Source organism: Mustelus asterias, chromosome 12 (genome assembly GCF_964213995.1).
Source record: "Mustelus asterias chromosome 12, sMusAst1.hap1.1, whole genome shotgun sequence".
Lineage (NCBI taxonomy): Eukaryota > Metazoa > Chordata > Chondrichthyes > Carcharhiniformes > Triakidae > Mustelus > Mustelus asterias.
The window spans coordinates 63,794,053-64,072,358 of NC_135812.1; the positions used below are offsets into that span (position 1 = coordinate 63,794,053).

Here is a 278,306-nt window from a genome sequence, read left to right on the forward strand (position 1 = left end):
GATGCGTACGTGGGACTGGGATATCATAGCAATGACTGAAACATGGCTAAGGGAGGGACAGGACTGGCAGCTTAATGTTCCAGGGTACAGATGCTATAGGAAAGGTAAAACAGGAGGTAAGAGAGGAGGGGGAGTTGCACTTTTGATTAGGGAAAGCATCACGGCCGTACTGAGAGAGGATATATCCGAGGGTACGGCCACTGAGTCTATACGGGTAGAACTGAGAAATAAGAAGGGGGAAATCACTTTGATAGGGTTGTACTATAGGCCCCCAAATAGTCAGCGGGAAATTGAGGAGTAAATATGTAAGGAGATTACTGATAGCTCCAAGAAAAATAGGGTGGTAATAGTCGGAGATTTTAATTTTCCTAACATTAACTGGGACAGCCATAGTATTAGAGGGTTGGATGGAGAGAAATTTGTTGAGTGTATTCAGGAGGAATTTCTCATTCAGTATGTGGATGGCCCGACTAGAGAGGGAGCAAAACTTGACCTCCTCTTGGGAAATAAGGAAGGGCAGGTGACAGAAGTGTTAGTGAGGGATCACTTTGGGACCAGTGACCATAATTCTATTCGTTTTAAGATAGCTATGGAGAATGATAGGTCTGGCCCAAAAGTTAAAATTATAAATTGGGGCAAGGCCAATGTTGAAGGTATCAGGCAGGAACTTTCAAAAGTTAATTGGGGGAATCTGTGGGAAGACAAAGGGACGTATGGTAAGTGGCATGCTTTCAAAAGTGTGTGAACCAGGGTTCAGGGTAAACACATTCCCCTTAGAGTGAAGGGCAATGCTGGCAGAAGTCGGGAACCCTGGATGACTCGGGATATTGAGGCCCTGGTCAAGAAGAAGAAAGAGGCACATGACGTGCATAGGCAGCTGGGCTGAAGTGAATCTCTTGAAGAGTATTGGGGGTGTAGGAGTAGAGTTAAGAGACAAATCAGGAGGGCAAAAAGGGGACACAAAATTGTTTTGGCAGATAAGGCAAAGGAGAATCCAAAGAGCTTCTACAAATATATAAAGGGCAAAAGAGTAACAAGGGAGAGAGTAGGGTCTCTTAAGGATAAACAAGGTCATCTATGTGCGGATCCACAAGAGATGGGTGAGATCCTAAATGAATATTTCTCATCAGTATTTGAGAAAAGCATGGATGTTAGGGAACTTGGGAATTAAATAGTGATGTCTTGAGGAGTGTACATATTACAGAGAAGGAGGTGCTGGAAGTCTTAAAGTGCATCAAGGTAGATAAATCTGCGGGACCTGAGGAGGTATATCCCAGGATGTTGTGGGAGGCTAGGGAGGAAATTGCAGGTCCCCTAAACGAGATATTTGAATCATCGATAGTCACGGGTGAGGTACCTGAAGATTGGAGAGTGGCAAATGTTGTGCCTTTGTTTAAAAATAAAGGGAAAAGCCTGGGAACTACAGGCCAGTGAGCCTCACATCTATGGTGGGTAAATTGTTGGAAGGTATTTTGAGAGACAGGATCTACAGGCATTTAGAGATGCAAGGACTGATTAGGGACAGTCAGCATGGCTTTGTGAGTGGAAAATCATGTCTCACAAATTTAATTCAGTTTTTTGAAGGGGTAACCAAGAAGGTAGATGAGGACAGTGCAGTTGATGTTGTCTACATGGACTTTAGCAAGGCCTTTGACAAGGTACCGCATGGTAGGTTGTTGCATGAAGTTAAATTTCACGGGATCCAGGGTGAGGTATCTAAATGGATGCAAAATTGGCTTCTAGAGGGTGGTTGTAGAGAGTTGTTTTTCAAACTGGAGGCCTGTGACCAGCAGTATGCCTCAGGGGATCAGTGCTGGGCCCACTGTTATTTGTCATTTATATTAATGATTTGGATGAGAATATAGGGGGCAGGGTTAGTAAGTTTGCAGATGACACCAAGATTGGTGGCATAGTGGACAGTGAAGAAAGTTATCTCCAATTGCAACGGGATCTTGATCAATTGGGCCAGTGGGCTGACGAATGGCAGATGGAGTTTAATTTAGACAAATGCGAGGTGATGCATTTTGGTAGATTGAACCAGGGCAGGACTTACTCAGTTAATGGGAGGGCATTGGGTGAGTTACAGAACAAAGAGATCTAGGGGTACATGTTCATAGCTCCTTGAAAGTGGACTCACAGGTGGACAGAGTGGTGAAGAAGGCATTCGGCATGCTTGGTTTCATCGGTCAGAACATTGAATACAGGAGTTGGGACGTCTTGTTGAAGTTGTACAAGACATTGGTAAGGCCACACTTGGAATACTGAGTACAATTCTGGTCACCCTATTATAGAAAGGATATTATTAAACTAGAAAGAGTGCAGAAAAGATTTACTAGGATGCTACCGGAACTTGATGGATAGAGTTATAAGGAGAGGCTGAATAGACTGGGACTTTTTCCTCTGGAGCGTAGGAGGCTGAGGGGTGACCTTATAGAGGTCTATAAAATAATGAGGGGCATAGACAAGGTAGATAGTCAATATCTTTTCCCAAAGGTAGGGGAGTCTAAAACTAGAGGGCATAGGTTTAAGGTGAGAGGGGAGAGATACAAAAGTGTCCAGAGGGGCAATTTGTTTACACAGAAGGTGGTGAGTGTCTGGAACAAGCTGCCAGAGGTAGTAGTAGAGGCGGGTACAATTTTATCTTTTAAAAAGCATTTAGACAGTTACATGGGTACGAAGGGTACAGAGGGATATGGGCCAAATGCGGGCAATTGGGATTAGCTTAGGGGTTTTAAAAAAAGAAGGGTGGCATGGACAAGTTGGGCCGAAGGGCCTGTTTCCATGCTGTAAACCTCTATGACTCTATGACCTGGATTTGGGTAGAGGCAGTACAATTCCAACATTTCTGACTGATCCAAGACTTGGCAAAGGAGCGAATATTGAGGAGGATAGGAGGCGAATTCAGAAGGACAGAGGCAGACAGGTTAAATGGGCAGACATATGGCAGATTCTGTCTAATGGGGATAATTGTGCTGCACTCTGGGAGAAACCACATGTATATAATCTCATCTAAATGATACTAAATTTGAGGAGGGTGCGAGAACAGAGGGACCTTGGGATGAATATTGAAAAATCTTTGAAGATCTCTGAGCAAATGGGGTGGCACGGTAGCAAAGTGGTTAGCACTGCTGCTTCACAGCGCCAGGGACCTGGGTTCAATTCCAGCCTCGGGTCATTCTCTGTGCGGAGTTTGCACGTTCTCCCTGTATTTGCATGGGTTTCCTCCGGGTGCTCTGGTTTCTTTCCACACTCCAAAGATGTGCGGGTTAGGTTGATTGGCCATGCTAAATTGCCCCTTAGTGTCAGGCAAGTTAGCAGGATCAATGAGGGTTACGGGAATAGGGCCTGGGTGGGATTGTGGTTGGTACAGAATAGATGGTCCGAATGGCCTCCTTCTATACTGTAGGGATTCTATGAAGTTGGTAAGATAGTTAAGAAAGCCTAATGGATACTTGGCTTTGTAGAGAGGGGCACTGAATACAAAAACAAAGTCATACTGAACGTTTATAAATTATTGGTTCGGTCTCAGTTAGAGTCTTGTCTAGAGTTCTGGATATCATACTTATGAAAAGTTGTCAAGGACTTGGTAAGGGTACAAAAGGGGTTTACCAGGTTGGTTGCAGAATGGAGGGAGCTCAATTATGCGGAACACCTGTTTGAGATATTCAAAAATATAAGGGGGCTTAGATAGAACAAGGAGGAAGCAAGTGTTTCTGTGGAGAAATCAGAGTAACCAGAGATATTAACCTGTAATTTCCAGAATTGGATTTGGGAGGCACCCCAAAAAAATCCCTCTTGGAAGTTTCAAGGTAAGGATTTACCCAAAAATCGCCCAGAAGTGTTAACTTCCCCTGGACAATTGTGCTGCACTGGGAACTATCCAAGCAAGCGATTTTAATCGCGAACTTTGGATGTTTCTGCTAGGGTTATATTAATAGTTACTCTGAAAAAACTAAAAGAAATAAAACCACATCTAAGTTCAGTATCAGTGTTAAACACCCAGACCGAACCTTGTATGGGACACCCCCACACCCCTCGCACCCCACACCCCTCTGCCGCTCCCCGCCATGCATCACAACTCTCCCAATCAACCAGATCCCATCCATTTTCCCGGACTTTTACCTTTGCCTTGGCCTGTCAGTTATGCTGGGCTCTTTAAACCTATCTGCTTTACAGCAGCCAGCGCAATTCAAAAGGGGCATGGCTTCTCTTATCTCGCTGAGTTGTACCACGCTGTGATCGTCAGGAACTCTCTTGCTGCAGACTCCAAGCAGCTCCAGTCAGCAAAGGTTTGAACAAAGTTTTCCAGAGCGGACAAGTGAACTCTAAACGCTTGTAATTCCAGCAGGACATCACTTTCCACTGCTGGTGGAAGTTAAGGCCCAAATGGGGGAACAGCAATGGGACTATATTGGACAGCTCCTTGAAAGAGCTGGCATCAACATATTGGGCCGAAAGGCCTCTTTCTGTGCTGCCAGATATTATAATCCATTCAATTCCCATCCAAATCTCACTGATTTCAGTCTGACTAAAGCATACATCGCCATTCCCTCATCATCGTCGTGTCAAATTACAAAAACCCAAGTAGAAAACCCACCACCGACTTCTGAACGGGCAACCCAGGAATGGACAACAAATGCTTGGCTTGATGGTGATCCCATTATTCTCAGAATGATTCATTACATTCTGATGTTCTATGGTTGTAGAAACCTTGTTGAGGCTACAGTTTGTCAAACATTAAATATAATTATTTCGGATTTTTGACTATTTTTGGCTTCAATAGCCATTCTATCGATGCTTCAATGGATGTGACTGGTCAGGTCTTGGACAGGCAGTCCACCTTTTGAGGAGGATGTCTGAACATTTTCTAAAATACCTGGGCTTGAATTTTTTTTTAATTTATTCACGGGATGTGGATGTGGGTATCACTGGCTGGGCCGGCATTTAAAGCCCATCCCTAATTGTCCTTGAACTGAGTGGCTTGCTAGGCCATTTTGTAAAGTTTATTTATTAGTGCCACAAGTAGGCTTACATTAACAGTGCAATGAAGTTACTGTGAAAATCCCCTAGTTGTCACACTCCGGCGCCTGTTTGGGTACATTGAGGAGACATTTAGAATGGCCAATGCATCTAACCAGCACATCTTTAGTACTGTGGGAGGAAACTGGAGCACCCGGAGGAAACCCATGCAGACATGGGGAGAACGTGCAGACTCCACACAGACAGTGACCCAAGCTGGGAATCGAACTTGGATCCCTGGTGCTGTGAGGCAGTGGTGCTAACCACTGTGTCACCGTCCCGCCCAGTTTCAGAGGGCAGTTGAGAGTCAACCACATTGCTGTGGCTCTGGAGTCACATGCAGGCCTGACCAGGTAAGGCTGGCAGGTTTCCTCCCCTTAAATTACATTAACGACCCAGATGAATTTTCACAACATTTGACAATGATCATTATGAGACTTTCAATTCCACATATTTATTGGATTAAAATTTAACCATCTGCCATGAAGGGATTCGAACCCAGGTCCCCAGAGCAGTACCCTGGGCCCTCTGGATTTCTAGTCCAATGACAATGCCACATTACCTCCTGGTACCTCTTCGAGCCTGTGCCAGATTTTTATTCCGAAATTTACACATCCGTAATGTGCTCCGTGGTGCCTTACGCACTGTTTCACATTTGGGTCCTGGAGATGTAGATTATTAGGCGACTGATCTGGTGTGCACAGAGCTCCACTTCGGGCTGTCAATCTTCCAGGATTGTCTTGGAGTTTCCAGGGATTAAAGATTAATCTCCTGGAAGCTACTGAGAGATAAGTCCTGGAATAGAGTCATAAGGGTTAATGAAAAGTCAATGTGTTTTTATAAATGTTCTTTGCACAGTTTTGCTTACTAACTAAAGAATATTGGTGTGGGGTGGCCGGGGTGCACAGGGGGAGAATGGCTGTTTGATCAGGTCGGTGATTATGGGACAAAACTTCCAGGAATATGTTCAGGAAGAATTGACACCCTTAATCCCTCCCACCCCACTCCCTCGGCTGGGACATGTGCCGCATCCTGTCAACAAAGAACAAAGAACAAAGAACAGTACAGCACAGGAAACAGGCCCTTCGGCCCTCCAAGCCTGTGCCGCTCCTTGGTCCAACTAGACCAATCGTTTGTATCCCTCCATTCCCAGGCTGCTCATGTGACTATCCAGGTAAGTCTTAAACGATGTCAGCGTGCCTGCCTCCACCACCCTACTTGGCAGCGCATTCCAGGCCCCCACCACCCTCTGTGTAAAAAAACGTCCCTCTGATGTCTGAGTTATACTTCGCCCCTCTCAGCTTGAGCCCGTGACCCCTCGTGATCGTCACCTCCGACCTGGGAAAAAGCTTCCCACTGTTCACCCTATTTATACCCTTCATAATCTTGTATACCTCTATTAGATCTCCCCTCATTCTCCGTCTTTCCAAGGAGAACAACCCCAGTCTACCCAATCTCTCCTCATAGCTAAGACCCTCCATACCAGGCAACATCCTGGTAAACCTTCTCTGCACTCTCTCCAATGCCTCCACGTCCTTCTGGTAGTGCGGCGACCAGAACTGGACGCAGTACTCCAAATGCGGCCTAACCAGCGTTCTATACAGCTGCATCATCAGACTCCAGCTTTTATACTCTATACCCCGTCCTATAAAGGCAAGCATACCATATGCCTTCTTCACCACCTTCTCCACCTGTGTTGCCACCTTCAAGGATTTGTGGACTTGCACACCTAGGTCCCTCTGTGTTTCTATACTCCTGATGACTCTGCCATTTATTGCATAACTCCTCCCTACATTATTTCTTCCAAAATGCATCACTTCGCATTTATCCGGATTAAATTCCATCTGCCACCTCTCCGCCCAATTTTCCAGCCTATCTATATCCTGCTGTATTGCCCGACAATGCTCTTCGCTATCCGCAATTCCAGCCATCTTTGTGTCATCCGCAAACTTGCTGATTACACCAGTTACACCTTCTTCCAAATCATTTATATATATCACAAATAGCAGAGGTCCCAGTACAGAGCCCTGCGGAACACCACTGGTCACAGACCTCCAGCCGGAAAAAGACCCTTCGACCACTACCCTCTGTCTCCTATGGCCAAGCCAGTTCTCCACCCATCGAGCCACTTCTCCTTGTATCCCATGAGCCTTAACCTTCTTAACCAACCTGCCATGTGGGACTTTGTCAAATGCCTTACTGAAATCCATATAGACGACATCCACGGCCCTTCCTTCATCAACCGTTTTTGTCACTTCCTCAAAAAACTCCACCAAATTTGTAAGGCACGACCTCCCTCTTACAAAACCATGCTGTCTGTCACTAATGAGATTGTTCCGTTCTAAATGCACATACATCCTGTCTCTAAGAATCCTCTCCAACAACTTCCCTACCACGGACGTCAAGCTCACCGGCCTATAATTTCCTGGGTTATCCCTGCTACCCTTCTTAAACAACGGGACCACATTCGCTATCCTCCAATCCTCAGGGACCTCACCCGTGTCCAAAGAAGCGACAAAGATTTCCGTCAGAGGCCCAGCAATTTCATCTCTCGTCTCCCTGAGCAGTCGAGGATAGATGCCATCAGGCCCTGGGGCTTTGTCAGTTTTAATGTTCCCTAAAAAACCTAACACTTCCTCTCTCGTAATGGAGATTTTCTCTAACGGGTCAACACCTCCCTCCGAGACACTCCCGGTTAACACGCCCCTCTCCTTCGTGAATACCGATGCAAAGTATTCATTTAGGATCTCCCCTATTCCCTTGGGTTCTAAGCATAATTCCCCTCCTTTGTCCCTGAGAGGTCCGATTTTCTCCCTGACAACTCTTTTGTTCCTAACGTATGAATAGAATGCCTTAATCCTGCCTGCCAAGAACATCTCGTGCCCTCTTTTTGCCCTTCTAACTCCCCATTTGAGATCTTTCCTACTCTCTCTGTATTCCTCCAGAGCTCCATCTGTTTTCAGTTGCCTGGACTTAACGTACGCCTCCCTTTTCATTTTAATCAGATCCTCAATTTCCCTGGTTATCCACGGCTCTCGAATCCTACCTTTCCTATCTTTCCTTTTTACAGGCACATGCCTATCCTGCAGCCTTATCAATAGTTCCTTAAAAGACTCCCACATGCCAGACGCGGACTTACCCTCGAACATCCTCTCCCAATCAACATCCACCAATTCCTGCCTAATCCGGCTATAGTCAGCCTTCCCCCAATTTAGCACCCTGCCCGTAGGACAGCACTCATCCTTGTCCATTACTATCCTAAAGTTAACAGAGTTGTGGTCACTATTTGCCACATGTTCCCCTACCGAAACTTTGACGACCTGACCGGGCTCATTTCCCAGAACTAGGTCCAGTATAGCCCCCTCTCTAGTCGGGCTATCTACATACTGTTCCAAAGAACCTTCCAGTACGCATTTTACAAATTCCTCCCCGTCCGGTCCCCCAGCTCTAAGCACTTTCCAGTCTGTGCCAGGGAAATTAAAGTCCCCCACTACAACAACCCTATGTTTTCTGCACCTATCCAGAATCTCCTGACATATCCTTTCCTCCACTTCCCGTGGGCTGTTGGGTGGTCTGTAGTACACCCCCAGCATAGTGACTGCACCCTTCCTGTTTCTGAGTTCCACCCACAGCGACTCAGTACATGACCCCTCTAAGTTGTCTACCCTCTGCACCGCGGTAATATGCTCCTTAAATAATATCGCTACTCCCCCACCTTTTTTAGCCCCTCCTCTGTCTAGCCTAAAACACTGATACCCCGGAATATTCAGCTGCCAGTCCTGTCCTTCTTTTAACCAAGTTTCCGTCACCGCAACCACATCCAAATTCCGCACAAGCATTAAGGCCCTAAGTTCGTCTGTTTTACCCGTTACACTCCTCGCATTGAAGCAGATGCACTCCAGACCTCCAGGCCCAGTCAGGTCCTCCTCCTCCAGAGTGCTCCTCTTCTTAGCTAGCCTTGCCCTGGCCCCCAGCTCGACCCCAGCCTCAGTATTTACTGACCTCCTGTTTTGTTCCCCACAACACATTGATCATTGAGGCAATCTCTTCCCCATAAACCCTGCCCTCTGAGCCTGTTTGTAATGCTGTTTCAAGAGAAGCCTGCATAAAAATACACCCAAAGGTTTCGTGGGTAGCAATCTCCTTCACACAATAAGGGGAGGTGGTGACCTGGTGATATTGTCACTGCACTAGTAATCCAGAGATCCCGGCTAATGCTGGTTCATTAATGTAATTTAGGGAAGGAAATATGCCATTTGCCATCCTCACCTGAGCTGGCCTACATGTGACTCCAGACCCACAGCAACGTGATTGACTCTTAAATACCTTCTGAAATGTGCCATTCAGTTCAAGGGCAATTAGGGATGGGCAATAAATGCTGGCCCAGTCAGCGACGCCCACATCCCATAGATGAATTTTGAAAATTTAAGGTCCCCCTTTATTACAGGACCTCCTGTCATGACATCCAGCGCCAGCGGATCTATAAATTGGGCTTTACTTCCAATATAGGAGTTCAAAAGTCCAGTAGCTAGAATCCATTCATCAACAGAATATACATTATCGTTTCAAATCCTGGGACAGTTATTGAAAACATATTGTGTCAAAATAATCAGGTGTCTACTGTCCAGGACATGGAAAGTGTCTTTTCATGGGCCCAGAAGAGACAATATCAGATTGTTTTGGCAACATGCCTACGGGAATGGAAGTAGGATAACGGTGTCTTTAGCAACATAATAACAAGGAAATGGGTCTTGCCAAAAGGGAAGAAATCCAGTATTAAGACCAACAAATAGAATATCATTATGTCAAGTAGCGCATCGCAATTGGCTGAGGTCATGTGTCATGCTTTGGACTGACGTGTTAACATGAAATAAAATTGAATCTAAGCTAATTAGAAGAAGTATCTTAGATGGCAAGAAAGCAGAAAGTATACTGTATTTTGACTCAGTGTCTTAGATCTTTGGATCTTGTGGCACTAATCCAGAGCTATTCGACCATCCAAAGGCCTCCCAATGGCCATAGGTTAATGTTTTGTTTGTCTTGTATGATTTTTATGTTTTAAAATAAATTTTAGTTACATCTTGAGCAGAGACCTTGCCTATGCGAGTTAATTTTTCAGTCAATTTTTAAGTTTCTAAGAAATCAGGCCACCATCAAAGAATCCCCTACAAGTATGGTTGATCTGTAACTTGACTCCATTCACCCCACTGTAAGTTCTTTATACCCTTGCCAACCCTTTATACTCTTACCAAAAAAGAATCTGATGCTAGCCTCTAAATAGCATTCTACAGAATATAAGTAGGCTATTCAGCCCAGCAAGTCGATGCTGGTTTTTTAAACATTTGTTTCATGGTGTGTGGGCCTCTCTGGCTAGGCCAGCATTTAAAGCCCATCCATAGCTGCCCTTAAAGTGTCAAGTTTATTTATTAGTGTCACAAGTAGGCTTACATTAACACTGCAATGAAGTAACCGTGAAAATCCCCTAGTTGCCATACTCTGACACCTCTTCAGATACATTGAGGGACAATTTAGCATGGCCAATGCACCTAATCAGCACATCGTTCGGACTGTGGGAGGAAACCAGAGCACCCGGAGGAAACCCATGCAAACACGGGGAGAATGTGCAGACTCCACACAGACAGTAACCCAAGCTGGGAATGGAACCCGGGTCCCCAGCACTGTGAAGCAGCAGTGCTAACCACTGTGCCACCACACTGCTTCATTAGGTGGCAGGGAGCTGCCTTCTTGAACCACTATTTAATTAACAGGCAGCCCCTTCCCATTTTACTTCATCTTGCCCAGCAGCATAGCCTTCTATTCCTTTCTCCCTCATGTGGCGAATAGCTTCCTCTTTAAAGGCATGTATGCGATTTTCCTCCACGTGATAGCAAGTTCCACATTCTCATGATTCCAGGCCCACTGGTGTAGCCAGGGCTCAGCTATCGGCCACCCCAACACTGCCATTCGCAAACCACATTATCAACCCCTTGATACACTATAGTTAACAACTCCCTGGGCTGACATCTTGCAAAGACATTGATTAATGTAAACTACATGTTGAAATAACAGACTGAGGAATTGTGTACCGATCAGCAACGCATTTACATACACATCTTCACACCATGTAATTTTAAAGAAATCCCCATATTTTTCTGTTAATTTTTTTATCTCATTATCTGAATAAATTATTATTCATTAAGGTTATTTATTCAGTTGATCAATGATAGAGATTATTAATCATAGGTGTGATAGAGGTTATCGATGGTTTTTTTGTGGGCAAATTATAGAAATCACCAGTTATTAATTATACAGATTCTACAGATTTTCAATTAATTTTTATCAACAGAAAACTAACTGCAGTGATCAAGATCTGCCCTCACTTGCTGCCTTCATTCTATTCTAATGGCTACCTGGGTTCTGACTGGTCAGACATGGCAGTGCTATTATATTCTATTATTTCATCCACTTAACCTGACGTCTGTGGGGAAAGTGGGTATCTGTAGTTTGGGGGTGTGTGGTTACCAGGTCTACTGCCCAGCTGCAAACAATGTCAACGGAAGGACACTGCCAGGGCTTTTTTTAAATCCCTGCAGTTCATGCCTGTTGTGATGATACTGTTCCTTTAAGAAATATATTTATCATGTTTCTTGTAAGAGGCAATGTTCTGTTGCATGGACTTGATATGTCTGAAAAAACATGCAGCTCCATGGTGAGACTGCAGGATAATAACTCATTTTAGCGAATGGTGTGTTTGTCTACAAACAGAGTTAATGCATTTGTGTTTACTTGTTTTTTTTCCCCTGGGGTTTCAGAGTAGAGTTTAGTTAGGTTGATTGACAGATAGAGTCATATGCTTAATGGGAAGAGCTAGGCTTGCAGGGAAGAAATACAGTTTCCCTTTCATTTTAAAACAAGCAGTTACTACCTGGTTCTGAAAGAAGGAAGATGTATCTCTCTCTCCCTGGAGGTTGTCTGGGAGCTCCAGGACTGGCAACCTAAGTACAAACATGTAAGCCTCTGTTTGCTAACTGATTTTGAACAGGGGTTTAAGTCTGTAAGTGGAATATTGCTTGAATTGGAACTTAGTGAGAGGTTAGCAGTTAAGAATTATATCTTAAAAGCAAATTACTGTGGATGCTGGAATCTGAAACAAAAACAGAAAATGCTGGAAAATCTCAGCAGGTCGAACAGCATCCGTGGGGAGGGAATAGGGTCAACATTTTGAGTCTAGATGACTCTTCATCAGAGCTCCAGATTGTTGGTTTCCCAAACCTCCCCTGGCCAGCCCCTATGTCTCTCTCCAGCCAGCCCTGATCTTCCTGAACCTCCCCCTGCTCCCCGGCCAGCCTGATCTCCCCCACCCCGCCCCCCCCCGCCCCCCAACCCCGGCCAGCCCCAACCTCCTCCCCTGCGGCAATCCCAACCCCCACCTTTCCCTCCCTGAACAGCCCTGACACCCCCATCCCGATGGCCAGTCCCAATCACTGTCCTCCCTCTGCCTCTGCCAGTGATCCCAGTGCAGAGTGGCAGTGGGAGCCCCTCACCCCCACAGATTACCCACCCAATAAGCCCTGCCCTCCTCTGGCTCTGCTCTCTTGGCACTGTCTGATGCCCGGTGGATAGGGCCAAGGTGCCCCTTGGGCAGTACAAGTTTGTCCCTTGGGTGTGCCAAGGGACAAGGCTGGCATGGCCAGGCTGGCAGTGTCCAAGGGGCACTCTCCGTTACCCCCAACCTCCTAGGGGTGCCTCAATGGCCTCTCTTCCCTCCAGTGTGGTCGGGTCACCTGTTCCCCATTAGTGGGGAGCAGGAGTAAGTCCCATGGGAGTGAGCCGCTCCTGGTGGGATGGAGGGAGGATGCTAGTGGGCCCAGGGAATTCAGTCCCGGGCCCGCTCATCAGATGTAAGTGTCAATTTCGATATTGAAATCAGCTCCGTGCCGATTTCTGGCGCAGAGCTGATTACGCTGAAAATCTCAGTGCCGGAGACCTGCAGAGGCTGTGGCGCCCAGCGGGAAGCCCACAAAATGGCTCCCGCTGATGTCTCCTGGCCTGCTGTGCTACTAGAACAGTGCAGTGGGCTGGGAGAATCGCCCCCCCCTCCCCCACCGCCCCACTTCCTCACATTAATGCCAAAGTAGCAAGTTGTTCGGGTCTAAGCTGACCTCATGCTATACCTTGAGGTTTCTGTCCTGTACCCTAACACTATCACTGCTCTGGCAGCAACCTAGATGAATGTGAGGATACGAGTAGGCTATTCACTCCCCCAGTCATAGAGTTATACAATCGCAGAGTTTTACAAAGAGGCCCTTTGGCCTATCGTTTCTGTGCTGCCAAACATTGGCAAACTGTCCCTCTTGCCTGTTCCACCAAACAGTTAGACCGTGGCTGATCTGTCCTTGACCTTCACTGAGCTGCCACAGTCTCCACATCCCTTACCTCCATTGCCATCAATAATCTCCAATCTTAGTTTTGAAATGTTCTATTGAGCCACCAGGCTAATCAGCTTCAAGCGGGAGGGGGTTCCAGTCTGGAGAAGTTCTTTCTGGTTTCATCTCCAATGGGCCCGATTCTAATTTTAAAGTTACGCCTTCTTGCTCTGGACCCCAGCACTACTGGAAATGACTTCAGTTCATTATCCACCAAATCTGATTAATCGTCTTAAATCTCAATTAGTTCAACTCATAATCATCTTCACTCGAGGGGATACAAGGCTGATCTACTCAAACGGTCCTGATTATTGAACCCTTTCAGACTCTGTGTCACTCGGGTGTGTCTGCATTGCACTCCCTTCCAAGCCAGTATTGCCTCTCTGAGGTGCATTGCCCAGGTATTCCGGGATCTTGACCACTGCATTAGACGCCTGTAAGATCACAGCCTCTAAGTCCTTTCAACATTTTGAGAATCTGAGCAGAGCAAAGCTCAGATTTCTGCAACTTTATGGCACTATGTATTCTCCGTACCACCAACAATTGGAGCCTTTTCAGAAATTAGGTCAACAAGGATTTATGTACTAAAAGAGCTGCCAAGAGAAGGGCTCACTGTTATATAGGAAATATCTATATTAAGATGCCATTGATGATTCATTTTGCCAAAAATCGCCCCCAAGAGAATGAAACTCTCAGATTTGGGAATGCGTTTTTTTTTCCTGCAGTTTAATTCATGTAAAAGTAAAATAACATTGGACAGAGGGGCACTAACCCTAACCCTCATTATAAATCAAGCCATAACATTACACTTTACACTGACCATGACTCTTATTCTAAGTCTAGCCCTAATCTTACATTTAGCATCCTTCCATCTCAGAGAGTTGCATCCCCAGAACTTTGGTGAGGTCAGAGGAGGTCAGCATGGGGCGGTATGGTGGCACAGTGGTTAGCACTGTTGCCTCACAGCACAAGGAACCTGGTTTGATTCCTGGCCTTGGGTCACTGTCTGTGTGGAGTTTTCACGTTCTCCCCATGTCTGTGTGGGTTTCCTCCGGGTGCACCGGTTTCCTCCCACAATCCAAAAGACGTGCTGGTTAGGTGCATTGGCCATGCTAAATTCTCCCTCAGTGTACCCGAACAGGTGCTGGACTGTGACAACTGGGGGATTTTCACAGTAACTTCATTGCAGTGTTAATGTAAGCCTACTTGTGACACTAATAAATAAACTATAAACTTTAAAAACCTGCTGCATTTTTTTGATGTCTAAACAAGCCAATTTTGGAAGGGCAAAATCTGCTGCAAATGCCATACACAAAGCTGTTCCTTGCCAGGTACTGGGGAATGATCTCTGCTAACGCCTTGTGTGCAAGGCTGGCATCGACCTTGGAGCTTCTGAAACCATGTGTCATTTAGAGTTTAAAGTTAGTTTATTTGTGTAACAAGTAGGTTTATATTAACACTGCAATGAAGTGATTGTAAAAATCCCCTAGTCGCCACACTCTGGTGCCTGTTCGGGTACACTGAGGGAGAATTTAGCATGGCCAATGCACTTAATCAGCACATCTTTCAGACTGTGGGAGGAAACCGGAGCATCCGGAGGAAACCCCACAGACATGGGGAGAACGTGCAGATTCCGCACAGACAGTGACCCAAGCCGGGAATTGAACCCGGGTCCCTGGTGCTGTGAGGCAGCAGTGCTAATCACTGTGCCACCGTGCTGCTGGTGATGAATTCCTGGTCATAGCTGGTGTCGCCATTTGCATCAATCTTCAGCTAGAGTTTCCCATTTGTCACAAGAGATATTGAGGCTTTCATGTCGCTTTTGGCAGCCTCCTTGGATTGGAGCTTTGGGCTCCCTGCTGGTGTCCTGACACCGGCAACCTCCCAGTACAGCATACTCTCACAATGTGGCAGCCATCTTCCAACCTGTGCACATGCTCAAACCAGCAAAACTTTCTTTAACTCGATTGGAGCTTGCATGCTCACCACGTTTTCCCTCTAAAGTTCCACTTCATTGGTGACTTCGGCCAGGATTTTCTCACCCCATTGTGGTGACGGGCCATTCAAAACGCCATTGACATTGGCGGGACCAGAAGATCCCATTGGTGGGAGGAGCCAGAATATCCCATCCTGTGATGTTATGGATGTGGGGTTGACATCAGTGTGTCAGTGGTTTACCATCGAGTGATGTTTTGGGTGAAGCGTGGGCTTTTTTATTCTTTCATTGAATGTGTTTCTGGTGTTGGCTAGTACAGTATTTTTTATTGACCCACCTCTAATTGTGCTTGAGAAGATGGTGGTGAGCCCTCTTCTTGAATCGCTGTAGTCCATGTGGTGTAGGTACACCCACAGTGCTGTTAGGGAGGGATCTCCAGGATTTTGATCCAACGACAGTGAAGTAGCGATGATATATTTCCAAGTCGGGATGGTGAGTGACTTGGAGGGGAACTTGTAGATGGTGGTGCTCCCATGTGTCTGCTTCCCTTGTCCTTCCAGATGGCAGTTGTCATGCGTTTGAAAGGTGCTGTTAATGAGCCTTGGTGAGTTGCTGCAGTGCATCCTGTAGATGGTACACACTGCTGCCACTGCGCGTCGGTGGTAGAGAGATGGATGGTACCGATCAAGCAGTCTGCTTTGTCCTGGATGGTGTTGATTTCTCAAGTGCTGTTGGAGTGGCATTCATCCAGACGAGAGGAGAATATTCCATCACACTCCTGATTTGTACCTTGTAGGTGGTGGACAAGCTTTGGGGAGTTGGAGATGAGTTATCCTCTGCAGAATTCCCAGCCTCTGACTTGCTCTTGTCGTTAGTGTTTGTATGGCTAATCTAGTTTATTATCTGATCAGTGGCAACCTCCAGGATGTTGATAGTGGGGGTTTCTGGATTTAGTCTACAAGGCTGAGAGAAAGATATTAATTGCTGGGAAAGTTTGTGTCTCCCAGCCTATCACAGCCAAAAAAATAAAATAAATGAACAGAGCCCTAATCCTAACAATTACAATAACCCTCACTCCAGACAAAAATGTAACCATAGTTCTCATCAAATGCTTTATCTTAAACCTAACTCTATTTCTAAGCCTTATCATTACTAAATTTTGATTCTAACTGGCACTCTAAGCTTCACCATAATGTACTTTCACCTTTAACCTAACTGCAATGCTAGCTCTCACCATAATCATATCCCTAATTTGTCTCCTGACTCATAATCCTAACTACAATTCTAACCATAACTAACCATTGTATCCAAATCACTGGCCCTAATTTTCACACTTATCCCAACCGTCACCTTATTCATAAATATAATCCCAACTCTCACCATAGCCATACTCCTCACTCAAATGATTGTCATTGCCATATCAGTTTTTTATTGTATCATCACATCAACACACTCTTTTTCCCTTTGGGGAATATTGGTGGAAGGGTTCCCGGCATTGGACTTGAACCCATATCTTCTGGTCCATCAGTAGGGGCACTATCATGGGAACACAGACCTCCTTTCTCCATATCAATAACCCTCACTCTTATATGTATTCTAACCATCCCACCAATTGCTGTCTTTGCAGTTGTTTCTCTCTATACAGCTGTCCAAATGTGGGATTGTCCTCGTTGAGTACCACAAGACATTAGAACCCAAGCTGACGCACAGTGGCAGCCGTGTCTACCATCTACAAGATGCACAGTAGGACCTCACCAAGGTTCCTGAGACAACACCTTCCAAACTCACAACTGCTACCGTCTAGAAGGACAAGGGACACAGAGACATGGGAATGCCACTTGGAAGATCCCCTCCAAGCCACTTACCATCCTGACTTGGGAATATCTCGCCGTTCCTTCACTTGCTGGGTCAAAATCCTGGAACACACTCCCTAACAGCCTTGTGGGTGTACATACACCTCAGAGACTTCAGCAGTTCAAGAAGGCAGCTCCCCACCACCTTCTCAAGGGCAACTAGGGATGGGCAATTAATGCTGGCCAAGCCAGCGATGCTCACATCCCATGAAGGAATAAAAAAGCATCCCTGATACTATGAAGCTCTGTTGGTGAGGTGTGCATAGACAATTGGTGAGGTTCACAATTGTCAATTTCACCCAGCATGTTTTCCACCCAAAATTGAGAGTCTTTTTTGAGGCTTAGATCTGCAGGTATGTGTGAGCCTCATTAAAATAAGGAAATGAAACATCCCTTATCTAATTTAACAACTGTGGTTCATAGGCCACATCCAGCTGAACTTGCGGTGAAATTTGAATGCATTGGAATTTCTGGGTCTGAGCAATCTTAAAGGGAGGAGGTATATTTTCAGTTATGTTTTGCAGTTATATATTCTGGTTGGATGCATTTTGATCCACCCATTGCTTGGTTTTATAGGAAAGGTCTCAATTTTTGCATTCTTGGGTTTATTCCTCAGTAAACATGGTCCTCCTTACTTTGTATTCAGTTAGATGAGATATAGAACCTTACAAGGGGGTGACGATGGACATTCTGCTAAAGCTAATGACGAAGAGGGATTCAAGAGACACCAAGAACTAAAGATAGATTCAACAACTCCTGTTATATGAGAGCCATACCCGACTATTTTATTATTCTTTTACAGGACGTGGCTAGGCCAGCATTTGGGGGAGGCAATGGCCTAGTGGCATTATCACTAAACTATTAATCCAGAAACTCAGCTAATATTCTGGGGACCCGGATTCGAATCCCACCACAGCAGGTGGTGGAATTTGAATTCAATAAAAAATATCCGGAATTAAGAATCTACTGATGACCATGAAACCATTGTTGATTGTCGGAAAAACCCATCTGGTTCACTAATGCCCTTTAGGGAAGGAAATCTGAAGTCCTTATCCAGTCTGGCCTACATGTGAGCCACAACAATGTGGTTGACTCTCAACTCCAAGGACAACTAGAGATGGACAATAAATGCTGGTCAGCCAGCGATGCCCATGTCCCCTGAATGAATAATAAAAAAAAAATATTGCCCTTCCTTAATCAGTATTGAGAAGGTGGTACTCAACCACCTTCTTGAGTCGCTGCAATCCAGATGAAGCATACTTCTAACATCCAGCTGAATTCAACTTAAATTAAATAAGTGTTTTCTTTCTATAGACAGTCTGGTATTACAAACTCTGTCTGTATTAAAGAGGAATCAGATATGATTCAATACTCTGATAAGTTTGCTCACCAACTGAGGTGGAAAACGGAATCATAATATTTAGCGGGATAAAAAAAAATGCAGTCTTTTACTCCCTAAGAAAGCTCAAGAAGCTCCGAGGAGATGGAACAATCACAGAACGCGTGCTGTATATTTTAGGTCTCAGATCTTTATAACATGTTTTATTCACAGTGCTTCACAATGCCTGCTTTATGTTCCTAGCTTCCAGCTCTTTTTACACTTGCATTTATTTTCCTCTGAGTCTGCACCCAGGCTTAACCAATCAAGAACAGTCAGCTTCAGTTATAAACAGACTCATAATCAAACACACAACAATTGAACGCTACAACATGGTCTTCTTTGAAAGCAGTTAGAAATGCTGAATTTCACGCTCACAAGAAGCTGATTGTGGAGAGAATGGAGGTAGAGGGAGGCGTCAAGTGAGCAGAGAATAGCTTTCCGGGGCTGTTTGCATGGAGATAAAGAGCACACACGACAAAGCATTGACAATCACAGGAGGCGGCATTTATTCTTCAAACACACTGAGTGAATAACTGCTCTCAGGCTGGGGTCCATGGCCTGTGGTCCACAGGGCACCAGAGGAAAGAAGGAGTCACATTTATATAGCACCTCCTCTCATCTCTGGGAAACATCTTGAGGTGCTTCTCGTACAGTGAATTACTTTGGGATGCAGCTGTGATTGGTAATGTAGCCAGCTGCATAATTAGCTATAAGAGTGAAGCAATGAGTCTGTTTTTGTACCATAGAACCACAGAATCCTGACAGTGCAGAAGGACATAAGAACATAAGAAATAGGAGCAGGAGTAGGCCATCTAGCCCCTCGAGCCTGCCCTGCCATTCAATAAGATCATGGCTGATCTGAAGTGAATCAGTTCCACTTACCCGCCTGATCCCCATAACCCTTAATTCCCTTACCGATCAGAAACCCATCTATCCGTGACTTAAACATATTCAACGAGGTAGCCTCCACCACTTCAGTGGGCAGAGAATTCCAGAGATTCACCACCCTCTGAGAGAAGAAGTTCCTCCTCAACTCTGTCCTAAACTGACCCCCCTTTATTTTGAGGCTGTGCCCTCTAGTTCTAGTTTCCTTTCTAAGTGGAAAGAATCTCTCCACTTCTACCCTATCCAGCCCCTTCATTATCTTATATGCCTCTATAAGATCACCCCTCAGCCTTCTAAACTCCAACGAGTACAAACCTAATCTGCTCAATCTCTCCTCATAATCTGCACCCCTCATCTCCGGTATCAACCTGGTGAATCTTCTCTGCACTCCCTCCAAGGCCAGTATATCCTTTCGCAAGTAAAGGGACCAAAACTGCACACAGTATTCCAGCTGCGGCCTCACCAATGCCTTGTACAGATGCAGCAAGACTTCTCTGCTTTTGTATTCTATCCCCCTTATATTCTATCCCCCTTAATTTGGAATCACAATCTTTTGGTGCGCTGCTCCTTCATCAGGTAATATAGGCAAAGACATCTAGTTTCATATGTGCAAAAGCCACATTAACCAGAACAAAAGCCCTGCATGTAGGATCAGCAGAATTCACATGTTAGAAAATTATCATTCCTCATTCCTTCAGTTTCTTTTTCTCTGTTCACACCAGTCTTCAACTCTGCAAATAATATTTGATTTTAGTCTGTAGCCCAATTACATTTACGCAATCTTCAAGCTGATTTTCGGAACTCAAATTTGGTAAAGTCTCATTTTGCGATCATAAAGCCCCAGTGGGATTTCTACTCTGATTAAAGTCTACTTTAACTTTTTCAAGGATATCATTGGATATTTCTTATATTCATGCAAATGGGTGTTCTCTGGCTTAATTTATGAACATTGTAGTTTCTCCTAATCCCATTTCAAATACATAATTATCGGGCAATCAATCACTTTGCCTCTGACGTTTTCTGATTTTGTCAAATCCCACAACTACTTTCCTCAATTCACACACTATGTTAGACCATCCTTCTACAAATTTTTAAAGCTCTCATTCAAGTTGTCCCCTTGCCTGGATTCCAGTTGAAGGAGGCCATTTGGCCCATCAGGCCTGCACCGACTCACCGATCGTAGATCACAGAGGGACTGGAAGACCCCATTGCTGGCAAATGGTCTCCAGCACAGAATTTGGAGGGTGAGTGGCAACTCCCACCCAGAGTTCGTGAAAGACTTTGTGGCTGAAGGTGGTGCCATGAGATTGATATTTGTTGTAGTGATTGCTTACGGTGTCATTTATAGTTTTAGTGAATACTGTTTGCCTATTAATTCATGTTTAATTTATATTGATTCAGGATTAATTGCTAAAGTAAAAGTTATAAGAAGTGAAATGTTGTCCCGCAGTTTCTTTTATTGAGTCATCTGGTAGGTTTCATTCCTTTAGGCTATCGCTCTCCAAGGGGATCATAACAACAGGCATAACCATTAAGCTTCAGCGAGGATTTGAAGAGTAAAAGCAGGAAGTATCCCAAAATAGTCGCAGCCGGGAAATCTCTCTCCTGAAAAGAATGTGGCTGCTAGGGGCCATTGTTTGCTTGTTTTATATCTCCACCTTTCCCTTTGGGAGAGTAGTGGAATGATTAGCGGCTGATTGGTAACTGCTTGAAACTGTGTCATGAACACTCCTTCTGTGGCAAGCAAGAACTGGAGTGGGACTTGGACCCAGAACTTTCAGCTCTGAGGCAGGGGAGGGTGCTACCTACTGAGCCACAAGACTCTATCCTGGGGGAACAATTGAAGCTATCAACACAGATTTCTGTATGGTAGGGATATCATAGGATTTGGGACAAAGGCAGGAAAATGGAGTTGAGATGAAGATCATCCATGATCCAACTGAAAGGCAGAGCAGGTCTGAGGGGCTGAATGGCCTCATTCTATTTCTAACATCCCTGTGTTCTTACAATGAAGGGGCCGGTCACTTTGGATATGACTATATGCAAGATTAATGTTAAATATTTAAGTGGTTGTATGATTGCTTTAGGAGCTGGTCACATGATTAGGAGATGAGTTCATCGGGGTGTTTCACAGGCTTCTATTTCATTTTCTCTTCTGTTTAGAGAACATCTCTTTTAATAAACCTGCTGTGTGTTACTTTGGATCTACATATGCAAACCACATCTTTTTCTTTTTTGTTTAAAACCTATAACCTCTAACATAGTTAGGACATTACAAAAATAACTGCAGTCAATAGCTTTGCCATGATTTGATCCATGAGCTGGTGCAAAGGCAGCTGCCTCCGATTTCAATTGGGACAAGGTATTTGCTCTGATTGACATGGATCTTATTCAGCCATCTACCAAGAGTGAGAACCAACATTTCATGAAAACTGAGTCTGCCGATAATATCATAGGTTTTTATTTTTTCAATGTAATTACTTTTTAACGAATATCTTTACCATTTTGCTGGAACTAATGCAGATGCGCACATGCACAAAATACCTTCCCATTAGCTGTTCCCATTCGGTCTCCCATGTTACTTTGGCCCGGGCTTTGGCCATATTTTAAAGAACAGTAGAACAGTACAGCACAGGAAACAGGCCCTTCGGCCCTCCAAGCCTGTGCCACTCCTTGGTCCAACTAGACCAATCGTTTGTATCCCTCCATTCCCAGGCTGCTCATGTGACTATCCAGGTAAGTCTTAAACGATGTCAGCGTGCCTGCCTCCACCACCCTACTTGGCAGCGCATTCCAGGCCCCCACCACCCTCTGTGTAAAAAACGTCCCTCTGATGTCTGAGTTATACTTCGCCCCTCTCAGCTTGAGCCCGTGACCCCTCGTGATCGTCACCTCCGACCTGGGAAAAAGCTTCCCACTGTTCACCCTATCTATACCCTTCATAATCTTGTATACCTCTATTAGATCTCCCCTCATTCTCCGTCTTTCCAAGGAGAACAACCCCAGTCTACCCAATCTCTCCTCATAGCTAAGACCCTCCATACCAGGCAACATCCTGGTAAACCTTCTCTGCACTCTCTCCAATGCCTCCACGTCCTTCTGGTAGTGCGGCGACCAGAACTGGACGCAGTACTCCAAATGTGGCCTAACCAGCGTTCTATACAGCTGCATCATCAGACTCCATTCTATACAGCTGCATCATCAGACTCCAATGGGTGGAAACTCCATATTTAACCACATTCAATATTTTTAGACTTTTCTTGTCATCAGTTGCAAATAATTTCTTAATTGACACACTCACGTCTGTCAGTGGCATTTATAATAACCACAGTAACTAACTGCTGGCATCCTGGCTAATAGCTTCTGATGGTACAGAATGTATTCAAGGGGGTGGCACGGTAGCACAATGGTTAGCACTGCTGCTTTATAGCTCCAGGGACCTGGGTTCGATTCCCGCTTGGGTCACTGTCTGTGCGAAGTTTGCACATCCTCCTCGTGTCTGCGTGGGTTTCCTCTGGGTGCTCCAGTTTCCTCCCACAGTCCAAAGATATGTGGGTTAGGTTGATTGGCCATGCTAAAATTGCCCCTTATGCGTAGGTTAGAGGGATTAGCGGGTAGATATGGGGGTAGGGCCTGGGTGGGATTGTGGTCGGTGCAGACTCGATGGGCCAAATGGCCTCTTTCTGCACTGTAGGATTTCTATGATTCTAGGTGGCTAGATATACCATTTGGGGCAAATGGGATCAAAGGTTATGGGGAGAAAGCAGGGTTAGGCTACTGAGTTAGACAATCAGCCATGATCATAATGAATGGCGGAACAGGCTCGAAGGGCCAAATGGCCTCCTCCTGCTCCTATCTTCTATGTTTCTATGTACAGCAAATAAAAACTCTCCTGTTCCTGTGCCTGTTGAAGTTTTCTCACCAAATCCTCTGACTTGGATGACTAAGGACCGGATGCCACTTGCTTTGCCCTGGCTTTGGAAGGCACCATCTCCACTTCTAGCCATATGCCCCTCTGGCTGTCTGTTTTGCAATTTTCACCATTTTCTGCAGTGGCTACACTTTAATATAATTTCATTGGTGAGAAGTACTTTTGAGACGTTCTAAGGTTATGAAAGGCAGTGAGTAAATGAAAGTCTTTATTCCTTTATTTCCTGCCTCTCACCTTACCCTTTCCTGTTCCAAACCTGTTCCTGTCAAGTTCCAATAAAGCTTCCAGTTAAAAACCTTTCCACGTGTTGACAGATCTCGTGTATTTCCGCTGTTGGAGGTTTTCAATTTTCGCAAAGAAAACCATTGACTTCCTGGATGGCTAATTGGTGTGAATGGCTTACAGTGTAGATCTCAGCGTCAGTCCCCAGTCTGTGCTGAAAAGAAAACTGGCACTTGGCATGCTTTTCAATACCACCAAAGCCTCAAAGCACCTTATGGCCAATGAAATACTTTAATAGCATAGTCGCTGTTGTGATGTAGGAAACAATGCAGCCAACGTTTGCACAGCAAGCTCCCACAAACTGCAGTGTGACAATGACTGGATAACCTGTTTGTTGAGTGACAGTGGAGTGTTATCTTGGCTTTCAGCACTCCAAAGCTAAGTGATGAAAATAACCAGCCAGCCTCATGTTCAGACTGGAGCTGGAAGAATTCCAGCCATTGGACTGAACCCAGAGCTTCTGGTCCATCAGTAGGGGCACTATCACGGGAACACAGACCTCCTTTCTCCATATCAATGACCCTCACTCTTACATGTATCCTAACCATCCCACCAATTGTTGTCTTTGCAGTTGTTTCTCTCTATACAGCTGTCAAAATGTCGGATTGTCCTTGTTGAATGCCACAAGAGATCTAACCCCATGCTGATGCACAGTGGCAGCTGTGTGTACCATCTGTAAGATGCACTGTAGGAACTCACCAAGATTCCTGAGACAACACCTTCGCAACCCATGACCACTACCATCTAGAAGGACAGCGCTGCAAACACACGGGAAGCCACCACCTGGAAGATCCCCCTCAAGCCACTTACCATCCTAACTTGGGAATATCTCACTGTTCCTTCACTGTCACTGGGTCAAAATCATGGAACTCCCTCCCGAACAGCCCCATGGGTGTACATGTACCTCAGAGACTTCAGCAGTTCAAGAAGGCAGCTCACCACCACTATCACCACCTTCTCCAGGGGCAATTAGGGATGGGCAATTAATGCTGGCCTAGCCAGCGACGTTCACATCCCATGAAGGAATAAAAATAGAGAGTCCCTGATAAATGTTCAGACTGTAGCTATGATGTGGGGATGCCGGTGTTGGATTGGGGTGGGAAGCAGTGCCTGGTGGGCACAGCAAGACATCTCACAACACCAGGTTAAAGTCCAACAGGTTTATTTGGAATCATGAGCTTTTGGAGCGCTGCTTCTTCATCAGGTGAGTGGAGACTGTAGCTGAAAGAATTTGCTCCAGTTGTTGTGGCCCACTACCTAATTCATCCTCACACAATCCATCACTGAGAGCAGGGACGTTATGGAGTCACTCAGATTGTCTGATCATTCATCTGAAGATCACTCATTTGTTTCCACCTCTGAGACTCTGACCTCCGTCCTCTGCTACTCCCAGCTATGCAGAGGTTGGAGGTCAGAGCAGACTGGACTATTTCAATGTTTGCCCGACCAGCCTTCCATCTTCCACTCTCCATAAACATAAACTGATCCAAAACTCCGCATTATCCCGATTCATGCCAGTCCTGTTCACGCATCATCCCCGTACTCATTGGCTGCAGCTCCACCAATGACTTGATTGAAAAGTTCTCAGTCTTCTTTTCAAATCCCTCCGTGATCTCACTCCATTCTGTCACCTCCACTCCGACCCTCTGAAATCACTTCCTCCAAACCTGACCTCCAGTGCATCACCCAGTCCCTTTGCCCCACTATTAGCAACCACGTATCAGCTCTCCAGGATCTGCACTTTGAAATTCCCCTCTCTGTTTCTCCTATTTTAACTCTCCTTAAAACACATTTCTTTGACCAAGCTTTTGGACACCAGTCTCAATCCCTTTTATGTGGCATAAAAGTAGTCCGAGTTTACTCTTAAAGGGACCTGCATTTCCTGGCAGGCAGGAGTCTGACTGGGTGACACTGGGTGGCACTTTGGCACAGTGGTTAGCACTGCTGCCTCACAGCGCCAGGGACCCGGGTTCAGTTCCGGCCTTGGGTCACTGTCTGTGTGGAGTCTGCACATTCTCCCCGTGTCTGCGAGGGTTTCCTCTGGGTGCTCCGGTTTCCTCCCACACTCCAAAAGTTGTGGAGGTTAACTGGGATGGCCAAGCTAAATTGTCCCACAATGTGTAGGTGAAATGGATTTGCCATGAGAAATGTGTGGGGTTATGAGTGCAGGGCAGGTCAGACGACCTGGGTAAGATACTTTGTCAGAGAGTCAGTGCAGTCTTGATGGGCCAAATGGCCTGTTTTTCATTGTACGGATTCTAAAAAAAAGAACAAATCCTCAATTTAAATATACAATTGGGAGTCCCTATGAATTCAAGCTTTGTGTCATTCTTTTCACCCCTGGTGGGTCCCTCTATTTCAGAGGGGCTTCTCACGTCCATCTCTTCTCTTATGCATTCCTGTCAGATTGTAGTCTGTCTTCTAAATTCCACCGTACAGTTGACTGGCGGGTCAAAAAGTAAACACCCCAGTAATTAAATGGAATTGGAAACTATTTTTTTTCGAGCTGATGTTATTTCAGGTTTTGTTTTAACGTTTGTTTTTTTTAAGCTGCTCTGAAATGATTTTTCCCAGGTTATGTAGTGATCAGGAATGTCACTGATTCCGTCCTTACAGACACAACCCTGGTATCAGTCATTCTGATGAGCTCCATGTTTAAGTCCAGAAATTCTGTCATGTTCTTGGCCATTATGAAGCCAGCTGTTTAGTTTTCTTTTTTGTTCCTTCTTTTGTTCCTTCTCATAGAGTCATGGAGTCTTACAGCTCAGTAAGAGGCTCTTAGTCCAGCGTGTCTGCACTGGCTATCAAGTATCTATCTATTTTAATATAATTCTTTCCAACACTTGGTCTGCAGCCTTGTGTGCTGTGGCGTTTCAAGTGCTCATCTAAATGCTTCTTAAATGTTGTTGAGGGTTCCCTCCTCTACCAACTTTATAGGCATTGAGTTCCAGATTCCCACCACCCTCTGGGTGAAAAGATTTTTCCTCAGATCTCCAAATCCTCTGCCCCTTACCTTAAATCTTCTAAGGAGAAAAACGTAGAAACTAGAAGTAGGAATAGACTATTCGGCCCTTCGAGCCTGCACTACCATTCATTTTGACCATGGCTGATCATCAAAATCAATATAATTTGCCCGCCTTCCTCCAATATCCCTTGATCCCTTATAGCTCCAAAAGCTATATCTAATTTCTTCTTGGAATCACTCAACATTTTGGCCTCAACTACTTTCTGTGGTAGTGAATTCCACACATTCACCACTCTCTGGGTGAAGAAATTTCTCCTCATCTCAGTTCTAAAAGGTTGTCCTTTATCCTCAAACTATGACCCCGAGTTCTGAACTCCCCCACTATCGGGAATATTCTTTGAGGATATTGATTTTTCTTTACTGAGGTCCAGTTGAATGGACATCAGCACCCTCCAGCGCTTGATCCAAACGGCAGTCCTTCATCATACATGATGCTAAACACAGTGTCAGTAATGTTATTCAACTACCAGATCATGCCCTTGTATCACACACAGCTCGTTTGAGACAGCTTCTCCCAAATCCACCAACCGCCGCCCCCCCCCCCCCCCCCCCCATCCCCCACTACTTAGAAGGACAAGGGCATCAGGTACAAGGGAACACCACCTCCTCAAGCTTGACTGTAAGTCACACACCATCCTGATTTGGGACATACATCATTACCATCACTGAGTGAAATAACCTATCTCAACAATAATTTCACCCCACGCACTGAGGCCAAAGCAGCTCCACACAAGGCGGCACGGTGGCACAGTGGTTAGCACTGCTGCCACACAGCGCCAGGGACCCGGGTTCGATTCCTGGCTTGGGTCACTGTCTGTGCGGAGTCTGCACATTCTCCCCGTGTCTGCGTGGGTTTTCTCCGGGTGCTCCGGTTTCCTCCCACAGTCCGAAAGACGTGCTGGTTAGGTGAATTGGCCATGCTAAATTGTCCCTCAGTGTACCCGAACAGACGCCGGAGTGTGGCGACTAGGGGATTTTCACAGTAACTTAATTGCAGTGTTAATGTAAGCCTACTTGTGACACTAATAAATAAACTTCTTCAGGGGCCACTGGATTTTGGAAACAAATGGTAACCTTGTCAGGGATGTGCACTTTGAGGAAATGAGTGTAAGAAATGTTTTAAATCATTTAGTAGCACATCAGAATGCCAATGTGTCTATGGAATAAGATTATTTGTGATTGCTGTATTGCTGATTTCTACCTGGTCTCTAATTAGTGCCATTGGCAGACACAGGGATCTTTTTATAAAGGGAGAGAAAATTGTCAAAATGAGTAATCATTGGACCTCTTCACAACTTTTCAAAAAGTGTGATACAGCATCATCCATAACCCTGAGAATACCTACATCATCTGCAGTTGCTACGTGGGCATGGTAGTGTACTGGTTATGGTGGCACGATGGCACAGTGGTGAGCACTGCTGCCTCTCAGGGACCTGGGTTCTGTTCCCGGCTTGGGTCACTGTCTGTGTGGAGTTTGCACGTTCTCCCCATGTCTGCGTGGGTTTCCTCCGGATGCTCCGGTTTTCTCCTACAGTCCAATGATGTGCGGGGTAGGTTGATTGGCCACGCTAAATTGCCCCTTAGTGTCAGGGGGATTAATAGGGTAAATATGTGGGGTTACGGGGATAGGGGCTGGGTGGGATTGTTGTTGGTGCAAGCTCGATGGGCCAAATGGCCTCCTTCTGCACTGTAGGGTTTCTATGATTCTGTGAAATACTGGGGGCTTGCAAGAAAGGTACAGCAATAATCGTAGGTGATTTTAATATGCACATGGATTGGAAGAATCAAATTTGGTTTTATGAAGGGCAAATCATGTTTGACTAATTTGCTAGAGTTCTTCGAGGATGTAACAAGCAAAGTGGGGAATGGGAATCCTGTAGATTTAATATATCTGGACTTCTGGAAGGTGTTTGATAAGGTGCTGCACAAAAGGTTAAGTCACAAGGTTAGATCATATAGGATTAGGGGTAATTTATTAGCTTGGATAGGTGACTGGCTGATGGACAGAAGATAGAGTGTTGGGATAAATGTTTTTTTTTCTGGATGGCAGGAAGTAACTAGTGGAGGTGCCACAGGGTTTGGTCCTTGGGCCCCAGCTATTTACAATCTATATTAATGACTTGGATACAGGGATAGGAGGCTCTATGGCCAAATTTGCAGATGACACAAAAATAGGCGGGACAGTAAGTTGCAATGAGGAAATAAGAACCTTATAAATAGATTTAGATAGGTTAGGAGAGTGGACCAAAATGTGGCAGATGGAGTTTAACTTGGATAAATGTGAGGTCATGCATTTTGGTCAGAAAAATGGGAAGGTGACTTATTATCTAAAGGGGGAGAGACTTCGGGGTGCTCCGATGCAGAGGGATCTGGGTGACCGCTCATGAGTCACAGAAAACTAGCATGCTCGTACAGCAGATAATAAAGAAAGTGAATGGAATGTTGGCATTTATAGCTAAAGGAATAGAATATAAAGGTAAGGAAGTATTGTTGTAACTATACAAGGCATTGGTGAGGCCGCACCTGGAGTATTTGTGCACAGTTTTGGTCCCCGTATTTGAGGAAGGAGGTAGTGGCATTGGAGGCAGTTCAGAGGAGGTTCACCAGATTAATTCCGGGGATGAGGGGTTTGTCGTATGTAGAGAGATTGAACAGTTTAGGCCTAAACTCTCTGGAATTTAGAAGAATGAGAGGAGATCAAATTGAGGAATACAAGATGATAAAAGGTATGGATAAAGTAGACGTGGAGTGGATGCTTCCTCTTGTGGGGCATTCTGGGACGAGAGGTCATAATCTTAGGCTAAGGGGTAGCAAATTTAAAACAGAGTTGAGGAGAAACTACTTCTCCCAGAGGGTTGTGAATCTGTGAAATTCGCTACCCCAAAGTGCTGGATGCTGGGACAGTGAGTAAATTTAAGGAGGAGTTAGACAGATTTTTAATTGGTAATGGGTTGAAGGGTTACGGGGGAAAGGCAGGAAAATGGGGATGAGGAGCATATCAGCCATGATCGAATGGCGGAGCAGAGTCGATGGGTCAAACGGCCTAATTCTGCTCCTCTATCTTAGAAATTCATGAAATTATGAATAAAGTGAAGTGGAGGTCGGGGCTCTTGAACATGAGTTCAATCCCACCATAGTCATATGAGAAGTTGAATTCAGTTCAAAATGAAATCTGACACCAAATAAAGTAACATTGTACCAGCTGGATTGTTGCTTAAAAACCCAATTGGTTCATTAATGTCCTTCAGGGAGAGACACGTGGTCTGGCCTATGTGGGAATCAGGACCAACATTAACGCGGCTGGCTCTTAATTACCCTCTGAAATGGCCCAGAAAACCACTCCACAAATATGGACAGGCCACCACCACGTTCTCAAGGTAACTAATCTTGGGCATTAGATGCTGGCATTGCCAGTGATGCCCACATCCTAAGAGTTACTTCTTTTGCTAAGTGTGCAAAGACCAGGGGGAGGAGGAAGAACTTGCAAAACAGTAAGTTTGAACCTCCACAAAACAAAACTCCAAGTTCCCCAAAAACAGAAGAAGCTGCTTTTGGAGACACATCCGGCAGTTTCGCGTGACATTATTATTTTCTGCTCAGTTAGTTTGAAGGTGCACATTTATCATCAAGTCTGCAAACTCCAGCCTTCCTCACTTGTGCTTCTGTCAAAGGGTGCTGGCTGAATGATAATAAAGGAGACTGCAGAACGGTGGGGTTTTAATCTAAAACTAAATCCTCCAGACATATTCACAAGTGACATGTCTCCATTAATCCAGTTGGAAATAGACTTTTGCTTTGCTTTACAGAAATGAAAAAAGAAATGAAGGGAGAAAGATTGATTACACAGAAGGAAAAAGCCAAAGAGAGACATAAGACGAGAAAGGAATGAACTTCAGAATGGAGGAAAAGAGTAATGTAGGAGGTAGGAGTGTGTGATAACCCCCAGGACTTGCATGGGGAATCACCTATTGACATGAGTCCAAAGATGTGCAGGTTAGGTTGATTGGCCATGCTAAATTGACCCCAGTGTCAGGGGGATTAGCCGGGCACATATGTGGTTTTACGGAAATAGGGCCCGGGTGGGATTGTGGTCAGTGCTGACTCAATGGGCCAAATGGCCTCCTTCTGCACTATAGGGATTCTATGATTTTATGATTCTATGGCCTACCTGTGGGACTTGTTGAATACAAGCTCCCTGGGGATTAGTAGTGAACCAACCAGGTGGAGCTCGTAAACCAATCCCTGTATAAAGCAGGTCCCTGAGTGGGTCCATTATTGCATTGTCCTGGTTGGGACCTGTTGTGTTCACCACAGGTTTGTGGCGTTTGCTTTACTTTATTTTGTGCAATAAAATACAACTGATTCCTGGAGTTATTACAGAATGGCAGGGGAGAACTGCAAACCCAGAGAAGGATAGCTGCGTATGTTTATATATAATACCTCATCACATCTTGCAGCTTGTTCAGAAACACTTCACATGGATGGAATTAATCTCAAAGTGTTCGGTGACCAGGGGTGTAATAAAACCCCACAAAAAAACAATGAGGTGGATGTTTGGTCTCTGCATTTTATTTTTGATTATTTTGCTTTAGAGAAGACTAGGACACTGGGAGAATTCCCGACTTGTCTTCGACTAATACCATGAAATCTTTTGACAATTAACCTGAGCAGGCAATCCTGGCCTCGGTTTAACATTTCATTTGAAGGATGACACCTCCAATAATGAATCCCTCCCTCAGTGCTGCACTGAAGTGTCAGCCAAGATTATATGCACAGGTCTTAGAGCGGTGTTTGAACCCATGACCTAGAGACAAGAGTGCACTGTTATAAACTGAACCAGGTTGACACCATTAACTCACAGTAAGGACCTTTTATACAGTGGACATGAAAAACATCATTCTTTGACTGTTGAAATGTAGGCCTTCGTATAACATTGATGCTTTTGGACACCAAAGAAAAACATTTCATTCTTTTGCAGCTGAAAAACCATCAGAATCCAGAGTGAAAACATTTGGAACCAATTTGTATAATTTGTGTCAGATTTCTAACCTTCCCTTAAATCCACAAGATATCTTTCAGCATGTCTGTATGTTGGCTTTATGAAAGCCTGTCTGATCGGATAGTAGTGCGAATAACAAATGGCAAATCCTTTCAACTGTGCACCCACTCTGCACCATGATAGCATGATCACTATAGCCAACAGGCTATTGTGGATGGTTGTGGGAAGTGAAGAGGGGACTCCATGAATTGCAATATGATCGCCTGTGGTTTGAACTCCATAGAAGCTCCTTAACCCTTCCACCACTGAACTTTGTTTCCAATCTCCATAATATTTAGATTTCAATCATGTCATAAGAACTAATACTGATGGGGGTGCGATGGGGAGGAGTGGGGGGAGGAGTGTAAATTCATAAATTTAAACAGTGGGTGGGATTTTCCAACTACCACCAGCCACCCCGCCTCATGGCGGTGGAGGTGGCCTGCCATTGGCTGGCAGTGGGATCTTCCAGTTCCATTGTTCACACCCTCCGCCACCGGGGCACCCATGCCATGGGGTTGCCATCAGCAGGGTTGGAGAGTTCTGTTGGGGGGATTGGCCTATATTGGATGCCTAGCAATTCTCCTTGACCTGGAGAATAGAGAACCTCTGGAAAACATTGGCAACCGGTGTGGTGAATGCTGACCCTGCCCACTGTCTTCAAGATGGAGCTAGATTGGTTCCTGATTGGGCCAGTCTTTTGCAGATAACACTTGATCACCTAGATTTCTTGAGGGGAACGGGGGGGGGAATTTTCCAGAATATTATTTGTTCACCCAGGATATTACATGGCAGCGCCATTGGGATAGGGTAAGATTGGTGGGCGAGGGAAAAATATTAAGCCACAATTCTTCAGCCATCTTGAGAGTGTGGGAGTGATGGAGCTGGCCTTTTCCTGCCCGCCAATGTTGCATATTTGAATGTTTGCCCAAGGCTGGAGATGATGAATCAAACACGCTAACCTCTGGGTCAATCTCCAAGAAGCAGACCCATCATGCAAGGTTCTGTGTTAGGAGAGACGATTCATAGAATATTGAGGCTGGTTCTGTATGGCTGGCTTCCTCGTTGGATAATCCCATTACAAACTTCACGACTGGGAAAGCACAGACTGAAAGACTGCTGGATCCCACGCCATAGTGTAAATGTTCATTGGTAGAAATATCACTGAATGTGACAAGATTAAGATAAAATATGTTGGGCACCTTGGCCAGAATTTTACCGGTACACCTACCCCGGAATCAGGGCGGGCGAGGTTTGCAGAACTACCTCATTGAATGTTTTTTAAGGCAAGGATAGATAAATTTTTGAATAGTAGAGGAATTAAGGGTTATGGTGAGTGGGTGGGTAAGTGGAGCTGTGTCCACGAAAAGATCGGCCATGATCTGATTGAATGGCGGAGCAGGCTCGAGGGGCCAGATGGCCTACTCCTGCTCCTAGTTCTTATGTTCTTATGTTCTAGAATGGTACTCTCCATTGGTCTTGGGCGGGATCTTACAAGCCTTGGGCGGGCGAGGTGATAAAATTCCGGTACTGGTGTTAGAAATCCAACTAAATCTCAGAAGTGGAGGTGAAGAGGTGAACATTCTGCCAGTCCTTTGGTTAATCAGTGAGTTGCCCTCCTAACTTCTCTGTCTACCTGACTTTTTTTATATTCCCTCATGGGATGTGGACGTCGCTGGCTAGTGTCAGCATTTATTGCCCATCCCTAATTCCCCTCGAGAAGGTGGCGTTGATCTGCCTTCTTGAATCATTGCGGTTTCCAGTCCAAGCCACTCACCATCCTGACTTTGAAATATATCCCTATTCCTTCACTGTCGCTGGGTCAAAATCCTGGAACTCCACTCCACCCCACAACAGCACTGTGGGAGTACCTACACCTCAGGGACTGCAACGGTTCAAGAAGGCAGCTCACCACCACCTTCTCAAGGGCAATCAGGGATGGGCAATAAATGCTGGTCTAGCCAGCGATGCCCACATCCCAAAATGAATTTTTTTAAAAAAAGTAATATTGCAACATTTAACAAAACCGATAAACGGAATTTATGAGTTAAAATGTAATAAATCTTAAAAATGAAATCTCAGCCAGCAGCCACACATTGAATCGAGGGACTGTTAAACCGCTGGCAAAATGTCAGTGTGATTCCCAGAACCCATCCCTCCCAACAAGACAGAGGCTGCAGATTATTGTGCTTCTGATTTTCCCAAACCAATCTCTCCAAAGATCTCCAGCCGAGCTTAAAGCTGTCAAAATTCCACACTGACAAATGTATTAGCTGTAAATAAAAACAGGGCCATCGTTAATCCAAAGGGAATCTGTCGCCAACACATCAGAGATTCTGCAAGTGAAACACGGTGGCATCAGAATGTGTCACAGGAAGAGGTTTGCAGACAGCTCTACATCCAAAACAAAGTCTGCTTTCTTGGCTGACGGATACTGATAACCTAATGTGTGCCCTCTGCACTTCCTCATTGTGGAGTGTTCCGTGCAGTTCTGGTCGCCACACTACCAGAAGGGCATGGAAGCTTTGGAGGGACGGCGAAGAAGGTTCGCCAGGATGTTGCCTGGTCTCGAGGGCATTGACTATGAGGAGAGATTGAATAGGCTGGGATTATTTTCACTGGAAAGATGGAGGCTGAGCAGAGACCTGATGGAGGTCTACAAAATTATGAGGGGCATAGATCACAGTTGAATAGTCAGAGGCTTTTTCCCAGGGTGGGAGTGTCAATTACAAGGGGCACAGGTGAGAGGGGGAAAGTTTAAGGGAGATGTGCGGGGGAGGTTTTTCATGCAGAGAGTGTAGGGTGCCTGGAGCGGGCTGCCTGAGGAGGTGGTGAAAACAGGCACAGTGGCAACATTTAAGAGGCATCTGGATTGATCCATGTATAGGGAAGGAATAGAGGGATACTGACTGAGTAAGGGCAGAAGGTTTTTTTTAGTTTCGTTTGGGCATTGTGATCGGTACTGGCTTGGAGGGCTGAAGGGCCTGTTCCTGTGCTGTAATTTTCTTTGTTCTTTGTGTCCTGTGCATATTCCACATTTCAACGGGGCACACATTCAAAGCATGGCACATGACAGAAAATCCTGCAACATTTATTTCTTCCCGGACCATTACCGACAAGTCATTATAAGGCAACGTACAATCATGCTCTGCACAGTGCCTGAGTTTGTACAAGTTGAGCGTGTGTGTGTGTTCCTATTACATTATATATTGTCTTTTAACCTTCAGGGGCTCAAGGTGACGTTACTGTTGGTGCAGTAAGTTGGCGCCTCGCAGACGGTGTTCCATTCTGGAGACAGGTCTTCACCAGCAAGGAACGGTGGCACAGTCCTATACTCTCTGATGCTGACTATGGACATATGAACTTGGGTGACGGTTGGTAAGGATATCAAGAAATATGGAGCAAAGGTGGGTAAATGACTTTCATCTACCCATGGGCCGCAGCTCAGGCACTGTCTAAATCCACTGAAAATGCTTCCTGTTCTCTCACTCCCTAAACCCAAATGGAATTCCAAAAAGATCTGTTGCAATTCACATTGAAATCGCCATGAAGGTAGGTAGGTGAAAGAGGAAAGGGTACTTTAAAATGTCAGGGAAAGGCAACATTAAACGCATAAAATAAAAGCAAATGTAATCACTCATAAAAGCAAAGAACACAAAGAAAGAACTTGCATTTATATAGCACCTTTCACATCCTCAGGACAGCCCAAAGCATTTCAATCCATTGAAATACCCCTGAAGTGTTGTGACGTAAGCAACATTGGCAAGGTCAGGCTCAAACAGCAATTGGATAAATACTTCTTTCATGTTGTTGTTTGTGGAATAATTGTTTGTCAGGCCAACAGGAGAACTCCTCAGCTCTTCTTTGAGTAGTTCCCATGGGATCTCTTTACATTAATGCGAACAGGCAGATGGGGCCTCGGTTTAATGTTGCTTCCATGAGGCAGCACTTGTAACAATCCAGCACTCCACTGAAGTGTCAACCTAGATTACATTCTCAAGTCCTGGGACGGGATTTGAACCTTCCGCAAGAGTGCCACCAGTGAGCCAAGTTGACAGCTAAGCTCTGAAAGAAATGGAAATCCATTCTCTTTGGCAGTGTGTCTGCTTTGTACAGCGGTGGGAAATGTGGGACAAGGAAAACTGCCTTCTGCAGTGGAGGTTTGTCAATTTAATAGAACCTCTTTCTGTCCACTGCCACAGAATACAATGCACTCTACCCCTCTTCCACCCCAGAGCTCTCCACACAAAGAGAGCACACTATTATCTTCCCTGACTATGCCAAGCTGGTGGCTAGGAAGAGAAATTCTCCCCTGGAAGAGTAGTCAAGGTGACTCAGGGAATAAGAAGGATTTGGATTTTCATTGCGTCTTATCATGTATGTTGGAAGATTCTCAAGGAGTGTCATGAATCACTTTGAAATGCAAAGAATGTCCTGGTGTTTGATGATACCCACCTTGGATTTAAAGGTTTGAAGATCAGCACAAGGAATGACTGAGGGAAATAGAACAAGTGCTATGTATTCTGTCCCAGTTTCATGAGGTGAAAGTGTCACGTAAACAAGTTTGTTGCTTAGTTTTGTATGGCTTTCACAGCTCCTGCCTGTTCAACATTGATTTCAAATTCATAACAATGTCTGGAACCCACTTTGCTTGAGTGCATTCAGTGCAGAGACTGAATACGGTGCAAACCTTCTGGGTGCTGGCTAGTTTCATGGGGTGGCGATGGCCTAGTCGTATTATCACTAGACTATTAATCCAGAAACTCTGCAAATGTTCAGGGGACCTGGGTTTGAATCCCATGACGGCAACTGGTGGAATTTGAATTTTTAAAAAAATCTGGAATTAAGAATCTACTGATGACCATGAAACCATTGTCAGAAAAACCCATCTGATTCACTAATATCGATTAGGGAAGGAGATCTGCTGTCCTAGTCTGATCTACATGTGACTCCAGAGCCATTGTTTGACTCTCAACTGCCCTCCGAACAAGGGCAACTAGGGCTGGGCAATAAATGCTGGCCAGCCAGCGCGCCCAGTGACGCCCATGTCCTACGAATGAATGAATTTATGGCCATGTATGAAAGAGGTTTATACAGAATTACATGGACAGTAAGATCAATGTTTTCTGTATAAGTAGACAGAGGAGCTGAACGGAAAGTGTCTTTGATAGGGTGAATGTTACCAGTATTTAGAATTGAGCACTGGTCAGAGACAAGTGCTGAAAATTTACCGCCTCGCCCGAGGCGCGTAAGATTCCGCACGACACCAATGAAGAACGCTGTTCTGCGAGCCTCGCCCGCCCCGATTCCGGGGCAGTCGTGCTGGTAAAATTCCAGCAAAGGTCCTTGCTGGGTACTCTTTCTGTTCCACTCAGCTTATCGATTGGAGTGTATGGGACCTTTAACTTTTTCTGCGCAGTGGAGCCACGATGCTGTAACCTAAGGGGGCCAGCTTAGGGCAAGCTCCGGGTTGCTGTCTGGGTCCGCAGCTTAGAGGGAACATCCGTCATAGACTGTAAACGCTCTGCCTACAGTTCTATACAGCTGGACTCGAGTAGTTACGTTGGAGGATGATGGGCAATTAATGTCACCAGCTGCTATTTCAGAGTCAGAAAAATGATGAGACTGTGTGTGGACAGGTTGCAATGTCTCTTTCATTCACTGAGCTCCTTATAATGTTCAAATCCTATTAACCCTTGGATCTTCAATAGGAGCAACCTCATATTTTGAACAGTAATATTCATCCAGCTGGCTTTAAAATAGATACTTAACTCTACAACTACTAACTCTTTCCCCCTCAGAAGATGTGTATGTGTATCTGATTACTGCACACAGAAAGTGACATTCTGGTCCATTGCTGCACTGGTTATTATGATGAAACAAGACAGGTGAGTGGTGCCGGCGATATGTTTACTCCTGAATTAGAAAAGTATGGTCAGTGTATTTGTGTGCCTGTGCTCCCATGCACGTGTACACATGGTTACGTGCGTACATCTGCCTGTACGACTGTGGAGATCACACTGGCCAGTAGTTACATGACTATCATATTAATTACTTCTCGCTGCCTGTGTGTGTAGCTGCTTGTTCGCTATCCAGTGCTGGATGAATGGGAATGTCCTCCAATTGATTATTGAGAAGATGAAAGCTGCTGTCTTCAGACTCCACAACAAACTCTGTTTCCTGGCCATCGGCTCCATCCCTCTGGGGTGGCACGGTGGCACAGTGGTTAGCACTGCTGCCTCACAGCGCTAGGGACCCGGGTTCAATTCCGGCCTCGGGTCACTGTCTGTGTTGAGTATGCACATTCTCCCCGTGTCTGCGTGGGCTTCCTCCGGGTGCTCCGGTTTCCTCCCACAGTCCAAAGATGTGCGGGTTAGGTGGATTGGCCACGCTAAATTGACCCTTACTGTTGGGGGATTAGCTAGGGTAAATACATGGGGTTACAGTGATAAGGCCTGGGTGGGATTGTTGTCGGTGCAGGCTAGATGGGCTGAATGGCCTCCTTCTGCACTGTAGAGATTTTATGATTCTATGATTCTCTCCCTGCTGAAGCAGCTTCCACAACCTGGTGGCAAAGTTGACCCTGAGCTGAGCTTCCAGCTACATATCTGTACCCATCAGTTGTGTGTGTGGCAATGTGGCCCCTTTAAGGGGCAATCCTTTGAGGGCCACATGATCAGGCCAGATCCTATGGAGAGGTTGCTCTGGAAGCTGAGCCAATCGGAAGCAAGGGTGCATGTCCTGGGATGGGGAGGGACCTGAGGTTGGAGCCAGGGAAGATAATGGAGTAGACTGTGTATTAGTTCTGTCAGGCCCTTATCTTGTATATATATTGTATTAATAATAAATCATTCATTGTTGAAGCCTTCAACCTCTGTAACATTGCCAGACACTGCCCTTCCCTCAATTCAACTGCTGCTGAAACCCACATCATAGAATCCCCTTAGTGCAGAAGGAGACCATTTGGCCCATCGGGTCTGCACCGACCCTCCAACAGAGCATCTTACCCAGGACCACCACCTACCCTATCTCTTGGGTCACAAAGGGGCAATTTCGCATGGCCAATCCACCTAACTTGCATATCTTTGTACTGTGGGAGGAAACTGGAGCACCTGGAGGAAACCCACGCAGACAGGGGGAGAATGTGCAAACTCCACACAGACAGTCACCCAAAGCTGGAATCGAACCTGGGACCCATCGGAGGTGGTGGAACAATAGTAGATAAAGTGGATGAAGTGACCCTAGGAATCAGGTCAAACAAGGATGTATTACTGAGGCTTTATACAGCTCTAGTCAGACCAAATTTGGAATATTGTGAGCAATTTTGGGCCCCGTATCTAAGGATGTTCTGGCCTTGGAGATGGTCCAGAGGGCGTTCACAAGAATGATCCCTGGAATGAAAAGCTTGACGCATGAGGAGCGTTTGAGGATCCTGGGTCTGTACTCAATGGAATTTAGAAGGATGAGGGGGGATCTCATTGAAACTTACAGAATACTGAAAGGCCTGGATAGAGTGGATATGGAGAAGATGTTTCCATTAGTAGGAGAGACTAGGATCTGAGGGCACAGCCTTAGAGTAAATGGACGACCCTTTAGATTTGAGAAGGAATTTCTTCAGCCAGAGGGTGGTGAATCTGTGGAATTCATTGTCACGGTAGGCCAGGTCACTGAGTGCATTTAAGACAGAGATAGATAGATTCTTGATTGGTATGGGGATCAAAGGTTACAGGAAAAAGGAGGGAGAATAGAGTTGAGAAACTTATCAGCCATGATCGAATGGCAGAACAGACCCGATGGGCCGAATGGCAGAATTCTGTTCCTATATCATGGTCTTCTGGACTATGGTCTAAACAGAGTCAAGGAAACCTGCTGATTACTAGCCTGTCCTTCTGCTGGGGACTTTGATATCCTTGCCAAGAGTGATTCAGTTTTACCACTAATGAACAAACTGATCGAGCCCTGAAGGTCATGCCGACCAGTTTGGGTCTGTGGCTGGTGGCAAACGAACCAACAGGAGGGAAAAAAACCCAACTTGGCCACATCCTTACCGAGTTACCTGAGTCATCTGCAATTTCCCACGACAGCATGAATCGGAGCGTGCACCGCACAGTACTTGTGGAGATGGAATTTTGTCTTCACATTGAGTAGCCATGTAGCAAAATCTCTGTGATAGATTCAGGACAGCTTAAACCTGGGCGTCCATGAGGCACTGGGGGTCATCAGCAGTAAATTGTATTCAACCATAATCCGTAAACTCACTGTCCAGTATAACTCTCACTCTATCATTACCATCAAGTCAGGCATCCAAACCCGGTTCAATAGGTTGTGTTGAGGACTATGGCAGGAGCAACAGCAGAACAAAGAAAAGTACAGCACAGGAACAGTCCTTTCAGCTCTCCAAGCCATGTCGATCATGATGCCCCTAACTTAACTAAAAAAAAACCTTTTGCCCTTTATGTGGTCTGTATCCCTCTATTCCCTCCCTATTCATGCACCCATCCAGATGCCTCTTTAAATGTTGCTCATGTGCCTCCTTCTACCACCTCCTCTGGCAGCGCGTTCTAGGCACCTCCCACTCTCTGCATGAAACATTTTGCCTGCACATCTCGCTTAAACTTCTCCCACTCACCTTGAACCTGTGCCCAAGTGTAGATAAACGTGATATGCCACTCCAGTGAAGTTACAACACAGGGCTACATGCATGCTTATCAGCAGAAGCAGCATGCTATGGAGAGCTAACTGATCCCACAACTCATAGATCAGATTAATGCTTTGCAATCATTGACGATGGTGGATAATTAAGCAACTAACTGGAGAAGGGGCTCCCATAAATACCCCCATTACTACTAAAGGTCAAGTCTGAAGCATTGGTAACAATTATCAGCCAGAAATATTGAATGGACAATCTATCTCGATTGCTTCCTAAGGTCCCCACCATCCCATCGGCAGTTCTTCAGCCAGTTCAATTCACTCCACATAATATCAAGAAATTGCTGAAGGCACTGAGTACAGCACAGGACTTGCTTTATGATGCGCGTTATCACACACGAGGCTTGATGCTCAGGAAATAAAGGCTTTTATTTGCTGTACAATGAAGCTACTAATTATATACACGATCCCAGACTGAGGGGTCCCAGACAGAGCAGAGACCTTTATACCTCTCCCAGGAGGCGGAGCCCGACTGGGATGTACCACAATAACTATAATACAAGGTGTAACAGCCCAACCCTAACCCCAACAGCAACAAGTAGAACAACCCATCCCTAACCCCAACAGCAACATATATACATACTTGTAGTACTGGCCAGACCCTGGCTCAGTACTATCTAGTGGAAACCAACGATGGTTCACCACACTTTATAATCTGAGGAATTGCAAAACCTACTGAATAGTGTGCAACAATCGGTGAACGTCCCCATTGCGATCTTACGTTGCAAAGAAGTTGATGAATCAGCTGAAGATTTTTGAGCCTAAGACACTACCCTGAGGAACTCCTGCAGCGATCTCCTAGGACTGAGATGATTGACCTTCAACAACTACAACCTTCACCCTTTGTGCTCGGTATGACTGCAACCAGTGGAGAGCTTTCCCCCTGATTCCCATTGACTTCAATTTTGCCAGGGCTGCTTGATGCCACACTTGGTCAAATGCTGCCTTGATATCAAAGGCCAGTAACTCTCACCTCACCTCTAGAGTTCTCTAGAAAGGTCCAGACAACATCTCAGTTGTAGTATAGAAGACTTGTGCTCCAGTTCTGGCTGTTCCTCCAACCAAGAACAACACTGACATCTACCCACCAAGTGAAAAATTGTCTGGACATGTCCTATCCTCAATAAGCAGATCAAATCCAATCTGGCCAATAACTGGACCATCAGTCTATACGCAATCATCAGCAAGGTGAGGGAAAGTGCCACTGACAGTATTGTCAAGCAATGCTTCACCAATAACCTGCTCATTAATGCACAGTTTGGGTTTTGCCAGGACCGCTCAGTTCCAGAACTTCTTACTGTTTTGGTGCAAACATGGACAGAAGAGATGTATTCCAGAGGTGCGGTTCGAATGATTGGACTTTGATATCAAGGCAGCATTTGACTGAGTGTGGAATTAAGGAGTCCCAGCAGAATTTAAGTCAGTGAGAATCGTGGGGAAAATCCTCCACTGGTGGGAGTCACACCGAGCACAAGGGAAAGTGGCTTTGGTCACAGTCCCAAGAGCTCATTGCAGATGTTTCTCAGGGTAGTATCCTAGACCCCCAACCATCATCAGCTATTTCATCAATGACCTTCCACCATAAGGTCAGAGTGGGGATATTGGCCGATGGTTGCAAAGTATTCAGTACTATTTGCAATTCCTCAGACAATAGAACAGTCTGTGTTCATGTACAACAAGACCAGGGCAATATTCAGGACAAGTGATAACGGTGCACAGTGGTTAGCACTGCTGTCTCATAGCGCCAGGGACTGGGGTTCAATTCTGGCCTCGGGTCACAGTCTGTGCAGAGTTTGAACATTCTCCCCGTGTCTGCATGGGTTTCCTCCGTGTGCTCCAGCTTCCTCCGACAGTCCAAAGATGTGTGGGTTAGGTTAATTGGCCATGCTAAATTGCCCCTTAGTGTCAGGGGATTAGCAGGGTTAATATGTGGGTTTACAGGGATAGAGCCTGGGTGGGATTGTGGTCGGTGCAGATTTGATGGGCCGAATAACCTCCTTCTGCACTGTAGGGATTCTATGATTCACACCACTCAAATGTCAGGCACGACCATGTCCAACAAGAGAGAGGCCAACCACACCCCCTTCTCATTCAACAGAATTTTCATTACTAAATCTCTCATGATCAACATCCTAAGGGTTACCATTGGTCAGACACTTAACTGGACCAGTTTATCATGTGGCTACATCAGCAAGTCATTGAGAAATCTGCAGCGAGCAACTCATTTGCTGCCTTACCACCATCTGGAAGGTACAAATCAAGAGTGGGATGAAATACTCTCCACTTGCATAGATAAATGCAGATCCAACACCACTCAAAACACTCAACGCTACCCAGGACAAAGCTGCCTGTTTGATCAGCAACCCATCCAGCAGTTTAAACATTCACTCCCTCCACCATCCACGCATCTTGGGCTGCACTGTGCATTGTCTACAAGATGCATTTCAGCAGCTTGCTACAGCTTTGTCAACAGTGCCTTCCAGACCTGTGTCCTCTACCATGTGGAAGAACAAGGGTAGCAGCACATGGAACCCTCATGGTCACATATCATCATAACTTGTAACACAAGACACATGGCAACGCAGAATCGCCGAGCAGAAACTGATAGCCAAGTTCCGCACACATGACGACGGCCTCAACCAGGATCTTGGGTTCATGTCACACTCCGTGTAACCCCCACCATTTGGCCTGGACTTACAAAATCCTACTAACTGGCTTGAGACAATTCACACCTCTTTAACCTGTGATATCCCTCTCTCCACTCGCATTGTCTGTACCTGTAAAGATTTGATTACTGAAAGGCTTGTATTCCAATCATTATCTTGCAATTGTGTCTCTGTCGATATATGCTGTGTTTGTGAAACCTAACTCTCCTCTACCTGATGAAGGAGCAGCGCTCCGAAAGCTCATGATTCCAAATAAACCTGTTGGACTTTAACCTGGTGTTGTGAGACTTCTTACTGTGCCCACCCCTGTCCAACACTGGCATCTCCACATCATCATAACTTGGAAATTTATCGCTGTTCCTTCACTGTCAATGGGACAAAATCCTGGAACTCCCTCCCTAATAGCACTGTGAGTGCAGCCCATTCAAGAAGGTGGCTCACCACCAGTTTCTCAAAGGCACTTAGCAATGGACACTAAATGCAGGTCTTGCCAGCAATGCCCACACCTTATGAATGAATAAAAAAGAACTTAGGAATGTTACATTGTGGCTTTCGCTGTTCAATGCTGAGTCATTCCTTTCGATTCACACCGTTTTGAACACCTCAATGCATACAAGCTATAACAGCCACACTGCAGTGTACTGTTGCTACATTTATTTACAGACCTGTAAAAATGTACCTTTTGAGAATCCTCCACACTGTTAAAGCTGCTGCAGCTTAGTGCTGAGTGTGAGGAAGGAGCGGGTGATCCAGCAATGAACTGTCACTATCCGTGCCCACGAACCCTTGGTGCAGGGATAAGTAGGCAGCAGTGAACTAGTTGCAAATCTTTTGGAAGTAAAACAATTCTTCTAGGATTGGGTGTTAATCAAAAGCTACTCTCTGTAACTTCCAATGCATGAACACTGCAGAGCTTCCAACCCACTATAGGTTTGATGTGGTGCTAAATGGTACAGCACATGCTGTCATGTTGTGCAGTGCCTAATCTCATCAATATGAAATAAAGTTTCTATGCTGTGGCTGGAATTCATTACCAAGTGATGACAGAAAGAGTGAGAGAAAATATCAGCGCATGCTTCCATTTTCAACATAAGCAACCTGATGAAAAGTTCACTCTGAAACCACCATTAACAGCGGGGAATGTGGTATTTTCCCATTTTGGATGTCCAATCAAGTCCAGGGCGGTTAGATGTCAACTGAGTACGGCTCATGTTCCCAATAACTGACCGTCAGTTTGAACCACTCCGCCAGCTGCGCCCAGCGTGATAGAATTGCTACCCTGTGCTGCCATCTGAGTTGGTCTGCCAATCAAAGAGAGTCTAAGTAGCAGCCATTTTATGGAGTGAACACAGGCCAATGCGGAACTTCTTGGAATCCGTTCTCAGGGATGGGGATGTTGTTCTGATCCTCCAGTAGCACCGTGGGGAATGATTGAGGGTAAAGTGGAGCAGCGGTGTCTCCTCACCGGGTCAAAACCGTTCTGATCCAGCTGCAAGGCCAGAAGAGGAGCAGGAGGGCCGAATTCCAGCCCCGGGGGAAAGATTGCTATGTATTCAGGTCTGTTGTGGATATCTCCAATGCCCTCAGTCCCCCTCCTTTGTGGTCTGAGTGTCTTAGTTTTATAAAGGTTACTTCATACGTACATATATTGACTCAAAGGACAAAGAAAATTAAGCAGAGGAACAGGCCCGTCGGCCTTCCAAGCCTGCACTGACCATGCTGCCCGTCTGAATTAAAACCCCTATCCTTCCGGGGACCATATCCCTCTATTCCCATCCTATTCATGTATTTGTCAAAACCCGCTTAAAAATCACGATTGTATCTGCTTCCACGACCTCCCCCGGCAGCGAGTTCCAGGCACCCACCACCATCTGTGTAAAAAACTTGCTTCATACACTTCCTCTAAACCTTTCCCCTCACACCTTAAACCTATGTCCTCTAGTAATTGATTCTTCCACCCTGGGAAAAAGCTTCTGACTATCCACTCTGTCCATGCCTCTCATAATCTTCCATGCCCTCCTGCTCCTCTTCTGGCCTTGCAGCTGGATCAGAACGGTTTTGACCCGGTGAGGAGGCACCGCTGCTCCACTTTACTCTCAATCATTCCCCACGATGCTATTGGAGGATTCGTACGACAGTGGGACCCAGGTGTGTAACCCCCTTGTCACCTGAACTGGGAATCTGTATCTTTTGCAGGTCTACTTCACTCTCTCCAAAGGCAGGATAAGCTAATGCTGGAAGAGGCAAAGGTTAGGTGGGGGAGGGTGGGGGAGGGTGGGGGGAGACGAGGCGGTGGGGCCGGGGGGAGGGTGTGAGAACCCCCAAAACGCCAGCATGGGAAATCAGTCCCCTGAGTGTATTTCTGCAGAAATAAATTGGTTCCGAAGCAGCAGATAGTTAAAAGCTCAAAAATCCTGGCCTCTGTTCCTCCCAGACTGCAAATAATAAGCAACTTGATGCTCTATCGCTGTAATTAATAAACGCCTCACACTCGTACTCGTTGTGTTGACATGTTTTTCAGTCAAATTGAAAGGCAGGTGCACAAACAGCAGTCTAACTTTACTGAAGAAAAGGCAACAGAGGCAGAAAGGCCTGCAAGAGATCTGATTCAGACTGTAAAGATGACCCAGCGATACTGGATGACATCGGTCGAAGTTCTCCTGTCCCGCCCGCTACGGGAATCGTAGCAGGCGAGGCAGACAATTTGACGGACCATTTAAAGGTCTGTTGAGCTCAGGCAGGAACTTTTGGCCTTGGGGCGCACGCGGTCACCCTTTGTGCGTAGATTATTTTCATGCTAGTCCACAAAGATGAGCCACCTTGATTAAACTGGATGAATTCTATTGTGACAACACTCTGCTCACCGTAAGGGGCAAGAGAGTAGCTTAATGATTCAAAAAATGTTTCGCCTCTTCGAGAATTAGCTTATCCTGCTTTTGGAGAGGGCGAAGTAGATATGCAAAAGATGCAGATTCCCATTACAAGTGACAAGGGGGTTTTATTGTTACACATCTGGATCCCACTGTAATACAAGTCAATATAGGTATGTGTATCATAGAATCACTACAGTGCAGAAAGAGGCCATTCAGCCCATCAATCCTGCACCGACATCAATCCCACCCAGGTCCTATCCCCATAGAAATCATAGAAAGAAATCATAGAAACCCTACAGTGCAGGAAGAGGCCATTCAGCCCATCGAGCCTGCACCGACCACAATCCCACCCAGGCCCTACCCCCATATCCCTACAGCCCATCGAGCCTGCACCGACCACAATCCCACCCAGGCCCTACCCCCATATCCCTACAGCCCATCGAGTCTGCACCGACCACAATCCCACCCAGGCCCTACCCCCATATCCCTACATATTTTACCCGCTAATCCCTCTAACCTACACATCTCAGGACACGAAGGGGCAATTTTAGCATGGCCAATCAACCTAACCCGCACATCTTTGGACTGTGGGAGGAAACCGGAGCACCTGGAGGAAACCCATGCAGACACGAGGAGAATGTGCAAACTCCACACACACAGAGACCCGAGCCGGGAATCGAACCCAGGTCCCTGGAGCTGTGAAGCAGCAGTGCTAACCACTGTGCTACCGTGCCGTCCTGTAACCCCATAACCCCACACATTTACTCTGCTAATCCCCCTGACACTAAGGGGCAATGGAACACGGCCAATCCACCTAGCCCGCACATCTTTGGAGTGTGGGAGGAAACCGGAGCACCCAGAGGAAACCCACGTAAACACGGGGAGAACGTGCAAACTCCACACAGACAGTCATCCGAGGCCAGAATTGAATCCGGGTCCCCGGCACTGTGAGGCAGCAGTGCTAACCATTGTGCCACCGTGCCGCCCCAATACATTAACACTGCAACGAAGTTACTGTGAAAATCCTCTAGTCATCACACTCCGGCGCCTGTTCGGGTACACTGAGGGAGAATTTAGCACGGCCAATGCACCTAACCAGCACATCTTTCAGACTATGGGAGGAAACCGGAGCACCCGGAGGAAATCCACGCAGACACGGGGAGAACATGCAGACTCCGCACAGACAGTGACCCAAGACGGGAATTGAATCCTGGTCCATGGTGCTGAGAGGCAGCTGTGCTAACCACTGTGCCACCACCAAGTGTGGAGCAACTTCTCTAAACACCCAGACCTTGTTCACTCTAACTTTGGTGGACGAATCACAGAATCCTTGGAGAAAAATGACACAGAGTGGTATTTACCCCATTCATAAGAACATAAGAACATAAGAAATAGGAGCAGGAGTAGGCCATCTAGCCCCTCGAGCCTGCCCCGCCATTCAATAAGATCATGGCTGATCTGACGTGGATCAGTACCACTTACCCGCCTGATCCCCATAACCCTTAATTCCCTTACCGCTCAGGAATCCATCCATCCGCGCTTTAAACATATTCAGCGAGGTAGCCTCCACCACCTCAGTGGGCAGAGAATTCCAGAGATTCACCACCCTCTGGGAGAAGAAGTTCCTCCTCAACTCTGTCTTAAACCGACCCCCCTTTATTTTGAGGCTGTGTCCTCTAGTTTTAACTTCCTTACTAAGTGGAAAGAATCTCTCCGCCTCCACCCTATCCAGCCCCCGCATTATCTTATAAGTCTCCATAAGATCCCCCCTCATCCTTCTAAACTCCAACGAGTACAAACCCAATCTCCTCAGCCTCTCCTCATAATCCAAACCCCTCATCTCCGGTATCAACCTGGTGAACCTTCTCTGCACTCCCTCCAATGCCAATATATCCTTCCTCATATAAGGGGACCAATACTGCACACAGTATTCCAGCTGCGGCCTCACCAATGCCCTGTACAGGTGCATCAAGACATCCCTGCTTTTATATTCTATCCCCCTCGCAATATAGGCCAACATCCCATTTGCCTTCTTGATCACCTGTTGTACCTGCAGACTGGGCTTTTGCGTCTCATGCACAAGGACCCCCAGGTCCCTTTGCACGGTAGCATGTTTTAATTTGTTTCCAAGGAGACAAAAGGCGGGTAACTATAGGCCGGTCCCATTTGTTATTATTTCCTCCAAAGTGTATAACCTCGCATTTATCAACGTTATACTCCATTTGCCATATCCTCGCCCACTCACTCAGCCTGTCCAAATCTCTCTGCAGATCTTCTCCGTCCTCCACACGATTCACTTTTCCACTTATCTTTGTGTCGTCTGCAAACTTCGTTACCCTACACTCCGTCCCCTCCTCCAGATCATCTATATAAATGGTAAACAGTTGCGGCCCGAGTACCGATCCCTGCGGCACGCCACTAGTTACCTTCCTCCAACCGGAAAAACACCCATTTATTCCGACTCTTTGCTTTCTGTCGGATAGCCAGTCCCCAATCCACTTTAACACACTACCCCCAACTCCGTGTGCCCTAATCTTCTTCAGCAGCCTTTTATGGGGCACCTTATCAAACGCCTTTTGGAAATCCAAAAACACCGCATCCACCGGTTCTCCTCCATCAACCGCCCTAGTCACATCTTCATAAAAATCCAACATGTTCGTCAAGCACGACTTTCCCCTCATGAATCCATGCTGCATCTGATTGATCGAACCATTTCTATCCAGATGCCCTGCTATCTCCTCCTTAATAATGGATTCCAGCATTTTCCCTACTACAGACGTTAAGCTGACCGGCCTATAGTTACCCGCCTTTTGTCTCCTTCCTTTTTTAAACAGCGGCGTAACATTAGCCGTTTTCCAATCAACCGGCACTACCCCAGAATGCAACGAGTTTTGATAAATAATCACTAACGCATCCACTATTACCTCTGACATTTCTTTCAATACCCTGGGATGCATTCCATCCGGACTCGGGGACTTGTCCACCTTCAGTCCCATTAGTCTACCCAGCACTGCCTCTCTGGTAACATTAATCGTATTAAGTATTTCTCCTGCTGCCAACCCTCTATCGTTAATATTTGGCAAACTATTTGTGTCCTCCACCGTGAAGACCGACACAAAAAACTTATTTAAAGACTCAGCCATATCCTCATTTCCCACTATTAACTCCCCCCTCTCGTCCTCCAAGGGTCCAACATTCACTCTAGCCACTCTATTCCTTTTTATATATTTATAAAAACTTTTACTATCATTTTTTATATTAATTGCTAGCCTAGCTTCATAGTCTATCCTTCCTTTCTTTATCGCTTTCTTAGTCTCTCTTTGTTGTTTCTTAAATTTTTCCCAATCACTTGTTTCTCCACTATTTTTGGCCACTCTGTACACATCTGATTTTATTTTAATACTCTCCTTTATTTCCTTCGTTATCCACGGCTGGTTCTCCCTTTTCTTACAATCCTTGTTTTTTGCTGGAATATATTTTTGCTGAGAACTGAAAAGGATCTCCTTAAAAATCCTCCACTGTTCCTCAGCTATCCTACCTGCCAGCCTGCTCTCCCAGTCTACCTTAGCCAATTCATCCCTCATCCTATCATATTTCCCTCTGTTCAAACAGAGGACACTGGTTTGAGACCAAACTTTCTCCTCTTCCATCTGAATCAGAAATTCGACCATATTGTGGTCACTAGACCCAAGAGGGTCCTTCACAATAAGATCCTTAATTCTACCTACCTCGTTACACAATACCAGATCCAAAATAGCTCGTTCCCTCGTCGGTTCCGTAACATGCTGTTCAAGGAAACTATCCCGACAGCATTCTAAGAACTCTTCCTCCATTCCACCCTTACCGACTTGAGTCTGCCAGTCAATGTGCATGTTGAAGTCCCCCATGATTATTGCCGTTCCGTTTTTACACGCATCCCTTATCTGCTTGTTTATAGCCCTCCCTACCTCAACATTATTATTCGGGGGCCTATATACCACACCTACTAGTGTCTTTCTCCCTCTACTATTCCTCATCTCTACCCATAACGATTCCACGTTTTGTTCCTCAGAGCCTATGTCATCCCTCAGTACTACCCTGATATTATCTCTTATTAATAGCGCGACCCCACCACCTTTTCCTTCCTGTCTATTCTTCCTAAACGCCTGATACCCCTGGATATTTATCTCCCAGTCCTGGTCACCTTTCAGCCACGTTTCTGTAATGGCCACTAGATCGTACCCACTTGTGCTGATTTGCACCATTCTTCATGATGCCATTGATTCTTCATTGAAGTTTGAGCTGATGATTGAGTTCTGATGGAAATTCACCTTCAAAGTTTGAACACATTTCTTTGTAGCTCCGTGAGCATAAGTGGGCTGGGACTCAAGATGGCTGATTAATCATCTACACTGCCCTGGGCGACTGTGAATTCATCTGATTCACTGGATGGGCTGGACTTTCATTGCCGGACAGCATCCAGTGCCTGGCTCAGGTCTTCCCTAGCCCCCATTTGTTACTAAATGACCATTGGGCAACTGGTGAACAGACTTCTAAGGTGGAGGCACCAAGTGCTCCTTACAACAACCACCCCTGTATTTGTGTATCACCTTTAACACCTCAAGGAATGTAATCTGACAAAAAATATTGACATCTGTGTGGAGTTTGCACATTCTCCCCGGGTTGCCTCCGGTGCTCTGCTGTGCGGGTTAGGTTGATTGGCCATGCTAAATTGCCCCTTAGTATCAGGGGGGTTAGCAGGGTAAATACGTATTGTTACGGGGACACGGCACTGGTGGCATTGTTGTCAGTGCAGGCTCAATGGGCCGAATAGCCTCCTTTTGTATTGTTGGGATTCTATATTCTATCAAAACAGGAGGTATTGAAGAAAGGTCACAGACTCAAAATGTTTCACAGACTCAGAATGGTAACTCTGTCCCTCCTCTCTCACCGATGCGGCCAGACCTACTGAGTATTTCCAGCACTTTCTGTTTTTATTTCTGATTTCCAGCCTCTGCGGTATCTTGCTCTTGGGGAAGAAGAGCGGCACAGTAGCACAGTGGTTAGCACTGCTGACTCAGCTCCAGGGACCCGGGTTCGATTCCCAGCTTGGGTCACTGTCTGTGTGGAGTTTGCACATTCTCCCCGTGTCTGTGTGAGTTCCCTCCGGTGCTCCGGTTTCCTCCCACACTCCAAAAATGTGCAGGTTAGGTGGATTGGCCATGCCAAATTTCCCCTTAGTGTCAGGGGGACTAGCTCGGGTGAATGCGTAGGATTATGGGGATAGGGCCTGGGTGGGATTGTGCAGACTCAATGGGCCGAGTGACCTCCTTCTGCACTGTCGGATTCTATGGTACTATGATAAAAGGACAAGTGACCAAAAACCTGGTCAAATAGGTTGAAAGGAGTTGAGAGGTTTAGCGAGGAAATTCCAGAGCTTGGGGCTCGGACAGCTGAAGGCACGGCTGCTAATACAAAGTAGCACAATTCACCATAAAAGTAAATGTATTGTTACTATCATCTAACTACAGCTTGGATGCTTACAGCGCCCTACTGAATAGTAACCCCACCAACTGAAAGTTCAGAGGTCACTACTGTCTCATCTCTCCAAAACTCAACAATAATGGCCATAGAAAGTGTGAACTAATTGCAATTGTTCTCCTCTGCTAGCTGTCTATTTAAATTACACACAATATATGCGAGTTTAAAAAGTCACCTGAACCTATATTGTTTAATATGTAATGAAATTTCTCATTATCGTCTCCCTGGAAACAGGCTAAAGAGGCGTCAAATGCATAGTTTTCCAAAATATGAGGGCGTTGTGATTATTTCAGGCAGATATGACAGCCTGTTATTTCTTAAATGAGGCTGTCAATTATGATTTACTAATTGGCCTTGACAACTTGTTAAAGACAATGAAAAGTAAGTGAGATTAAATTAAGACAACTGAAATCTTGATTGAAAGGCAGGTAGATTCCCACAGCTTGGAAGGTGCTGAGAAAGGGGGAATCTGTTACTATCGCTGAAGATAACATTGGCTTTCTTCTGCCTGGGGTTCTTGGTCCAAAAGTAGATCTGCGACGCAACACCCACAACTTCCACCACGGGTAGGAGGAAGGAGGCAGCTCCCAGATCTATCCCAGCTGGAACGGAGTTCAAACCCCGTGCTGTTGGCAACAATCTGATCTACATCAGCCATCCAGCCAACTGCTACATCACCCTCCACCAAGGATCCAAGTTACCTTGGAAACATGGACTTCTGAATGCATGCTGTATTCCAGAGCTAAGGATAAAGGTGGTGGAGACGTGGCTGACCAGGAATCTCTCCCACTCTTACCACTTCCCATTGGCACATGCAGGAAGGATTTGCAGGTTGATACTCAGCCTGATTGGCTGCAATCCTTCCAGTCCTGGTGTGGGACTTGAACCTGGAGCTTCTGATGCAGAGACAGGGATGCTGCCATTGTGACATTGGTGGCACGGTGGCCGGGTGGTTAGCGCTGCTGCCTCACAGCGTCAGAGACGCGGGTTCAATTTTGGCCTTGGGTCACTGTCTGAGTGAAGTTTGCATGTTCTCCCCGTGTCTGTGTGGGTTTCCTCTGAGTGCTCCGGTTTCCTCCCACAGTCCAAAGATGTGTGGGTTAGGTTAATTGGCCATGCTAAATTGCCATTTAGTGTCAGGGGGACTAGCAGGGTAAAAATATGGTGTTATTGGAAAAGGGCTTGCGTGGGATTGTTGTCAATACAGGCTTGATGGGCCGAGGAGCCTTCTTCTACAATGTCGAGATTCCATAATTCTATGATTCTAACACATAAGATTCTTGCATTTCTATAATAATATAAAGGCACCAATCACTCATAAGGAATTGTGTAAACATGTTGTGGCTTTATTTATTTAAGCTTGGCACATGGGAACATATGTAAATGGATAGAAAGCTTGAAGCCATCAGCAGCAGGGCTGTGTGCTCTTTGTTCTGCTCAAAGGCCAAAGTGAAACTGAGATTGGATCACATGACACACTTCCCTCTGAGTGATGTCATGTTGCTATCCCTTAAAGACATTGCACAACAAAGATCTCCTCAATATAGACTATGAACAGCTATTTCAACTTGCCCACACAATAGAACCAGAGTACAAGACCTACACATGAAAGGGGCTAAATTCAAAACTAACCGTCAGAAACTATGATCACGATTCTCCCATCCTGCCCCGCAACTTTTCTGGCAGGTCGGGGTGGGAGATGCGCGTCGCCGGCCTTGTACCGGTATTTGCGCATGCGCTGGGAACACATGCGCATCTCCCAGAGCCGGCGACAGTCACTGGTCAGACCACGCTGGAAACCGGCGGGAAGGCAGGTAAGCAACTTGAATCCTTTTCAAATGTATTTTAAATAGGTTTTCATTGTAAATATCTGGAACTTACAGGTCCCGATTGAATTTCCCACCCCGCCAGGAGTACTTCATTTCGGCGGAGTTCAGACTAGCTCCCCACGTTCAAGGAACTAGCGGGAGACCTTGACGGAATGAAGGGGGGCAATCGGGGCCCCCTAAGGGGTCGGGTGCCCCTGTGGCATGGGCACCTTGGCAGTGCCAGCCTGTGCCCCAGGCACTACCCAAGGGGCAAAGTGCCCATGCCCATGAGGCACCTTGGTACTGCCCATTAGGCATCAGGCAGTGCTAAGGGGGTGGTGTCTATTGTGGGTGATCAGTGGGGGTGGGGGGGTCCCGCTACCACTCTGCATGGCGATCGATCTGGGCTGAAGAGAGGGCAGCAATTGAGGGATGGGGGGGTGGTCTACCCAGGGGGCGGCTGCCTCCTGGGGAGGGTCTGCCAGGGTGAGGCGGGTGGGGGGATCGTCACTGCTGGAGGGGGTGGCTGGACATTGGGGCCCTCTGGGATTGGGGGGCGGTCAGGGCTGGCCCAGGAATTGTTGTGGGGGCTGCAATCAGGCCGTGGGGGGAGGGCTGGAGGGGCAGCACAGCGGGGGTTCTGGGCTGGCCAGCGATCGGGGAGACTGACAAATCGGGACCACTGCGCATGCACAGAGTTCCAGAACTGTCAGACTCTGGCACAAATAGGACCCGCCCCCCCGGGTTTTTAATAAGATTCACAATTGGGACAGAGGCAGTGCACAGAGTGCGGAGATTCGGGTGAGAAGCTGAACTGACAAAGCAGTCGTGATCTGGAACAGTTTTCCCGCCAATTCAGCGCTTTTGGGAGAATCGAGGTCAATATTACAGTGTGAGTGAGTGATCAGCCTATGGAACAGACTCCATTGTGAGATGGTGGAAGCAGTCAATGTTCTTTCATACAAATGTAAATAAGATTTTTTCAGAAAGTAACCTTTTGGGACACAGTACAGGAGTAATTTGAGATACAACATATGCTACGTGTTGCATGCTTGGGAGGAAAAAACTGACTTTGGACCAATGGTCCCAAAAGCTGTCCACCAATGGGGTTTTCCCCATCTCATTCTCGGGTGTGCAGGAGACGACTAAGGATGGATTACTATGAACAGGCAACAACTCTGTCATCGTTGTCAGAAACTAGATGCACATCAGCTTTTATTTTAGTCAACCAATTCCCATCTTCCTAATAGCCATTATCCCGGTCTCTAGCAGTCCTCAAATAGCTGTCACCCTGGGCACTCTCTGCCTTCACCTCCTTAGCGATGGAAAGGGATAGGTATATACTGCAGGGCAAGAGTTATAGCTGGGGGAAAGGAAATTATGATGCGATTAGGTGAGATTTAGGATGCATAGGTTGGGGAAGGAAACTGCAGGGGATGGGCACAATTGAAATGTGGAGCTTGTTCAAGGAACAGCTACTGCGTGTCCTTGATAAGTATGTACCTGTCAGGCAGGGAGGAAGTGGTTGAGCGAGGGAACCGTGGTTTACTAAAGAAGTTGAATCTCTTGTGAAGAGGAAGAAGGAGACTTATGTAAAGATGAGACGTGAAGGCTCAGTTAGGGTGCTTGAGAGTTACAAGTTAGTCAGGAAGGACCTAAAGAGAGAGCTAAGAAGAGCGAGGAGGGGACATGAGAAGTCTTTGGCAGGTAGGATCAAGGAAAACCCTAAAGCTTTCTATAGGTATGTCAGGAATAAAAGAATGACGAGGGTAAGATTAGGGCCAGTCAAGGACAGTAGTGGGAAGTTGTGCGTGGAGTCCGAAGAGATAGGAGAGGCGCTAAATGAATATTTTTCGTCAGTATTCACACAGGAAAAAGACAATGTTGTCGAGGAGAATACTGAGATACAGGCTATTAGACTAGATGGGATTGAGAATCATAAGGAGGAGGTGTTAGCAATTCTGGAAAGGGTAAAAAATAGATAAGTCCCCTGGGCCGGATGGGATTTATCCTACGATTCTCTGGGAGGCTAGGGAGCAGATTGCAGAGCCTTTGGCTTTGATTTTTATGTCGTCATTGTCTACAGGAATAGTACCAGAAGACTGGAGGATAGAAGAAGGGGAGTAGAGACAACCCTGGTAATTATAGACCAGTGAGCCTTACTTCTGTTGTGGGCAAAGTTTTGGAAAGGATTATAAGAGATAGGATTTATAATCATCTAGAAAGGAATAATTTGATTCGGGATAGTCAACACGGTTTTGTGAAGGGTAGGTCGTGCCTCACAAACCTTATTGAGTTCTTTGAGAAGGTGACCAAAGAGGTGGATGAGGGTAAAGCAGTTGATGTGGTGTATATGGATTTCAGTAAAGCGTTTGATAAGGTTCCCCACAGTAAGCTATTGCAGAAGATACAGAGGCATGGGATTGAGGGTGATTTAGCAGTTTGGATCAGAAATTGGCTAGCTGTAAGAAGACAGAGGGTGGTGGTTGATGGGAAATGTTCATCCTGGAGTTCAGTTACTAGTGGTGTGCCGCAAGGATCTGTTTTGGGTCCACTGCTGTTTGTCATTTTTATAAATGACCTGGATGAGGGCGTAGAAGGATGGATTAGTAAATTTGTGGACGACACTAAAGTTGGTGGAGTTATGGACAGTGCGGAAGGATGTTGCAGGTTACAGAGGGGCATAGATAAGTTGCAGAGCTGGGCTGAGAGGTGGCAAATGGAGTTTAATGTGGAAAAGTGTGAGATGATTCACTTTGGAAGGAGTAACAGGAATACAGAGTACTGGGCTAATGGTAAGATACTTGGTAGTGTGGATGAGCAGAGAGACCTCGGTGTCCATGTGCAGAGATCCCTGAAAGTTGGCACCCAGGTTGATAGGGTTGTTAAGAAGGCGTCCGGTGTATTAGCTTTTAATGGTAGAGGGATTAAGTTTCGGAGCCATGAGGTCATGTTGTAGCTGTACAAAACTCTGGAGTATTGTGTACAGTTCTGGTCTCCGCATTATAGGAAGGATGTGGAAGCATTGGAAAGGATGCAGAGGAGATTTACCAGGATGTTGCCTGGTATGGTGGGAAGGTCTTATGAGGAAAGGCTGAGGGACTTGAGGCTGTTTTCGTTGGAGAGAAGAAGGTTAAGAGGGGACTTAATAGAGGCATGTAAGATGATCAGAGGATTGGATAGGGTGGACAGTGAGAGCCTTTTTCCTCGTATGGTGATGGCTAGCACGAGGGGACATAGCTTTAAATTGAGGGGTGATAGATAGAGGACAGATGTCAGAGGCAGGTTCTTTACTCAGAGAGTAGTAAGGGCGTGGAATGCCCTGCCTGCAACAGTAGTGGACTCGCCAACATTAAGGGCATTTAAATGGTCATTGGATAAACATATGGATGATATTGGAATAGTGTAGGTTAGATGGGCTTTAGGTTGGTTTCACAGGTCGGCGCAACATCGAGGGCCGAAGGGCCTGTACTGCGCTGTAATGTTCTATGTTCTATGTTCACCAGTTTCTCAGAAAAAACTAAGAACTAGGAGCAGGAGTAGACAATTCAGCCCCTCAAGCCTGCTCCACCATTCAATACCATCATGGCTGATCTTCTTTCAACCTCAACTCCATCTTCCTGCCCCCATAACCCTTCAACCCATTACTAATTAAAAATTTACTCAATGTCCCGGCATCCACTGCACTCTGAATTCCACAGATTCACCACCCTTTGAGAAAAGTAATTTTCCACCATGTTGGTTTTAAATCTGCTACCCCTTATTCTGAAACTTTGACCTCTTGTTCTAAGTGAGGAAACATCCTCTCCTCATCTACCCCGACAATCCCTTTTAACCTCTTATACACCTCAATTAAATCTCCTCTCATTCTTCTAAACCCTTGAGAGTATAGGCCAAAACTGCTCTATCTCTCTTCATTAGACAAACTCCTCATCTCTGGAATCAATCTAGTGAACCTCCTCTGAACTGTCCCCAGTGCAACAACATCCCTCCTCAAGTAAGGGGATGAAGACTTGCACAATATTCCAGGTGCAGTATCACCAATGCTTTGTACAGTTGCAGCAACACTTTCCTACTTTTATATTCTATTCTTTTAGCAATAAATGCCAAAATTCAATTTGCCTTCCTTATTATCTGTTGTATCTACATATTAGTTTTCTACAATTCATGCACGAGGACACTCAGGTCCCTCTGCACTGAAGCACTCTGAAGTTTCTCTCCATCTAGTTAATAAGTTGCCTTTCTATTTCTCTGACTAAAATGGATAACTTCACACTTATCCACATTAAACTCCATCTGCCACATTTTGGCCCATTCACCTAACCCGTCCACATCCATTTGCAAATTACTTATTTCTTTATCAAAACTTACTATCCTACCTATTTTAGTGTCACTTGCTAATGTGGTTACAGTGTCTTTTATCCCTATGTCCAAGTCATTAATATAGATTGTAAATAGTTGGGGCCCGAGGACTGAGCCCTGTGGCACCCCAGTAGTTACATCTTGCCAACCAGAAAAAGACCCATTTATTCTGACTCTCTGTTTTCTGTTGGTTAGTCAATCCTCTATCCAAGCTAACCCCATGTGAACTGACCTTGTGTATTAACCTTCTGTGCGGCACCTTATCAAACACCTTCCGGCAGTTCAGATGTACTACATCTACAGGATCCCCATAATCCACTTGGCTTGTTACATTTCGGAAGAACTCCAGCAAATGAGCCAAACATGATTTATCCTTCATAAAACTATGCTGACTTTGATAGATTATGTTTTGACTTTCCCAATGTCCTGTTATTACTTACTTAATAATGGATTCTAACACTTTCCCAACAGCAGACGCTAAACTAACTGGTCTATAGTTTCCTACTTTCTGCCTCCCTCCCTTTTTGAATAAGGGTGGTCATTAGCACTTTTCCAATCCACTGGAACCTTTCCCGCATACAGGGAATTTTGGGATATTATAACTAATGGATCCACTATCTCTACTGCCACTTCCTTTAAGACCCTAGGATGTAGGCCATCGGGCCCTGGGGATTTGTCTGCTTCCAATCCCAATAGTTTGCTCAGCACATTTTCCCCTATTGATGAGAATTGATCTAAGCTCCTCCCATTTTATTACCTCTGCATTAACTGTTACTAATTGGGATGGTATGGTGTCCTCCACTGTGGAATCTGAGGCAAAATATTGATTTATTATCTCTGTCATTTCTGTGTTCCCCACTATTAACTTCCCTTTCTTATCCTCCAAGGAATCAACATTCACTTTAGCTACTCTCTTCCCTTTTATATCCTTGCAGAAGCTTTTGCTATCTTTTTTTTACATTTTGTGCTAGTTTTCTTTCACATTTTATCTTTGCTCTTTTTGTTACTTTTTTAGTAGTCCTTTGTTGATCTTTAAAAATTTCCCAATCTTCCAGCCTGCCACTGGCCTTTGCAACATGGTATGGCTTAGAGCAGGATTTTCCAGCCGCGCTTGCCCTGAAACCGGAAAATTCCACCCAAGCTCAACGGACCTTTCCGTGGTCCACCGCTCACCCTCTATGATTCCCGTGGCGGGCGTAATGGAAAATTTAGCCCCTTAGCTTTTGTTTTAATGTTATCTTCAACTTCCTTGCTTAGTCATAGATGTTTCTTCCCCCTCTTACAATCTTTCCTCCTCTCTGGAATATATTTTAGTTGGGAGGAATTGACGATCTCCTTAAACATCTGCCACTGACCATCAAGACTGTGTCCTAAGCTCCCTGCTATACTCCTTATACACCTATGACTGTGTAGCCAAATTCCCCTCCAACTCGATTTTCAAGTTTTCTGGTGACACCACCGTAGTGGGACGGATCTCAAACAATGACGAGACAGAGTACAGGAATGAGATAGAGAATCTGGTGAACTGGTGTGGCGACAAAAATCCCTCCCTCAATGTCAACAAAACGAAGCAGATAGTCATCGACTTCAGGAAGTGTAGTGGAGAACATGCCCCTGTTACATCAATGGGGACGAAGTAGAAATGGTCGAGAGCTTCAGGTATTTAGGTGTCCAGATCACCAACAACCTGTCCGGTCCCTCCATGCTGACACGATAGTTAGAAAAGCCCACCAACACCTCTACTTTCTCAGAAGACTAAGGAAATTTGGTATGTCCACTACGATTCTCACCAACGTTTACAGATGCACCATAGAAAGCATTCTTTCTGGTTACATCACAGCTTGGTATGGCTCCTGCTCTGTCCAAGACCACATGAAACTACAAAGGTCGTGAATGAAGCCCAGTCCATCATTCAAACCAGCCTCTCATCCATTGACTCTGTCTACACTTCCCGCTGCCTCGGAAAAGCAGCCAGCATAATTAAGGACCCCACGCACCCTGGACATTCTCTCTTCCACCTTCTTCCATCAGGAAAAAGATACAAAAGTCTGAGATCACGTACCAACTGACTCAAGAACAGCTACTTCCCTGCTGCCATCAGGATTTTGAATGGACCTACCTCGCATTAAGTTGATCTTTCTCGACTATGACTATAACACTACATTCTGCACTCTCTCCTTTCCTTCTCTATGAATGGGATGCTTTATCTGTATAGGATGCAAGAAACAATACTTTTCACTGTGTGTTAATACATGTGACAATAATAAATCAAATCAAATCAGGCAGAGTGTCACAGATCTCATGGTGGCCACAGACTTCCATTCCTTGCTTATTTAACTCAGCTGTTGACATGATGAGAGATGGCTGCAATGGTGCAAGGTACAGATTTGTCAGAAACACGCAGGACGTTTATTAACAAGGAAAAGCTGTACAGAGGCTGGCAGCCCACTAGCTGCCCCAGTCCTGACATATCTATTATATGTCTTCTGACTGTCTTCTGCCTCAGGTAGGGCTGCACCCTCTTGGGGTGATTACTCACTCTCAGTCTTGGTCCCTCAAGCCAGGTGACCCTCTTCTGCTGTGTTGCCCTTAAAGGCACAGTCACCACAGTCGCCACAGTGGCATCGTGGTAATGCCACTGGACTGGTAATCCATGCTATTGTTCTGGGGACAAAGGTTTAAGGCCCACCAGCTTCTTGAATTTAAACTCAATTAATAAATCTGGAATTGAAGTTAGTCTCAGTAATGACGAAACTATCGATTGTTATAAAACCCCATCTGGTTCACTGTAGGGAAGGAAATCTGCCGTCCTTACCCAGTCTGGCCTACACGTGACTGCAGCAAAATTGATTCTTATCTGCCCTCTGAAATGGCCCAGCAAGCCGCTCAGTTCAAGGGTAATTAGGGATGGGTAACAAAAGCTGGCCTTGTCAGCAAAGCCCACATCCCATGAAAGAATAAAGAAAATAACAAAAGTAGAATCTTGCAACCTACAGCTTACAACTGCAACAGTCACGTCGCTGAGAGTTTGCTTCCAATTCCACAACTTGGAAGCAGATACGGCCAGTCAAGATAAAGTGCTGTTGGTTTCATTCTCCTGCAGGGTTTCCACAGGCCCAGGGGATTGCGCCCATGTGACAATCCAGGCACCATCAGAACAGTCAGGTATATTTGTCAATCATTCACTCTGCAGCATTTACATTTCACATTTACGGTGAATAGCCAGAGGATAATGCAACTGTGCAGCAAGTGTCCAGGAAGTGGCCATCATTCATAGAAAGAGGCCTTTCGGCCCATCAAATCTCCATGGACTCTCTGACAGAATATCTTACCCTGGCCCACCAACCCGCCCTATCCCCATAACGCCACACATTTACCATGGTTAATCCATCTCACCGACACATCTTGGAACACTTAAGGACAATTTAGTATGGGCAATCCGCTTAATCTGCACATCTTTGGAGTGTGGGAGGAAACCGGAGCACCCGCAGGAAACCCACGCAGACACGGGGAGAACGTGCAAACTCCACACAGTTACCCGAGGCCAGAATTGAACCCAGGTTCCTGACGCTGTGAGGCTGCAGTGCTAACCACGGTGCCACCGTGCCACCAGTCTCAACTGCTGCAGCTTTTCTCTCCAGTGAACAGCATCAGTGATTGGCACCTGAGGGATAAGGGGTAAGCATTTAAGACCTGGCCGATGATCCCTGGAGACCACAACACCCGCCCCCACCCCGCAACCCTCCAGCACTCCAGCCCCTGCAAAGCTCAGCATGTGCCACCCTACCTAACTCAGAAGCTGGGTGTAATAAGGTATGCATAACTGCGCTGTTGGAGGGGGTGCTGGAATCATGCCATGGTGCACCCTCAAAATGCTGGTCCCCTCCTCTGAGGATGCTGCAAGCTCACCCCTCACCTCTTGTGGCCGCTTTGGGTGAGAGATGAAAGACACGACTTAATGCTGAGCCTGGAGGCTCATTAATCTCGTGTAGATCATAACATTTATAGATTGTTGAGTTGAATCAACCTGAATGCCAGTTTTAAATGTCAAATGGCAGTCAGATGCCTGATGGTGTCACCATGCCCCTTGGCTACCCACCTCTCTCCATTGGCAGTGGCCTGGACCCCGCCAATCTCCAGGGCAGCCTCCAGCTGCAAAGTCAGGTCATGGCTGCAGTTCCCCCACCCGGTTCTCTGCCTCACCCTGCAGTTGTGGGCTCCCTTCACCTGAATCACAGAATCACAGTGCAGAAGAGGCCCTTCAGCCCATTGAGTCTACACCGACACCTGAGAAACACCTGACCTATCTTCCAATCCCATTTACCAGCATTTGGCCCATAGCCTTGAATGTTATGTTGTGCCAAGTGCTCATCCAGGTACTTTTTAAAGGATGTGAGGCATCCCGCCTCCATCACCCTCCCAGGCAGTGCATTCCAGACTCTCACCACCCTCTGGGTAAAAAGGTTTTTCCTCACATCTCCCCCTAAACCTCCTGCCCCTCCACCTTGAACTTGGGTCCACTCATGACTGACCTTTCAACTAAGGGGAACAGCTGCTCCTTATGCATGTTGTCCATGCCCCTCATAATCTTGTACACCTCGATCAGGTCGCCCCTCGGTCTTTTCTGCTCCAGAGAAAACAACCCAAGCCTATCCAACTTCTCTTCATAACTTAAATGTTCCATCCCAGGCAGCATCCTGGTAAATCCAGTGCAACCACATCCTTCTTATAATGTGGTGACCAGAACTCCAGACAGTACTCCAGTTGTGGCCTTATCAAAGTTCTACACATCTCCAACATGCCCTCCCTGTCTTTATAATCTATGCCTCAATTGATAAAGGTAAGTGTGCCATATGCCTTTTTCACCACCCTACTAACTTGCCCTTCTGCCTTCAGAGATCTATTGGCAAATACACCAAGGTCCCTTTGTTCCTCAGAACTTCCTAGTGTCATGCCATTCATTGAATACTTCCTTGTCAAGTTGTTCCTTCCAAAGCGTATCACCTTACACTTTTCAGGGTTAAATTCCGTCTGCCACTTATCTATCCATTTGACCATCCCATCTATCTCTTCCTGTAGCCCAAGATGTTCGAACTCACTGCTAACCACCCAACCAACCTTTGTGTCATTCGCAAATTTACTAATCCTATCCCCCACATGGTCGTCTATGTTGTTTATATAAATGACGAATAATAGGGGGCCCAACACAGATCTCTGTGGTACGCCACTGGACACTGGCTTCCAGTCACTAAAGTAGCCTTCTGTCATCACCCTCTGTCTCCTACAACTGAGCCAATTTTGAACCCACTTTATCAAATTCCCCTGTATTCCACATGCATTTGGCTTCTTTATAAATTTCCCATCTTGTCAAAGGCTTTGATGAAATCCATATAAACTACATCAACTGCACTGCTCACTTCTGCACATCTGGTCACCTCTTCAAAAAATTCAATCAAATTTGTTAGGCATGATCTCCCATGACAAAGCCATGCTGACTATCCCTGGTCAAACCTTGCCTCCCCAAGTGGAGATGGATGCTCTCCTTCAGAATGTTCTCCAATAGTTTCCCTACCACTGACATGAGGCTCACTGCTCTTTAGTTCTGTTTATCTCTACAACCTTTCTTAAACAGCAGAACCACATTAGCTGTTCTCCAGTCGTCTGGCACCTTCCCCGTAGCCAAAGAGGAATTAAAAATTTGGGTCAGAGCCCCTGCAATTTCCTCCCTTGCCTCCCACAGCAGCCTGGAACACAATTCATCCGGACCTGGAGATTTGTCCACTTTTAAGCCTATCAACATCTCCAATACCTTGTCACTCTGTATGTCAATTTGCTCAAGAACCTCGTAGTCCCCCTCCCTGAGTGCCATATCTTCATCCTTTCTCTTGGGTGAAGTAGGATGTTAAGTATTCATTCAACATTCTACCACAACACTCTACCATGGGCGGCACAGTGGCACAGTGGTTAGCACTGCTGCCTCACAGCGCCAGGGACCTGGGTTTGATTCCCAGCTTGGGTCACTGTCTGTGTGGAGTCTGCACGTTCTCTCCGTGTCTGCGTGGATTTCCTCTGGGTGTTCCAATTTCCTCCCACAGTCTGAAAGACGTCCTGGTTAAGGTGCATTGGCCGTGGCTAAATTCTCCCTCAGTGTACCTGGACAGGTGCCAGAGGGAGGACTAAGGGATATTCACAGTAACTTCATTGCAGTGTTAACATAAGCCTACTTGTTACGCTAATAAAAACACTTTACAACTTAAAATATGATGATGACTAGATAATCTCCGTTTGGTAATGTTGATTGAGGGATTCATGTTGACCAGGATACCAGGGGTACAGCTCCTGCTCTCTGAAATACAGTGAGTCCACACTTAAAGTGATGCTTGCATTCTTGAAAATCCACCCATTGAGTGAAACCCCTTTAAGTGACGTATGATTTCCTCGAGGAATCAATGTTAAAGCCAGGGTTAGGTTCCTGAGGGCAACTTCTAGTCTGGAAAAATCAATGTAAAAATTTGAACACTTTATCATACAGTCTGCAATACAGTACAGTACAGGAAGTGATTTTAAAATTGCTGCTTTGCCTGCAGGCTTCTTCCTAGCAGAGACCTCTTTAAAACACTCAAGTTTACAACAGTTTCCTCAAGCACAGGAACTGTACAGTACAGAACAGAGCAGTACTCCCCTGCAGCAAAGAATTCTTTTAAAAACAGAAGTCCACATCAGTTCCTCGGGTATGTCCTATACCAGCACCAAATAAATTTGAAAAGCAAAGTTTACAGGACAATGGAGAATTCTTAAAAAAAAATCCGCTGCCATCACCATCCTCAAAATAATTTTAACAATTAAAGTTAGTAAAACTCAGCAAAAAAAACAATGTTTCTTGAATGTGCAGGATGGACAAAATGACGCCAATCATAAACCAGACTCCACACAGTGATAATACTGCACACACCCTTTAAAACGGAGAATACTGCACTTTCAAGGGAACCCATACATAATAAATAAAGTCCTTTAAAACAAAACCACTTTAAAAGGGTCCCTTAAAATGTGGATTTATCATCGTGGCGCACGATTGTTCACATCCACCTGAGCAGGCAGCTGGGACCTCAGTTTAACAACTTGAGCAAAAGGCAGCACCTGTGACAGTGCTGCACTCCCTCAGTACTGCAGCGGAGTAGTCAGCCTTATTTTTGGTGCTACAGCCCTGGAGAGGGAATTGAACTCAGAACACATGTGCTTCCAACTGAGACATTACTGACAGTCCGGTGTGGGCATGTGTTGTCTGAGGAGGAGGTTGGAGAGAAAGGAATGTGTGTGACAACAAAGTGTGGATGAGTGCTGTGCAGAAGACTGCTCAGGTGGTGAGATAGTGCCAGTTGCCAGCTGAGATACTCACCTTGCCGGGGTCATTGAACCTTTTTCAGTACTGGATCCAGGTCCACCTGGGCTCTGCATTTGGGCACCACCTGGGAATCACACCTGGGCACTGCACCTGGGCACCATAAATGGGCACTGCAACTGGACACTACACACCGGCACCTCACCTGGGCACAATAAATAAGCACTGCACCTGGTCACCTTATCTGGGCACCACAAATAGGCACTGCACCTGGACACCGCAACTGGACACTACACACTGGCACCACACCTGGACACAACAAATAGGCACTGCACCTGAGCACCGCACCTGGGCACTGCAACTAGACATTGCACCTGGGCACCCAACCTGATCACCACAAATGGGTACTGCACCTGGGCACCACACCTGGGCATACAACTGGACACTATACACTGGCACTGTATCTGGGCACTGTATCTGAGCACCGCACCTGGGTAGACACCGCACTCGCAACTTGAAACCAGGCCTGCCTGGTGACCTCCACTTCTCTCTGCCACCTCACTGATTGAATCATGACCTCCAAGGGGCAAGTTCTCCCCCCCCCCCCCACCCCCCACTTCCCTGGGGTCTGCCATTCATTTCCTAGCCCTTTCCTCACACACAAGTGGAACCTTTCTCTCCAAACACTGCTGCCCCTGTGTTTGCTGCTGATGTCCCCTTTAAACAGAGATCCTTCAATGGGGGTTTCAGGTGGAGGAGTTGGAATGAAAAATCATTGATCTTTAACATTCACTCTTGTTTCTTTTCGCCCGGATGCTACTGGACTTGCTGAGCATTTTTTCAAGAAGTTTTATTTCAGATTCCGAGCAGTAATCTGACTTTGCGCCCTTTGTTTTACCCTGGTGGGGCCAATAAAACATGTTTTTTAGCCACCTCTCTTTCTCAGGACATGACAGGGAGTGAAGACTAAAGACTGTCAGACCGTTACTGAATCATAATGGGGGATTGATAGTTCGTATTGGTCACCCTCTTAAACACAGGGAGCAAATCACCTTGCCAATCATTTTGGCAAATCGAATAAACTAAATCAAATAAACAAATAATCAAGTAAAAGGGGCGGCCCCTTAAAGTCATGGGGGGAACGAAAAACAAAGCATAAAGGAAACATCAAACCAAAATGTGATTAAAGGGGTCACAAATCAGCCTGCCATCCTTTTGGGTAAAACCAAGTAAAGTAAATCAAATATATTAATTTGATTTGATTTTGATTTGATTTATTATTGTCACATGTACTAGTATAAAATGAAAAGTATTGTTTCTTGCACAGTATAGAGACAAAATCATGCTGAAGTCTCCCTCAGTGTACCCAAACAGGCACCGGAATGTGGCGACTAGGGGATTTTCACAGTAACTTCATTGCAGTGTTAATGTAAGTCTATTTGTGATACTGATGAATAAACTTTAAGAAGGGCAGCCCCTTAAAAGGGGAGTGGGGGGCTGCCCTGAACGAAGGAAACTTAAAACATCAAATCAAAATGTGGTTGAAGGGGGTCACAAATTAGGGAGAGGAACACATTGCAATCCGCAGCCTGCACTCAACCACTCATTCACAGGAGGCAACGCTGGCCCCGCCTTCTCTGGGCCTGGTCCAATCAGAAGCGATCTGATTTGCATAACCCCGCCCAGCAATCCTGGCTGGACCAATGGGAAGGGGGCTGTGTTGCCGGTGGCGCTGGGTCCTCGACTCTTATGAATGAATGAATGAATGGAAAAGTGCGTGGAGCGGGTGCGGTGGAGCAGGGCAGGGAGTGTGTGGGCTGAGGGGGTGAGAGAGAGAGAGTTAAATCCAGCAAGCAGCCCTCTCTCTCACACACACACACAGACAGGACTCACCCTCTGTCACACAGGCTCAATCCCAAACTGCAAGCACAGCAACAAGAGGGGAAAGGGGGAAAAGTTACTGTGGAGATGGTTTGAGGAGTTGGGAGATGGAATGATGCTGTTGAGTGTGGGGAGCAGTGAGGATGAGAGGGCATTGCTGCCAGTAGGATGGGTGAGCATGGGCACCGCTCTGAGGAATGGCATGTAGGAGCCTGCACCAAGCCAGCCTCTTCCCTGGGATTCTGCACAAACTCCTGGCCATGTTCTCCCTCTTCACCCTCTCCCTCTTCTGCTTCTACTTCCTGACCGGCTGCTGCGACTCCATCCCGCCGGGGGGCAGGAGCCCGGAGCCGGCCTGGAGGCGGCACACCGTCCCGGCGGAGGGGCGAGCGAGCGGCACGGCGCTGCCCGGAGACGAGGAGCCCGCCTCCGGATCGTACACCCCGGCGGCCGGGCCGGAGGGCACCGAGCAGCAGCAGCAGCAGCCGGGCAGCGGGGCTCCGGAGGCGGCAGCAGCAGCGGCGGAGGGGCGCTTCCCCCCGGCTAACGGCACGGTGAAGGCGGGCAGCCGCTGGTGGTGCGCCCTGCGCCGGCTGCCCGAGGCTCTCATCATCGGCGTGAAGAAGGGGGGCACCCGGGCTCTGCTGGAGTTCATGCGGCTGCACCCGGCAGTCAGGGCGCTGGGCGCTGAGCCCCATTTCTTCGACAGACACTACGGCAAAGGGCTCCAGTGGTACAGGTAAGGGGCAGCCTGAGCCCGGCAACGAGGGGGGCACAGGGTTAGGAAAGAGCGGCCAGTATCAGAGAGAGATACCCCTTCCTAAAGCTGGGACCCAGATACCACCATACTCCACCCACCCCCCCCCCCCCCCCATCCCCAGAACGGGCACCGAAATACCCCCTCCCAAAGAGCAGGTAGCCAGATACTCCCCTCCCAGAACAGGAACTCAGAAACCCTCTCCCAGAGCAGGGAGCCAGGTACCCTCCTCCCAGAACAGGAACTCAGATACCCCCTCCCAGAGCAGGGAACCAGGTACCTTCCTCCCAGAGCAGGAACTCAGATACCCCCTCCCAGAGCAGGGAGCCAGGTACCTTCCTCCCAGAGCAGGAACTCAGATACCCTCTCCAAAGAGCAGGAAGCCAGATACCCTCTCCCAAAGCTGGAACCGAGATACCCTCCTCCAGAGCAAGGACCCAGATATACGCCTCCAAAGAACAGGGACCCAGATACCCCCTCCCAAAGCAAGGATCCAAGATATACCCCTCCCAGAACAAGGACCCAGATACCCTCCCCTGGAACAGGAACTCAGACCCCCCCCCCCCAACTCCCAAACAGCAGAGACCCAGATATCCTTACTCCACCCCAGAGCAGGGACCCAGGCACCCCCTCCCGGAGCAGGGACCCAGATACCCCACCACCCCAGAGCAGGCAGAGAACCACAGAGCGGGGTCTCAGATTTGCAGTAAACTGTCAGACAGGGCGAGTGAAGTCCCCCCAAGCACACAGTGTGCATCCTTCCCACGGAGCTGGCTTTGGACAGAGCCGGGTTAACTGGCAGTCTCGGAGATGGGTCACTATTTACTGCAAAAGTCTACACGCTATTAATCTGAGGCAGCAGCCATGGCCCATATACAGTATGGACGTGTAATTTATCTATCTGAAGCCTAACAACCGCATTATCTGTAGTCACTTGTCTCTGTTTATCTATTTATCATATTATTATCCAGTGCTGTAAATTGTCTATTAATCTGTAAGTATTGTTGTACAATCATTTACTCTGCCATCGATCTATCTGGATACTGATATCCATATCATCTTTCTATATCTATCTACCTATCTCCTAATCTTCCTATAAATCTTTCTAGCTCAGATACCCATTCGTATCGTTTTCCTATTTATCTCCAAGCATTCTCTCTCTCTGCCCATCCAGTGGACTTGCTGTCCCAATGTCTGGACTTTCAAGCGTCTTTCTCAGCGCTATAGTTTCAGCGGAACCTTCTGATCTGCTGCCCCAAGTCCTTCCGAACCTCTCCCCCTGTAAGCCCAGAAACTGGCCATTCACACTGAGCCCTTTGCAGGGGTATCGCCGCCCGCCTCCCCAACTCCCGTCAAACCGGCGAACCCATCCCGACAAACGGGTGAAAACATTGGATTTAAGATCACTGCCTCTCTGGTGAAAAGCTGCAGGGATTCCGTGTAGAAGTGAACTCCTGCGCAGAACCAGTCAATTCGATATTTTGTTGTACACGGGATGAGTGTCACAGCAGCTAAAAAAACAGACCTTTCGGCCCATCTGGTCTATTCTGGTATTTAAACTCTGACCCACCTCTTATTATCCTGCCCCCACCCCGCATCTCTCCGTTCGTGATGGCCCTGATGTCCATAAAACACTCCGCTTGGGAGCAACAAGGCTCCAGTCAGTCTCACATTCTCACCTTCCCCCTCGCTCCCTCTCCTCTCTTCTCCCTCTCCCCTCCCCTCTCCCCCTCTCTCTCCCTCTCCTCTCCCTCTCTCCTCTCCTCCCCCCTCTCCTTTCCCCTCTTTCTCCCCATTTCTTCCTCTTCTTCTCTCCATTATCTTCTCTCCTCTTCTTTATCCCCCTTTCTCCCTCCTCTTTTCTCCTTCCTCCTCTTCTCTCTCCTCCTTTTTTTCCTCCACTTCCCTCCCTCCTCCTCTCTTCCTCCTCTCTTCTCCTCTTTCCTCCCCCTCTCTTTCACTTCTCTGTAACTGTAACGCAGTGTAAATGTTAACAAGGGAGTGGGTCAGTCTCACAGATAATGTAACACCCTAACGAGGGGTAATGTCTGCCCCAGAAGCTGCTGCAAAGTTACAGAAAGGACAGCTGACTTTTAGCCTGAATTCAACAACAGTTCTCGGTGTGAACTCATTAAACGGAGTGGAAAGCGAGTCTGTCCAATTCTCAGCCCCCGAGTGTATGGTCAGTGCTGCGCACATCCAGTCCAGTAGCTGTTCCTGTTCAGTGTCTTTGAACAGGAGCCGCTAATCCAGCCGGATTGGGTGCAGCCGCCGCTCTGTTCAATGTGAGGTTAATATTCACTGACGGTCCCTTTGTGCTTCGGGTCGTCACTTCTGATCAGAACTGAGTGGAAATATTATGGGATGCAATCAACTGTCAATTGCAATCCATCATCTTAAAATCGTAACGGTTTTTAAAATAATATTCACCATGAATATGAGAGAGAGAACTCTGACAAGAGTCGAGTTGGTCAGTTTGCAGAGATCTTTATTGAATGGACTAGCTAGCTCACAGGGACGGAATTTAACTGGGAGATGTACCTTTCTATTGCATTTATAACAAGCGCTGTGCAATAGTTGCTATTAAGTCTATTCTCTCTCCCCCCGCCCCCGCGATCTACTTGTTTCCCCATTTAAGGAAAGTGCTACATAAATATTTGAACAGAGACCATCACCTCTTGTGACATGTGAATGGTTTCTACACAAAAATGATGCTGATGAAATATTGTGGTTTGCCAGTGCATTGCCATTGTAAGTGGCTGCAGTGGATTTACTGGGAGGGAGGTGCTCGCGCTGCCTCTCAGGTTAAGTTGTGAAGGTAAAACTGAACCTGTTTTTAAAAAGATTTCCACCGTTTCATTCACAACTTTAAAGCGGTCATACTGGCGCCACCCTGCGGAATCTCTTGTTCCCACTTGTGAGGCGCTCTGCCTCTTACACATTGGGGATCCCTGACCCCAGTTTATTTTTCAATATGTGGCAAATAAGTCTTATTTAAAAACAAAAAAAATCCCCCATTTAAAGAACTATTTAAACATGTTTGCACTGTGCTGGCACGTTCGTCCTTGTGACCACTTAATGAGTCCTAACTTAGAACGTGTATATGCAACAAACTGCAAGTCAGGGGAGAGAGACTGCGTTGGAGACGGGCAGAGAAACCAAACTGTATAATAAAGGTTCGATTTTGTATTGTCCTTTGGAAGATTAACCACCAGGTTTATATTTATATTTAAATATAAATTTTATTTTAGCACTAGGCAGGGTAGATTCGGAAAGAATCCGTGGGAGTCTAGAACTCGGGGTCGTAGTTTGAGGATAAGGGGTAAACCTTTTGGGCTGAGGCGAGGAGAAATTTCTTCACCCAGAGTGTGTTAATCTGTGGAATTCACTACCCCAGAAAGTAGTTGAGGCCAAAACGTTGCCTGATTTCAAGAAGAAATTAGATATAGCTCTTGGGACTAAAAGGAACAAGGGATGTGGGAAGAAGGGGGGGATCTTTTGATTTGATTTATTATTGTCACATGTAAACAGTGAAAAATATTGTTTTTTGTGTGCTATACAGAGAAAGCATACCGTACATAGAGCAGGAAACGAGAGGGTGCAGAATGTAGTGTTACAGTCATAGCTAGGGTGTAGAGAAAAATCAACTTAATATAAGGTAGGTCTATTCAAAAGTCTGATGGCAGCAGGGAAGAAGCTGTTCTTGAGTTGTTGGTAGGTGATCTCAGACTTTTGTATATTTTTCCTGACGGAAGAAGGTGAGAGAATGCCCCGGGTGCATCAGGATATTGATTTTGATGATTGTACTGAATGGCGGAGCAGGCTCGAAGGGCCGAATGGCCTCCACCTGCTTCTATTTTCTATGTTTCAATTATCTTTGCTAATTTAAGTTGTTTCCCCTTTTAAGGGATCAGCACACAGAAGTTGTTTGCAATTCCTATATTTGCAATCTTAAATCTTTGCCGTACACTACAAACTTGTCTTTAACAGTCAGAAAGCTCCCAACTCATAGTTCTACTTTTCTCGAGCAGAAACAAGTTTGTTTGGAATTTTTTAAAAATGCAGTTAATTAATTGCACACACGATTCTGAAATGCAATGCCAATTTATTTACTTATTGATTACCTATTCTCTCTTGCACGTTGGCAAATTTGGCACAGTTGCGCTGTTATCAATCTCGAAAAGTTACATATTATTGTGCTGCTTTGGAATTTCAAAACTTTCACCGTTTTGTAGATTTGACTGACTCTCAAAATCCGCCCTTGGAGACTGAGGGGAAGATTGCGCACATTGGGGAGGGGAGGAGGGGAGTGGTAGGGGGTTGGAGAGAGCGATGAATCAGCTGGAGAGTCGCTCTGGGCCAGTTTCAGGCATCTCCTAGCAACCGGCCTACGGAGGAGAATTGGCAGAGGCCTGGGGAGCAGGTTTTTGGCACTCTGCGACTGTGTGTGGTGAGGAATCAGTGAGCATGTGTCATGTTAGTAGTAGGTGATTTTGTTGAGCATTGTAGTGCCATATGTCTTTCACAGAAGGGCAATGTAACTCTTTGACACTTAGTGAAACAATGAGCAGTTAATTATGGGGAAGTCATGTGCCCAGTATAGTTTAGAATAGAAAAGGGTGGAGCAGTGCAGAGCAAACACCTTACTTCATGTTTGAGACCTGGTTTGATGAGATAACAGAATCTTTTCTTTTAGCTGTGATGTAACGACGTTGGGCCAACCTCAGCCCAAGGTCTGGAGTATGTGGTATTGAGCTGCTGTCGGTATAAGACAGAGGAAGGGTTAAAAAGATAATTGTGACCTGGCGCATGCTTCAAGGGCAGATTGGAAAAATTGGGTAATTCCAGGTGGTGATTTGTCCAATTTTTACCCCCTTAACTTGGCAGTACCAATAAAAATGCCATCAGCATAATTGACATAGACATCTCTCTTAAAGCTTATTTATTAAAGTTTATTTATTAGAGTCACAAGTAAGGCTTACATTAACACTGCAGTGAGGTCACTGTGAAAATCCCCTAGTCGCCACACTCCAGCATCTGTTCAGGTACACTGAGGGAGAATTTAGCATGGCCAATGTACTTAACCAGCACGTCTTTTGGACTGTGGGAGGAAACGGGAGCACCCAGAGGAAACCCACGCAGACACAGGGAGAACGTGCAGACTCCATACAGACAGTGACCCAAGCTGGGAATCGGACTCAGGTTCCTGGCACTGTGAGGCAGCAGTGCTAACCACTGTGCCAACGTGTTGCTCTAGGCAGTCCCTCGGGATTGAGGAAACTTGCCCCCTCCTAACCTGCCCTGCTGCCAATTTGAAGGGTTCTGAGATGGCTTATCAGTCCAATGCACAATCTACAGACTGTGTCATATGTGGGGCAGGTGGTGCTTGAAGGGTTAGGGAGATGGTTTATTTGGAGGTTTTTGCGCTACTTCCACTGTCTTGACTTTGCCTCTGCATGCTCTCGATAAAATCCCTTTATGTTCAGTGCCTTTCTGAATGCTCCTTCCCCATTTTGGTCAATCACAAGCCAGGGTCTCCCATTTGTCAGTGATCATACTTCACATCTTTCGGGGTGTGCTTTGATTGTATTCTTAAAGTGTTGCTGCTGTCTCCTGGGTGATTCCTGCCATGATTCAGTTTTGCCTAGAGCAGTTGTTCGGGAGTCTGGTACCAGGCACACGAGCTACCTGTCGCGCCCAGCGAAGCTAGTTTTTAGTGATTAGTGCCTCAATCCTGGGCAAGCTGGCTTGAGAGAGGACGCTGCCGTTGGACTGCCACTGCTGCCAGCAGAGTTGAAGGATCCTGTTGAAGGAATTGCCGGTGGTACTTTTCCAGTGCTTTGAGGTGTCAGCTGTAAGTTGCCCTTGTCTCTCTGAACCATATAGGAGCAGGGGGGTCACCGATGCCTGTTAAACCATGATGTTAGTCTTGGGTTTCTGATCCTGGTCATCAGATATTCTATTCCTCTATCAGTCGACGGCTGCTCTCACATTGGAGGCGAAGAAAGATTCGTCATCCATGTCTGCCTTTGTCGAGTGGAAGCTCTTGAGGAGTGGAAATGGCTCCACATTTTCCAGGATTAAGCTGCTGACCTTAATCACTGGAGGAGGTGCTTTGCGGTGGGAGCTGGTTGCATGAGGAACTTAGTTTTCTGAGTGTCCCATTTTCTCACGTGCTTTGGAGAAGGAGTCAACAATGACCTGGAGTTCAGTTACTGAGCCCTCGACCATCATCTGCTCCATGACTGAGGTTGGAGTGGTTTCAGTTCTGGATTGACAGAGACGCTGGCTGAACAGTTTCCCGTCCATTCTGTAGATTATCCCCACACCTCTGGGTAATGTGCTGGAAGTGAGGTGCAGAATAGCAGCAAGCAAGATGGAGAAGAGGATTGGTGTGATGACACAGACTTGCTGGACCCCAATTTTAAATTTAAACTTGGCCACATAGGAGTAAAATCAGGAAGCGCTTTTTCACATAAAGGGTAGAAGAAATCAAGAACTTGCCCCCATTGCACCCATCCCCTAGTGTGGATGCTGGAAGTTAGTTGGAAATGAGAGCAATAGATTTTTGTCAGGGCAATGTTTTGAAGGGCAATGAGCAGAGGTGAGTTGAAGCACAGATCAGCCATGATCTAACTGGATGGCACAGCAGGCTTGAGGGGCTGAATGGTCCAGTTCTGTTTCTAAACGAGTGAAGAATCAAGATCTGTGGACCTGAGGTTTCCGTGTGAAAACACTTCTTCGTCAGAAGTATCTGACCTGGAATCACCCCAATGGCTCAATAGGCAACAACAGAGGGTGCACAAAGCCTAATGCTGCAAATCATGAGGGATGTTAGGTAACTGGAGATTGGCAAAATAAGTGTGGAATGAGTTTGTGCACTGCCCTGCTACCTCTGCAACATAGAGCCCCTCAAAAGTTGAGCTTGGGTTCATAGAATCATAGAATCCCTACAGTGCAGAAGGAGGCCATTCGGCCCATCGAGCCTGCACTGACCACAATCCCACCCAGGCCCTATCCCCATAACCCCACATATTCACCCTACTAAACTGCTCCCCCTCCCGACATCCCCCTAACACTAAGGAGCAATTTAACATGGCCAATCAACCTAACCCGCAGATTTTTGGGTTTATTTGAGGACTAATACAAAAATGCAATCAAACCAGACAAGTATTAACCCAGCATCATCAGTTACTCTCGGGCTCAGAGTCCAAAGTGAAATGAGTTTGGACGATTTCCAATCATGACCATCCTCCTAATTTCTGCACCCTTTCCTTTCCTCCCCCCCATATACTCTATGAATGGTATGTTTTGTTTGTATAGTGCGCAAGAAACAATACTTTTCACTCTATCCTAATACGTGTGACAATAATAAACCAAATCAAATTTGACCTGGTATTTGCAATCCCACAGAGTTTACCTTTAAAAATAGCTGGTACAAGAAACTGAAATGTTCCAATGCTGGAACTGAGCTACACTGTTGGGTTAGAGCAATAATGCTGATATTTAAGTAAGCCATTTGTCTACTCAAACCTGTTCCAACATTCAATGAGGTCCTAACTGCTAAGTGACCTAACTCTACATACCCGCCTTTTCCCTCTGTAGCTTAAGACATTAGATTATCAAATATCTAAGAATCTCAGATATAAAATTAACAATTGACCTAGCGTCATTGACCTGAAACATTGGCTGGAACTTTACCGCCCTCCACGGGAATCGGAGCGGGTGAGGGGCGGACAATGGGAAGGTTCATTGACCTAGGGTGGGATCTTAAGGTTTCAGGGCGAGCGAGGCCATAAAACGCTGCCCATTAACTCCAGGTTTCTCTCCACAGATACTGCCTAGCCTGCTGAATATTTTCTGTTTTTATTTCAGATTTCCAGCATCTGCAGTGTTTAACTTTCCCTTTTTGTGGCATCATTTGCTGCCCGCAGAATTGAATTTCAATCTTCTATCACCCTTTGTGTATAGAATCGTTTCCCAATTTCAATCCTGAAAGGTTACCTCTTATTTCTAGACTTGTTCTAGACTTCCCAATCATCAGAAATAATTTTTCTCCATCTACCACAATCTGTTCCCCAAATATCCTGAGAATTTTGATCAAATCACTTCTTAATTTCTAACTTCCAGGAAATACAATCCCAGTTTGTGTAATCTCATCTCTTAATTTAGCCGTCGGAGTCCAGGTATCGTTCGGTAAAGTGTCAGCCATGTCTCAGTTGGTAGTGTACTTGTTTCTGAGTCACAAGGTTCTGGGTTCAAAACCCTTTCCAGTGCTTGAGCTCATAAATAAAGACTGGCATTCCAGTGCAGTCCTGAGGGTATACTGCACTGTTGGAGGGCCATATTTCGGATGAGGTGTTAATCTAAGACCTACCTGCCTGCTTGGGTCGATGTCAAAGACCCCATGGCACCATTTTAGTGGGGGTGCTTTGGCCACTCTCTTGCATAACAGTAAATGTTCATTAACTACATTCATAAATGCAGTATAATGTCTAAGAGAGGAGCTGTCTCCATCCTTGCTTCTACACACGTCTTTATCCAGTCCACACGTCTCTGTCAATGTCATAGTGTGGGTAGTACTGTACCCAGTCCCAACTTAACCCTTTCTCTGCTAGACCTTTATGCTACACGGTAGTCATGAGAAATGCAAGTATTTCTTCCTTTTAAATCTACACTACGCTCCCTCCAAGCCCAATATATTCTTCCTAAAATGTGGTGTCCAGAACTGATCACAATACTCTAGGTGTGGTCTAACCAGGGCTCTGTGTAACTGTAACATGACTTCAGTGTATTCTCATTGTTTAGAAATGTGGGCCAACATTTTATTAGTTTTTAAAAATTATTTTCTGCACCTGTTGATGCCATTTTAATGATCTGTACCTCGCCCTCCATTGTTTCTAACTTTTCACCAATTAGAAGATATGCAATTCTGTCTCCTTTATATCCATAATGGTTGACTTCACATTTAAATTCATTCAATACATTGAAATTCATTTGCCATAGTTTTGCTCATTCATTCAATCTATCAGCATCTCTTGGTAATTTTATGCTTCCACCTACACTGCTTATAATACTGTCGACTTTGTGCCTTTTTATCCCATCACCTAACTACTTAACAAACGTGGTGAACAGTTGAGGCCCCAAAATTTGACAGAGATCATTAGTCACATTAGGCAATGAAGGTACCTGCTCATTATCTCCAATCTCTGTCGCCTGTCACTCAACCAAATTCCTCAATAATCTGTCGTCAATTACATCGGCTTCAAGCTTTGCTAATAGTCTCTTCTGAGGGATTTTATCCTTCAGGAAGTCCATATAAATGTCATCCATAGACATTGTCCCGTCCACTAATTTAATCACTTCTTCAAAAAAGTTCCAGTGGAGGAGGTTATACTTTGTGAAGAGTTAGCTGACCTGAAATACCTGGGTCGGAATTTTCCAATCGTTCATGCCCCGCTGTCCCTGCCAGTGAGGACGGAGAATTTGGCACTCAGCCAAATCTGCATCCACTGCAGCGGGAGCGGAGAATCCCACCCTTGATGTTTGTAAGGGTTGCCTGAGATGGGAAGACGTTCACCCTCCATTCTGAAATGAGCACGTAATCAAAAGCAGCAAGACAATTCACAGTTAATTGACAAATGTGACATTTTTACTGTGATAGGCAGTGGGCAGCATCCCAGCCTCTGAGCCTGAAACTCCGGGTTTGACTCCCACCCCAGGACTCCCCACTCTTTGGCCAAGGAAGATGCGTTCATAACGCGGCCAAACCGGTTGCGTATGGTAACTTGCAAACCCTTCCAAATCCTGTTTAGGTGCTCATTGGTGTCACGGTGGCACGGTTAGCACTGCTGCCTCACAGCGCCAGGGATCCAGGTTTGATTCTTGGCTTGGGTCATTGCCTGTGTGGAGTTTGCACATTCTCCCCATGTCTGTGTGGGTTTCCTCCGGGTGCTCCAGTTTCCTCCCACAGTCCGAAAGACGTGCTGTTTAGGTGCATTGCCCATGCTAAATTCTCCCTCAATGTACCTGAACAAGGTCCGGAGTGTGGCGACTAGGGGATTTTCACAGTAACTTCATTGCACTGTTAATGTAAGCCTACTTGTGACACTAATAAATAAACTAAACTAAACAAAGATACCGATGGCTGGCGGTAAGAGCGGGAGAGACTCCTGGTCAGCCACGCTTGATGTGGAGTGGCGCCTCTCAAGCTATAAGCTCCCTGGTGACAGACTAGCAAACTGTTCCAGGAGTTACTAGCTATGGAAACAGATGAAAGGCTGCCTTAGTGCACCACTAGGTGTGGGAAGAGAATTGGAAACAATACTGTGGCTATCTTGTAAAGCACTACCTTGGACTTGACTGAGTGACTTACATACATGTACGGTGTTGGGTGTGGAGCGGGTAGGGGGCTAGTGGACAGCAGCTAGTCTAACCTTTGTGACAAATGCAGCCAATACTAATACGCTCCAATATTCCAAACAATTTGAGAGATGATGTCGGGAGAATTGATAACAAGGAAGTGATGTCTGTGAGAGTGCTACCAAATCTTGACGGGGCATGACTGACCCATACATCCTCCATAAATGGGCAACACTATTCATTCCCCTTCTGAAAGGGAATAAGTAAAGAGAATGTCTTGTGCCTTTACGCGGGATGGTGATTTAAAACAGCAAATTCATTTGGAATTAGTTTCAAGTCAGAAGAAAAGCATGTCCATTTGTCGAAGAGGGAAAGTTTAGTTTCGCACAGACTTTTGAATCTTGCTGAGAGATTGTGATTTATACCAGCGTAGGACGGGAAATTAACATCTCCCAGTTGGAGAGCCTATTTTTATAAGATTGTGTTACTGTGCAGAGGATGTGTCTTCGCTGAATGTGAAATTCATGCGAATGCTCCCACTCTTGTTCAAGTGTGTCCAATGGTGAAATATAGGTGTGTGTGTGTGTTCTCTCTCTATATATCTCCACTACTTTATAAATACATATTGTATATAAAATTATACATGTAACATATTCATTCCTACTGTTTGGCATCTATGTTCTAGTCAATAAATAAGCCTTGAATCACCACCATAAACACCACTGCAAGGATGTGGTGATATAGTGATATTGCCACTGGACGGGCAATCCAGAGACCAGGTAATGGGGACCCAAGTTCAATTCCCATCATGGCAGATGGTGAAATATGAATCCAATAATAGCATTGCTTAGCACAGCTGCCTCACAGTGCCAGGGATCCAGGTTCAATTCCAGCCTCAGGTGACTGTCTGTGCAGAGTCTGCATGTTCTCCCCTTGACTGTGTAGGGTTCCTAGGGCTCCTTCGGGTGTTCGTTTCTTCCCACACTCCAAAGATGTGAGGTTAGGTGGACTGACTATGCTAAATTGTCCCTTAGTGTCCCATGGTGGATTGCCCCGGGTGGGGTGGGGGGGGGGGGGGGGGGGGGGTGGTGGGGGGAGGTGGGTGGTGGTGTGGAATCTTACCGGCTCATCATGCCGGTCTATCAGTGTGGTGAGACGGTAAGATCGCGAGAGAGGTGAAGAACTGGATTTGCGTGCTCCTATCTGACAAATGTGAGCTTGAATTATGGAATTAAGTTGTTTTCAGGATGATTGGGATGGGGTTGGGATTTAAACCCTAACCTTTCACCTCTGGAACCTCGGTTTGAATCCAGTCCAAGCCACCGTGATGTGCATCACTCTTTGGTTGCATTGGGTATGCTTTTCTGTCCATTCCCGCCGGTGGGATTTTCCAGTCCTGCAACGGCAAACCCCTGCGGCAGGTTCCCCGGCCCTGGAGGGCCAGAACAACAGGAAGCCCCACTGACAATTACGCTGCATGATGGGGGTGGGCGGTGCCATGGAGGGTGGGGTATGTGGTGGGGGATTCCCACCCATTGCCTCAACACTGACAATGGTGGTGAATACAATTGCTAGCATTTATAATAGTGACATTACCACAGTAAAACGTGCCAAGGAACCTTCACACGAGCATTGTCAAATAACACGTGACAGAAAGCCCCATCAGTAGCTATTGGGACTGGTGACCAAAATCTTAATCAAAGAGTTAGGTTTTCAGAAGTTCCTTTAAAAAGAGAGAAAAGTAGGATGCCAGAGAATGTTTCGGGAGGGAATTCCACAGCGTAGGGCCAGGCAGCTGAAGACACTGTCGCCAGTGGTGGAACGATTAAAACGGTGGATGTCCAAGAGGCCAGAAGTGGAGGAGTCCAGGTATCTGAGGGTTGTGACCTGGGAAGAAATGGGGTGAGGCCTTCTCAAGTGAAGATGTGTGCACAGTACGAAGCTGTCTGTAACTCAATGCTAAGTTGACAGCCTTGCCTCAAAGGTTCAAAGAAAGAAAATGTATTTTTGTTATCAAGCTAAGCCATAAATTATGCATATCTGGAAGTGGGAGTGAAGAGTTTAAACATATTTAATCTGGGATTATTCTCTTTAGAGTGGAGATGGTTTCAGAGGTAATTAACAGAGATGTCCAAAATTATGACTATGGCTTTTGATAGAATAGGTAGGGAGAAGCAGTTCCCACTCGCAGGAGGGTCGGCAATCAAAGGGCACAGATTTCAGATAATTGGTTTTTTAAAAAAAAGCCAGGTGGGAAATGAGAAATAGCTTTACTCAGCAAGTTGTTATTATGTAGAATTCTTTGCCAGAGATGGAAGTAACTTCAACAGTGATTTTCAAAAGGGAATCGAATATACACTTGAGGAAAAGAATTACAGGGCTACGGGAAAAAAACAAAGAAACGGGACAAATTGGAGAATGCTTTCTGAGGGCCGGCACAGGCTCGATAGGTGAATGGCGTCCTTCTGTGTTATGTGATTCTGTTGCAGTTTTGATGGAAACGCCTCTCTGTGTTGGAGACAGCTTGGCAGCGTGTCTGGAGATTTGTCCGTGTGACAGATTGTTTTACATCTGCAATGAAGGAGATCGGCTCACCTGCTCCTCGAGACGTTCTCCAGAAGCAGCCCGAGAGCTGGCAGAATTGTTAATGAACAGAGGGAAATAAACACCTCCAGCACTGAGTCTGCCCCACACCAAATAAATTGTCTGATTTCTTAAAACAAACAGACAATTAGTTCCAGTTCTCTGGAGTGCTTTTTATCAGCTTGTGTGCTTTCCAATTATATAGTTTGATGGTTAGAAGGAAGAAACAGAATTAATGCTTTGCCCTTTGAGTCAGGTATCTCGATGCACTTTTGCAGAGGATTTTTAGCTTAACCCCTCAAATAAATGATTTGAACAAACTCTGAAACAGAAGCTCTACGTGTAGCTTCCAGTTAGCTTGAATTGGAGCCAATTTCTTCGGTGATCTCCACTGCAGTGACATTTTGATTTTGTTCTCAACATTTGGACAATACAAGGTCACACTTAATGCCCCTGGTTTCCCTAAGGGGGTGGGAGTTCTCCTTGAATCACTTGTAATGATTGGGGTGAATGGGATCAAAGGTTATGGGGAGAAAGCAGGATTAGGCTATTGACCTGGAGGATCAGCCATGATCGTGATGAGTGGCGGAGCAGACTTGAAGGGCCAAATGGCCTCCTCCTGCTCCTATCTTCTATGTTTCTATGTTTCTAAGACGTGAAAGAGATTATGAGCCATTTAAATCAAACCGTACCTTTTTGGTTGTTTAAAAAGTGGGCTTTTCTGAATCAAAGGATGGCTGCTACGGGTCAATTCACAAAGTGGCTATAGTTTCTGGAAATTTCCAAAAGCAGTTACAGGATAAAATCAAGTTCCATTCCCGGCTTGGGTCACTGTCTGTGCTCCCCGTGTCTGCGTGGGTTTCCTCCGGGTGCTCCGGTTTCCTCTCACAGTCTGAAAGATGTGTTGGTTAGGTGCATTGGCCATGCTAAATTCTCCCTCAGTGTACCCGAACAGGCACCAGAGTGTGGTGACCAGGGGATTTTCATAGTAACTTCATTGCAGTGTTAATGTAAACCTACTTGTGACAGTAATAAATAAACTTAAATGTAAAAACTTACCTCACACTTCTCGTTGTGAGGACACATTACAATCAATGAAAGCAGGGATCAGCAGATGACCCGTCTCCTCAGCCAGGTCCTATAACAAAGGGCAAGTCATTGAAACTCATTATGCTGGTACAAATGCTAATAGTCACCATCTATCACCTAGATTTTTACCTGAGGCGTAGGAATGGCGTGTTTGCCTGCAACTCACTCATCAATGGGTCACATCACATGACCTAAGCTTCTGACATTTGGGAAGTTTTAATGTTACATTTCTAGACTTGCAACTCAGTCTGCTGTTCCACCTCCAGCCTACAAACATCAAAGCAGAACTCTAGACTGACCAACAGTCAAGTCTAAATCTACTCGAGCCTGTTCTTCAGGAAGATTCCTGCCATTGCCGGCCAGGCAGACCAGATCTTTGTATGTCAAACTCATCTTGCTGTGTCCCCATCAACTTTGAAGGAATTCTGCAACTCCTGTTTTAGCTATCTGCGCCAGGCTGAACTATAGTTTTTTCATGGAGGAAGCCCTACCGGACTCTGTCCGGGGTCGCAATCGTGTGGCCTGACATCCAAAGCTGTGTTTCATGTTTTGTTGGGTTATTTATAGTTGTAAAACTCCTCTTTCCTGACTTTGTACAGGGGGTTTGTGTGTGTGAATGAAGTAGCAGTCACTCCCTTGGTTTGAAGGTATGAATAAATAATACTTCTAATAGGTGGTGATGCCGGCGTTGGATTGGGGTGGGCACAGTAAGAAGTCTCACACCAAGTTAAAGTCCAACAGATTTATTTGGAATTACGAGCTTTTGGAGCGCCGCTCCTTCATCAGGTGATTCAGCGCTCTGAAAGCTCGCGATTCCAAGCAAACCTGTTGGACTTTAATCTGGTGTTGGGAGACTTCTTACTTAACTGTAATAAGAGTTTGTTGCAAGTCACATTAAAAAAGTGACATCACAAACAGGGTTTGAGGAAACATGCTACAACCTATTTCAAAAGTGAAAACACATTGTGAAAATAAAGGAGTTCAGTTTCGCCTCTCTTCCCTGTGAAACACTGCAGTACTTGTGGTGAAATGCTTCCTCAGTAGTGTTGGGTAGAGAGTTCCAGGACATTGGCAATGAAGGAATGATTTAAAAAAAAATTAATTCATGGGACAAGGGTATCGCAGGCTGGCCAGCATTTACCGCCCATCCCTAGTTGCCCTTGAGAAGGTGGTGGTGAGCCACCTTCTTAAATCGCTGCAGTCCATGTGCTGTCGGTTGACCTTCAATGCAGTTAGGGAGGGAATTCCAGGATTTTGACCCAGCGACTGCGAAGGAATGGCAATATATTTCCAAGTCAGGATGTTGAGAGGCTTGGAGGGGGACTTGCAGGTGGTGGTGTTCCCCATTTATCTGCTGCCCTTGTCCTACTAGATGGAACTTGTTGTGGGTTTGGAAGGTGCTGTCTCAGGATCTTTGGTGAATTGCTGCAGTGCATCTTGAGGTTGTACACACTGCTGCTACTGAGCGCGGTGGTGCAGGGAGTGGATGCTTGTGGATGTGGTGCCAGTTAAGCGGGCTGCTTTGTCCTGGATGGTGTAAAGCGTCTTGAGTGTTGTTGGAGCTGCACTCATCCAGGCAAGTGGGGAGTATTCCATCACACTCCTGACTTGTGTCTTGTAGATGGTGGATAGGCTTTGGGGAGTCAGGAGGTGAGTTACTCCTGCAGCATTTCTAGCCTCTGATCTGCTCTTGTAGCCACTGTGTTTATGTGGTGAGTCCAGTTGAGTTTCTGGTCAGTGGAAACCCCAAGGATTTTGACAGTGGGGGATTCAGTGATGATTACACCATTGAATGTCATGGGGCGGTGGTTAGAGTGTCTCTTATTGGTGATAGTCATTGCCTGGCATTTGTGTGGCGCGAATGTTACTTGTCTCTTGTCAGTCCAAGCCTGGATATTGTCCAGACCTTGCTGCATTTGAACATGGGCTGCTTCAATATCTGAGGAGTCGCGAATGGTGCTGAACATTGTGCAATCATCGGCGAACATCCCCACTTCTGACCTTACGATGGAAGGAAGGATCATTGATGAAGCAGCTGGAGATTGTTGGGCCTAGGACACTACCCTGAGGGACTCCTGCTAGAGATGTCCTGGAGCTGAGATGACTGACCCTCCACAACCACAACCATCTTCCTATGTACCAGGTATGACTCCAACCAGCGGAGAGTTTGCCCCCTGATACCCATTGATTCCAGTTTCACTAAGGCTCTTTGATGCCACACTTGGTTGAATGCGGCCTTGATGTCAAGGGTTGTCTCTGGAATTCAGCTCTTTTGTCCATGTTTGAACCAAGGCTGTAATGAGGTCAGGAGCTGAGTGGCCCTGGCAAAACCCAAACTGGGCGTCACTGAGCAGGTGCTGCTTGATAGCACTGTTGATGACCCCTTCCATCACTTTACTGATGATTGAGAGTGGACTGAATGGGCAATAATTGGCCGGGTTGGATTTGTCCTGCTTTTTATGTACAGGCCACACCTGGGCAAATTTCCACATTGTTGGGTAGATGCCAGTGTTGTAACTGTACTGGAAGAGCTTGGCTAGGGGAGCGGCAAGTTCTGGAGCACAAGTATTCAGTACTATTGCCGGAATGTTATCAGGGCCCATTGCCTTTACAGTATCTAGTGCCTCCAACCACTTCTTGATATCACGTGGAGTGAATTGAATTGGCTGGAGACTGGCATCTGAGATGCTGGGGACCACTGGAGGAGGCCAAGATGGATCACCTGGTTGACATCTCATTTTTAGGTATGCCTGGTGCTGCTCCTGGCATGCCCTCCTGCACTCTCCATTGAACCAGGGTTGATCCCCTGGCTTGATGGTAATGGTTGAGTGGGGGATATGCCAGGCTATGAGGTTGCAGATTGTGCTGGAATACAGTTCCACTGCTGTTGATGGCCTACAGTGCCTCATGGATACCCAGTCTTGAGTTGCTGAGATCGGTTCAAAATCTGTCCCATTTAGCACGGTGATAATGCCACACAACACAGTGGAGGCTATTCTCAATGTGAAGGCGGGGCTTCGTCTCCACAAGAACTGTGCGGTGGGCACTCTTACTGTTACTGTCATAGACAGATGCATCTGCAGGCGGAAGATTGGTAAGGATGAAGTCAGGTATGTTTTTCCCTCTTGTTGGTTCTTTCACCACCTGCTGCAGACCCAGTCTAGCAGTTATATCCTTTAGGACCCGACCAGCTCGATCAGTAGTGCTGCTGCTGAGCTACTCTTGGTGGTGGACATTGAAATTCCCCATCCAGAGTACATGTTGTGCCCTTGCCCCCCTCAGTGCTCCCTCCAAGTGTTGTTCAACATGGAGGAGTACTGATTCATCAGCCGAAGGAGGATGGTACGTGGTAACCAGTAAGAGGTTTCCTTGCCCATGTTTAACCTGAAGCCATGAGACTTCACGGGGTCCAGAGTCGATGTTAAGGACTCCCAGGGCAACTCCCTCCCGACTGTCTACCACTGTGCCACCACCTTTGCTGAGTCTGTCCTGCCGATGGGACAGGACATATCCATGGATGGTAATGGTGGTGTCTGGGGTGTTATCTGTAAGATATGATTCCGTAAGAATGACTATGTCAGACTGTTGCTTGACTAGTCTGTGAGACAGCTCTCCCAATTTTGGCACTAGTCCCTAAATGTTAGTAAGGAGGATGTTGCAGGATTGACAGGGCTGTTTGTTTTGCCGTTTTCTTTTCCGGTGCCTAGGTAGATACCAGATGGTCCGATTTAATTTCTTTGTTGAGACTTTGTAGCGATTGATACATCTGAGTGGCTTGCTAGGCCATTTCAGAGGGCAGTTGAGAGTCAACCACATTGCTATGGCTGCGCAGTCACATGTAGGCCAGGCCAGGTAAGGACAGCAGATTTCCTTCCCTAAAGGGTATTAGTGAACCAGATGGATTTTTCCGACAATTGACAATGGTTTCGTGGTCATCAGTAGATCCTTAATTCCAGATTTTTAAAATTGAATTTAAATTCCACCACCTGCCGTGGCGGGATTCGAACCCAGGTCCCCAGAACATAATCTGGGTTTCTGGATTAATAGTCGAGCGATAATACCACTAGGCCATCGCCTCCCCTTGAATGATGATACATGTCACGGTGCTGTGCCACTGAGCAGTAAAAAAAAAGAAAGACTTGCATTTATAAGGCACCTATCATGACCTCAGGACGTCCCAATGTGACAATGGCCAGATGTGACCTGCATTTACTAATATTACTTTGAGGAATACATCTTGGCCAGTGGGAGAACACCCTTGCTCTTCTTCAGATAGTGTTGTGGCATCTTTAATGCTGCCTTGAGAGAATGGGCAGGACCTTGGTTTAATGCTTTATCCAAAAGACAACACTTCCAACAGTGCAGTACTCCCTCTGCATGCCTGAGTCAGCCTAGATTCTCATGCTCAAGTCTCTGGTGTTGGACCTGAAGCTACAACATTGTGTCTTACAGGAGTAAGTGTGTACTAACCTGTGAGCCACCGCTGATATTACATAGAGGCCACGGTGCTCTGATGATATTACTGAGCCTGTCCTGCAGCAGATCAGATGACTGAGATGGGACTGTACTTCCTCTGACTGAGTTAGTGGCCTGGGACCCAGGCCTCGCTGGTGTGATACTGGGGCACCTCTAATTGGGTTACAGACCTGAGATATTGCTTCCCTCCATCACTGAAACACTGTCTGGAGAAAATGTTGAATCCTATATTTGCCATTTGGCAATGTTCCAATTATTGTTCAGATTTCTGGTGTTACCTCCTCTCAGACTCCCACTCACAATCCTTTCTCTTACATTTTCTCACACTTGCCTCTCACTGAGATTGGCGATTCCAAGTTTCCTGCAGTGTAATGGGCTCGAACAATAACAGTCACCACGGGGGCACTAGATTCATTTTAATGTGTGGGTGTTTAATGGAGAATTGCGTGTCCTGTGATAATTGCATCATAAGTCATCCTGCAGTGACTGTTATTACTAAATTATATTTTGTAAAAGATTAAGGAATAAAGACCATGTTGCAAAGGACAAAAGAGTCGCGGTATCCTTCCAATTTCAAAGTAACTGTGAAACTGAGCAGACACTCGGAAGGAAAGGAAAGAAATCTGATGCACCCACTATCCTGATCTTAAAGTGAAAGGTAAACATTAATACCAGTTCAATAAATTCACCACCAGACCTCCTCCAACCCCACAACCCTCTCTCTCTCAATTACTTCACCCACCCTATCTCTGTAACCTCCTCCAGCCCCTACAACTCTCCATATATCTGTAACCTCCTCCACTCCTACAGCCCTCCATATTTCTGTAACCTCCTCCATTCCTACAGCCCTCCCTATCTCTGTAACCTTCTTCAGTCCTACAGCCCTCCCTGTCTCTGTAGCCTCTTCCAGTCCCTACAACCCTCCATAACTCTGTAACTTCCTCCAGTCCCTACAACTCTCACTACCTTTGCAACCACCTCCAGCCCCTACAACCCTCCCTACCTCTGTAACCTCCTCCAGCCCCTACAGCCCTCCCTATCTCTGTAGCCTCTTCTAGCCCCTACTACAAGGGGGCGGCACGGTAGCACAGTGGTTAGCACTGCTGCTTCACAGCTCCAGGGTCCCGGGTTCGATTCCCGGCTCGGGTCACTGTCTGTGTGGAGTTTGCACATTCTCCTCGTGTCTGCGTGGGTTTCCTCCGGGTGCTCCGGTTTCCTCCCACAGTCCAAAGATGTGCGGGTTAGGTTGATTGGCCAGGTTAAAAAAAAATTGCCCCTTAGAGTCCTGGGATGTGTAGGTTAGAGGTAAAATATGTGGGGGTAGGGCCTGGGTGGGATTGTGGTCGGTGCAGACTCGATGGGCCGAATGGCCTCCTTCTGCACTGTAGGGTTTCTATCATTCTATGATAACCCTCCATATCTCTGTAACCTCCTCCAGCTCCAAAATCTTCCATATCTCTGTAACCTCCTCCACTCGTACAGCCTTTCCTAGCTCTGTAACCTTCTTCAGTCCCTCAACCCTCCGTACCTTTGTAACCTTCTCCAGCCCTTATAGCCCTCCTTATCGCTCTAACCTCCTCCAGCCCAACAAATCTCTCAGATCGCTGTATTTTCAATTCTGATCTCTTGCACATTCCCTAATTTTCACTGCCTCACCATTGCTGGCCATTGGCATTGAAATTCAGGAATTCCCTCTCTCGACCTTACTGCCATTCAACCTTTCTGATGAAGGGTCATCCAGACCTGAAATGTTGGCTCTATTCTCTCTCCACAGATGCTGTCAGACCTGCTGGGTTTTTCCAGTATTTTCTGTTTTTGTTTGCTATTCTACCTGTCCTCTTTTTAAAATGCTCCTTAAAACCAACTCTCTGTCCTGATATGTGGCTTCCATGGTGACAGATTTTGTTTGGTGAGACTCCTGTAAAGACCTGGGAACATTTTGCTACATAAAAGGCAGTGTGTAAATCCAAAATGGAAACCGATATAGCTGGAAATGCTCAGGCCAAACAGCAGCTGCAGGATTAGATTAGATTTGGTTTATTATTGTCACATGTATTGGGATAGTAAGAAGTCTCACAACACCAGGTTAAAGTTCAACAGGTTTATTTAGTAGCACAAGCTTTCGGAGCGCTGCTCCTTCATCAGGTGAGTGATGAAGGGGCAGCGCTCCGAAAGCTCGTGCTACTAAATAAACCTGTTGGACTTTAACCTGGTGTTGGGAGACTTCTTATTGTGCCTACCCCAGTCCAACGCCGACATTTCCACACCATGTATTGGGATACAGTGAAAAATATTGTTTCCTGCACACTATACAGACAAAGCATACCATTCATAGAGTACATAGGAGAGAAGGAAAGGAGAGAGTACAGAATGCAGTGTTACAGTCATAGCTAGGGTGTAGAGAAAGATCAACTTAGTGCGAGGTAGGTCCATTCAAAAGTCTGATGGCAGCAGGGAAGAAGCTGTTCTTTAGTTGGTTGGTACGTGATCTCAGACTCAGGAGATGATGGCCTAGTGGTAGCATCACTGGACTCACAGTCCAGAGGTCCAGGCTAATGTTTTGGGGATGTGGGTTCTAATCCCACCACAACAGCTGGTGGAGTTTAAATTCAATTCATAAATTTGGAATTGAAAGCTAATCTCAGGAATGCTGCAGTGAAACTATTGATTATTGTAAAAATACAACCAATGTCCTTCAGGGAAGGAAATCTGCCGTTCTTACCTGGTCTGGCCTACATGTGACTCCAGACCCACAGTGACGTGGTTGGCTCTAAACTGCCCTCTGAATATGACTCAGCAAGCCACTGAGTTTGAGGGCAAATAGGGATGGGTAATAAATGCCAATGATGCCCACATCCCATGGAAATAAAAACAAAATGACGGAGTTTGTGTTTCAGGTTAGTGACAGTTACATGGGTACGATGGGTATAGAGGGATATGGGCCAAATGCGAGCAATTGGGACTAGCTTAGTAGTTAACAAAAAAAGGGCAGCATGGACAAGAAGGGCCGAAGGGCCTGTTTCTATGCTGTAAACCTCTATGACCTCTGACTCTATGACCATTTGTCCGAACTGGAAAATGTTCCAGATGTAGCAGGTTGGTTTACAGAGGAATCGGTCGTGTTGAGAATGTTCAGGTTCAATGCACAGCTGTTCACCATTGATTAAACATCACGTTGACGTTCACTCTCTTAATGCTGTCGGATGAAGATTGAGATACTGGAGGGTGCCTGTGGAACTGTACCTAGGTATGGTCCAGCACCCATAATGCAGTGGGGAGGGACATTGCAACCGAAAGTAGTGGAAAAGATCAAGCTGTTTCTGTCCTCATGAGTAGCTCCCTTTTGTACCATACTGTGATCAATCATCGATAAGTAATTAGATTATAATTTTTTGATCAGATCACTTAAACCACTTTAATTTGTCTTTTTCTCTGGCATACAATGCAAAATAATTGTCTACCTCATCGACCTCCGCCTACAGTCCTCGTCCCCACGTTTTACTGTGTATTTACCCTCCATTAATGCTTCATATTGCCCTTTGATTCCATGTGTGATGTCAGCCAATTCAATGTTTTTAAGGAGATTTATTGAATTTTACCCCCTAGTCTTGCCTCGGAAGGTTACTGTTCGAGTCCCACTCCAGGGAATTGAACACAGAATTCAAACTGATAGTGAAGTACGATGCTAAAGGAGTGTTGCACTGTCAGTGTGAGGTGTTTCGAATGAGTGGGCTAGTGTTTGAGGTTGAACCAGACTGTTTGCAACCTTGTGTCGTTTGCAAACTTGGTGCTGCATTTGACCACAAGCTGAGCTGATGACCATACATCTGCACCATTGCTGAAGCCTCCTTAACATCTCCTGACTCCAATCATTCGCTGCCGAAACTTCATTCGTGTCTTTGTTACCAATAACTACTCCCATGCTCTCCTGATTGGTTCTCTCTTCGTCTGCCCTATGTAAACTTCTCACAGAATCACAGAATCCCTACAGTGCAGAAGGAGGCCATTCGGCCCATCGAGACTTCACCAACCATAATCCCACCCAGGCCCTATTCCCATAACCCCACATATTTACCCTGCTAATCCCCTGACACTAGGGTCAATTTAGAATGGTGAATCAAGCTAACCTGCACATCTTTGGACTGTGGGAGGAAATCGGAGCACTGGGAGGAAGATGCAGACATGGGGAGAACATGCAAACTGCACACAGACAGTGACCTAAGGCTGGAATTTGAACCCAGGTCCCTGGCGCTGTGAGGAAGCAGTGCTAACCACTGTGCCATTGTGCCAAGAAAGTACCAACTACCCTGGAGACTACACACGGTGTGTGAGCTGTAGTGGGAAGGTGGAACATTACAGAATCATTTATTCTTTCAGTAAACTCAGCATCAATGAGGAAGCCTACTTTGGCAGCCTGATGCAATTAGTAGAGCATTACACCACGGATGCCGATGGGTTGTGTACACGTCTCATTACTCCCAGGCATATGGAAGGGACGGTGGCTGCACAGGATGAATTCTCTAGACATGGCTGGGCACTAAACATGAGAGATCTCAAATTGATACAAACAAGAGGCAAAGAGGAATTTGGAGATGTGATGTTGGGTGAATATAGAGGCAACAAAGTAGCAGTCAAATGCATTAAGCATGATGCAACAGCGCAAGCCTTCATTGCTGAAGCTTCGATGATGAAACAACTCCGACACAAAAACTTAGTTCAGCTTAACTTCTGCTCAACCAAAACTCTACAGCTTTCATTCTGACTCTCTCCAAGTCTCGTTCACCCACCGGCGCTGCATTCACTGACTTACATTGGCTCCCAATTGAGCAATGTCTCACAGTGGCACAGTGGTTAGCACTGTTGCCTCACAGCACCAGGGATCCGGGTTCGATCCCCGGCTTGGGTCACTGTCTGTATGGAGTCTGCACGTTCTCCTCATGTCTGTATAGGTTTCCTCCGGGAGCGCCGGTTTCCTCCCACAGTCAGGAAGACATGCCATGCCAAATTCTCCCTCAGTGTACCTGAACATGCGCCGGAGTGTGGTGACTCGGGTATTTTCACAGTAACTTCATTGCAGTGTGAATGTAGGCCTACTTGTGACACTAATAAATAAACTTTTAAAAAACTGTTTTTGGTCTTTAAACAGGGGCCCTCTCTTCCCATGTCCCATTGCACTATTTGAGGGAGAGCAGGGAAGCAATCCGTGACCATTACTCATCCATCAACCAAATGGCACTGAAACCGATTGTCTGATCATTATCATGCTGTTGATTGTGAGAGCTTGCAATGCACAAATTGGCTGCTGTGTTTTCATCACTGCTCAGTGACTACTTTTCAAAAAGTACTTTGTCAACTATAAAGCAGCCTGTGGCTCTAAAGAAGTGCTACTTAAACGCAAGACTCTCTCTTTGGCAACAAATCAGTACTCCCTCTAGATTCAGTAAGAAGTCTCACATCCAACTAAAATCCAACAGGTTTATTTGGAATCATGAGCTTTCGGAGTGCTGTTCCTGCATCAAGTGATTCAAGTTAGATTCAGGGGGTTAATCTATGTGCTGTCCAGCGTGCTGGTGGATCATTTAGAAAAGGAAGATGTCTCCTTTGATCTCTGGCTGGTATATGATGTCGGATCTCGTGTCCACACTGCAACAGAACCTCATTGGCTTAACTTAGCTTTAGGATATTGTAAGATTGTGAAAGGTGCTATATAAATCTATTTTTTTATTTTCTCCATAATAAGAATGGCAAACTGTTTTAATTAGGGTAATTTAATGAGTCTAGCTAGTGGCCAGCACAGACCCTCACCAGTGGAAGTTTGGGTTGGAGTTAGTTGGCTGCAATTCCCATTGGGGTTTTCCTGGTGTAAGATTGATGGAAGCCTCGATGGAATGGTGTTGATGTCTCTTCAGGTTCTCCAGTGAAATTACAAGGTGATCCCTGAAACCCTGTGGAAACTTAGAATTATAAAATCCCTACAGTGTAGAAGGAGACCATTCGACCCATCGAGTTTGCTCCAGCTCTCCAACAGAGCATCTTACCCAGGCCCTATCCCTGTAACCCCACATATTTACCCCACTAATTCCCCTAACCTATACATCTGGGACACTAAGGGACAAGTTACCAAGGCCAATCCACCTAACCTGCACACCTTTGGACTGTGGGAGGAAACCGGAGCACTTAGAGGAAATGCACGCAGACACGGGGAGAATGTGCAAATTCCATACAGATAGTCACCCATGGCCAGAATTGAGCCCAGGTCCCTGCTGTGAGGCAGCAGTGCTAACCATTGTGCCACCATGCTGCCTGATTTAACGGCACAAACTTATGGCCTGATGCTTTTGCATCAATTCTCTGACATATTGGATTGCTCCAATTCTCTGACCTATGCAGCTCCCTTGACAGGTAGGTGAAGTCTTAACTCAGTGGATAGCTTTCCTGCCCCTGTCACAGAGTTGTTGGTTCACGCCCCACTCCAGAGACTTCAGCTCAAAACAAAGGCAGACATTCCAGTGCAGTGCTGCTTTGTTGGAGGTGTTATCTTTTGGATAGTGTGTTGAAACGAAGGTATGCCTGTCCTCCCAGGCAGAGGCAAAGTATTCCATTGACCTATTTCAGAGAGGTTTAGAGTTCTCTGGTATCCTGGCTAATGCTTTTCCCTCAACCAATATTGCATCAGTGATTACCCTTCAGAAATAGGCTGTAAAGCACTTGGTCATGGAGGCACTTATATATCAGTGGAAGTTTGTTCTTTTTTTACAGCAATGTCCTTCAAAACTTCTGATCTCCTGATGTTTGTTATGCTGAGATGAAGTTAAAGTTTATTTATTTAAAGTTTATTTATTAATCACAAGTAGACTTACATTAATACTGCAGTTAGTGTGAAAATCCCCCAGTTGCTACACTCCAGCACCTGTTCGGGTACACTGAGGGAAAATTTAGCAGGCCAATGCTCCCTAACTAGCACGTCTTTCGGACTGTGGGAGGAAACTGGAGCACCCAGAGGAAACCCATGCAGACACGGGGAGAATGTGCAGACTCCGCACAGACAGGGACTCAAGGTGGGAATCGAACCTGGATCCTAGGCTGTGAGGCAGCAATGCTAACCACTGTGGTACCGTGCAGCCTTTGGCTTTGTGCCCTGGGTACAGATCTAGGAAGACGGTGTGTTATTGCAGCTGAGTCTGGGTCTATTACACTCAGCTTGTTAGCCCTGAAAATCTGCGGCTGCTCCAGCAGAATCCCTGGGTCCTTTTCTTGTGTCCAGTATTTCAAGGTGGCCATAGGCATTGGTAGGAGGGTGTGCTGGTTGCTGCATCTCCATAATTGGTGAATAGCATACTCTAGAACCAGCAGGATCCAATATGCAGCCAGTCTTTGCCCACCAGGATGACAATGGAGCCCACCTGGAGATCTTGGCTGGGATAAGGGTCTGGATTCCTGCAAATGATTTTATTTGGTTGTACAAGGGGAGCTGGGGGATGAAACTTAAACTATTCCACATCTAGGGGCTTCCCTCCTTGAGACTATGTGTGTCCCAGATGTGTCCCAGATATGTCACTTGTGGCACGTACAAAATCTGGAAATGTTCTCCCGCTTTCAGGGAGTTTTTTTGGAATCAGAGTTCCCAGTTGGTGCATTCTGACACTTGCACTGAGATGTTCCCTGTTGCATATTTTCAGGATGGCTTTTTGAAATGTTTGAGTATTAGTTTGCCTCACTTGGTGCTAGACTCCCCCGAAAGGGGATGGTGAGTTGAAATCATATTTTCTGATGCCAGTTTGTGCACATGTTGTCACTTGGGAAAAGTGTTGGCCACCTGCCTACTGAGGGCTCCAATTCAATCTTTTACCTGTCTGATGCAAAACGAGTGACCTTCTCTCTCTTCAGAGAGTTGGGAGCAGAAATATAGCTCTCTTTATGGCCAGGTTGGCTCCACAGTAATGTGTCTCTTAACGGAAGATTGCAACCAAATTGATCCTCTGTGGCATCCTGGTCAGTTTAGCTCAGTTGGTTGGACAGCTGGTAGGGCGGCACAATGGTTAGCACTGCTGCTCCACAGCTCCAGGGACCCAGGTTCAATTCCGGCTGTCTGGGTGGATTCTCCTCATGTTTGCGTGGTTTTCCTCCCATAGTCCAAAGATGGTTTTCCTCCCATAGTCAAAAGGGGCAGCACGGTAGCACAGTGGTTAGCACTGCTGCTTCACAGCTCCAGGGACCTGGGTTCGATTCCTGGCTTGGGTCACTGTCTGTGTGGAGTTTGCACATTTTCCTCGTGTCTGCGTGGGTTTCCTCCGGGTGCTCCGGTTTCCTCCCACAGTCCAAAGATGTGCGGGTTAGCTTGATTGGCCATGCTAAAATTGCCCCCTTAGTGTCGTGAGATGCATAGGTTAGAGGGATTAGCGGGTAAATGTGTAGGGATATGGGAGTAGGGCCTGGGTGGGATTGTGGTCGGTGCAGACTTGATGGGCCGAATAGCCTGTTTCTGCACTGTAGGGTTTCTATGATTCTATGATATGTAGGTTAGGTGGATTGGCCATGATAAATTGCTCCTTAGTGTTCCCTTAGGGGAAGTAGCGGGGTAAGTATGTGGGGTTATGGGGAGAGGGCCCGGGTAAGATGCTCTGTCAGAGAATCAACGCATATTCAATGGGCCAAATGGCCTCCTTCTGCACTTTAGAGATTCTGTGATTCTATGACAGCTGGTTTGTGATGCAGAGCGACACCATACCGTACCGGCTGAGGCTATTCAAGGATCTGCCTTCTCAACCTCACCTGAGGTGTGGCGATCCTCAGGTTAAATCACCATCAGTCAGCTCTCCTCCTTAAAGGGGAGAGCAGCCTATGGTCACCTGGGACTGTGGCAACTTCACCGGTGCTTTAGTGCAAGCCAGGCTGATCTGCAGTACTCTAGAATTCTGTTGATAGTTTACCAGCAAGTCTGCCTCAATAGCAAAGTCAAACTCCTGTGACGAGGGTGTAATTCCTGCCATTTTGCAAATCCTTAATATTTCTGCTCTTGGCAATCTGTGCCCAAGTTCCCTTTGGTGTGATAAATGCACAATAATCTGATTGAGGGAGGGAGATGCACTTTATATCGGGTAATCAGAAACTGAGTTCCTCTGTCTTTGATTTTGGAGTATGATTTCTGAGTTTATTATGAATATGAATCAGTTAACCAAATATCAAATGTGCAAGATTAAGCTGTGTGAGATCAAATGGAACAATTTGCACCTTGCTTGGTGGAGAATCTGCTATTGGTCTATTATTGATCAGTTTTAGTGAATGAGTAAAGGCTACAAATGTTCCTATTTCACCCCATTAAATTGAACAGAATATTTCATACCTTGTTTCATCTGGTATTCTGGGGAGTCTTTGATTAGCTCCCAATGGTACAGCTTATCCAGTTCAGTACCAACTCATAGCACAAGTTAATGGAATGGTAAGATTGGCTACAATCATACTGTTCCTTCAGTTTGGATTTTGGGAAGTTAAACTGGCTCTACAAGGCTGCTGGTGGTCTGCAAAGGTTTAGTTGGACAAACTGGTCTGGATAGTTTAGCTACTTATTGGATAAATCTTCTGGACCAAATGGGGAAACCTGATCCCATTTTGTAAAAACAATGTATGATCATTGTAGTCCAGAGATCTCCTCATGTTTGTGTGGGTTTCCTCCGGGTGCTCTGGTTTCCTCCCACAGTCCAAAGATGTGTGGGTTAGGTTGATTGGCCATGCTAACTTGCCCCTGCGAATCAGGGGGACAAGCAAGGTAAATATGTGGGGTTGCGGTGATAGGGTCTGGGTGGGATTGTGGTCGGTGCAGACTCAATGGGCCAAATGGTCTCTTTCTGCATTGTAAGGATTCTGTGAATCTTAATCTGCTTCCATTGGTTGTGGGATTAATATTGACAAGACACTTGCGAGGGTGCCTCTCTTGTTCATCTTCACAACATTGCCATGGGGTATTTTGTGTCCGCTGGAAGGCGGGTAATGTTGAAGGCAGGGGGCGGATGTGGTGTGAGGAGGGGTGGGGGGGGGGGGGACGGACGTGGTGTGAGGGGTGTGTGGTGTGAGGGGACCGGGGAGGGGGGGGCTAATGGGGTGGGGTGGGTGGGGGGCGGGTGGGGGGTTGTTGGGGAGAAGACCATCCAGCCTACCCCTAGTCACCAGAGAAACTAACGATAGATTTGCCCTAATGCAAAGGGCAGCAGCATATGAAATGCACCCTTCTGGGTAACCCTGGTCGTTATTTCGAGTGAGTGAGTTAGTAAGATGTTAAATCACTGCACACAGCGAACAGAATGATACTTCCTTAAGTAGCACCTCGAACAACTGATTGTGAAAATATTTTCACTCTGAGGAGCGTTAATGATCCTACATTTCCTTAGCAGACAGAATGCCCTCCAGTGACTCAGATAGAGAGATCCCCTCGGAGTTTTGCCAGTGTGTTTTGTTGTCAGATGCGGATTGAGATATCTCTTTATTTTAAAGCTCTCTTTACCTCTTGCTGTGCTGTGCAGGATTCCCTGTAACTGAGAATATTTTCAAAACAAATTGGTTTCATTAACTTCCTTCAGCACAAGTAGAAGACAAATATACTTATTATCCAAGTGCTTTCCGTAGATTTACTTCCTTTAATCGAGATACTGTTTAAAGAGCTAATCTTTTTAAATTGCCTTGAGCTGTTTTAATATTGTAAATATGTAGCTTGGAATTAATCAATTTGAAGAGGAAAAAAAGCTGAACATAATGTATTTTTAAAAAGTTTTCTAACTTGTGTCTGACTATAAAATTGTATTTGCGTTTTCAATGTGCATTTAAGTTTATTTATTAGTGTCACCAGTACACGGCGGCATAGTGGTTAGCACTGCTGCCTCACAGCGCCAGGGACCCGGGTTCAATTCCATCCTTGGGTGACTGTGTGGAGTTTGTACATTCTCCCTGTGTCTGCGTGGGTTTCCTCCGGGTGTTCCAGTTTCCCCCCAGAGTCCAAAGATGTGTGGGTTAGGTTGATTGGCTGTGCTAAATTGCCCCTTAATGTCAGGGAGATTAGGAGGGTAAATATATGGGGTTACAGGGATAGGACCTGGGCGGGATTGTTGTCAGTGCAGGCTCAATGGGCCAAATGGCTTCCTTCTGCACTGTAGATTCTATGAAGTAGGCTTACATTAACACTGTAATGAAGTTATTGTGAAAATCCTCTAGTCGCCACACTCCGGCCCCTGTCGGGGTACACTGAGGGAGAATTTAGTATGGCCAATGCACCTAACCAGCACATCTTTTGGACGGTGGGAGAAAACCGGAACACTTGGAGGAAACCCACGCAGACACGGGGAGAACATACAGACTCCACACAGACAGTGACCCAAACTACGAATCGAACCCAGGTCCTTGACGCTGTGAGGCAGCAGTGCTGACCAGATTGTTGTGTGGGGTGAAAGTGCATTCTGGTTCCACTTTTTATAGACTGTCTCTAAGTTTGAGATTATGCCTCATTATTCTGTATTCTCCCACTGGAGGAGATAGCTGGGGTCAGCAATGGTTCATTGGGATGGCTGCAAAAATATCTTAAGGTGATGGTTTTCTTGACTATCAGAATGGTAACACAACATCAAATTGGATTGGACCACGGGCTGCAGCTTGAGGCTGAGTATAGAGATGGGTACTTAGAGAACTACAGATCCACAGATCTCTGAAAGTAGCGACACAGTTAGATAAGGTGGTCAATAAGGCATAGAGCGTGCTTGCCTTCATTGGCTGGGCATCGAGTATAAAAGTTGGCAAGTTATGTTACAGCTGTATAAAACTTTAATTAGGCTGCATTTGGAGTATTGTGTGCAGTTTTGGTCGCCACACTATCAGAATGACGTAGATGCTTTGGAGGAGGTACAAAGAAGATGTACCAGGATGTCGCCTGGCTTGGAGGGTTTTAGCTTTGAGGAGAGGTTGGATAAACTCGGATTGTTTTCACTTGAAGGATGGAGGCTGGGGGTGACCTGATAGAAGTCTACAAAATTATGAGAGGCATAGATAGGGTGGATGGTCAGAGGCTTTTTCCCAGGGTGGAAGTGTCGACTACAAGAGGGCACAGGTTTAAGATGAGAGGGGGAAAGTTTTTCACACAGAGGGTGGTGGGTACCTCGAACGCACTGTCAGTGGAGGTGGTGGAAACAAGCACATTAGCAACATTCAAGGTGTATCTTGATAGACACATGAATGGGAGGTGAACAGAGGGATAGAAACCACATATCGGCGCAGGCTTGGTGGGCTGAAGGGCCTGTTCCTGTGCTGTATTGTTCAAAAGTACAATAAGCAAAGGAACTGAAGTGGGATTGGCTGGAGGTAAAGGAGATTGCTAGTCCAGTTGTCACACCTGGGCATGGATGGGAACCTCGCCCAGGTTCCCTTTCTGCCTGACCTCCCGCTGGTCTAACCAGATCCTGATATGGTGAGGCAGTGTAGATGCACATCTATCACTGCTTGCTGATGTGTAGGTTTCATTTGAGAGAATACTCCATTATAGTTGGTCTAAGCCACCAGAAATTAATGGTTCCTTCTCTTTGCTCTTGTTTTCATTGTCAAGCTGATGTAATGGCAGATACTGTTAAAGGTTTATTGCTACACAGTACACAATGTTTTCTTTAACACTCATTCATCTGTCTCTGTCAGGAAGAGTAAAGGTTAGTGGTTGATGGAGTTTCATATTGCAAGTACACAATGAGCAGAAATGACAGGTGAGGCTGCGGACAAAAAGAAATCCCCTTTTAATCATGTTTGTATTATGAAGAGAGGAGATAAAGACTTGATTAACTGGCAAGGCACTACAACAGGAGTCAGGTGAACACCTTCTGCTACATGTGTGACTGGATTGTCCATTAGCCGTTGAATACATACGTGAGAGGTGAACAGGTTCACTGAGACAGTATAGGCTTGTCTAATAGGTTATTGAAATCCTTGTTCCCTTAAGGAACAAAACCCCGCACAGAAATAATGATCCAGACATGACTAACATAACAAATTAAAGAATTGACTTAAAGGAAGAGACTTAAAGTTTATTTATTAATCGCAAGTAGGCTTACATCAACACTGCAACGAAGTTACTGTGAAAATCCCCTAGTCGCCATTCCAGCGCCTGTTCGGGTACACTGAGGGGGAATTTAGCATGGCTAATGCACCTAACCAGCACGTCGTTCTGTGGGAGGAAGCCGGAGTACCCGGAGAAAACCCACGCAGACACAGGGAGAACGTGCCGACTCCACACAGACAAGCTGGGAATCAAACCTGGGTCCCTGGCGCTATGAGGCAGCAATGCTAACCACTGTGCCACCGTGCCACTCACAACATTGCCAAAAAAGTAGTAATCCTGAAGATTGGGAGAACGTTTGGAATTCAATAAGGGTTGACCAGGAAATTAATGAGAATCTGGAAGTAAACTTACAAAAGCCAAACAAATTGTCAAAATGTCTATGCGTATGTAAACAGGGTAAATGTGGGTCTCTTTGTACTCAGAGACATGAGAAATTACAAAGAGAATTAAGAAAATGGCAAAAACTTTGTATCTTCCCCTGTAAAAACAGATACAAAACAAATCCAGAAATAGTGGAAAACCAAGGGTCCGGCAAGAATAAGGGACTTAAAGAAATTAGTAAAGGAATAATAGTACTGGAGAAATTAATAAAACTAAATGCTGATGGGAGGTGATGGCCTCGTGGTATTATCGCTGGACTATTAATCCAGAAACTCAGCTAAGGTTCTGGGGACCCGGGTTCGAATCCCACCACGGCAGATGGTGGAATTTGAAATAAATAAAAAAATCTGGAATTAAGAATCTACTGCTGACCATGAAACCATTGTTGATTGTTGTAAAAACCCATCTGGTTCACTAATTTCCTTTAGGGAAGAAAATCTGCCGTCCTTACCTGGTCTGGCCTACACGTGACCCCAGAGCCACAGCAATGTGGTTGACTCTCAACTGCCCTCCAAGAGCAACTAGGGATGGGCGATAAATCCTGACCAGCCAGTGACGCCCACGTCCCACGAATGAATTTTAAAAAATCTCCTTGACTTTATGGCTTATATCTTAGGGTTATAAAAGAGAGAGATGCAAAGATTGTGAAGGTATGGAGTTTGATCTTCAAGAATTCCTTAGCTTCTAGGATGGTCCCCATGGATTGGTAGCAGATGTTGCCCTGCTATTCAAGAAAGGGAAGGGGAGAGACACCCTGGATGTAAAGGCCAGTCAGTTTGACATGAGTTACGAAGAAAATATTAGAATTTATTATATGGGGTATTTGAACACAATGTGATTGGGCAGAGTCAACATTAGTCTATGAATAGGAAATTGTATTTGATAAACTTGTCAATATTATTGAGCTTGTTTAACTGGCAGAATAAATGAGGGGTGTGGGGTGTAATTTTCTAATTACGTGAGGGGTTGTGGGTTTTAAACAAAAAGAAATGATGTGGTTTGCACACGTACATTCAAAGTAACAACAAAAGATTTATTGAAAGTGATGTTCTCTGCACAGAACAGAAAGCGAAACAGAAGCCTGTGAAACACCCCAATGACGCCACGATCAAGTCATAATCAGGCAAACACTTAAATATATAACAGGGCAAATAATGGCTATCGTGCACTTGGATGTTTAAAGAACATTTGATACGGTGACAGACAAGATGTTCTTGTGCAGCATTAGGGCTTATTGGAGTGAAAGATAATATATTAGTTTGGATTGAGGATTGATTAACAGAAAACAATTATTTGCAAGCTATAATCAATGGGGTACTTCAGGATCAATCTTGGGCTCCAGCTACTTTCTATCTGTATCAATAACTTAGATCAGGAAATGGGGGTGACGTATTCAAGTTTGCTGATGATACAAAGTTAGGCGGGAAAATAAACTGTCAGGAGAACCCAAAAAATAGGTGCAAGGAGATCTGGATAGGGGAAGTGAATGGGCAAGAAGGTGGCAGATGGAATATAATGTGGTGAACTATGACAGTAGTGATTTTGGAAGAATGTTTTTAAAATAGTGAGAGATTGGGAACAGGCAATATTCACTGGGACTTGGGTGTCTTTGTACACGCAAATACAGCAAGCAGTTAGAAAAACAATGGGTGGGATTTGCCCAAACAAATCCTAAGTGTCAAATTCGCGTAAAAACTGGAGTAAATCCCGTTGGATTTTTTCAGCAGGATTTTCAAAATGAATCTCCCACGTTCTGTGCACTGCAGAGTGCACCAGCGTGAATCACTGAAGATCAGTGGGTGCAGCCTATTCCAGCTGGAGACGCTGGCAGCATAGCGCTGAGCGGCCCCCTGGGCATGTATTGATCTGTCAGAGCCACGGTCGGCGCATGCGCAGTGACCCCGCACTGCCGGCCTCCTGATCACTGGCCAGCCCCATGACCCTGCATTGCTGGCCGTGGGATTCCCCTCACCACCTGATCGTTGGCTTCCCAGACGTGTCTGGGCCAGCCTCGATTGCTGGTCTCCCACCCTCTGTCATCGCCGAGTGCAGAGTGGGAGTGGGACCCTGCACTCCCGGAGGCCCCGCCCCTGGACATTGCCACTTTGCTCCTTGGGCAGTGCCAGGGGGCCAGGCTGGCACTGCCAAGCTGGCAATGCCCTGTGAGCAACCCCTCACCCCCCGACCCTCAGGGGGGCCTCCATGACCCCCACCTTCACTCCAATGGGGGTTGGGGGGGGGCACCTGCTAGTGGGAGCTATTGTAACCCCGCTGGAGTGAAACACTCCTCCCGGGGACAAGACTCTAGTGGGCCGGGAGTCTTCAGTCCCAGGCCCGGTAATTATATTCAAATGTCCAGTGGAATAAACTATATAGCTCCGTGCCGATTTCTGGTGCAGAGTTGACAGCGCTGGAAATCTGGCGGCCAGAGATTCACGGAGGACATGGTGCCCAGAGGGGAGCCCGTTAAACGGCCTCTGCTTGAGTCTAAAGCAGTGCAACAGGCTGGGAGAATCACCCCCAATGAGTCTCCCTGCACTTACTGCAAAGGAATTGGAGTATACATATAATCTTACCTCAACCTGAGGGCGGTACGCTGGCATAGTGGTTAACACTGCTACCTCACAAAGCCAGGGACCCTGGTTTGATTCCCGTCTTGGGTCACTGTCTGTGTGGCGTTTGCAAGTTCTCCCGATGTCTGCGTGGGTTTCCTCCGGGTGCTCCGGTTTCCTCCCATAGTCTGAAAGATGTGCGGGTTAGGTGCATTGGCTGTGCTAAATTGCCCCCTTGTGTCCTGGAATGTGTAGGTTAGAGGGATTAGTGGGATAAATTAGTGGGGCAATGGGAATAGGGCCTGGGTGGGATTGTTGTCAGTGCAGGCCCAATGGGCCGAATGGCCTCTTACTACACTGTAGGGATTCTATGATTCAATTATATCGGGCCTTGGTGAGCTCACATCTACAGTACTGCGTATCATAATGGTGTCCATAGCTAAGGTAGTATATACAATGCAACAATGATTCATTAGACTGGTGACTGGGATGAGGGGATTGTCCTTTGAGGAGTGATTGAGTAAAATAGGCTCATGTTCCCTTGGATTTAGAAGAATGAAACATGGTCCCATTGAAGCATTGTGATGAGGAGTGTGACACGGGAGATTCTAGAGGATGTTTGCCGTGCCTGGGGAATAGAATAGTAGAGCACGCCTTCCGCATAAGGGTCCAGCTACTTAGGACTGAGGTGGCAGGAATTCTTTTACTGTGAATCTTTGGAGTTCCTCCAGAGAGCTGTGGATCACAGAGTATTCTCAAGACGGAGATCGATAGATTTTTGGACGCTAAGGAAACAGAGGGACGTGTTGAGAGTGTGGGAAGGTGCAGTTGAGATAGGAGATGAGCCATGTGCTTATTAAATGGGAGAGCAGGTTGAATTGCTGACACCTCCTCCTGCTTCTTATGTTCCAAATGTACCTCACTGGCACCATCAAGGGAGAAATGGATTGAATTTCTATTTCTATCAGAGGACTGGCCAAGACGTCTGTTTCACTCTTGGGATGATCATTGTTAATTGCATATTAATTGGATGTTTAATTGTATTCAGGTCATTAACTGGGGAGTCAACTGGCGCTCATATGCACAGGATCAGGCTGAAACTGTCATTGTTGAATTGGAGGTGTACGATATATTTACATTTATAAATAAAAGCTCTTAAAGGTACAAACACTAGGCTCTAGTATCCTATCTTTCATTGCCTGACTATCTTAGTTGTACGGTGGCACAGTGGTTAGTGTTGCTGCCTCACAGCGCCAGGGACCCTTGTTCGATTGCTGGCTTGGGTCACTGTCTGTGTGAAGTTTGTACATTCTCCTCGTATCTGCGTGGGCTTACTCTGGGTGCTCCGGTTTCCTCCCACAGCCCAAAGATGTGCAGGTTAGGTGCATTGGCCATGATAAATTGCCCCTTAGTGTCAAGGGAACTAGCTAGAGTAAATTTATGGGGATAGGGACTGGGTGGGATTGTGATAGGTGCTGACTTGATGGGCCAAATGGCCTCCTTCTGCACTGTAGGATTCTATGAATACGGGTAGCTTGTACAGAGCTGCATCAATGCCCATCCCTCATTCTCCTGAGGTGATGGTCCAAGGTTTTCTTTGCTGCATTGTTAGGTTAGGGGCTTTCAGGATTTTGACCCAGTGACGATGAAAGAATGGAAATTTATGTCCAGTTCAGAATGGTGTGTGCTGTGGTAGTGATGGCCTTCCCCACTGTCTTACCTACCATGTTATTGATGGAAGAGGTTGCATGCAAAGGAAGAACCATTGACGTAATGGTGGTGAGATCATATATACTGCAGCCTTCATGTGGTATTGGCGTGCAGAGGGTAAATATTGCCAGGTTCACCAACCGAGTAAGCTGCCAGATGTTGAGCTTCTTGAGCATTGACGCAGTTGCGTGGGGGAATATCTGGTACAGATTGAGAATTGGTTAATGGACAGAAAACAGGGAGTAACAATAAACATGTCATCGGATTTGCAAACTGTGACCAGTGGAGTACCAGAAGGATCAGTACTTGGGCCTCCAGCTATTCACAATCTACAGCAGTGATTTGGATGTGGGGATCAAATGTAATACCTCCAAGATGGCTGATGGCACAGCATTAGGTAGGAATGAGAATTGTGAGGAGGATGCAGAAATGCTTCAAGGGGACAGGCTAAATGAGTTTTCAGGAACATGGTAAATGGAATATAATATGGAAAAAATGTGACACACTCCATTTTTCTGGGAGGAAAAACAGAAATGCAGTGTGTTTTTTAAATGTCGAGAGATTGGGAAGTGTTGATGTCCAAAGGGACCTGAGTGCTTTGTTCATAGTCACTGAATTGGTGGCACAGAGGTTAGCATGGCTGCCTCACAGGACCAGGGACCTGGGTTCAATTCCGGCCTTGGGCCACTGTCTGAGTAGAGTTTGCACATTCTCCCCGTGTCTGTGTGGGTTTCCTCTGGGAGCTCCGGTTTTCTCCCACACTTCAAAGCTGTGTAGGTTACGTGGATTAGCCAAGCTAAATGGGCAGGGTGGTGTGCCTGGGTGGGATGCCCTTTCACAAAATTGGTGCAGACTTGATGGGCCGACTGGCCTCCTTCTGCACTGTAGGGATTCTATGATACAATGGAAAGTTAACACGCAGCTGCACGAGCAATTAGGAAGGCAAATTGGATGTTGGCCTTTACTGCAAGAGGATTTGAGTACAGGAATAAAGATGTCTTGCTGCAATTGTACAGAGCCTTGGTGAGGCTACAGCTGGAGTATTCTGTACAGCTTTGGTCTCCTTTATCCATGGATATACTTGACAGACAGGGAATGCAATGAAAGTTCACCAGACGGATTCCTGGAATAGTAAGATTGTCCTACGAGGAAAGATTGAGGAGACTGGGCCTGTATTCTCTAGCGTTTAGAAGAATGAAAGGCAACCTCATCGAAACATAAAATTCTTACACAGCTTGACAAGGTAAATGTAGGAAGGATGTTTACCGTGGCTGAGGTTTCCAAAAACCCAAGAGACACCATCTCAGAAAGGGAGTTACGCCATTCAGGACTGAGATAAGAAAGAATTTCTTGACTCCAGAGGGTGGCAAATCTCTGGAATGCTGTACCCAGAGGGTTGTGAAGGCTCAGTCATTGAGTATGTTCATGACAGAGATATCTTTCTAGATAGTAAAGACACCAAGGGATATGGAGGCTATGTGGGAAAATGGTGTTGAGATAAAAGATCGACCTTGATCTGTTTGAATGGTGCAGCCGGATCAAGGGGCTGAATGGCCTAATCTTGCTCTTACTTCCTATATCATAGAATCCCTACAGTGCAGAAAGGGACCATTCGGCCCATCCAGTCTGCACTGACAACAATCCCATCAAGGACCTATCCCCTTAACCCCACATATTTACCCTACTAATCCCCCTGACACTAAGGGGCAATTTATCATTGCCAATCAACCTAACCTGCACATCTTTGGAGTGTGGGAGGAAACTGGAGCATCCGGAGGAAACTCACGCAGACACGGGGAGAATGTGCAGACTCCACATAGACAGTGACCCGAGGCCGGAATCAAACCCGAGTTCCTGGCGCTGTGAGGCAGCAGTGCTAACCACTGTGCCACTGTGTCTTATTGGGGTTGTACTGTAGGCCCCCAAATAGTCAAGTGAGGGAGAATTCAGCATGGCCAGTGCACCTAACCAGCAAGTCTTTCAGACTGTGGGAGGAAACCCACGCAGACATGGGGAGAACGTGCAAACTCGACACAGACAGTGACCCGAGGCTGATATTGAAAACGGGTCTATGGCGCTGTGAGGCAACAGTGCTAACCACTGTGCCACCTTGTCTCTATGTTGCACCTATTCAGGCTTGTGTTGTGTTTTTGATCACTCTCTGGATGTGGGCGACACGGTGGCACAGTGGTTAGCACTGCTGCCTCACAGCGCCAGGCACCTGGGTTCAATTCCGGCCTCGGGTCACTATCTATGTCAAGTTTGCACATTCTCCCCATGTCTGCATGGGTTTCTTCCGGGTGCTCCGGTTTCCTCCCACAGTCCAAAAATGTGTGGGTTATGTTGATTGGTCATGCTAAATTGACCCTAGCATCAGGGAAATAGCAGGGTAAATATGTGGGGTTACGGGAATAGGGCCTGAGTGGGATTGTGGTCGGTGCAGACTCGATGGGCCGAATTCCTCCTTCGGCACTGTAGGGATCCTATGATTCTATGATTTGAGCCTTGCAAATGGAGGTGAGCTATACGAGGAACCTGTCTTCTATCCTGCTGTTATAGTCAGTGCTGTAATAGCTGGTTCAAAGAACAAAGAACAATACAGCACAGGAACAGGCCCTTCGGCCCTCCAAGCCTGTGCCGCTCCCTGGTCCAAACTAGACCATTCTTTTGTATCCCTCCATTCCCACTCCGTTCATATGGCTATCTAGATAAGTCTTAAATATTCCCAGTGTGTCCGCCTCCACCACCTTGCCTGGCAGCGCATTCCAGGCCCCCACCACCCTCTGTGTAAAATATGTCCTTCTGATATCTGTGTTAAACTTCCCCCCCTTCACCTTGAACCTATGACCCCTTGTGAACGTCACCACCGACCTGGGGAAAAGCTTCCCACTGTTCACCCTATCTATGCCTTTCATAATTTTATACACCTCTATTAAGTCTCCCCTCATCCTCCGTCTTTCCAGGGAGAACAATCCCAGTTTACCCAATCTCTCCCCATAACTAAGCCCCTCCATACCAGGCAACATCCTGGTAAACCTCTTCTGTACTCTCTCCAAAGCCCCCACGTCCTTCTGGTAGTGAGGCGACCAGAACTGGATGCAGTATTCCAAATGCGGTCGAACCAACGTTCTATACATCTGCAACATCAGACCCCAACTTTTATACTCTATGCCCCGTCCTATAAAGGCAAGCATGCCATATGCCTTCTTCACCACCTTCTCCACCTGTGACGTCACCTTCAAGGATCTGTGGACTTGCACACTCAGGTCCCTCTGCGTATCTACACCCTTTATGGTTCTGCCATTTATCGTATAGCTCCTCCCTACATTATTTCTACCAAAATGCATCACTTCGCATTTATCAGGATTGAACTCCATCTGCCATTTCTTTGCCCAAGTTTCCAGCCTATCTATATCCTTCTGTAGCCTCTGACAGTTTAGCTTCTTGGGAAAGGTGATCTTCCCTACCAGAATGTTGACCGTAACAACTGTTGAGGTATTAAAAACCTAGTGGATATTGTTTGGCTTACCCCAGTTTGAGACAGTATTACCTGCCACTTTAATGTGGTTATCCACATCTGTCAATCCAAGGCTGGATGTTATCCCTGTCCTCTTGTCGGATGGCACTCGCTCCTTCATTATTGGGGGAGTTATGATGGACCTAAAAACTGTGAATTTGTCAATAAAAATCCCATATATGACCTTGTAATTGAATACACCATTAATTACACAACCGAGGATGGTTGGGCCAGGTATGTTTCCTTCATTAACTTTTATAGGTAATGCCCTGGGGCTGTGGTGACAACCATTTTCTTTGACTCATGCCATTGGAGTGTTTTTCCATTGCTGATGCTTCCTTGTGGAATGCATTTCAGTGGAATGTTATCTTGATATCGAGGGAAGTTGCTCTAGTCTGAATCAATGCTATGGTGAGTTCTGGTGCCAAAATATTCTGGCGGAACCTGAACTGAGTGCCAGTTAGCAGGTTACTGATGAATAAATCTTGCTTGATGGCTTTGATAGCTAAAACATTCAGGAATGTATGAAGAGTGTCATTAGAAGATGCTTAGCACACTTCTACTGAACAATATTTAAAGTAACAGGCGGGATTTTCCAGCCTCACTCACCCCAAAACTGGAAAATCCTGCCCGAGGTCAACAGACCTTTCCATGGTCTGCCTCTCACCTACTTCGATTCCCGTAGTGGGCGGCATGGTAAAATCCCGGCCACCATCTGTTGACAGATAAAAGGATCCATCTTATTCCAGTTTGTAGGAAGTTCCATACTCCATGTTCTTAATTAAAAGTTGAACTAGGTCAATATCTTTGATATATTTTTTTAATGGATCCCAGTTGATTACCTAGGGATAGCTGATATTGCGACAATTTAATAGGTTAGATCATTGAATGCGTTTGATCTCTGCTAACTAAGGTGCGGATCTTTTTATTTCTGGCTGTTCCTTGCAGGGAAGAACCAAAGAATGGAAGGTACCAGATGTAAACCAACTCTTTGCCATTGTTCTATCAGGGAATATCCTGCAAGGACAAACAAGACATTGAATCTTTGAAATATATTTCCATTGACAATTCTGTTTTTTATTGCAATGGTAGATGTTTTATCTTCCTTCTGTATCAGCTTGACTTCAAAGGATAGAAAGGCATGTAACCCAGGCTGCTAGCCTCGATTCTTTCTTGCTTTGTTATGTAAATTTACAGACTGGAGGCACATCGGGCACTCCATTAGTACTACTTTGCATGTAAAATTGTTCTTCATGATTGCATGAAGTTATGAAGGAAAACTAAGAAGACTTTGAAACTTTTATGTAATTTTTTCAGTTCATTCTTGGGAAGCGGGCACTGCGGGCTAAACCAGCATTTATTGCCCATCCCTAAGTGCCCTTGAGAAGTTGGAGGGGAGCTGCCATGCATATGGTGTAGGTACACCCACAGTGCTGTTAGGGAGGGAGTTGAGTTTCTGTTCAATGGTAACCCCCCAGGGTGTTAATTTTGACCCAGTAACAGTGAAGGAACGGCGATATATTTCCAAGTCAGGATGGTGAGTGACTTGGAAGGGAACTTTCAGTTGGTGATGAACCCAGGTACGTGCTGCTCTTGTCCTTCTCGATGGTAGTGGTCGTGGGTTTGGAAGGTGCTGTTTAATGAAGCTTGGTGAGTTGCTACAGTGAATCTTGTAGGTGGTACACACTGCTGCCACTGGGCATCAGTGGTGAAGGGAGTGAATAATTATCGGCTGGGTGTTAATCAAGCAGGTTGCTTTGTCTTGGATGGTTGATTGTTGTTGGAGCTGTATTCATCCAGGCAAGTGAAGAGCATTCCATCACACTCCTGACTTGTGCCTTGCAGATGGTGAACAGGCTTTGGGGACTCAGGATGTGAGTTACACAATGCAAGATTCTAACCTCTTACCTGCTTTGGTAGGCAGTTTATATGACTGGTTCAGTTGAGTTTCTGTTCAATGGTAACCCCCAGGGTGTTGATAGTGGGGGATTCAGCTATGGTAATACCATTGAATGTCGGGGGAGATGGTTATGTTCTCTTTTGTTGGAGGTGGTTATTACCTGACACTTGTGTGGTGTGAATATTACTTGCCATTTGTCAACTCAAGCCTGGAAATTGTCTAGGTCTTGTTGCATTTGCACAAAACTGCTTTTGTATAACTCGGCTCTATTTTTGCTTCTGTTTAGCCTTAGTTGTGAATAAATAGAAGTTAATAATTTTAACCTGAAGCAATATTCTTCCAAGGAGATCAAGAATTGTTTGTGATGCATACTTCAAAGCTAAATGGCCTTATGGTTTTGCTGGAGCCCTGGTATCCTGATGTTTTGTGTGTAATATCAAATTTACATTTGTAGGAAGTGCAGGCTTAACTGTGTGATGCAGGAGTAAAAACCAAACTCAAATTAAACTTGAGCAAAGATGAAAAGAGGGCGCAGTTAATCAAGGCAGCACGGTGGCATAGTGGTTAGCACTGCTGCCTCACAGTGCCAGGGACCCAGATTCGATTCCCTGCTTGGGTCACTGTCTGTTTGGAGTCTGCACATTCTCCCCGTGTCTGCGTGGGTTTCCTCTGGGTGCTCCGGTTCCCTCCCACAGTCTGAAAGGTGTGCTGGTTAAGTGCAATGGCCATGCTAAATTCTCCCGCTGTGTACCCGAACAGGCGCCGGAGTGTGGCGACTAGGGAATTATCACAGTAACTTCATTGCAGTGTTAATGTAAGCCTACTTATGACACTAATAAATAAACTTAAACCTTAGCTTGAGTTTTAAAAGCATCTGGGTTCCTAAAGGGGGAAAGTCTTGAGGGATGTAAGTCAGATTTTGGGAAGAGAACGTGTTCAAATTGAAATTAGCAGAGAATCTTAGCGTACACAAGGAGAATACAGAGAGGACATGAAACATGTAGCAATACATTAGTCACTTGAGAACAAACTTTGGCAGTTCAAGAAGTTGAGGGCACTTATGGGCATTAAATTCTGGCCTTGCCAATGGCGTGCTCATCCCATGAACAAAAAAAATCTTGATGTTCCTTCCTCAAAAGATCTGATCCGTCAAAGCCAAGTAACTATTTGAAAACCAAGGACAGATATTTCCTACTGATTTCCGCTAAACTACACATTAAGAAACGATATGTTCTAGTTGACCCTGACATATGACGTACAATGATGAAACTTAAAGGGACAGGCAATGCTGCTCGCTCAGTAGCGGAATAGTACTTGGTGTGTAGATTTCTGTCCTCAAAGGGGCCTGAGCCTCTGACCCACTGCCCGCAGCACCAGTCATGGTCGAATAAAGTTAGGCCTACACTTGCCTCCCACTCACTTCTGTCTTTGGTCAGGCGGTTCATTAATAATGACGTAACGTTTGCAGCTGCCTCACTCCTTTTGAGGCATTCAGAATCCTGACTGTCTCTTTCGCAAGCCACGAGCTGTGTGGCCAGGCAAGGAAAACTGTTGAGAAATGACAGTAAGCAGCTGTTAAGGAATAACTCAGCCCCAATTATAATCGTGGGTCGAGCTGACAAAAAAACACTTTCCCCTTGGGACAATCAAAGGTAATTAGCTGTTTAACGTGATGGTGCACCTCTGATTTGAATGTAACCCTTGTGATTTGCTAAATACTGAGGGTTCTGCTGGCTATACAATGGTGAGGTAAGAGCCTGTGTATCATCTGGAACTCTCGGAACTCTCGGAAACATCTTGGAACACAACGCCCACCTGTTTGTAATCATAGCGCTGACAGGTCATCACCTCATGGTCTTGTTGGGTTCACTCCTGATTTCCAATTGGAAGAAAAGGTTACTTTGGGGAGATCTATTGGGAGTGGGTTCAGACAGAAGAGCTCCCATTGTCTTGTTACTAATTAGCGATGACAGCAGAATGCGAGGCCATGAATTTATTTGGCCGTATAGATACAACATCTGGTTTTAGTTTCTTTGATAGCAGTGACACAATAATTTCAATATTGTCACCGTTGACAGGATAAAGGAAGGTCACTGCCAGCTTAACAGTATAATGTGATTCTGAATGCCTATGATTGCCTCCTAGTATCTTGCTTAAAACTGATCCCTCACCAACATCACTGAAACAAAAACAGACCCGTTATTATCACATACTCGGTGGCGAAGCCTTCAGTTGCCTAGCCCCTTAGCTTGGGAATACTCTCCCGATATCTCTCCCTTCACTTTTCTCCTTTAAGCAATGCCTTAATATCTCCCTCTTTGACCAAGCTTTTGGTCATCTGACCTATTATCTCCTTTTGTGGCTCGGTGTCATATGAATAAGGAGCAGGAGTTGGCCATTCAGCCCCTCAAGCCTACCTTGCCACTTAATAAGATCATGGCTGATTTGATCGTAATCTCAAATCTGTATTCCACCTACCTCTGATAACCATTTCACTCCCTTGCTTACTGAGAATCTATCCACCACTGCCTTAAAAGAATCTATCCACCACTGCCTTAAAAGCGGGGCGGCACGGTAGCACAGTGGTTAGCACTGCTGCTTCACAGCTCCAGGGTCCCGGGTTCGATTCCCGGCTCGGGTCACTGTCTGTGTGGAGTTTGCACATTCTCCTCGTGTCTGCGTGGGTTTACTCCGGGTGCTCCGGTTTCCTCCCACAGTCCAAAGATGTGCAGATTAGGTTGATTGGCCAGGTTAAAAATTGCCCCTTAGAGTCCTGGGATGCGTAGGTTAGAGGGATTAGTGGGTAAATATGTGGGGGTAGGGCCTGGGTGGGATTGTGGTCGGTGCAGACCCGATGGGCCGAATGGCCTCCTTCTGCGCTGTAGGATTTCTATGATATTCAAAGACTCTGTTTCCACCACACATTCAGGAAGAGAGTTCCAAAGACTCTCAATCCTCTGGCAGAAAAGAATTCTCCTCATCTCCACTTTAAATGGATGACCCTTTATTGCTAAACATTGGCCCATGGTTGTAGTTTCTCCTGCAAGAGGAAACATCCTCGCACATCCACCTTGTCAAGAGTCTTGTTTCAATCAAGTTGCCTCTCACTTCTGAACTGACTATCCTTGTGTCAGCTCTGAATGTGATTTCTAATTTTGCCTGCCTTGCAGGTTTTGTGGTTGGGTGTGTTCTTGTTCAGAATTGCACCAAGACTGCTCAAACCCATCTCACCAGACAACTCGTAGCTGTTGAAAATATGCTAAACCATCAGTCTGGACTAAAGTCTACAAGATTTTGAGGGGCATGGACAGAGTGGATAGTCAGAAGCTTTTTCCTTGGGGTGGAAGAGTCAATTACGAGGGGACATAGTTTTAAGGTGCGAGGGGTAAGGTTTAAAGGAGATGTACGAGGCAAGTTTTTTACACAGAGGGCGGTGGGTGCCTGGAACTCGCTGCCTGGGGAGGTAGTGGAAGCAGATACGATAGTGACTTTTAAGGGGCATCTTGACAAATACATGAATAGGATAGGAATAGAGGGATGTGGTCCCCGGAAGGGTAGGGGGTTTTAGTTTAAATGGGCAGCATGGTCGGTGCAGGCTTGGAGGGCCGAAGGACCTGTTCCTGTGCTGTAATTTTCTTTGTTCTTTATTCTAAACAGAGGCTGGATCCAGTTTTAAATTCATTCCTGGAAGAGAGGGTGGGGTTGCTGAAAGGATTGTGCTGCAAAGAAGCAATTGTAGTCTATTATTTGATTTATTATTGTCACATGCATTAGTATACAGTGAAAGTATTGTTTCTTGCACGTTATACAGACAAAGCATACCGTTCATAGAGAAGGAAAGGAGAGAGTGCAGAATGTAGTGTTACAGTCATAGCTAGGGAGTAGAGAAAGATCAACTTAATGCACCAAATCTGTAAGAGTTTGAATTAAAGCATTGTTAGAGAGTTTAAAAGAGTTAGATTGAAGTTTTAGAAGAATAGAACGAGAGTAAAAGATAGAATTAGAAGGTATGCAGGGCACAGCTTGCAAGAAGTCACCTTGTTCCGGCGACATCTTGGATAGAGAAAAAGTGGAATCCCATTAGCAGAAAGATTGAAAGCAATGTATACAGACGTCTTGCACTAGAGAAGGCATTTCTGCTCTCACTGTAGCATGGCAGGAATCAAAGGCTGTTCTTACTAAGTCTTCATAACATGAAGAGTCCTTATGCCAAATAACTTCCTGGGTGTTTTCCTGTGTATACCTGAGCAGAGACTGGATGAAGTCCAGAGAGAGTGAAACTATTCTCGTAGACTTACTGATAGGTTTACATTTAGCTTCAGAAATGGAACTTCCAGATTTTGTACGAGTTAGATATATTTTATCTTCTGTTTCTCCATCTGATTATTTTAACAACTTTCATTTAAGTAGTGCCTTTAACACAGGCAGCGTAACCTCAATGGCCAAGGAGCAAAGGAATAGTCTACATCACTCTGTAATTTGTCCCAAACAATGGATCATCTATTTGCCTCAGCACTTCTCCCCACTCCTGCTCTGCCTTGCTATTAGATTGAATTCCTATTTCAGCCTTCCTTTATCCCCAATCTTCCGCCGTTTTCCCAAAATATTTTGATTTTCTTCAAGTGAATGTAACATCATAATTTACTCTGCAATTGTCTCGAGGTCTGCACTATATTAAATCAACTCCCTGTATGGCAAGTTGTGAGTAATTATGTACATTAATTTACTGAGGAAAATTTAATCCTATTGGCACATAACAAATGTTTCCTCTGTGGGGCAATCTAGAACAAGAGGTCACAGTATAGGTTGAGAGGTGGTAGATTTAAAACTGAGATGAGGAGGAACAATGCTGTCCCTGTCTCAATCACTTCCTCTGGCAGCTCATTCCACATATGTACTACCCTCTGTACAAAAAGGTTGCTCCTCAGGTTCCCATTAATTCTTTCCCCTCTTAACTTAAACCCATGCTCTCTAGTTCTCGATTCCCCAACTCTGGGAAAAAGACTGAGTGCATTTACCCTATCCATCCTTCTCATGATCTTATACACCTCTATAAGATCACTGCTCAGTCTCCTACACTCCAAAGAAAAAGGTCCCAACCTGTATAATCTCTTCCTCTAACTCAGTCCCTTGAATCCTGGCAACATCCTTGTAAATCACTTCTGCACTCTCTCCAGTTTAATAATATCTTTCCTATAGCAAGGCGACCAAAACTGAACACACGACTCCAGATGCAGTCTCACCAACGTCCTGTACGACTGCAGCATAACTTCCCAACTTCTATACTCAATGCCCTGACCGATGAAGGCGAGCATGCCAGAAGCCTTCTTCACTGCTCTATCTACCTTTAGAGAACCGTGCACCTGAACTCCAAGGTCCTTCTGTTCCATGATACTCCCTAAGGTCCTACCATTCACTGTGAAAGTCCTACCTTGATTTGACTTTCTAAAATGCAACACCTCACACTTATCTGTATTGAGCTCTATTTGCCATTTCTCGGCCCACTTCCCCAGCTGATCAAGATTCTGCTGCAACTTTTGATAACTTTCCTCACTGTCTACAATACCAGCTAATTTAGTGTCATCTGAAAACTTACTGATCATGCCTTGTGCATTCTCATCCAAATCGTTGATATAGATAACAAACAACAATGGACCCAGCACTGACCCCTGAGGCACACCACTGAGTCACAGGCCTCCAGTCCGACAAGCATCTTTCCACCATTACTCCTTGCTTCCTACCATCAAACCAATTATATATCCAATTTTCCAGCTCTCACTGGATTCCATCTGATCTAACCTTCCAGAGCAGCCTGCCATGTGGAACTTTATCAAAGGCCTTACTGAAGTCCAAATAGACTATGCCTACCGCCGTGCCCCCATCAACCTTCCTGGTCACTTCATCAAAGAACTCTAACAAATTAGTAAGGCATGATCTCCCATGCACAAAGCCGTGCTGACTACTCCTAATCAAACCGTCTTTCCAAATGCCTGTATATCTTTTCCCTCAGACTCTGCTCTAGTAACTTACAAATCACAGATGTTAGGCTTACCGGTCTATAATTCCCAGGTTTTTCTTTGCAACCCTTCTTAAATAAGGGCACAACGATTCCCAACTCCAGTCTTCTGGTACTCACTCGTGGCTAACGATGATGCAAATATCTCAACTCGGGCTCCCGCAATTTCTTCTCTAGCCAGTGTTCTTGGATATACCTGGTCAGGGCCAGGAAAATTACGCACCTTCATACATTTTAATACATCCATCACCTCTTCTACTGTAATGCAAACTGTTCCTTATATATCGCCACTAATTTTCCCAGGTTCCCAAGTCTTTCTCCACCAAGGAGAAATATTCATTGAGGACCTCGACCATATCCTATGGTTCCACATATATGTCAATTTTGGTCCTTGAGGGGTCCCATTCTCTCCAATTATTCTTTTTCCTTAAATATACTTAAAGAATCCCTTTGGATTCACCTTAATCCACTCAGCCAAAAGCTACCTCATGTCCCCTTTCTGCCCTCCTAATTTCCTTCTTCAGTAAACTCTTGTATCCCCTATACACCTCCAGGGAATTCCTTGATTCCAGCTGCTTGTACCTGAGCCATGCCTCCTTTTTTCCTGGCCAAAATCTCAATATGTTTTGTCATCTAGGGTTCCCTACTCCTGCCAGCCTTGCCCTTTACCCTAACAGGAACATATAGACCCTGAACTCTAGCTATTTCACTTTTAAAGGCTCCCACTTCTGGATGTCCCTTTGCCCCAAACAAGCTACTCCAATCAACCCTTGCAAGCTTCTGTCTAATTCCATCAAAATTCACCTCGCCCCAATTTAGAACTTGCATCTGTGGACCAGTTTTGTCCCTTTCCTTAACTATTTAAAAATTAATAGAACTATGGTCATTGGTCCCAAAGTGGATCCTACCATCACCTCAGTCACTTGCCCTGCCCTCGTTCCCAAGAGCGGGTCAAGGTTTGCCCTTTTCCAAGTAGGACCCTCCACATACTGCCTGAGGAAACTTTCCTGGACACACTTAACAAATTCTACTCCATCTAAGCCCTTAACACAATGGCAGTCCCAGTCTATATTAGGAAAATTAAAATCCCCTACTATGAGGACCCTATTACCCTTGCAAGTCTCCCCAATCTCCCTGCATATTTGTTCTCCGAATTCCCTTTGACTATTTGGGGGCTGACAGTACAACCCCAATAAGGCAAGGTGACACAGTGCTTAGCACTGTTGCCTCACAGTGCCAGGGACCCAGGTTTGATTTCTGGCTTGGGACACTGTCTGAGTGGAGTTTGCAAGTTCTCCCTGAGTCTGCGTGGGTTTCCTCCAGGTGTTCTGGTTTCCTCCCATAGTCCAAAGATGTGCGGGTTAGGTAGATTGGCCATGCTAAATTGCATCTTACTGTCGAGGGATGGGCTAGCTAGGGTAAATGGATAAGGTATGGGATAGGGCTTGGGTGGGATTGTGGTCGGTACAGACTCAATGGGCCGAATGGCATCCTTCTGCGCTGTAGGATTCTATGATAAAGTCACCATCCCCTTCTTATTTCTTAGCTCCACCCACAAAGCCTCGCTGGGTGATCCCTTGTTTATTTCATCTTTGACTACTGCCGTGATGCTACCCTTAATCAAAAATGCGACTCCCCCTCCTCTCTTTCCCCAACCCCTGTCCCTGTCCCTGTCGAGGAGCTCAGAGTGGAAGAGGTTGTCAGGTAAGGAGGTAGTTTGTGAGGACAGACGGGTCAAGGGTGAATCATTTGAAGGGGGAGATACAGAAAACTTGAGGAGAAGAACCAGTGACAAAACCAGCTATCACATGGCCAAGGAAATGAAGTTGGGTGATATCAGTGGAATAGGGTTGAGGAGCAGGACATCACGGCACGGTGGCACAGTGATTAGCACTGCTGCCTCACAGCACCAGGGACCCAGGTTCGATTACCGGCTTGGGTCACTGTCTGTGTGCAGTTTGCATGTTTGCCCCATGTCTGCGTGAGTTTCCTCCGGATGCTCCGGTTTCTTCCCACAGTCCAAAGATGTGAGAGTTAGGTGGATTGGCCATGCTAAATTGACCCTAGTGTCAGGGGACTGGCAGGGTAAATATGTAGGGTGAAGGGAATAGGGTCTGGGTGGGATTGTGGTCGGTGCAGACTCGATGGTATGAATGGCCTCCTTCTGCACTGTAGGGATTCAATGACATGAAATGGGAATAGAACACAGCGAACGATGCGAGTCTAGGACAGTGGGGAACATTCAAGGAAGTTTAGTCCATTGGGCTAGTGGAAGGAAGAAAAGCCATAGAGGCAGCTGATTGGATCATCTCAATCTTTGTGATGAGAATTCATGTTCTCCTCACACTTAGAGTCATAGAGGTTTACAGCATGGAAACAGGCCCTTCAGCCCAACTTGTCCATGCCGCCTTTATTTTGTTTTTAAACCCCTAAGCTAATCCCAATTGCCCACATTTGGCCCATATCCCTCTATACCCATCGTATCCATGTAACTACCTAAATGCTTTTTAAAAGATAAAATTGTACCCGCCTCTACTACTACCTCTGCCAGTTTGTTCCAGACGCTCACCACCCTCTGTGTGAAAAAATTGCCCCTCTGGACACTTTTGTATCTCTCCCCTCTCACCTTAAACCTATGCCTTCTAGTTTTAGACTCCCTTACCTTTGGGAAAAGATATTGACTATCTACCTTGTCTATGCCCCTCATTATTTTATAGACCTCTATAAGGTCACCCCTCAGCCTCCTACGCTCCAGAGAAAAAAGTCCCAGTCTATTCAGCCTCTCCATATAACTCAATCCATCAAGTCCCGGTAGCATCCTAGTAAATCTTTTCTGCACTCTTTCTAGTTTAATAATATCCTTTCTATAATAGGGTGACCAGAATTGCACACAGTATTCCAAGTGTGGCCTTACCAATGTCTTGTACAACTTCAACAAGACGTCCCAACCCCTGTGTTCAATGTTCTGACCGATGAAACCAAGCATGCTGAATGCCTTCTTCACCACTCTGCCCACCTGTGACTCCACTTTCAAGGAGCTATGAACATGTACCCCTAGATCTCTTTGTTCTGTAGCTCTCCCCAACGCCCTACCATTAACTGAGTAATTCCTGCCCTGGTTCAATCTACCAAAATGCATCACCTCGCATTTGTCTAAATTAAACTCCATCTGCCATTCATCAGCCCACTGGCCCAATTGATCAAGATCCCGCTGCAATTGGAGATAACCTTCCTCACTGTCCACCATGCCTCCAATCTTGGTGTCATCTGCAAACTTACGAACCATGCCTCCTATATTCTCATCTAAATCATTAATATAAATGACAAATAACAGTGGTCCCAGCACTGATCCCTGAGGCACACCGCTGGTCACAGGCCTCCAGATGGAAAAACAACTCTCTACAACCACCCTCTGGCTTCTGTCAAGAAGCCAATTTTGTATCCATTTAGATACCTCACCCTGGATCCTGTGAGATTTAACATTATGCAACAACCTACCATGCGGTACCTTGTCAAAGGCCTTGGTAAAGTCCATGTAGACAACATCAACTGCACTGCCCTCATCTACCTTCTTGGTTACCCCTTCAAAAAACTCAATCAAATTTTCCACTCACAAAGCCATGCTAACTGTCCCTAATCAGTCCTTGCATCTCTAAATGCCTGTAGATCCTGTCTCTCAAAATACCTTCCAACAATTTACCCACCACATGTGTGAGGCTCACTGGCGTATTGTTCCCAGGCTTTTCCCTGCAGCCCCTTTTAAACAAAGGCACAACATTTGCCACTCTCCAATCTTCAGGCACCTCACCCATGACTATCGATGATTCAGATATCTCGGCTAGAGGGCCCGCAATTCCCTCCCTAGCCTCCCACAACGTCCTGGGATATACCTCATCAGGTCCCGCAGATTTATCTACCTTGATGTGCTTTAAGACTTCCAGCACCTCCTTCTCTGTAATATGTACAGTCCTCAAGACATCAATATTTCATTCCCAAGTTCCCTAACATCCATGCTTTTCTCAACTACTGATGAGAAATATTCATTTAGGATCTCACCCATCTCTTGTGGATCCGCACATAGATGACCTTGTTGATCCTTAAGAGGCCCCACTCTCTCCCTTGTTACTCTTTTGCCCTTTATGTATTTGTAGAAGCTCTTAGGATTCTCCTTTGCCTTATCTGCCAAAACAATTTCGTGTCCCCCTTTTGCCCTCCTGATTTCTCTCTTAACTCTACTCCTACACCCCCTATACTCTTCAAGAGATTCACTTGATCCCAGCTGCCTATGAACGTCATGTGCCTCTTTCTTCTTTTTGACCAGGGCCTCAATATCCCGAGTCATCCAGGGTTCCCGACTTCTGCCAGCCTTGCCCTTCACTCTAAGGGGAATGTGTTTACCCTGAACCCTGGTTAACACACTTTTGAAAGCATGCCACTTACCAGACATCCCTTTGCCTTCCCACAGACTCCCCCAATTAACTTTTGAAAGTTCCTGCCTGGGCGGCACGGTAGCACAGTGGTTAGCACTGCTGCTTCACAGCTCCAGGGTCCCGGGTTCGATTCCCGGCTCGGGTCACTGTCTGTGTGGAGTTTGCACATTCTCCTCGTGTCTGCGTGGGTTTCCTCCGGGTGCTCCGGTTTCCTCCCACAGTCCAAAGATGTGCGGGTTAGGTTGATTGGCCAGGTTAAAAAATTGCCCCTTAGAGTCCTGGGATGTGTCGGTTAGAGGGATTAGCGGGTAAAATATGTGGGGGTCGGGCCTGGGTGGGATTGTGGTCGGTGCAGACTCGATGGGCCGAATGGCCTCCTTCTGCACTGTAGGGTTTCTATGATTTCTATACCATCAAAATTGGCCTTGCCCCAATTTAGAATATTAACTTTTGGGACAGACCTATCATTCTCCATAGCTATCTTAAAACTAATAGAATTATGGTCACTGGTCCCAAAGTGATCCCTCACTAACATTTATTGGAGGTGGGGGTGTGGGAGGCTGGTGATGGGTGGGTGGGTGGGGAGTGGGGGAGATGGTTGTTCAGAAGATGTTTTGCAGTGGATAAGAGAAACGTGGGTTACCTTCTACATTCCTCCATGATCTTTGAATATTGCACAGTTTTCGCAGGAGCTGACAAGTGGTCCAGCCAGATCCAATACAGGATGATTAAGCCAGTTATCCACCAAAAAAAAACATTCAAATCCTCATCCCTTGGATTTAAGGGAGTGGGGATTAGCAGTGTGCTGCAGGAACAATGTGGTGTGACAGAGAATCGTGGTTTTAATGGGGAGAAGGGCATTGAAGTGGAGGAGAGGGTATGATTGAACAAATTGATAGCTGCAAGAATGTTGAAATGAATTGTGGTCCAAAGGCTCGATAGCCGGGAATTTGAAAGTGTCGTGCTAAGTAGTTTGAGGGAATATTTTTTTTTCCCCAGGCAGACACAGAAAAAAGTAAGGTTAGGAAGGGATTGGAGATTGCCCTGTCACTGATAGTCGCAATGAGTACAACAATGGCACGCGAGATGGTGAAATAGAAATGGGGTGGCTTTGAATACGTGCAGGAAAGACTGTAGAGAGAGAGACTCAGGAAGTGAAGGAGAGGAGCAAGAAGAGTTAGGATGGAGGTTAATTCAATTAATTAATAAATCTGGAATAAAATGTTAGTCTCACTGAGACCAACGTTGTAACAATGCCATGTAAAAAAAAATCACACAATCTGTGTTACTCCTTCTGGGAGTAAATCTGCTGTCCTTACCTGATCTGGCCCATATGTGACTCCAGAGCCACAGCAATGTGACTAACTCTTAACCGCCCTCTGAAATAACTGGAAAAAGCATTTAGTTATTAGCAGCTCACCACCTGCTGAAGAGAAATTAAGGTTGGCCAATAATTACTGGCCTTGTGACTGACGCTCTCATTCCCTGAATGAATAAAAGAAAGATTACATTGCAATTTCCCTCATTATGTAGGTTCCTGCACGCCACTTCACTGCTCTTTGAAATAATCCAGCTACCCAGGTGGATGTATTCTTGCCCTGAAAAGTTAATGGGAAGTGTTTAAGTGTGGATGTAAAAAGGAGAACTTGTCTCTCAGCCAAAGTGGGAATGCTGGCATGTGTGGTGGCCTATTATCAAAGTATAATTTTGATCTTGGCAGTCACAGGGGTGGTTCAACAGAAGCTGGGTGATGTTTCTGTGCTGGCAGCTGGCACCTTTTGTTCCGACATTCACCCATTGCCAGCCCAATGGTGCTGCCCTGCAAATGGGTACATGTCTAATTAATTAGCTTCATGTTATACTAAGAGAGTGGGTTGCACTGCTGTACTGTTGATGGAAATGGGGATTTTCCCTGACTATGTCACCTTCATTTTACCAGAGCTAGGGTTATCTCTATATTGAGAAGCAATACAGATTTCTGTGGCATTTGTAGCAGCCATACCACTGCCCTGTCTTGGGGCAGCACTGTGGCACAGTGGTTAGCACTGTTGCCTCACAGTGCCAGGGACCTGGGTTCGATTCCCGGCTTGGGTCACTGTCTGTGTGGAGTTTGCACATTCTTCCTGTGTGGGTTTCCTCCGGGTGCTCCGTCTTCCTCCCACAGTCCAAAGATGTGCGGGTTAGGTTGATTGGCCATGCTAAATTGACGCTAGTTTTGGGGGGATTAGCAGGGTAAATATGTAGGGTTACGGGGATAGGGTGGGATTGTTGTTGCTCAATGAGCCGAATGGCCTCCGTCTGTACTGTAGGGATTCTAGGATCATTTTAATTGGCACACGCATGGAATCGAATCTTGCAACATCTTGGATTGCACACATCTCCGTGCCCTACATTGCACAGAATGCCCTCGCACGTACATGAGAACATAAGAACTAGCAGCAGGATTAGGCCATTCAGCCCCTTGAGCCTGCTCCACCATTCAATATGATCATGGCTGTTCTCTTCTTAGCGTCATCACCACCTTCCTGCCCACTCTCCATAACCCTTCATCCCGCTACCAATTAACAAGCTATCTATCTCCCCATGTGCTTGTTGAACTACATTATTTTAGCCTGGCAAATGCCTGGATTTTAAAATTCGCATTCATGTTTTCAGATTGTTCCATAGCCTTGCCCCCACTCTGTCTATAACCTCATCTGGCCCCCACAAATGTTGAGGTATCTGCGCTCCTCCAATTCTGGCCTTTTTTGTGCCTCCCTCACTTCCTTTGCTGCACCATAAAGCCTTCAGCTGCCTCGGGCCCTCAGCTTTGGAATTCTCTCCCTAAACCGCTTACTGTTTGTCATTTGTCCCGATGTCTCCTTTGGCTTGCTATCAGTTCCCATCTCAAAGAATCATAGAATCCCTACAGTGCAGAAGAGGCCATTTGGCCCATCGAGTCTGCACCGACTACCTGACAGATGATCTCATCCAAGCCCTCTCCTGTGTCCTATCCCTGTAACCCCATATGTTTCCTATGGTGAATCTGCCTAACCTATACATCTTGGGTCAGTAAAAGGCAATTTAGCGTGGCCAATCCACCTAATCTGCATATCCTGGGACTTTGGGAGGAAACCGGAGCACCCGGAGGAAACCCACACCGACACGGGGAGAATGCAGACTCCACACAGTGACCCGAGGGTCAGAATCGAACCCCGGTCCCAGGAGCTGTGTGGCAGCAGTGCTAACCATTGTGCCACTGTGCCACCCTTTTTAAAGAAGGCCTATCATAGAATTCCTACAATGCAGAAGAGGTCATTTGGCCCATCCCATCTGCACAGATTCTCTGACAAATTAACTTGCATCTGATTAATCCCTGTGAACTGCTTTGGAATATTTTGGGCACAGTTCAAGTTCCTATTAAGATTCAACTTGTTGTATTGTTCTGAACCATTGTGTGCCTGGACTGCACCTCCAGCTCAATTAAACCCTTGCAAATCTATAATCGAATGATTTTGTCACTGTCTGTAGGATAAAGTAAACATTGTATTTGTTGCTGTGGTTGAGAATCTGTGAGTCCCTACCTAAGGCTCACATGGGGAAAAAAATGATGGTTCCCTGGGGATGTCCCTGGACAATAGCTGGTGAGGAGCCAGAATGCAAGTGAGGGTCTGAATTTGGGTTTCTTTGCCTGACAGATCCAGACAGTTTCACACGGGGCATTCAGAAACGCAGGGAAGCTAGCCCACGGTGGCACAGTGGTTAGCACTGCTGCCTCACAGCACCAGGGACCCGGGTTCGATTCCCGGCTTGGGTCACTGTCTGTGTGGAGTCGGCACGTTCTCCCCATGTCTGCGTGAATTTCCTCCAGGTGCTCCAGTTTCTTCCCACAGTCCGAAAGACTTGCTGGTTAGGTGCATTGATCATGCTAAATTCTCCTTCAGTGTATCCGAACAGGCGCTGAAATGTGGCGATTAGGGGATTTTCACAGTACATAAGAACTAAGAGCAGGAGTAGGCCATCTGGCCCCTCAGGCCTGCTCTGCCATTCAGTAAGATCATGGCTGATCTTTTCGTGGACTCAGCTCCGCTTACCCACCCGCTCACCATAACCCTTAATTCCTTCACTGTTCAAAAATTTATCTATCCTTGCCTTAAAAACATTCAATGAGGTAGCCTCAACTGCTTCACTGGGCAGGGAATTCCACAGATTCACAACCCTTTGGGTGAAGAAGTTCCTCCTCAACTCAGTCCTAAATCTGCTCCCCCTTAGTTTGAAGCTATAAGAACATAAGAACATAAGAAATAGGAGCAGGAGTAGGCCATCTAGCCCCTCAAACCTGCTCCGCCATTCAATAAGATCATGGCTGATCTGATAGTGGGTTCAGTTCCACTTACCTGACCGCTTAATTCCCTTAAAGGTTAAAAATCTATCTATCTGTGACTTAAACACATTTAACGAGGTAGCCTCTACTGCTTAATTGGGCAGAGAATTCCAAAGATTCACTACCCTCTGGGAGAAGAAGTTCCTCCTCAACTCTGTTCTAAATTGACTCCCCCATATTTTGAGGCTATGCCCCCTAGTTCTTGTTTCCATTGTAAGTGGAAATAACCTCGCTGCTTCTACCCTGTCTCGCCCCTTCATTATCTTATATGTCTCTATAAGATCTCCCCTCAACCTTCTAAACTCCAATGAGTACAGGCCCAGTCTACTCAATCTCTCCTCATAAGCTAACCCCCTCATCTCCGGAATCAACCTGGTGAACCTTCTCTGTACCCCCACCAAAGCTAATATATCCTTTCTTAAATAAGGGGACCAAAATTGTACACAGTACTCTAGGTGCGGCCTCACCAGTACCCTGTACAGTTGCAGCATGACCTCCCTGCTTTTATACTCCATCCCTCTCATGATAAAGGCCAACATTCCATTTGCCTTCTTGATTACCTGCTGCACCTGCAAACTGAGTTTTTGTGATTCATGCACAAGGACCCCCAGGTCCCTCTGCACAGTAGCATGTTGTAATTATTCACTGTTTAAATAATAGTCCATTTTACTATTAATCCTTCCAAAGTGGATAACCTCACACTTACCAACGTTATACTCCACCTGCCAGATGCTTGCCCACTCACTTAGCCTATCCAAATCTCTCTGCAGACTCTCAGTGTCCTCCACGCAATTTGCTTTCCCACTCATCTTTGTGTCATCTGCAAACTTTGTTACCCTACACTTGGTCCCCTCCTCCAGATCGTCTATGTATATGGTAAATAGTTGAGGCCCCAGCACTGATCCCTGCGGCACGCCACTAGTCACTGATTGCCAACCGGAAAAGCACCCATTTATTCCGACTCTCTGCTTTCTGTTAGATATGATGTGGAGATGCCGGCATTGGACTGGGGTAAACACAGTAAGAGTTTTAACAACACCAGGTTAAAGTCCAACAGGTTTATTTGGTAGCATTTGCCATTAGCTTTCGTCAGATGGAGTGGATATCTGCTCTCAAACAGGGCATACAGAGACACAAAATCAAGTTACAGAATACTGATTAGAATGCGAATCTCTACAGCCAACCAGGTCTTAAAGATACGGACAATGTGAGTGGAGGGAGCATTAAGCACAGGTTAAAGAGATGTGTATTGTCTCCAGACAGGACAGCCAGTGAGATTCTGCAAGTCCAAGGACTTTGCTGTAGAGATTCGCATTCTAATCAGTATTCTGTAACTTGATTTTGTGTCTCTGTATGCCCCGTTTGAGAGCAGATATCCACTCCATCTGACGAAGGAGCAGCGCTCCGAAAGCTAATGGCATTTGCTACCAAATAAACCTGTTGGACTTTAACCTGGTGTTGTTAAAACTCTTTCTGTTAGATAGCCAATCCTCAATCCACACTCCCTAATTCTAGTTTCACCTGCCAGTGGAAACAACCTCCCTGCTTCTATCTTATCTATTCCCTTCATAATCTTATATGTTTCTATAAGATCTCCCCTCATTCTTCTGAATTCCAATGAGTATAGCCCCAGTCTACTCAGTCTCTCCTCATAAGCCAACCCTCTCAACTCCGGAATCAACCTAGTGAATTCCCTCTGCACCCCCTCCAGTGCCAGTATATCCTTTCTCAAGTAAGGAGACCAAAACTGTACACAGTACTCCAGGTGTGGCCTCACCAGCACCTTATACAGCTGCAACATAACCTTCTTCCTTGCAGTGTTAATGTAAGTCTACTTGTAACACTAATAAATAAACTTAAAAACAGCTGTGGATTAGAGTTACAGGTAAACAAATCTGGCTGAACGGTGGCCCCCTCCACTGCCCCTCCTGTAGCATCATCAAGTAGCTGCTAACGGTTTGGCCTCAATAATTGTGTCAGGTTTAATAGGCTATTACTGATGGCGCTGCAGCAGTCTGCTTCCACCTAGCAGGGATTTTATTTGCTGCAAATGAATGACTCTGTTGGTTTTAGTGCAGTAAGCAGCATGATGCAAAGCGTGTGTTTCATGGGGCAACGCATTATAGACTGGGCTAATTGCTTGTATTGGTGCCAGACATGCTGTATTTGCATATGAGCAAAAGAGGTAGTTTTGAGTGCCGGTCTGGGCACAGCTGTTGTCTGTAATCTCCACCCTGCAATCCTTTTAAGGTAATTATACCCTAACTGAGAATGATCAATCATATAATCAATGGCAACTTAACAAAAGGCACACCACTGTGGGCCTGTGATGAGCCGACTTGGCTTCTGTTTCAGAAAGCTCCATTGAAGAATGCTTCCTCGTTCTCGGGCCACCCAACATTCCTGCTTTTTTTCTCTTCCTCTTTCTTCGGTTCCCTTCTCCTCCTGCTCCTCTTTTAGAGCCGAATCTTGCTGGAAAAGGCCCGATGAGGACCATCCCCTCATGCAGCTCCCTGTCCATGTCTTGTCCCGATCTTTGACACTATGGCGGTTGGCTCATTGACAACGGTGGACCATAAGATCATAAGATATAGGAGCAGAATTAGGCCATTCGGCCCATTGAGTCTGCTCCTCCATTTGAACATGGCTGATATGATTCTCATCCCCATTCTCTTGCCTCCCCCCCCATAACCCTTGAGCCCCTTATTGATCAAGAACCTATCTATCTCTGTCTTAAAGACACTCAATAACCGGGCCTCCACAGCCTTCTGTGGCAATGAGTTGCACAGATTCACCACCCACTGGCTGAAGAAATTCCTCCTCATCTCAGTTTTAAAGGAGCGTCCCTTCACTCTGAGGTTGTGCCCTCAAGTTCTAGTGTCTCCCACTGGTGGAAACATCCTCCCCACATCCACTCTATCCAGGCCTCTCAGTATACTGTAAGTTTCAATTAGATCCTCCCTCATCCTTCTAAACTCCATCGAGTACAGACCCAGAATCCTCAACCACTCCTCATATGACAAACCCTTCATTCTTGGGATCAATCTTGTGAACCTCCTCTGGGCCCCCTCCAAGGCCATCATTCCTTCGCATGGAGTCCAAAACTGCTCACAATATTTCAAACGGGGTCTGACCAGAGCCTTATACAGCCTCAGCAGTACATCCCTGCTCTTGTATTCTAGCCCTCTCGAAATGAATGCTAACATTGAATTTGCCTTCCGAACTGCCAACTGGACTTGCATGTTAACCTTCAGAGAGTCCTGAACCAGGATTCCCAAATCCCTTTGTGCTTCAGATTTCCGAAGCCTTTCCCCATTTCGAAAATAGTCTACGCCTCTGTTCTTCCTACCGAAGTGCATAAGCTCACACGTTCCCACATTGTATTAACAAAGAACAAAGAACAATACAGCACAGGAACAGGCCCTTCGGCCCTCCAAGCCCGCGCCGCTCCCCGGTCCAGGATTGAATCCTGAATCCAGGATCCCCGCCCAATTTTCCAGCCTATCTACATACCAATATCCTATCCACCGAGCTGTCCCTCACAGCTACGATGCTTTGTTCATTACAACCTATTAACTTACCCCCACCCCCCCATTCCAGACCATGTGATCTCCAGGGAGAGGCGAAAACCCAGAGTGAAAAACCCCAGGGCCAATATGGGGAAAAAAAATCTGGGAAATTCCTCTCCGACCCCCTGAGGCGATCGAAACGAGTCCAGGAGATCACAATGGCCCCGATCGGAAAATGCTTCCCAACCCTAGTCATTTCCACTTCCACGAACACCATATGAATTCCCTGCCCCCGAGACAGGTTCCCAACTATCCGCAGTCTCACTCTGTACTGGCACCAGCAAGATGATCATAGAATGAAGCCTTGAAACGAGAAACCAGGAACAATTAGCCCGCGCCGCTCCCTGGTCCAAACTAGACCACTCATATTCCATCATTGTACTTTCCATATTGTAAAACCCATTGGGCTTTAATTGGAGCATGTTCTCACCCAATATCTGCACAAGGACAGGGTTTGTCACAGGGAAAGTGATCAAAAGTAGGGGAATAGTAAAGGTGAGGCAAACCATTCAGCCCATCTAGCTCATTCTTCCAAAGAAATCTATGATTGTCTTTCCCCCCCCTCTTAACCCTCCCCTGCAATATTACCCGCTGTCCATTGAAGAAATCTGGAAATCTAACCCCCCTCCCCACCATGAAGACAGGCATCATATTCATTGAAAAGAAATGCTTCCTGGCATCAACTTAGCACATGCCCGTTGTCACTTTTTTAACTAAGCTCCCTGGTCCTGAGCTCAGGGTCTTGAGTGATTCCCTACCCTCTAGAGCCCAGGGATATTTATGATATTCGACAAACAGGACCAGATGCATCTTTAAAAAAAAGCCAGGTGCTACAGATGTGGGGAATCTGAAATAAAAACTGAACACTCTTGGATAATCAGATACATTTACATGTTCAATTAGACATAACCCAATTACAAATTTGAACGTGTTCTTGCTGGGTTCAGAATTGGCACTAGCAACTCAACTTTACAGACCTTTTTGGATAATGAAAGGCCCAAGATGCTTTGGAAAATTGCCAATGGTTGGCATGCAGTGAATAAAGAACAGGCTATTGGAGGTTTTGAATAAAGAAGTAATACGTGAAGGGGAAAATAGGAACAGGAGTAGGCCATTCAGCTCGTCGGACCTGCTCCACCATTTAATATAATCGTTGCTCATCAGACACTTCTATGCCTTTTACCCACACTTTCCCCAAAGCCGTTTACATTATTGTTGATCAGAAATCTATCAATCTCTGCTTTAAACATATACAATGACTGAGCTTCCACAGTCCGATGCATCAGAGAATTCCAAGGATTCACAACCCTCCCTGAAAAGAAATTTCTCCTCATCTCGGTCATAAGTGGCATCCCCCTTATTTTGAAATTGTGCCCCCTGGTTCTAGGTTCCCCCAACCAAGAGAAACCAGCTTACCTGCATCTCCTCTGTCTATTCCTTTAAGCATTTGGTAGGTTTCTCTGAGATCATCTCTCATTCTTTGAACCTCCAGAGAAGGTTCGGTGGATTGACCATGCTAAATTGCCCCTTAGTGTCCAAAGATGTGTGGGTTTGGAGGGTTAGCAGGGTAAATATGTGGGGTTACAGGGATAGTGCCTGGGTGGGATTGTTGTCAGTGCAGAATCGATGGGCCTGCACCTCTGCATTGTAGAGATTCTGTGATTCTATGATCATCTAAGAAAGGCCCAGTTTGCCCAATCTCTTTTCATAAGACAGTCCCACTGTCTCTGCAACAAGTCTGGTGAACCTTTGTTGCACTCCCTCTATGGCAATAATATCCTTTCTGAGGGAAGGAGACCAAAACTGCCTACAGTACTCCAGGTGCTGTCTAACCAAACTCCAACACAAGACCTCACTACTCCTGTACTCAAAGGGAAACAACTGTTCCAGAGTAGGCAGGTGGTGGTTGAAGGCTGTCCAACCATCAGTGAAGTTCCTGGGGCAAGTACCTTTTTTTTCCTTTATTCTTTCATAGGATGTGCTGTTGCTGGCAAGGCCAGCATTTGTTGTCCATTCCTAATTTATCCTAGAACTGCATAAGCCATTTCAGAGGGCAATTGAGAGTCAGCCACATTGCTGTGGCTCTGGAGTCACATGTAGACCAGACCAGGTAAGGATTGCAGATTTCCTTCCCTCAAGGACATTGGTGAATCAGATGGGTTTCTAACAAGAATTGATAGCCAATGGTGACCATGTGCTGTATTTATATGGTAGATTTATTAACTGGAATCAAATTCTACTGGCTGCCATGGTGGGATTCGAACCTACGTCCCCAGATCAATAGCCTGGGTCTTTGGGCTGCTAGCCTAGTGACATTGCCATTATGCCACCTTCTTCCCCATAGTGAATGAGAGAAGGTGGCAGGGATTTAGGGGTGAAGAGGATAACAGGGGTCAGGTGGAGTAAGGAATTTGAAGACGCGGATGATCATTTTTAAAATCCGTGGAGGAGAGGTGTTGCTGAAGGCTGGTGAGAGCGGGGTGGGGGGGGGGGGGGGGGGGGGGTTGCTAGGGGATTTTAGGTTGCATCGTTTTCTTCCCGGCTTGTCCAGAGCAGATTGTTAGTTGGGTTGCAGCCCCAAGCCCTCTGGACCCGGGCCTGCCAAACTGAATTACATTTGAAAGATGCTGTAAAGCTGCTCAGAGGCTGGTTTCTCCTTGTATTTCATAGAATCACAAAATCCCAACAGTGCAGAAGGAGGCCATTCGGCCCATCGAGTCTACACCGACCACAGTCCCACCCAGGCCCTATTCCCGCAACTGCACATATTTACCCTGCTGATCCCCCTGATACTAGGGTCAATTTAGCATGGCCAATCAACCTAACCTGCACATCTTTGGACTTAATTTGCTGCCTATTAGGTTCAGTGATGTGTGAGAGAGAAGTATGTGTGTGTGCGTGTCACAGCGAGGTGTGCGTGTCACAGCGAGGTGTGCGTACATGCATGTGTGTGCACGATAAAGAAAGGGGAGTGCGTGCATGTGCGCACGCCTTACTCCTGGCATCAGGATTCTTATTCACATTCACTCCCACACACCAACACATATCCTCACCCACTCTCACAGTGGGTGAATGAGTGAGCATCCTGAGTGGGAGTGAGCTTAGCACACTATACACACGCACACACACGCACACATTCTAATTATCATCTTTAGCTGTTTAATTATGAATTCATTGCTTTGGCATTGTTTCTTTGCATACGTAAGCTGCTTTTTCTTTGTGTGAATTTCATGTTTAATGTTGTGTCGGATTTTACTGTTCTGAAATTTGCCTACTTGGCTCCTTGAGTGAGATAAATTGAAATGTGACTGCACACACAGAAAGGTTGGACGAGCCTCGGATAGGGGTTATTAAGCGGTGGTGAACTTTGACATTTGCAGAGGGTAAAACTTTGAAAGCCGGGAAGGAAACGATTGGAGAAATCATGCCTCAGTGTGACGGTAGGAAGGACAAAAATGGAAACTTGCATCCAGCTGCTCACAATAGGTGTTTATCAAATATGATGACAGTATCTTCTTGAAACAGTTTGGGAGCAGCTCATTTTGCGTGAGACAGTGCCGAGAGGGAATAGAATCGTAGAATCCCAGTGCAGTGCAGAAGGAGGCCATTTGGCCCATCGAGCCTGCATCAACAACAATCCCACCCAGGCCCTATCCCCATAACCCCATGTATTTACCTAGCTAAACTTCCTGACACTAAGGGGCAATTTAGCATGACCAACCCACCTAACCTGCACATCTTTGAACTGTGGGAGGAAACCGGAGCACCCAGAGGAAACACGCTAAGGGATCATGGCAAACTCCACACAGACAGTCATAGAATCATAGAATCCTATAGTGCAGAAGGAGGCCATTCAGCCCACTGAGTCTGCACCAACCACAATCCCACCCAAGCCGGATCCCCATAACCTCATGCATTTACCCTAGCTAGTCCCCCTGACACTAAGGGGCAATTTAGCATGGCCAACCCACTTAACCCGCACACCGTTGGACTGTGGGAGGAAACCGGAGCACCTGGAGGAAACCCACGCAGACACAGGGAGAATGTGCAAACTCCACACCGACAGTGACCCGAGGCCGGAATTGAACCCAGGTCCGTGGCGCTGTGAGGTTTACAGCTGGCACAGCAATTGCAGTTCACATTTGAGTAGGCTAACTAGAGGCCTCCAATGCTTCAGTTAATAAAGGGAAGGCCACAGCCAGCCACGCTGCCCTCCATTTGATTTTTGCGCTGTGCTGTATTGGCGAATTGCAGCCAGTCCACTACGTTAAGCTTCTGTAGCCCAGGAGAGAAAACAATAAGCAAGGGTTCCTGCTCCTCATTGTTATGTTATGGTCTGTGTTCGAGTGTGGGCTACAGGATTGAGCTCCGGTCTGATGCCAGCTCCTGAACAAATGATCCACCTGGGACAACTCTTCACATTTGAAGAGCGGCCACTTCAGAGAGGTGTGAGTGGGTAACCAGAATGTAACAGGAGTCAAGAGAGGGGAGAGGGGAAAATTAGCCCATTGATATAATCGATCATGTCTGGTTAAAAAAAATTATAATGCATTTCACTCAGACGCTTAAGCTCTTAATTCTAAATACTTAGCCGACGTGTGGTATAAACTGACAAGCTGATGAAGACCCATGGGATACACTTGGTGGTGTTAACCATATGTTACCAAGGATGATGATTTTCAAGTTATCAGATCATCAAACTCATTTGGACAAAAAGTGATGCCTCAGGGGGTCCTTTATAATAAATCTAACACGCAGACATACACACACACACGCTTATAAACCCAGGACATGGACAGTGGTGTTCAGTCCTGGTGCCCACAATTTTCTGACCATCATTTTCAAAACAGATGAAAGTCACCAGCAGTGACTGTATTTGGACTCTGCCTCTGTGTCAGGCATCTTGAAGGTGCTGCTTTATGCTGCATTATTTATTAGTGTCACAAGTAGGCTTACATTAACACTGCATTGAAGTCACTATGAAATTCCCCTAGTCGCTACACTCCAGTGCCTGTTCAGATACACAGAGGGAGAATTCAGCCAATGCACCTAACCAACACGTTTTTTGGACTATGGGGGGGAAACTGGAGCACCTGTAGGAAACCCACGCAGACACGGGGAGAACGTGCAGACTCCACACAGACGGTGTCCCAAGCCGGGAATCGAACTCGGGTCTTTGCCGCTGTGAGGCAGCAGTGCTAACCACTGTGCCACTGTGCTGCCCATTTATACCCTACCCTGTTGCTGAAATTATTAGAACTTATTAGATTTATTAGTTCTATGGTCAGGATCAGCTGGAGTCTCCCCAGATTTCCTTAACATCAGTCCCATTTTATTTCAATCTCTTTAAAAAACCTTGCTTACTTTCCAATTTCTGCTGAAGGCTCCCATTTCCAAACCCCTAAGCTATCTGAATTAGTTCTCTCCAAATGCTGATGAAACCAACTGGAGCATTTACATCTTTTTCTTTTTTGTTTTTATCTTTATGGTTTGGGAACGTTTCGATCGACAAGATAAAATATGATTCCTAATCCTCTGGCTTGTGTGAATAAAACTGCACAGGCACTGTTCTGATCCTGAAAGAGAGAACATGATAACATTCCTTGGGGGTGGCTGAACATTCTCGCTAGCTAGGGGCGGCACGGTGGCACAGTGGTTAGCACTGCTGCCTCACAGCGCCAGGGATCTGGGTTTGATTCCAGGCTTGGGTCACTGTCTGTGTGGAGTCTGCACGTTCTCCCCGAGTTTGCGTGGGTTTCCTCCGGGTGCTCCGGTTTCCTCCTGCAGTCCGAAAGACGTGCTGGTTAGGTTAATTGGCCATGCTAAATTCTCTGTCTGCAATTCCTGCTACCTCGGAAAAGCAGCCAGCACAATCAAGGACCCCACGCACCCCGGATATATCCTCTTCCACCTTCTTCCATCGGGAAAAAGATACAAAAGTCTGAGGTCACGTACTAACCGACTCAAGAACAGCTTCGTCCCTGCTGCTGTCAGACTTTTGAATGGACCAACCTCATATTAAGTTGATCTTTCTCTACACCCTAGCTATGACTGTAACACTACATTCTGCACCCTCTCCTTTCCTTCTCTATGAACGGTATGCTTTCTCTGTATTTTGCGCTAGAAACAATGCTTTTCACAGTATGTTAATACACGTGACAATAATAAATCAAATCAATATTGTTATTTTAACATGACTCCCTGTGTGCGCAATTGCTGCGACTGTGGCCTCTCCCCAGTAATTTGCCCGAGCCCTATTTAATTTACTTGTCTTTGAACACAGCGACCTGTGACTCGCTTCTTCCAACCGTGCATTTGAAAGGAACAAGAATAGCGCGGGTCACTGCGGCATGGCAGCCACCCTGCGGTGACTGTTGTTGTGGACTCGCTGAGTCATGAGATGGGAAGGTCAAAGTTGGGCAACGACTTCAAATGCAAAAAAAAACATTTCCCCTTTTGTTTTGGCCAAGGCAAGCACAACTCGCAAACGGCAGGGAGACAAACACTCCTGAACAAATGTGTAACGCGAGCTGTCAGGCTCAGAGCCTGGTCGGTAATGGAGAGGGAAATAGTGAATGGTTGGTGGGCGCTCTCCAAGGTGCCCGACTGCCCGATAGGAATGGATTATCCTGAGCTCAGCACACAGCATATTTCAAAACAAAAAGACAGCTTGGTGTTTTATTTTAAAACATTCCCCTCCACCCCGGAAACATGGACTTTGATGGCAGATGTGTGGTCGCAGTGTGAATGAATCCGGTTGTGCTGTTACTTTGGGATTGCCCATTAGGATGGGGAACATGGGAGCAGCCCCCACCACCCCCCACACCCTCCATGAAAAGCAAGGGTTACAAGCAGGTCACGCATCCTGTGATTCAGTTCCTGTGGGGTAGTAACATCCACACATTGTGCCTAAAACCTGCCTGCAGACCCTAAGGTCGCCCATTGATAAGCTGCTTGGGGCACTCTTTAACAGTATTGAACATGTATTTGTCACAGAATGAGTGCAAAAATGCCCGTAAGTTCACCCAAAGGAAAAATGAGCTGCTGTGTGCATTTCCAATTTGCCTCTCCAGATGCAGCCTCCTGCTGGGGTACGCTTCCACAGGCACCTGCCCCCCCCCCTTCCAGCCCCTCGGCCAAATGGTCATTCATCATCTGGGAGGCCAGACATTACATGTTGTCTGGTGACTCTACTCCGGAGGCAGATCACAGCTGAGCCTAGCTGTGGCCATGCAAATGCACTCTCCACTGAGTCTCACTGGATAGAGATGCGGAGCAAATGTCTCGGCTAATTTATGATCTCCATCTTTCCCCCTCCCGCCCCCCCCCACCCTGACCACCACCACCTCCTCACTTCTTTGCTCAGTAGCCAGCTGTAGTTCTTTTCTATCTACCCCCTTGGAAAACCATTAACTCGACGTAGCTAGGGTATTGAATGTGTGGGACCTTTCAGACTGTGAGACTCCGTCCCACAAATTACCCCATAATAAACGTAATAGGGGAAGGATATAGCGTGTGGCACAAATATCTCCAAAACACTCACAGTGAGGTAAATGATCATTTTTAGGCAGGATAAAAAATGAAGGCCCTCACATACTATTAAAAATCTTCTGTAGGTGCATACTTTGTAGTCCACAAACCTTATTGCTTTTCACCTTGCATTTTTGATTTGATTTATTATTGTTACATGTATTAGTGTACAGTGTAGTGAAAAGTATTGCTTCTAGCGCACTATACAGACAAAGCATACCATACGTAGAATACACAGGGGAGAAGGAGAGTGTGCAGAATGTAGTGTTACGGTCATAGCTAGGGTGTAGAGAAAGATCAACTTAATGCAAGGTAGGTCCATTCAAAAGTCTGATGGCAGCAGGGAAAAAGCTGTTCTTGAATCGGTTGGTACGTGACCTCAGACTTTTGTATCTTTTTCCCAATGGAAGAATATGGAAGAGAGAATGGGGCGAATTTTACCATCCCTCCCGGCACGGGAATCGGAGCAGGCGAGGGGCAGACCATGGAAATGTCTCAGGCGGGATTTTCCAGTTTCGGGGGCGAGCCAGAAATCCTGCCTGATGTGCGGGATGCATGGGGTCCTTGATTATGCTGACCGCTTTTCCAAGGCAGTGGGAAGTGTAGGTGGAGTTGATGAATAGGAGGCTGGTTTGCGTGATGGACTGAGCTAATGTTTTTTTCCATGGGAACATTCATTGGTCGTTTTTCCCCTGAAATGTTACCGGGCAGTTTTAGGCTCTTAAGCCTCGTTGATTTGTTGGCTATCAGCACTTCATTGGTTTCAAGGTGCTTTAGGATGTGCTGATGTTGTGAAAGGTGCTATATAAATGCAGGTCTGACTTTCTGGACAGGAGTTTCCAGCCGTGCTCGCCCCGAAGTGGGAAAATCCCACCCGAGGTCAACGGACCTTTCCATGCTCTGGCCCTCGTCTGCTCCGATTCCTGTGGCGAGCGGAACGAGAAACTTCTCTCTCTTTCTTCCTCCCAAGCCTAACTCGGTTGTATATTTAGAAAAACAACTTCATTAACTGAGTGTGGGTAATGCCACCCACAGTTCACGAGCTGTCAGGAACGTTATGCAAACGATTAATGTGCTCAGATTTAATGCCTCTCTGCTATTTTCATGGAGGTATTAACCTACTTATTTTAAATGGGTTAATGTCTCCATTATCGGAGCAGAGAGAAGAATTATTCATGAACTCTTAACACTACAAACAGTGACCTCTACCCTTTAACCTCCCTGGGCCCTCAGTGGCTGATCATTGACCATTGGCAGGGAAGTTACTGCGCCAAAGTGCCTGGCACTTTTACCCAAAGCATGGAACTTTTTTTTCTCACAGAAATTGAGAGAGCAAAGTGCCACGCTGGCCATCCCAGAAATTAAAAAGAAACACAGAAGCCGGAATTTTACCGCCATGTACCGGAATCGGGGCGGGCGCGGTTCACAGAATGGCATTCTCTGTTGGTCTCCGGCGAGATGTTACGAGCCTTGGGCAGGCGATAAAATTCCGGCAAGAGAAACAAGTATTAACATACATGACAAAACTGATCTCCCCACACATACACCAATCGATGATTTACATCTCATTTGAACAACTATATTATAAAGTCAAAGTTTATTTATTAGTCACAAGTAAGGCTTACATTAACACTGCAATGAAGTGACTGTGACATTTCCCTAGTTGCCACTCTCCGGCGCCTGTTCGGGTCAATGCATCTAACAAGCATGTCTTTCAGACTTATTCCTGACTTGTGGGCACCTTCCTCGAGCAGACAGGGAGAACGGCCAATGAGTTGCCTGGAACAAGTGTGTGCCTCACGTTGAGATTGAGCGCACGGACTGGACCACCTTGGTCATGTGGCCTCTGCGTTTGAAGGATGAAGGGCTACCCACGTTTGAAGGGCTGCTGGCAATAATTTAGTAACAACCTTCACCAGAAATATGTCTTAACGCCCATTGTTGCACCAATGCATTTGACTGATTCTCTGCAATAACACTGCTGCTGTTGAGTATTATTGCTCCCCCATGATTCATCTGGAACCTTCTTCCGATAAATACACAACAATGAAGGAAATTTGCTTTCAAGGATAGACCTTCAACTTGCCCCCAGGTGTCAAACCCTTGCTGCGAGGTGGTTGTCTGAATTTATTTATTGATTTGAATGGAAATGAGACTTCTGTGGTTTCTGTGTGAGTCAACTAATTTGCATTGCCAATTTTATACCCGGTTGTCGCTTGGAAATCTATCCCTAGGCTTTAAATGTATCCCTTCATCATTCCAGATGCTATCGTGCTAAAACTTCATTATACCTGTACAGATCTATCCAGCTGTGAAACAGTTGTAGCCATCATGTGACCCATGGCCAACCCAGCCTGTTGTCCCTGTCCCTTCAGCAGGCTTGTTGCTCCTTGGTGACTCTGGGCCATAGGCATCCTTTGACATGCCTGCTTGGTTGTCTGATGCTGACTGCTCTGAGACTCGGACCTGTTCATACATCTTTGCTCACCTTTGATGAAAGGAAGTGAGGAAGAGAGGTTTGCATTTATATAGCACCCCTCATGACCTCAAGCTTTTGAAGTGCATTCGTTGTTGCAGCGTGGTGAAACATGGCCGGTAACTTGCACGCACATTGGCAATGAAGTATTGATCGGGTAATCTGTGTGTGATGTTGGCTGAGAGATAAATGCTGGTCAGGGCAACTCTTTTGATTTATTATTGTCACATGTATTAGTATACAGTGAAAAGTATTGTTCCTTGCGTGCTATGGTGGCACAGCGGTTAGCACTGCTGCCTCACAGCGCCAGGGACCCGGGTTCAATTCCAGCCTCAGGTGACTGTCTGTGTGGAGTTTGCACATTCTCCTCATGTCTGCGTGGGTTTCCTCCGGGTGCTCCGGTTTCCCCCCACAGTCCAAAGATGTGCAGCTTAGGAGGATTTGCCTTGCTAAATTGCTCAAGACGTATAACTTAAGGGGATTAGTGGGATAAATATTGGGGTTAGGGTTAAGGTGGAATGCTCCATTGGAGAGTTGGTGCAGACTCAATGGGCCGAATGGCCTGCTTCTGCACTGTAGGGATTCTATGATCTATACAGACAAAGCATACCGATCATAGAGAAGGAAAGGAGAGAGTGCAGAATGTAGTGTGACAGTCATAGCTAGGGTGTAGAGAAAAATCAACTTAATGCAAGGTAGGTCCATTCAAAAATCTGAAGGCAGCAGGGAAGAAGCTGTTCTTGAGTCGGTTGATATGTGAACGCAGACTTTTGTACCTTTTTCTCAACGGAAGAAGGTGGAAGAGAGAATGTCCAGGGTGCATGGGCTCAATTGTGCCATGAGATCTTTTATGTCCCCAGAGTAGAAATAAAAGTTGGGGCCCTCAGTCGCATGTCTCATCTGAGAGACCACACTTCCGATAATGCGAGCAGTGTTGCACCGAATGCTGGCGGGAGGCCGGTTTTTCTGCATTTCAATTCAGTAACTGAATGGAACCTGATAAAATAGAACTATTGATCTAACTACATGTGGTACTTGTCCAGATAGTGGGACTGGTAATGAAAGGACAGTGAGAAACACGAGTCCACACTCTTGCTAAATTTTTCACAGTGAGCTAAATCGGAAATGTATATTTTCCCAGGCAGGTTTTCCCCCGTGCAGCATATTTTCAATACACGGCTCGTGTATCACTTGAAAATAGCATCCGAGCCAATCTAGCACATTGAGAAAAGCTGACACAGCCCCAGAATGATGTTCACTCAAACTAGAAAGTACAGCTTGAAAACGAGCCCTGACTAAAGGCACAGGACCAAGGTTACTGCTCCAAGGTGACTGAGGTCCTTGATCTAGCTGGGTTGCAGGATTTATGTTGGTGCTCGGGAGATCACACTCTGCATCTGTTTGGTGAGATGGAAATGTAATGGTTTGACGAGCGACAATGGGAGCACAGAGGGATGAGAACTTGTCATGACACGTAATGGACTGTAATGACTTCATTGAGACCATTGGGGTTGGCCCCTTAGAATACAAACTCCTTGTTTGAGCTCTTTATTGCTTGTCCAATTGAGGAGCCTTTGCTGTACATATTAAAAATCATTTAGATAGTTACATGGGTAAGATGGGTATAGAGGGATATGGGCCAAATGCGGGCAATTGGGACTAGCTTATTGGTAAAAATTGGACGGCATGGACAAGTTGGGCTGAAGGGCCTGTTTCCACTCTGAAAACCTCTATGACTCTATAACTGGGAGTATCAGGTCCCCTGGTACTCCGGATGCTGACTCAAAGCTTGTAACACGCTCTGAACTTAAATAGAGATTGTAAATAAAAGGGAATCTGGTGAAGGGATACCAGCCTCTGCTGACTTATTTCATGGACCCAAGATTCCCTTGATGTAGCTTTGTGGTGAAAAAGACCTATCTGGTGATATTGGGCATTGCATTCACCATCCATCTATGACGCGACTGATACTTGTAGGAATGTAGGAACAAAAGACTTTTGAGCAGAAGTCGGCCATTTGGCTCTTCGAGGCAGCTCTGCCAATCAATAAGATCATGGCAGATCTGGTGTGGTCTCAACTCCACTTTGCCATCTGCCCCCCATAATCCTTGACCCCCTTGTTTAACAAAAATCTGTCTAACTCTGCCTTGAATAAAGTCAGTGACCCAGGCTCCACTGCTGTCTGGGGAAGAGAATTCCACACATTAACTACCCTCTGAGAGAAAAATATTCTCCTCATCTCTTAGAAGGGAGATCTCTTATTCGTAAACTGTATCTCCTAGTTATAGTCTTCTCCCACAAGTGGAAATATCTACGCTATCAAGTCCCCTCGGGATCTTATGTTTCAATAAGATCACCTCTCATTCCTACAGAGACCCAACCTGTCCTGTTGAAGTCAGTGAGATTGGATACGGGTGTTTGATGTGATTCCTTATGATTAATGTTTTAACCCAAATCTAATTTCGCCCTTTTGAACAGATGCAAGAGTACAAATTTTAACATGGTGCATTTGTAAAGTTTAGAAAGGAGAACTGAGCTATGATGGCAGAGATTTACTTCTGGGGGGTATGTCTGGGGTCATTAAACTGTGGTAATTGTTCACTCTCCTTGGACTCACTTCAAACATTTTCAAACTATGATATTGATGTTTTATACTCTATGATTATGATGGAAACTCTGCAAAACTGAATCAGGATGGAAGGCTTTATATCCTCAGCAAGTCTCCCTCAAAGTGTTCTCATTAGTGCACACTTACGTGAGACACCAAATAGAAATAAATCATTTGATCCTACACTTGGCAAGCTTTGAACATTAAAGTTTGCTCCCTTGTTACTTAACAAGTTCCTTGTTCAGGATTGTCAGAATCATAGAATCTCCACAGTGCAGAAGGAGGCCATTCAGCCCATCGAGTCTGCAATGACTCTCTGACAGATTATCTTACCCAGGTCTTCCCCATCCATTCCCCCACCACACAATCTATTCCTGTTACCCCATGTATTTACCCCAGCTAATCCTCCTAACCGACACATCTTGGGACACTGAGAGGCAATTTAGCGTGGCCAATCCACCTAACCTGCACATCTTTGGAGTGTGGGAGTAAACCGGAGCACCTGGAGGAAACCCACGCAGACACGGGGAGAACGTGCAAGCTCCACACAAACAAGTCACCCAAGACTGGAATCGAAGCTGGGTCCCTGGTGCTGTGAGGCAGCAATGCTAACCACTGGTTACCAGAGAGAAGAGTTGCAGTGAGGACTCTTACATGACAATCAGCACAACAAGTAACACAGGTGTAGAGACCTGAAAGGAAGGAGGGGGAAAGTTAATGGGCAGCACAAAAGCGATCAGACTGAGGAGCACTGAGTTGGTGAAGGGGGAGCATTAATTGATCAGAAGGCAGGGGCTAAGATGGCTGAGAAAAAGGGGAATGGTGAACAGATAGCAAGACATATTAGATTGCTGGCCTGATAAGTTTGTGTTAGCTTCTCAGGATTCTTGGATTTTGCTTGTGTTTTTAAAAAAATGTTTGTAAGTATTTATAGAAGAATAATAAGAAAGCAACATGGCTGTGGGTGGATAGTTTCATCTCTTATATATTTGAGCAAATCACGTGATTTGAGCCAATCTGATAGGCATGACTATTGTGTGTCACAAACACATCTGAAGTGTGACGCCCTCCACACAACTTGTATTGTTATCTCTTTCACTGTATGTTTTCAGCGCAAGTAACTGTGGTTGAGCTATGGATGCCTCGAGGTGATTTATTATATTAAGAGGCGATATATAAAAAAACTTGTTGTTCCCATCGGGTTGGATGGGAAATGAGTTTATCCCGTTTTACATTTGCAGAATATTCAAACAAAAAGAAAGGGAACCGCTTTTCAAGTCTTGACTCCACTCCTAATTATTTGGATCAGGAAATAATTTTGCTTTAAATCCATCTGAAGGTGCAAGGAATTTGTAATGGCCTCTCTTTCAGTAAAACCAGTCTTCCTTTTATAGTGCTTGCCAAAATTTGTACAAGTTAGTATGCAATCCTGGAGAAATGAAGATTGATTGGGGTTGCAATCCTTGATGCGTATTGCATCTTTTTTTTTAAATGAGAAAACTTAGTCATTGAGGAGGCATTCTTGGCCATCAATATGTTCGGCAATTTTCATTAAAACTACTGACTTGAGTAAACTCAACAGCAACAAGATGGATGTCGGGAGCTGTAATGACTTCCAGATGTCTTTGCAATAGGTTAAACGCGGCTTGTTGTACTGTTTTTTTTTAATACCACATCCATCAAGTGCGCAGCAGCTGTGGGAGGTGACGATGAAGGAAGCGCCAAGCATTTAATTTAAATTTCCAGTCACTCCGATTGCTTTCCTTTAACGTAAAACACATTATATAAATGAGCTCTTCTCTCCTACTTGGGTAAGGGAAGCTCTTGTGGTGGTCGCCATTGCTGAACTTTTATTTATTCATCCATGGGATGTGAGCGCCGCTGGCTGGACCAGCATTTATTGCACATCCCTAAGGGCATTTGAGAGGCAACCACATTGCTGTGGGTCTGGAGTCACATATAGGCCAGACCAGGTAAGGATGGCAGATTTCCTTCCCTAAAGGATATCAGTGAACCAGATGGGTTATTGTGACAATGGTTTCATGGTCATCATTAGACTTATAATTCCAGATTTTTATTGAATTCAAATTTCACCATCTGCCATGGTGGGATTCGAACCCGAGTCCCCAGAGTATTATCCTGGGTCTCTGGATTGCTAGTCCAGTGACAATTCCACTATGCCACCACCTCCCCATAAATGAATGAAGTTTGTGGTTGACCAGCTCTTGTATCTCTTCCTGATACAAGTTTGAATCCGTCCTTTGGAGATACTCAGCAATGAGCAGTTTGCCCTCCAATCCTGGTCTTCATTAATAAGGGCAAAGAGCATCAGAGCAAGGAGGTTATTTAGAACTTGTATCCAAGACACCAGTTGGACCCCAGTTGGGACATTGTGTACTGTTCTGGGTGCCACGTTTTGGGAAGGATGTGAACGCATTGAACAGAGTGCAGAAGAGTTTGACAAGAATGTTTCCAGGGATGAGAAACTTCAGTTATGAGGATAGATTGAAGAGGTTGGGACTGTTCTCCTTGAAGAGAAGAAGACTGAGGAGATTTGACAGAGATTAAAATCGTGAGGGGAATGGACAGAGTAAACAGGGAGAAACAGTTCCTGCTCATAAAAGGATCAAGAACGAGAGGACACAGATTTAATAAATTTGCAAAAGAAGCAAATGAGATATGAGGAAAAAACTTTTTAACAAAGCAAGTGGTTGGGGTCGGGAATACACTGCCTGGAAATGTGGTGGAGGCAGGTTCAATTGAGGCATTTAAGAGGGCATTTGGGAAACACTTTTTACTCCCTCTGCTGGGAAAGTTCTGGAATTCTGTTCCCTAAAAATTATGCATATTGGGGAACAATTGGAAATGTTAATACTGATTTGTGTTGGGGTAATGGAATCGAGGGATATCGGGCTAAGCGGAATAAATAGTGTTGAGATATAGATCAGTTATGCACTATAATCGAGGGGCTGAATGGTTTACTCCTGTTCCTAAGCTCCTAGGTGCAACATCTCACGTCTTGGGAAGAGTTTCCTGGGCCAGTTGGAAACGGAAGGGGGCCATTTGTCCCTCTAGTCCATTCTACCACTCTGTTATATCATAACTGATCTTGAGGGTTTACACAGACCTCCCCACCAACAATTTAGCATGGTCAATCCACCTAATCTGCACATCTTTGGAGTGTGGTAAGAAACTGGAGCATCCGGAGGAAACCCATGCAGAATGGGGAGAATGTGCAAATTCCACACAGTCACCCGAGGCTGGAATTGAACTCGGGTCCCTGGCGCTGTGAGGCTACAGTGCTAACCACTGTGCCACCATGCTGCCCACAAGTTCTAATGAACTTTATACAACTGTAACCAAAATTCTGTATGTTCTGCATTCCAGCCTCCTTGAGAATAAAATCCAACAATTCTGCTATATAAATAGACCATTAGGCAAACAGTGAGTGGTCACCTATTTATACACTGCTCCATTAACACAGCAGCGGTCCGCTGCTAATATATATACACAGTCTGTGAATAACATTTCCCACCAGTGAAGGTACATAGAATCCTGAGTGGTTTGGAGTGAGTAACACAATTATAATGTTATCAGGAAGTTTAGATGAACAGAGAATCCAAGATTGAAACTCTCAAGTTGATTTTCATTCTTGTCCACTCGTGAAGGTTCAGGGTTTATAGTGTCACAGGACGTTGCTCAAGTGGTCATTCTTCAAATGTGAACTAGTGAAAGGGAACCTTGTAGCAAAGGTCTATGTCATGCCTTCATTGAAAGCTGGCCTTCCAGTAGATTGGCTCTGTATGGATCAGGAGCAGGGTTGTACAAGTTGATTCCTGTTGTTGAGAAGATGTTATGTTGCACAGGAGCTGGTGCTATATTCTATTCACACAATGTCCTGATAGTTATTCTCTATGTTTACCTCATCATCATCCGCAGATACATTATTTAACCATCCTTCCTTGCGACCATTAAGAATGAATCCTCTTACTTCACTGCCAATGTTGACCAATCTTAATGCAGACAAAAACAGGAGAATAGAAAGTTGAAGTTAGCGAACTGGCTTTTGCCCAGGATTAGTAACCCAATGAGGCAAACACTTAGATGCAGCCATATTTGTACTGCAATGCTACCTATACACTTTGCGATTACTGTACTGTACTGTGTGTTGATATGTTTATAAGTGGTTGACTGAAATTTGTAGCTATATCTTTTGGGGCTGTAAATGTAAAGCTACTTTTGAAGCACTAGGTTTAGTGAACTAGGGCAAACAAGATGCTTGGCCCTGAGCTGCCTGACCTTGAACTAAACTTTGAACATCTCTAGGCTGCCTTAATGGTATCAGACTCAAACCAGCAAAACAACTGATGAGGCTGGTCAGGATGGAGCCAGGCAAATTCTAATCATCATTATCATCTGACAAATGAAAGCTAAGAAGATTAGTGGACACGTGTGTGAAGTTGATGACGTAGACTGTATATTCAATAAAACATACAATGGATCATTAGCCATGGAGGGGAGATGGTGGTAATGTCACTGGACTAGTTATCTAGAGGCCAAGCTAATGCTCTGCGGGAGATGCGTTCAAATCCCACTATGGCAGCCGGTGGAATTTAATTCCAATATATAAAATCTGGAGTTGAAAGCTACTTTTCATGAAACTATCATTGATTGCCATCTGGTTCACTGATGTCCTTCAGGGAAAGAAATCTGCCATCCTTACCTTGTCTAGTCTACTTTTGACTCCTGATCCGCAGCAATGCGGTTGACTCTTAACTGCCCTCTGAAATAGCCTAGCAAGCCATTCAGTTCAAGGGCAATTAGGGATGGACAACAAATGCTGGCCCAGCCAGTGGTGCACAGATCTCATGGAAGAATAATTTTATAAAATATAACCACACTCTTGCAAATGTGCTGGAAATCATTGAAAAGCCTAATCGATGGAATGGTTGGAAGAAATTTGGGGGATGGGGGTAGGGGTAAAATTGGGGAATAGAAAAGTAGATCATGATGTAGTCCAAGAGGCTTCATTTTTTTTAGTTTGGTTTAAATAGGAATAACTCTGGTATAAATTACATTGTATGTATAAAACAAGACATGAGCTGCATGTTGTCCATTGATGCTGTTAAAAAAAATGGATATTGTGCATTAACCACAGCATCACCTTAACGCTTGTACCTTTATTATGATGCTGTTCCATTCCAATTCTCTTCCCACACCTAGTGGTGCACTAAGACAGACTATTGTCTTTTTGCATAGCTGGTAATTCCCAGAACAGGTCACTGGTCTGTCAAAGCAGCTTATGGCTTTGATGGGCCCCATGGCACATCAAACATGGCTGACCAGAAGTCTCTCCCACTCTTACCACCAGCCATTGACGTGTTTGTAAGAATTCGCAGGTTGACGCACTCAACCTGTTTGACTGCTTCATGGACGCATCTTCCTTGGCCATCGAGTCCTGGGGTGGCACTCGAACCCGGAGCTTCTGCCTCATAGGCGGGGACGCTCCTCACTGCGCCACAAGACCTCTGATTATGGTACTATACTCCCATTTTATTTGAACTAAAGTTTACTTTTGCAATACAAGATTAAATTAAGATTACATCTCTTTCATATGCATTGCGTACATAAGGCTAAAAGGCATAGGCCTTTTAGCTTTGACAAAGGGTCATCTGGACTCGAAACGTCAGCTCTTTTCTCTCCTTATAGATGCTGCCAGACTTGCTGAGATTTTCCAACATTTTCTCTTTTGGTTTCAGATTCCAGCATCCGCAATATTTTGCCTTTATATTAGAATATGTCTAAGGATTGTCTTACTGCTTGTACTGAATGAGCTGTAAATAAAGACCCTCCAGCAAACAGAATCCACATACCTCATTCATGTGTGTTAGATGAAGATGGCACAAGGATATCACTGCATTTATCACATCTCCCAGAAACATTTCACAGCGTTTCACGAATGGTGACTGATGTTGCATGAGCAAACACGATCCCACAAGCATCCGGGATTTGAATGGTGACTGAATCTGTTATCTTTGGTAGTGGGAGTATTGGCCAACACTTCCTGTTTCATTTCAAATAGTGCCATGGGATAGGAACGTAGAAGGAGGCCATTCAGCCCATCAAGCCTGCTCCACCACTCAATATGATCATGGCTGATCAGACACATCAATGCCTTTTACCCCCATTATCCCCAAAACCCTTTTCCTTATTGTTAATCAGAAATCTATCAATCTGTGCTTTAAACATGTACAATGGCTGAGCTTCCACAGCCCTCTGGGGCAGAGAATCCAAAGATTCACAACCCTTCGGGCAAAGGAATATCTCATCTCAGTCTTACTTAGTTTGAAATTGTTCTCCCAGTTCTAAACTCCCCAGTCAAGGGATGCATCTTACCTGCATCTACCCTGTCAACTCCTTTAAACATTTTGTAGAGATCACCTTTCATTCTTCGAAACTCTGGAAAATCCAGGCCAGTTTGCCCACTCTCTCTTCATAGACAATCCCAGATAGTTACAGCCCATCTAACCCAATGGGGATAAATGTTTTTGGGCCTGCAATTTCACATTTCCTGTCTTAAGTTAAGTTTAAGTTTTACTTATTAGTCACAAGTAGGCTTACATTAACTCTGTAATGAAGTTACTGTGAAATTCCCCTAGTTGCCACACTCCGGCGCCTCTTCGAGTATACTGCGGGAGAAGTTAGCACGGCCAATGCACCTAACTGTGATGTACATTACTTGTAGCAATGCAACACTTCCTTTTCATAGAATAAACTTTCTTCTTGAATTTCTGCAGTGCAGGAAGAGTTCATTAGGCCCATTGAATCTGCACCGTCTCTCTGAAAGAGCATCCCACCCATATGTGCACCCCACTAATCCCCCTAACCTACACATCTCGGACACTAAGGGGCAATTTAACTTGGCCCAGACACAGGGAGAATGTGCAAACTCCACACAGACAGTCACCCGAGGCTGGAATTGAACCTGGGACCCTGGCGCTGTGAGGCAGCAGTGCTAACCACTGTGCCACCGTGTTGCTCTTGGGGCTGTCATTGTGCTGCTGGAGTGCATCACAGGGGCACAATCCTGTAACCCAGAACTACAAGTGTGAGTAACTGAACCAATCTAACACTTGTGAGTACATTTCAAAGCAAAGTAGATAGAAAGAATTATAGATGGCCAAATAGATATTGACAGATTTGTCAATAGGTCCAAATGTTATTGACGTGTAACAGATGTGGTTGAAATTTGAACTTGTCATTTATGAATGTGGAGTTTCATATTCTTCTTTGTTAATATTACACATTTCAGTTTCTTTCTTCCTGAAAATATTCCTTGTTTCTGGGTGGTTGTCGGCCTGTGTTTATGGCGACAAGTTCCAACAACAAGGACGTGGGATGCAATAAAACTAACTGTGCAGCGCCTCCGATCGATAGACATCCCATTTGACCTTGAGTTAAAATGAATATCAAAATGCTTAGCCCTGGTCAGTGGATATTCAGTTACAATTAACAAGGGTCACAACCTGCTCAATCTAATGTGTGCATTCTCCACGGAGATTCAGGTTCCGCCACTAAGCATTCCGTGATTCTGGGACTGTCAATAAGCTGCAGGATTTAGTGGAAAACTGGCAAAGATGTTGACACAGTCAGGAGCTCCAGAGAACCCGTAGCATGTGGAAGGATGATTAAGTGCCTGCAGTTATCTGGATAGATTGGCAGGTTTGGGACTGTTTTCCTTGGGGAAGAGAATGCTAAGAGGAGACTTGATAGAGGTACTCAAAATCATGAGGGGTCTGGACAGGATGGATAAGGAGAAACTATTCCCACTAGTGGAGGGATCAAGAATGAGAGGTTACAGATTTAAAGTTTCTAAAGTTTACATATTAGCGTCACAGATAGGCTCACAATAACATTGCAATGAAGCTACTGTGAAAATCCCCTAGTCGTCACACTCCAGTGTCTCTTCAGGTACACTGAGGGAGAATTTAGCATGGCCAGTGCACCTAACCAGCACATCTTTCAGACTGTGAGTGGAAAGCGGAGCACATGGAGGAAATCCACGCAGAGAATGTGCAGACTCCACACAGACAATGACCCAAGCCGGGAATCGAACCTGGGTCCCTGGTGTTGTGAGGCAGCAGCAGTGCGAATCACTGTGCCACCGTGCCGCCCTAAGGCAATTGACAAAAGAAGCAATCGAGGCACGAGGAGAAACTCACGGTGAGCTCTGGAATGATCTGGAATGCATTGTCTGGGGCTGTGTTGGAGGCAGGTTTAATCGAGGAATTTGAGAGGAAATTGGATTATTATCCAAAAAGGAAGAAGGTGCAGGGTTACAGGGAGAAAGCGGAGGAGCGGCATTAGATATATTGCTCATTGGGAGAGTTGGCGGAGTCATGATAGGCTGAATGGCCTCCCTCTGTTCTGCATCAATTCTGTGATTCCGTATTGGCTTTGTGAGTTTATTCGAAAAAGCTTGTCGGAAAAAGGAAACAAAAGTCAAGTCTCCAGGCACCTACTTCCTTTTATTCATTGTTGTACTTTGAAGTAAGGAATGGATGTGATGCCAGTCAACCCATCAAACCCATTCCCTCCATCAGCCTTTCTATCATGCACTTTACCAAGGCCATTTAGGCACCTGAGGGGAAACTTGTGCTTCTTTCTACATGAAGATAATTAAAACAACATTGCAAAATTTTTAATGAAACGCAGAAACCGAACATTGTGGAAACTCTGTGGGGAGCACAGAGCAGTCACCATTTTTAAACATAGGGACCCGTTGTTGAAACACTCAGGTTTGTTTTTGGTTTATGGTCTATGCACCTGAAGTGTTGACTTTTCCTCTCCACAGATGTTGCTTGATCCTCTTGGAGTTTGTCTGTCATTTTCTGTTATTCTTTGAGATTTCCAGCCTCTCCAATATTTTGCTTCTGGTGGCACAGTGGTTAGCACTGCTGCCTCACAGCACCAGGGACCCGGGTTCGATTCCCGGCTTGGGTCACTGTCTGTGTGGAGTTTACACATTCTCCCCGTGTCTGCGTGGGTTTCCTCTGTGTTCTCCGGTTTCCTCCCACAGTCCAAAAGGTGTGCTGGTTAGTTTGACTGGCTACGTTAAATTGCCCCTTAATGTCCAAAGATGTGTAGGTTAGGTGGATTAGCGGGGTAAATATGTGGGCTTATTGAGATAGGATGTGGGAAGAACCTAGGTAACATGTTCTTTCAGAGACTCTGAGCAGACTCGATGGGCCAAATGGCCTCCTGCTGCACTGAGGGATTCGATGATTCAGTGACTCACAATATTTATATTTGTTCTTAAGGTCCCCTTTTCCCTAATGTGCAGGTTAGGTTGATTGGCCATGCTAAATTGACTCTCGTGTCAGGGGATTAGCAGGATAAATATGTGGGGTAACGGGGATAGAGTCTGGGTGGGATTGTGGTCAGTGCAAACTCGATGGGCCAAATGGCTTCCTTCTGCACCGTAGGGATTCTATGATTCCTCTTCCTTTTAGGAGCCACTAATTCTTGCTTGGCTGCTGTCTCACCTTCGAGGAATTATGTACACAAGCTTTGAGAGTGAGGTGTGAGTCAGGGCTCGGTGTACAGCACTCTCACCTCAGTGGGTTGTAGGTTTAAGCCCTCGACTCTGAACACTAAATCTAGACTGACACTTTCAGGCAGTACTGGGGGAAACACTGAAACATCAGCGGTGTCATCTTTCGCATGAGACATTCACTGTAAGCCTGAGGTGGGCCCAACATAATGTAGCCACTATCAAAATGATAGGGCCTTGGAGCAGTTCAGCACCTTGGTTAGCGGTAGACTGTATCGAGGAAAGGAGATGGATTATCAGGAACTTAACAGGAGTGGAAGACTGGGTCTAAATTAAAAATTATTGGCAGAGAGAAAGAAATGCTGACTTGTGGTAAAAGACAAAAAAAAAAGGGTTGTTCTGGGGAGCGCTTCACTGTAAGACAGGAATTGCTAGTTGCAGTTTTGTAAAATCTATTACTAGTTTATTGTACATTGAATAAAAACATGTTTAATGAAGAAGATATTCATGATGTAGCAAAGCCCCTGTGAAAAGAGTGTGGAATGTAATTTATCTATCTGATAATGATTTGACTTGAGAAATAAATGGAAAAAAACTAGTTTCTTTTGCATAATTATGTTATTAATGCACTTTAAACATTGATGTATAGCTTGCAGCTATGTATGTCAGCTAGCTAGCTCTCCGCTTACTCCCATCAACAAAGAAAAATGTAGCAGGGGTCATTAGTTGCAGTCTTAACATTATTTATTGAATTAGTCTGCATTCATTTGTTTTGCCTTCATGTAATTAGTTTCCTTTCAGAATCTGTACTGCCATTAAAGAGCCATTGAGGTAAGTTTAACTTGAACTGAACGTTAATCAAAGGTTTATAATCATTTCCATTCAATACAATTACTGTCGTAGGCAGTCTGTGCATCTTCCAGCAAGCCTGATACCGAACCTTCTGTTTATAAAGAATATTTTTCAGAAGAGAACTTTCTCTTTCGCCAGTTTGACCTCGGTGTTAACGGAATTTATGTTTGGTTTATGTTTGGTTGATCACATTTGGTCTTTTAGCTTTTAGATTTATTGATGGGGTTCTGGAGATTTATTCTCAAAGTCTCAGGCCTCGATTTTGCTTTTTTTTTGACCTGCCAGAATGTTTAGTGTAATTTGGTCTAGTGAGGGCAGGGTAGGTGGGGTTTTGATGTCCTACAGTTTAAGTTTATTTATTAGTGTCGCAAGTAGGCTTACACTAACACTGCAATGAAGTTACTGTGAAAATCCCCTAGTCGTCACACTCCGGCGCTTGTTCGGGTACACTGAGGGAGAATTTAGCATGGCCAATGCACCCAACTAGGACGTCTTTCGGACTGTGGGAGGAAACTGGAGCACCCAGAGGAAACCCACACAGACACGGGGAGAATGTGCAGACTCCGCACAAACAGTGAACCAAGCTGGGAATTGAACCTAGGTCCCTGGCACTGTGAGGCAGCAGTGCTAACCACTGTGCCACCGTGCCACCCTAATGGTTTGGGAATGGGAAGAGAAGGCATTGGATCTGATTTTTTTTTGGCTATGACTGGATTAATAAGAATTAAAGAAGGCAAGGTCAATACGGTGAAGAGACAGGGAGAATAATCTTGTGGTACACACAAAGTAAATTCTTCTGGTGGGGGAATCCAGCACTAGAGGAAGAATGTTAAGATTGGAGCTAACAGTAAGCATTTCATACAAAGTAGTAGAAAGCCTTCCCCAAAAGGTTATGGATACTGGATAACAATTGAAGCTTTCAAAATTTGAGATCGATTGATTTTTGTTCTTTGTATGGAAGGATTGTAGCCAAGGCAGGTTCTTGGCATTGAGGTACTGATGGTCGAATTGGACAGCAGAGCCATGGCTTGAGAGCACGAATGGATAACTGCTCCTAGTATGTCAAAGGTCATTGTGGTTCTGGGTGGTGCCTGGACTATGGATATCACAGTAGAACATCCAAGTATTGGCCACACCATTTCCCTTTCACATATTCTTCAGAACTTCCTGTGACTATCTTGACCTCCATAATCATTAAGCGAGATTCTTCAAGTTTAGACCCGACACAGGGTAATGTGACCTGGGTCTAAACAAATATACAAGCTGCACTAAGCTATGTTTTCAGTTAATACACGATTCTCACAATGCCTGCAGGCTATTTAGAAGTGGAAGCAATATGCAAAGATTAACAGCACAACTATTTATTTAAGGATTAAAGAATATCTGGGAATTGAAAATGCATCGTTTAATCACAGGACTAAGTAGTTATAAAGTTTATAATGGATCACTCTGAATCTCGAGCAGAAAATAAAACTCTTTTAAAATTGTCCACAAAACAACCTCCTGCGCAAAAGTTGGCTCTTATTCATGTCAAGTATCTTTTGCATTTTTTTGTTCGCAGTTGGCTGCTGATGAAGCTTAATTTCAGTTAATATTGAATGACCTTTAACATACAGAATTACAGCTCGAATAACACCTCTATTCCTCCGTTCAGCTATTCACAACTAAAACGTTCAGTATTGAGATCCACAGCAGTCCAGATTTGCAAAGGTAGACAAATTAAATTGACAAAGGACTTCGAGGGACATCCATCAAACGGATTCTGGGCTAAATTAACAAATACATTGAAGCATATACAGCAATTAACAACCCACAATCTGAGTGGAACACAGATCAAGGACTTCAAAGACATCAGGCAGGCACTGATAACTGATGCCATTTTATGTTCAAGGACAAAAGGGTGGCAGCCATCTTAAATCTGGGCTACAACAATATAATTGAAATGTATGCGAGTCTAATAAAATAGAAGTGACTATTTTCAGCGCAGCAGGTTATATTTAGTGACCATGGTATCCTGTGTACCAGGCACGGGATCCATGGATAAAGACAGCTGGTGGTATTCATTGTAGCTAAGCTGGCACTAGCACCCTGGATCACTGCTTGGAGACTCTGCGTGGCTGAGGACAGTGCAGGCTGCCTTCTCGATGCAGTTGTATGTATTTTTATAAACAGTCAAGAAATTAAATGACTCGTACCTCATTATGTTATAAATGCTCATTTTTCCATGAAGACATAAATGCTTATCTGGATCTAGCCTTTACCCTCAGTCTCTCTCCATCCCTTGCCCTTTGTATTGTTAACACTTCCTCACAGCTCCTCTCTTGTTCCTCTTGGCTCCCAGTACGATGTTCTGCTGCCTCTTCCTTCTCACATGTCGTCACTTGGAAGATATTAGGGCAAATTTAAATGAAATTCACTTCATGGCAAAGCTGCAGGATTATGTGGAATGCTGGGCATAAACTTAATTCCCAGCCACCCCCCCCCCACCCACCCCCTCCTCCCCCCACCACCACTACCTCACTGGCCCGCTCCTCCACCCCCCTTCACTGGCCCATTTGCCCCCCTCCCCGCGCTCTCCCCCTTTGCTTGGTTGCCCTGACCTCTCGCTTGCTCTTGCTTGCTCTCGCCGCTCTGACCCCTCGCTCGCTCACCCTCCAGTTGGTCACCTGTTCCGATACTCCGTTGTTCACCCAATAGATTTAATGGGTGGCACGGTGGCACAGTGGTTAGCTGTGCTGCTGCCCTCACAGTGTCAGGGACCCCGGTTCAATTCTGGCCTCGGGTCATTGTCCGTGTGGAGTCTGCACATCCTCCCCCGTGTCTGCGTGGTTTCTCCGGATGCTCCAGTTTCCTCCCGCAGTGCAAAGATGTGCGGGTTAGGTGGATTGGCCATGATAAATTGCCCTTTAGTGTCAGGGGGATTGGCAGCGTAATAAAGGTTATGGATAGGATCTGGGTGGTACTGTTGTAGGTGCAGACTCGATGGGCCGAATGGCCTCCTTCTACTCTGTAGGATTCTATGAATCTATGAAGAAATAGAATTTATTAACAGGCAGAACAAGGCTAAAAGCTTTTTACCCATTTTGCACACACAGTTCTGAATTTAATCAAAGGCAGCTGATGTTATGTTTATTATTAAAGCAGTATTTTAAAAAGCCTTTTGCCCCCAACACCGACCCCATTCCCCCCTCCTGCACCCAACCCGATTTGAAGTTTTGTCTACACGTTTTATTTCTGCTGCTGAAATAAAGATTCACTGCAGCCTCCTTACATTTCAAAGCTCAACCGAAGCAGCCTTTAGCCTCGCATTCCCCACACATTTCCCCATTTGCCAGATAAACAATTCAACTTTGTAAGTAAATATTGATACGTAGTCCTCCCCAGTTGAGGACTAAAGGTGAGATACCAAGATCCATGTGCAGTTTGCAAATGGAAAGATGAATGAGAACAAATCTCGTCATGATGGTTCAGTAATATCAGCCTTGGGTTTGAAACACTGCAGAGGAGGATTGAGCGAGGCAAACCAGAGAGGTGCAGGGGATAAAAACTGACGGATCAGCTGCAACTTTAGTTTTAAACCCCGACCCATTCGGAGGGAGCGAAACCAGACTGGGTGGGTGGGGGGCAGCGAAACCAGACCGGGGGTGGGGGGAAACCAATGTTTCACCTGATCCCATCAGATTTCTCAGAAGTAGCTTAACTATTTCAATTTATTTATTAGTGTCACAAGTAGGCTTACATTAACATTGCAATGAAATTACTGTGAAAATCCCCCTAGTTGTAAATATGCTTCTCATCAAGAGTTAGCTAACAGTCAAACCAATCATTCTTTGAGCTCAGAATTGTCAAAGACCGTTTTTTTTCTCTCTTTTAATGTCCTTGGCAATAGAGATTCGCTGGAAAACTTGAAAGAAAATCAGTTTGGGTGATCACAGAACTGTAGTGGAGCCTGTACAATTTGTCATTTAGTCATTGAAATGAATGCAGCATGTTGTGTGGGGGGGGGGGGGGGGGGGGGGGGGGGAGGGGGTCGGTCGGTGTTGCTGTATTACAGACAGTAACCCTCCAATCTGAACTTCGTCTCTGCATAGAACATAGAACATTACAGCGCAGTACAGGCCCTTCAGCCCTCGATGCCGCACCAACCAGTGAAACCAATCTAAGCCCATCTAACCTACACTATTCCAATATCATCCATATGTTTATCCAATGACCATTTAAATGCCCTTAATGTTGGCGAGTCCACTACTGCTGCAGGCAGGGCATTCCATGCCCTTACTACTTTCTGAGTAAAGAACTTATCTCTGACATCTGTCCTTTATCTATCACCCCTCAATTTAAAGCTATGTCCCCTCGTGCTAGCCATCACCATCCGAGGAAAAAGGCTCTCACTGTTCACCCTATCCAATCCTCTGATCATCTTGTATGCCTCTATTAAGTCACCTCTTAACCTTCTTCTCTCTAACGAAAACAGCCTCAAGTCCCTCAGCCTTTCCTCATAAGACCTTCCCACCATACCAGGCAACATCCTGGTAAATCTCCTCTGCACCCTTTCCAATGCTTCCACATCCTTCCTATAATGCGATGACCAGAACTGTACACAATACTCCAAGTGCGGCCGCACCAGAGGTTTGTACAGCTGCAACATGACCTCATGGCTCCGAAACTCAATCCCTCTACCAATAAAAGCTAACGCACCGTACGCCTTCTTAACAACCCTATCAACCTGTGTGCCAACTTTCAGGGATCTATGCACATGGACACCAAGATCTCTCTGCTCATCCACACTACCAAGTATCTTACCATTAGCCCAGTACTCTGTATTCCTGTTACTTCTTCCAAAGTGAATCACCTCACACTTTTCCGCATTAAACTCCATTTGCCACCTCTCAGCCCAGTTCTGCAGCTTATCTATGTCCCTCTGTAATCTGCAACATCCTTCTGCACTGTCCACAACTCCACCGACTTTAGTGTCATCCGCAAATTTACTAACCCATCCTTCTACGCCCTCATCCAGGTCATTTATAAAAATGACAAACAGCAGTGGACCCAAAACAGATCCTTGCGGTACACCACTAGTAACTGAACTCCAGGATGAACATTTCCCATCAACCACCACCCTCTGTCTTCTTACAGCTAGCCAATTTCTGATCCAAACCGCTAAATCCCATGCATTCCAATTACAAAATCTATCACAAAACTCCTCTGAGCAGGAAAGATTGGACAGGCTGGGTCAGTATCCATTGGCATTTAGGAGAAGGAGAGGTGATCTTATTGACACACAGGAAGCTGAGAGGACTTGGCAGGGTGGATGCTGAAAGGATGTTTCCCCTTGAGGCAGAGACTAGATCTAGGAGACACAACTTAAAAGTCAGGGGTTACCCATTTCAGACAGACCTTTTCTCTCAGAGGATTGAGAGTCTTTGGCACTCTCTGGCCACACACTCCCCTTCCCGGGATATCCTCATTGAATACTTTTAAGCCAGAGGTAGATAGGTTCTTAATTAACAAAGGGAGTGGAAAGGTTATCCGGGATAGGTGGGAATGTGGGTTTGAGTCCACAATCAGATCAGCCACCATCTTATTGAATGGCGGAACAGGCTTAAGGGGCCAAATGGCCTACTCTTGCTCCTAATTTGTATGTCACGCACATTCCTCTGCCTCCTCCATTCTACAAGATTGACATTACTAAGTCACCGCAACCTGGAACCACAGTGATTAGCACTGTGGCCTCACAGAGTCAGGGACCCGGGTTCAATTCCGGCCTCGGGTCACTGTCTGTGTGGAGTTTGCACGTTCTCCCTGAATCTGCGTGGGTTTCCCCCGGGTGCTTCAGTTTCCTCCCACAGGCTAGGTTGATTGGCCATGGTAAATTGCCCCTTAGTGTCAGGGGGATTAGCAATGTAAATATGTGGGGTTACGTGGATAGGGGCTGGGTGGGATTATGGTCAGTACAGACTCGATGGGCTGAATGGCCTCCTTCTGCACTGTAGGGATTCTATGGTTCTGTTTGTCTTGTTCTTTTCAAATTGCACGATAGACCTTGGCATCTTGCCTTTCTGTCTCAACTGCAAAAGGACTTGGCATCAATATCTAATTGTAAAGGCCATCCCAGTAAATTGTTTATCTGGCAAATGGTTTAAGTAGTGGGAGATGCAACTTATAAATTAGGTAGTTGGGAATAGAAGGGTAGAATCAGACAATAGAATCCCTACATGCAGAAGGAGGGCATTTGGCACACTGAGTCTGACAACATCTCTGTGACCACACATTTTCCTCTGCTAATTCCCCTAACCTACACATCTTAGGACGCAAAGGGACACACAGACAGTCACCCAAGGCTGGAATTGAACCCGGGTCCCAGGCACTGTGAGGCAGCAGTGCTAACCACTGCGCCACCATGTGTTAGGTTGAGCTTAAAAATATAAGGAGGGTGCATAAGGTGAGTTTGATTTCAACACAGTGGAAGAAGGGAAAAATGTAGATGATACATATGGAAGTAAAGAAATATGAAGTTGTGAATATACTTTTGGTCAAAACTTCGATGATATAAATGGATTGAACTCATTGAAACTCATTGAACATCTTTCTAGAAGGAAAGGGGATTGAATGGAGAGCAGAAGGTGAGCGGTTGGGGTGGATTAATTATTAATGGTTATTTTGTGGCCTTTTGTATTCTGAAAAATTCTTATGTTCTTAATGATTCCGCTATTGTGGGTGACGCCACTGAAGAGCCACTTACCATCATGTTACCATCCTGTTATGTACTTGCAACTTACAATGGGAATATGAAATGCTGCTAACCTAAAGTGCAATAAAACTCATTAATATTCCGCAATGAACATGATCACTCATCATGCGCACGGAGCAGACTGTCTCACACACTCGAGATGAAACTGAAACCTCCCACAAATAAAACAGTAGATATTATAAAAATATAATGGGCACCAGGGAGCAGGTTCTAGGCTTTGAATCTAATCAAGTAGGTCAGGTGCTGGTTATTAACTGCGGGGGCTTCTTGATTAGATTACAGCTTTGTAACTCATTCACGATTACGCATTTTCTCTGTGTAATTGCATCAGGTATTGCTCTGGTTCCTGTGAGTAAGTTATTTCACAACATATTTTATCATAGAATCATAGAATCCCTACAGTGCAGACGGAGGCCATTCGGCCCATCGAGCTTGCACCAACCACAGTCCCACCCAGGCCCCATCCCCGTAACCCCGCGTACTTATCCTGTTAATCCCTCTGACACAAAGCGCGACACAGTGGCCCAGTGGTTTGCACTGCTGCCTCACAGCACCAGGGACCTAGGTTCAATTCCGGTTCTTAGGTGACTGTCTGTGAGGAGTTTGCTCATTCTCCCTGTGTCTGGGTGGGTTTCCTCTGGATGCTCTGGTTTCCTCCCACAGTCCAAGGATGTGCAGGTTATGTTGATTGGCCAGCTAAATTGCCCTTTAGTGTCAGGGGGTAAATATGTGGGGTTACGGAGATAGGGCCTGGGTGGGATTGTTGTTGGTGCAGGCTTGATGGGCCAAGTGGCCTCCTTCTGCACTGTAGGGATTCTATGATTCTAGGAATTAACCATGACCAATATACCTAACCTCCACGATGTCACTACAAGCAATTTGCTTACCAGTGTTATTCATAATGAGTTTGTTCTTTGATTTATGGCAAGGCCCATCCTTTAAGTGAGTATGTCTCTGATTCAGAACTTCCAGCAGGGAACACCACTCATGCATGATGAGTGTTTCTGGGGAGTACAGCCATTGATGCTCTGTCCATTGGATTCAATGGACAATAAGGGATAGAATTTGCCAGAGTCGGGAAGGCTCCACGGACCTTTATAAATGGCAGGTGGGACCCATGTGTGGCATTCCCGCCTCTATTGCCGACAGATCTAAATTTTACAGGGGTGGGACTCGGAGGAAACTCAGTAAGACTATTTGAACTGGGTGTTGATGGGAGAGACAGATGATCCCAGCAGGAGGACAATGGCTCTGAAGGCATCCACTCACTCTCCTGACAAGGAGGCCTTGTGGTCAAAAGATTGCGATCTTACCAAGTATCACCCCATAGTTTGCAATGAAACCGGGCTGAGTAACTGACATAACGTTGCAGCCAACCCTCAGCTAGAGGAAGGAACTGGGGAAGAGGTGGCTACCTGTCGGCACTTCCCCGAGGTCCACAAGGAGGTGTGCTGCCCAGGAGCCAGTGCGGGAGGTAGGTCTGGGGGTCTTGCCAGGGCCAGATTGGCAGTCCCCAATGAAGGGGATAAGGGTTTGGGAATGAAGGGAGGCAGTGCAGGACAGACCAGAGAGCGGAGTGGGTTAGACCTTGGCAGGGGCCTTCCAATGGTCCAACGGGACCCATAAAAGGGGGGCACGCCCACCTCCACCTTGCCTGCTACCAGTCCGTGCGTCGAAAGCTGCCAGATTGGGTACTTGGTGTGGGTTTCTCCTGCCGCAGTTTAAATCCCAGCATTGAGGGGTGAGGCCCTTCAATGGGCAATAATTGGCCATTTAAGTGCCATAACTGGCCCATGGTTGCGTGTGCAGCCTGATGGCCCTCCACACTGTTGTTAAAATTGCACTGGGGGTGGTGTTGGTGGGCAGGGGGCAGGCACGATGCACATGACCTTTTATGGGCCCCACCCTGGAAATCTGCTGCCTCGGGGCAGTAAAATCCAGTCCAGTGCCACCCCCCCCCCCCCCCCCCCCTCACTCACTCCTCACTCACTCCTCTCAGGTCTCTCCGGGTCTCTCGTCTCTCCCCCACCCCCGCCGTCCCCGGGTCCCTCCTTCCCCAGTTCCTCCTCTTTTGGCTTATGCTGGGTTTTCTTTCTGATTTTGCTTCCCAGGAAATATTTTGGATGCAAGTTGTGATTTGTGATCGTGGATGGGAGTCAATTAAATATAAAGGGTGGCTCCCAGTGTGCAATCATCTCTACATTAGGAGGAGGGATTCCAACATTCCAGAAAATTCCCAGGATACAAGAATGATCCCAGGAATGAAGAGTTTGCCATATGAGGAGCGGTTGAAGAGTCTGGGTCTATACTCGATGGAGCTTAGAAGGATGAGGGGAGGCGGTATCTAATTGAAACTTGCAGAATACTGAGAGACCTGGACAAAGTGGACGTGGAGAGGATGTTTCCACTAGTGGGAGCGACTAGAACGTGAGGGCACAATCTCAGGCTAAAGGGACGATCCTTTAAAATTGAGATGAGGAGGAATTTCTTCAGCCAGAGAGTGGTGAGTCTGTGGAACTCTTTGCCACAGAGAGCTGTGGAGGCCGGGTCATTGAGTGTCTTTAAGACAGAGATAGATAGGGTCTTGATCAATAAGGGGCTCAAGGGTTATGGGGAGAAGGCAGGAGAATGGGGATGAGAATCATAACAGTCATGATTGAATGGCAGAGCAAACTCAATGGACCGAGTGGCCTAATTCTTCTTCTATATCTTATGGTACTGCTACAAACAATCGTGGTGAAAATTCATTGGGTCATTTAAAAAAATTGTTTTAATTTCCATTTTCTTTGAAGAACTTTGCTGATTAGATCTAAAGCTGGTGAAATAATCTTTTTCAATGTGTCTAAAATCATCCAATCATTTACAAAGACACTTTTGCAATTTGCATGGGAAGGCAGACCGCCATCTTGTTGGGTGTATCAGTGGATGGTGTGTGGGACACTCTGCATATGATAAAATCTCAACCAATGTTGGCAACTCTACCTGGGAGCCCACCAACCACTACAAGAAAAGAACATACTCTTGTCTACATTAATGGGGACAAAGTAGAAAGTGTCGAGAGCTTCAAGTTTTTAGGTGTCCAGATCACCAACAACATGTCCTGGTCCCCCCATGCCGACACTATAGTTAAGAAAGTCCATCAACACCTCTACTTTCACTGAAGACTAGGGAAATTTGACATGTTAGCTACGACTCTCACCAACTTTTACAGATGCACCATAGAAAGCATTTTTTCTGGTTGTATCACAGCTTGGTATGGCTCCTACTTTGCCCAAGACCTCAAGAAACTACAAAAGGTCGTGAATGTAGCCCAATCCATCACGCAAACCAGCCTCCCATCCACTGACCCTGTCTGCACTTCCTGCTGCCTCGGCAAAGCAGCCAGCATAATTAAGGACCCCACACACCCCGGACATTCTCTCTTCCACCTTCTTCCGTTGGGAAAAAGATACAAAAGCCGGAGGTCACGTACCAACCGACTCAAGAACAGCTTCTTCCCTGCTGCCGTCAGATTTTTAAATGGACTTACCTTGCATTAAGTTGATCTTTGTCTACATCCGAGCTATGACTGTAACACTACATTCTGCACTCTCTCATTTCCTTCTCTATGAATGGTATGCTTTGTCTATGTAGCGCGCAAGGAACAATACCTTTCACTGTACGTTAATGCAAATGACAATAATAAATCAAATCAAATCAAAAGAAAGGGATGTACTGTGATGGTACAGCAATGCCCTCACTGGAGCAGTTTAAAGGTACCGTGTGGCACAGCTATCTGACCAGCAAGTGTTCTTGACAAAGTGTACTAAATACTTATGGTCAAGCATAGCAACCAGCAGGAGTGGTGCATGAGGTGAAAAGCCACTCCCACTGCCCTCTACATCACTCATGTATTTGTTGTTTCGAAGCGGCAGAGTTGGGGATGTTTGGAGCCATGGATTTGACTGAAGGCATCTCCCACCCCTTTAATGCTCAGGGAACACCCACATTTTGGGTAGAGTCCTGTAAGAAAATTGGAGTCTCAGGTGCTAGGGGGAAATTGGGACCAGCTCAGCAAAGCCATGTCCAGGCTGGTTTTGGGAAGATTTATATTATTTTGTATTCATTCATTTACAATTGTCTTTTATTGACAAATGTGTGTGAATGATGGGGAGAGAAGATCAGCATCACCATCAACAACCTGTGTATATATAGTACCTTGATAGTAATCAGGCATTCCAAGGTCCATCACAGGAGCATAAAGCAAAATTTAATATCAAGGCATACAAGGCAATATGTGGCCAAATGTGGTCAAAAGCCTGGTTAGAGAGTTAGTTACAGGGTTTCCAACTGAGCTTGAGTGTATTCATAGAACCCCTGCAGTGCCGAAGGAGGCCGTTCAGCCCATTGAGTCTGCACTGACCACAATCCCACCCAGGCCCTATTCCCATAACCTCACATATTTACCCTGCTAATCCCCCTGGCATTAATGGCCAATTTAACATGGCCAGTCAACCTAACCTGCATATATTTGGAGTGTGGGAGGAAACCGGAGCACCTGGAGGAAACCCACGCTGACAGTGGGAGAATGAGCAAACTCCACACAGACAGTGACCCGGGGCCGGAATTGAACCCGGGTCCCTGGTGCTGTGAGGCAGCAGTGCTAACCACCACCCTACCAGGTGAGGTCCCTGAGGATTGAAGGATAGCGAATGTGGTCCCGTTGTTTAAGAAGGGTAACGGGGATAACCCAGGAAATCATAGGTCGGTGAGCTTGATGTCCGTGGTAGGGAAGTTGTTGGAGAGGATTCTTAGAGAGAGGATGTATGTGCATTTAGAACGGAACAATCTCATTAGTGACAGACAGCATGGTTTTGTAAGAGGGAGTTCGTGCCTTACAAATTTGGTGGAGTTTTTTGAGGAAGTGACAAAAACGGTTGACGAAGGAAGGGCTGTGGATGTCGTCTATATGGATTTCAGTAGGGCATTTGACAAAGTCCCACATGGCAGGTTGGTTAAAAAGGTTAAGGCTCATGGGATACAAGGAGAAGTGGCTAGATGGGTGGAGAACTGGCTTGGCCATAGAAGACAGAGGGTAGCGGTCGAAGGGTCTTTTTCCGGTTGGAGGTCTGTGACCAGTGGTGTTCCGCAGGGCTCTGTACTGGGACCTCTGCTATTTGTGATATATATAAATGATTTGGAAGAAGGTGTAACTGGTGTTATCAGCAAGTTTGCAGGTGACACGAAGATGGCTGGACTTGCGGATAGCGAAGAGCATTGTCGGGCAATACAGCAAGATATAGATAGGCTGGAAAATTGGGCGGAGAGGTGGCATTTGGAATTTAATCCATATAAATGCGAAGTGATGCATTTTGGAAGAAATAATGTAGGGAGGAGTTATACAATAAATTCCAGAGGCATCAAGAGTATAGAAACACAGAGGGACCTAGGTGTGCAAGTCCACAAATCCTTGAAGGTGGCAACACAGGTGGAGAAGGTGGTGAAGAAGGCATATGGTATGCTTGCCTTTATAGGACGGGGTATAGAGTATAAAAGCTGGAGTCTGATGATGCAGCTGTATAGAACGCTGGTTAGGCCACATTTGGAGTACTGCGTCCAGTTCTGGTCACCGCACTACCAGAAGGACATGGAGGCATTAGAGAGAGTGCAGAGAAGGTTTACCAGGATGTTGCCTGGTATGGAGGGTCTTAGCTATGAGGAGAGATTGGGTAAACTGGGGTTGTTCTCCCTGGAAAAATGGAGAATGAGGGGAGATCTAATAGAGGTGTACAAAATTATGAAGGGGATAGATAGGGTGAACGGTGGGAAGCTTTTTCCCAGATGAGAAGTGACAATCACGAGAGGTCACGGGCTCAAGGGGAGAGGGGCAAAGTATAACTCAGATATTGGAGGGATGTTTTTTACACAGAGGGTGGTGGGGGCCTGGAATGCGCTGCCAAGTAGGGTGGTGGAGGCAGACACGCTGACATCGTTTAAGACTTACCTGGATAGTCACATGAGCAGCCTGGGAATGGAGAGATACAAACAATTGGTCTAGTTGGACCAAGAAGCGGCACAGGCTTGGAGGGCCGAAGGGCCTGTTTCCTGTGCTGTACTGTTCTTTGTTCTTTGTTCACCGTGCCACCTGGTGATTTCCTCACATGACTTGCCCCCCCACCCCAGCCATTAGTCAGTTCGCACATCCGTCCTTGTGGTGCACTGCCTTCCTACACACATCAGGAATCAGTAAGACTCGTTACCCAATTGGGTGATGCCTGTCAGCCAAACAGCCTTTGTTTCCTCCCCATTTTCAATATTTTTATATCTGGTAAAGAAAAGTGTTCAAAGAAAATTCCAAAATAGACAATGATCTTTTTTCCCCCAGCGCTGCACACAGCAGTGTCCCAGAGATTCATCTCCAATTCTTGGAGACTCCAGGCTATCCCTGGAGGGTTGGCAACCCTAGAATAGGTGAAGACAACTTAGCATGGCCAATCCACCTAACCTACACACCTTTGGACTGTGGGAAGAAGCCGGAGCACCCGGAGGAAACCCACAGCTTAGTGTGACTCCTGCTCTGTCCAAGACCGCAAGAAACTACAAAGGGTCCTGAACGAAGCCCAGTCCATCACTCAAACCAGCCTGCCATCCATTGACTCTGTCTACACTTCCGCTGCCTCAGAAAAGCATCCCATGCACCCCGGACATTCTCTCTTCCACCTTCTTCCATCGGGAAAAAGATACAAAAAACGTACCAGCCGACTCAAGAACAGCTTCTTCCCTGCTGCCATCAGACTTTTGAATGGACCGACCTCGCATTAAGTTGATCTTTCCCTACACCTTGGCTATGATTGTAACACTACATTCTGCACTCTGTCATTTCTTTCTCTAAGAATGGTATGCTTGTTTATATAGCGTGCAGAAACAATCCTTTTCACTGTAGGCTAATACATGTGACAATAATAAATCAAATCAAACGTAGACACAGTGAGAACGTGCAAACTCCACACAGACAGTGACCTAAGGCTGGACTTGAACCTGGGTCCCGGGCGCTGTGAGGCAGCAGTGCTAACCACTGTGTCACCCTCTGTGACGTGGAGCAACGTCTAACCAAATGTCATGCACAAGTGTTCCTCACTGGTGAACCGGACTGCGACTTGAAATACAGGTTGTACAATGCCTGTGTCCAGTGCAAACTGCTTGTGCTTGCAGATATATTGCGGCAGATAGGTCTGAGCTGGAGAGTCGGGGGAGGGGTTTTGCAAGGGCCCTCCAATTTAAGCAAGGCCAGCAGATAACAGCTGAAGGGAAGATGGCTTTGTAATTGCAGCACATCTGCTGCCCCACAACAAGCAGCAGACTGGATCAGCCGCAGTCTGTGTACACACTGCAGCTGCCAGCACTTAACCAGCTGAGGCCCAGATTAGCATATGCAGCCGGCATTAATCAGGACTCCGTGACAAAGTTAGCAATTCTGACCTAATTCACCGCACGCTTATTAGGGTTCGGTTTGTCGAAATGATGTTTGTGGCCCGACTGCAGCCAGCAACATAGAGTTAGCGACCATTGAACCTTATGAGGGGCAATTGGCCTTTCCGCTCATAGATTAACAAATAAGATGTTTGTTATTCTAATAATAATTCATCTGGTTGTCACTGGGGCTGCAGCTTTTTAATTAACAATGCTGGCACCAGAATCTCACAGCGAAAGGAAAAAAAACATTGCAACTTGCCCAGTGTAAATTTATACGTTGGGCAGAGTGTATTGATTGCTTGAAAGCAGCGAGGCTTTTGTTAGCTTTTTTTTCTGGGCACACGTCAAATTTGCTTTTGTTGCCCACATCAGCGCGCGGGTCTGAAGGTAGTGACTGGAAAGCAGTGTGTAGTTAGCAGGTCTCAATTATGCCACGGGATGTTCACCAGGGAGAGTATTTCGCAGCGTCCCGCGCACTGACAGGCAGTGACACGCCAAAGCTGAGGGGACTGCCGCTCGCTCTGCTGATATTGTGAATGGTTAACGGCGCCATTAGGAATGCGGAGTGCGTTTATCCACCATTTCGCACTGGTTAATGTTTTCACTGCAGCAACTGCGAATCTGAAGTAATGTGCAGCTGAAAAAGAATGGCAAACATTGGCGGGGTGGGGAGGGGGAATCTTTTCTCCTCCAGGCCACATGTTTCTCGTGACGGATCTTATATGTTTCAATCAAGTCACCTCTTACTCCTCTTAACTCCAGTGGATACAAGACTAACTTGTCCAACTTTAATCCAGGTATTAGTAAACCTTCTTCCAACTGTTTCTAATGCATTCACAGACTTTCTTAAGTAAGGCAACCAATACTGTGAACAATACTCCAGATGTGATCTCACCAACGCCTTGTACAACTGAAGGATAATCTCCTGAGACTTCATTGAATCTCTACAGTACAGTAGAAGGTCATTCGTCTCAGCGAGTCTGTACCGACCACAATTCCACCCAGACCCTATTCCCGTAACCCCACACATTTACCTTGCTAATCTACCCCTGGCACTAGGGTCAGTTTAGCATGGCCAATCAACCTAACTCTCACATCTTTGGAGTGTGGAGGAAACCGGAGCACCCAGAGGAAACCCAAGCAGTCATGGGGATAACGTGGAAACTCCGCACAGACAGTGACCCGAGGCCGGAATTGAACCTGGGACCCTGGCACTGTGAGGCAGCAGTGCTAACCACTGTGCCACCATGCCGCCAGAGATGTGGATAACGTAGTCGGCAGGACTACTTACTGTACCTGTATTTCAAGTTGTACTCAACTTGTACTCAATTCCCATTGCAGTAAATGACAACATTCTGTTAGCTTTCCTAATTACTTGTTGTACCAGCATTCTAGCTTTTTATGGTTCAGGTAGCAAAAACCTAGATCCCTCAGCAATCCCAGAGCCCTGCAATCTCTCACCATTTACATAATAGGCTTTTTAAAAACTTTTCCTTCCAAATTGGACTTCACAGTTTCCTTCATTAGTCTCCATTTACCAGGTCTTTGCCCATCTCTATCCCTTTGTAGCTTCCATGGGTCCTCTTCACATCTTACTATGCTGCCTATCTTTGTGTCAAGAACAAATCTGGAATGTAAAGCTAGTCTCAGTAATGGGAGCCATGAAACGATCATAGGGGCAGCATGATGGCACAGTGGTTAGCACTGCTGCCTCACAGCTCCAAGGACCTGGATTTAATTCCGGCCTCGGGTCACTGTCTGTGCAGAGTCTGCATGTTCTCCCTGTGTCTGCATGGGTTTCCTCCGGGTGCTTCGGTTTCCTCTCACAGTCCAAAGATGTGCGGGCTAGGTTGATTGGCTATGTTCAATTGACCCTAGTGTCAAGGGTACTAGGAGGGTAAATATGTGGGGTTACGGGATTAGGGCCTGGGTGGGATTGTGGTTGGTGCAGACTTGATGGGCCGAATGGCCTCCTGCACTGTAGGAATTCTATGATTGTCACAGAAATCCATCTGGTAACCAATGTCCTTTTGGGAAGGAAATCTGCGGTTCTTATCCATCCCACTCCCAACCGCGCCCCCCCCTCCCCCCCTCCCCCCCCTCCCCCCCCTCCCCCCCTCCCCCCCCTCCCCCCCTCCCCCCCCTCCCCCCCCTCCCCCCCCTCCCCCCTCCCTCCCCCTCCCCTCCCCCCCGTCCCCCTATCCCCGCACCTGCCACCTCCAGACTGATTTCATAGAATCATAGAATCTTACAGTGCAGAAGGAGGCCATTCAGCCCATCGAGTCTGCACCGACCACAATCCCACCCAGGCCCTATCCCCATAACCCCATGTATTTACCCCTACTACTCTCCCTGATACTAAGGGGCAATTTAGCATGGCCAATTCACCTTGCCCACACATCTTTGGACTGTGGGAGGAAACCAGAGCACCCAGAGGAAACCCACGCAGACACTGGGAGAATATGCAAACTCCACGTAGACAGTGACCCAAGCTGGGAATTGAACCCGGATCCCTGGAGCTGTGAGGCAGCAGTGCTAACCACTGTGCCACCGTGCTGGCCTTTGTCAGTTTTGTTGAAATCAATGGAGGTGGGAATCAGGTGACCAATCCATTTGGTCAGTTTTTGTGATGAAATTGTAGATCATTCTCATTGTCTCTCTCAGGAACACTCCAGTGTGTTGGTTTTCTCAGACGGGTAAATTTTCTTGTCCCTCCTGCTACGGGAATCATCACTGGCAGAATGGCCAATTTGATGGACCATTGGCTATGCGGAGAGGTCGAATAAACTAGGATTGTTTTCACTGGAAAGACGGAGGCTGAGGGGAGACCTGATAGAGCTCTACAAAATTATGAGAGGCATAGACCGATGGATAGTCAGAGGGTTTCTCCCAGGTTGGAAGTGTCAATTACAAGGGGGCACAGGTTCAAGGTGAGAGGGGGAAAGTTTAAGGGAGATGTGTGAGGGAAGTTTTTCACGTAGAGTGGTGGGTGTCTGGAACGCCAGAGGAGGTGGTGGAAGCAGGCACATTAACAACATTTAGGAGGCATTTGGGTGGGTACATGAATAGGCAGGGAATAGAGGGATGAGGACCGAGTAAGGCCAGAAGGTTTTTTTTAGTCTAGTTAGGGCATCATGATCAGCACAGGCTTTTAGTTCTAGTTTAGTTCATTTATTATTGTCACAAGTCGGCTTACATTAACACTGCGATGTAGTTACTGTGAAAATGCCCTAGTCACCACACTCCAGCACCTGTTCAGGTACACTGAGGGAGAAATTAGCACGGCCAATGTACCTAACCAGCACGTCTTTCGGACTGTGGGAGGAAACCGGGAGCACCCGGAGGAAACCCAAGCAGACACGGGGAAGACGTGCAGACCCTGCACAGTGACCCGAGCCGGGAATCGAACCCGGGTCCTTGGTGCTGTGAGGCAGCAGTCCTAACCACTGTGCCGCCGTGCTGTCCTCTCGTTCCTGTGCTGTTCTTTCTTCTTTGTTCTTATTGAAAGGTGCATTGACCTCAGGCAGGAATTTCCAGTCTCGGGGAGGACGGAACTGGAAAATCCCACCCAAGGTGTTTGTGTTCAGTTGCATGAGCAAAGGGACCGAGATGGCATTGGAGCTGTTTCTTGTTCACATGCACTGATAGGTTCACCGCTGGGATCGGGTTCAGTCCTCCATTGATTAGAACTCAGTCACAGAACATGGCATGCAGCTGTATCGGATCCGTATTCAATGTTAATTCTAGCTCTCTGAATAGTGTCAGCACAGCAGGTAGACTCTAGTCATGTTCAGCTTGACTGCTACCAATGACGGCTATGTCACTTACTGTGATGTGAATTCCCTTGGGTCCTTTGTATGCTTTGATAGACCTGCTTCTGGGGCACTCCCTGTGTTGATTGGATGTCATGTGAATGTTTCGGTGTTGGCCGTTGAATGAAGCAATCATGTTGGATAACGATACTTGCCAGTTCCCCTGATCTGGCACTGAAGCCAAATGTGTGACTCTCTCCACTCGGGCCAGCTTTGTGGTTTCATTCGAGACTTTGAGATCCGGATTCATCCTCACGTTGCCATGACAACTGTACAATCTATCCAATGTCTAAGCTTATCAGCCTTAACAGTCGTACAGCCTTCATGCATGTAACTCGGGCTTGACCTTGTCTCTCAGTGCTGGGCGTACGGTTTGTGCTACATTCCTGACTCTTGCTTTGCATATTGAGATTCACCAGTCACATCTCCACCGAGGCAGAAAGAAACATTTTTGAGCACATCTAAATTTGATTTCTGTTCTCCGGTTGTGACATACTGATAGGCAGCAAGATGTTAATAAGCTTCACATCTTTGTTACGCAATCTTTTGCCCGAGTCCTGATGATGTTCGTGGGACTGCCACGGAGCTGCCTAACTCCTGTTGTTTGTCCCTTCCATTTGCAATCGTTTCTCAGGCTGCTGTCTCTGTATCTTTGCATTGCTTTGTTTCGGGATCTTGTGACTCATCCCGAGTTGTTCTGTAACTGAGTGAATAAGTCATAGCACCCCCTACAGTACTGAAGGACTCCATTCGGCCCATCGAGCCTGCACCGACCACAATCCCATCCAGGCCCCATTCCCATAACCCCCATGCATTTACCCTGCTAATCCCCTGACACTAAGGGGCAATTTAGCATGACCAATCAACCTAACCCACACATCTTTGGAGTGTGGGAGGAAACCAGAGCACCCGGAGGAAACCCATGCAGGCATGGGAAGAAAGTGCAAGCTCCACACAGACAGTAACCCGGATGCCCATTAATGAGTTTAACATTCATTTAGGTCATTGTATTATGCTTTGTCTTGATGGGCTGAATGGCCCCCTTCTGCACTGGAGGAATTCTATGATTCTATTGGTGGGATTTTACAGCCTCGCTCATCCTGAAACCATAAAATCCCACCCAAGGTCAACGGACCTCCCATTGTCCGTCCCTCGCCTGCTCGGATTCGGCGGCACAGTGATTGGGGCGGCACGGTGGCACAGTGGTTAGCCAGGGACCCGGGTTTGATTCCCGGTTTGGGAATGATAATGTGATAATGTAACATCATGTGACTGAGTAACTGAGGTCTGGAGGGTGGAGAGGTTCCAGCATTGTACAGGGCTCCTGAAATGTACATAGAGCTGTAAATAAACAATAATGGTTTCAATAGACTGCAGTGACAAGGAGCTACTTTGGGACAATAGGCAAGTCCCAAAGAACCCCATCTAGATCCCAAACACATGATAAAATATTCAGCCCCGTGTGTGCCTCACTGGGCTTGGATTACTGTCTACCCCTCTCTAAACTCAGCCCTCCTTTCTGGGTTTGGCATCTCTTTGCCCCTCTCCCTGGCTTTCCTCCCCTTCTCCAAACTCAACCCTCCTTCTGCCTCTTACCAGGCTTAACCCTCTGTGGGCTTGACTCCCTCTCCCCTCCCACCAGCCAAGACCCCCTTTGGGCTTGCCTTCCACCTCCATTCTCTGCCCCTTTCTGGGCTCAGCCTCACCTCTTGCCTCCCCCTCCTCCCACTTTGCCCCTCTCTGAGCTCAACCTCCACTCTGTGCCCCTCTCTGGGCTTGTGCTCCTCTCTGGTCTTGTGCACAACCACATCCCCCCCCCCCCCCCCCCCCCCCCCACCTCCCCACCCCAACTGCCCCGAATCTCACGGCAGCCATTTTCTGTTGATAGGCTTTGAACCATTGTATTAGTAAATGGCTTTCAGGCAATCCCACCGCCCGCCCCCCACCCCACACCCTCACAATGCCTACAAATTTCCTGCTAAGCTGGTCTCTTTCATCGTAGGGAACTAGTTATTAAAATGCCAAAGCAGTTGACGTCAAATTTGTCTACGCAACGACTTTATGTAAATCAGTTTGCTGAAACCGTGTTTAATCTTTGAATTATGAATTGCCTTCATTTGAAATTAGTTTTGGGTCCAGAGATTAGAATCCACAGTGACTCCTGAATAATGTCTACATTACAGTGCTAACAACTGCATCATTCATCACAGCTCGACACTCCCAACACAATGCAATCAAACAATATCGAACAGGACAAACTCTTTGGGGGCAGGGGGAGGAGCTAAGCCTCACCATGCCACCATTTGTTTCAGGAATCATTTTGTTAGTTATTTGCCAGAAATGAAGAGGCGTGTTGTAAAACTCGTTATTTGCCTGTCCGAAACTCAGTTGTGGATTGGATGCTTGCTTTGATGTTCAAGTCCACTTGCGCCTTGGGGTGGGGTGTTGGGGAATGGGGCTTGTGGTTTGTAGTGTCAGTCTGGAACTTCGGAATGAATCTTGGCTCTCGGTCACATTTGATAACCAAGCCTGTCACGAATTTTTAAATAAAGGAACCATTTCGTATCCCCTGGTGTCACGAAGAATAATTCAAGTCTTGCTATTCCTGAGCCTTTTCCACTGCCCTTGGAACACGATGGGAATCTGCATTGCAGAATGCCAATCGGGGTAATAATTACATCATAGGTTGCATTAAATATGGCAATTAAGGTTCTAAGGGCAGCATGGTGGCCCAGTGGTTAGCACTGCTGCCTTACAGCGCCAGGGACTTGGGTTCAATTCCCGGCTTGGGTCACTGTCTGTGTGGAGTTTGCACGTCCTCCCCGTGTCTGCGTGGGTTTCCTCCGGGTGCTCCGGTTTAGTTCCACAGCCTGAAAGACGTGCTGGTTAGGTCCATTGGTCATGCTAAATTCTTCCTCAGTGTACCCGAACAGGCGCCGGAGTGTGGCGACTGGGGAATTTTCACAGTAACTTCATTGCAGTGTTAATGTAAGCCTTACTTGTGACACTAATAAGAAATAAAATCAATATTTTCTGAAGCGGACGAGTTTAAAATGGCTACTAACCCCCATGCCAGTCCAAGGCTTTACCCAGTTCCTGGAATCAATGCCCTGACTGTTGTGTATCAGATTTCTTATTCTTCCTTGGCTCGGTCTTCTCATTTTCCTCCTTTTTTTAAAACATGGTTAAGTTGGTTATTTTCTACTTTTTTGAATCATTGGACCGGTTTTCCCACCCTACCCACTGGCGGGATCTTCCAGTCCCGCTGGAGGTGACTCCCCCGTGGCGGGCTCCCTGGCAGCAGGACGGATGAGTCATGCAAAGCGCTGACGACAAGATCCCACCGACGGTCAACGGTTCACCACCTCCGCTGCCGGAAAACTCGCCGGGGGTCCGGGAAATCCCTCCCACAGTGTGGAAAACCCTTCTCCCCAGTGACCGTGTTGCCAGAGTGATTTAACCCAATCACATTGCAGAAAAACATGCTCTCTCTGTAACCTAGCTGCCGTAACACTCCCCACCCAGACTCAGATCTGCGCAAAAGGCTTTTCATTGCTTCAAATGCTGAGAATTCTGAGGTGAGTGGGTTATTATACACCACTAAGGACAAACGAGCAGAATGTTACCTGTGGCTCCACTTGCAATGTGTTGGTGGAGAGATGTCTCAACCTCCACAGTTTGTGGATGCAATTTTAAGAACCCCAGTCCGCTCTGCGTCAGCATACATCTCTGCCTTTACTCCCTCCCCAGCTCTGCAAATGCTCTGCCCCATCCAATCGATTTAATGTTTTTTCTTAGAAATTAACCTGTCTCCTTAAGATCCGGCCTCCTTGCCTACACCTGCATACCAAATCTCAGCCTAACGTCACCCACGCAATGGCCTGGGCTTGCTTCACTCAAACACCTACATGCCAACTGGCCCTGCACACTCAGAGCTCGAGGGCTGTGGGGTGTGTGGGAACAGAGAGTGGAAGTCGCTGTCTTCATACATGACCTGCTCAAACTTTACACTGTCCAAGTGCCTACTCCAATCTGCGATCTTCTAACACTCATACTGTTATTGCAGCTTACACTGAGTGGGAATTCTCATCATGTCAGGAGCTCATGCTCATACTGAGAGCCATAGAACTCCTACAGTGTAGAAGGAGGCCATTCAGCCCATTGAGTCTGCATCGACCCTCCCTCCAAAAGAGCATTTTGCCCGAGCCCACTCTGCCCTATCCCCGTAACCCCACGCATTTACCATGGCTAATCCACCTAATCCATTTTGGGACATTAAGGGGCAATTTAGCATGGCCAGTCAACCTACCGTGCACAGGTTTGGACTGTGGGAGGAAACCCACACAGACACTGGGAGAACATGCAGACTCCACACAGACCCGAGGCCAGGATCAAACCTGGCGCTGCGAGGTAGCCGTGCTAACCACTGGGCCACCGTGAAGAGTACAATTAGGTGAGGGCTCAGGAAAGAGGATTTGGGGAAGAGGGAAACAGTGGATCGAGGTGCAGAGACACTGAGGGAGGAAGGTAATGGAATATTGGAACAGGAGTAGGTTGTTGTATACCTCAAGGCTTTTTTCGCCATTCAGTTAATATCGATTTACCCATCTTTGTATCATAATCCATTCACACCCTTTACCGAACAAAAATCAATCAATCTCAGTTTAAAAATTTCTTCAACTAACCTGGCCTTAGCTTCTTAAGGGAGAGAGTTTCCGACTCCCATGACCATTAGTGTACAGAATTGCTTCTTACAAATGCATTCCTTTTAGCGGTGTGAGGAGTGGAGGGAATTTTTGGGCGAATAAAAACGCCAGCTGCCCTGGGAAGCAGGAGAAAGAGCAAGAGAGGAGAAAGTTAAGAGAGGGGAGAGGCAGGGGAACTGGGAGCAGTGCTTCAGAGTAGGAGAAGGAAGGGGGAAGTCAGGCATCTGGTGAAATGATGTGAAAGTGGAAGAGAGGAAGGGTTTGGAGGTAAGGCTTAAAGAGTGAAGCAATACCTGGGACAGAGCGCATGCTCCCAGGTACCTCCTGGAAAATAAATTCCACACGTCCCACTTTGGGCTTTCATATATTGCAATGAAGGAAGGCTGATCACGCTGACAGATACCGGCTCATTCTTCACTGCAGTTCCAATTTAATTACATGATTTTACACTCTATAGATTTTTGTTCAGAGTTTCCTTTCAGAAATTGCCATTTTTATCTGATTATTAGTTTTTACTGGTCTTCATATAATCATAAGAAATAGGATCAATAGGCCATCCAGCCCTTCAAAATTGCTCCGCCATTCAATAAGGTCCTGGCTGATCTGGTTGTGGGGTTATGGGGAGAGGGCCTGGGTGGGATTGTTGTTAGTGCAGACCCGATGGGCCGAATGATCTCTTTCTGCACTGTAGGGATTCTGTGATATGATGATTAGTAAACCCACCTCGCTGGCCAGGTATACACCACTGTCATCCCACTCGATGGGCATTGCCAGCGAAAAGTGGCTGTTTTTTTAATTCACAAGAAGTCTGGTTCTGTCGTGACATTCCCCCAACTCTTGCCCAAGTTTTAATAAGTGACTTTTTTTTCCCAAATCCTTTTACGAATGAGGCAGGCACACAGACCTCTCACTGACGTGCTTTTGTTCAATTCTGTTTACTTCTGCCAATTCTTTGAATGCGTTTCCTTAAGAAGGAGCGATGATTTGATCATGGGGGGGGCCGTTGGGAGGAGTTACTGCGGGAGACAGAGTGCCATTAACAGCAGTGGAGCTATCAAAGAATCCGCTACGCCTCAGCCCAGCTCCCCTGATGCACGTATTGACAAGCACCACTGAAAGAGCTGTACTCACAGAAATTGACAGCAGGATTGTGAGAGAAAGCACTGAAAGGAATTGCATGCTGACATTCAGAAAGGCAAATAAACCAGCAGAGTGCTTTGGCCCACAGGAAGGTGTAACGAGATGAGTTTCTTTTACAGTAGCCCACTTGGTATACATGATCCAATTACCTTTGCAGCAAGACATCAAACTATTTGCCTCTTAAGAGCAGAGAAAGTCCATTAAGTTCTATAAGCCTGTCCATTTTGATGGACTTCGGATCTCTCTCTCAGTATGTCCCTCAGTAATTAATTGCACCAAAATGCATCTAAATTCCTTCTGGAACCTTCGGCTGTACTTCAAAGGGCCTACCAAGCTAGTTGTTTCCCAAGATAAACGCAAAATACTGTGGATGCTGGAATCTGAAAGCAAAACAGAAAAATGCTGGAAAATCTCAGCAGGTCTGACAGCATCTGTGGAGGGAGAATAGAGCCAACTTTTTGAGTCTGGATGACCCTTCGTTAGAGCTGCTGAAGAAGGGTCATCTAGACTCAAAACATAGGATCCCATAGAATCCCTACAGTGCAGAAAGAAGCCATTCGGCCCGTCGAATCTGCACCGACCTAATTCTTTATATTTACCCTTCTAATTCCCCTGACACATTGGCTATATTCTCTCTCCACAGTTGCTGCCAGACCTGCTGGGATTTTCCAGCATTTTTCTGTTTTGGTAATTGTTTCCTGACCCTTATTACCCCTGGAGAGATTCCACCTGATTTCACCTACTTTCTTCTAAATTATTTTTAACTTGTCTTCTGCCAGACATCCATGTTGCCACTACAGTGGGCAGCACGGTGGCACAGTGGTTAGCACTGCTGCCTCACAGCGCCAGGGACTTAGATTGGATTCCAGCCTTGGGTCACTGCCTGTGTGGAGTTTGCACGTTCTCCCCGTGTCTGCGTGGCTTTCCTCCCGATTGTACACTTTGTCGGGATCGATGCTGTTGTAATCTTCAATGCGCCAGTTCCCCTCAAAACCTCTGCCACACAGAAAACAAGACCAACCTAATTTGACCTGTTATTACCCTGAAGCATCGTCCTTACTCACCTCTGCAACCTCCACCAAGTAAATGAAATCCAACAAGCATAAGCAAAATACCGCAGATGCTGGAGATCAGAAATAAAAATGGAAAAATGCTGGAAAACCTCCGCGACCATGACTCAAGAAGATTCTCATGAGACATGAAAACGTTGGCTCTGTTTCTCTGTCCAAAAGTGCTGCCAGAGCTGCTGAGAATTTTCCAGCATTTTCTGTTTTTATATTAAATAAAAGCCTTCCTGTGCAAATTATATCAGAAATCCTCGGACACAGTTGGACTAGTTTTATTCCAGTCTATTATTTTAATTTAATGTTGTCCTTCTATTCTGCTTATGTCATTGTTACATTCAGGTCAAAAATAAGTGTAAGAAACAATTTATGGACCTAATTACCATTAAGGCTATTGCTGAACCTTACTGAGTGCATTGAACTTTTATAGAGAGCCTCATAAAAGGCAATGTAATGCTAATTTGAAAAACAAAACTGGAATTGCAGACATGCTGATTTTTAGCTTCACGTTTTCGCTGTATGTCTCTCTCTCTCTCTCTCTCTGTCCCAGGTTATAATCTCAGTGCTCTGTGTCAGTTATTGGCTGCTCTCAGAACTGATGAGAGTGCACAGTGGTCATCATGTCATATTAAAATTATACACTCATTGTTAAATGCAGGATTTGCAAGAGGACAGCATGCATACAATTCATCAGGCTTGCTGTGATATGATGGTCCTGGAATACATAAATATACAGAAAAACAAATAGAAAGAAATGTTGGAGTAATTAAGACAGAGAAAATTGGGACTTGTTAAAAAAACAAACCTCTAATAATTTAATCCCTGCAGAAGTGAGACTCCAAGGTTTGAACTCTTCGCTTTCTAAGTGGGAGGGATTGAGTGGCATTGCATAAATATCCTAAAATGTAATTATTAGTCACAAGTAGGCTTACATTCACACTGCAGTGAAATTACTGTGAAAATCCCCTAGTCGCCACACTCCGGCACCTGTTCGGGTACACTGAGGGAGAATTTAACATGGCCGGTGCACCCTAACCAGCACGTCTTTAGGACTGTGGGACGAAACCGGAGCACCCAGAGGAAACCCATGCAGACACGGGGAGAATGTGCAGACTTCGCACAGACAGTGACCCAAGCCGGGAATTGAACCTGGGTCCCTGGTGCTGTGAGGCAGCAGTGTTAACCATTGTGCCACCGCGCCTTCATATTTTACTGAGATCAGTTTTGGCCTTTTTGGAACATATGTTTTGGCTTTTATAATTGTTTGGTATGTGAGAGCACTCAAGGACAGTGACACTCGGGGATTGTTAATATTACAGAGCCTTGAGTTGTTTGTTCAACAAATCTTCATCTGATCTGTTAAAGATCAAATTTCACATTTGGGTCCGGTCACGCCCACTTCCATCTCCTGCCAAAGTGAGGGCAGACGACCAGGGAGGAGGAAATCCCAGTGAAATTCTGGATCCCGGAGACTGGGATACACTGAGGGAGAATTTAGCATGGCCAATGCACCTAACCAGCACATCTTTCGGACTGTGGGAGGAAACCCGAGCACCCGGGAGAAACCCACGCAAACACGAGGAGAATGTGCACACTCCACACAGACAGTGACCCAAGCCGGGAATCGAACCTGGGTCCCTGGCGCTGTGAGGCAGCGGTGCTAACCACTGTGCCGCCATGGTTTTGTCCTCCCTTAAGTCACTCGTGCGTACTTTCTAGCAGAGGTCACTGGTTTGCTGATCAGTAATATGCACTCCTGGTCATTTCCCCAAGCTCTTTCCTCATCTCTAGCAGAAACTAAATAAGGTACCTCAGCAGTGGCCTTCCTCGCTTGAAAGGCTTCAAATCATTAGGTTGATAATCAAAAATGGAAGTAATGTGTAGATATACAACTGGGAGATGACCTGAATGCTTCCAGAACTTGCATTTATACGTCACAGTGAATTTCAGCAAAGCAGGTAAAACAAAATGCATTTGAGACATAACCACATAGCGAGATAGATTCAGAAAGAATGTTCCCAATGGTGGGGGAGTCCAGATCTAGGGGTCATAGTTTGAGGATAAGGGATAAACCTTTTAGAACTGAGGTGAGGAGAACTTTCTTCACCCAGAGGGTGGTGAATGTGTGGAATTCACTACCACAGAATGTGGTTGAGGCCAAAACATTGTGTGATTTCAAGAAGAAATTAGATATAGCTCTTGGGATCAAAGGATCAAGGGATTTGGGGGGAAGAGGGGCTCAGAATATTGAATTTGGTGATCAGCCGTGATCAAAATGAATGGCGGAACAGGCTCAAAGGGCCGAATAGTCTCCTCCTGCTTCTATGTTTCTATGTAACAGGACTTGATCCTTTAAGGAACTGCTTAAAAGATGAGAGAAACTAGGGAGGGAGTTCCAATGTTTAGGCCAGAGATGCCTGAAAGCATAGCCACAGTGGGAGGGATTAAGGAAATCAGGGATGTGGAAGAGGTCTACGTTAGAGGAATGCAAAGTTTTAGGAGGGATATTTGATCATCTGTTATAGGGCAATGGGAGATATTTAGTTTCACTCCAACCTTGACACATCTCTAACCCGTGGGGTACCCTGTGAGGAAAGGATCCAGCTGAGGTACAAAGCCCACCATGGTTAAGAAAGCTGCGGATTCAGCATTCAGCTACCCCGCACCCCTCCCACCCCACCCCCCACCCAACCACCTCACTTTATACACGAGGATGAAAAGGAATTAAATTAGAAAAAGTGCAAACTTCTATCCATACGATATGATTTCCACATTACATACTGCAACAAAGATTGGACTTGCGCATTGATCCAACAGTCACAAACATACAAACTCCTTGAACTCATTCTGTCAATGGCACAACTCATTAGCATGTTGGTGAGGCACAGCTGGCCCCCAGAGAATGTCCTTCACATCCAGGGGAATTAAGATGGATGAATGTCTTCTTGAACATGTGCAGGTGCAGAAACCTGACTGGAGAGAAGAGGAATGGTGGGTCGGGAGACTCACTTTTAAGCATGGGAACTCCTCTTTCATGTTTAGTTTCTTCAAATTCTCTCTGCTCCATACTTGACATTCCACCCCCACACCAACCCCCCCTCCCCCGCCACCACCCCCCGCCCCCCCTCCCCACCCCAACGCCCCCCCCGCCCCCCGCCCCTCCCGGCCCCCTTGGCTGGCAGTCTTCAGGTCAGTGGCTGTTTTTCACTCGAGAAATACAGTCAATGAATGTCAATGGGTTGATGGACTGCATAAAGTTTCAGAGCATAGCAAATCCTGTTCTCAGAATATTTTTCAACGTTAAAAATGCTATATAAATGCAACTTGCTACTGTTATTATCCTTGTAGACAAATTAAGAACAGCAGTAGGCCCTTCGGCCCCTCGTGCTTGCTACACCATTCAATAAGTTAATCTGATTGTGGCCTCAACTCCACATTCCACCTGCCTCTGATAACCTTTGACTCCCTTGTTAGTCAAGAATCCATTTACCTCTCCTCTGCCTTAAAAATATCCTTTGACCTTGCCTCCAACACTCTCTGGGGAAGATTTACAATCCTCTGAGAGAACAAATGTCTTATCTCCAGATAAAATGGGAAAGCCCTTATTTTTAAACTCTGTTCTAGTCTCTCCCACGAGGGGAAACATTCATTCAGCATCGCTATCCCTAACCCTAACCCAAAGCCTAACTTAGTCAAGTCCCCTCAGGATCTTATGTTTCACCTAAGGCCCAACCTGTCCAACCTTTGCTCATATGGTGTCCTCATAAAATAAACCCCCCACCCCCAGTCCCAGGTATCAGGTGAGTGATCCTTCTCTGAGTTGCTTCTAACACATTTATATCCTTTCTTAATTAACAAGACCAAAACTGTACACAGTACTCTGGATGTGACAACTGTGGCAAAACCTTCCTGCTTTTATATTCCATCCTCCTTGCAATAAACAACAATATTCCATTTGTCATCCTAATCACTTGCTGTACATGCACAACCTGCACACATACTTTTCCTGATTCATGTAGTAGATCCTTACAGACACAAATGAGAGAATTCATAATGGGGAATAAAGAAATGGCTGAGGAATTAAAGTTGTACTTTGCTTCAGTCTGCACAACGGAAGACGTGAATAATGTACCAGAAGTACTGAGAGGAACATGTTTTAGTGAGGAGCTGAAGGAAATCAGCATTAGTAGAGAAATGATTTTGGGGAAATTGATGGTATTGAAGGTGGATAAATCTCCAGGTCCTGATAATCTTCATCCCAGAGTACTTAAGGAAGTGGCCCTGGAAATAGTAGATCCATTGGTGGTTATTTTCCAAAATTCTTTGGACTCTGGACTGGTTCCTACAGATTGGTGGGTAGCTAATGTAAGCCCACTATTCAAAAAGGGAGGTAGAGAGAATGCAGGGAACTATAGACCAGTGAGCCTAACGTTGATACTGGGGAAGTTGCTAGAGTCCATTATCAAGAATTTCATAACTCAGCATTTGGAAGGCAGTGGTATAATCAGACAAAATCAGCATGGATTTACAAAAGAGAAATCATGCTTGATGAATCTATTGGAATTCTTTGAGGATGTAACTAGTAGAGTTGACAGAGGTGAACCAGTGGATGTGGTTTATTTAGACTTTCAGAAGGCTTTCAACAAGGTCTCACATAACAGACTACTGTGTAAAGTTAAAGCACATGGGATTGCAGGTGACGTCTTGAGATGGATAGAAAGCTGGTTAGCAGATAGGAAGCAAAGAGTTGGCATAAATGGGTCTTAATCTAATTGGCAGTCAGTGAATAGTGGGGATAAGCAGGGATCTGTGCTAGGACCCCAACAGTTCACATTATATATTAATGATTTGGAAGAGGGAACTGAATGGATTATCTCCAAATTTGCAGATGATACAAAGTTGGGTGGGAGGGTGAGCTGTGAGGAGGATGCAGAGATGCTTCAATGTGATTTGGTCAGTGTGTGTGTGTGGGCATCTGCATGGCAGATGCAGTATAATGTGGATAAATGTGAGGTTATCCACTTTGAAAGCAGTAATAGAAAGACAGATTATTACTTGAATGGGTGTAAATTGAGAGAGGTGGATACTCAGTGAGACCTTGGTGTTCTCATGCATCAGTTGCTGAAAGTGTGCATGCAGATAGAGCAGGCAGTAAAGGCAGCAAATGGTATGTTGGATTCATAGCGAGAGGAATTGAGTATAGGGATAGGGATGTTTTGTTGCAATTATATAGGGTGTTGGTGAGGCCACACCTGGAGTATTGTGTGCAGTTGTGGTGTCCTTATCTGAGGAAGGATGTCCTTATGTTATGGTTCAGGTCAAAAACTCCACAGTGTTTTATGAAGCCCGCCTGGATCATAAGTTTTGCACCTTGAATTTGGCGAGGATAAGCATGATATGGTTCACCTCAGGTATGATTCAAATGACACACTAGGGAGCTTTTATCAAACAAAGTTTATTTAAGAATATAGTTTACATGTATGGAAAGAAAATTAGCAGTAACTTTTATCAGTTACAAACAAAAACAAAACAACCACAATAATGTGTATCCCTTGACAAATATGTTCCCAAACAAACCAAAACTTCCTTTAGACAAAACCCTTTTCACAGGCTTAACACAGCAAAGACTAATGCTCACCCGATCCTGGAACTGAGTCCTTTGGATGAATGCTGCAATTCTCTTGATACATTCAGAGCAGTTTGAAGTCAGAACAGCTTCCCAGAACACCAGGGGGAGACTCTGGTCAAGTCACCAACAGTAGATTTTCTACTCCAGCAAGGTGTTCAGCTAAACAGCAGGATTTCCCAAAAAACAGGGAGAGAGAGCGAGAGAGAGACACTTCTTTCAGTCTGATGTTCACTCCCTTCTAAACTAAAACCTGCAGCTCAGAACTGAAAACGAAAAAGCTGTTGTCAGCTGACCGGCCAATCAGTTTTACTCCTGGCAATGCAGGGTCATAAAACTAAAAATAAACAAACCCCATTCGAACTATTTAAGGAGCAATAAAAGGGCTCCTAGTAGACAGCCCAGTGCCACAATGAGAGCTGAAAGCTGCAGAGATCATGATTTTAAAAAAACTCTTGAAGGTACACTAACATCACATTTGTTATAGAGAAAGTACAGCGAAGGTTTGCCAGGCTGATTCCTGGGATGGCAGGTCTGATATATGAGAAGAGATTAAATCGGTTAGGATTATATTCACTGGAATTTAGAAGAGTGAGAGGGGATCTCATAGAACCTTACAAAATTCTAATAGGGTTAGACAGGATAGATTCAGAAAGAATGTTTCCAATAGTCGGAGAGTCCAATACTAGGGGTCATAGTTTGAGGATAAGGGGTAAACCTTTTAGAACTGAGGTGAGGGGAAATTTCTTCACTCAGAGAGTGGTGAATGTGTGGAATTCACTACCACAGAATATAGTTGAGGCCAAAACGTTGTCCGATTTCAAGAAGAAATTAGATATAGCTCCTGGGGTTAAAGGGATCTAAGATATGGGAGGAAGGGGGGATTAGGATATTGAATTTGCTGATCAGCCATAATCAAATTGAATGGCGCTGCAGGCTCAAAGGGCTGAATGGTTTACTCCTGCTTCTAGTTTCTATGTATTCTGTGACCCCCAGATCCCTCTGTACCTCAGTTCTGCAATCTCTCTATTTAAATAATATGCTGTTTTTCTATTCATTCTGCCAAAGTGAACAAGTTCACATTTTTCCACATTATACTCAATCTGCCAAACCTTTGCCCACCCACTCAACCTATCTATGTCCCTTTGCAGACTCCTTATGTCTCTTCACAACTTACTTTCCTGCCTAACTCTGTGTTGTCAGCAATTTTAGCAACCATGTTTTCAGTCCCTTCATCCAAATCATTGATAAACGTTGTCAATAGTGCAGGCCCCAATGCGGATTCCTGTGGCACTGCACGCGAATCATCTCGCCAGTCTGACAAATACCCATTTATACCTACTCTCTGTTTTCTGTTATTTAATTAATCCTCTATCTGTGTTAATATGTTATCCCCTACACCATGAGCTCTTATTTTACATAGTAACCTTTGATGTGGCACGATGTCAAATGCCTTCTGGAAATCTAAGTACAGTACATCCAATGGTTCCTCTTTATCCATATTGCTTGCTACTTCCTCCAAGTACTGCAATAAATTAGTCGAACATGATTTCTCTTTCACAGAATCATGTCGACTCTGCCTGATTGCATTGAGAAAAATGCCCCCACTATAACCTCCTAAATAATAATTTCCAGCAATTTCCCTACAACAGATGTTAGACTAACTGGCCTGTGGTTTCATGCTTTCTGTCTCTCCCCCTTTCTAGAATAAAGGTGTCACATTCGCTATTTTCCAATCTGATAGGATCTTTTCTGAATCTAAACGGCCACTTTGTTGAAAACTCAAAGATGAAGTCTGTCAGGACCAAGGGACTTGTCAGCTTTTAGCTCGAGTAATTTTCTCAGTAACTTTTCCCTGGTGATTGTAATTGTTTTAAGTTCCTCCCTTCCTTTCACCTCCTGATTCACAGTTATTTCTGGGATGAGATTTGTATCCTCTACAGTGAAGGCAGATACAAAATATCTGTTCAGTTCTACATTTCCTGATTTTCCATCATTAATTCCCCATTCTCACTCTCTAGAGGACCAACACTTACTCGTACTTGTTTTCCTTTTTAAATAGTCTTGCTAACTGATTTTATATTTCATGCCTGTTTTCTCTCATATTCAACTTTTCCCTCCTTATTAATATTTTAGTCATTCTTTGCTGTTCTTTATATTCTGTCCAATCTTCTGACCTGTCACTCATCTTTGCAGAATTGTACACTTTTAAATCTGATACTATTTTTAACTTCTTTATTTAACCACAGTTTGTGCATCATTCCCTTAAGAGATTTTCTTTCTTACTATAATGGATCTTTTCTGACTATTCTGAAATACCTCCTTTAATGAACAGCCTCCCATCCATTGACTCTGTCTACACTTCCCACTGCCTTGGGAAAGTAGCCAGCATAATCAAGGACCCCACGCACCCCAACATATTCCCTTCCACCTTCTTCTGCCAGGACACAGATACAAAAGTCTGAAAACACGTACCAACCGATTCAAGAACAGCTTCTTCCCTGCTGCCATCAGACTTTTAAATGGCCCTATCATATATTAAGCTAACCTTTCTCTTCACCCTATCTGTAACTGCAACACTATATTCTGCACCCTCTCCTTTCCTTCTCCCCTATGTACTCTATGAACGGTATATTTTGCCTGTATAGCGCGCAAAAAACAATACTTTTCACTGTATCCCAATACATGTGACAATAATAAATCAAATCAAAATGTCTGCCGTTACGTTACTACTGACCTACCCCTGAACCTAATTGCCCAGTCCTTGCCTGATATTCACACTCTCAAACTTTACATTCAGGAGTCATTGGCTGGTGTGAGTAAGCGAGGAAATCCTAGCCAATATCCACAATCCTCCACTTAACCTTCATATGTTGATGCCACTGTAACAGAGCCCTGGCTAAGGTCAGCTAACAGTACAGGTTGAGAATAGACGCTGGGACTTTCTCGATAATAAGGGCCTGGTTGACTAATTAATTACTTCTCACTGGGTTGAGGGTTGAGCCATACCACACAAAACTAACAATGATAAAAAGAGGAGGAGACAGGAAGTGGTGGTGAGGCTGGCATCATGTTTGAGTCAGGGAACCCTGTCAATTTGAAGAGGGTGTTAAGAATCATAGAATCCCTACAGTGCAGAAAGAGGCCTTGGCCCATCGAGTCTAAACCAACCACAATCCCACCCAGTCCCTATCCCCATAACCCCACTTATTTACACTACTAAGCCTCCGACACTAAGGGGCAATTTAGCGAGGCCAATCAACCTAACCTGCACATCTTTGGAGTGTGGGAGGAAACCAGAGCACTCAGAGGAAACCCACGCAGACACGGGGAGAACGTGCAGACTCCACACAGTGGAATGACCCAACCCGGGAATCGAACCCGGGTCCCTGGCGCTGTGAGGCAGCAGTGCCAACCACTGTGCCACTGTGCTGCCCTAAATTAGACTGAAAGAAAATTTGCTTCATTCACAAAGTTATTGGAGGGGGCTGCTCACTTCAGTGTTTCCCCCTGGGTTGCCCTGTTCGGTAGCAGTTAGCACATGAAGACACTCCTGCTGGTAAAGGGGCCTGTTTAGCTGTGACAAAGGACTGGCAAACAGCTTGAGTCCACCGTGATTCTACCATTTTGGACAGGTGAGCTCTTCATAAAAACAAACATATTGGTATGAAGATCTCCCTTTTCAAATTGTCTGAGGGTATTAACACCTCACATCTGTTTGGTAACGTTTGGCAGGATATTGGACAGATTAGTCCATCATAAACAAGATCCTCGGGGGCTGAATGAAACAGCACTTTCTAGCTTATAAAAGGGCACGGTTAAAAACAGTTATGTAGAGTGTTCACCACTGTAAAATAACCTATCACTGTCATAATGCATGCCAGCATATGTGCTGCTGTGCTCTCTTTATAACACAGTCCAAAGAGGTGCGGGTTAGGTGGATTGGCCATTCTTTGTTCTTTTCCCCAGAAGGGTAGGGGGTTTTAGTTAAGTTGGGCAGCATGGTCGGTGCAGGCTTGGAGGGTCGAAGGACCTGTTCCTGTGCTGTAATTTTCTTTGTTCTTTGTTCTTAAATTTCCCCTTAGTGTCGGGGGAACTAGCAGGGTAAATGGGGTTCCGGGGATAGGGCCTGGGTGGGATTGTGTCGGTGCTGACTCGATGGGTCAAATGGCCTCCTTCTGCTCTGTAGGGACTCTATTTCTGTGGTTCATGAGATGCATTATGTGGAACATCCACGTTTGTTTGCACTAGTTTAAGATAGCGCAGATTAAAATTCACAATATATATGAGACGGATATTTTGGTAACAGCCTGTTATGTAATGTTGAAAATATTTCTATCTTGTAAGATATTGCTATCGTGTGTGTTTGTAATATTGAAGAGGTGAAGTTATTGGGGACGTGTACACTGCAGGACGCGAGCCACAGTGTACAGTAATCTGGTGCAGGTCAACGGAACCGTGCACATTCTTCTCTCCCAAGATCGAAAGCCACAATTATTCCTCTGGCCAAACCAGCGTATCAAACTCTAACACACACTCATTAAACCCAAACATCCCATGAATAATCTTCCGTCTATCATCAGATCAGAAGTGGGATGTTTCTTCCTGATTTCTTAGTGTTCAGCTCCACTCAAATCTGAATCAATCCAATGCCCACATGCAACAAGACCTGAATAAATTTCAGGTTTAAACCGATATGTGTCCCAGATGTGACTCCCCACTCCAATATCTCCAATATCTCCAATATCTTCAACAAGAGAGCAGCCAACAACCCCCCCCATGCTGCAGAGCCTGATTTACAGTTAGTGGGGTCCTGTTCTTACCTCCATTCATGAAGACCCTCAAAATACTCCCATCCTCCCCACCCCCCTCACACCCTCCCTCCCTGCACCCCTTCACACTCCCCCACCCCCTCACACTGCCCCTCCCTGCGCCCCCTCACTCTTCCCACTCATCTCACTCTCCCACGTTCCCTCACACTCCCCCTCCCTGCATCCCCTCACACTCCCTCACCCCCTCACACCCTCCCGCCCTGCACCCCCTCACTCTCCCTGCACCCCATCACACTTCTTGCACCTCTTCACACTCCCCTATCTCCGCACACTCTCCCTCCCTGCACCCCTCAGTCTCCCACGCTCCCTCACACTCAACCTCCCTGCACCCCTTCACACTTCCCCATCCCCACACACCCTCCCTCCCTGTACCCCATCACTCGCCCTACACCCCCCCACCCTTCCTGCACCCCCTCAGACACTCTCCCACCCCCTTACACTCTCCTCTATCCCCTCACACTCGCCCTCCCTGCACCCCTCACAGTCCCCCATCCCCTCACACTCTCTCCCACTCCCTCACACTCTCTCCCACCCCCTCACACTCTCACCCACCCCCTCACACTCTCTCCCACCCCCTCACAATCCCCCACCCCCTCACACTCTCTCCCACCCCCTCACTCTCACCCACCCCCTCACACTTTCTCCCACCCCCTCACAATCCCGCACCCCCTCACACACTCTTCCACCTCCTCACAATCCCCCAACCCCTCACACTTTCTCCCACCCCCTCACAATCCCACACACCCTCACACTCTCTCCCACCCCCTCACTATCCCCCAACCCCTCACACTCTCTCCCACCCCCTCACACTCTCTCCCACCCCCTCACACTCTCTTCCACCTCCTCACAATCCCCCACCCCCTCACACATTCTCCCATCCCCTCACAATCCCACACACCCTCACACTCTCTCCCACCCCCTCACAATCCCCCACCCCCTCACACTCTCTCCCACCCCCTCACACTCTCTTCCACCCCCTCACACTCTCTTCCACCCCCTCACAATCCCCCACCCCCTCACACTCTCTCCCACCCCCTCACAATCCCCCACCCCCTCACACTCTCTCCCACCCCCTTACTCTCACCCACCCCCTCACACTCTCTCCCACCCCCTCACAATCCCCCACCCCCTCACACTCTCTCCCACCCCCTCACACTCTCTCCCACCCCCTCATTCTCTCCCACCCCCTCACACTCTCTTCCACCCCCTCACTCTCTCCCACCCCCTCACACTCTCTCCCACCCCCTCACACTCTCTTCCACCTCCTCACTCTCACCCACCCCCTCACACTCTCTCCCACCCCCTCACACTCTCTCCCACCCCCTCACACTCTCTTCCACCCCCTCACACTCTCTTCCATCCCCTCACTCTCTCCCACCCCCTCACAATCCCCCACCCCCTCACACTCTCTTCCACCCCCTCATACTCTCTTCCACCCCCTCACACTCTCTTCCATCCCCTCACTCTCTCCTACCCCCTCGCTCTCCCCACCCCCTCACTCTCTCCCACCCCCTCACAATCCCCCACCCCCTCACACTCTCTTCCACCCCCTCACTCTCCCCACCCCCTCACACTCTCTTCCACCCCCTCACTCTCCCCACCCCCTCACTCTCTCCCACCCCCTCACAATCCCCTACCCCCTCACACTCTCTCCCACCCCCTCACTCTCTCCCACCCCCTCACACTCTCTCCCACCCCCTCACTCTCTCCCACCCCCTCACACTCTCTTCCACTCCCTTACTCTCTCCCACCCCCTCACAGTCTTTCCCACTCCCTCACACTCCCCCACCCCCTCACTTTCTCTCCCACTCCCTCACCCTCCCCCACCCCCTCACACTCTCCCTCTCTCACCTCCCCTATCTGCTGCCTCACCTGCAGTTTGCTGCCTCACCTGGGGCCTGGCCACTGCATTGGTTGCCAGGTGCCCACTGCCTCTCTCACCCGCTGCTGGGTCTGCTGCCTCACCCCCACCTGGTGCTTGCCATCTCTCCCTCGGGGCTGTGCCTTCTGCTGGGCTTCAAACGTTTGACTCTTTCTTCTTGTAACTTACCTTGCCTCCCATTGTTTGCTTCCCATCCAATCACAAGCTGATTCTTCCTTGCCTTGGCTGCTGATTGAGCATAAAATACCTGGAATTAGGAATCTATTGATGACCATGAAACCATTGTCGATTGTCGGAAAAACCCATCTGGTTTACTGATGTCCTTTAGGGGAGGAAATCTGCCGTCCTTACCTGGTCTGGCCGACATGTGAATCCAGAGCCACAGCAATGTGGTTGACTCTTAACTGCCCTCTGAAATGGCCTAACAAGCCACTCAATTCAAGGGCAATTAGGGATGGACATTATTGCTGGCCCAGCCAGTGATGCCCAGATCCCATCAACGAAAAAGAAATGCGGAGAGGAGTCAGCCTGTGACAAATATTAGCCAGGCCAGCAGTGTCCCAGGACTAACCTGCATTTTGCCTCCTGCACACCTCCCGCCCCCCCACACTGCAGGACGAGAGTGTGACATAAATCCAACATCCCGGTTGTGTGCGGAACTTGGCTATCAGTCTCTGCTCAGCGACTCTGCGGTGCCATGTGTCATGAAGGCCGCCTTGGAGAACGCTTACTTGAAGATCAGAGGCTGAATGCCCGTGACTGCTGAAGTGCTCCCCCACAGGAAGAGAACAGTCTTGCCTGGTGATTGTCGAACGGTGTTCATTCATCCGTTGTCGTAGCGTCTGCATGGTTTCCCCAATGTACCATGCCTCGGGACATCCTTTCCTGCAGTTCCGCACACATGAGGATGGCCTAAACCGGGATGTTGGGTTTATGTCGCATTATCAGTAACCCCCACAGCTTGCCCCCTGGGCTTGCAGAATCTCACTAGCTGTTCTGTCTGGAGACAATACACATCTCTTTAACCTGTGTTTAATGCTCCCTCCACCCACATTGTCTGTACCTTTAAGACCTGGCTGGTTGTAGGGATTCGCATTCTAATCAGTATTCTGTAACTTGATTTTGTGTCTCTGTGCACTGTTTGAGAGCACATTTCCACTCCATCTGACGAAGGAGCAGCGCTCCGAAAGCTTATGGTATTTGCTACCAAATAAACCTGTTGGACTTTAACCTGGTGTTGTGAGACTTCTTACTTGTTTGAATAGTGCAGCAGGCTTGATGGGCTGAATGGCCTACTCATGCTCCTATGTTCCTTCACTGTCGCTGGGTCAAAGCCTTGGAACTCTCTCCATAACAGCAATGCTGCAATATCTTCACCATATGGACTGTAGTCGGCCAAGAAGGCAGCCCACCATCACCTTCCTGAGGGCAATTAGGGATGGGCAACAAACTCCTACCTTGCCAATGATGTTTGGGAATGATTCAAAAGAGAACTGAATGAATAGGAATACATTTCTTACAGTGAAAATCAATTAATTCCTGTCACTCCTGATATCCTAATACAATAAAATGCCCAAGCCAGTTCTTGTTATGAGATAAATTCACTTACAAGGTACAAGGTCCTGAACTAACTGACGCTAAACTTCCCCAAGGAAAGGCATATATCTCAGTGTGGAAAAGCATATATCTCGGTGTGGAGTCTCTCAATCTCCATCTGGCTACTAGTGAGTTCTTTAATATTTCTTTGACTATTTCAGCCTGATATTTCCCAGATTGACTTAGTCAAAGAGAGGCAGTGAGTCAAAGTTGAACCTCTGATCCCTCCCTTAGTTATGTGTCACAGAGAGCTGTCAGTCAAAGTTACCTCCTTGAATAAAAGCTTGCCCTCCCCTCCCTGCCCCCAATCTTTGGTTTGGAGCCTAAGGTGGCTGAATGCTCTGATTAGCTGTGCCCCCACTCGGTCCGTTGAATGAATGCCATTTGTGCATTACGGCTGCAAACTGTTTCGGGATGTGTTGAACAGCCCCCCCTTGTCTTCTAACTGATGTGATCTTGCGAATGAATGCTGTTTCATTGGGCATTCTGCCTAATTGGCTTAATCACCATTCTAGATAACGTTGTGTCTCTCTCTGTGAGTTATCCCTTTGCAAATGAAGGTGACCAGATAAAGGTAACAAAAATGTAGATTCAAGCACAATCTCTTTGGGGTCAAACAGGTCAAAACCCAACTATATTACAGGAGCAGATTCAAGAGGCGGCAGGAATGTGAGCAAACACTTGCGCCGGAATCCTCCGACCTCGTCGGCAACTGGGATTCTCCAGTCCCGCTGCAGAGAATGGGCTGGGGCGCCAAATTCTCCATTCTCGTTGGCCATGGGGGCGCGCCGAGTGAGATCGGAGAATCCTGCCCTCGGTGTGCGTAAATCCCTCATAATCATGGTATAATCTGCCTCGGAGCTGCTGCCTGCTTTAAGCTGTGAGGCCACTGCGAGGTGAGGGCCTTGGCTGAGAGGGTCTGATTTAATGTTCATGAAGCTCTGGTGTATTGCAGCCAGGAGAGAATGACTTGAAATGTCAGCGTAGAGTAAGACGCACTGGCCGGAATTCTCCAGTCTTGTTCGCCACGCTGCCAAGAACAGAGAATTTGGCGCTCAGCCAAAACTCCATTCACATTCGCCAAACTGAAGGATCCCAGCCACGGGCGAGGTCGGAGAATCACAGGCGCGGATGAAGTCGGGGAATCGTAGTCACTATGTTCATGACTGTATCGTACAGCAGGAGGGCATGTGTCCCATTCAACCTGTGCCAGCTCTTTGTAAAGAAAACTATAGAGGATAGAAATCAGGAGAGATATACAATAGGTGGACAATCTCTTTGCAAGCAATTATCCAGAATTAAAATGATCCCACTGTCCGCAATTTAACCTAAATGCCTGTTCCCCATTGCACCGACCCCTGTCTGCACCCTCATTACAAGTAAATTAAATTTGTTAATCAGATCTCAGTTTAATGACTCCGGTAAATGATCCAAAGAAATAAAGATTGGATTAGCTCTGGAATATTTAGTATAGTTGTTGCACTCAAATCACAACCTTACTGTTTGATGTTCTGAATGAGGGGCGCTGTCAGGGGAAATGCAGAGGAAAACTGCAACGTGAATTGCCAGAGAATTGTATACTGACTGGGTGGGTGCCTCACGGGCCTGTTTGTGCATTGGTATTGACCATTGCCATGACTCATCAAGGTCCTCGTGTTCCTCCAGATCACAATATTGAACAGGTCGTAGGTCACTTTCAGGTTCCAGATACAAAATGTAATACGTAATCTGAGGGAATGGATTTTCTTTCAAGCACTCCAAATGTATAACAGCAACTGAATCCCTGGAAGCATCTGACTTGTTGGAATGATGCCATGGAGTTTATTTCACTCAATCTGGTGACACAGGATGACTCAAAGTGGGGGCGGGGGGGAGCGGGGGGATTATTTGTTTTTGCATGTTTTTCTCTTTGCTTCTGTTTAGGAGATAACTCTCGCCCTGACCTAATCCCTTTCTATTTCAGTGCTGTGTTTTTATGCCAGCTCTGAGAACATACAATAAAAGATAATGCAAGAGGATCAAACAGGGCTTGTCTCCACAGTAGAGAGGTCAGAACAATAGATGGGGTGGGGGCGGGGGGTGGGGGCTGGAGTGGAAACATTGGCACTTACAGAGATATTGAGTTTGCAAAGAGCAGTGTCTGAATAATTGATGCGCTTCTCTAATAGACTCCCTGGCTCCCTAATGGGACAGAGTAAACACTGAAGTGTTTGAGGGAAGTACTGGCAGGAGTGAAGAAACAGATAATGTATCCTGGCAGGGGGACTCAATGAGCTCCGACTGAACTTCATGTACGATGGAAGCCTAGCCTCAGCTGTAGGCCTTCACTGGAAATCAATATCAAATTTGAACCAAGAGTTGGGCAACAAAAAAAAAGGACATTACTTGGAAGAGATAATCTTCCTAATGCTGCCATCCTTGTCATCTGTTATATTACAATGTGTTTCCAGCTCTGAATGAGTAAGGAAGGCCCTGGATGTTAGAATTCGTAGAACCACAGAATCCCTACAGTGCAGAAGGAGGCCATTTGGCCCATCGAGTCAGCACCGACTCTCCGAAAGAGCATCTTACCCAGGCCCAGCCCTTCCCACATAACTCCGTGCACTTACCATGGCCTATCCACCTAATGTGCAGATTCCGGTGTTGGATTGGGGTGGGCACAGTAAGAAGTCTCACAACACCAGGTTAAAGTCCAACAGGTTTATTTGGTAGCACGAGCTTTCAGAGCGCTGCCCTTCATCAGGTGAGTGACTATATGAAATGTAGTATTCTGTGCTACGCAAAATAAACCTGTTGGATTTTAACCTGGTGTTGTGAAACTTCTTACTGTGCCGATCCACCTAACATGCACATCTGTGTTGTTTCTGTTTGTGGAATTTATCACACGTGGATAAGACAATCATGAAGGATTATTTTTCTGTTTCAATGTTTTCCCTTCTAATTTTCTCATGAATATGGGTTTGCCATCTGTGGTTGGATGGATTCTTGGAGGTTTCATCACCTGACTCCCCCCGCTCCCCCCCTGCCCCGCCACTCCCCCACCCAACTGGTCCGGGCCCAGTCTCCTGCCACTGGTCACCCGACATGTTGTCTGCTTCGCTTCCCCACAGCGTTATGGAAAGCAAACAGACTCTTCCTTGTCCCATTGGGTGATTCAGTCCGATAGGTTTCTTCTCCGTCTCCCATAGCTTCTATAACTAATAAATGAAAGGTCGGTGGTGGAGGGGAATCAGTTTTTGACGTCTCTATGATTCATTCCGGGGTTGCTGGCCGTGGTGACCAGCAGCTTAATGTTTAATTCCTGGGAATGCCAAACCAATTCCAGAAGGTTGACAACTCCAGCCTGCTCTGTTTTGTGTGTCTTGATTGCTCTACCGTGCCTTGTTCAAGTCACAGGATGGGAGTTTACAGCCTCGCTCATCCCAAAACCATAAAATCCCGCCCGAGGTCAACAGACCTTCCCGTTGTCCGCCCCTCACCTGCTCCCATTCCCATGGAAGACAGGGGCGGTAAACTTCCGGCCACAATCTTTAATCGAGTAGACTGGTTGGTGCAGCCTAAAATTAAAGCACAGGAACAGGCCCTTCGGCCCTCCAATGCTGCCCGATTGAACTAAAACCCCCTACCCTTTTGGGGACCGTATCCCTCTATTCCCGTCCTATTCATATATTTGTCAAGTCTCTGGTCAACTGACGCCCAACTGCATCCTGACCACACATGCCAACTTTCCAGCAGGGGTCAGTGGTTGGCAATCTGGTCTCTTTACCCTCCCCTGGCCCAGGGCTATTTAAGGCCAAACACAGCAGCACCAACTGTGCCCGGGCCAAAATAAGCTCATGTGGAGCAAACCCAAGTCCAAACCTGGGATCTTTCTGTGTCTCAGTTCTCAACCCCGGACAGTTATGTTCAGCTGCTGAGGTAACTATGGTGGGACGGTGTGGGGGAGGGGAGGGTGGAGAACAGAACGTAAGCTTAATAAACTTCATAAGCGTGAGCTGCCAACTTTGTAATGAGAGGCAGCTGATAACACTCTGACCTCTGCATGTAAATGTTGATGATTCAAGTCCCACCCTGGCACAAAAAGGTAGCCTGATAATTTCCAGTGCTGTACCAAGGGAGTGCTGCACTTCCAGAGGTGCCATAGTGCACAGTGCCAGGGACCCGGTTCAATTCCGGCCTTGGGTCACTGTCTGGGTGGAGTTTGCACATTCACCCCCATATTTGCATGGGTTTCCTCACACGGACCAAATATGTGCTGGTTAGGTGGATTGGCCATGCTAAACGGGTGGGGGAAAGGGCCTGGGTAAGGAACTCAGACTGAGAATCGGTGCGGACTTAATGGCCAAATGGCCTCCTTCTGTGCTATAAGGATTCCATGTTTCAGAGGAGATGTTACATCTTGGCTGCATATAAACGATGAGTATTTTGAGGGAGAGTTTGGGAACTCTCCCCAGTGTCCTGGCCAACATTCAACCGTCAACCTGAGCACAAAATGGCCACTACATTCCCTACAAAATACTCAATTGGCTGTGAATCATGCTGGGCCACACCGATGTCGTGATTGCAAGTTTTTCTTTCTTGTTTTGGAGGCTTTTGCTACTGACTTCTGTCTTCAATATTAAATTAGTTTCATAAATTCAAACGATGCATTGTCAGCAGACCAAACCTGGCACCGGTGCCTCAGTAAGGTCTCTGCAGTGGAAAGACTCCCACAGAGTCTGAAAGCAATGAATTAACAGGAAATAATTAAGGGATTGGCACATGGTGAGCTTTCAGTCACAGATATTAGCAATTTACTCCGGTGTGCAAGTCTATATTTGATGCCCCAGTGCTGCCAGCTTGAGCTCTGTGGGTGGCACTTCCTCTTCTGAGTCAAAAGATTGTTACTTCAAGTTCGCTCCAAGACATGGGCACATAATCCAGGCTGCCAACCCAATGGAGTACACTAAAACCAAACTCATGCATGCCTCCTCAGTTGTACCTTCACGATCCCATCGCACAAGCCAAGGGCCCCTGGTAAACATGCTACCCCTTGGGCAACAGCACCAAAAGCAATTTCATTGGTTATTCTTCAACCTCTCCATTTTCCCAGTCCTTGCCCTATAAGAACATAAGAAATAGGAGCAGGAGTAGGCCATCTAGCCCCTCGAGCCTGCCCCGCCATTCAATAAGATCATGGCTGATCTGATAGTGGTTTAGTTCCACTTACCCGCCCGTTCCCCATAGCCCTTAATTCCCTTATTGATCAGAAATCTATCTACCTGTGACTTAAACATATTTAACGAGGTAGCCTCCACTGCTTCAATGGGCAAAGAATTCCAGAGATTCACTATCCTCTGAGAGAAGAAGTTCCTCCTCAACTCTGTCCTAAACTGACTCCCCCTTATTTTGAAGCTGTGTCCTCTAGTTCTTGTTTCCTTTCTAAGTGGAAAGAATCTCTCTGCCTCTACCCTGTCTAGCCCCTTCATTATCTTATATGTCTCTATAAGATCTCCCCTCAGCCTTCTAAACTCCAACGAGTACAGGCCCAATCTACTCAATCTCTCCCCATAAACTAACCCCCTCATCTCCGGTATCAACCTGGTGAACCTTTGCCCTTTGTGACTTCCCGCCTTCCATTCCGAACACTACCGTTTGGCCGAATGGCGGTTTTATGAATGAAAAGCAAGGAGCTACTTTAAGGAGCTATCCAATTCGATCCCCTTTCCCCACAGCCCTGCAGCCATGCAACCTAGCCTTTTAAAAGTACATGATACATATCTACACGATACAAGTATACATATTGGTACTTGAGAGAAGGAGTTCAATCATTGAATTTGAAGAGGATTATGGCCAAGTTAGCAACGTAGAAGTGATAAACATAGTGGGCACTGCAATGGTACATGTGAGCTATGAACAACAGTCTGCCCAACTCCCAGTGACCATAGTCACAGGTGAAGGACAAAGACCTCTCAGCCGCGATTGGCTTAAGGAAATCAAGGGCTGCACGGTGGTCCAGTGGTTAGCACTGCTGCCTCACAGCACCAGGGACCCGGGTTCGATTCCCGGCTCGGGTCACTGTCTGTGTGGAGTCTGCACGTTCTCCCCGTGTCTGTGTGGGTTTCCTCCAGGTGCTCTGGTTTCCTCCCACACTCCAAAGAAGTGCGGGTTAGTTTGATTGGCCATGCTAAATTGCCCCTTAGTGTCAGGGGGACTAGCTCGGGTAAATGCATGGGGTTACGGGGATAAGCCCTGGGTGGGATTGTGGTCGGTGCAGACTCGATGGGCCGAATGGCCTTCTTCTGCACTGTAGGGATTCTATGATTCTAGGATTTTGCAAGTGCGGGATGGAGGGCTGCTCAAACTGATGAGGAAATACAGGAGCATCTTCAAGGATGAATTAGGCAAAATAAAAGGCCTGCAAGTGAAGATCTATGTGGACCCAGAGGCGACCCCTCGATTCTTTAGGGTGAGACCAGTGTCGCATGCTTTACGAGAGAAAGTATATACTGTTGAAGGAATCCTCTAGACCAGAATCTCACGCATCCTCCTTGGTTACTGGACATGAAATAACGGGAGTCCCGCCAGCAGAATTGTTAATGAACCTTCATCTCAGGGCGAGACTGAGCCTCGTGTTTCCAAATTTGCCGGGGAGGGTAGAGTCCAGACAAAGCAGACTGAAGGCAAATCATGCTTCATGTCAGTCAACATGGTCGTTTATGCTGACGCTGTGTATGTGAGGAATTTTGGGAGTGGGTCGAGCTGGGTCCCTGGAACCATTGTCTCTAAAACTGGGCCCTGTCTTATCAAGTGGATGTAGAAGGAAGGATCGTCCAAAAACACATCGACCATTTGAGAAAAGGAGAAATGTCCCAGTGCCAGTTTTGCCACAAGGAATTATATTGCCATCAGGAAATGTTGCCGACTGTTTTAGCACTGAAGTATCTGGTCATCCTGTGGAAGGCACAACCAACGTCTCCATGGAAACAGGTAGAACTGAGCTGCTTATACCTGTACCTGTATTTGTGGTTTGGGCTGACAGCAATCCCGTGGAAGTGCCTCAGACAGAGGAGTTACACCGCTTCACAAGGACTTGGAAACCCCCTGAAAGACTTGATTTGTAATTGGCTAAACCCCCTGTTTACTTATCTGGGACTGTGTAAATTGAGTATCATGATGTGGAGATGCCGGCGTTGGATTGGGATAAACACAGTAAGAAGTTTAACAACACCAGGTTAAAGTCCGACAGGTTTATTTGGTAGCAAAAGCCACACAAGCTTTCGGAGCCTTAAGCCCCTTTTTCAGGTGAGTGACTCACCTGAAGAAGAGGCTTAAGGCTCCGAAAGCTTGTGTAGCTTTTGCTACCAAATAAACCTGTTGGACTTTAACCTGGTGTTGTTAAACTTCTTACTAAATTGAGTATCGACATTGGTATAAAGGGACTTAGAGGGGGAGGGATGTGGTGATTGCCCCTTTAATGGTTAATCTGCCGAGAAAGGGTCACATGACCCAGGGAACCTATCAGTGGGGATTCCCAGGGTAAGCATGGCCCTCTGTACTCAGAGTCATCCCGGGAGCTGATTGCAGCCACAAGGCTGCCAGCCTCTGTATAGTTTTATGTGTTTTCCCTCAACTGGCGAACGAGCATCTTTATATCTTCATAAATATTTGGCATGTAATGACACAGCATATTCAATGACCATGATTATTACATATGATTACATACAAATGTGTGAATAAGGAAGAGGAGTAGGCCACTCAGCACCTTGAGCCTGCTCCACCGTCCTGTAAGTCCTTGGCTGATCTGTGTGCAATTACAGCCCAACATTGCTGCCTATCCCGAATGACCTTTCACCCCTTATTAATCAAGAATCTATCTAGTTCTGCCTTCAAAATATTCAAAGTCTCTGCTTCCACTGCCTTTGAGGAAGAGACTTCCAGAGACTCATAAACCTCTGAGAGAAAATAATTATCTCCTCACCTCAGTCTTAAATGAGTGACCAGTTATGTTTAAACAGTGATCCCTAATTCTAGATTCTCCCACAAGAGGAAACATCCTCTCCACATCCACCCTGTCAACGCTTCTCAAGATGTTAAAGATTCGATCAAAGTTAAAATATGTTTCTAGAATCTGTATTTCAATTAAAAAATCTATTTTCCTACACCCCTAACCTTTTAAACTTTGAGTTTCAGGTTGAAATGAAACAGTTGTCCATTTTGGGAAATCAACATTTAAAAATAACCCAGGAGACTAGTTCAAAGAGCAGTGGAGTTCGCTCAGTGTCACAACCAATATGTATCCCTCAGCCGACACCCCAAAACAGACTATCTCATAATTTTATATCACAGAATCTTGCTCTGCTTAATTTGGTTTCTGCATTTCTCCACATTACAGACAGACTTAATCTACAGTGTGGAGCCAAAGAGTTACACAGCACAGCTGCACAGTACAGGCAGATCCGAGTGATGCCATCTACCCACACTGCCATCTACCCACAATGCCACCTATCCACAATGCCATCTATCCACAATGCCACCTACCCACAATGCCATCTACCCACACTGCCATCTATCCACAATGCCACCTACCCACAATGCCATCTACCCACACTGCCATCTACCCACACTGCCATCTACCAACACTGCCATCTACCCACAATGCCATCTACCCACAATGCCATTTACCCACAATGCCATCTACCCACACTGCCATCTACCCACAATGCCATTTACCCACAATGCCATTTACCCACAATGCCACTTATCCACAATGCCATCTACCCACAATGCCACTTATCCACAATGCCATCTACCCACAATGCCATCTACCCACAATGCCATTTACCCACAATGCCATCTACCCACAATGCCACTTATCCACAATGCCATCTACCCACAATGCCACTTATCCACAATGCCATCTACCCACAATGCCATCTATCCACAATGCCATTTACCCACAATACCATCTACCCACATTGCCACCTACCCACATTGCCACCTACCCACAATGCCATCTGCCCACAATGACATCTACCTACACTGCCATCTATCCACAATACCACCTGCCCACACTGCCATTGTCCCACAATGCCACCTACCCACACTGCCGTCTACCCACAATGCTATCTACCCATAATGCCATCTCCCTAAGTGTTGTGAATATAACACTAGAGCAGCATATAGGGTCGGAAGGACTGGCCAATATATTCATTGTTTTATAAATTGAGAAAGGCAGGCACAAAATCGAGAGCCTGAGCGCGGGAACACACCAGCGTTGTGGAGGAGGGACATCACTTCAAAGGTACTTCATTGGCTGAAAAGCACTTTCAGACAACTTGAGCTTCTGAAAGGTGCTATATTAATGCCAGTTCTTTCTTTATGCTCCACGCCAAGTTACTCTCTCCCTACGTCTGCCTCAAGTGCCTGAGGAACTTGAATTTCATTGGGCACAGCTCATTTCAAATGGGCATTGTGACACCCTCCTGCCACCTTTTACAACTCTTCAAAATCCAAATTGGGCATCAGTTGAGCTGCTATGTTTTGAATTAGTTTGTCTCCTCCCACAGTCTTTGTGACAGTGATGTGTTCCTGCACTCTGGGTTGTGATTCTGCACCTGCCTTTCTCGATTTCTAAAACAATTTTAAAAAAAATATCTAATTTATTTAGAGGCAAAATCCTTGGCCAGTCCTGCCGATCCCATATGCCACTCTCTATTGTAGAGGAGTCCACCCACAATGTTGCATTCACACCACCGGGGAGATGCCATTGTGGGTAGATGGCATCACTGCGATCTGTTTGTACGGTGCAGCTGTGCTGTGGAGCTTTCTTGGCTCCTGACTAGAGGATAAGTGTCTGTCTGAGGCCCATGCCAAGCCACAGTGCAGAGTTAATTACGCTCCGCAGCTGCGGTGTGCAAGCTGGCTCATGGCAGTGCCAAGCAAGAGAGCAATGGCATCCGCCTGGTGGCGACGCCACATGCTGCACCACTGACAGGACTTGTTTGCGTATCGGCTCGTGCACTCACTGCAAAGCGCGCTGGCTCCCACTACTACTCGACAACTGATGGTGAAGCTGATCTCCCCCCTCCCCCCCCCGCCCCCGCCAACCAACATCACCCTTTAATCAACATTAACAAATAACCCATGACGTTAATTCAAAGAGCAGGGGAGTTCTCTCGGTGTCTGGGTCAGTATGAATCCCTCAACTAAGACCCCAAAACAGATTATCTCATCATCTTACTTCACAGAAGCTTGCTCGGCTTAATTTGGATTCTGCATTTCTCCACATTACAGGCAGAGACTTAACCTCCAGTGGAGCCAAAGAGTTACACGGCACAGCTGCACAGTACGGGCAGATCCCAGTGATGCCATCACTGCTGCCTCACAGCACCCGGGACCCAGCTTCGATTCCCGGCTTGGATCACTGTCTGTGCAGAGTCTGCATGTTCTCCCCGTGTCTGCGTGGGTTTCCTCCGGGTGCTCCGGGTTTCCTCTCACAGTCTGAAAGATGTGCTGGTTAGGTGCATTGGCCATGCTAAATTGCCCTTTAGTGTACCCGAACAGGCGCCGGAGTGTGGCGACTGGGGGATTTTCACAGTCACTTCATTGCAGTGTTAATGTAAGCCTACTTGTGACACTAAGAAATAAACTCCAAACTTAACTCTTAACTTTAAAAAAAATGTTGAAATTTTACCAACAGTGGCAGCTCCCTAAATGGAGTGAATGTAACAACAGAGCAGCATATGGGGATCAGAAGGACTGGCCAAAGATTTTGTCCATTAAAGAAAACCTATATTTCTATTTATTGTTTTGTAAATCGAGAAAGGCGGGTACAAACTCAGGAGCCAGAGCACAGGAACATGCCAGCGCTGAGAAGGAGGGACCTCACTTCAGAAGAAGTACCTTGTTAGCTGAAAAGCACTTTGAGACAACTTGAGGTTCTGAAAGGCACTGTATAAAGAGCGTACCCACTGACATCATGATTCAGCTGGTTCGTAGCCAACCAAATGGTGAATTAAAATCTGGCGCGTGCCTGCGGTGAACGGCTTCACCCAGCACTGGGAAGCAGCAGCTCCCTGAAGTTACATGGAAGCAGCAGCAAAGAGGCTATGGCTTGCGTGGGGGAGTGGGGTGGGGTGGGGGGATGGTGGGGGGCTGGGGGCGGGGGGGAGGGGGGTGGGGGGCAGGGGGGGGGGGTGGGGTGGGGGGGGGGGGGAATCCGGTTTCTGCACGCAGCGAGGAAACAATTGGAGGTGGGATCCGGAAACCCTCGAACCTCATTGGAATTCCCTCCTCCCTAGTCGTCTGCCCTCACTTTGGTAGGAAACGGAGGCGGGCGTGACCGGACCCAAATGTGAAATCTGATCTTTAACAGATCAGATGAAGATTTGTTGAACAAACAACTCAAGGCCCTGTCATATTAACAACCCCCGGGTGTCACTGTCCTTAAGTGCTCTCACATACCAAACAATTATAAAAGTCAAAACATATGTTCTGAAAAGGCCAAAACTGATCTCAGTAAAATATGAAGGCGCGGTGGCACAATGGTTGGCACTGCTGCCTCACAGCGCCAGGGACCCAGGTTCGATTTCTGGCTTGGGTCATTGTCTGTGCGGAGTCTGCACGTTCTCCCCGTGGGTTTCCTCCGGGTGCCTCCCACATTCTGAAAGACGTGCTGGTTAGGTGCATTGGCCATGCTAAATTCTCCTCAGTGTACCCGAACAGGCGCCAGAGTGTGGCGACTAGGGGATTTTCACAGTGACTTCATTGCAGTGTTAATGTAAGCCTACTTGTGACAATGGTAAATAAAAAAAAACTTTAACAATGGAAATATCCTTCTCGATGACTGAGCTTTTATTCTCATGTTTAGATATTATGATCTCTTTGATCTGCTGTTAAGCATATCCAGTCTGGTAGTAAGTCCCATCCTCATGTTCTACATTCCCCCTTGGCTCCTCTTATGGTTGTTTGGTTATTTAGTTTACAAGACCCCTAAGCTTGCTGGGTGGATTATGGGAGGGTAGATGTAAAGTTCAGCTAGTATGCTGTCTACTGCTGCTGATCGTGTGACTACATTGTTGGCAACTCTGCTTAGACGTATTCCTCACCCCGTCAAACGGTACTTTGCTCTTCTCCCTGACCATCTCCAAAATTTTTCAAGTGAAACTCTGCAAAGGATAATGAGGTAATGCACACAGTTAGTCGATGCCCCAATAGCGTTTCTCCTTGGTGGTTTGCAGCATTGCCTGGAAATAATCCTTTGATTCCAGGAGACTTCAGGGCTATCCTGGAGGGTTGGCAACACAAGGTGGCCACTGTAGGCTGGCCAGCTTTGGAGGAGCACCACATAGCAAGCAGCACTCACAGACCCTTAGCCCCATTTCAAATAGCTGCTTTAAGACTGGAGGGATAAAGTGAAATGAAAAACTGGATCAGAGAAAATGCTAAAACAAATTATCGCTTTGCAGCATGGAATAGAATTTCATAGAATCCGGACAGTGCAGAAGGAGGCCATTCAGCCCATTGAGTCTGCACCGACCACAATATTGGCTGTGTCTTCTTTAACTTATTCCAACCATATGTTGTGTGTGGGTGGGTGGAAGTGCTGTAGATTAGAACTCGGGGGATTGAAATGAGCTTGGACCCAGACTTGGCGCTCTGCAGCTCGTGCAAGCCTGAACTAACAGACCTGAAGATCAATGGAAATTGGTCCTTGGGCTGGATGCTCAGCACGTGTTGGCGACATGACTTGCACCTCTACAGGACAAAGGCTTCAATTTTGATCCACAGCCACCGTAGTAGCAGCTCTTTCACGTGTCTCAGGGGAGGGGTGATGTTGCACAATCTGGGGCTAAGAGGCAAGAATTGCTTGGATGGAATCAGGATCATAGAATCATAGAATCCCTACAGTGCAGAAGGAGGCCATTCAGCCCATCAAGTCTGCACCGATAACAATTCCACCAAGGCTCTATTCCCGTAACCCCACATATTTAATCCCCTGCTAATCCCCTGACACTAGGGTCAATTCATCATGGCCAATCAATCTAACCTGCACATCTTTGGACTGTGGGAGGAAACCAGAGGCAACCCACGCAGACAAGGGGCGAATGTGCAAACTCCACACAGACAGTGACCCGAGACCGGAATTGAACCTGGGTCCCTAGCGCTGTGAGGCAGCAGTGCTAACCATTGTGCCACCGTGCCGCCCAGCATTGCAGAGATTGTTGCATACATCATAATCTGCAAACTTTGACCTAATCCTCCTAAACCCATCAAAACATATTTAATATTCATTTTGTTTCTGTGCCACTGTGCCTAAATGGGCGGCACAGTGGCACAGTGGTTAGCACTGCTGCCTCACAGCATCAGGGACCTGTGTTTAATTCCAGCCTTGGGTTGAGTTTGCACATTCTCCCCATGTCTGTGTGGGTTTCCTCTGAGTGCTGCAGTTTCCTCCCACAGTCCAAAGATGTGCGGGTTAGGTTGATTGGCCAATGATAAATTGCCCCTTAGTGTTAGGGGGATGAGCAGGATAAATACATGGGGTTATGGGGATAGGGTGGAATTGTTGTCGGTGTAGGTTTGATGGGTCAAATTGCCTTTTTCTGCACTGTCGGGTTTCTACGAATTTAAAGGATGACAACAGTAGAATAGCAAAGATGTCACTTCAGAGTAAAGGGCATGCTTGGGTAGGAATCTGAACAGAAAATACTGGAGATATTTTGCAGTTCAAGCGCCATCTGTGGAGAGAAAAAAAACCTGGATGAATGTTTCTGGTCTGTGACCTTCCACCAGAATAGAAACAGAAGGTAATGGAGGTGAACCAGGCAGAAGAGACCAAACAGAAATCCCCATCGGAAAGGAGAGCAAAGTGTCTTCAACCTGGGCTTTTCTGGAGGAGACAGTGAATTAGACATTGATACAGAGAAAGAACATATTACAGAGGCTGGAAATCTGGGGCTCTGGATTTTGACGAAAGGTCACACACCTGAAGCCGTTTTTCCTCCTCACAGGAGCAGTCTGGGTGCTTCCAGCATTTCCTGTGTGTTATTTGGGATTGCTAGCATTCCGCTGCATTCCACCTTTGAGTTGATGCTTCAATAGGACTTGGAATCTGTAAACGGTCGATTCTGAAATGAATATTTCAGTTAAGAGAAAGACATTTTATACGGGCTGTGGATAGGTCTGGCGCAATGTGGCTTTTTTATTTGCTGATGCATTTTGCAATAGGTTTCAAATTGAAGGAAGGCCAGAATCTGAAATCCTGGAGGGGCCGTTGAGAGCTCTATTTAAAAAAAAAAATTCCCTCAAATCACAAAGGATAAAGATGTCATTATGTGCAGCCTGGCTAATGAAGTGATAAATAAACTACAACAGGGATGTTCACCGAGGACAGGCACTAATCATTCGATCAGTCACACCTGTGCCTGACCCATTAATTGTTCAGTGGAATGTACAGACGATCAGAAGGTTCAACACCAACAATTTATCCCACTGTTGTCAAGCTGTCAGCTCAAAAAAAAATCCCTTCAGCGTATCCATCTGTCAGCTTTTCTCCATTCAGATGATTCAATGGAAATATGGATTGTACAAATATCGAGAGTTAATCAGCTACACTTGTCCACACATAGCAGTGACAGTAAAAGTTTAAGTTTATTTATTAGTCACAAGTATTCTTACATTAATACTGCAATGAAGTTACTGTGAAAATCCCCTCGTTGCCACACTCCAGCACCTGTTCGGGTACACTGAGGGAGAATTTAGCATGGCCAATGCACCTAACCAGCACGTCTTTCAGACTGTGGGAGGAAACTGGAGCAGCCGGAGGAAACCCACACAGACATGGGGAGAACGTGCAGACTCCACACAGACAGTGACCCAGGCCGGGAATCAAACCCGGGTCCCTGGCGCTGTGAGGCAGCAGTGCTAACCACTGTGAAGTCTCTCTCTCTCGCGCTAGAACTGCCTTTGTGCACTTCTCAATGAGGCGGCACTTTGAACAAAGCTTTACACAAGGAAATCTGCACTTAACTCAATTTAAATGATTAAAAGGTTACCCAGGGGGAGGGCAGAAATCCATGGAAGATTCCCCCATGGCGGAACAGGTAAATTAGAATGCAGTGGTCAGCTGACCTATTGAACTGCATTGGGCAGCACGGTGGCACAGTAGTTAGCACTGCTGCCTCACAACGCCAGAGACCCGGGTTCAATTCCAACTTTGGGTGACTGTGTGGAGTTTGCACGTTCTCCACACGTCTGCATGGGTTTCCTCTGGATGCTCCGGTTTCTTCCCACACTCCAAAGATGTGCAGGATCGGTGGATTGGTCATGGTAAATGTTTGGGGTTACAGGGATAGGACGGGTGAGAGGTTCTGGGGAAGATATTCTGTCAAAGAATCGGTGCAGACTCAATGGGCCGAATGGCTTCTTCTGCACTGTAGGGGATTCTATTTTATTCTAATTCCGTAAACCCAAGCTGATTGCAAAAAGGAAGACTTACCCTTCTATAGCCGCTATTTGCAACTTCAGGGGAGCCCTGAATGTTTTATTACCATTGAAGTACTTTTGAAATGTAAGGCGAGATTCTCTGGCCTCCCTGTGGTGGTTTTCTCGGCAGTGGGAGGTGATGTGCCGTTAATTAGCGGCAGGATCTTCTGGTCCTGGCTCTGTCAATGGGAATTCCTGTTGAAACCACCCCATGCCACCGGGAAAACCCAGGCAGGGGCTGCGCTGTCGGTGGGGCCAGAAGATCCCACCATCAGCAAACGGCCTGTGAATTCAGGCTGTAGTCACGAGTCGAAATAAGAAACTTGACAGCCAAGCTGCGGGGCAAACAGTAATGGCCGACTCAACCATTTATAGATACATACTGGAAATACTCAGGTCAGTTAGCATCTGTGGCGAGAGGATCAGAGTTCATGTTCACTCCACAGATGTGCGGGTTAGGTTGATTGGCCGTGCTAAATTGTCCCTTAGTGTCAGGGGGACCAGCTAGGGTAAATGCATGGGGTTATGGGGATAGGGCCTGGGTGGGATTGTGGTCGGTGCAGACTCGATGGGCCAAATGGCCTCCTTCCGCACTGTAGATTCTATGATTCAGTTTGATTGTCAGAATTGCTGCCTGATCTGATGGGTGGGATTTTACGCCCTTGCTCGAGCGAGACCAGAAATTCCCACCCAAGGCCAACAGACATTTCCACTATCTGCCCCTCACCCGCTCCGATTCTGTGGCAGGCGGTATGGCAGAATTCTGGCGGATGAGTATTTCCAACATCTTCTCTTCATTTTTTAAAATGCCTGAATGTTGTTGTTTGCCGCTGTAATCTATTTTAGTGATATTAGGTGAGGGATAAATTTTGACCAGGACTCTGGGGAGAGCTCCACTGCTCTCCTTCGAAGTAGTGCCAAGCGGTCTTTTGCAGCTGGGACCTCGGGGTTAACATAGTGTGTAGGAAGGTCAGTACTGCCCAGCGAAGTTTGTGTCGGAGCTCTACAGCTTGACTTGATGTCGACAACTTTCTGACTCGGGTGAGAACATCACCCTCTGAGCCATGGTGAAAACCTTGTGTGCCTGAAACGGTGGCGGGGCCTGTGTTTCCCTATTTGAATTAGTCAGTGTGCTCCCTCTCAAAAATCACTCTCACGTCTGAGCTGTTACCATCGATGAGGCTATTGAGTCACAGCCCTGCATGAGCGAATGATTTAGATACAAGAAAATCGAGAGGAAACTGGGCCGGGCTTAAAAGAGAGATGACAGAATTGTGGCAATGAAAGTTGGGTTGCAAAAACTCAAAAGGTTTCTGTTGGTGGCTGCACTCATATTATCTTTGGAAGCCATTACAGCACATTCTCCATTAAGGGTCCTGAATATTGAATTGTATCAGAGGTTGGCGCCCCAACAGAGGCTGGCAAATTCAAGTGTCTTAGAGTCATAGAGTCATAGAGGTTTACAGCATGGAAACAGGCCCTTTGGCCCAACTTGTCCATGCCGCCTTTTTTTTTAAAGCCCTAAGCTAATCCCAATTGCTGCATTTGGCCCACATCCCTCTATACCCATCTTACCCATGTAACTGTCTGTATGCTTTTTAAAAGAAAAAATTGTATCCACCTCTACTACTACCTCTGGCAGTTTGTTCCAGACACTCACCACCCTCTTGTGAAACAATTGCCCTTCTGGACCCTTTTATATCTTTCCCCTCTCACCTTAAACCTATGCCCTCTAGTTTTAGACTCCCCTACCTTTGGGAAAAGATATTGACTATCTAGTTGATCTATGCCCCTCTTTATTTGATAGACCTCTATAAGATCATCCTTAAGCCTCCTGCCCTCCAGGGAAAAAAGTCCCAGTCAATTCAGCCTCTCATTATAACTCAAACCATCAAGTCCTGGTAGCATCCTAGTAAATCTTTTCTGCACTCTTTCTAGTTTAATAATATCCTTTCTATAATAGGGTGACCAGAAATGTAAGCAGTATTCCAAGTGTGGCCTTATTAATGTCTTGTACAACTTCAACAAGTCGTCCCAACTCCTGCATTCAATGTTCTGACCAATGAAACTAAGCATGCCGAACGCCTTCTTCACCACTCTGTCCACCTGTGACTCCACTTTCAAGGAACTATGGACCTGTACTCCGAGATCTCTTTGTTCTATAACACTCCCCAACGCCCTACCGTTAATGAGTAAGTCCTGCCCCGGTTCGACCGACCAAAATGCATCACCTCGCATCTATAATGCATCACCTTGCTCCACCCGTGTTGAAGGTAGTTCACGTGTGTACTCAATCCCCCACCCAGTGAGTAGCTGATCTCGCTCCTAACATCAGCAGGAAAGCTCCTGGCAGATTGCAAGCTTTTCCCCAGAGGGAAGGATATATGTGCTGAGGGGAATGAAGTGGGGGGAGAATGGAGGAGGGGAGGGATTTTTGAGGAGGGAGTGGCAGAGGGAGGGGTTTGGGGGAGAGTGGCAGGGAGGGGTTTGGGGGAGTGGCAAGGGTAGGGGTTTGGGGGGAATGGAGGGTGGGGGGTGCACACCTCCCATCTCCAGCTGCACTGCAGCCAAATTTCCTTCCTGCTCTATCGTGGCTTGATGACTGGGAAGACGAGACTTGATGAGGGAAAGGAGGAGAAAATACCAAATAACTAACCTAACGTAAGAGATGATCCAAAGAGAGTGAATGTTTCTTGAGTTTAATTCCTATGAGGGACAGTCGCTGGGAATTGGATATTAATTGGTGTGTAATCCATTTTTTTTCTGAATATCTTCCTTGCATGTGGTCAGGGTGGGTGGGATGAGGGCGGGGGATGGGGGCTTGGTTAAAGCTTAAGCCTACCGAGGTTGGCAAACAGGTGACAGGTCCGCAATGCTTGGAATAATGATATCCAGTGGTAACAAAGGAGTAGATGAAGGTTTCAGTGGCAGGGAAGGACTTGGGCAGATAGGCGGTCGTGAGGTAAGTGGTCGGAAGCCCATCTCTGTCAGATATGGCACCAAGGTTGCGAACGGTCTGCTGCAGCCTCAAACAGTTGCCGGGGAGAGGAATGGTGGCTAGGGGACAGAGTTCATGGTGATGATGTTAAGTTTTTGAAGCAATTTCAGCATTGTTGTGAGGTGGGAGGAGTCCGACCTGAGGCTCTGGGAAGGATGAGGTGGGGTGTGGGAGTAGACAACATCTTCAAAGACTTTGGAGAAGAAAGGGAGGTTGGAGATGGGGGTGATAATTTGTAATGACAGAGGGGCCAAGGGTTGGAGTTTTGAGAGGAGGTGTACATTCCATGCCAGGCAAGTGACAACTTGCACCTGAATGGGCAACAAGGTGACACAGTGGTTAGCATTGCTGCCTCACAGCATTAGGGACCCAGGTTCGATTCCCGGCTCGGATCGCTGTCTGTGCGGAATCTGCGCATTCTCCCTGTGTCTGCGTGGGTTTCCTCTGGGTTCTCTGGTTTCCTTCCACAGTCTAAAGATGTGTGGGTTAGGAGCATTGGCCATGCTAAATTGCCCCTTAGTGTCAGGGGGATTAGCAATGTAAATACATGTGTTTACGGGATAGGACCTGGGTGGGATTGTTGTCTGTGCAGGCTCAATTGGCCGAATGGCCTCCTTCTGCACTGTAGGGATTCTATGAACATTGATACTATTGGCATGTCTTAATACACTCACAATGTAAATATATATGTGATTTTAACAGAGATGTTTAGCTAGTTAATATAATTACTTAAAAATTACAGCATTAAAACTAGTCTTTGGTGGGATGTTATGTTACAACTATACAAGACATTGGTGATGCCATATTTGGAGAACTGCGTACAATTCTGGTCACCCTGCTTTGGAAAGGATATAATAAAACTGGAAAGGGTGCCGACAAGATTTACTTGGATGTTACTGGGACTGGGAGGTTTGAACTATAAGGAGATGCTGGATGGGCTAGGACTTTTTCCTGGAGCATAGGAGGATGAGGTTTTATAGAGGTTTATTAAATCATGAAGGGCATAGACAAGGTGAATAGTCAAGGTCCTTTCCCCAGGGTAGGGAAGACCAAACTGGAGGGCATAGGTTTAAGGTGAGAGGGGAAAGATTTAAAAGGGACCCGAGGGGCAACTTTTTCCACACAAAGGGTGGTGCGTGTATGGGATGAGCTGCCAGAGGAGGTGGTAGAGGCGGGTACTATTAAAACATTTAAAATACATTTGGACAGGTACATGGTTGGGAAAGGTTTAGAGGGCTATGGGCCAAACACAGGCATATGGGACGAGTCAGTTTAGGAAATCTGATCAGCATGGACGAGTTGGGCCGAAGGGCCTGTTTCCATTCTGTATATCTCTATGACTCTATGACTTATCCTCCACACGAGCAGTCATCCCAATCCCATGTGTCCCCTCTATTCCCGTGTCTCCTTATTCTCCTTTTCTTTAAGCACCCATCCAATATATTCTTAAATGTTGATCTGGATAAATGTTGATTTGGTTTTCGAACAATCAATTACTCCAGTGGCATATTCCACAGCCTCATGGCCTGTGGTGATTGTCCCTTTAAGGGCAACACAGCAGAAGAGGGTTACCTGACTTAGGGGACCAATTGGGACTGAGAGTTGGTAATCACCCCAGGGCAGGGGGTGGAGTCCTCTCTTCGGCAGAAGGCATTGAGAAGGCCGCCGGTGGGCTCCTCCAGGGCATCCGGGGGGGCTGCCAGCCTCTGTATAGTATTTTCCTTATGAATGAATACCCTTTGTGTTCCTGACAAAGTCTGGGAGCGTACATCATTACAATTGGCAATGAGGGTGGGACAGATTATTGATGATGCAAGCCTCTGGCCTGACATGTGTGACTATCCTCTTTTAATCCAAATCTGAAAGAAAAAGATACTCACCGAATGCCTGCCCTTGGGCGAAAAGATCCAGTGAGATGTTGAGATATTGCCAGACTCGGAGGGGTGGACATGGAATGAGTCTGAATGGGCTGGCAGAGTCAATGGTTTAGAAATATATAGGGAAAAATGAAGAGAAAGTAACCTTTGTGACTTTGCATTTTAAGGAAAAGTGGAACTGAAATTCAAAAAAAGATGAAGCATTGCAAAAGTTTTTTTTTCAGAGCACAGAAAGCAGTGTTTTTAAAATGAAAGGGGAAACATGCCCCAAGGAGATTCGGCGAGTTCTTAAGAAGAAGCTGAGATTGCCAGGCTCCCAGTCGGCGCGGAGTCTGCGGAAGGATTCGGGTAGTGATCCCTGCACTGAGGGACTGCAGGCAGTGAGGTTCCAAAGTTTTGGGGAGAGGTCCCCAAAGGTCCCCTGTTTTAAAAAAAATGTAAAAGTTTTTTAAAAGGGCCCTGAATGGAACATGCTGGATGTCCCATTGAAACGGACGTGGGAAAGGGAAACACAAGGGAGAGGAGGGAGAATGGACTCACTACGCAGGCAAAGGAAAGGGGCAAAGCTGCAGGGGTTGCTAGAAAGGCTTTCTACCAGGCGAAGAGAAGTTTTAAAAGTTTAAAAAAGAAGCAGCCAGGATTTGTTCCAAGACTTCAAAAGCGTGGGAAAAACATAGAACCAGCAGCTGATCGTTGAGAAAAAAGTTGGCAGTCTTAAAGAGGTAACGCATTAAATGTGGCAATGCATTTAAAGCAGCAACCACAAGAAGAAACAGAGGAAAAAGGACAGGAAAATTGGAGAAAACCCCAGGTAGAGGGACTCTCAAAAAAGATCCATAAGCAACGAAGACCTCAAAGTAGAGACAACAAAAGACCCCAGAAGGAGGGCAATGGAGGATTCCAGAAGAAGGGTAACAAAATACCCCCAGGAGGGCAACAAAGGACACTAAATGACCAAATGAAGGACAACGAGAGAATTGCAGATTGGAAACAAGCCAACATTTCGTCAGAGACAGACCCGACCAACAGTGAAGCCAGTAAGAGTTTGGCTGAAGTTAAGACAAGTAGGAATGAAGACTCATGTGTGAAATGTAAATGTCCAGTAAGAACATGATAGATTTCCCTTTGAAGAAGCGCAGACATTAAAGACTTCAAAAGAAACCTGGGACTATTAAACATAAAGAGGAATCAGCAAAAAGAATTAAAGCTCGAGAGAAGACATTAAAACAACAAAATGAAATGACTGACAGCAAGCTTAAACCAAAGTTGCAAAAAAATTTACAAAATGAAGTTCAGAAGAAATTAATGAGACAATGGAGAATACCTGAACTCTGTGAAAGAGCAGCAAGAGAATAAGAACATGTCCAGTGAAGACTTGAACCAGGAGAATAAGAGCTTGAAGAGGGGAAGCTGGGTGATGAGAAATTAACTAAAAGCATTGAAATTGACAGCAGAATCGACAATTCAGACAGAGAACGAAACTGGGATTACATGCCAGAATAAGATTGCTAAAATTGTCACGTGAATGGAAAAGCACATGAACCAGTATGATAAAATGGGCAATGAAAAGGATGCTGAATTGAAATGCTGGAAAGAGAAGAAACTTTACCATACGACCCAAATACCAGAAACAGAGTAACATGACCATTCCTTCAAACATGACAGTTCCAGATTCTGAAAGAACTGTCAAGACATCAGACTTTGTTGTATTGTGATGATATGCACCTGTATACATGATAATGTAAGGTGCTTGGCAGAGAAAGGGTCAATGTGGGACTGGAGAATGGCACCATCCAGAGAGTATTGAGTCACATGGTCACAGAATAGTGTAGGACAAAACTCGGTAACAATAAGCCCGCATGGAAGAGTTCCATGCAAGACCATATTTGGAATTGTACGTAGTTAAAACCTACCAATGAAAGTGTTTATGTTTAGACACACAAGTCTCAAGATCTCATCAATGAGTCATCATCACTGCAACAATAAAAACCCCAGATTAAATACATTATATGACATGGTGTCATAATATGAAACTTCAGTAGCGGATCAAGTTAGATCCCTGGAATTATTTTCTCTCTGACCAGACTCCTGTTGTACCCAGGGGGGATGGATTGTTCGTAAACATGTGGCTCACTGGAGGAGTAGAGAGACGCTCCAGCAGTCAGTGTTGCCATCAAGAAATGTTTTTGAACCTATAGCACCGAAGTACCTGATCGATCTGTTATAGACATAACCAATGTCTCCATGGAGGCAAGTTGTAATGAACTGCCTGTGCCAGAAGAGGTACCCGTTATTGCAGTTCCTGATAATGTCGATCCTGTGGAAGTATCTCCGACTGGAGTATTACACCACTCTACAAGAAACAGAAAACCCCCTCAAAGACTCAATTTATAATTGTCCAACTCGTGTATATAATGTTTAGTCAGAGTTTAAGTAATTTGGTTATTGAAGATTAAGGGAAGGGGGGGGGAGGGATGTGTGATTGTCCCTTTAAGAGCAGAAGAGTGTCACCAGATTTGAGGGACCAATTGGAATCAAGACTGAGCAATCACCCCCAGGGGGTGGAGTCCTCTTTCAGTCTGAAGACATCTAGAAGACATGTAGGGACTGGGACAGCCGAGGGGGTTGATAGCCTCTGTATAGTTTTTCCTTCTTAATAACTACCCTTTGTGTTGCTGACGAAGTCTGTGACTGTGCATCATTACACTGCCCTTTTACCCAAAATTGTTTCTCCTTCTCGCAATCCTAAATGTCTTACATTTAATCTTGCATCTATTTCCCCTCACTCTAGTTATTTTCATGCTACATATGAAATAATTGCTGCCCTTGACCCCATTACATTGCAAGCTACATCTTAATATAATTTGAACAGGGAATAGGCAGTGTTCTGTGAAAGAATGAAATGGTTATTTTGTTTTGCTTGGTGCTGTGATTTCACTGATGCACAGAAATGTCAGACTGGATTACAATGTTTCTCTGGGGAACAGAGTTAATTTGGAAGAGACTCGATCTCTATAATGGGGCTTAAGCCATCAACAGGCTGCATTCTAGTGAGCAACACCTGTATTCTAGGCAAGCTGTCTGTCTTTACCCGTGAAGGTGAACCCAACAGAAGCTCTTGTGCAAATGCCGAGACTGCTGTGGTATCTGCCCCACAGTACGGGAACAAAGAAGCACAACATTTGATTTTCTATTTGATAATACACGGGCGGCATAGTGGCACAGTGGTTAGCACTGCTGCTTCACAGCGCCGTGGATCTGGGTTCAATTCCGGCCTCGGGTCACTGTGCGAAGTTTGCATGTTCTTCCCGTGTCTGCGTGGGTTTCCTCCGGTTTCCTGCATTAGGTTGATTGGCCATGCTAAATTGATTCGAGTGTCGGGGGGTTAGCAGGGTAAATACATGGTGTTATGGGAATAGGGCCTGAGTGGAACTGTGGTCAGGGTAGACCCGATGGGCCGAATGGCATCCTTCTGCACTATAGGGATTCTAAGATTCTTCTAATGCTCAATAATCTCTGCCTGGTCATTATCACATTGCTGTTTATGGAATCTTGCTGTGCACTTGTTGCTGCATTTCCTACGTTGTAACAAGTGACGACATTTCAGAAATACATCTGGCTTAAAAATGCTTTGGGACATCTTCAGGTCACAGTGAATTTATAGAAACAAATGTTTCTGGCTACAGACTTTGGGTGAAATTTTGCTATTTTTTGGCAAAGTGTCAGTTGAGGCAGGAAGAGCAGAGGGCAGATTGCCGGCTGTGCCACCGGCTTTTCCTGCCATAACTGTAGACACTTTGGTAAACCCCGCCCCACTGGCAACTTGGGCTTTTAGATGACTGGGGTACCCAGGTGAAACCCTCCCACACGAAACTCCCCAACTATCCCCCTCCCCCGCCCACTCCAGCCTCTGGAAATTCCCTCACAGATCTCCACCACCGCCCCAACCGTAGAACCTCACCTTGCTCAGCCTGTCCAAATCACACTGAAGCATCTCTACATCCTCCTCATAGCTCACCCTCCCACCCAACTTTGTATCATCTGCAAATTTGGAGATAATACATTTAGTTCCTTTGTCCAAACCATTAATATATAATGTGAATAGTTGGGGTCCTGGCACAGATCCTTGCAGTACCGCATTAGCCACTGCCTGCCAATCGGAAAAAGACCCATTTATGCCAATTCTTTGCTTCCTGTCTGCTAACTAATTTTCGATCCAGCTTAAGACACTACCCCCCCAAACCCAAGTGCTTTAACTTCACATTGTAAGCAGCTGTGTGAGACCTTGCTGAAAGCATTCTGAAAGTCTAAATAAACCACATCCACCAGTTCTCCCTGGTCAACTCTACTCGTTACAACTTCAGATAATTCCAGTAGTCATCAAACACAGTTTCCCTTCGTAAATTCATGCTGACTTTGTTTTGGGACTCCCGTGGGATTCTCCATCCCATGTGCCATTTCCAACCCCCCTTCTTCCCCCGCACTGAAAATGGGAGCAGAAAATCCCCTCCCCCCATTTTATTTACTCAGTGTTTGGGGAAGGGTGGGGGTGGGGTGAGCAGCTCACTGTTAAAAATGGGATAAGGTCCACAAAAATCAATGAGATGAGGCAGAAGGCTTAAAGGCTGATGTGGGTTGACCTCCCACCTATTCCCAACCTCTCTGCAATTTTATTGGGGGGGGGGGGGTGCAGGAGTGGTCCAGAACTCTCCTTTGCCCCATTTGAGGGCCTGAGGGTAATTCAGGGCCACTTCCTGCTCGGCCTGAAGTTTGAGACCACTGGGGGGAGTTCAGAGGCTGCAGGGGGATGGAGGAATCCAACATGTCACCCTGCTTGGACCTCAGGAAAAGAGTGAGGGGTGGAGGGATGCTCTTTCAAGTGCTCCATTTCCACATTAGGTCCTCCTTCCAAGGTCTGGCTGCTTTAGGTGCACGCTCCCTCCAACCTCTCCATTAAACCCCCTCATCCTTCTCTCATTAGAATGTAGAATCATGAGAGTTAGGAGCAGGAATAGGCCATTTGGCCCCTCAAGCCTACTCCTCCATTCCATGAGATTATGGTTGATGTGGACTTAGCTCCACATTCCACCTACCCGCTATAACCTTCGACTTCCTTGATAGTCAGGAATCTATCTATTTCCGCTTTAAAAATAATCAGTCACCCTTCCTGCACTGCTGTCTTGGAAGAGAGTTCTAACCACCCCTTCCTGCTGTGAGACTTCCCCTGCACTTACCTTATTCATTCATAGGACATGGGCATTGCTGGCTGGCCAGCATTTATTGCCCATCCCTAGTTGCCCTTGGAGGGTAGTTGAGAGTCAACCACATTGCTGTGGCTCTGGAGTCACTTGTAAACCAGGCCAGGTAAGGATGGCAGATTTCCTTCCCGACAGTTGTAGATCCATAGAATCATTACAATGCAGAATGAGACCATTCGCCCCATTGCGTCTGTATGGACTCTCCGACACAGCATCTGCGGGGCAGTACGATGGCATAGTGGTTAGCACTGCTGCCTCACAGCGCCAGGGACCCGGGCTCGATTCTCAGCTTGGGTCACTGTCTGTGTGGAGTTTACACATTCTCTCTGTGTCTGCGTGGGTTTCCTTTAGGTGTTCCGGTTTCCTTCCACGGTCCAAAGATATGCGGGTTAGGTTGATTGGCTGTGCTAAATTGCCCCTTAGTGCCAAGGGGACTAGCTAGTGTAAATGCGTGTGGTTATGGTGATAGGGCCTGGGTGGGATTGTGGTCGGTGCAGACTCGATAGGCCGAATGGCCTCTTTCTGCACTGTAGGATTCTACGATTCTATCCCCGCAACTCCACATAAATTGATTTGATTTGATTTATTATTGAGACATGTATTAGTATACAGTGAAAAGTATTTACCCCGCTAATCCCCCAACCTACACATCTTGGGACACTAAGGATGTCCCTCCTATTTTAGTGCAGTCATTCAGAAGGCTGCGGTAATCCCACCTCCATAGAATCATAGAACCATAGAAAATTACAGCTCAGAAACAGGCCTTTTGGCCCTTCTTGTCTGTGCCGAACCATTTTATGCCTAGTCCCACTGACCTGCACTTGGACCAATAGAACCTCCTGAGATGTGTCACTATCATACTAACGTCTCCTTGATTACAACAGTGACCACGTCAAAAAGATCAAATACATTGGCTGTAAAACACTTTGGGATGGCCTGAGTTTGTGTGAGGGGCCACATATATCAATGCAAGTGAATTCTTCTTTTTCTCTTTTTTTTACTTCCATCTCACACACAGTAAAACAGTGCTGCTGGAGTCAGGGCTGTGAGGTAGCTGCACCACTCAGTAGTTTCTCCCTCAACTCAAGGAGTCATGGGCAGAATAACACAACAAAGGCTGTGGGTCAGGAGTTGGAGATGCCACCAGAGATAATTTTGTGTAAGAACAAGGTCCCCTGTGGGTAGTTTTCTAGCGATGTCTGAGGCCTGGGAAGAATGTGACTAAATCTGCGGGTGAGGTGCCAGCACGGGGGTCATGGAGACGCGCAGGTGCAGTGACAGAAACCTTCAATGGTACTTAATGAGCAGCAGGCCCAAGAGAAGGAGGCACAGGCGGGTCCTGCGGCAGCTGAGAGAGCAGGTGCGCTCATTGCTTCTGAAGCATTCATTAGGCCTGGCCTTCTCTGTAGGACTGAGGAATGCAGATTAGATACCAGTGCTGCCCTTGCCCGTCTTGAGATGAAAAGAAAGCCCTTTTCGATCATTTGTCTTCCTCTTGTATGTCACCAGCCCACCGTGATTAATGTCACGCCAAGTCAGACATCTGCCTCCCGGACACTTATTTATGTGAACGTTAGGATGCTCAAGAGCCTTGTCCTGTGCTAATGTGTCACTGAAGGACAGCCACGGCGCTCCGCAAATCATCATCGACTGCCCACGCTGGTTGGGAGCCGGCAATTGGCTCACATCTGGCTCTACGGGACTCGTGCATGTCTCTTGTACTGCCATGCTGTAAGCTGGATGTACGCTGACTGTCCGGTGTGTCAGAGGAATCTGAAGGCAGGACCAAGCTCTCTGCGTGATTGAGGAGCTCATGTTGATTAGTCTAGCGTATCAGGTAGGTGGGTAGCTGCCTCTGACATACTCAGATATACATCGAAGCAGGTTCCTGTAGACTGTGTGTATGAGGCTCTCCTTTGACCTGGCATCACATGCCCTGAAGGCAGAGGCTTATGGTTTTGATGCTGTGTTAATAACACATTGGAATAAATACATCTCAGAACCGATCGTGCCTTGAAAGTCTGCTAAGCAAAGGGAAAAAAATAACAAACAGTTATATAATGCCTCTCTCAACATTTAGATGTCCCAAATTGCTTTACTGCCAATAAAGTGTTTCATTTTGTTCTGTTGGAAGCTACAAATTACATTGGAAGTCAGGGGAGGATTAAGTTGTTCTGCAAAAGCTTGAAGTCATGGATGGGGTGGTGTTACAGATAGGTGGGTGCAATGCACCCCCTAGACTGCCCAATCAGCATGAACAGTGCCGGGGACCCGGGCTGGATTCCCAACTTGGGTCACTGTCTGTGTGGGGTCTGCACATTCTCTCTGTGTCTGCATGGGTTTCCTCCGGGTGCTCCGGTTTCCTCCCACAGTCTGAAAGACGTGCTGGTTAGGTGCATTGGCCATGCTAAATTCTCCCTCAGAAAAAGTAAAGTTAAAGTTTGTTTATTAGTCACAAATAAGCTTACATTAACACTGTGATGCGCTATCAATCAGGCGAAAGACTACTTGTGTGCCAATACAACTGTAGGCTTTTATTCATATCAGAATCAGGAGCACATCCCAACAGATAACCAACCTGAACTGAACAAGGGGGAGGAGACAGCCACCTTTATACTAGGTGATGAGGGGAGGAACCGAACCGGCAGGGGATGTGTCCAGGCATGACAAACACACAACGGTGGTCCATATAGGACAAAGGCACTACTGAAGTCCACCACACACTGCAATGAAGTGACTGTGAAATTCTCCTAGTCGCCACAGTCTGATACCTGTTTGCACCTAACCAGCACGTCTTTCAGACTGTGGGAGGAAACTGGAGCACCCGGAGGAAACCCACGCAGACACAGGAAGAACATGCAGACTCTGCACAGAGGGTGACTCAAACTGTGAATCCAACCCGGGTCCCTGGCACTGTGAGGCAGCAGTGCTAACCACTGTGCCACCGTGCTTCCCTCAGTGTACCCAAACAGGCGCTGGAGAATGGCGACTAGGGGATTTTCATTGTAACTTGTGACACAAATAAATACACTTTAAACTGTAAAACATTTTGAAGCACCAGCTCTGGTTGGTTTCACCATCTTTACCCAGGGAAACCATTCAGAGTGGCTGAGCTCAGCTATCTCTAACAGAATCTGGATCAAATCTTTCACTGGCCCACAGCACCCACCAAATACTATGTTTACTCACTGTTAAAACCATGAGAATTGGATGGTTGGAAAATCTCGTTCAGATGAAATATTGAGTTAGCAAACCAAATCGCTCAGAAATGCAAGGGGTTGGGCGGGGGGGAGGGGAGTGTGGATTTAGAACTAGCTGTATAATATACGTTGCTCAGCGATTACAGCCTATCCCTGAGTGACACCAATCTCTTCGGGTCTGCCGTATGAGTCCTGATATTCCTCGTAATTCCAATCATAGAATCCCTACAGTACAGAAGGAGGCCATTCGGCCCATCGAGTCTGTACTGACCACAATCCCACCCAGGCCCTATTCCCGTAACCCTGCACATTTACCCTGCTAATCCCCCTGACACTAGGGTCAATTTATCACGGCCAATCAACCTAATCAGCACATCTTTGGACTGTGGGAGGAAACCGGAGCATCCGGAGGAAACCCACGCAGACACGGGGAGAATGTGCAAACTCCACACAGACAGTGACCCGAGGCCGGAATTGAACCCGGGTCCCTGGCGTTGTGAGGCAGCAGTGCTAACCACTGTGCCACCATGCTGCCCAATGCACCCCCTAGACACTCAGTGTTATACTAAGGAGTGCTGTGTTGCCAGTGATCCCGATGTTCACATGAGAAACAGACCTAGATCCTGTTTGCTTGTTCTAATGGGTCCAATTGGATTTAATGTGGTTTAAGTGCAACTCCAGGCTTGAGGCACCAAGGCTGAAACTCTGGTGCAGTACTGAGGAAGTACTCCACTGTCAGAGGTGTCATCTTTCAGACATTATACTGGGGCCCCATTTGCCTTTTGGGTGGATATTGAAAATCACTTCTCAGCCTTTTGGCTAAGATCAAGCCTGAAATCTTGTTCTTGTCAGCTTGGCTTTGGTATGTCCTTGTCTGGGGACCATGAATTGAATTGAATTTTGGAGCAAGGCAATGGATTTGGGCTTGCCCTATCCACTCTGTGCATTGGCTTTGTAACTAAAAAAGAGTGCATGTTTAAAAAAGATATTAAAAATCCCATGACATTATTTCGAGGAGTGGAGGATTATCCCAGGAGTTCCGGCCAACATTTATTCCTCAATCTACATCACAACAAAACAGATTATGTGGTCATTATTGCTGTTTGTGGGAGTTCGCGGAATGCAAATTGGTTGCCACCTTTCCTAAATTGCAACAGTAAATACACTTCAAAGAAAAGTAAAGGCAAATTATTGTGGAAGCTGGAATCTGAAACAGAAACAGAAAATGCTGGAAGATCTCAGCAAGCCTCACAGCTTCTGTGGAGAGAGAATAGAGCCAACGTTTCGAGTCTGGATGACCCTTTAGAGCTTACTCGACAGCTATATGAACGGAGTGGGAATGGAGGGATACAAAAGAGTGGTCTAGTTTGGACCAGGGAGCGGCGCGGGCTAATTGTTCCTGGTTTCTCGTTTCAAGGCTTCATTCTACGATCATCTTGCTGGTGCCAGTACAGAGTGAGACTGCGGATAGTTGGGAACCTGTCTCGGGGGCAGGGAATTCATATGGTGTTCGTGGAAGTGGAAATGACTAGCGTTGGGAAGCATTTTCCGATCGGGGCCATTGTGATCTCCTGGACTCGTTTCGATCGCCTCAGGGGGTCGGAGAGGAATTTCCCAGATTTTTTTTCCCCATATTGGCCCTGGGGTTTTTCACTCTGGGTTTTCGCCTCTCCCTGGAGATCACATGGTCTGGAATGGGGGGGTGGGGGTAAGTTAATAGGTTGTAATGAACAAAGCATCGTAGCTGTGAGGGACAGCTCGGTGGATAGGATATTGGTATGTAGATAGGCTGGAAAATTGGGCGGGGATCCTGGATTCAGGATTCAATCCTGGACCGGGGAGCGGCGCGGGCTTGGAGGGCCGAAAGGCCTGTTCCTGTGCTGTATTGTTCTTTGTTCTTTGTTCTTTGTTAGTTCTATTCGCTCTCCACAGATGTCAGACCTGCTGAGAATTTCCATCACTTTCTGTCAAAGAAAAATACTTTGTTGGCTGTACAAATGCTTGGTGATGTATGGTGCTCATGAAAAATGGAAGTCTTTCTTTTCAAAGATTCCACGTCTCCACTGGAAAAGGAACAAAGAGGTTTGACGGTCTGGCAAACATTATTTTCTTCTCCAAAGGCATCAGAAATGCATGAAGTGGCCATTCCTCTCCTGGATGGTACATGCTGATGTAAAATGGCAGCCATGTCATCTGCATGAAGACATTTGAGATGTTTTTATTCTTTTTTAAAAATCGGCTCTGATTCAGGACTAAGGATAAAAGAAAATTAAACTGAATTAGGCCAGCCCATGAGTGCAAGAAATGTTTAGGTTCTCCCTCTTGTAGGTGCATCCAATTTGTAGGCAATGGCTAGGATGTGCCCCGAAGGAGTTCGACATCATTCTTTACACTGTCAGTCCATTCTAGGCTTTCATTAGCTTGTTCTCCTGATAGGAATCTGACCCTTTACAAGCAAGGAGTCATTCATGATGACCCTTTGGAATGGGCTGCTACAGATTATTAATTGAACAGGCTCTACTCTCAGACACTCGGAAGGGGAGATGTTCGTTTGGCAAGTGTGAGGGGAGTTTGTTCAGTACGGAATAGCAGTTACAGCTGCAAGAGGCTATGCAGGTTATGATAGTTAAAATAATGGGGTACAATAGCCTCAGTTGGTTGGGATTAGGTCTCAAATTCGTTCTGCTGAAGCCTGCTACTCCGCAGAATGAATTTAGTTTGTGTTTATTCCAAATAGTTTGATATCATCGTCATCCCTTTATTGTGGCTCAGTTACATTTTTGGTGGTAGGTTCAGCCTATCAAACTGCGGCGTTCAGAGCTCCCTCAGGATATGGAAAGCATTGGGCTCGGACCTGATGCCCACTTCACATGGTCCCATCGCAGTTTTTTATTTATTCGTTACCAGGATGTGGGTGGGTAACCACCAGCCAGGTTCCACTTATTGCCCATCCCCGTTTTCCCTGAGAAGATGACGGTAAGCCATCTTGTTGAGCCAGAGTAGTGTGATACGACTGAGTGGCTTGCTGGGTCCCTTCACGGAATAGTCAAGATCAAAGAGTCCATAAGGAGAGGATAAGGGAGTGAGAGAAAATCGATTAACTGGAAGCAAGAAGATGCAACCTTCCAGTCTTTAAGCATTTTAACAATTGACCAAGAATAACTTACTCAGAGTGGCGACAGCCGAAGGTCCAGACTACATCTGCAAGCAGCTAAATAAGTAGCCATTAATCGCTTATAGAACACATTAATCTCCCAGACACAGTGCCACCTGGACGAAAAGGGGTTTCATATGGGAGAAGGTGTTTCAATGCAGCATTCCAAACCCTTTGCTTCTTAGCTGCAAGTAACATTGTGGGATCTCCAACATTCCAATTCTGGGGAGGCGATGGCCTAGTGGTATTATCACTCGGCTATTAATTCAGAAACTCAGCTAATGTTCTGGGGACCCAGGTTCGAATCCTGTCATCGCAGATGATGGAATTTAAATTCAATAAAATATACCTGAAATTAAGGATCTACTGATGACCATGAAACCATTGTCAATTGTCGGAAAAAATCCACCTGGTGCACTATGTCCTTTAGGGAAGGAAATCTGCTGTCCTTACCAGGTCTGGCCTACATGTGATTCCTGAGCCACAGCAATGCGGTTGACTCTCAATTGCTCTCCAAGGGCAACTAGGGATGGGCAATAAATGCTGACCAGCCAGTGACTCCCATGTCCCACGAATGAATTTAAAAAAAACATGGAATGTCCCATCTGATTTAGTTTATTATTGTCACAGGAATTGGGATACAGTGAAAAGTATTGTTTCTTGTGCACTATATAGACAAAACATACCGTTCATATACTGTACATTGGGGAGAAGGAAAGGAGAGGGTGCAGAATAGTGTTGCAGTCACAAATAGGATGTAGAGAAAGATCAGCTTAATATATGGTAGGTCCATTTAAAAGTCTGATGGCAGCAAGGAAGAAGCTGTTCTTGAGTCGGTTGGTATGTATTCTCAAACTTTTGTATCTTTTCCTGATGGAAGAAGGTGGAAGAGAGAATGTCCAGGGTGCGTGGGGTCTTTGATTATGTTGGCTGCTTTTCCAAGGAAGTGGGAAGTATAGACGGAGTCAATGGATGGGAGGCTGGGTTGCGTGATGGGCTGGGCTTCATTCACAACCCTTCTTGTGGTCATACATTTGGATTTTTGTGGACTGTAAGATGAGTAGACTAACTGATGACACTGACTTACAGATGCAATGCAAAGTAACTAACCAAGCATAAACCGAAGTTGGACATGGGCGGCCAGTTACAGGAGCTTAACGCTGACTGCACACAGCCTGTTACGTTGCTGGAACATGGTGGTACTTAATAACAGGGAATTTGAAGGTTATATTCAGGTCTATAGGAAGTGGGAGGGTGTAAATCAAATCCCTCTTAAGCCTCAATAGGTTATCTTGAGTGTGCTAAACTCCCATTCATTTCACAGTATGATGCCCGCCACACACCTCCCTAATTAAACACTAATTACTGTTTTCAGTGGAATAGATCACTAGAACAGATTATTAAACAGTTTTCTCAAGAGTACTTAATAACCAATTAAAACTTACAGGCCTGTGGGAAAGTAATTAATGAACTCAAACCTCCCATTGTTTTCAGTGGTGAAGGATTAATAAACATGTCTGTTATTGTGAATATTTAACTCTTGGAGATTTCATAGTGTGGGTCTCCTTGCTTTTCCTCCTTACATTGGAGTCTGCCCAAGTCCCCACCCTCTGGGGACTGTAATTAGGATGCTCTACACTAATCGGAAACTATTTCACCGCTAATCGATTTACGACTGTCTGTTTGTGCATTGAATAATTTGCGATGAAGTCTCTCTTTGGGTGCGTGGGACCCTCTCAGGAACACAATTTAACTAACTCTCTGGATTTCATTTTTGATAGACGAATAATCAAGGCTCATCTCAAGAATTCGCGGGGATAGAGTAGGGTAGGGAAGAAGGTGAAGTAAATCAAGTGGAGTTGCCCAGGTTCAAGTCCCTGATGGGAAGCTTAGAAGTTATGACTGACGATCGAGGTGTGTTGTTTTAGGGGCAGCACGGTGGCACAGTGGTTAGCATTGCTGCCTCACAGCACCGGGGACCCGGGTTCAATTCCAGCCTTGGGTGACTGCCTGTATGGAGTCTGCATGTTCTCCCCATGTCTGTGTGGTTTTCCTCCAGGTACTCCGGTTTCCTTGCACAGTCTAAAGATGTGCGGGTTAGTTGGATTGGCCATACTAAATTTCCCCTTAGTGTCGGGGGACTAACAGGGTAAATACACAGGGTTACGGGGATAGGGGCTGGGTGGGATTGTTGTCGGTGCAGGCTCGATGGGCCAAATGGCCTCCTTCTGCACTGTAGGGATTCTATGAAGAAGAAGTGATGCCTGGCTTGGGGCTTAAATCCTGATATTAGGAGAAGAGGAACGCTGAATTGTAAGGAGCACCCCAGTTGCAAGTGCCTGAGTTAGACCATGAGATGATTGGGGATAGCGGGTTCTGAATATTTATTCCAATCCAATCCTGATGCTGCAAAGATGGAAAGTGTGTACAACAGTACTTAAGCTTAAGAGGCATTAGGTGGAGATGCCGGCATTGGACTTGGGTGGACACAGTAAGAAGTCTTACAACACTAGGTTAAAGTCCAACACTAGGTTAAAGTCCAACACTAGGTTAAAGTCCAACACTAGGTTAAAGTCCAACATCAGGTTAAAGTCCAACATCAGGTGAGTCAGACTCACTTGATGAAGGAACAGCGCTGCGAAAGCTCGTGATTCCAAATAAATCTGTTGGACTTTGACCTGGTGTTGTGAGACTTCTTACTAAGCTTAAAAGGAGAAGAGGAGGAAAATTCAATAGTCAATTTATAAGTCAATTTTGAGTTTGTCCTGTCAATGGTGTAGACGTCAAAATAGTTACTTTGATGGAAAGTGATCCAACTCTGAAAAGATTAAATAAATTACAGTTAAATCATTCTGGGACTGAATCTCCAGTATAAGTATGGAGTTCAGCATCAGCTTGGGTCACATCCCCCTCCATTCCTAGTTCTCTGATGCCATGAAGAATGGAAGTAGGTTCACTGTGATACAGTCACCGGAGCTCTACCTCCTCGCCCGCCTCAGAATCGGAGCGGGCGAGGGTCCAACAACAGAAATCTCTGTTGACCTCGGACGGGAATTTCCGGTCTTGCTCAAAATCCTGCTCAATGTGTTCTGTACACAAACTATTAAGATGTTAAGCACTAACCTAGGTTGAAGCCTAATGTTCAGCTGTTCGACTGTCAAAAATTAGGGCCATAGAATTCTATAGAGGAATTTAAAACAGCCTCCATATTGAAATGGTTGATATTTCTTTCAAACCAACATGTTATTTTCGACGTTTATTGATCCAGGGATTTGATACATATTTCCAGGGTTTTGTGGTTGTCTTTACCCTTATCCTTTAACCATTAAGTTCCAGTGCTCAGGAATTCTCATTGCACAGTCTTCCATCACATCAAAGGGCTTTCAAATCCTGCCATTGACTTCACCCCTCCCTATCTTTGTAATCTCTTGAACCCATATTAGCATTCGTCTAATTTTGGCCTTCTGTGCATTGCTGATGGTAATGAGTCCACCATTGGGTCTGTGGCTTCAGCTGTTTGGGACCTAAGTGCTGGAACTCCCTCCCTGAGCCCTTCCCTTTTTTCTACCTCTCTTTCATCCTTTAAGACACTCTTAAAACCTCCTTTGGCCATTTGCCCCAGTATTGGGTTTGTTGTTAGGTTGTGCTTCTTGTAAAGTAATTTGGGACAGGGCGGCACGGTGACACAGTGGGTTAGCACTGCTGCCTCACTGCACTGGGGACCTGGGTTCGATACCAGCCTTGGATCATTGTCTGTGTGGAGTTTGCACATTCACGTGTCTGCATGGGTTTCCTCCGGGTGCTCCAGTTTTCTCCCATTGTCCAAAGATGTGCAGGTTAGATGGATTGGCCATGCTAAAATGCCCCTTAGTGATAGGGGACTAACAGGATAAATAGGTGAGGTTATGGGGATAGGGCGCTGACTGTTGTCAATGCAGGCTTGATGGGCCGAATGGCCTCCTTCTGCACTGTAAGGCTTCTATGATTTTGTTATGCTAAATGCATGATATAAATTCAAGATGTTGTCATTTTCTCCTGCTCTCTCTACTTCCAAAAACTCCCTCAACAAACATGGAGAGACCCAACTCCCCTGGCCCACTCCTCAGTATGACATGTACAGAGGATGCATAAGGCCAAATTCCATCCCTAATGTAACAGTGAAAGGTCTGGGCCAATTGCCCAGAACTGGAATCAAATCCGGAAGTCATTATGTCCATTGTTAATCTTCCTTGGCCCAACTAGACTGAGTAAAACCTGACGCAATCTGGGCAGAGTGAAGGAGTTCGACAAATGAGTGAATATTTTTGTTCCATAATTAAAAACGCTGGATTGTATGATGGGGATTCTGCCAAGCACTGAAAGAAAACTGAAGGAAGAAAGATTGTACTTCCAGAAGGTTGGACTTGCGCATTTTCATCGATTAATGTATTCAGTTCTCTCGGGCACCTCATTCTCATTTGCATATAATTAAAGTGTTGACTTTGCGTGGAAGGAGAAGCTGAATCTAACCCTCCAGTGGTCTTAGAAAACTCAGCATTAAAGTTATTGCCAGTTGCAACAGAGCAGAACTTCTATAAACCCATGTGAATTCAGTGTGGCTGTGTTGCTAACAGTAAGTTAACAGAACTCCCCAAACATTTCAGTATAATATAAACAGCTCCTGTTCTTCAGTTGTATTTCAATGAGGTAATAACCATTTCAAAATAAATTGGTGAACATAACCGTTTAAATGTTGGACAGAGACTCAAGTGAATGAGTTAAGAGTTTATTTGCTATTAATACCAGTTTCCCTATAACCTCCTCCACAATCTTCGTTTCACTGACTCCAGCCCCTCATGCGCCCTCCTTCTCCATTACTGGCTATGCCTTCAGCCACCATGGTTGTACTTTAGCAGCATAGAAATAGCTGTAGACCATTTTCCACCTTGAGCCTCCTCCGTTATTCAATGAGATTAAGGCCTATCTGTACCTTTGCTCCATATCACTTGATGACCTTATCCAGCGTAAGTCATTGGATCTCATTTTCAAGTGTCTGTTAGGCACTTAAATGTCCAGCCTTGGGCCTTCCACTAGGATTGAGGACCTCACCTCCAGAGAACTGCCAGCGAATCAGAGGCGGGCAGTTCTCTGCTGCCTGCAGCACCACCAAGGGTGGTGACTGCCGTCAGTAATGCTTGAAGTGCCTCATCAGAGATCCATGATGGATCCCTGGATACAGGTGAGTGGGGTGGGATGGGGGTGGGGCTTACCAGGAGTGGGTTGCTGGAGGCATGGCTGTCAGGGTCTTAACCCCCACCCCCCCCACCCCCCTTTCCAATGGCGAGACCCTCAATCAGATACTGAGTGCCTATGAATAAAGGTTCCATCAACTCCCCCAATGGTAGCTAAAAATAAGGCCACAGGCAAACATGAGGGAGTTTGCCTTTCAGAGGCATGGGGGAGCCACGTGACTCCTGTTTTGTCCCTGAGCCACCATTAAATTCCAGTGGACTTATTAATGAGCTGAATTGATATCCTGCTGAAAATGGATGAATTGTGGACATCAGCATTTCCCCCCCCCCCAAGCTAATCGCGGGAGATATCCCCCCCCCCCCCCCCCCCCCCCACCCCCCCACCGCCCCCCTCCCCACTGGCAGAAGGACACCCAGCCTCCCATGAGAACCTGCCATCATGTTTCCCCCCGTGACAGCCTAGATTAAATTCCATCCAACATTTCATAAAGCTGGGTGGGAGGGTGAGCTGTGAGAAGGAGGCAGAGATGTTTCAATGTGACGTGGACAAGCTGAGTGAGTGGGCAAATGCATGGCAGATACATTATAATGTGGATAAATGAGAGGTTATGCACTTTGATAGCAAAAATAAGAAGGCAAATTGTTATCTGAATGGCTACAGGTGGAGAGAGGGCAATGTGCAACGAGACCTGGGTGTCCTCATACACCAGTCTCTGAAGGTAAGCATGCAGATGCAGCAGATGTTGAAGAAAGCAAATGGTAGGTTAGCCTTCATAGCGAGAGGAGTCAAGTACAGGAGCAGGGATGTCTTACTGCAATTACACAGGGCCTTGGTGAGGCCACACCTGGAATATCGTGTGCAGTTTTGGTCTCCTTATCTTAGGAGGGGTGTTTTTGCTATGGAGGAATGCAGCAAGAGTTTACCAGACTGATTCCTGGGATGGCGGGACTGATGTATGAGGAGAGATTGTCTCAGTTAGGATTATATTTGCTGGAGTTTAGAAGAATTGGGGGGGTGGGATCTCATAGAAACCTATAAAATTTGAACAAGACTAGACACGGTAGATACAGGAAGAGTGTTTCTGATGATGGAGGAGTCCAGAATCAGGGGTCACAGTCTAAGGATACAGCATAAACATTTAGGCTGAGTTGAAGAGAAATTTCTTCACCCAGAGAGTGATAAACCTGTAAAATTCACTACCACAAAAAACAGTTGAGGCCAAAACATTATATGTTTGCAAGAAGGTCGTTAGATATAGCTCTTGGAGCTAAAGGGATCAAAGAATTTTGGGGGTGGGAGGGCAAGCTGGAACCGGTTATTGAGTTGGATGATCAGCCATGATCATTAAGAATGGCAAAGCAGGCTCAAAGGCCTTCTCTCCTGCTCCTATTTTCTCCGTTCCCATGTATCAGATCAAGATGACTCATGCCTGGGATAAGGGGCTTATAAGAAACATATAAGATCCTGAGGGGATTTGATAGGGTGGACACTGGAGGATGCTGCAACTTGCAGCAGACACTAGAACCGGGTCACACAGTTTAAGAATAAAAGGCCCACCATTTAAGACAGAGATGAAGATAATTTTTTCCTTGCAAAACGACATTAGTGAGTGAAATTCCCTTCTCCAGAAAGCAATGGAGGCTGGGTCATTGAATTCATTCAAGCAGAGATAGACAGATTTTTGATAGACAAGGGATCAATGGTTATGGGGGGGTGCAGGGGGCCAGATAGCAAAGTGTGAGTTGAGACCACAACCAGATCAGCCATTATTGAATCCCAGCAGGCTTGAAGGGCTGAATGGCCTACCCCTGGTTCGAGGTCCTAGGTTTCTGTAAGTTCTATAAGTCTGCACCGATTTTCTGACAAAGTGACTTAACCTGGCCTGCCCGGTCCCGTAGCCCCATACATTTCCCGTGGCTAATCCATCTAACCTACATATCTTTAGACACCAAGGGCAATTTAGCATGGCCATTCCACCTAACCTGCGCACCTTTGGACTGTGGGAGGAAACTGGAGCACCTGGAGGAAACCCACATAGGCACGGGACAATGTGTAAACTCCGCACAGACTGTCACTCAAGGCTGGAATTGAACCCGGGTCCCTGGCACTGTGAGGCAGCAGTGCTAACCACTGTGCCACCGTGCTGTCCTACCTTCTGTGGCTCGGTGGCAACTTTTGTCTGGCAATGCTGTTTTATAATGGGATGTTTCACCACATTGAAGGTCTTATATAATTGAAAGTTGTTAATGCGATAAGGCAGAGTAAATCACAGATTCATAGAATCATCCAGTGCAGAAGGAGGCCATTCGACCCATCAAGTCTGCACCGAACACAATCCTACCCAGGCCCTATCTCCATAACCCTATGTATTTACCCTAGCTGACACTAGGGGGCAATTTAGCATGGCCAATCCATCTAACCTGCACATCTTTGCACTTATTTCTGTCCTTGCAATGGAGCATTGGAGGATAAGATCACAGTTGCAGCTGTCATAGCCGCTGCATAAGCTACAAAATGCTCGTGATGAAGTGTGAAAACTGAGCTATGACTGATGCACTGCAAAACCTTCGTCAATCTAACTGTTGCAGGCATTTTTATGTGGTGTACGGTCTTAATTACATGAGAGGAAATATGCTGTTATAAGTTGCTTATGGAGGAAGTTTTATGAATAGCAAAATAGGTTAGCAATATCATAAAGAGATACTCTTTAAATATTAATTGAGCTATGGCATTATTTGGTGAGGCAGTAATTTCTTTTCTTTCTTTAACCCGAGGCATTTTCGAGCAAATCAAATGAATCTGTGGCTGCCTTAGCAAACAAATTAGAGGAACTCTGCACACTGCTCCCACAGCCCTTTCAAAGGCTAAATATTGCCAGCTAGTGTTTTCACATTCTAAGTGCATCCTTGCCATGACCGAAATTATACCCAGATCAAAAATTCATGTGAATGTACTCTCCCACAGGCAAGGAAAATGCTTGTGTGGTCATTAAAGCTCTTTCAGACTTTTTAAAAACAGGGCCACTTCATTCCATGGCATTTGAGTGCATGACTAATTGGGAGTCTATTGATAATTACAATGGAGTCAATCAGTGAGAGTACCCCTGTCAAGCCTGTGGAGAGATAAGAGGCTGCTCACTGAAGGCTAAAAGGCTGCATTATAAAAAGAGCATCAAGAGTAACATCAGAATGAACATTCCCTGACCACAAACCTCCCTTTCATCTGACAAATATTCTGTTATGCCAATGTTACAGGAAATTGATTTTTTTTCTGCCTTGCCACTGGATTCTCTAAGTGGCGTTAACCCTTTGCACTTGGGCCTCAGTAAATGACATTAACCCTTCACAATGAGAGTGACATTAACCCTGTGATGGGCAACCTGGGCTAGTGAATGGGCCACATGAGTGGCCCTCCTTCATCTCAGTGGACCGCAAGGTTGAAATCAAACATGTTCACTGACCATGATCCCATGAATAAGGTTGAATACATTTAATGCATGCCGAATAGTTCATAACGAGTTATGGAAAGTGCTTAATCATTTATGTATCAATAGAACTATCATTAGATTAAAGTGGCAAAAACAAAAGAAACATTTACACTTTGAATGGACGCAGAGGGAATGCATGGATCTCTGAGTCAATGCCGTGTGCAGTTAGCACACTCCTCACTTCACATGCCCTTGCTTTACGGGCGTATCATTTCAGAAATACCAGTAGGGGGAAAAAAACTGCAGATGGATATCAGAGGTGGCACGGTGACACAGTGATAGAAACAGAGAGACATTGAAGATGGGGGCAGGAGGAAGCCATTTGGTCCTTTCAACCTGTTCTGCCATTCATTACGATCATGGCTGATCGCCCAACTCAATAGCCCTAATCCTGCTTTCTCCCCAGAACCTTTGATCCCATTCGCCCCAAGTGCTATATCTGGCCGCCTCTTGAATACATTGATAATCATTGATGCCTCACAGCACCAGGGACCTGAGTTCAATTCCGGCCTTGGGTGACTGTGTGGAGTTTGCACGTTCTCCCCGTGTCTGCGTGGGATTCCTCCTGATTCTCTGCTTTGTCAGGATCAATGCTGCTGTAATTTTCAATACTTCAGTTCCCCTCAAAGCCTCCGTCACACAGAAAGCAAGATCAACTTAACTTGACCTGTTGCTACCCTGAAGCATTTTCCTTCTGGACCTGTGTGGAGTTTGCACATTCTCCCCGTGTCTGCGTGGGTTTCCTCCGGGTGCTCCAGTTCCCTCCCACAGTCCAAAGATGTGTGAGTTAGGTTGATTGGCCATGGTAAATTGCCCCTGTGTGTCAGGGGGATTGGGAGGGTAAATACGCAGGGTTACAGGGATAGGGCCTGGGTGGGATTGTTGTCGGTGCAGGCTCAATGGCTGAATGGCCTCCTTCTGCACTGTAGGGATTCTATGATTCTACGAATGCGGCAACTCTGCGCGTAGGCAACAGTCAGCAAAATGTCTCTCAGAATCCAGACGGGCCGCACATGACACCTACCACTGGATTAATCCTTTCCCCGTCAAGTGTGAATTAAGACACAGAGTTGAACACTGCGTAAGGCATCATACTCCACAGGACATCTTGCCCCTACTCCACATTCCGGACAAACCTAGGCCATGGCTGGAATTTTACCGGCACACCCGCCCGAGACTCGTAAGATTGTGCCTGAGGCTGGAGAATTCTGTTCTGCGAGCCTCGCCTGCCCTATTCCGGTAAATCATAGAAATCATAGAAACCCTACAGTGCAGAAAGAGGCCATTCGGCCCATCGAGTCTGCACCGACCACAATCCCACCCAGGCCCTACCCCCATATCCCTACATATTTTACCCGCTAATCCCCGCATCCCAGGACACTAAGGGGCAATTTTAGCATGGTCAATCAACCTCACCCGCACATCTTTGGACTGTGGGAGGAAACCGGAGCACCCGGAGGAAACCCACGCAGACACGAACAGAATGTGCAAACTCCACACAGACAGTGACCCAAGTCGGGAATCGAACCCAGGTCCCTGGAGCTGTGAAGCAGCAGTGCTAACCATTGTGCTACCGTGCCGCCCTAAAATTCCGGCCTATGACTCCAATTCTTGTGCTAAGTGACCTCGGGACACCTCAGTTTCCCGGCGCCCTTAACATTCTCTCCAGTGCCCATACCTGACAACAGGTGTGAGGGTGGCTGTTCCAGCCAGCCCATGGAGGAGGGCACACGCGTACAGTTACTGGCACAAAACATCCTTTCCTTCAACCAATCAATTTCGAAAAGGCTGGAAATTAAAAGCCTTCGCTGGGGAAGGTTCGAAGCAGAAGCTCAAAGTCAAGGTTCTAATGTTTGAATAACTTTGCATTCACAGCCTCACACACACACACAGTTGCTGCTTCAGTGTGATGATAACAGCTGTTTCAATTTTACTACTAAACTCCCAAGTCTGACCTTTAGTGTAAATCCCCAAGCACTGTCATATTGTGGCACCGCTAAACATATATTTATTTATATAACTTACTGGGCTACCGACAGAGCTTTTAAAATGTACTTGAGAAAATGTCAAGGACCGCAATTCCAGTTAGTGTTTAGATTTATTCATTCACAGATGTGGGTTCGCTGGCTAGGCCAGCTTTTATTGCCCATTCCTAATTGCCCTTGAGAAGGTGGTGCTGAGCTGCCTTCTTGAATCGCTGCAGTCCATGTGCTGAAGGTACATCCACGGTGCAGTTAGGTAGGGAGTTCCAGGAGGATGGTCCAGTGATGCTTGTCTCAATTATTTCCGTGATTTGAATCCCTGTTCCCATTCTTTCTCCCGCTACTCTTCCCAATAAGTTGGGCAGGCAGGGAAATTTCATGGATGTGTATCTCTGCCTTCCCCTGCCTGTGGACTCCATTTAAAATGTGTCAGCCTTGCTGCTTGTGTGCCTAGATTGATGTGTGTAGGCAGACTTAGGATTGGCATTGAAGTTTAAGTTTATTTATTAGTGTCGCAAGTGGGCTTATATTAACGCTGCAATGAAGTTACTGTGAAAATCCCCTAGTCGCCACACTCCGGTGCCTCTTCGGGTATACTGAGGGAGAATTTAACATGGCCAACGCACCTAACCTTCACGTCTTTCGGACTGTGGAAGGAAACCGGAGCACCCGGTGGAAACCCACACAGACATGGGGAGAATATGCAAACTCCACACAGACAGTGACCCAAGACAGGAATTGAACCCGGGTCCCTGGCGCTGTGAGGCAGCAGTGCTAGCTACTGTGCCACCGTGCTGCCCGTTCTGTGTCCACTTTGCTCACCATCTACCCCCTTCTAGCCTGGCTCCCTCCAAACTGGTTTTTCTCCCTGCCAACATTATTATATTGTGGCCTGCAAAAACAACCTTCCAAGGGAAAAAGAATAAAACCTATGTCTCCCTTTGTATCTCTGCTGTTTTTGCACTGCACTGTGCAAGGCCCACATTCAATGTTTCAGACAGGCCTGTTGTACAGAGGATGTGAGGGTGTCGACCGTGAAATAAGATCTTGACCTTTGAACTGAGGGTCATTTTGCATCTGTGCGCGGTGCAGTTGGAACAGCCCGGGTGGCGATTTTTTTTTTAAAACAGGGACCTCCTCGTTCGCTCTGTGATCAGGCTCTGTAATCTGTACACATGAAAAGTGCTCGAGGCAGTGGAGAGGGTTCAAAGGAGGGTATAACAGATTGCTGAATAATGAAGAGGGCTAAGGAACCGCAACATATCGTCACTGAGGGAGAGAAAATCATGTGAATTCACGATCCGGGAAGGGAATCAATTGACTTCTTGTGCAAAGGCACTTTGAACACAACTAAAGGCAAACCGAGGGGTGAGATGTGTTCGCTACGCTTCACTCCCCACCCTAGATTGACATCTATCTGACTCAGACCTTGGGCATTTGCATAATTGCTTCCATTTAAGTAGGAGATTGATTCGACATTGATAAGTTTCCATTGCTCGTAGGTTGGCGTTAATATTCCTCAGACATACTACACTGAGCATCTGGTTAATAAAAATATTGGCTGTGTCTTCTTTAACTTATTCCAACCATATGTTGTGTGTGGGTGGAAGTGCTGTAGATTAGAACTCGGGGGATAGAAATGAGCTTGGACCCAGACTTGGCGCTCTGCAGCTCGTGCAAGCCTGAACTGACAGACCTGAAGATCAATGGAAATTGGTCCTTGGGCTGGATGCTCAGCACGTGTTGGCAACGTGACTTGCACCTCCACAGGACAAAGGCTTCAATTTTGATCCACAGCCACCGTAGTAGCAGCTCTTTCACGTGTCTCAGGGGAGGGGTGATGTTGCACAATCTGGGGCTAAGAGGCAAGAATTGCTCGGATGGAATCAGCTTCATAGAATCATAGAATCCCTACAGTGCAGAAGGAGGCCATTTGGCCCATCAAGTCCGCACTGACAACAATTCCACCCAGACTCATTCCCCATAACCCCATGCATTTACCCTAGCTAGTCCCCCTGACACTAAGGGTCAATTTTAACATAGTCAATCCACCAAACCCACACATCTTTGGACTGTGGGAGGAAACCAGAGCACCCGGAGGCAACCCACACAGACATGGAGAGAATGTGCAAACTCCACACAGACAATGACTTGAGACAGGAATTGAACCCGGGTTCCAGGCGCTGGTGTGAGGCAGCAGTGCTAACCACTTTGCCACCGTGCCGCCCGGTGTTGTTCCTTCGTTTCCATAGGACCAGTTTTTATTATTAAAGTTCCTCACAACTTATCCTGCTGGCAATGACAGATAGAATGAATACTAAGTTGAAAAAGATGTGGGCTTCACAGTGGCACAGTGGTTAGCACTGCTGCTTCACAGCGTCCGGGACTCAGGTTGGATTCCCAGCTTGAGTCCCTGTCTGTGCGAAGTCTGCACGTTCTCCCCGTGTCTGCGTGGGTTTCCTCCGGGTGCTCCAGTTTCCTCCCACAGTCTGAAAGACATGCTGGTTAGGTGCATTGGCCGTGCTAAATTCTCCCTCAGTGTACACAAACAGGCGCTGGAGTGTGGCGACTCGGGAATTTTCACAGTAACTTCATTGCAGTGTTAATGTAAGCCTACTTGTGACACGAATAAATAAACTTTAAACTTTAAAACAGAGTGAGGCAACTTCTTGCGAGCTGCCCCAGCACACCCTCTAATTCCATCTTTTACTCTCGTTCTATGCTCTTAAAACATAACGCTAACCCCTTTAAACTTTCTAATAATGTTATTATATATTAACCTGATCTTTCTCTTCACCCTATCTATAATTGCAAGACTATATGCACCCTCTTCTTTTCTTCTCCCCATGTACTCTATGAACGGTACGTTTTGTCTGTCTCGCGCACGAGAAATGATCCTTTTCACTGTACATGTGACAATAATAAATCGAATCAAATCAGGTGCTCAAAAGATGTTAAACCTTTTGTTGGCACTTTGCTGAGAACCCCGCTGATGTTACCTGTGAGAGTGGCTCAAAACCCCCGAAGGATAACTTGAAACATTTGTTCTTAGTGGTGTACATTTGTTTGGAATAATGTGAGGAGCCGTGTACAACCGAGTTAGGAACCAGTCCAGTCGTTGTGTAAACAATAAATAAAGAGTCTTGATTAAAGTGAAAAAAGGAAAAACACACAACACAAAATATTAATATACACTATGACACTTAAATACATTAATAGCTAAACACTCTGTTTTATCTGAAATTATCCCTTCTTCCCAAATATACCCACATTCCCAGAACTCACTAAGTCACCCCTTTTCCCAAACAACCTCCACTTTAGTCACTCTATAAGTCAAATCCAGTTCATCTTTATTACACCCTGCAGCAAAGATGACCAAATCTGGGAAAGCTTATTGTTCCTGTTCAGAGAAGACAGGAAACTGCATCTTTTGAAGGGGAAATATCTGCAATCTGTCACGGCTCTCAATGTTAAATGGAACAGGGTCCAGGGCTGTGATCATAGATGGCACTGGCCTCTTGGGAGATTTTGGCCTGTTTGGCTGTTGGTTGGAAAAGTAGCTTTTTTCCACAATCAGGTTGCCAGCAGCTATATTGTTCAGCCGCTTTGATGTCCCACCCTCTGTCTATCTCTTAAATTCCTTGCCTTTAGGAGTTATGATTTATATAGCCACATTGATTCCTGGTAAACAATGCTTCTGATGTGGGAATTTGGGCCTCAATTTCTCTGGACGCCTGCTAATCTTGTTACTGGGCAAATCACATTTCAGTATTCTAAACACCTGCTGCTCATGTTACTTGTTTATTATTTTTGTTTTCATCTCATGTTCACTGTTAACCTCATTAACTTCCAAATTCCTAACAATTTTAGGGGCCTGTGTGCTCCAGTTTCCTCCCACACTCCAAAGATATGCAGGTTAGATGGATTGGCCATGGTAAATGTGTGGGGATACAGGGATAGGACGGAAAGGTGGGCATGAATAAGATGTCCTTTTGAAAACTTGTGCAGACTAAATGGGCCGAATGACATAGTTCTGCACTGTTGGGATCCTATAGCTATAGCTATAGCAGTAGTCCATTCAGCCCCAGTCACATTAATATCTATACCCCCGACCACCTAGAATCCTTGAAAATCACAGCTGCACTCCAGTCTGTAGAAGGGATTGCCCTTGGTTGATTTCAGAAGCCTCAGGTGTTACCAGAACTCTTTGAAGTACTTTGATTGGCAGGAGATGTCAGTTTCCCTGGAGAGGTTCCCCTTACTGCCCTGAATGAGCCACAGATGCTGCCTGACCTCTTTGAACTGCTTTGATTGACAGCTCCAGAGCAGGGCAAACGGTTCATTGTTGACACAATCAGTTCACATTCCAATAAGCCTCACATACTTCCTCTTTCCACCACATCTGTTCAGTCTGGCCCCATGGGTATGGCGGCACGGTGGCACCCCGTGGTTAGCACTGCTGCCCCACAGTGCCAGGTACCCGGATTTGATCCCAGGCTTGAGTCACTGTGTGGAGTTTGCACATTCTCCCTGTGTCTGTGGGGGTTTCCTCCGGGTGCTCCAGGTTCCTCCCACACTCCAAAGATGTGCGGGTTAGGTTGATTGACCATGCTAAATTGCTTCTTAGTGTCTGGGGATTAGTAGGGTAAATAAGTAGGGTTATGGGGTTAGGGCCTGGGTGGGATTGCGGTCGGTGCAGACTCGATGGGCCGAATGGCCTCCTTCTGCACTGTCGGTCAATGATTCTAAGATGATTTTTCTTAACACTCCAGTTTTTTTCAAGTCTCTGGCCATGCTGAGAAGTCTAATTTCTTTGAAATGCTCTGTTTACCCTCAATTTCATGCTCCAGTGGCTTTAACTAGCCTCCTGATTGACAGGTCAAGGCTATTTCACAGCAGGCTGTAGCTTTGTTTGTTTTTGTTTTCCTTTGTGGTTGATTAAATCTGAAGTGCTTCCTATTTTTGAAATACAGTTTTTTTAAAAAAAACAAGTCTTTTATTTGATTCCGAGTGCCTATTCATGTCAGCAGCTGCTGGTTCTGACTGCAGTGTTTTCCAAACTGGCTTGTTCTTTGTTCTGAAGACCGTGGCTGACTTTTTTGTTCATAGTGGGTCTTCTTCAACTTCTCATGCTGGAGTAGCATGCCTGCACTTGAGATAGCTTTCAGCCATAAACAAGGCTGGCACCACTCCCCCTGCCATCCTGACACTGATATCTGACAGTTACAGTGCCACAGTAACACCCTGGAAGTGACACTACACTGCCAGGGAGTGACTGCCAGGGTGTGACTGCCAGGGTGTGACTGCCAGGGAGTGACTGCCAGGGTGTGACTGCCAGGGTGTGACTGCCGGAATGGCAGGGGCAAGTGCCACATTGACACTGCAAAGGAACGGGGCCTGAGGGGGAGGGAGGGGGGGTGGGGGTCTTTGGTGACCCCATATTGGAGTATCTCTCTTCTTGGGGAGGGTGAGGCCTCTGATTGGGGGGGTGGAGGTCATGTCACCCTCATGCCTGCGTGGTGTGGGGGGTGGGTGACCCGTACATTTAGCGGTGGGGCGGTGGTTGCTCCTTGGTGGTGAATGTTTGGGGGTGCCCCCTTGGTCTGTTGGGGGTTGCCATTTTCATGGGGGGGGGTGCTTTCAATTAACTCTTAGATCGAGGTGCCACCTTTAAAGGGCACCTCAATTGCTGTGAACCCAAGCTGGCCGGTGTGTTCCCGTTTGGGATTTTTTTCCCAGTGCCAGTGGGAAACATTCCGGCTTTCCTGCTTGTGGCACAATTTAATTTTTATTTGCAGCCTTTTTGTGATTGATGGCTCCTTATGTGAGATAAAGCTTGTCAAGGCTTTGTGCAGGGAGCTTGTACACAGTCCAAATAGTTCAACTGGAGATAATAGGACTCTTAATCCCAGGGTTGCCTTTTTGAGACCCAAAGTGAGTAATCATTTTTTCTTAAACTTTTACTCAAGATGACTTTTGGTTATTTTTACCCAAACGAGCCCTGAAACTAAACGTGACAAACCATTTTCTACATTGAAAGTTGAGAATCACATTTGCTGAAATGTCCTGATTATACATCTTCATTTACTGAATCATCAGAAGCAAGTTTTGCAGAGGGAATAGTTACTTAATAGTGGGCCAGTGATGCAATGGATAACGCGTCTGACTACAGATCAGGAGATTCTAGGTTCAAATTCTGGCAGGCTCGGTCTAAGATTTACTGGCGGCACGGTGACACAATGGTTAGCATTACTGCTTCACAGTGCCAGGGAGCCAGATTTGATTCCCGGCTTGGGTTTCTGTCTGTGTGGAGTCTGCACGTTCTCCCCGTGTCTGCGTGGGTTTCCTCCAGATGCTCTGGTTTCCTTGAACTGTCCAAAAGACGTGCAGGTTAGGTGGATTGGCCATGATAAATTCTCCCTCGGTGCACCCGAACAGGTGCCAGAGTGCGGCGACTCGGGGATTTTCACAGTAATTTCATTGCAGTGTTAATGTAAGCCTACTTGTGACACTAATAAATGTACAGACATGCTCACTGTTAAGTGGACTAACTACAAGTACATCTAATTGTTTATGCTGCACAGATCTAAAAATGAACTTTATTGTTAGTCCATGTCAAGCCAACTTGTTTGTTTTAATGCTACCAGTTGACACTGACCTTGGCACGGCAACTGAGTATATACAGGAAGTGCTCTTCCCCGTTTCGGCACAAATAAACACAGCCCTTCTCTGTACCCCTCGATACCCATGCCCATCAAATAATATTCCATCTCATTCTTACATGGTCCACTTGTCTCAGCATCCACAGCATCTGGAGGAGAGAGTGCCAGATTTCTACTGTCCTTTGTGTGCGCAAAACAAAAATGCTCCCTTCACATCTGTTTGTTTTTTACCCATGAATGCCCAACACATCCTGGCCTTGATGGATAATAGGAAAATAATAAAAGGGAAAAGCTAACAAAACTAAGAAGGATCATGGAGTACCTGGAGTACAGCTGAATTACCTGTGTTACTTGCACCAGACACAAGTCAAATAAGGCTGTGAGGCAATTACCTAGCACGGGATTTTCCGGCCGCGCTCGGCCCAAGACCGGAAAATCCCACCCGAGGTCAACGGACCTTTGCATGCTCCGTGTCCCGCCCGCTATGATTCCCGTGGCGGGCAGGACAGAAAAGGTTCCACCTCCAATGTCTCAGATTGAGCAAACTCAGTGTGTGTGTTGAGCACAGAAATACGTTCACCCAAATATCCTCACTCCTTTATACCACTTATCAACCCTTCTCAGCCCATTGTAACGGATCTAGCTCCAGGCTAATGTCCCGCACTCAGATATTTCCTATAATGTCGCTACTCCCAAAGGGAGCGAATTTACACATAGAATTTTGGCACAGCAGAAACCAAATAGTTCCCCGCTGTTTTACTGTAATTGTTGGAGCTCCTTTTTATTATTTATCTTCACCGAGATCTTCCCAACATTTTCTGCTTCTTTTTACAATATCAGTATACACATCCCATGAAACATTGAAAAGCTTCCACAAACATTCCATGCCCAATGTACATGCACAATGGTGGTCGGTCGGATGGTTTATTTTTCTCACTTAGCAAAGGATGTTATGGTCGCTTTCCGCTCTTTACTCCGGCCCCACCTGTTTACGCTAATTCTTCCGTTTTGGTATGCTAACTGTCGTGATTGGCCAGAAATTTGGGTGCAAATTGTGGTGGGAAAAATGGGCATACGAATGGGCAATTATATCCCCACCGGAATTTCAACTGCATTGGGTTCATGTATGAGTGTTGCCCCCATGAGAGTTACTCCTTCAATAATGTGACTGGAATGTGCAGCACTGGACGCTATGTTCACAACACCATTGGAAGAATATTTTGATATAACTCTTCTTTAATTTTAAACATACTATCATAGAATCATACAGTACATAAGAGGCCCTTCAGCCCACTGAGTCTCCACTCACACGCAAGCAACACCTGACCACCTACCTAATCCCATTTACCAGCACTTGGCCCAAGCCGGGTCCCGGGTGCTGTTATGATGTGCCAATTGCTTATTCAGGTACTTCTAAAGGACGTGAGGCAATTTGCCCCTACCACCCTCCCAGTAAGAAGTCTCACAACACCAGGTTAAAGTCCAACAGGTTTATTTGGTTCAAGTTTATCATCATCTAATGAAGGAGCAGCGCTCTGAAAGCTCGTGATTCCAAATAAACCTGTTGGACTTTAACCTGGTGTTGTGAGACTTCTTACTGTGTTCACCCTAGTCCAACGACAGCATCTCCACATCATGACCACCCTCCCGGGCAGTGCATTCCAGACCAACACCACCCTCTGGGTAGAAATGTTTTTCCTCACATCCCCCCTAAACCTCCTGCCCCTAACCTTGAACCTGTGTCCCCTCGTGACTGAACCTTCAACTAAGGGGAACAGCTGCTTCCCATCTATTCTGTCCATGTCCCTCGTGATCTTGTATGCCTCGATCAAATGCTATGTTTTACAGCAAAAGCAACTTCATTATGGTTTTGATGTACAGACATGCCCCACATTGCCTCACAGGTGGATGGATCTTTCATGTTCATTGCATGCAGTAGCCAGCGGTGAGGCAGCTTTACTGAAAGACAAAATGTGCATTTCTATGGCGCCTTCCACCACCTCAGGATTTCCCAAAGAGCTTCACAAATTGCTTTAGAAGTGTAGTCACCATTGTGTTGTAGCAAATATGCCAGCCAATTCAGACACAGCAAGCTGCCACAAACAACAGTGATAAATATTGGTCAGGACTGTGGTTATAAAAAAGATATGCGGGTTAGGTTGATTGGCCATGCTAAACTAACCCTAGTCTCAGGGGTATTAGCAGGGTAAATATGAGGGGTCACTGGAATAGGGCCTGGGTGGGATTGTGGTTGGTGCAGACTCAATGGGCCAAATGGCCTCCTTCTGCACTGTAGGATTCTATTGGATAACTCCCCTAGCTCTTCTTTAAAAAGCGCCATGGGATCTTTTGCATCCATTAGCCGTTGTTCAACAGCACATCCAGGGATAGTACCTCAGTACAGCACCAGTGTGTCAGCCTGGATTATGTCTTCAAACTTTTTCACGTGCAACTTGAACCCACAACCTCTTGACTCCAATGTGAGGGTGTCCAACATTCAGCAACGACTGGCACCTCTTAGATTCTCAGGCTGTGGTCAGACCCATGCTCCCCTATTAGATTTAGACAAATGTTCTCCCTCCCTCTAATGGGAAATGCAGTCCCGTTTGAGCTATTATCATCACTGGGTCACATATTCCACAGTGCCATTAACTCCTTCAGAACCTGGGAACACACATCGGAAAATGTGGGACTCCCAGTCTAGACTCCCGTGTTCATTAGCTTCACTGGAGACACAGTGGAGGTTTGCAGCCTGCAACGTAACAGGAGCTGACACATTCTCACCCCAGCACTCCCGACCCCAGTTCAACATGAAAAGGAAATAAGTTAGCCAGTTTAAAGTGTCCATATTCTCTCTATTTGTTTTCAGCTGAAAATGGTGGAACCATCCAGTAGGTCAGTAGCACCTGTGGATAGAATCATAGGATCCCTGCAGTACAGAAGGAGGCCATTCAGCCCATTGGGCCTGCACTGACCACAATCCCATGCAGGCCCTATCCCCATAATGCCATGCATTTACCCTAGCTATTCCCCCTAACACTAAGGGACAATTTATCATGGCCAATCCATGTAACCCACACATCTTTGGAGTATGGGAGAAAACCAGAGCAACCAGAAGAAACCCACACAGACATGGGGAAGACGTGCAAACTCCACACTGACAAAGACTCAAGCGCGGGAATCGAATCCGGGTCCCTGGTGCTGTGAGGCAGCAGTGCCAACCACTGTGCCACCGTGCCGCCCAGATAGAGGAAGCTAGGGTTTCATGTCAATGACCTATTGTCAGAACCTGAAGTTTCACCGACCTTCCACTGGCCAGATGTTGCTTGATATGCTGAGTGTTTCCAGCATTATCTGTTTTACTTATCAAATTAATCTTGAGTCTTATTCCAAGTGTTGGTGTTATTCGTACAGTCTTGACTTGACTTACCTGAATTTGGAGAGATTTCTAGCTTCTCCAATGTTAGAAGGTGTACAAGTGGAAGTTCAACAGGCAAGAAAATACTTATCAAACGGAGAGTTTACATCAATGTCTTTGCTGGTGACTCAGGGGGGTGGTGGGTAAATAAACATTTCTCTTTTGACATTCAAGAGTAACTTGTTTTGTGATTCTTTGCAGGAACTTGATGCCCAAAGCACTTGACGGTCAGATTGTGATGGAGAAAACGCCCAGGTACTTTGTGACGGCGGAGGCTCCAGGTCGTATCCACGCAATGTCCAAGGACACCAAACTGATAGTAGTTGTACGTGACCCAGTGACAAGAGCTATCTCGGACTACACCCAGATCATCTCGAAAGCACCAGGTATCCCAGGCTTTGAAACTCTCACTTTCAAAAACAGGACTACGGGCCGGATAGACGCATCTTGGAGCCCAATATGGATTGGGATCTATGCTCAGCACTTGGAGAACTGGCTCCAATACTTCCCCTTGTCCCAGATGCACTTTGTCAATGGGGAAAGACTGATCAGCGATCCAGCCGGAGAGCTGGGAAAAGTCCAGGACTTCCTCGGCCTGCAGAGAATGATAACTGATGAACACTTCTTCTTCAATGAGACCAAGGGTTTCCCCTGCCTGAAGAAGCCTCAGGGCAATGGCAAACCTCACTGCCTGGGCAAAACAAAAGGCAGGATCCACCCCAACATAGACCCAAGGGTGGTGGAGAAGCTGCGGGAGTTCTACCGGCCTTTCAACCATCATTTCTACCAGATGACGGGGCAGAACTTTGGCTGGGAATGAAAGGTGGGGGGGTGGGAGAAGCCACCAGCGGCAAAGAACTGAAACACCGGCAGAAGAATGGGAGATAGTGATCGCCGTGCCAACAACCCGAAGTTCACACATGATGTTGAAGATAGCACATGCATTTACCAACCGGTGGAGGGCTGTGTCTACTCTGCATCTGTTAATCTACGAATCTTGGAGAGACTAGGCACCTGAGCGTTAAGACTTATAAAGACTGCGGACATTTTCATTCAATATTTACTCAAATCTTCATCACACCTTAAAAAGGGCAATGTCTATCTTGCGAGGCAGATTGACTTTATTTTCGCTTGCAAGGGTCCTCAACAATGTTTTTTTTTATATATATACATATATATATATATAAATAGATATATATATCTATTAACAGCAAGGTCACAAGAGTGAATAATACCAGGGCTGAGGTCCCTTTCGATTCACTAGCACTGGAAATACTGTACCACAGCAAGTTATCATTTCTATGAAGCAATGCATAGCTGTTCAGTGCCACACTGGCACTCTATCACTTTCCCTGTGTCATCACAGTTACTGCTTTGTTGTAACAGCAGCTTCCTGACATCATAAAAGAGCTTGACTGCCTGCATTGTTTTGCTTTAATTTCCAGTAAACTTCCAATTAATTCACCTTCTCTACCCCCACATCACTGTCTGTGATACGAACGAAAGGGGGGCAGCGGAATATCTCTCACACATGTGAGAAAAGCTTTTATAACTGGTTTGTGCCTGGCATTGAGAGAACCTCCTCTCCCATAGAACAAGAGCCAGGATTCTCTATTGTTCCCCGTTGTGTATCCTTTATCCATGTTGTATATATGTGTGTGGTTTTCCGCAAATCATTCTATTTTTCACAGCTCCAGTAAAGTCCGCGTAACAGAAGTGATGTTGCTTCATTTTTCTTTTGTCTCATCTGAATGCTTTTCAAAACTCACAGAAAGAATTTGACACACTTTCGAGGAACAACCGCACTCTCAGTGCTGTTGACTTGTTCTTGACAATCCAAATGTAGATGCAGTCCTGGAGACCCCATGAAAATATTGGTACAGTCCCAGGAACTAACACCTGCAAATATTGGTACAATTCTGGCGACCCCCACTCCATACCATCCCCGGCAATGATCCTCTTCACATGCAAAAACACCCTCCCCTTCTGCTACACCCACCTGTTCCTTGCAAATATTGGCACAGTTTTGGGGACCATTGCAAATCATAGAATCCCTACAGTGCAGAAGGAGGCCACTTTAACCATCAAGCCTGCACTGGCAACAATCCCACCCAGGCCTTATCCCCATAATCCCATAATCTCTCTGAAACTTTGGGGCAATTCAGCATGGCCAATCACCCTAACTTGCACATCTTTGGAGTGTGGGAGGAAACCGGAGCACCCGGAGGAAACCCATGCAGAAACAGGGAGAATGTGCAAACTCCAAACAGACAGTGACCCAAGCCGGGAATCGAACCCGGGTCCCTGGCTCTGTGAGGCAGCAATGTTGACCACTGTGCCACAATGCTGCTCAACATCCCCAACATCCCTCCCAGACTGTAGGCGGCCCTGCGCTATCTCTGCAGAAAATGCTATTTGTACCAGTGTACAGCAACAGAAGTAACAATTCATCAACAAATACACATTTCATCGGCCTTTCAGGGTTTCCTTGCTTCCAGGGATGACACTTTTGAGAACGCAGGCTTCTAATTAAGGTCTAACAACAAGAAGCAACTGATGGAAGTGTGATATACTGCCTGAGTACAGCAATTTTGCTGTTAGTTATTCCCAGAGGCAGACAAAATGCCAGTTTCTGAGCTGAACTAGCGATAATAAGTCACTTGCTGTAACAAATCACTTGCTTTTCATATGACGCACTCGCTAATTTAGCCATCTCCATTCTAATGTATGCAAGGAAGTTCTTCATCAGTTCAGCCTCGTAATTATCTAGCTGATGTGAACCCTCCTTGACTCCCGGGAGTTTAATCTGAATAAAACTGTCACAAGTTACTTCTGGTGTTATAAAAGATATCTGTCTCCTGCTTCCAATCTATTTGTTTGCTCTGGGGCCTGAGTATAGTTTTGAAAGTCCAATCTCTACCTTCCTCCAGGATAACATGATAAAGAGTCACGGATTCTTCCTTGGCTTCTGTAACTCTGTTCTGTTGGGTTTCCTGATCTGTGTGAGAATGGCAAGACCTTGGTGGGTCATTAGACAACGTCCAATATATTGACATGGAAAGCTCCAAGCCAAATTCATAACCTGAGCGACTACCTAATCCTAATGGAAACCAGGATGAGTGGTGGGGGGGGGGGGGCGTGGTTTAAATAACTTGATCCATTTACCCTCTCCGATTCTACATCCACCATGCTGACTCGCAATATTAACCTGCTTCAGCGAGATCTGGTGAGTAAATGAGCAAGAGAGAAACTGGAGCCTACTTTGAACATCTAGATCCGGTTTGGTGCTGCCAACAGAATGAGCAATGTTGATCTGAGGGGCATAGTTGGGGAGGGCGGGGGCAGTGGGGGGAGTGTCAGTTTCTCTGTTGGGTCAATTCTCCTGGGAACCGGATCCTGGGTTAAACCTGCCAGAAGCCAAACCCTGGGGAAATGTTATCGTATAAGAAGTGTGAAAGCAAGTTGTGCACAGCAAGATCCCACAAACAATAATGTGGTAATAATTGAGGGCTAAATATTGGGGGCCAGTGCAGCAGTGACTATTCCCCTGCTTTTCACTGAACATGGGATCTTTCCCATACACTGATACAGAGCCTGGGTTTAACACCTTATCTGAAAGGCAGTGAGGTGAATTTTCCCATTCCCCCATCACGGGAATCGTAGTGGGTGAGGGACGGACTATGGAAAGGTCCGTTGACCTCGGGCCGGATTTTCCAGTTTCGGGGCAAACTTGGCCGGAGAATCCCGCCTCGCATCTCTGACAACACGGCACTCCCGCAGTAACGTGTCAGGCTTGATTATTGCGCTCAATCCCTGGAATAGGGTTTGAACCCAGGTGTTTGTGTCTCAGAGGGGACGGTGCTTTCAACTGAACCACAGTAGATGCAACAGTTGTTTTATCAAACCATACAGGTTGGGGTTCTTTGTGATTGCAGGTACAGTTTTGTATTTATTTATTTATAATGACAGTTTGCAGTGTATATTCAGCTTTCTGACATGTCGTTCTGCTGTGCTTTGTAAAGTTTGCCTTTTCTCTCCACATCCCATCTGCCTTTTCCAATCTCCGCAGGTTTGAATGAGTGCTAATGTCAAATGTCGCACTTTTGTAAGATCTGTGATGATGGCCAGACTATTTCAGTCCTTTTCCACCCGGTGTTTTTCCCACTGTCCTCTCATTACCCCAGCAGTATGCTTTGCTTTAAGGTCATTGCATCTCAATAACTTGCAACCACTTTATTCAATGGAAGATGTTACGATGTGTCAACATTTGATGATTGTATGAAAACCATATGAAGCATTTGCTCTCTTTCCCCATCAGTAATTCTACACATCTTACACTATGAGAGAGGAAGGCAGACAACCTGCCTGTAGGCCCCTTGCAATTCTGCTTTCAGATTGACCATCTGAATGCACCTTAGAGGAACCACTCACTGTTAACTGGAAGCTTCTCTGGTCAACACTTTGCTTTGGGGATATAGCCGGAATAGGGAACTCTTCAAGTATAACGTCCCCTCAGAAGAGTTGTTCTTGAGCTTTTCTAGCAGGCAATGCAACTTATTCTTGTCTGAAAGGCAGCAATTTTTCCTTCATAGGATGTGGGAGTACCTGGCAAGGTCCGCATTTGGTGCCCATCTTTGATTGCCCTTGAGAAGGTGGTGGCGAGCCACTTTCTTGAACTGCTGTTAGGCAAGAAGTTTCAGGATTTTGACCCGATGACAGCAAAGGAACAACAATATGGTTCTAAGTCAGGTGGTGAGTGACTTGGAGGGGAACTTGCAGGTGCTGGTGTTTCCAGGCATCTGCTGCACTGGTAGAGGTCATAGGTTTGAAAGGTGCTGCTGAAGGAGGCTTGCAAGTTGCCGCAGCACATCATGGGCATGGTCAGGCTGGCATCGCGCAGTGGTGGTGTGGTCAGTGAATTTTGAGGGTGGTAGCTAGGGTGCCAGTTAGGGCTGCTTTGTCCTGTATGGTGTTGAGATTCTTGAGTTTTGTTGGAGCTACACTCATCCAGGCAAGTAGAGAGTATTCCAACACACTCAGGACTTCAGCCTTGTAGATGGTGGACAGACCTTGGGAAGTCAGGAGGTAAGTTATTCACTGCAGAATTCCCAGCCTCTGACCTGCTCTTTTGCTCATAGTAGTTATATGGCTGGTCCAGTTCTGTTTCTGGTCAATGGTACATAAGAACTAGGAGCAGGAGTAGACCATTCAGCCCCTCGAGCCTGCTCTGCCATTCAATATGATCATGGCTGAGCTCATCTCAGCCTCATCTCCACCTTCCTGCCCCCATAACCCTTCATCCCGCTACTAATTAAAAACCATCTACCTCCTTAAATGTGTTTCATGTTCCAGCATCCGCTGCACTCTGGGGTAAAGAATTCCACAGATTCACGACCCTCCTCATTCCTGTTTTAAATCTACCATCCCTTAGCCTAAAACCATGGCCACGCATTCTAGAATGTCCCAAGGGGAAACATCCAATCTACATCTGGCCAGTCTATCCCCTTTAGCATTTTACACACCTCAATTAGATCTCCTCTCATTCTTCTAAACTTCAGTAAGTATAGGCCTAAACTGCTCAATCTCTTTTCATAAGACTTCATCTCTGGAACTAATCTAGTGAACCTTCGCTGAACTGCCTCTAATTTACTCAGGTAAGGGGACTGAAACTGTGCGCAGTGCTCCAGATGCGGTCTCACCAATGCCCTATACAGTTGCAACAACTCTCCCTACTTATATACATTATTCCATTAGCAATGAATGCCAAAATCCATTTGCCCTCCTTATTACCTGCCGCACCTTCAAACTGTACTAACTTTCTGCGATTCGTGCACAAGGACACCCAGATTCCTCTGCACCAAAGTTTTGAAGTTTCTCTCCACTTAGGTAATAAATTGCGTTTTTATTCCTCTGATCAAAATGGGTAACCTCACAAGTACCCACTTTAAATTTCATTTGCCAAATTTTGGCCCACTTGCCTAACCTATCCGTATCCATTTGTAAAATGCTTATTTCCTCACTGCAACTGGCTTTCCTGTTTATTTTAATACCATCTGCAAGTTTGGCCACCGTACATTCTATCCTTGCATCCAAGTCATGAATATAGATTGTAAATAGTTGGGGCTTAAGGATTGAACCCTGTGGTACGACACTAGTTACAGCTTGCCAATCAGATAAAGACCCATTTATCCCCACTCTCTGCTTTTTATTGGTTAGCCAATCCTCTATCCAAGCTAATATATTACCCCCAACCACATGTGATCTTACCATGCGTATTAACCTTTTGTGTGGCACCTTATCAAATGCCTTCCTGAAGTCCAGCTACACTACATCTACAGGATCCCCATTATTGTGTTTGCTTGTTACATCTTCAAAGGACTCCAGCGAATGAGTCAAACCTGATTTACCCTTCAGAAAACCATGCTGATTCTGATGGATTGCATTTTGACTTTCCAAATATCCCATTACTACTTCCTTAATGGATTCTAACAGCTTCCCAACAACAAACAAATGAACTGGTCTATAATTTCCTACTTTCTGCCTTTTTCCCTTTTTCAACAGGGGTGTTACATTAGCTTTTTTCCAATCCACTGGAACCTTTCCAGAATCCAGGGAATTTTGGAATATTGTGACCAATGCCTTCACTATCTCTGCTGCCACTTTCTTTAAGACGCTAGGATGTAGGCCAGCAGGCCCTGGGGACTTGTCTGCCTCCAATCCCAGTAGTTTGCTCAATGGTGCTTCTTTTAAGTTCCTCCTTTTCACCAGCCTCTGCATTAGCCCTTACTGTTGGGATTACTATGGTAACCCCAAGGATATTGACAGTTGGGGATTCAGCAATGACAATGCAATTAAATGATGTGGAGATGCCAGCGTTGGACTGGGGTAAGCACAGTAAGAAGTCTCACAACACCAGGTTAAAGTCCAACAGGTTTATTTAGCAGCACTAGCTTTCGGAGTCTCAAGCTCCTTCCTCAGGTGAGTGAGGACTTGTGTTCACAAACAGGGCAGATAAAGACACAAACTCAATTTACAAGATAATGGTTGGAATGCGAGACTTTACAGGTAATCAAGTCTTAAAGTTACAGGCAATGTGAGTGAATGTCATTCACATTGCCTGTAACTTTAAGACTTGGTTACCTGTAAAGTCTCGCATTCCAATCATTATCTTGTAAATTGAGTTTGTGTCTTTATCTGCCCTGTTTGTGAACACAAGTCCTCACTCACCTGAGAACAAAGAACAAGAACAAAGAACAGTACAGCACAGGAAACAGGCCCTTCGGCCCTCCAAGCCTGTGCCGCTCCTTGGTCCAACTAGACCAATCGTTTGTATCCCTCCATTCCCTCCATTCCCAGGCTGCTCATGTGAGGAAGGAGCTTGAGACTCCGAAAGCTAGTGCTGCTAAATAAACCTGTTGGACTTTAACCTGGTGTGAGACTTCTTACAATGCAATTAAATGTCATGGGGAGGTCGTTAGATTTTCTCTCGTAGGAAGAAGATTGTCATTACTTGGCACTTGTTTGGTACGAATATTACTTGCCATGTACCAGCCCAAACCTGAATAGTGTAAAGGTCTTGCTGCATATGAGCATGGATTGCTTCTATATCTGAGGAGTTGTGAATGGCATTGAACGTTGTGCAGTCATCAGCGATGACTGAATTTATGACTGTAGATCATTGATGAAACAGCTGAAGATGGTGGGACCGAGGACACTGCCATGAGGTAGTGATGTCCTGGGAATGAGAAATTTGGCACTACCATCCACAGCCATCTCTCACTGTGCTTGGCATGTCTCCAGCCAGTGGAGAGTTTTACTCTGATGCCCATTGACTTCAGTTTCGCTCGGGTTTCTTGATGCACTTGGTCGAATGCAGCCTTGATGCCAAGGGCAGTCGCTCTTACCTCACCTCTTAAGTTCAGATCTTTTGCCCTTGTTTGGATTAAAGCTATAATGAGATCAGGAGCTGAGTGGCCCTAGCGGAACTCAAACTGAGTGTCCGTGAGCAGGTGATTGCTGATTATAGCACCGTTGACAACAACTCCCCTCACATTGCTGCTGATCAAGAGTAGACTAATTGGGGTGTTAACCAACCGGATTGGATTTGTCTCGCTTCTTGTAGACAGAAAATAGCTGGGAACATTTCCACATTGTCAGGCAGATGTCAGTCTTGTAGTTGTACTAGAGTGGCTGTGTTCCGGGAGTGGCAGGTTCTGGAGCACAATCTTCAGTACTATTGCCAGAATGTTGTCAGGACCTGTATTCCTTAGGAGTATCTAATGCCTTTTGCTGTTTCTTGATACCACATGGAGTGAATCAAATTGGCTGAAGACTGACATTTGTGATGCAGGGGACCTCTGGAGGAGGCTGAGATGGATCATCAACTTGGCAGTTCTAGCTGAAGATTGCTGCAAATGCTTATCTTTTGTGCTGGGTTCTCCCATCATTGGGATGGGGATATTTAATATTTGGGGAGCCTCCACCTCCAGTGAATTGTTTAATCATCCACAACTGGCTATAGCAGTCCTTGCAGTGCATAGATCTAATCCATTGGCTGTGGAATCGTTTAGCTGTGTCGATTGCATGTTGCTTATGCTGTTTAGCATGCAAATAATCCAGCGTTGACCACAAGGCTGAAGCTACAAATGCTGTACTGAGGAAGTGCTGCACTGTTGGATGAGCACTCTCAGGTGGGTATAAAAGATAGCATGGCATATATTGAGCAAGAGCATAGGAGTTATCCCAAAAGTTAAGGCCAATATTTATCCCACAACAGCTTTATAGGAACAGACTATCCAATCATTATCACAATGCTGTTTGTGGAAGATTGCAATGTGCAAAGTTGCTGATCTTCCATATTAAAACTTCAAAAGTACCTCGTTGCCTGCTCCCATTCATTGACTCTGTCTACACTTCCCGCTGCCTCGGAAAAGCAGCCAGCATAATTATGGACCCCAAGTACCCCAGACATACTCTGGGGAAACAGTCACAAGTCGTGGTACACATTGATACCAACGACATAGGTAAGAGAAGAGACGGGGATTTAAAACAGGAATTTCGGGAGCTGGGCTGGAAGCTGAGAGCCAAGACAAAACATGTGGTCATCTCTGGTACGTTACTGGTGCCACGTGATAGCGAGTTGAGGAACAGGGAGAGAGTGCAGTTAAACATGCGGTTGCAGGGATGGTGTAGGAGGGAGGGTTTCAGATACGTGGATAATTGGAACACATTCTGGGGAAGGTGGGACCTGTACAAACAGGACGGGGTGCACCTGAACCAGAGGGGCACCAATATCCTGGGAGGGAAATTTGATACGGCTCTTAAGGAGGGTTTAAACTAATTTGTCAGGGGAATGGGAAAAGGAGTTGTAGTCCAGAAGTCAGCGTTGAGGGTGGTGAGGTATTGGGGAAGGCATCAGGGTCAAGGGTGGGTACCGGTAGACAGGAAGGTGAGTTGAAGTGTGTCTACTTCAATGCAAGGAGCATCCGGAACAAGGTAGATGAACTTGGGACGTGGATTGGTACTTGGGACTACGATGTTGTGGCCATTACGGAGACGTGGGTAGAACAAGGACAGGAATGGTTTTTGGACGTTCCGGGGTATAGACGTTTCAGTAAGTGTAGGGAAGCTGGTAAAAGAGGTGGAGGAGTGGCATTGTTAATCAAGGATAGTCTAACAGCTGCGGAAAGGCACTTCGAGGGGGATCTGCACACTGAGGTAATATGGGCTGAGGTTAGAAATAGGAAAGGAGCGGTCACGTTGTTAGGAGTTTACTATAGGACCCAAATAGTAATAGAGATGTGGAGGAAGAAATTGCTAAGCAGATTATGGATATGTGTGGGGGTCACAGGGTAGTTGTCATGGGGGACTTTAACTTTCCAAATATTGATTGGAACCTTTGTAGGTCAAATAGTTCGGATGGGGCAGTTTTTGTGCAGTGTGTGCAGGAGGGTTTCCTGACACAATATGTGGATAGGCCGACAAGAGGTGAGGCCACATTGGATTTGGTACTGGGAAATGAACGGGGCCAAGTGTTAGATTTGGTTGTGGGAGAGCACTTTGGAGATAGTGACCACAAGTCGGTGTCTTTTGTTATTGCAATGGAGAGGGAAGGGCCGTACGGCAGGGCAAGGTTTACAGTTGGGGGAGAGGTAATTATGATGCGATTAGGCAAGAATTAGGGGGCATAAGTTGGGAACAGAAACTGTCAGGGAAAGGAACTAATGAAAAGTGGAACTTTTTCAAGGAACAAATACTGGGTGTCCTTGATAGAGATGTCCCTGTCAGGCAGGGAGGAAATGGCCGAGTGAGGGAACCATGGTTCACGAAAGAGGTGGAATGTCTTGTGAAAAGGAAGAGGGAAGCTTATTTAGGGATGAGGAAACAAGGTTCAGATGGCTCGATTGAGGGTTACAAGTTAGCAAGGAACGAGCTGAAAAAGGGGCTTAGGAGAGCTAGGAGGGGACATGAGAAGTCCTTGGCGGGTCGGATCAAGGAAAACCCCAAGGCTTTTTACTCTTATGTGAGGAATAAAAGAATGACCAGGGTGAGGTTAGGGCCGGTCAAGGACAGTAGTGGGAACTTGTGTATGGAGTCAGTAGAGATAGGCGAGGTGATGAATGAATACTTTTCTTCAGTGTTCACCAAGGAGAGGGGCCATGTTTTTGAGGAAGAGAAGGTGTTACAGGCTAATAGGCTGGAGGAAATAGATGTTCGGAGGGAGGATGTCCTGGCAGTTTTGAATAAACTGAAGGTCGACAAGTCCCCTGAGCCTGATGAAATATAACCTAGGATTCTTTGGGAGGCAAGGGATGAGATTGCAGAGCCTTTGGCTTTGATCTTTGGGTCCTCGCTGTCCACGGGGACGGTGCCAGAGGACTGGAGAATGGCGAATGTTGTTCCTCTGTTTAAGAAAGGGAATAGAAATGACCCTGGTAATTATAGACCGGTTAGTCTTACTTCGGTGGTTGGTAAATTGATGGAAAAGGTCCTTACGACCATTGAGAAAGATGCGGATTGATCCGGGATAGTCAGCACGGATTTGTGAAGGGCAAGTCGTGCCTCACAAATTCGATAGAATTTTTTGAGGAGGTAACTAAGTGTGTTGATGAAGGTAGGGCAGTTGATGTCATATACATGTATTTTAGTAAGGCGTTTGATAAGGTCCCCCATGGTCGGCTTATGATGAAAGTGAGGAGGTGTGGGATAGAGGGAAGGTTGGCCGATTGGATAGGTAACTGGTTGTCTGATCGAAGACAAAGGGTGGTGGTGGATGGAAAATTTTTGGATTGGAGGCAGGTTGCTGGCGGAGTGCCACAGGGATCAGTGCTTGGTCCTCTGCTCTTTGTGATTTTTATTAATGACTTAGAGGAGGGGGCTGAAGGGTGGATCAGTAAATTTGCTGATGACACCAAGATTGGTGGAGTAGTGGATGAGGTGGAGGGCTGTTGTAGGCTGCAAAGAGACATAGATAGGATGCAAAGCTGGGCTGAAAAATGGTAAATGGAGTTTAACCCTGATAAATGTGAGGTGATTCATTTTGGTAGGGCTAATTTAAATGTGGATTACAGGGTCAAAGGTAGGGTTCTGAAGACTGTGGAGGAACAGAGAGATCTTGGGGTCCATATCCACAGATCTCTAAAGGTTGCCACTCAAGTGGATAGAGCTGTGAAGAAGGCCTATAGTGTGTTAGCTTTTATTAACAGGGGGTTGGAATTTAAGAGCCGTGGGGTTATGCTGCAACTGTACAGGACCTTGGTGAGACCACATTTGGAATATTGTGTGCAGTTCTGGTCACCTCACTATAAGAAGGATGTGGAAGCGCTGGAAAGAGTGCAGAGGAGATTTACCAGGATGCTGCCTGGTTTGGAGGGTAGGTCTTATGAGGAAAGGTTGAGGGAGCTAGGGCTGTTCTCTCTGGAGCGGAGGAGGCTGAGGGGAGACTTAATAGAGGTTTATAAAATGATGAAGGGGATAGATAGAGTGAACGTTCAAAGATTATTTCCTCGGGTGGATGGAGCTATTACAAGGGGGCATAACTATAGGGTTCGTGGTGGGAGATATAGGAAGGATATCAGAGGTAGGTTCTTTACTCAGAGAGTGTTTGGGGTGTGGAATGGATTGCCTGCAGTGATAGTGGAGTCAGACACTTTAGGAACATTTAAGCGGTTATTGAATAGGCACATGGAGCACACCAGGATGATAGGGAGTGGGATAGCTTGATCTAGGTTTCAGATAAAGCTCGGCACAACATCGTGGGCCGAAGGGCCTGTTCTGTGTTGTACTGTTCTATGTTCTATACTCTCTTCCACCTTCTTCCGTCGGGTAAAAGATACAAAAGCCTGAGGTGATGTACCAACCAACTAAAGAACAGCTTCTTCCATGCTGCCATCAGACTTTTGAATGAACCTACCTCGCACTAAGTTGATCTTTCTGTGCATTATAACTATGACTGCAACACTACATCCTACACTCTCTCGTTTCCTTCTCTATGTACGGTATGCTTTGTAAAGCGCACAGGAAACAATACTTTTCATTGTATATTAATGCATGTGACAATAATAAATCAAATCAAATCAAAAGTCCTTTGATATGCCTGATGGGCATGTAAGGTGCTACATAAATGTATATTTTCCATTTCTACCTCTCTCTTTCTTTCATTCTGTTACTTACCCTCTCATTTCGAGCAGTGAACATCCCCGTTGCTTTCTGTTTCTGTTTCAGATTCACAGATCCTGTGAATGGCATTGTGTGTCAGTCTGAGGATAGCTTTTCAGGTGTGCTCTGTGACTGTCCCATCTTACACCCTCTGTAAATACTAAATTCACCTGCTGCTTGGATCCCAACTTGCACTAAGTTTTGTTCAACCATTGTCCTTGTGCCCGCTGACTTCCATTGACTCCCTGCCCAGTAACTGCTCTGTGTTGAAATATCACCCCAGGCTTTCTCCCAATCCACCTCAGTATCTGCCTTCTATCCCTGCAATATTCTGTGATATCTGCACTCTTCCAATTCTAACCTCTGTTTTAATCTCTTCACTGTCGGTAGCTGTGCCTTCAGCTACCTCTTCCCAAAGCTCTAAAATCTCCTCCCTAAACATCTCACCCCTCCCCAATTCTTATCTCTCCTGCTTTCAGACTTTCCTTAAAATCTAACTCTTCAATCAAGCTTTTCAAATGCCCTGACATCTCCTTGTGGCTCAAGGTCAAAGTTTACTTCATAACTTACCTGCGAATAATGTTAACCAACTTTATCGTGCTATATAGATCCAAACGGTTGTTGAGTTGTAGCTCCCACTTTCTCCCGCCCTCCCTACCAGATGTTCCAGATGATGGCATTGTCCTGCTTGAAGCAGACCAAGCTGTGAAATGGGAGTGCAAACTGGTAAATGTTCTCCCAGTTCCATGATGGGAATAGGGGATCTGTGAACAGACACATGGAGGTTGCAGAATGAGGGTCGCAGCGTTGTAGCCTCATCCCCAACCTGTGCTCTTTTTAGACAATATTTTATCACATATTTACTTCCTACCACTCATGGGTTTAAAAGAAAAATTATTTCACGGGATTTGGACATCACTGCTTAGACGAGCATTTATTGCCTATGGTTAGCATTGCTGCCTCACAGTGCCAGTGGAGTTTGTACATTCTCCCCGTGTCTGTGTGGGTTTCCTCCGGGTGCTCCGGTTTCCTCCCATACTCCAAAGATGTGCAGGTTAGGTGGATTAGTCATGGTAAATTTCCCCTTAGTGTCCCAAGATGTGTAGATTAGGGGGATTAGTGGGGTAAATATGTGTGGTTACAAAAATAGGACCTGGATGGGATGTCAGAGAGTCAGTGCTGACTAGATGGGATGAATGGCCTCCTCCTGCTCTGTTGGGATTCTATGGTCAACTGGGATTCTATGAATCAATAAATCTGAATTGTCTTTGAGAAGGTGGTGGCTTTCTTGAACTGCCACAATCCATCTGGTGAGGGTACACTTACAGTTAGGGAGGGAGTTCCAGGATTTTGACCCAACAACAGTGAATGAACGGTAATATATTTCCAATTCAGTGACTTGGAAGGGAACTTCCAGGTGGTGGTGTTCCTAGGTATCTACTGCCCTTGTCCTTCTAGATGGTAATGGTCATGGGTTTGGAAAGTGCTGTCGAAGGAGCCTTGGTGAGTTGCTGCAGTGCATCTTGTAGATCGTACACACGGCTAGCACTATTGGAGGTGAACAGAGTGATTATGTTATCAAGATGGTATCAGGGAGTTTTACCATTGAACAGAGATACACTCAGTTTCAGCATGACCTAACTTTAAAAATAGAGAGTTATTAACAATCCCAACACTATTTAAACTCAAAGCACCAACACATACCACAAACCTCCTCTACCTCTGTTCCTGTGTACTGATACTGTTTCTAATGGTAAGTGGCATCAGTGCCTCTTATGGATGAGATGTAAACTGAGGGACTGTCTGTCCTCTCAATGGGACATGAAAAGTTCTATGTCACCATTTCAAAGAAGACCTGTGGTGTTCACTCTGATGTCCTGGCCAACATTCACCCCTCAACTAATATCACACAGCATGTTATCTGGTCATGGTCACATTACTGTTTGTGGGAACTTGCTGTGCAGAAACTGGCTTTCATCTTTCCTACACTTCAACAGTGACTGCACCTCAAGAGTACTTTATTGGCACTTAATTGGTAGCTGTGGTTGTAGAAGAGGCAAGCCTTAAACCATAGAATCACTGAGTCCCTACAGTGCAGAAGGAGGCAATTTGGCTCACTGAGTCTGCACCGACCACAATACCACCCAGGCCCTATCCCTGTCACCCCACGTATTTACCCTGCTTGCCCCGCTGACAGTAAGGGAGAATTTACCATGGCCAATTCACCTAACCTGCGCATCTTTGGAGTGTGGGAGCAAACCAGAGCACCCAGACGAAACTCATGCAGGCATAGGGAGAACGTGCAGACAGTGACACAAGGCTGAAATTGAACCCGGCTCCCTGGTGCTGTGAGGCAGCAGTGCTAATCACTGTGCCACTGTGCCGCCCCATACAATCCCTCAGAATCTCTGTGATAATGACAGAGGAGATTGCTGAATCACTCTGGTCAGAGAGGAGTCCACGCTCGATCTCTGGCTTGTGGCTGAGGTACGTCATGTCAACCGTGTCTTGAAATTAACCTGCATAATCTTGAGTAATGGGGAGGGGAAACATCAACTAATATTATTATTCCTAATCACTATCCATTGGTTCGAAAGTGGGTGTGTGAGCTACACATTGATAGAGGCCAGAGCTTGGCTCGTCTATGATGCCTTCCATGGCCAGATAGCTTATTGATTCCCAAGGCTTACTTATGGAGAACAACCACTTTGCAGGTTAGTTTCAAAAAAATCTCTGAATCGCTACAGCGTAAATCAGCCAGGCAGTTTTCGGTCAGGAGTATGTGTCAGTGAATTGGAGCCACAGACTGAGATGTGACTGGCATTCCCATCTTGTAATGCTCAAGTGGAGGCTTGTGGCCTCCCTGAGTTTGCATGTGACTGTTTTAAATTGGCAGCTTCTGATTTGGAATTTGTACGCTACCCAAGTCAGCATCTTAATTTCAATCTTTGCCGCATCCAGTCAGTGCAGCAAATACTGGAGTTGTTTCTATTGAGATAAAATCTTTTGCTCTATTGAGATCCTTTCAAAAATCACTTCTCTCTGGCTTTAATGGTGGATTTCCAGAAGTTGACACTGCTCCATTGATGTAGTGCCAGTGTTTACTGAATAATGGAATATTTTTCAAGAGATGAATGGCTATTGTGCACTTGTCTTCATCAAAGCGAGGACCGACAGAATTGGGCAATTGTACATATTGTTATCTTCCAGCCAGTGACATCACTGAGCATCCAGGCAATGGGCACGACACAGCGACTATCTTGACAACATTCTGGAGTTGCAGCCTTTAAACAGCGGTGTGCCCTGTCACACAAACATCTCCCGATGTTTGGGCCACTTGGTCTCACAGATTTGTGATGATTAATCAATTCTGGGCGCAGTTTGCTGCTGTGAGCCCTAATTTATTTAATTATGCCACCCGGATTGCAAAGGACACCAAGTGAATTCGAAAGCTGGAGCACGGTTGAGGGTTTTGCAAACCACCCCAGCAAAGCTGGAAATGTTTTTTCATCCCACAGGATTTGGTGTCCTGGCCAACATTTATCCCTTAACCAACACCACTATCCTCTGCCTATTTATCTCATGGCTCTCTGTAGGTTATTGTAAAACTCACATTGCAGCTATAACTAAACGTCAAAATCAGTTTTATCTTTCTTCTCCCTCTCTCTTGACACAGCCTGTAGTATTGTGTATGTTCCATCATTATTTTTCTGGACAATTCTATCCATTCTGTAGCTTTTGGTTCTTGGAATCATGCCGCACAGAAGGAGGCTATTTGGCCCATTGTGTCGTGCCAGCCCTCTGAAAGACTTTGTCTCATATTCCTGCTTTTTATTGGTTTCTCATCCTGAAATAACTTTCTCTTTTATTCTTTCATGGGATCACCCTGAGGTGTGCATTCAAGCTCATATTCGTAACATCATTAAGATTGCCTATTTTTACCTCTGTTGCATCACCTCACTTTACCGCACCTCAGTTCACCTGCTGCTGACACCCCTCTTTCATGCCTGTGTTACCTCCTGACTTTATTATTCCAACACATTCCCGGCTGCTGTCCTCTCTCTCAACCTTCATAAACTTGAGATCATCCAAGGCTGTGTCACACCTATCCTCTCTCTCACGCCAAGTCTTGTTCAACCATTACCCTCATTCTCAGTGACCGACAACCTCTTGACTTTGTCTCCCGCCCTTGTTTGCAAATCGCTGAAGCTAGCTGACTTTTTTTTATTCATTCGTGGGACATGAGCATCGATGGCTGGCCAGTATTTATTGCCCATTCCTAGTTGCCCTTGAGAAGGTGGTGGTGAGCCGCCCTCTTGAATCGCTGCAGTCCATGTTCTGTGGGCTAGGCATGGAATCCAAGGATTTTGACCCCGTCTGGAGGGTAATTGAGAGGCAACCACATGTAGGCTAGACCGGGTAAAAAGACAGCACATTTCCTTCTCTAAAGGACATTAGTGAACCAGATGGGTTTTTCCCCACAATTGACAATGGTTTCATGCTTATCAGTAGATTCTTAATTCCAGATATTTTTTGTATTGAATTCAAATTCTACCATCTCCCGTGGCAGGATTTAAAGCCAGGTCCCCAGAACATTAGCCTGATTAATAGCCCAGCAATAATACCACTAGGCCATCACCTCCCCTATAAGGTTATGCCCAGGAAAGAGCCAGCAGCTTTTGCTAAGGCTAACACAGAGGGCCGTGGCCACAGAGGGATTAGCACCTTCAGGTGAGGCTAACACACAAAGGCCACATTCCATTGGCAGGGGTTGGCACCATGAACATCTGAGGGCATACTAATAGACAAAACTAAGGGTGAGTAATGGGAAGAAATGGCACCGTACATACATTTGATGATTCATTTCTCAATTCTGTGTTTTGTCCAATTGATGCAAATCTGTGCCTCATTAATATCTAAATGAATATTTAATCAACAATGTTCTGGTGCTCTATTAGGTTCAACTCCGCGCTCTCCAGAAAGAAATAATGAACCCATTCGTATCTGAATTGTCATTAATATTTCAACAACTGAATTAAGCTATAATGGCCCCAGAGCAAATGCTCACAGTATCAATAGAAAAGGGCGGCATTCATCCCAATACACACTGCAAGCAAAGAGCTCCCAGTACACTTTCACATCCCATCGTGCAACACCCACCTTCTAATTGTCGCACTTTATCACGGCAGCAAAGAAATCGCCAAGTCAGCAACTGAAGGCTGAGAATAGCCATATTTGGAGTTTACGTGGAGGGGTGTCTAGAGAAGAATGTGTCAGTGAGTGGAACACAAAGCAGTCAGCCACTTCAGGTACAAGGCAAAACTGTTTCCCATGGCAGAGGTTTCAGCATCCAGAGGACGCCAGTTTAAAGCGATTAAGAATCACAGGCAACATGAAAAGACATTTTTTTAAATAGAACGCCATCATGATCTGCAATGCATTGTCTGGAAACAGATACAACAACAACATTTTAAAGAGAATTTGATAAATACCAGAAAGAAGCAAAATACAGAGATATGGAGATCATAGTACCCCTACAGTGCAGCCCATCGAACCTGCACAGGCAGCAATCCCACCCTGGCCCTATCCCCCTAACTCAATGTATTCACCCTGCTAATTCACTGACACCATAGGGCAATTTAGCATGGCCAATCAACCTGACCCGGACATGTTTAGACTGTGGGAGGAAACCAGAGCACCTGGAGAAAACCTGAGCAGACATGGGGAGAATGTGCAAACTCCACACAGACAATCACCTGAGGCCGGAATTGAACCCGGGTCTCTGACGCTGTGAGGCAGCAGTGCTAACCACAGTGCCACTGTGCTGCCCTAAAAATTCACGAGGATTTGTGACTCCTTTTTGAGTCAAGGCTGCCCTGAAGCAGCCGAGTAAACATTGCCCAGCACAGTCACTGTGAGCGGGATTCAAACCTGCGTAGGGAAACAAACAAACAAAGAGAACAAACAAAGAACAATACAGCACAGAAACAGGCCCTTCGGCCCTCCAAGCCCGCGCCGCTCCCCGGTCCAGGATTGAATCCTGAATCCAGGATCCCCGCCCAATTTTCCAGCCTATCTACATACCAATATCCTATCCACCGAGCTGTCCCCCACAGCTACGATGCTTTGTTCATTACAACCTATTAACTCACCCCCACCCCCCCATTCCAGACCATGTGATCTCCAGGGAGAGGCGAAAACCCAGAGTGAAAAACCCCAGGGCCAATATGGGGAAAAAAAAATCTGGGAAATTCCTCTCCGACCCCCTGAGGCGATCGAAACGAGTCCAGGAGATCACAATGGCCCTGATCGGAAAATGCTTCCCAACCCTAGTCATTTCCACTTCCACGAGAAACAAGGAACAATTAGCCCGCGCCGCTCCCTGGTCCAAACTAGACCACTCTTTTGTATCCCTCCATTCCCACTCCGTTCATATAGCTGTCTAGATAAGTCTTAAACGTTCCCAGTGTGTCCGCCTCCACCACCTTGCCCGGCAACACATTCCAGGCCCCCACGACCCTCTGTGTGAAATATGTCCTTCTGATATCTGTGTTAAATCTCCCCCCCTTCACCTTGAACCTATGACCCCTCGTGAACGTCACCACCGACCCGGGGAAAAGCTTCCCACCGTTCACCCTATCTATGCCTTTCATAATTTTACACACCTCTATTAAGTCTCCCCTCATCCTCCGTCTTTCCAAGGAGAACAACCCCAGTTTCCCCAATCTCTCCTCATAACCAAGCCCCTCCATACCAGGCAACATCCTGCTAAACCTCCTCTGTACTCTCTCCAAAGCCTCCACGTCCTTCTGGTAGTGTGGCAACCAGAACTGGACGCAGTATTCCAAATGCGGCCGAACCAACGTTCTATACATCTGCAACATCAGACCCCAACTTTTATACTCTATGCCCCGTCCTATAAAGGCAAGCATGCCATATGCCTTCTTCACCACCTTCTCCACCTGTGACGTCACCTTCAAGGATCTGTGGACTTGCACACCCAGGTCCCTCTGCGTCTCTACACCCTTTATGGTTCTTCCATTTATCGTGTAGCTCCTCCTTACATTATTCCCACCAAAATGCATCACTTCGCATTTATCAGGATTGAACTCCATCTGCCATTTCCTTGCCCAAATTTCCAGCCTATCTACATACCAATATCCTATCCACCGAGCTGTCCCCCACAGCTACGATGCTTTGTTCATTACAACCTATTAACTCACCCCCACCCCCCCATTCCAGACCATGTGATCTCCAGGGAGAGGCGAAAACCCAGAGTGAAAAACCCCAGGGCCAATATGGGGAAAAAAAAATCTGGGAAATTCCTCTCCGACCCCCTGAGGCGATCGAAACGAGTCCAGGAGATCACAATGGCCCTGATCGGAAAATGCTTCCCAGCCCTAGTCATTTCCACTTCCACGAGAAACAAGGAACAATTAGCCCGCGCCGCTCCCTGGTCCAAACTAGACCACTCTTTTGTATCCCTCCATTCCCACTCCGTTCATATAGCTGTCTAGATAAGTCTTAAACGTTCCCAGTGTGTCCGCCTCCACCACCTTGCCCGGCAACACATTCCAGGCCCCCACGACCCTCTGTGTGAAATATGTCCTTCTGATATCTGTGTTAAATCTCCCCCCCTTCACCTTGAACCTATGACCCCTCGTGAACGTCACCACCGACCCGGGGAAAAGCTTCCCACCGTTCACCCTATCTATGCCTTTCATAATTTTATACACCTCTATTAAGTCTCCCCTCATCCTCCGTCTTTCCAAGGAGAACAACCCCAGTTTCCCCAATCTCTCCTCATAACCAAGCCCCTCCATACCAGGCAACATCCTGCTAAACCTCCTCTGTACTCTCTCCAAAGCCTCCACGTCCTTCTGGTAGTGTGGCAACCAGAACTGGACGCAGTATTCCAAATGCGGCCGAACCAACGTTCTATACATCTGCAACATCAGACCCCAACTTTTATACTCTATGCCCCGTCCTATAAAGGCAAGCATGCCATATGCCTTCTTCACCACCTTCTCCACCTGTGACGTCACCTTCAAGGATCTGTGGACTTGCACACCCAGGTCCCTCTGCGTCTCTACACCCTTTATGGTTCTTCCATTTATCGTGTAGCTCCTCCTTACATTATTCCCACCAAAATGCATCACTTCGCATTTATCAGGATTGAACTCCATCTGCCATTTCCTTGCCCAAATTTCCAGCCTATCTATATCCTTCTGTAGCCTCTGACAATGTTCCTCACTATCTGCAAGTCCTGCCAGTTTTGTGTCGTCCGCAAACTTACTGATCACCCCAGTTACTCCTTCTTCCAGATCATTTATATAAATCACAAACAGCAGAGGTCCCAATACAGAGCCCTGCGGTACACCACTAGTCACAGGCCTCCAGCCGGAAAAAGACCCTTCCACTACCACCCTCTGTCTTCTATGACCAAGCCAGTTCTCCACCCATCTAGCCACCTCCCCCTTTATCCCATGGGATCCAACCTTTTTCACTAGCCTACCATGAGGGACTTTGTCAAACGCTTTACTAAAGTCCATATAGACAACATCCACGGCCCTTCCTTCGTCAACCGTTTTGGTCACTTCTTCAAAAAACACCACCAGGTTAGTGAGGCATGACCTCCCTCTCACAAAACCATGTTGACTATCGTTAATGAGTTTATTCCTTTCTAAATGCGCATACATCCTATCTTTAAGAATCTTCTCCAACAACTTCCCCACCACGGACGTCAAGCTCACCGGCCTATAATTACCCGGGTTATCCTTCCTACCCTTCTTAAATAACGGGACCACATTGGCTATCCTCCAATCCTCTGGGATCTCACCTGTGTCCAGTGACGAGACAAAGATTTGCGTCAGAGGCCCAACGATTTCACCTCTCGTCTCCCTGAGCAGCCTTGGATAGATTCCATCAGGCCCTGGGGATTTGTCAGTCTTTATATTCTCTAACAAACCTCATTTGATTTCAAGTTCAACGTCTTACCACTCGGCCATCACAGCTGGCTTGTCCGAGTGGGATTACCTGAGCTAACAGAGGCAAAAGTGGACCGAAAGGCCTCCTGTGTAATATCTGGATGCTATGATTTGTTTCATCAGAATTCCAAGGTCATGGAAATGTTTTGTACACTTTGCTCAGTCAGTGCTGTGTGATGGAGGGTCGGAATGGGCATTGCCTATTGTAGGGGGAGAGATGAGCAAGCGGAGATTTCTGCCATTTGCTTCTGATGAAATTGCTTAGGAACAAACCAATGAGAGTGATCTAACAATATTTGTATTTATATCGTGCCTTCCCAAGGTGCTTCACAGGAGCTCATAAGACAAAGTATGGCATTGAGTCACATGAGGAGATATTAGGGTCAGGATTTTACACTACCCCACTGGCAGGGTTTTAGGTGGTTGGGGGAATGTCAAATTGAAGGGACAGGATTCCCTCTGTGTTCCTGCCCCCACTCCCCCACCCCTGGGATGGGCAAGGCCACAGACGGGAAGCCCATCCTTGCCCCGACTCAGGCCCATTGGCCATTTAAGAGCTGTTTCTTGCCCAGCCTCAATGTTTAGGCTGGGGGTGGATTGAACATGCAGTGGGGAAAGACCGAAAATCAAACGGGTTAATCTTGGGTGGGAAGTTGGGTACCCTCCCAGTTAAGGTGTGGTGACCTCCTCTGGCCTCTTCACCGAGACCCCTATCACTCCTTTCACGGCCCCAAGATCTTTCCCACCCTCTCTGCTCTGGGACCCATTGAACTTACCTGGGCCTGCAGTAGCTGGACTTAGTCTCAGGAATCCTCCTGCATTTCTCCTTCTGATCACTGCAGAGCTGCCGGCCAAACTAACTGGCTGCCAGTTCTCTCAGGTGGGACTTCCCCCGAGTGAGGGGTGCATATCCTGCCTGAAGCCACTCAGTGATTGTTCAAGGTGAAATGGCTGCCGGGCACTTAGTGTCGATGGGGATGTGTTTACCTCTTCAAATGTTGGGAAGGGAGTCCCCTATGTTGTGCCTGCCACACAGTGTGTTTTAACCCTTATACGGTGGACAAAGAACTGTGAGTCGACTTCTTGTTAATACAGTAATATTTATTCATACACACTATTAATGTTCATCAACTACACAATCAAAATAAGTTATTTTATAGAATACTAAAGTTCAAGTTCAATACTAGACCTTGACTTAACTTTTGTGAGACTGGCAAGTACCCAGGCAGATATTGCTTTTATCCGTGTGCTGGTCTCTGTTGTCCTCGTTGTAGTCCGGTCTTTCTCTCTGGTCTGATACTCTGGCTCTGCCCTTCCTTCACTCTTTGATGTGGTGGCTCTCCTCATGGTGGTCACCATTGATCTGTTCCTGCCTCTTCCTCGTCCTCGTGGTCGTGTCATTCGTGAGAGAGAGCGTTCCTTCTATTGTGCAGCACCTTTTATCCCTCATTGGTTTCGCACCCTTTTGGGCGTTCTCTTGATTATTACTGATCAATCAATCAGGGTTTGATCACCTTGATCAATAAAGTCCAATCAGGTGCTGCCACACCAATCTCTGGGTGTGTATCCAATGGCTATGCCTGTAGGTGCTGGAGGCATGTAGGTCGCATACCTCCCTCCCAAATGAGGGGTTAAGGTGCCCCTGTGTCTGGTAAACCAGGGAGTGTCCATTGGTTTTGAGGTGGCCTACTTCCTGGGTATTCTGTAGTCTGGAGCTGCAGCCTGTTTCTCTCTGTTAAATATTCATTTAAGGCTGCAGCCTGTCCATTTCTGAACTTGGCCAACTATCCCAGCGTGCTTTGTATATCGCCATCTTTGGTGGCCCATTTGGCCTCAACCAATATCTGAAAGATTCAGGTCTAGGACTGATTGCCTGAAGCTGAGATGTAGGCTTTACGGAGTGTCAGTAAGGAGTTGCCATCAGACAATAGAACATCGAGGACATTGACCACTTTCTCTACCTTGGCGGCAACATCTCTAGGGAGGGTAATGTAGAAATTGACTTCCACAAAGGAATGGGTAAAGCAACATTATTCTTCCAGCACTGGGCATCCAATACCATCAATGCAGCCATGAAGCTGTGGCTCTTCATGTCTTTGTTTCCCAATTCTGCCATGGCCTTACCCTCGTCTTCTCTCTGCAATCTCTCCAGATCCGCAATGCTCCAAGATCTCTGCACCCATCCAATTCTGCCCTCCTGAGCATCCTCAGTTTTGACTACTACACTGTGCCCTTGCTGCCACCCATGTTGTGCCAACTGCAATCTCTGCCAGCAAAACATGGAGGAGAACAGTAAAGGAGTCACATAAGTTGGATGTCTTTTGCCTGCACTAACTTCCTTAAGATCCTGGGCATCACACGGAGAGGCAGAATCACCAAGGAGATAGAGCTACAGAGAACTGGTCAGGAGTGTCTGCACGACATCATGATGGAGAGATTACTGATGCTGGGAGGACACGGGCAATACCTCCCAGATGTGGCTGGATGCCACCAGCTGGAAGAAGAAGATGGGACCAGTCAGAGAAGACCAGGAGGATCTCCAAGAGTGAGACACCACTTGGGCTGGAGCAGAGGAGATTGCAATGACTGCTTGTGGAATCTTCTCCATTGTCATGCATGGGACCAGAGGAACTAGGTCTAAGATTTATTCTTCAAGGAGGAAGGCGAGGTTAGTTGGTTAGGGCATCATGATCGGCACAGGCTTAGAGGGCCGAAGGGCCTGTTCCTGTGCTGTACTTTACTTTGTTCCTTGTTCGCTTTGTTCTTTGTGGAGAGATTGTGAACCTTAGAGAGGGAGTCCTCGAGCTTAGGGCCCAGGGAGTTGAAGGCACAACTGCCAATGGTGGAGTGATTGAAAAATGGGGGAAGCTTTCAACAAGTCAGAATTGGAGGGGGACAGAGATCTCGGAGGGTTGTGCAGCTAAAGGTCAATGCAGAGATAGGAAGGGGCAAGGCCATGGCGGGATTGGAAAGCAAGGATGTGAATTTTAAAAATCTGTGTAATTCCATTTTGTGTTTCTATCAAAAAACCTGGCTTCCCAAATGCCTTGACTTGAAGGCATTTGAGGCAAATCCTCTTGCCATCTATCCATCACCAGGGATGTTTTAATTTTTGAAATAGACTCGGGGCATGTTTCCCCAAATCCTCTGTTAATTAAGTCAATTTTAAAGTAACTCCAAGCAAACTGTCTTGGAATTACTTTAATAAGTGATAAGTCAGAAGTATTGTTTATTCATACATTCAAACCAGGCGCATGATCATTACAACTCCATTCCCACACAAGCAGATAGGGATTTGCCTGGCCATGAAGATGGAAATACTTTAACATGACTGACTTTGAAATACTTTATGAGCAAACAGATCTTCCTTGAGTAAACATAAATTCACAGGGAATGCTCTACAAAAGTCGTCACTGAGCTTTCTAATATGAGGCAGATTGGATGTTCCCTATTTTTACTGAGAAACCTCAGTGACTGTCGAAGATAGGTTCGGCACTCGTGTTGAAGAGAGGGAATGGATTGATGTTGGCTGACTATCCTGTGGTTTAAAAGTTTTGTGTTGTGGCTGGAGTTCCATGCCTGCCAGCACCATCAGAGGTCCATCAGCACGAGTGATTGAAGGAAAAGGCCACCCACCACATTCTCAGGGAAATGAGTGATGTCACCCACCTCCCAAAAAAAAAACAAATGACAAAATAAGGGAAGTCTGAGGGAGGTAAAGAGTTCCATGTTTTGGGGTGCAGCAAAGGATGGTGTGCAGGAGAAGAGGACCAAAGCAAAGTAGGAAACATGAGGGAGAATAGATGGCAATGGCCAGGATTGTGCAGTGAATGGGAAAGGAGTGGAGCTCACAATGGACCTCAAGGCAAGCTGCTCACGTGGCTTAACTGTCTCGAGAGCACCAGTTTCCCCCATTCCAACAAGGCTTTCAATCTAATGCCATCTATACAGTATCTATGGGGGGGTGGCACAGTGGTTAGCACTGCTGCCTCATAGTGCCAGGGACCCGGGTTCCATTCCCGGCTTGGATCACTGTCTGTGCGGAGTCTGCACATTCTCCTCATGTCTGCGTGGGTTTCCTCCGGGTGCTCCGGTTTCCTCCCACAGTCCAAAGATGTGCTTGTTAGGTGCATTGGCCATGCTAAATTCTCCCTCCGTGTACCTGGCGCTGGAGTCTGGCGACTAGGGGATTTTCACAGTAACTTCATTGCAGTGTTAATATAAGCCTACTTGTGACTAATAAATAAACTTTTCCTTTAGTAACAGTGCCATCATCAGTCAGCTGAAAAATACTCACTGTAAGTAAAATGCTGGGATTCTAAATGGATTTTCTAATCATTTTGTACAAGGCAGAATAAAGATTGATACATACACATGGGAGTAGCTGAAATAACCTTTAAGAAATTAAGATCATTTTTTAGTTTAAAAACCACCCAATTTAATTGTGAGGGAATGAGATACCACACTTGTTTTCTTTTCGGGCCAGAGAGGTTGTCCAGCAGTAATTGTAACCCAGTACACATTCATAAGTCTTGTGACCGCTGATCAAACAAGGCTCGCTATTTCCTCTGGTTTTTATAGTGAGGGTGGCGCATTAAAAGTTGAAGTTCATGTCAAAGCCCCAATACTAGGTGGATTTCATTTGCAAAGGCAGAAACAGCACACCCTGAGGAGGAGTGGAATATCACTGACAACACATTCCAGATTTCCACATTTAATTGTGCGTGCCAGACAGTTGTTGTCAGCTTTGCACAGTAATGACAGTGAATGCTGACAGTTTTGCTACGATGTAACCACAGATTTCAGACATTGCAACGTGCTTTAGTTTGAAACTGTGGAGCTTACCGGCAGCGCACAAGCCAATGATTTTGTGAACAATTTCTCTGCCCTCCTGCGTAGCACAGCTGTTTTCCCCTTACACTCCCTGGTACAGAATCTAAAGGAGATCGAGGAATCTGAGGAAGATGAGAAGTTGCGTAGTGGGCTCCACAAAAGAGGGAAGGTACAACCTGAACAAAAGATTTTAAATGGGGCGGCACAGTGGTTAGCACTGCTGCCTTACAACGCCAGGGACCCGGGTTCAATTCCCGGCTTGGGTCACTGTCAATGTGGAGTGTGCATGCTCTCCCTGTGTCTGCGTGTGTTTCCTCCGAGTGCTCCGGTTTCCTCCAACAGTCCAAAGATGTGCGGGTTAAATTGCCCCTTAGTATGCCGGGATGTGTAGGTTAGAGGGATTAGCGGGGTAAATGTGTGGGCTTGTGGGGATAGGGCCTCAGGCGGGATTGTTGTCAGTGCAGGCTCGGATGGGCTGAATGGCCTCTTCTGCACTGTAAGATTTCTATGGTTTGATTTGATTTATTATTGTCACATACAGTGAAAAGTATTGTTTCTTGCGCGCTCTACAGACAAGGAATACCATACACTGAGAAGGAAAGGAGATGGTGCGGAGAATGAGAGGAAAAGATAGAATCAGAGGGTATGCATGCTGGGCACAGCTCACAGTTCAAAGAACAAAAAACAAAGAACAAAGAAAATTACAGCACAGGAACAGGCCCTTCGGCCCTCCAAGCCTGCACCAACCATGCTGCCTGATTGAAATTAACCCTCTACCCTTCCAGGGACCATATCCCTCTATTCTCATCCTATTCATTGTCAAGACACCCCTTAAAAGTCACTATCGTATCTGCTTCCACTACCTCCCCCGGCAGCGAGTTCCAGGTATCTACCACCCTCTATGTAAAAAACTTGCCTCATACATCTCCTTTAAACCTTGTCCCTCGCACCTGAAACCTGTGCCCCCTAGAAATTGACTCTTCCACCCTGAAAAAAAGCTTCTGACTATCCACTCGGTCCATGCCCCTCAAAGTTCGCAAGAGGTCGCCACACTCCGGCGCCATCTTAATTTAAAAGATTATGTAATCTTGGAAGAATTATACGTCAGACAATCTGCTGACACTGGCAGAGGCGTGAGGATACAGCTTTAAGAAAGGCGGGTGCGCAGTAACTCTTACGCCCTCTCCCCTGGGCTCTGGGTCTCAGCAGGAAGCAGGGACTGGAGGAAGAGAGTGCGGACTGTGTAACAGAGAGAAGCTGTGCTGCTACAGATGACATTTAAATTACTGGAAACAATCCTCAGTGGCGGCAGTTTTTTAATGGTTCAAAAGGAAATTCAGCATATATTTGAAAGCGAGAAACATTGCAGTAAGATGGGCGAAGGGCTGGGGAGTGGGACTAATTGGATAGCTCTTTCGAATAGCTTATAAACCAGGCAAAGATACTTTGGGCCAAATGACCTCTGTCTGTGCTGCAGGATTCTCTGATGAATAACATCTGCGTCGAAGACAAGAGGCTCCAGTAAATATAGAACCAGGTATCTCTCCCTCTTCAAATCAATTCATACCAGTCATTTGGCAGCAGCAACAGTGGATAATTGTTAGTCAACAGACTAACATCATTTACTGCGTAATTTACTGAGCCGTCGAAAACTGCGAGTAATGATCGTCAATTCTCAACTCTTTATTTCCAGAATAGAGCAGCAGGTGTCGGCCGTTCAGCCCCTCAGGTCTGCTCTGCCGTTCAACCAGATCATATACCGCAGCGCCATTTTCCTGCACTAACCCCATTTCCTTTGATGTCATTAGTATCTAGAAATCTATCGATCTCTGCCTCAATGTCCGAGCTTCCACTGTAACAAATCAATTATTTACAATAATTTAAGTAATAAGTAAAGTGATAAAGAAAATAATAAGAAATACAATAAGAAATAAAATATGAAATAAATATATATTTAGCATTATATCACCATTTGGATCTAAGTTTCTATATACACTGACTCATTAGTACTGTAAATACAGCAAATATGCCATTGTGAGGTTCTGAAGAAGACATTTTTTCTCTGAAAGGGTCGATGGTTTCAATAGCTGGAGTCCTGAAATCAGCATTGCTGCAGGATTCTCTGAAAAAGATGGCTTTGTCGGAAGATCATGAAGTTAGGAAAGGATGTCCCGAAGCATGATACATTGGCGAGACCGTGTAGACTCTAGGACAACAGATGAGCGGACACCACGCGACAATCAACAAGCAGGAGTGTTCCTTTCCAGTCTGGGAACACTTCAGCAGGCAAGCGCATTCAGCCTCCAATCTTCACGTAAGTGTTCTGCAAGGTGGCTTTCAAGACATATGGCAACACAGAATTGCCGAGCAGAAACTGATAGCCAAGTCCTGCACACATGAGGACGGCTTCAACCAGGATCTTGGGTTCATGTCACACTACTTGTAACCTCCCCCATTTGGCTTGAACTTGCAAAATCCTACTAAATGTCTTGGCTTGAGACAATTCACACCTCTTTAACCTGTGATTATCCCTCTCTCCACTCACATTGTCTGTATCTGTAAAGACTTGATTACCTGTAACGACTCATATTCCAATCATTATCTTGCAATTGTGTCTCTGTCTACATATGCCGTGTTTGTGAATCTACCTCTGATGAAGGAGCAGTGCTCCGAAAGCTCGTGATTCCAAATAAATCTGTTGGACTTTAACCAGGTGTTGTGAGACTTCTTACTGTGCCCACCCCAGTCCAACGCCGGCATCTCCACATCATCATGAAGTTAGTCACTTACAGTTTTCCTACCAGGAGGTCATGTTTCTGTCCTGGTTCACTTTGGAAAGGAATTGGATGGGAGACTTTTTAAGTTATCTCTGGGTTTTTAAAAGGCAGAAATGGTGTTTCCCTTGCTGCCATTGTCTCTGCTGTTACCATTCCAAGACTGTCTTGTTTTCTTTCTTAGGAATAAAAGAATGTGCGTTCAGAAGACATTTTTGGTCACATGATGACAAGTTTCAGTGTCTCCCACTGTCCACGTAATGGGTTGGAACCAGGGTGATTGATACACAATGGGGGAAGTGGCTGATAACCTATCAACATTTCAGCTAGGCTTAGCTAACCGGAAGACTTATTTTGGTATATTCCATTCTTACAACTCCGACAAGCCTCCGCTGTGAGGTCCCTGAAGCTGATAAGTGGTGTCAGTTTGCATTTGGGAAAACCATTTGCATTTGGGAATGAGGAAAGAGTTTAGTTCTTTATGCAGAAGTTGTAAAAGTCATTTGACCTTCGGCAGCCACTTTAACAGCATTATTCATGTTCAGTATTGTTCAGTAAAGGACATTCGCAGAAATGCTGAGTGACCATAGACCATAAGACCATAAGGTACCAGAACTGAATTAGCCCATTCGACCCATCGAGTCTGCTCCGCCATTTGATCATAGCTGATATGTTTCTCATTTTCCTGCCTTTTCCCTGTAACCTTTGATCCCTTAACCAATCAAGAACCTATCTATCTCTGTCTTAAAGATACTCAATGACCTGACCTCCACAGCCTTCTGTGGCAATGAATTCCACAGATTCACCACCCTCTGGCTGAAGAAATTCCTCCTCATTTTGGTTCATGTTTAAAGTTATGAAAGGAACATATCTTCACTGGGGATGGCTTTAGTAATCAGTTACAGAGGTGCATGCTACATTGACATAAGCACTGTCTGCAAGGAAACATAGTAAGAGTTTTAACAACACCAGGTTAAAGTCCAACAGGTTTATTAGGTAGCAAATGCCATTCGCTTTCGGAGCACTGCTCCTTCGTCAGCTGGAGTGGATATCTGCTCTCAAACAGGTTCCCTGTTTGAGAGCAGATATCCACTCAATCTGACGAAGGAGCAGTGCTCCGAAAGCTAATGGCATTTGCTACCAAATAAACCGGTTGGACTTTAACCTGGTGTTGTTAAAACTCTTACTGTGTTTACCCCAGTCCAACGCCGGCATCTCCACATCATGACTGCAAGGAAACAGCCATTTCAGCATCAACTTGACGATGCGGGAAATATATTTCAGCCACAATCAAGTTTACCACCACTGGAGGGAGCTGGTTCCGATACAAACCACTTACCATGGATTCTGTGCTGAAAACTAATTTTTTAAACGTAGATTAGAGCATTTATTTCAGAAATTTCTAGTCAGGGTTAGGGATGGACTTCAAGACTATTCTTAGTCCACGTGTGGCACCCAGGATTGGGCAGGTCACAAAGCAAAATATCGCAGACGCCAGAAATCTGAAATTAAAGCAGAGAATGCTGGAGGTATTAAGCAGTTCAAAGATGTGCAGGTTAGATGGATTGGCCATGCTAAATTAACCCTAGTGTCAGGGGATTAGTAGGGTAAATATGTGGGGTTATGGGAAAAGGGTCTGGATGGGATTGTTGTCGGTGCAGATTTGAGGGGCTGAATGGCCTCCTTTTGCACTGTAGGGATTCTATGATTCCATAGTTCAGGCAGCAAGTACGGGGAGGGGATCAGCATTAATGTTCAACCTTTCATCAGAACCGGAAAAAAGTAAGGTGGAATGAACTTGTGTGGGAGGAGATAAAAGCAAATTACTGCGGGAGTCTGAAACAAAAACTGAAAATGCGGGAACATCTCAGCGGTTCTGACAACATCTGTGGAGAGAGAATTCTCGGCCTTTTCTTGGCCTTTTGGCTGAGATCAAGTGTAGTATCGACATGCTGTGCTTGGTTGAAGTCATTAGGTTACATTTTAGCTTCATTTGAAGCAATTTTTAAAAGTGGCATCTTGGCCTTTTGGCTAAGATGCAAATGAGATCAAGCCTTGGAGGAGGAGCTATGCCTACTCCAATCAGCTTGGATCATGTAGATCAAGCCCAAGACAGGAGGTGAGAGCCCTGTCTTGTCAGCTTGGATCGGGAATGTCTCAACTTGTTGAGACTCTGAATTGGACTTGATTTGATTGAATTGGAATAAAAACAAAAAACAAATCTGTGGAGAGAGAATAGAGCCAGCGTTTCGAGTCTGCAAGGGTCATCCAGACTCGAAACATTGGCTCTATTCTCTCTCCACAGATGCTGTCAGACCTGCTGAGATTTTCCAGTGTTTTCTGTAGAGTGGGAGAAGCTAACAAGGAGCATAAGTGCTGGTATTGACTGGTTGGGCTGTTTCTGTGCTGTTCAGTCTCCACGACACTTAGCCCTTGAAACTCATGCAACTCCTTCTCATTTGTGTTTGTGTGTTGCTTGTTGGCTGGTTTGTCCTGTTTGAACGTTGTGAGCCTGGAGGTTTGGGAACCAGCACCATGGGTGATGAGGAAATCATTCTCTAAAGAATTCTCTGCACTTGACCAAGCTCATCAGACTTGGTCCATCATTTTGCCAGTGTCTCCAAAGGCAAGTGCTGCTTCATTGGTCTTACAAGAGCTACCTTTGTCTGAGGTGCTGTAATACAATGGAACTGTTAGATAGGCAAAAATAAAACACTGCAGCTTCTGAAAATCTGAAATAAAAACCGAAGGTGCTGGAAATACTGAGAAGAGAGAAGCAGAGTTAACGGACGGAATTCTCCAGCTGGTCCCATCGATGGCGCACCCTCACCATCGCTTTCCCAGCGGTGTGGGGAGCAGTCAGTGGGAAATCCCAGAAGATCCCACTGTGTGACTGTTCATTATTGGTGAGGTTCCTCTGTCTTGATCCCGATTGAATCCCAGCTTGACTTTGCACAATGTATTTTGTCAGCAGTTCCCTTTCACAGACATTGTGAAGACCTTTCATGAAAACCCTTCCTGCGCACACTCTGTGGGCTTCAGACTTCCATTATTTAATTATAATCTATAAATGGTCACCCTTTTAGCAGTAATTTACCTCTTTTAAGAGGCCAATGGTTATGCTAAAAGATTAGTTAAATCACATCAGCAAAAAGTGCACTTAATGTTCTCTGTAGACACAGATCTCTCTCCCTGCCTGAAGAGTCATCTATTAAATAAATTGCTTTCACATTTTGCCATTTTTGTAGAAGAAATTCATCACATTTATTTTTCAATTTGACTTTGGGCTTTATTATTATTGCTTTTGCTGAACAAGACTTTAATACTGTTTTGGAACTCACAGCGAAACGGTACGGGACAGATATAGGATATAAAAATGGACCTGTGTCAGTAACATAAAAGCATTTAGAAAGTTAAGGGCAGAGGTTACTCTAAACCTTTAAATATAGTCAATTGCCATTAAATGGCTAACCTCTTCTGACAGGATTCTATTAATCTATATCACTTAACATTTCCAGTGGTGTTCCGTTGTGATTTATGCTTCGGGAGTCAGCTGTGGTTCAGGGGTGACACTCTCGCTTCTGGCTTAGGAGATTGTGGGTTCAATGCTCGCTCCTGACATCCGAGTACACAACTCAGGGTGCACCGCCTAGAGCTGCACTGAAGGAATGCTACGTTGTTGAAGTCATAGAATCATAGGGCGGAACTTTCCCGTCCCGCCCGCCACAGGAATTGTAGCAGGCGAGGGGCGGACCATGCAAAGGTCTGTTGACCTCGGGTGGGATTTTCCGGTTTTGGGGTGAGTGCGGCTGGAAAATCCTGCCCGTAGAGCGATACAGCACAGAAACAGGCCCTTTGGCCCAACCGGTCCATGGCGACCCTGGTGCCCTCCCAGCTAATCCCAATTGCCCACGTTTGGCCCATATGCCTCTAATCCTTTCCAATTCCTGTACTTATCCAAATGCTTTTTGCATTAAGCACTTTTTCCGACAGCTCATTCCATTTACGTTACACCCTCTGCGTGAAGAAGTTGGCCCTTTTAAATCTTTCCCCTCTCGCCTTGAACCTATGCCTTCAACTCCCCTTCCCTGGGAAAAAGACTATGGCCTGGAACTCTATCACCTCGCCTGCCACGGAATTGGAGCGTGCGAGAGTCCAACAATGGAAATCTCCATTGACTTCGGGCGGGAATTTCCGGTCCCTCCTGAGAGAGACCGTAAAATCCCGCCCTATGTGTGTTCATCCTATCAATGCCCCTCATGATATTACACACCTCAATAATGTGATGTCTCATGGCTAAGATGTTAAATCAAGAGACCTATCTGCTCCTGGATGCAAAGGACCATACAGCACTATCTGAAGTGGAGCAGGGATGTTATTTCTGGTGTGCTGGCCAGTAGTTACCCCTGAACCATTATTAATGAAAATACTATCTGGTCATTACCTAATTGCTGTTTGTGGAAGCTTGCTGTGTACAAACTGACCACTGCACTTCCATAATACACAACAGCAACTACTCTTCAAGAGTAATTACTTAAATAAAAGCAAAATACTGCCCATGCTGGAGACGTGAAATAAAAAGTAGAAAATGCTGGAAAATCTCAGCCGGTCTGGCAGCAGCTGTGGTGAGAGAAACAGAGTGAACGTTTTGAGTTTGTACAAAAGGAAATCGGATTGCTATCTGACGAGAAAGAATGCACAAAGTTATGGGGATAAGGCAGGGGAGTGGAACTGGGTCCTTCAGAGAGCCAGTGCAGACTCGATGGGCCCAATGGCCTCCTTCTGTGCTGTAAGGACTCCGTGAGTCTGTGAGTCTAATGTGACTTTTCCTCAGAATTCAGAGCTCTGATGAAGAGTCACATTGGACTTGAAACGTTAACTTGGTTTCTCTCTCCACAGATGCTGCCAGACCTGTTGAGTATTTCTAGCACTTTCTGGCTAAAGCTTATCAAAAAAAAGGCAGAGTGTTGTTTCCGGTGAGAAAACTGGCATGTTTCTTTCCAGAAAAACAAGTTGGTTTTCTCTCTGGTGGGGGAGGGTGAAGCCTCAACTTACCGGCAAAACCCGGCTGCACTGAGATCAGGGCGCCATCTTTAAAAGGCGCCCTTATCAGAACTTGAGTAAACCTCCTCCCCAGCCCAGCATAGAGGACCAAGGGGCTCCCCAATCACCTGATCAATGCTTCTTCTCCCCTCCCCCGCACTGATCATCGCCCCCTTCCACTCCCCCACCTACACCCACCCCCCACCCCCACCCCCGGCACCTGCAGTCCGAGTGGGCACCCATGGCCATCGCCATCATCCTCAGCTCCTCCAGCCTCTCCTGGCCACTACCCTATCTAAATGATAGGGGGTGGGGCCAGAGGGGGCAGGGCCTATTGAGGGGGGGGGGGAGCGTTTGGTCAGGGTTGCGGGGGTCCCGCTGCCACTCTGCAGAGGGATCGCAGGTGATCGGGGCTGGCCAGCCAGGTGCAGGGAGGTTTGCGACTGTCGGGGGGAGAGGTCAGGGCTTCCGGGGGGTGGGGAGTCGGGAGATTGGGGTTGGCTGGGTGAGGGGTTGGGGGGATTGGGGCTCACTGGGGGAAATCCGGGAGGCCAGCAATTGGGGGAATGGAGGGTCAGAAGGCCAGCAATGGGGGGGTTGCAGGACTGGCCAGCGATCTGGAGGCCGGTAACGCGGGGCCACTGCGCATGCGTCGATCTCTGCTCTGACAGAGCAACGCAGTGGCCCACTCAGCGCTGTGCTGCCAGCCTTTCCAACAGGAATAGGCCCCACCTACAGATTCACAGAGTGTCGGAGATCCATTCTGGAAATCACGCTAAAAGACCAGTGGGAATTACTCCTATTTTCCCACAGGTTGGGGATTTAGAATTTTTCTGGGAGAATCCTGGCCATTATTGTGAAGTTTTTGTATCAAACAACTCAAACTTTATGTCAGGAATTGGACCAAAGAAATGGGGTGAGATTTGGAGCCCACTCTCACTCTCCACGAGATTTCCTGCGGGGCTCAAGATGCGTCAAAGCCTGGAAGTCGCAGACCTCTCCAGCTAGATGGGCTTGAACCTGATTTACATACATTTTGATAAATTTTCATATCATTAAACACCCCCCCCCCCCCACCCCACCCCCCGCCAGACATTGACCCACCCTGTATATTCCTGCCACTGTGGTTTACAACAGGTTCACCCAGATATGAACTTGCCGAGGGAACAGCAGCCCCCCATCCCGAGGACGTAAAAGTGAGTATAGCCCCAGGGGAAGAGAGACATGGCCAGGCATTGGCTTGACAATGTCCCCTGGCACTGCCCTGTCCACAGGGGTGGACCCCAGTGAGAGCTGGGGGCGGGGGGTTGGGGGGCAGTGGGATTCATTTGTACATGGTGGTAGCCAGGAGCAGACGTGGAGGTTGGGGATGCCAGTGATGACCATTTGAGGGGGTGGGGGGGCAGATATGGGTACTGGCATTGACTGTGTGGGTTGGGGGGGGGGTCGAGTTGGATGGGGTCTGGTGTTTGGGGGAAAGTGGGGGGGGTGGCACTGACTGTTGTTGTGGGGAGTGCCGATTCTGATCAAGGATGAGGAGCTCCTGAGACCTCCGTGGTGGTCTGAGGGGTGGAGGGGGGGATGATTCATGTTCTGATCGGGGCTCCCTTTAATCATGCCATCCCGATCTCAGTATGGCTGGGATGTGCCACCATATTTAGCCACACCTCCCC

The 278,306-nt window shown here is 46.1% G+C and overlaps 1 protein-coding gene, 1 non-coding gene and 1 pseudogene across 2 annotated transcripts; all 3 read left to right on the forward strand.

Moving 5' to 3' along the window:
- The first annotated feature begins 67,131 nt into the window (after nucleotides 1–67,131).
- hs3st3l (heparan sulfate (glucosamine) 3-O-sulfotransferase 3-like) lies at nucleotides 67,132–243,159 on the forward strand. Its single transcript, XM_078225974.1, has 2 exons — nucleotides 67,132–67,673; nucleotides 242,541–243,159. Exons 1-2 carry the CDS (start codon nucleotides 67,132–67,134, stop codon nucleotides 243,157–243,159), a joined length of 1,161 nt encoding a protein of 386 aa, XP_078082100.1.
- LOC144502179 (U2 spliceosomal RNA) lies at nucleotides 219,204–219,383 on the forward strand (annotated as a pseudogene).
- A 30,337-nt stretch (nucleotides 243,160–273,496) lies between the features above and the next one.
- LOC144502086 (U2 spliceosomal RNA) lies at nucleotides 273,497–273,695 on the forward strand. The gene has a single exon (XR_013499250.1). It is a non-coding gene; the product is annotated as a U2 spliceosomal RNA (small nuclear RNA).
- Nucleotides 273,696–278,306: the final 4,611 nt, after the last annotated feature.

Bases quoted from the DNA above. Each gene is read 5' to 3' on its own strand.
- hs3st3l (XM_078225974.1), top strand. From the start codon at position 67,132: ATGGCATGTAGGAGCCTGCACCAAGCCAGCCTCTTCCCTGGGATTCTG. The intron at 67,674-242,540 runs GTAAGGGGCAGC...GATTCTTTGCAG, and splicing joins AAAGGGCTCCAGTGGTACAG to GAACTTGATGCCCAAAGCAC.